General features: G+C 42.7%; 3 protein-coding genes, 1 long non-coding RNA gene, 1 other non-coding gene and 1 pseudogene across 6 annotated transcripts; 2 read left to right on the forward strand and 4 right to left on the reverse strand.

The window, feature by feature from the left end:
• Positions 1 to 6,965: 6,965 nt before the first annotated feature.
• LOC114097771 (membrane-bound transcription factor site-1 protease pseudogene) lies at positions 6,966 to 14,226 on the reverse strand (annotated as a pseudogene).
• A 79-nt stretch (positions 14,227 to 14,305) lies between these two features.
• Rpl37a (ribosomal protein L37a) lies at positions 14,306 to 17,861 on the reverse strand. Its single transcript, XM_027941965.2, has 4 exons — positions 17,754 to 17,861; positions 17,285 to 17,413; positions 16,865 to 16,947; positions 14,306 to 15,041 (listed from the first exon to the last, which is right to left on the reverse strand). Exons 1-4 carry the CDS (start codon positions 17,754 to 17,756, stop codon positions 14,978 to 14,980), a joined length of 279 nt encoding a protein of 92 aa, XP_027797766.1. The 5' UTR covers positions 17,757 to 17,861; the 3' UTR covers positions 14,306 to 14,977.
• Positions 17,862 to 26,521: 8,660 nt separating this feature from the next.
• Smarcal1 (SNF2 related chromatin remodeling annealing helicase 1) lies at positions 26,522 to 85,258 on the reverse strand. Of its 2 annotated transcripts, none has more exons than XM_027941749.2 (18): positions 85,068 to 85,258; positions 83,878 to 83,912; positions 82,607 to 83,493; positions 81,806 to 81,856; positions 77,178 to 77,390; positions 74,121 to 74,171; positions 68,464 to 68,647; positions 64,707 to 64,857; positions 63,048 to 63,206; positions 60,264 to 60,329; positions 52,194 to 52,334; positions 48,449 to 48,664; positions 41,113 to 41,183; positions 37,503 to 37,605; positions 32,446 to 32,628; positions 31,134 to 31,234; positions 30,124 to 30,220; positions 26,522 to 26,782 (listed from the first exon to the last, which is right to left on the reverse strand). In XM_027941749.2, the coding sequence occupies exons 3-18, from the start codon at positions 83,433 to 83,435 to the stop codon at positions 26,588 to 26,590; spliced, it is 2,811 nt and encodes a 936-aa protein (XP_027797550.2). In that variant the 5' UTR covers positions 83,436 to 83,493; positions 83,878 to 83,912; positions 85,068 to 85,258; the 3' UTR covers positions 26,522 to 26,587. The 2 variants fall into 2 exon arrangements, with proteins under 2 accessions (XP_027797550.2, XP_071475744.1); XM_071619643.1 differs by lacking the exon at positions 85,068 to 85,258 and adding an exon at positions 84,916 to 84,977.
• A 2,301-nt stretch (positions 85,259 to 87,559) lies between these two features.
• Positions 87,560 to 87,633, forward strand: Trnat-ggu (transfer RNA threonine (anticodon GGU)). The gene has a single exon. It is a non-coding gene; the product is annotated as a tRNA-Thr (tRNA).
• Positions 87,634 to 122,929: 35,296 nt separating this feature from the next.
• Marchf4 (membrane associated ring-CH-type finger 4) lies at positions 122,930 to 221,214 on the forward strand. The gene is made up of 4 exons (XM_027942019.2): positions 122,930 to 123,448; positions 196,672 to 196,827; positions 202,394 to 202,586; positions 220,847 to 221,214. The coding sequence occupies exons 1-4, from the start codon at positions 122,930 to 122,932 to the stop codon at positions 221,212 to 221,214; spliced, it is 1,236 nt and encodes a 411-aa protein (XP_027797820.2).
• A 5,793-nt stretch (positions 221,215 to 227,007) lies between these two features.
• Positions 227,008 to 236,804, reverse strand: LOC139707749 (uncharacterized). The gene is made up of 2 exons (XR_011709230.1): positions 236,594 to 236,804; positions 227,008 to 232,314 (listed from the first exon to the last, which is right to left on the reverse strand). It is a non-coding gene; the product is annotated as an uncharacterized lncRNA (long non-coding RNA).
• Positions 236,805 to 243,793: the final 6,989 nt, after the last annotated feature.

Genomic DNA, 243,793 nt, shown 5'->3' on the forward strand with positions numbered 1-243,793 from the left:
GCAAGAAGATCATGAGTACAAAGCCAGTCTCAGCAACTAGAGAGCCCTAAGCAATTCAGTGAGACCCTGTCTTTAAATAAAATATAAGAAAGGGCTAGGGATGTGGCTCAGTGGTTGAGTGCCCGTGAGTTCAATCTCTGGTACAAAAAAAAAAAAAAAGAATGGTTCAGGAAAAGAAGTCCTGTTCACAGAACAGCAGTGGTGGCACACACCCAGACTTCCCACATCCTGTGCCCAGTTAGACCCTGCAACAAGAAAACTCCCATGTCCTTCCATGCCTGTCCCCTTCTTCAATTAGGCAGAAACCCAAGATATTTTTGAGGGGACATTTTCATTCTCCGTGGCCCTTGATCTATCTTAATGACCCATCTTTTGCAAATGAGAAGATCCAAAAGTCCAACTGACCTAAGAAGAGACTGTTTGCTTCAGAGGAACAGAAATGTCAAACCAAGAACTCTGGGTCTCAGTCCTTAGGCAATAATGAATCCCTCATCTTCAACCTGTGCCAAAGCAACTCTGAACTCTTAACCCCGACCCTGCAACTCACATACCAACAGCACTGGTTTTGTATTCTGATGATGGACAGATCCCAGTATTGAGGCTCTGACATCATCCAGTTGTCTAACTGTGGGCAAATCACTTCACTTCCAAGGACCCGCATCTCCTCTTAACATGATGGCACTGGATGAGATGAACTATAACTATGCCTCCTGCAACATGACTGGAGAAGTGTGGTCTGTGATTCTGGGGACAACATTGGCAAAACTGTCTTGTGGGACTATTCGCAAAACCTGCACCATTGGTTTACCTCTTCCCATCCCCTCTCTCCCTAAGAGCTGCTGGAAAAGCTACTCTTTCCTATCTTCTGTCCCTCTGCCTACCTCCCAGTCATACTCAATTCTCTTCCTGCTCCCATGTGTACAACCTGTGGATGGGGAAGTACAGAAGGATGCCACCAAATGCCAGCAGTTACTTGGTTTTGATCCTCAGCAATTCTGGAAAAGAGACATGGCTGAATTGCTGTTGAATATCTGTGAATTCCACTCGTCTGCCTTCTTGTCTGCTATTAGCAGAGTTCATAGAGATTTTGTTCCATTTTGGCATCTCTAAGAGAGTAGAATTGGAGCAGGGAAGGAACAAGATGAGATTTTTAGGAATCTAAGCAATATGATTTGAGTAACCTCTTGTGTTTTCTCCAAAAAAGTGTTCCACGGACAGCTGGTGATCAATGGTTAGAGATCATAGGTTAGAGAGGTCACTTTACCACCAAAGCCTTTTAGCCAGGCTCTATGCCCTGTGCCCTCCACTCAGAGGCTCCTCGCCATGCCACTAAGTTCCTACTCCCGCCTCAATTTCCTGCAGTCCTCCCCTGGGCCCCCAGCTGATCTTGGCCCTGACTCATTGGTGCTGACTCAACAAAGGAAAGCAGACCCCTCGGGCAGCCTGACGGTGGACTAGGGCCAGAGCCTGCAGGAGTGGGCGAAAAGGCAGGCAGAGGCGGGGAATCCATCAATCAGCTTGTCACCAAGTCTTTGCTGAGCCCCCCTGAAGACTTGGTCCCATGCCGAGCTACACAGTGGGGGTCCCAAAGGAAAAAAGAAAAAGAGAGGGGCCTTTATTTTGTGGCAACTAAGGATACAGAGATTGAGCTCCTTCATTTTGGGGATCCTCAAGCATGGCACAGCCTTCCCCACCATCATTCATGGTAGGGGGGCTGTGAGCTGCCAGTGGAGGCTGACCCAGTGGTAGGGAGGGAAGGTTGGAGAGCAGTAGCCAAGGAGGTAAGATTTTAAAGCTGTATTTGAAAAGTTTTAGACATAAGACTCAGATAATACCAGTCGTTTTTAAAAGATGGGAGCGCATCAATGAAAATTATGGGGGATTTTAAAGCCTGCCCCAAGTCCACTCCCTGGACACTGCCATTGCTACTAGCCTTCACATTTTTCCCTCATGCCTGCTGAGTATGGGGTAACTCCTCTGAGTAAAAGCAGTGTTTCTACAATGTCCTTCCAAAATGAACCTGCCGTGTGACTCTGAGATACTGTCTTTTAAACCCCAATTGCATCTACAGAGGGGAATAGAGGACCATAAAAGAGGTGAGGCCACAGAGCAGATCTCTGGCATGGAAGGCTGCACTGTGGAGCCTACAGCCATGAGAACTGGAATCCTGACACAACTACTTACCATTCACATAAGGGAACTTGGGACAGTCTCTCAGTTCCTGGGCCTGGCTCGTCTAGCCTTGTGAAGAGGAAGAAAGTGGCAACATCAATGGGCATTGCGAGGACAGACATGACTGCGAGCATGCCAGGGCCAGCCCTGCTAGGGAAATGTGTGAGCACTGAATTAAGACAAAAGTGGGGAGAAATAAGCTGGGGATCACCAAGGGAAAAGTCACTTTCTCATTCTTCTGTATTCATCCACTTACCTTGATGGGTGAGACTTGTCAAGGGCTCCCTCTGCTGTCCATTGCTTATATTTCTCTTCATATATACAACATGATACCCATATTCCATAGTTTGGGGCACAGAGTGAGCATACGCCCTGGGTTAATCAGTGGAATGCTATTTGTACTTTGTTAACATTATCTCTTTCCATTCTGTTATTTTTCTCTAATTTTATGCCTTTGGCCCCCATCTGAATTGGCCCTCCTGTTATCAAAGCCACGTGCATTCTGGATCTCAGTTTCCTTATCTGTAAAAAGAAAATAAACCTTCTGTGAATGTTTCAAGCTAGTAAATGACAGAAATGGAATTAGATAATATAACTTCTGGGTCCATAACATTTAAACTTCTCTAATATTCTTTTTTGTCATCTGTAAAATGGTGAAAATTATCACATTAATCTCATGTGTTTGGTGTTGGGAGAAGGGGAGATAATGCAGGAGGAAAGGAGACTTGGCAACAGAAAAGAACACTATAAACATTAGCCATAATATTAAAGCACAGAGTGTTCGAGCACAGGATGGCTGGTGCTTAAAGTAGAAACAGGATGTTACAATAGATGGTGTTGGTGAGATAAGCAGGAGTCAAGCCACGAAGAGCTTGTAAAATACAGTCCTTCAGTTACTCAGTGCGGGGCCATTATGAAGAATAAACGAATTTATAGAGTTCATAGCCATAGAAAACAGCTCACAGCAAGGGGCATATCCCAGGTACTGCTGATACATTAGGTATTCCTGAAGGCTTCCCAAAGTTAATCATGTCTTAGAGACTAAAATAGGAAAGGATATGACAAAAAGAGCCTTGAGTTAATGAGTTAAAAGGATAGTTGCTTGGAAGGAGGAGGAAAAGTACAAAAAATTTAGAGAAGAAAGAACATCAGGAAAGTAAAGGAGAAACCTGTCACCTTTATAATACTGGTCTTCAACCTTAACAAATTACCCCATTACACACACTGAGCTCCCACTTACCAAAAAAGGTCCTTCTCTCCTGACTTCCCTCCAAGTCATGCATCCATCCCATTGGTTCTGTCAACAAGTAGTGCCATTAGGGTGCCTCCTTGCATCAGGATAAACTTTTGACCCATTTTTGAGTGCCAGGCTCTTACTTAGCTTCCCCCATTGGTTCATATCTTCATTGCTCTAGTTACTCAATTACAAAGTCCAGTGTTTATGACAGTGTGCTTAACTTTCCTCCTGTACTGATCTTTTTTAAAGGGGGGAAAAAAAAACTTTGACAAACCTAACAATGTGGTCAGAGACCTGCACAGTTTGAGAAACACTTGACAAACAAAATCTCATTCAATAATATATCTTTTAATGATAAATTTTCATTATCAATGCAGAAGAGTTTTGTTTATACAATTTATAAAAGTAATTTTTAACATTATCAACAAAATGAAAACACTGTTAGCATTTTTCTCTTCTACCAAGCTGATCCTAGAAAATATGCCCTAATTCATCTTAATTATTCATCTATGGAAAATTTGTCCCAGAAGTCTTTCTTTCTTTAGTCTCCTTTTTTCTTTACCTTAGTCAGCTTGACCACATTATAACATTATAGGAATTTAAAAGGAACTATGAATTTACTAAACTGTAATTTTACACATGCTTTTAACCTTTCGTATATGTCCTTGAGATGAATCCTCTAAACCTTCCTCTTAATTCTCAGCAGGCTGCGTTCCTTTCTTTTGTTTATATAGTACCACCCTCTAGTGTTACATATGATGTTTGCAGCCAATACATGCTGACAAGTTTGTCTGATTTGTCCAAGGAATGAGTAATCTCTGCAGATAAGTATCTTCCTGATTTACAGATTAGATTCCCAAAGAATTTATGTAAATTCATTAGATTCAATAAATCTTCAAAATTAGAACTGTGGACTGCACTATGACAAGTTATAAAGGAATTTTTCAAAATCAGTAGACAAAATAAAGTGTAAATATAATGATATACATATAATAATTATTGTTTTCCCCTGCTGACATTTTTAAGGTGTACATCAATGTTTAATATCAAGTCAGGGAACAAAATTGAGTGTCAATTCTCAGATCAAGGGGTTAGTTGTTTCTAGTTCAGCATGATTTTTGTTTTAACATCTATTACTGCTACTTCTTGAGCTGAGTCTTTCTTGATATTTTAAGTGTTTATTTCATATATTATTTAGAAATTAACTGATTTACATATTTTAACTTATAATGACCACAGTTTGCTAGGTTGTCTTGTTCTTTGGCATTGGCCTTGGAGAATTTATCAGTTCTCCTTGATTTCTGAGTGTTTCTCTAAGTTCTTTAATTATTCTTTACTCCTCAAAAACATTTTTAAAGCCATGAGTTGCTACTTATCTAGTGTTTCACATCATTTTCAATGGTCCAGAGATGGTGAAAAATCACATACACAATTTTTGTATGTTTATATAAATGTCCTTCTTTATGTCTAGTGATATATACATTTTTTTCTTTAAAATCCTTTTTTTTTCCAGGTATTCCTATAGCCTTTTATAAATTAGTGTTGCATGTGGCATATCTTTTTCCATTATTTTAATTTTTTTTAGTTTTCGGCGGACACAACATCTTTGTTTTGTATGTGGTGCTGAGGTTTGAACCCGGGCCGCATGCATGCCAGGCAAGCGCGCTACCGCTTGAGCCACATCCCCAGCCCCCATAATTTTACTTTTAACCTTTCTGTAGCTATATGATTTTGATGTATCTATATTTTATTTATATCTAATTCCTTATACTTTAGGTCCTTAATCCTTATACATTGGGTATATAAGTCAATCTATCTTTTGAGATATTTGTCTATTTATATGTAATGCTATTATTGACACATTAATATACTACATATACATGTGTATATAGGTATGTTTAATCCACCATTGATGTATTACCTGTCCAATCATTCTTTTCTTCTCTTCTGATTGCTTTATAATACTATTTCTGATGTATTGTTATACATTATAAATTGAGTTATACATTGTTATTAATAATTACCAGAGATTACAACACATTTGCTTTGTAGTTTGACCTCTTCCTGAATACAGAACCTCAAAACATTTTAACACTATTTACCCTTTCCTTATCTATAGGCTGTTGTTTTTCTACATTTTAATATTGTTCCCAAAGTTATTGCTATTATTCAAATAGTCAATATTAACTTGTATTTACTTATATATTTCCCCTTTCTGTTGACTTTCATTCCTACTTATATTTTCCAGTGTCTTTCATGGATTACTTTCTGTGGCATGTGTGGGTGTATTAGTGATAAACTCAGTAGTTTGTTGTTGAAAACTCTATTTCATATAAGATATGATCACTGAATATAGAATCTGAAGCACTCTGGAGGTAAAAACCATTGTCTTCTGGATTCCAGATTCCATCATCATTAAGAAGTCAACTGTGCTTTTTCTTTTCTTTTGTAGCCCTGGAGATGGAACCCAGGGGTGCTTAACCACTAAGCAATATCCCTAGCCCTTTTAATTTTGAGACAGGGTCTCACTGAATTGCTTAGGATGAAGTTGCTGAGGCTAGCCACCAAATTGCTATCTTTCTGTCTCAGCCTCCAGAATCACTGGGATTGCAGATGTGTGCCACTGCATCCAGCATAGTGCTCTTTCTTTATCGGCTGCTTTTAGGCTATTTCTTTTTAGTATTCAATAATACTATGACATTCTTTGGCATAATTTGTGTGTGCATGTGTGCTTATTTTAGGTAAGGTCTACAAGGATTTCTTGAATCTGTGGCTTGATCTCTCATTGGTTTTGTAAAATTCTAGGCCATTATTATCTCACCTCTCTCCTCCTTTAACTCCAATTACTTGTTAAAACTTATTCCTGTAGCTCCTATATGCCTCCTACACTTGCTTGTTCATTTCCATTGTTTTTGTGCTTCTGGATTTATTTTTTTCTGGGGTGGGGGATAGGTGGGTGGTGCTAGCCTTCAAACCCAGGGGTACTTTTACCATTGAGCTATTGAGCTATATATCCCCAGTCCTTTTTTTTTTAAACTTTGAGACAGGGTCTTGGGCTAAGTTGCCCAAGCTGGCTTTGAACTTGTGATCATCCTGTTTCAGTCTCCCAAGTAGCTGGGATTATAGGTGTGCACCACTGTGGCCAACCTAGATTTGTTTTGACCTACCTTTCGAATAAATTCTCTTAGGTTGCATCTACTCTGCTGCTGGATCCACCCATGGAACTCTATTTTAGGCATTAAATCACTTAATTCAAGATCATTTTTTTAGATAAGTATCAGTGTTCTATAGCACAGTAGAGTAACAACAGTTTATAAGAACTACATATTTAATAAAGAATCGGAAGAGTTTTGAGGTTCTCAACACAAAGAAATGATAAATATTTGAGGAAAATGCTAATGACCCTAATTTGATCATATATATTACATATTTGTATCAAATTATCAATGTATCCTACAAATAAGTACATTTTTAAGACTCTAAAATAAATTTAATTTTTTGTAATGAAATTCTCAGTCTCTTAATATTTGTCTATATGAAGCATTTATTTATTTATTTATTTATTTATTATGGGTTATGCATATTTATTGAAAATTTTCTTCACCGACAATGGTGAAATCAAGACCCCAAATTACAAAACATGATGGCAGTTGATTCTTATAAAGCAAAGGTCTGTGTTTCACAGATTTGTGCCAGTCTCCTTTGAACCTCAGTCAGAAAGGAGAGTGATTCCTTATGATCTCATAGTAAAAAACTGCATTCCATTGACAAAAAAATAGCTTTGCTTCCAAATAGCACAAGTCTTTAAAGTGACTTTCCCAACAATAAATATAGAAAATAGCCTTTAACCAGCTCAGCTTGGTGGCTGTCTCACATAGTTAACAGGAGCTCTCCGCCATCTTTGGTGCACTCAGCTGCTGGTGAGCTGCTGCCACTGCTTCTGCTGCAGCCGAGTCCCTCCTGCAGGGGCCCAGGTGTGAGGTGCATCAAGGTGTGCCACCAGGCCTGCACAGGACCCAGAAGGGGGCCTGCAGACAGGACACTCTAACTGAGCTGCAACTGGAGGTTGGATCCTGCTGAAAGAGGAGCCTCTTGGGAAACCCTCCCAGGCTCTGCTTGCCCACCAGAGCCATCCTCAAAAACTCTTTGGCTTGCAGGCTCAGCCAGTCTGACCGTCACACTGATGGGGCCTTTGGTGGGTGAAACTGATGCATGAGCTGGGGGCGCTTCACCCTGGGCTTCCTCCACTTCAGCCTGCTCTTGGCCTTGTTGATTTGCACCACAAAGAAGGCCAGGACCACCATAGCTCCCAGGAAGGCAAACACGGGAATGGTCTGGCCCACCTCCTGGTTGTGGCGGCCAGGCATGATCCCTCCAGGAATGTCCCAGGCGCCACTTTCTCCAGGGGACAAGGGTCGCACTTGTGGGCGATTTAATTGGAAGCTGGGTAACACCACCTTGTCCAGGTCGATGGAGAGTAACTTCTGATGTTTCCAAAGATTGCTGGGCGCTGTCTCGTTCAAAGGCTGTGGCTTGGCCCAAGACAAGTGTGGACAGGCTGGCAGAGGCCGGGGTTTTGGGTCTCCCAAATGGGCCTCAAGAACCTTGGAGTACTGGTGCAGATGGTTTCTTCCATCCTCTCAGGTATGGCTGAGCCAGCTCCACTGGGAGGGTGCTGCCGGTTCCCCAAGTGACTGAGGCTGGGAGGAGTCACCCCGTACGACGTGTACTGAAGGAGCGTGTCCAGAAGCCAAAAGCAATCCTTCTGTCAGTGACTGTCGTCCAAGTAATTGGAGTCTCCATATAGCACGACCCCGGCCCCCACCCTCTGCTGGAATCTGATAAAAGTCCCAAGATGGGGACATTTTCAACAATCGCAGTTTCCTGCTTGGTCCTTGAAAGTCTGTGTTATCACCACGCCATCTTCTGGGAACTGAGCAATGCTACACCCTGATGCGTAATTCATGTCATGATTTGCCAGGGCAAACTCCCCTTCATATAGGCCATCGCTGAACCCCATATTCCACACAGACAGCAGCTCATTCAGAGCCGGGATGTTGGCTCCTCCAGTATCTGGCATCCACCACTGCCTTGTGTCTCATCGTAAAACTTCACTTTTCTCATAACAGAAGTGTTGTACCAGTCACTGAAGACAACCAGTGAAAGGCCATTGTCCACGTCCCTGGTCAACTTGGCGATCTCCTCAGGAAGTACTCTTCTTCACTGTCCACCATCAGCAAAGTCCCATACTGAGTGGTCGAAACCCTGAAGGGAGAGCCCAGGACCTCCACAAAGTATCCCATGCTTCTCAGGTGCTGATACATGTCCCTGAAGTTGGTATGGATGTGGTCTCCATTCCAGTCCAGAGGATCGTTCTTCATCCTTAGGTTGTCCCTGGGGAAATAGCCAGGGGGGTAGCGGAGGTTACGGTACTGACCTCAGAGGACTCTCTTGCTCCGAGGAGGTGTAGGAATTATCTTCACCTTCACTGTGAGTTTCACAGTTGAAGTCTGTTCTGCACCAATTTTTGATTCTGTCTCCGCTGGGGATGCCATGGTGATCATGACATGGCCCTGGGCGATACCTTCCCAGGAAGCTGCCTTCTTCGTCACAGAGATGGAGATGGCCAGGTAGCCTGACCAAGGCCATAACACCGAGGAGTAAGAGAAAGCGACTTCAGTGTTGTCTCCATTCTGCGGTAAGTAGGGCTGCCAGTCAGGCTTATCCACGATTCTTCCTGTGACTCCCATGCCGTTGAGGATGGTGACGTTAACAATGGTCGGCATTCCTCCATATTAGATGGGCTGGGAGCAATAGGGCCACATGTAGGGACACTCAGTCAGGTCGATGTAGCTGGGGCTCAAACTGGCCTGCGGTCTGTAGCTGTTGAGGATCTGATAGGCCCTGAGCAGGTCCAGCTTGCCATGGCCTTGCTCAAACATGTTGACCCCAGGAAGCCTCCGGGCCAATGCGATGAGGGCCTGCTTCTTGCTGGCAGGATTCACCAGCTCGCACTTCTGTACTGTGCTCACTAATAAGGTGACAGCACCTGCCACCACTGGAGAGGCCACGCTGGTCCCTGAGAGGGCCCGGCACCCCCCCTTTCACACCGGAACCCTGCACTCCAGCACCATAGGTGACAACGTCAGGTTTCACACTACCGTAGCCTCCTGGCAGTTCCCAGGTGGTCATTCCCCTGGAAGAAAAGCAGGCAATGTTATCTTCAAAGTCAATGCCACCCACTCCAATCACATCCATCTGATCAGCAGGCTTATTCAGAGTGCCATAAAGGGGCCCATCATTGCCGATGGCAGACACCATGATCACATTGTTAGCTGTCAATTCCCACACCTTGTCATCAAAGGGGTGATCCATGAAGTCAGGGCCCCCGATGCTAAGGTTCAGCACATCGATCTTCTTTAATATGGCATAGTTGAAGGCGTCCAGAAACCAAGATGTGTAAGATACCTGATTGTTGGTAAAGACCCTGAAAATATGAAGCTCTGCGTCTGGAGCAAAGCCTTGGCATTCCCTCATACTGGCGATCACACCTGCCACAAATGTGCCGTGGCCCAACCCGTCATCCAGGGTGAGCTCGTTGATCCAGTTGGTTCTCTCCCTCACATTCTTGAAGTGGGGATGCTTCTCACTCAGCCCAGTGTCAAAAACAGCAACTCTCATTAGCACCTGTGTATCCCATCTGCCACAGCATGTCCGCCTGCAGCGTCTGGGCAACCTGGCGTGGAATGGCTCTCAGCAACCATCGACTTGATTGCCTCCCTGTGGCATGCCAGAAGCCAGAGCCCAGGGAGAGGCTGGCTCTTCCGAGGGGACGTGAAGATTGCCACTTCTGGCTCCATTGGGTTTCATTACAGGGCACGATCGGGTCAGATTCAGTGTATTTCAAGGAGCGAAAGACTGCGCTGCGGCGTGACCCGTTTAATGTGTGGATGGTCTTTAAGCGTCAGCAGCCCCACTTTCCGCTTCTCTTTTATCTGAATCACCTCAAAGTCACTAGGGTAGTCACTGGATGGATTGTGTCGAGGTATAATTCTCCAGTTGTCTACTTCACTGCTCTTTAGGGCACTTGAAATAAATGAATTTCTAGCTTTGGCTGTAAAGTATCCATTGAAAGCCACAATATATTCATATTCCACAATTGTCGAGGAGAACTCCACCTTCACAGTCAGGTGGGAACAGCCAGGGTAGGGGGCCTTTTCCAAAGACTTCTTTTCCAGTCTGTCACCCAGATATCTCTTCCCACAGAGCAAAATCACCAGAAGCAGCCAGATGTTTATGAGCTTCATGGTCATAAGTGAATATAGTCATCAAATCTTATGAATTCAAGTCGCACTTCTTTCTTCCTTGATTAGAAGTGAATTCTTGTTTCTGTTAAAAACTGCAGCATTACTGACGAGCCATCTTATAGTCTTGTCCAGTGTAAATAAAAGTTAAGACCATGGCCTTCCATGGCATTGCCCGTAGAGGCTCTCATTTCTTTCTCCGCTTCTTCTCCATCTTGAAGGTGAGGCTTCTCTCATTCAGAGCCGTGACTACTGAGTCCTACACTCCATTTGCATCATAGAACCAAGTCCAAGGGTATTAACCAAGTAATCACAGTAAGCAGAACTGCGGCCTCCTCAAGCTCGGGGCCGAGCCGGCCCAGGGTAACGCGCCTCCAACGCGGACGCTCCTCGGCTCTCCATTAGGGGCTGTTTCTGAAGCATTTATTTTTAAGTCGATGTTTGATAACTTATTTGGACACCCTGCGAGTCTGTTTCAATTGTCTATTAATTGTCTTGTCCCCTTGAATGCCTAGTTATTTTCACTAAAGCCCAGACATGATATATAAAAAATTATTACAAACTGGAATTTAAAGTATTTTATTTTCAGAGAGGATTTGCATTTGCTTCCTGTAGGCAGCTAGAGCACTATTAAGAATTAGCTAGACTAACTAAATTCAATCATTGATTAAGATTATTTGGAGTCATCTTTAGTCTCTATGAGGGCATTTACTTCTTGTTCACTCCTACTTCTAGGATGCAGCCCTTGGGAGTCTGACTTCACACTGGGTCACTCACAAAAAATAAAAGCAAGAGATAATATCCAGGCAAGAATCAGGGTAACTTCAGAGAATCTCCTAGACAGCAATCCATGGTCTTTCTTAATATACTTTCACTAAAGGAAGGGCTCCATCTCAGATAGCCACTCCCTGTTATGACTGCTCAATTTACAAATGCCTAGAAGAAATACTTTGTTTCATCACCTTTATCGGCTTGTGTCATGTGATCATCTTTTCATAGCCAAAGGAAAGTACTGTTATTGCCAGACCCTGTCTCAAAATTAAACAAATAAAAATAGTGGCTCAGTGGGTTCAATCCCCAAAAGGAAAAAAAAAAAAAATTAAGAAACCTACAGTGGACTGATGAAGCTTTCCACAGCAAGTAACAAGAGTCATTAACACACTGAGGCCTAAAGGAATAAATCTCAGTAGTTGTTGTAATAGAGCAAAGACCACCTAATGGGAACTATGGCCTTTAATAGAAATCTTTTTTTTTTTTTGGGGGGGGTGGTACTAGGGATTGAACCCAAGCCTTGTGTATGTGAGGCAAGCACTGTACCAACTGAGCTATATCCAACCTAGAAGTCGCTTTAAAGCAAGGAGAAGCAGGAAAAATAATTATGACTCCACTTTTGGATATTCTGCTGGTACTTCCCACTTTTTGAACCTACCTAGAATGCAAGGACAAGGGAGTCCATCCTTATAGATCATATATAGGAGAGAAATCTCCTAGAAATCTACCACAAAACTGTTGTAAAGAAAATCTAGCTGGGTGTGGTGGCACATTCCTATAATCCCAGCAAATGTTCAAAGCCAGTCGCAGCAAAAAGCAAGGTGCTAAGCAATCCAGTGAGACCCTGTCTCTAAATAAAATACAAAATAGGGCTGGGGATGTCAGTGGTCTAGTGCCCCAGAGTTCAATCCCTAGTACCCTCCCCACCCCCTGCCAAAAGACAATGTTAGAAGACCACCTTTCCTGCCTGTTGGTTCAGTGGTATACAAAGCCCAAAATAATCAACATATTGACTTTTTAAATCCAGTCAAAAATACGGTCCTAAGAAAAAAATAGGCAGTAAGCACCAGAACCTCTGAGCTCATTAAATTCAAGGTTGCAAGCTAAATAGAAAACAAAAAATGCCTTCAGAGAGACAACTGGCCTAATCCTCAGTCTCATATCCCATCTTATTTCTTTACACATCCATCCTGGCTATTGGGAAGATGGCACCATATACTGATAAACTGAATTACAGACATTTTGTAGGACAGTTACCTTATGCTCAGTAAATTTACTCCAGGTAGTGTATACCCAAGTTTTCAGAGCAAGCCAATATCTTAAAGCATGCTGTCTCTTGTAACCAAATGACTTTCTTTATTCCATACTGTCAGACTATACTGCATAGGATACCACAATGACAGATAAAGCACCTGCAGATATATTGTATGTATGAAAGACAAATCCATACGTGTACAGCTCATACACAGATTATTTACTTCAGTGGGTAGGTAGTGCTGATTGAACCTTGGATCTTGCACATGCTAAGCAGGTACTATCCCGCTGAGCTACCTGCCCAGCTCAATGCCTGTCCTTAACATACTGTTGCTCTTTGCAATGATGGGAGATGTCCAAAGTAATAACTTGGCTAGATGGTACCCTTTGTGAATGGTATAGCAGCTCTGCCTTTGTGAGGAGAGGTCCATGTTTTAGAGCTCATACACAGGTTCCATTTCTTGCTATCATGACTGTTTTGTTCATGGGCTTTTTGAACAAGCAACAAGTTGGTGGCTGGGGAAAATAGCTGATGTTCTCAGAATGAATTAGTTCATCAATGAGAGCAATGTCCATAGTTCTATTTAGAACCTTGAATTAGCCTTGTTTTTCCTTCTTGTTCTTGAAATTCTGACCTGTTTGTTGGCCAAACCATTAGCCAGTGCCTAAGAATCAGTATAAAGCTTCACCTCAAATCATTTTTGCAAAACAGATCCTACCTTTTAAAGTCTTCCCACTGGGAGAACTGTGCTTCACCATTTTCTACCTATGTTCACTTTCAGCTGATGCCAGAAGTATGTAGATTCACCCCCCCCCAAAAGGTATTCATAAACTACTTAACTTTCTTACATGTAAATGGGACATTATGTATCTGTCAAGTTGTTGGACTGAACAAGACAGTACTCTTAGTGACTCGGGCTAATTCCTAGCAAGGTAACACAGAAGACTTCAACCATGATTCCAAACCCCCTAAATACTCTATTCTACAAGGCATTTTACAGCAAACCGCAACAGAGTTAATTTAACCCTAGCCCAACTAGCTAGGCAGTGTGGCTACATGGTGCACTTCAGGGCAACTAAAGTTAATTCAACTCTCAATGCTGACTAGAAATTGTAGCCACTACTTGGAAATTCCTATGAAGACCTGGGTCAAACACTATGAAATAGTCTAATTTGTCCCTCATGGCACCACCAATCACTGACCCACAATACCAAATGATGCTTCACAGGACAAAAATCAGTGGAGTACAAAATCTTGTTTAAAAAAAAAAAAAAGACCACATTTACTCATTACTTAAGCAGGCCAAGTGCAAGGAATTATGCTTGGTACTGGGTACACTACAATAAGCTAAATCCTGTTGAAACAATAACCTAAACAAAAAATCTAACCCATTATTTTTATGAGTTTAGAAGAGGTTAACCCAGTCAAGAAGTACTGCCCTGAGGTGATATTTGTGCCAGAACCAGCTCTGGAGTAGATGAAGGAAACATCTGTGTATAAGCTATTTGGGGCAAAAAGGGGGGGGTCACTAAAGGGCAAAAGCAAGATTTATCAGAAAGGAGTTGATTCAAGAAAAGTCACAAAGGTCTTTATTCTAACAGTAAAGGAAATCCATGTTTTATAACCTTTACATTCATGAAGAATTACTGATTTTGGAGTCCCTACCACAGATGGCTGCTTAGACATGGCTGAGAAAGAGATAATAACCACCAGAACTAATCATAACTAGTAAACTCCTCCAAGGAACTTAAGACTCTTTTGTTACCATCTATATGAAATTGAATTCAATCTATGAACCCTTGTGTGAAAACTAAACAAAAGGATGGCAGACACATTCAAAAATTTGTTATATAATTGTTTCACATGTTCATGTGCACTCAAATGAAACACCAAAAGAGGCAATTTATGTATATCCTTTGTGTATTTTAGCATATTTTACCTTTAAAACAAATTTTGTACAATATCAATGTATCTCGGAGTAGTTGAACAGTGTTTTAAAAAAACAAAAAAAGCTGAGTACATATTAAGCCATAAGACTTAGTTCATGCCATTATCATCTGATTACTGAAGAAAAAAGACCTGAATTACAATAACCCATCTAGCAAAATTTTCCAATTCAAATTAGAAGGGCTTCAATTTACAATCTTTTGAAAGGGCAATATTAATGCAATTCACATCAGAACATCCAGTTAATACAATTAACAAACAAACCACAATTTTGCTATATGGTAGAACTTTCTACTGGTCTTTCAATTCCTTCAGCCTTCTGATTGCAGACTTGACTGTGACGGCAGAAGTGGTGCTGTGAAGAAAAATTCAGTTTCCAATAAATTAAGCATATTAGAGTATAAAATGTCAAATAAAGCTACCTCATTGTTACAGGAAAATCCTAAAAACTTTCTTAACTTCTGGAAAAAGACTACTTGCAGTTAACCCAAAGATTTAACTAATATTAAAACTATTATTCAGAAATCAGGGGCTCACAAAACTATACTATGGCATCTTTTAAGAACCACACCTTTAGGCTCTTACAAAATTAGAAGGCAACCACATATAACTAATCTCTTAAACAGTATTTTTTTAAAAAAGGAGAGGAATAGCTTGCCTAAATTCATCAAATGGGAATACATAGAAGAAATGAATAAAGTTTCAAGCCAATACAATAAGATAGGGTTTTTTGGGGGGAGGGGGGATTGTTACTGGGAATTGCATCCACAGCTTAGCACATACTTAGGCCAAGTTATATCACTGTTACCACTAAGCCACATTAACCCCCTGGTAACTCTGGCCTTTTTGAGACAGGTTGCTGAGGCTGGCCTCAAACTTACATCTTACTGCCTCAGCCTCCCAAGTAGCAGGGACTATAGGCATATAAAGATCAAACAATTCTTTAAGCTTTTTCAAATAAAAGATATTAAAATGACTAGAGTTGATCGACGTAGCACAAACTTGTAATCCCAGAGACTCAAGAGGCTTAGGCAAGAGCACTGCAATTTTGAGGCTAGCCTCAACAATTTAGCAAGATGCTAAGCAACTTAGTGAGACCTTGTCTCAAAAAGGAATGGGCTGGGGTTGTGGCGGTAGAGCGATCCTCTAGTACGGGCGGGATCAGGATTGGATCCTCAGCACCACATAAAAATAAAGGCATTGTGTTTAAAAAAAAAAAAGGAATGGGGATGTGGCTCAGTGGTTAAGCACCCCTGGGCTCAATCCCTGGTACCTGCCCCCAAAACCAACAACAACAACAACAAAAAATCAAACAAAAAAGTGACCACAAATATTTAGAACAAAATTCAGGAAAAGTCACAAAACTATTCCATGGCGGGCTTAAGAATGCTCATTCACTTTACTATCGGAGCTAAGTACTCTTGACATCATTTTACTGTTTGTCACCACAAATTAAAACGAGATGCTTAAATATACATCCATATTAACATTTCAACATTTTCCACTATTTCAGTTGAAGGGCAAAATTAACCTAAAAATACATATACATCATATTGTATATGGCTAGTTTGTTGCGGACAGCACAGATCTACACACTGGCTTGAGTAAAAAGTCAGGCTCTCAGAATTCAGAGTCAACAAACAACTCCACTTCTAGAAGCCTTTAAGGACAGCTATAATTTCTGGAAATGGATACACTTAAGAGTCAAAACAAGCAATACCAGCACAAATTATATATATATATATATATTTCCCCCCCAATAGTATTACCTGGCCCTATAGGGTCACAATGGTAAATAAATCCAAACAACAACAGAGGTATGAAGGTCCATATGGCTTCAAGTTTCCATATAGTTTTAAACCAACTGACCTCTTAAAAAACTATCTTTACAAAAACAACTTGCAGTGCAAGCCAAGGTTCTGTACAGACTCAAGGTATCAGCAAGGGACCTGCAAAATATCACAACACTAACTGGGGTCATTTTACAGGATTTCAAAGCATCTCATAAAATTTTATTTCAATAGTTTTATTTCTATTCTTTGAATGGAAAGTAAACCATGACACTAAAGAATTCTGGGGAAGGGCCCCCCAAAGCATCTTTACTCTCCTAACCCATCAGGTGCGAAAGAGGCCTATGCTGTTCCCACAGACTTTTAGACAACAAAAAAATGGACTCACTTGTAGGTCCAGGCACCACCAGCCACAGTTTTCATGCAGGAACCACAGTGCCAGATCCCCACAGCCCGTCTCTTCATCTTGGTCTGCAAAAGAATCAATTTTTCACTATGAATCAAACAAAAACCTTTTTATCTTGCCAGCTTTCAGGAGCTTAATTTGTACACAAGAAAACCAACTTAAGCACCTAGTAAATGGCCAAATATTTGTTAAAAGGATGTTATTAGATGCGGACTATCCTTTTTACCCTTCAGTTCCTCAGTAATTTTGTTTAAATGAAGAACATTTCCCAAAACCTAAGGGTACCACCATGCTCTCATTTCACAAATGTTAATCGACTGTACGCGCAATCCCCAGTGCTCACCAGCACTGTTTACAAGCCCCCTTGGAGAGGAAGCCTGTCCCCTCCCCAGACCACCTTACTTTGCCACAGAAGGAACATGTGTACTTGGCGTGCTGGCTGATTTCGATTTTCTTCACCATTTTCCGAAGGGAGGCACCGTAGCGGGTCCCATATTTACCGACGATTCCGACTTTCTTAGTGCGTTTAGCCTGTTGAGATCGAGAAAAGGGACAGACCAACGACATTTAGAATTGAAACGCAGGTCCCGATGTCTCCACACCTCAGCCCCTCCTCTGTGACCTAGTTTTTAAAAAATTAAACCCGGTGAAACATGGGTCCGGGACGCGCCCAAAGCTCCGAGAGCCTGGGCAAACTGTCCCTGCCCCGCCGCCTCGGTGTGTCCCAGAGTCAAGTCTCCAGAAAAGGCGAGGGCATAAAGACTGGAAAGGGCTCGGGGAAGGGCTGGCGGGCAGAGGCGGGCGCGGAGAAAAAGCGAGAGGACAGATGCAGACGGATAAACACTTACGCTGCAAGAACTATCACACTCACCATGTCGCCACGACTTAGGCCCGAGACCGAAGAGGAAGAGATGTTGTGCGCAGGCGCAATTTAGAGGGGCGAGCGGAAGTGACGATAGGCCTCTCTAGGAACTGAGCTCTATGGTCTGGAGGTTTCCTTGCAGTTATTCTCCTAGAAAGGCCTTCTTGCTATCTCTCCTGGAATATTTAGGGTGGCTGGAGTCTCTCCACCAGGTTTATCGAGACTCACTAGCTGAAACGACAAACGTCGAGCTGAATTACGTTCACATTAATTCACATATATTCCCGGCTCCATTCTCTGCGCAAGGAAGTCAGGTTTTAAGTGACTTGCTTAGTGCACTTGAATTAAAGAAGTGGTGCTTAAATCTTAGGTTTGTGACTCCAAATCTCATGGCTTTCCCTACTACCTTATGCGTTTTAAAATCATAAGCTCCTGTGCAAGATGCTGGCACTAATCCTGAGTAGAATCCAAGGCTTCTGTCCCAGAGCAAGTTGCATTCCCACTGCTAGAATCCCGTAGTCCCATTAATGAGTTATGAAATTTCACTCATGAGAGCTCCGGAGCAGAAGGAGAAAGAGCCTGAAGTTTTCTGGGAAAAGTTGGATACGTTATTAAGATAAAGAGAGAAGGTGTCATGTAATGTTTAGGAACATAGGCTTTGGAATTAGACTGTCCGGCTTCAAAGCAGGGCTCTACTACTTACCAACCCTGACAAGTTGTTTTATTTTTCTGCATATTGTTTTCCTCAGCTGTAAAATCTGGATAATTACAGCATTTACTATACGAAGTTGTTATGAAAAGTCAATGAATTAAATGCGTGAAGTGTCTGAAACTTAGTATGACACTATATAATTGTAACTATTAGTTTTATTATTCAGATGAAGAATATGAGGCTTGAAGAAGTTAAGAACCTTGCCCAGTGTCACACAGCAATAAGTAATGAAGATAGAACTGAAGTCTATCTAGATCTATCTGATTCCAAAGTTAGTTCTCTTAATTGTTGATATGTGTTAATCCAGCTCATGATTATTTATTGTACTGAAAAAGCAAAGTAGACTTGACTTGGAAGCAGGTCCCCAGCTCTCAGTTCAGGCCAGGCTCTCTAACTACTTTGAGGTAGGACTTTGGCTTAGCCAGTCCCTGAATAGAGAACCTCACCACAACTTCCCAACAGCCAACATATTTATTTACAATGAGAGAATGAACCAGACAACCTCCAAAGTCCCATCCACTTCCTATCTTTTATAGTTCCACCAAGCGCTTCCAGACTGTTGGAGCAATAACTGGCCATGAAATTTGTGTTGTTACCAACATCTTAACCCCCCCACCATTTTTTTTCCCAGTATTAGAGATTGAACCCAGAGAAGCTCTACCACTGAGCTACATCCCTCCCTGACTCCCTTTTTTGAGACAGGATCTTGCTAAATTGCTGAAGCTGGACACAAACTTGAGAACCTCCTGCCTCAGCCTTCTGAGTGGCTGGAATCACAGACATGCACATATCATTCTACACATTTTTAGGAACAAAAGCAATTCCACCTTTATCCTCCCCAGTCTGTTACTCCAGTTCTGGCTATGTAAATCCAATGAGAAAAAAAAAAAAAAAAAGCGAAAAGTGTTCTGTTTACAGTAGTGAATAGTAGAAATAATTAAATCAATTTGTGTGTGTATATATTTCTGAAGTTTCTAATTATTTTTTATGATGAGCACATAATTATTTTATAAGCTGAAGAAATCACCATTTTAACATAATTCCACAATTTCATCAGCAACTAGTACACCTAACACCTAGATAAAAACCAGAGTTCCTTAGAGAAATGGCTGATTCTAGAACTGCAGCAGGAAACAATGCAGTATGAGCCTGGAACATTTTGTAGTACCATACAAGTAGGGAAATACTAAAAAAAAAAAAAGCCAGAAAACCCCTGCGCTGACTGGAATTTCAAAGAGGTGAGCAGACTGAAAGAGCTCCCAATGGTTACTCAGGAGGCTGAGCCAGGAGAATCATAGGTTGGCCAGAATTTCTCAGAACTGTCAGGAAAGGGAAGCTGGAGATTCTGTCAAAGTCAAGAGGAGTCTGAGGTGACATGATGCCTAAGTGTACTATAGTATTCTAGAACAAAAAGTGAGACACTAGATAAAAACCAAAATCTGAGTAAACCATGGGATTTAATTCATAATAATGTGTCCATATTGGCTTATTAATTGTAATGGATACACACACAAAACACACACACACACACATACACACACACACACACCATACCAAGGTAAGGCATCTATTAGGGGAACCTGGGTGAAAGGATATACCATTACTTCCTCAGTTCTTCTATAAATCAAAAACTATTCTAAGAAATAGTCTATTTAAGCCCCTCCCCAGATCATCAAAATTCAACTCCAGGGGGAGAGGGCCTTTGTTGTTGATCTCTGCATCCTAGGGCCTCACCCAGAGTCAGGGGTAATGAATATTGTTGAATGGGCACTTGTTCCCTTGCAAGGTCTAATGGTCATAAGTTTATTAGGGTTTTATGTTTGGATTTCTCTACCTTACAAGATCAATCCACTTAAGTCAGAATGGAAACAAGAGTTTAGAGATGTTCTAGCCAAATTGGAAACTTAGGTCCAGGAAGGTCAAAGGAATTGCCTAAGCCCACATGGCCAATAAGTGACTTCCAAACTTGTGTTCTACCTATTGTACTGCAAGATTCATGTCTCCAAGTCTGTTTCCTTAACTGTACAAAATACGATAATGCTCCAGAGAGTCTTGGGAAGATAAAATAAGCATCAATAGCTACTCAGTGGGCCTCCTCTATGGTGTCTACTATTGTTGAAATGCTGCTACTGCCTGATCTCCAGGTCTCTTGATGCCTTTAATCTCATCTTCTCTCTGCCATACTTGAGGGACTACAGCAAGTTTGTTTTCTGCCTTCCTTAAAAATATGCCTATTTCCTTTCTTAATTTCTTTAGCTTGGGCACAATAAGACTACTGCGGTCACAGGAATGGCTTCCTGGGCCCACAAAGGGAGCTGAGTGTGCTCAAGTTCCACCTTCTATCTTAGGCACCTCCTTCACTTAGGGTGGGAATAATGGAAAGTTCTCTATCCAAATTAAGCCTGCTCTGGAAACTGTACATTAAAACAAATCCATATACATATTGGTGCAAATAAACAGATCTTGGAGAGTGGAGAAACAAGTGCTTGCAATGGTTCTCCTGTTCCTTGGGTGCATGACGTTCATCTGACCTTGGTAGGTGGGCAAGTACAGCGGCCTTGTGCTGGAGCAGCCCAGGTGGAGCAGAGGTAAGCTCAGATCATCATTTAGCAAATTTACTGCCACCTCCTGCATAGCCTCCTAACTCTGGCCTTCAGGGGGTCTGAGAGAGAGCAAGAGAAGGGAGAGTGCATCTGGAAGAATGTATAACAGCATCTGAAAATGAGACACTCCATAATAGGAGAAAATTGCTCATGTTCAGAGCAATTTTGTCAAAACTGAACAAATCTCTTTAAATAGCAAGCTTGAGGATGTACAAATAGCACTCTCATGAAATCAGCTTTAAGTGACTTCAGAAAATTGTGCCTCTCATAAAGCCTCAATTTGTCTTATCTGCAGGCCAATAAATCTCCATCCACATTAGAGGACCATCATGTGTAGAGAATGTTTGTTGCAATGCATTCCCATAACGTCTCAGCAAAAATCTCTGCTGAGTCACCTCTGCTCTTCAGGGACGCTCAAATATCACTTTTTGCCTTTAGAAAAATAAATAAGTTTAAAGTCATTTCCAGAGAAAAGTTCTTTTAGCTGTTGAGCCAAGCAGTTCTCCTGGGCCATGTAGTACACAGTTCTCGAAAGAAATGTGAGATGAAAGCGTCATCCCAATTCTTCTTATGCTGGAGACGCGAAGGGTTTATTCCCAAGTTTCAGGTGCCCTTGTCATAGAAGTGCCAGGTGATTGCACACATGAGTGAGGACTGCACATCACTGTCCAGAGTCCTGTGGGCCAAAGGCCCCAGGCAAGAAGTAGCACAGGAAGGAGGCAAAGCCTTCAAAGATAATCCTGAATACCAAGAAGGAATCAAGGTGTCCAGAGTGGATTTCGGCACACATATTCTTTCATTTCTTCCATTTCCCCTCAAATTCACTTTAAAGTAATTCTAGTTGTGCTTGCCAGTGGGCATTTCACAGAGCATTCACACAGATAATGCATCGATCAGGTAGAAGCAGTTGCTCAGTAAATCATAAATGTGAAATGTGCCAATGTGAAACAGTGTCCAAATATATTATGTGAATTGAGCCACTTAAGTATGAGAAGTTTGATACAATTTTTATGAAAACATTCTATTCATATAGGGAATAAATTACACATGGTTCCATCCTAAATTATTCACATTAGTCATTACCTCTAGGAAGTGGGGCCAAGGGGTGGGGAGGAGAAGAGCATAGGACTTTCATTTTTTAACATATAATATACATTTCTAGGTTAATTTTTACATGAGATACATAATATGGGAAAGAAAGCATTGCAAATTAGCAGGTGAAAGGAGTATTTTCAATAAGTGGTGGTAAGGTAATTGCATCTCCATTCAGAAAAAATTAAACTTGACCTTATCTTACTCCAAGTATGAAATCAAACTCCAAGTAGATTGTAGATTTAAACATTAAAGGCAAAACAAAAAACTTCCATAAGATTTTATTTTTTATAACATTGGGGTTACTGATTGCATGGGTGTTTATTTTATATTTGGTTAAGCTGTAAATTGTTTTATGAACTGTTTTGTATATTATATTTCATCCCCCAAAAGGAGGGGTTAAAAAGAGAGAGAATGCCCAGTACTCAATAAAATCTGCTGAATGGAGTAGAGAGGGGAAGATGTGGACATAATGTTTCAAAATCAAGTAACTGTTGGCTGCCATAATACCCAAAAGACTTTGACTCACAGGTTTCTCAGTGCTTTTTGCTGTGATTAGGAATCCATTTCCTTCACTGAGAACCCACAGGAAAAGACAAATTAAAAAAACAAACTAAAAACAAGATACATGAGACGGCTCCAATTAATCCTTTCCAAGCCTCTTATGTAATCCTGAACTTGGTGAGAAGTGAGAGGATGGGGTAAATACAAGATGGAATTTCTTTCTATACCCTTGAAACTTAAAACAACAACAAACATCAAGATTCCAATAAACAAAGCCAAGCATGATGGTGCATGCCTGTAATCCCAGTGACTCTGGAGGTTGAGGCAGGAGGGTCTCAAGTTGGAGACTAACTTCAGCTACTTAGCAGGCCCTAAGCAACTTAGCAAGACTGTATCTCAAAATTAAAAAAAAAAAAAAAAAAAAATTAAAAAGGGCTGAGATACAGCTCAGATGTAAAGTGTCCTTGGGTTCAATCCCCAGTACAAAACAAACAAACAAACCTCAAAAAAACTCTCCAATACAGGAAGAATGCATAGACAAAAAAACCAAAGATGGCATCTTCTGCTGTATTTTTTCCCAATGACCAAAGAAAAAGGCTTATCTGAAGTCAAGAAGAAAAAAGACATGATGAATCCACATGTTATGGATTATGGCAAATGGGAGATCTTGCTGCTTCTTGAAGCATCCTGTACAGTGCTAGAGGCAGAAATTAACTGGGGTCACTTGAGTAATAAGACTTAGTAGCTGGGCATGGTGCTGTAATCCCAGAAATTCAGAAGGCTGATGCAGGAGGATCACAAGTTCAAGGCCAGCATGGGCAACTAAGTGAGACCCTTAAAAAAACAAACAAACAAACAAACAAAAACTGAAAATGTGATTCTGGTTAAGCACTCCTGGGTTCAAACTCCAGTACCAAAAAAAAAAAAAAAAAATGGTTTAGTGATCATGGAGCGGGAAGGCAAAGAGACTTTTAGTAACATCTTCTTTAAAATGTGTAGATGGACAAAATAATTTTATTTACTTTTTATGCAGTGCTGAACATCAAACCCAGCACTTCACACATGCTAGGCAAGTGCTCTTCTACTGAGCTACAACTCCAGCCCTTGGGATCGTCTTTTAAAGGTATAATCAATGGCAGGCAGGGATAGGAATGAAATGAGAGGGCCCAGATTTCTTCATTCCAATTGGTGCTTCTGAAAAACACAATTTGGTGTCTGTATTGAACTGGGAAATGGAGGAGGAAAAGGAATTAGTGTGAAATCCTTTTTCAAAAAAAAAAGTTTTTTACTCTCTATTTAAATAAATCCAACTGGCTTATACTGAATCCCACAGAAATGGTTGGATGGTTCTTGACAAATTTCAGATAAACATTTGGAATGGTCTAACTTGCAATACATAGGCTACATGGTCTAAATACAATTTGCTCTGGAGGACTTCAGGGTCATCTCAAAGAGAGTTTTTCTCCAGCTGCCAAAACCCAGGTCCAGCTAGAGGCTCCATGGGTCATATTTACTAAGACCACAGAGGAATGGTGGTTTCAAATATGAGTGCTCAACTGCAAGGGACAAGGGCAGGCCCTCCAAATTGCAGCCACTGCCCTAACATGACAAGATGCCTCTGTGAGGCAGGCCCAGATTCAGGAATTAAACAATTGTCAGTGACTCTCCTAAACCACTGGTATAGATGTCTCTAAAATTAAATGCACCAATTGTATTCTGAACACATTTTTGGACTGAGAAAAAACTATTAATAGGTATAGAGAATGAGATCCTAAGAGATTTAAAGAACTCGACCCAAGCACAGAGGAGACTGAAGAAAAGCTGCATGAAAGCCCCACTCAGGGGCTGAAGGTACAGCGGATAGGTAGATGCATTGCTGGAGATGTCCATAGGTCATAGTTGAGTGCTCCTTAATGGTTCTCAAGCTGTGATATAAATGCATAGAGCAGAGGCCATGGGCAGGTGGTAGGGGGTGGGCAAAGGAGAAATGCTCCTATTTGAAGTTCTCCCAAAATCCTTGATTCAAAAACTTTTCTGCTTCCCGGGCCTTAACTCATTCCAAAGATCCTTCCCTAATGTGTACGATATATCTGCCACTGACTGTCCACCAGCCACCTCAAACTTAGCAAGTCTGTTTCCAACCTGAGTTTACCCTGATCCCAACTTTCCCCTTTTCTTATCTCTAACTACTTAGCGCAAGCAAAACCTAGGTCTCAGAGTCTCTTCCTCAAATACTCCATTGTCAGTCTATCTGCAAATCTTTTCTGCTTTCTTTTCAAAATCTTCTTGGCTCCCAGTACTTCTTATCTCCTTCATGTTACCCACACTCAGCCACCTGCTGGTATCCACCCCACAAGGGGCACATGCAAGAGCTCAATAGCTTCTCATCTAATTGCTCCCTCTGCCTATTGTTCCCGGTCTGTATCCTACACACAAGCCAGTTTGAAACTGTTTTTATCTTTTAAAAATATCAGATCACTTCATACTCTGCTCAAAACCATAAAGTGGCTTCTATTCATAATCAAAACTAAACCCAAATTTCTTACCAAGACCTGGGTCCTCTTGTCAATCCCTTCAGTATAATTCCCTATTATTCTCCACCTCCTCCACTTAACATTCTACTACCTTTATCATTCTCTAAACCTGAGGTGTCCAACATAGGAGCCACCAGCCATATGTGGTTCTGGAGCACTTGAAACACGGTTAGATAGAGATGCTGTCACATATACATTGGATCTCAAAAACTTAGTAGAAAACAAAAATTATTATATTGCTCATTAAAAAAAAAATTAAGTCCAGTTTAGTAGCACATGCTGTAAACCCAGCAACTCAGGAAATTGAGTAAGGAAGATTGCAAGTTCAAGGCCAGGCTGGGCAATTTATAAGACCCCATCTCAAAATAAAAAATAAAAAGGGCTGGGATATAGTACCCCTCGGTTCAACTCCTAGTACCTAAATAAATAAATAAAAATCTTTTTTAAGGGCTGGGAATATAGTTCAGTAGTATAGCACTTGCCTAGCATGTGTGAAGCCCTGGGTTCAATCCTCAGCATCACCAAAAAATTTTTTAAAATTATGTATGTTGAAATAATAGCATTAATAGTATATTGAATATATTGGGTTAATTATATTATTAATTTTATCCTTTTTAACTTTTTAAATGTTCTATTAGAAAAATTAAAGCCACATTATGTGGCTCACATTATACTGCTATTGGATGATGTTGCTTTAAACCAGAGCTGGCAAACTATGGTCAATGTGCAATGTTCAGCCCCCAGCCTGCTTCTATAATGCCAGAGAGCTAAGAATGTATTTCACATTTAAAATGTGTTTTTTTTTTTTTGGTGCTGGGTATCGAACTCAGGGCCTTGTGCTTGCAAAGCAAGCACTCTACCAACTGAGCTATATCCCCCGCCCTAAAATGTTTTTTTAAAAAAATCAAGAGTAATCTGTGACACATGAAAATTAAACAAATTTCAGTGGTCATAAATGGAATTTTATTAGAAAAGAGAACTTATACTATTGCTTCTCCCATTGAATAAGCTCTCCTAAGGCACGTATTTTTCCTTTTGTTCAGCAAGTTATCACCAACACCTAGGACAGTACGTGGCACATATTAGGTATTCTGTAAATATTTATAGTCATTAAAATTTTAAGATCTAGATGTTGGGTTATGTAGGGAGCATTACTTAAAGAATATGAATCACCACTGTTACAAGTCATTTTTTGTCTCCTTTTCCAAGATAGAAGAACTAAGATTAATTAAGCTCCAAAGCAATTCCCCACCTACTAACAGGAATGGAAATGCTGGTGTCCCTCTGGTCTTGGAGAGACACAGGCATTGCTGATGACAAGAGAAACACAGGTTTTATAAGCAAAATAACAGTTTATTTTTATGAATTCACGATTCCTAATACTTTTTTGGGTCCCTCTTAAAAGGGAGAGGTGAAGCTGTCCCAGTTATCAAAAAATTCAAATTTACTCTTCTTTGGTGGACTGGCAGTCAAGGCGCTTTCATCTGTGTCTCCTGGGTCAAAGGTCTCTGCTGCCTCCAGCAGCTCTTTGTCACTTTCATCTTTCTCAAAGGACTTCTGGAATAGGTCATAGATTTTCTTCTGCGTTGGGTCCTTCATCAGAGATAGAAAAGAAAAGATAAGAGGAAGAACCCATTTCCTAGGCTCCAACACTGACCCTCCTCCACTGTGGCTGGTCAGAGAGCTCTAAGGTGAGAGATGGCATATTTTAAGCCATCACAGAGATACATAGTAACCAGTAGAGACCATTTCAACAAACTACCACTAATGTTGCTTCCTGCTTCCTGACATCTTACTGTCTCTGTGCTCATTGGATTAGAAATAAAAAGAAACACAAAGAAGCTGTTTTTACACTATAATTTATCTTGGTATGTTTTCTCCCTTCTAACTTCCCACATTAGTTTTTCAGTATCAAAATAGCTCCCACGATCTCATTACCTGCAAAGTCTTTCTAAACTGAAGGGTTAGTTAAACTGTAATTCTGTGTGTTCAGCCATGGATTATGCCTCATTTTCAGGGATACCTGTCCCTACTTCTGATGGCCTTAAAGCTACAAATGATCAAGATGTTCACCAAATGCTTCTATCCATTATTGGCAATGGCGCAGTATTAAAACCAGGCCCAACAGTGATGACGTGACACATGACAGGCTCACCATCACCCCTGCTGATCTCTCTCAAGTCTAAATTTCCAACCCTGACCATTTCCAATCCAGAGGTACATTTAACATCTCCACTGACATCCATAAAATTAAACTATTTAGAATTAAAATTATCTCTCAGCTTACTCCTACAGCCTATCTTTGAAAGTCGACCAACATTCTCACTGGGCCTCTACTTGAAACCACAGGGTATCCTAAGTCCTTGGCTCATACAAGTTTCTCTCCTGTTCTCTCAAGTCACTCTTGACTTAGACCTCGTCACTCGTCACTTAGCACTTGCAGAGTACCAAGTTACCAGAGCTCAACTTCTGCCTCAGGCTTCTTCCCAACTTCATCAGCCCCAGGTTCCTGCCAGCTTGATATCCCTTCAGGCCACCTTTTAGCAAGATTTCCTTTGTCATACCATTGTGTCTTCTTTACCTTATCAAGTTTAATATTGGTTCCCTAGCTTTACAGTTTTTTTTTTTTAAATTATTTTTTGCCTTTTGGTGGCACTGGGAATTGAATCCAGGGGTACTATACCCCCAGCTCATTTTGTTTCTTACTTTGAGATAGGGTCTTACTAAACTGCCCACACTGGCCTCAAACCTGTGATCCTCCAGACTCAGCCTGCTTTTACAAAGAAGCTTCTTTTACACTATATTTATCCAGGAGTGGCTGGGATTACAGGTGAGTACCACTGTGCCTGGTTCCTCACTCTTCCTTCACAGAATCCCTCCACTTTGATAAAATGAAGTTCCTTGAAATCTGATTAAGGGAACATGTCATGTAAGAACTCTAGATTATTCCATTAACTATACCCCATATCTCCTGCCTTTCAGAATCCCAGCCTCTTGGAGCAGGGGATGAGTGATATTAAAGACCATTAAGGTCAATCTCAACACATTCTTCATGCCTTCCTGAAGGATGTACTCCTCAGCTTCTTTCTGAAGGGGTGCATTGTCAAGGAAGTGCTGCCCTGTGAGACGGCCCCTTCTCAGTAGAAATACCTATTGAAGCACATTGAATTATGATGGCAACACTATGTGCTAACTTGGAGCATGCATAATTAATTGGAAGCAAGTTTCAAGATCAGATTAATATTTCATTTCCCCTCTCAAAAGGAAGCCTATCTTCCAGAGACATCTATAACCTCTTTTACTTTTGTCTCCTAAAAAGGTGGCAACATTTTATTTTCCTATTTAATAAAATTTTCATTTCTATCTTAAGAAAATAAGTTTATAAAGTTAGTAATAAAAATAAATGCTGATAAGTCTCATTTGCATTATCTTGCACTTATACTTAGGTATAAATCTTAGCCAACTCAGGGTAACTGATGGAAAGACAAGAATGAGAAAAATGAGTTCAAATGAGGATCCTTTAGAACTAGTGTTCTTTCTTTTCCAAGGACAGATAATAACCTAGGTTCTATAAGTATATTCACCACTCCAACTGAATTCAAGTTCTTTTGAGAGCTTAATAATAAGGTTGTCTTAAAATTGCCTTTACTGCTATTGCCTAAAAGAATTATTTACAGTTAACATTTAAATTAAATATGACCTGAGTCATATTTGTCCCAATAATTACTTTAGGAAAAAAAGATCTATTTGTTGAGTAAATGTAAATGAATAATCAAATTCTCAGACTCTTAAGTCTTAGAGTCACCTATAAGATTTTGTTTATTTAATTCAACTTTTTAATTTGTTGGGGGGTGCTGGGGACTGAACCCAGAAGTTCCTTACCCACTAAGCTATATCTCCAGCCTCTTTTATTTTTTATCTTGAGATAGGTCTCACCACATTGCCCAGGCTGGCCTCAAACTTGTGCTCCTCCTATATCCGTCTCCTAAGGTAGCTGGGCTTATACGTGTGCACTTGGCTTAAACTCAACTGATGCTCGATCAGCAATTGCAAGGAGGACGGCACCTGCCTGCATGAGGCTCAGACTTGACCCAAACTGTCCTGTTATTCATCTACAAGCCCCAGTCCAGGAGGCAGCACCTCCTGAGTAGATATCTTCTTAATCAGCCACCTGAGCTTCTGAAGGCAAGTCAGACTTAGGGAATCTCTGAGTCTCTTGCTCCCTGGTGTCTCACTGAAATGGGGGAGCAAGAGGCAATGGCAGCAACCAGGCTGGAGTGTGTAGCCAGGGCAGATGTGGTGAGCCCAGCATTGTCCTCTCCAAAGGCCAAGAAGCCTCTGACAAGGCACACCGAGTCATGGAAGGATGTTCACTGGCCTCTTTACACTCTGCTATGAGGGGCTGATGTCACAGAAGGAATGCTGGGCTAAGTTGAGCAGATTTGTATCTTGGGCTGATTCTACAGCCCTGCGACTTTGTGCAAGTCCTATTCTCTGCCATGTCTCAGTTTACCCACAATAAAATGGGGAGATACTGACAATAAAATGGAATGACAGAGGGGAAAATGTTCTTTGAAGCAGTGCTCTATTTTAAACACTCCCTATTCTGTGCTTGGGAAAAACTGGGCAGTAGCCCTGCTGCATGGTATGGACTGATATGTACCTCTCACAACACTAGGACAGTTACCACGGGGAGTTTTCCATTAATTTTGAATGGCGTGATGGAAAAGGCAGCCTTGGTTTTTAAGAATCTGAGGGCATGTGAGAAGCATCTAGTAGAATGCATACATGGACTGCAGGCCCATCCTTTTCAGCTCTGGGCTGGGGAAGGTCCCCAGGAGTGAATCACACCTTTCCATTCAGGACCCATGGGCCCGGTAGACAGCTTAATGCCTCCCTCTGCCCTAGAGACAAGGAGCCATGGCTGCATTTACCTTGTAGATGTAATCAGTGGCTTCTGTCATTTCTGAGAAATTGGTTTCAGAAAGCCCAGCTTCTCCCAGAACTTTAATCTTCTCTTGAATCATGGGCCTGTGGGGGAGAAACAAGCTGCAGTGAACACAATCTACTCAGAACAACCCTCCTGGTTCTGGTGGGACTGCCTTGTGTTAACTGATTCACGTCTGAAATATTTGCCCCCTCTCAGTGGTGAAAAAAAACCTCCAATTTGGGGTTTCTTAGTTTCAGGGTCAAAATTCTTTTTTTAATGGAAGATGTGTAGGAAATAAACGTTGCCTAGTTACAACAAAATTTTGAACTGCCCAATTAAAAAATCCACTGAAGAAACAGAGGGGAGGAGAAGTGGCCCCCATATCCTGCAAAACTTGAGACCTTAGCCCTAAGACTGTACACAAAGAAGTGGAATCTAATGAGATAATCAAAAAACTTAACACCAGGAAGGGAAAAATGGGACCGGGAAAAAGCATGGTGGGAATTTTTGCTTAGGTAGTAGACACAAACCTCCATAGTTGAAAATGTGACCCAGCTAAATCACTAAATAAATGATCCACGGTGAGCCCCTCTTCTCTGTGTCCAGCAAACAGTAAGATGTGGCCTATCAAGCCATATATAACAAAAGAGGAAAGAAGCCTGTCTCCTGTCCTAACCATCCCTCATGGCTGGGAACAGAGTGTTTTATAAACCAAATCCCATCTGTTTCATCATTATCAATTCCTAATCAGTTCCTCTCCAGGACTCAGGCCAGTGAGGAAGGAGTCAGCTCCCTTTATTACTACACGATTTCCTCCAATGTCCTGCAAACCCCCGAGAATGTTAGTGACAGAGGTCAAAAGTGGTCCAGATGAAAGTGGGAGTCATTGCTAACAAGTCTTCTTTGTGGATTCTCAAAGCCCTCAGCAAGAACAGAAGCACTTAAAAAGCAAAGAAAGCATATCCTGTATCCATCCTTGCTCAGCTCCAAATCCAGTCACCCAGCCAGGCATACCAGAGGTAGTCATCTGCGGTGCCTTTTGCCACCAGGTAGTGAATGCCCACAGAGTTGGTCTGCCCGATGCGATGCACCCGGTCCTCAGCCTGGATCAGCACCTGCATGCACAGGGATCAAGGCAGCTAGGTGAAGGCCTGACACAGTCCAGCCCACCATGCAGTAGGCCTCTTGTTCCTGAGCCCCACCTCACCCCTTCCTCCTCAAGGCATTTCACAGTCTCTTAGAACTGTAGACAACTTGCCCTCTAACAAAAGAACTAAACACAACCCTGGATGGACCTAGAAGCTGCAGCAGTACATCTGGGAGTGGCTTTCTGGTGGTGAGCACTGCACTAGGTGCTGTGAGTGGAGAGCACACAGAGGCTCCCCTGACAGGCTGGGTGCAGAGGGGCAGATGACAGAAGCCTGGCACATTTCCACTTCTTGTCTCTGTGAAATGAAAAGTCACATTCTAAATTCCTAAAAACAGGGGCTGGGGATGTGGCTTGGTGGCAGAGTGCTTGCCTACCATGTGTGAGATCTGGGTTCAATTCCCAACGACAAACGGAAAAAAAAAGAAAGAAAGAAAAAGGTAGAAACATCACATTCATACTTGAATAGAGGGTGGTGTGGTGTCTTCATATAATAGTAAGCCCCATAATAAATAACTACAATCAAGAGCACTGTTTTTGTTATGAATAGCTTCAATCTCAAAGTCCACTAAGTTGCTAAAGTGTGGCCAGTGAAACCATACCGTATCAAAATTTCAGAGGGGAAATAACCTTTTTTTTCTGAAGCATAGGAGGAAATTTTATGAGTTCAAACAAATGACATATCTGTTGCCACAGCAGTCCCTTGATTAGGTGTGACCAGGGATACATGGTGGTGTTCAGGGAGCACCGGAACTATCACTATTAAGCCCCCTTGGCTACAGTAGCTCACAGCTACAGTTAATAAAAGGGGTCTGGGTGGAAGGCCAGAGGCCTGGGCTGCTCCTGCCACCATACATGCCTCCTAGATGTACAGCAATGGGTCCTGGCTTGCTGCTTGGGCCCCTCCACCTCCACTCAGGTTTTTTCATTGATAAAATGGACTCGATAATCTAGTTAGCTGTGAAGACCTAAAAATTAGCCAACAGATGTGCTGTTTTAACATGGAGTGAGAACTGACCTGTGAGATTCTAAACATGGTTAGAAGGGCAAGTGGAAACAGAAAGAAAGACAGTGGCACTGGGGAACGCCCGCAGAAACCACGTCTCCCAACTGACACCAGCTCCCTCACTGCCCCCGCCACCAGCATGCCCAGGGGAGGTCCAGTCTACTGTCCCTTACCCCTGGGTTCCAAAAGAGCTCGGCAAACACCACCAGGTCAGCGGAGGAGAAGGTGAGGCCCATGTTGGCAGCAGTGATGGACAGCACTGCCACTGCGTGCCTCTCGGACAGCTGAAACTGCTGGCACAGGTCCTCTCGGTCTGCTGAGGGAGTGGAGCCATCGATGCGGATGTGAGGCACTTGCTGTGGGGAAGAGGGGGGAAACTGAGGTAGGCTGCAACAGCACCTGACTGTGGCCATGTCAGCCACACCCAATCAGGGCCCCAAGGGCCACGCTGCACTGCTGTTCAGCCCTCTGCTTTCAGGGTTTTGCTTTTTTAAAATTAAAATCTGTATATTCACACAGCATTGTAAGAGAGAATACAGGATTCTCTGTGCCAGGCTCCATGACATGGTAACACTTTGTAAAACTATGGAACATATCATAACCAGGATTCTGACTTGGATGCAGTCTGCTGGTCTTCAGGTTTCCCATCGTGTGTGTGTGTGTGTGTGTGTGTGTGTGTATGTGTATATATGTGTGTGTGTCTGTATTTGTTCTACAGTTTTGTCACTTTGGTAGGTTTTCATGTATTTACCTCCACAGTCAAGATATGGAATGGTTCCAACATCATAAGGATCCTTTTGTGGCTCTTTTAGAATGATGCTCACCTCTCCTCTCTTTCCCCATCCTTCATTTCTGGCAGACAGGAATCCATCCTGCATTTCTAAAACATTTCATTTAATGACTGTTACAGAAATGTAACCAGAATGTGTTACTTTTTGGGATGGACTTTGTTGACTCAGCATTGTTCTCTGGAGATTCAGCCAACCTGCTGCCTTCATTGGTAGCTTGTTCCTTGTTATTGCAGAGAAATAATCCATGGTACCTATGTACCATAGTTCAAAATCTCACCTACTGAAGGACATCTGGGCAGGTCCAATGTGGAGCTACCACACTTAAAGTGGCTAGACACATCTGTATACAGGTTTTTGTGCAACCATAGTTTTCATTTCTCCATGTAAAGCTCAGGGGTCAATTGCTGGGTTGTATGGTAACTGTATATTTAGTTTTGCATTTGTTTGAAGGAACATTTATTTGTTTCAAATGATAAACAATGTAAGAAAACAGAGATATTAGTAATTTTACTAACCTGATTTTTTTTGTCCTTTTTTCTCAATGTATATTACCATACTATTTTTTCCCAATAAACATACTGTAAATGAAGTAAACTACTTAAAGTTTTCTAAAGTCTTATTCTTAATGGCTATATTTCATTATGTGACAATAGCATAATTTAGCCATTCTTCTATTTTTACAAATACAGAGAGTTTCTAATTTTCCCTAAAAAGGAGTGGTTGGCAGATGTCCATCAACAGGTTAATGAGTTGAAACAAAAAACAAAACAAAAATCCCTGTGGGATATCTACACAATAGGATTCAGCACTAAATAGGGATAAACAAGGATGGATCCCAAAATAAACTGAGGAAAAGAAACCAGACCAAAAAAACAAAAACAGAGTACATACTTAATAATTCCACATTCTAAAAAAGTCTAAAAAATACAAACTAATCTGGAGTCATGTACTTTTTTCTAGTCATACACTTTCTATCCTTACTGAGAGATAGAATGAATTTGTATGACAGAATGAATTTGTATTTCTGGTTAAATTTGACAAATTTTCCTTTGCAACTTTATCCCCACCCCATGATTAGTCACATGTTCATCTGTAACTACTTCTATACTTCGGGTTTTATTTATTTATTTATTTTTTAGAGTGGAAAGTAGACGCTTTATTAAAGGATAGCAGAAAAGGAAGAAGGGGACCCAAGAGGTGGAATCCTATACTTCGGGTTTTAATAAGGATCTTTGATTCATTTTAATTTACTATGGTAAATACTAAGGTAAGTTTCATTGAAGTCTTCTTCCTTCCTCAACTACCCAGCCAAATACTCAAACTTTATGTATCAAGTAAATTAAACTTGATTTGTGATGATCCTTGATTATATGTTTAATTTCCATTTATACAACTCTCTATACTATTCCACCCACCTGGCCACCAGTTTCTGGACCTGCATGACTCAGTTTTTTTTTTTTTTAAACATATTTATTTATTTAGTTAGTTATTGACAGACACAACATCTTTGTTGGTATGTGGTGCTGAGGATCGAACCCGGGCCAAATGCATGCCAAACGAGCGTGCTACCGCTTGAGCCACATCCCCAGCCCCCATGACTCAGTTTTAATTGCTGGTGCTAGTATCTTAAAAGAGATTTTATATATCTGGAGGGACAAGTCTTCCAACACTGCTCTCCTTTTTCAAAGCTTCCTTAGTTCTCTCTCCTGATTGTTTTTTCAGATGTACTTCAGTACATAGTAACAAGATGCCTCCTTTAAACAAATTCAGTTGTAATTTTATTAGAAATAAATTAAACTTACATATTAATTTGGGAAGGACTGGCATTTTTATACTTTTTAACCTTTCTATAGAGGAGCCTGGCACAAGTCTTTCCAAGTCTCCATCAGTTTCTATAATTTTGGGGTAAAATTAATAGGCACTATTTTTTGTTATTGTGAACTTTCCTTCTCCCCATTACATTTATTAATTAGATATAGTTTTTAAAAATAATTTGTTTTAGTATATTTATTTGGAATCCAAGAACCCTACAAAGCTCTTATGCCTTCTAATATAATAAAACTAATACAATAAACTAATACAGTATATTAATAAATCAATAAGTTTTCTAATATGATAAAAAATAAATAAGTTTTCACATATAAGTTTTCTAATTAATTGTTTTGGGTTTCTTGAGAACACCCATGGCTCTAGTTTTAATCCCAGGGTTATAGCTTTGAATCTTACTGGCCTGCTTTCTGCACCATTTCATATGCAAAAATCATACCAGAAATCTGTCTCAAAATAAAAAAAAATAAATAAAATGGGCTGGGGATACAGCCTGTAGTAAAGCATCCCTTGGTTTGATCCCCAGTACCAAAAATAAATAAATAAAATAAGTGAATAAATAAATCTGAGAAACCACCCTGGACAACAATGATATCTAGTAAAACTGAACATGAACCTATCCAATGACCATGCAAGATCATGTCGAACATACAGAAGGCAACAAAAATATAGATACAAATATATATATATATATATATTTGTGTATATATATGTCTGTATACATACATACATACATATATGTATACATATATATGCACAGAAACATATACATGTATATATGTATATATATTTGTGTGTATATATATATATATACATATACACACACATATGTATATAAATACTCAGATAATAGCAAGCAAAAATCATAAATATGTCCCTCAGTGGGAGGACAGGTAAACTGCTATGCAGTCATCCCAGGAGATGCTACTCAGCAGCTAAAGAGTAGGAACCATATGTCACAAGTGGGGGAAAATCTCAAAAACAATGTCTAGCAAAAGAGCAAACTGCGAACTCCAGGACACTTACACTATGCTACCATTTATGCCAATTTAAAAACATACACAAAAGGAAACTATTTATTCTTTAAGGATACAAACTTTCAGAGTAAAGTATACCAATATGAAGGGGAAGAGTCTATGCTAATTTCAGAATAGTGAAATCATCTCGGGGAGGAAGGAAAAGGAATGGACTCAGAATAGAGGGTCCTAAATGTTTCACTTTATTTGCATGGGCAATTTAGTAAGACTCTGTCTCAGAGTAAAAAGTAAAAAGGGCTGCTGGGCACAGTGGCACATGCCTGTAATCTCAGCAGCTCCAAAAGCTGAAGGCTAAACCACTTAGCAAGATACTGTCTCAAAATAAAAAATAAAAATAAAAAGGGCTTGTGGGTTTGGGGTTGTAGCTCAGTGGTAGAGTACTTGCTTAGCACATGTGAGGCACTGAGTTCAATCCTCAGCACCACATAAAAATAAATAGATACAATAAATAAAGATATCATGTTATCTACAACTAAACACACACACACATATATATATACACACACATATATATACATATGCACACACACATATATACATATACACACATATATACATATACATACACACACACACACACACACACACATTTTAAAGGAGGGCTTGGGATGTGGCTTAGTGGTAGCACCCCTGGGTTCAATCCCTGGTACCAAAACAAATAAAATACAAGCAAAACACATACACTTTCTCTCACACATACAAACCCACCCAAATCAAAACAAAACCCCCTTGAAATGCAGTAAAACTTTTCATTTATTAAGTCTGGGTGGTAGATACATAGGTGTTGTATATTACTATGTACCCTCGTGTGTTAAACGTTATACAGTTATAAACAACGAAGAAAGACAAAAAGAAGTTTATGGTCCTAAACTTAACCAAAAGTGAAAAGGAAGTAAAAATACTATGTGTTTGTTTTTAAATTTTTATTTTATTTATTTTTTGGTTTTTGGCACCGGGGATTGAACCCAGGGGTTTTTAACCAATGAGCCTGTTTTTTATTTTTTATTTTGAGACAGGGCCTGGCTAAGTTGCTGAGGCTAGCTTTGAACTTGCAATCTTCCTGCCTCAGCCTCTGGAGCCACTGGGATTACAGGCGTGCACCACCTCACTCGGCACAATGTGTAACATCCTTAGAAATCCCTCCAGATATCTTTTGCTCACTTTCATGAGAGTTATAAAACTCCATACTGAAATGTACATACTGCTTTGTGTGATTAATAAAAGCACTTAGTAATGAGGAGGCAAAGGAAAGAAAAAAGGACATTCATATAATACTTGTCTCAAAGGAATTATTTTTGCCCTTGTCAGCTCCGTAGTTCTGTGTGAGGAATAAAGGAAGAGTCACTGGGGTGATCCTAAAGCAAGATGGTTTAGAGCACAGAGTAAATTAAAAGTGACAAAGCTGGGGAAGTATTCTGACGCCACTGTGATCCTACGACCAAGAACTCTTCTTCAGAATGTTTCGGCAATGTTCCTAGAAACCATCACCTCACTTGTTTGCTTAGACCTGAACTAAGCCTTCTCAGAACAACTTGACACATAAATTCTTTTTGCTGAATTTCAAAAGGAGCTTACCTTTCTCTCAAGTTCCTTAGTGATAGCATCCAAAACCACCTTGTGGTGTGCAAATACTAGAAACTTCTCTCTTCCACTTTCCAGGAGGTCCAGGATGTATTCACTGCATTTGATAATGACAAGAAAATAGGTTAAACATAGTAAACACAGATTCTAGTGAGATTAATTAAAGAGACCATATCGATAGCAGGTATTTTCAAGGTACTTGCCTTCCCCAGCTCACCTATTCCCTTGTTTGAGAGGTGACCTCTGCCCATCTCCCTCATACCAAGTCATATGAACAGAAATAAAATGAGCAGTTGCACTGAAGCCATCTTCTGCCATGTGCAGGAAAAGCTCTATACTTTTATCCATCTCACATACAAAAATAAATTGAAGTATTCATATGCTTCATGGGTCTCTGGCATGTTACTAAAACATTCTTACTAACAGGGGCCATGGAAGATAATTAACTGTTTTCACGTCAATTATCATGAAAGCTGTTACTTTCATGATAACCTGTTTTCTATACAAATTGAAGTGTGTAAAGTAAATGTGAAATACCTAGGTAGTGAGTTCAGGGATTCTTGATAGTACATAAGTTTCTGGAAGCTCAGTACTGAGATATAAGTAGCAATACTCAGTACTGAAATATAAGTAGCCTTTCCTGGGTTCAATCCCTGGTACCAAAAAAAAAAAAAAAAACAAACAAAACACATACACTTTCTCTCACACATACCACCACCACCACCCCCAATCAAAACAAAACCCCCTTGAAATGCAGTAAAAACTTTTCATTTATTAAGTCTGGGTGGTAGATACATAGGTGTTGTATATTACTTTGTACCCTCGTGTGTTTAAACGTTATACAATTATAAACAATGAGGAAGACAAAAAGAAGTCTCCAGCTCTCTGCCATTTGCATCTCAGATGACAGAGGCCACAGTGATAACTGAATTATTTTCCAAGGCAAAGAAATATGATGGAGAGGATACCACCTACTTGGTCCTCTTTTAATTTACTTTTCCCCCATCCACTGTTTTTTTTTTGTTAATATCCTACTTATTTTTAAGCATGGGCTTAAAGAAAGGCTGCTGCTCCTGGGGAGCTGTATGGTGGGAAGCCTCCTAGTCAGCAGATCCTCTCTAGTCTTCCCCTGGGATCAGCAACCAGAGGGTTCATAACCCAAAGAAAAGGAAAGTCAGCACAAGGGACCACTGCTCACGGCTCTGGGAAAACAAGTTCCCACAGCCACAAGAACACTTGCCCTGCCTGAGGTCCCCAGACAAGGGCATGTCCAGGGCCTTCCTTAAGGAAGGGCAAATCCCAGCAGCTTCCAATTACAAGCAGGTATGGAAGGGTACGACTGTCTCCAAACACCTAAGAATTATTTTCAAATAATATTAAGAAGGACCAAGGTTGGAGTTCAATTTCCTTAACTGATGAACAAACCAAATCTACTTTAATTATTTTCAGAGACATAAAATTTGCCATGATATAAGTAAAAAAGTTTATTGTTATAGCACCAAGAGTCACAGGGCCATGAAATCAACTTGGTGAACCCATAAAAACCTCTGGCCCCAATTTTCCTAATGCCTCTCTCCCTCCACTTCTGACATGCTTATTGCTCTTGCTACAAGTCCCTCGGTTACCAGTCTGGAAATATCTGCTGACCACAACCTAGTCTGTTATACTAAAGATTCTCATTAAAGTGAAAACAGACAACAGAGGAAATTGAGGTTTTTAAAAAAGATTTACAATCTAATTTCCACTAACCAAATAAATGTGTGACTTGGTGTCCCAATGACTTATAGGAGATATACTCTGCATTTTAAAATGTGAATTATTCTACCAGTTTCTTTCTCTCTTTTTATTTATTTATTTTTAGGTACCAGGGATTGAACTCAGGGGCACTCAACCATTGAGCCACATCCCCAGCCTTATTTTGTATTTTATTTAGAGACAGGGTCTCACTGAGTTGCTTAGTGCCTTGCTTTTGCTGAAGCTGGCTTTGAACTTGCAATCCTCTTGCCTCAGCCTCTTGAGATGCTGGGATTACAGGCATGCACCACCAAGCGTGACTTATTCCACCAATTTCACAGGAATACTATAAATATGAAATGAGTTAATACAGGTAAAATGGTTTGTAAACTATAAAATATTGTACAATTCATCACAGGATTTTTGAAAAAGTATGTACATGGTATGACCAAAGTAAAAGGTGAGGTGGTAAAATGGCTCAACTTAAATTCTCAGGGAGTGGGGTGGCTGTGGGCCAGGTACCTCAAGAGAGAGGCACTGCAGACTCTGAATTTTGTAGGTCACGGGCGAGGGAGCCAGGCAAAGAACTCACCCCCTTGCCCTCTGTTACTCAGAAGCACATGAGAAATGGCTTGGTGGGGGAAATTCAGATTAGTTTCTGAGAGAGATGCTTCCAGGCCATAAAAACCACACCTGGAGTTCATGAGTCCTATAACAGTATCATAAATGAAAAGAGCAGTGCCCAGGGGAGAAGAAGAGACAGTCACAGGCTTCCTGTGGGACATCCAGCTCTCAGTGAGGCAGGGACTGTCCCATGGTTAAGGGCAAGGAGGAGGTCTGCAGGCCAGGGGGGTCTGGGGGCTGAATGAAAATGTGGGGTAGGGGGGTATTTCTCAATTTATCCAGCCATCTCAGTCCCCACAGCCACTCTCGCACCAGTTGACCCACACAAAATCCACTTTCATTGTAATTTAATCACTTGGCTATTATGCTGCCAGAGGGAGGGAGGGATTAAACCAGGCACATCGTTAGAATTGCCTCAAGTTACTCACAGTGAAATTTGAACAATTGAGGCTTGTTTTTTCTTTTTTTAAAGTCAGTAATAATTCTAAGAAAAGAAATTATTACTTCAGCTTTAGTTTAGGCAGACAGAGAACTAAGTGTGTCAATGACCACTCACCCATATCTTTTTTTTTTTTCTTTTTGAGTAATGGGGATTGAATCCAGGGGCACTCAACCACTAAGCCACATCCCCAGCCCTATTTTCTATTTTATTTAGAGATGGGGTTTCATGGAGTTGCTTAGCACCTTGCCTTTGCTGTGGCTGGCTTTGAACTCGTGATCCTCCTGCCTCAGCCTCCTGAGCTGCTGGGATTATAGGCATGCACCACCGCACTGGCTCAAATCTTTTGAACAAACTTTAACCTTTGTCTTTTCCGCCCCCCTCCAAATAATGGCTGAAGCCTAATGTCTTTGGTGAAGACCAGAATATCCCCAAAGGCAGCTTCTCCCTCTAATTGTTCTCCTAAAAGCAAGTGACCACAGTTCTCCTAGCAAAAGAAAAACTCTTCCCTTTTACATGTGTGTCAAGTCCACCTTCCCTTTGAGTAGCCTCAGCCTACTTGGGTCAAGACAGGCTCTCTTGGGGACCCCAAGCACAGCCTGCTGAGGCTCAAGTTACAGGGTGACTAATGCTTGTGGGTGATGAGGCCACAGGGGATAAAACTTGTTTTCAAAGCAGTTATAATTCTAATCTTTGATCACTTCTTAGCAATAAAACCATCCTGGCACACTAAAATAATAATCGTTTTAATTTTTATAGACAAAAGGGAGAAAGAAAAGGATAGGTTGACACATGATGACAACTTACATGACACATGGGATTTTAGCTTCAGCTGTTCTGTTGAAGAAGACAATGAGGGCTTCTTTCTGCTGCTGTTTCTGTTGAAAGAAAGGTTGAGAGCTTCAAGACCACTCTTGGGGCTCTGGGATAAGCTGACCAACTACTGCTACTCAGCTTTACCAACACTCACCACCAGTCAATGGAGTCAGAGACCCCAGACTCTGACACTGACTTATTTGCTTCCTCTTGGCCAAGTCATAGGAACTGCCTGGGCTCAGGCAGAATCAGCGTTACACCTACCCTGTCTTTCTCTGAGAACTGCTGGAGAAACCTAATTAGACAAGTGTTGAGAGCCACAGCCAAGTCGGAATGGCTCCTGGCAGTTTGCCAGAAGTAATGGTTGAGAGGCAAGCCATTAAGATGATGCTGGATTGATTCAATTGTATATTAGATCTTTACTGTCTGGTAATAGGGCGGCTCTTACTGCCTCTGGCGCCCACTACTTTGGAGTTCCCTTTGAGTTCTCCCAGGGTTCCGGAGAGTGAGTGCGTGCGCAGCCTGGATTTGAACATACAAGTGCTTTGTGGCGGCTCGGTGATTTGTGCCCAGCCAGACTGCGGCCGACAAGGAACATAAAAGATCTTCTGAAAGGCATTTCAGGTGGTGCTTCACACACATCAGACTCATGGGATCCACTGAGATGTGGCTGTGGCCACTCACATCTATTTCCTGTAGCACAGTGACAACTTATGTGTGGTGTTTGCCCAGCTTGTTTTCTTCTGTCAAATGGTGTCTGTGCCCCACTGACCAGGCTCACCTCTGTCCAAGACTTACTGAAATCACTTCATCTGGCTTTGACTGTTCTAATATCATTTCAAAACCAATACTCATGTGTTTTCAGCCTGCCTCCTAAAGAAGGGACTTCACTACCTGGGAGAAGAAACCATGTTCTCTATGGTTTGTATCTAAATTAATCCCACTAAAAAGTACCATATATATAAAGAATGCTAACGCTGGAGACACTCAGCTACGATCACTCTGACCTCCCAGCAATGCTCCTCCACCACTGGTAATGCAGTGCTGTGGTTCTATTTAGTGAAGTACTATTCAAAAGAGTAACTGAAAATAACTTAAAGGCCCAACTAAAACAATTGACAAAACTATAGTATTGCTATCTGAGAAAACACAATACAGTCTTTAAATACTATATTTTAGCTGACATGGGATGGTGCATGCCTATAATCTCAGTGACTTGGGAGGTTAAGGCCACAAGATGAAAACTGCAAGTTTAATGCCAGCCTGGGCAACTTTGCCAGGCTGTCTTAAAGAATTAAAAAAAAAAAAAAAAGAAAGAAATCTCCATACTGCTTTCCATATTGGCTACACAATTTGCAGTCCCACCAGCAATGTATGAGTGTACCATTTTCCCCACATCCTCACCAATATTTATTGTTGTGTGTCTTCATAATAGCTGCCATTCTGACTGGAGTGAAATGATATCTTAGAGTAGTTTTGATTTGCATTTCTCTAATTGCTAGAGTGATGAACATTTTTTCATATATTTGTTAATTGATTGTATATCCTCTTCTGAGAAGTGTCTGTTCAGGTCCTTAGCCCATTTGTTGAGTGGGTTATTTGTTTTTTTTGGTGCTTAGCTTTTTCAGTTCTTTATATATACACTAGAGATTAGTGCTCTTTCTGATGTGTGAGGGATAAAAATTTGCTCTCAGGATGTAGAAAGCAGTATGGAGATTCCTTGGAAATCTGGGAATGGAACCACCACCATTTGACCCAGCTATCCCTCTCCTCGATCTATTCCCAAAGGACTTAAAAACAGCATACTACAGAGAGACAGCCATATCAATGTTTATAGCAGCACAATTCACAATAGCTAAACTGTGGAGCCAACCTAGATGCCCTTCAGTGGATGAATGGATTAAAAAATGCAAAAAAATGTGCATATATACACAATGGAATTTTATTCAGCAATAAAAGAATAAATCATGGCATTTGCAGGTAAAAGGATGGTTTGGAGAAGATAATACTAAGTAAAGTTAGCCAATCCAAAAAAAAAAAAAAAAATGCCAAATGTTTTCTCTGATATAAGGAGGCTGACTCATAGTGGGGTAGGGAGGGGGAGCATGGGAGGAAAAGATAATTCTAGATAGGGAAGAGGGGTGGGAGGGAAAGGGAGGGGGCAGGGGACTAGCAAGGACAGTGGAATGTGATAAATATCATTATCCAAAGTACATATATGAACATACGAATTGGTGTCATCATATTTTATATACAACCAGAGATATGTAAAATTGTGCTATATATGTGTAATATGAATTGTAATGCATTCCGCTATAATTTTTTTAATCAATAAAAAATTAAATTTAATTAATTAATTAATTAAATAAAAAGGGCTGGGGATATAGCTCAGTTGTAGAGTGCCCCTGGTTTCAATCAAAAGTATTATACATACACATACACACACACACACACAAAAAAAAAAAAAACAACAACAATAACAACAAAACTGTTTTAAAAAGAACACTTAACAATATGGAAAAGTCTTCCCGGCAGCTTTGTAACTTGTTTTTCTTCCCACTTGATGGGTGTTTGTATGATCTGAATCTGCTTTTAAAATACATATACATATATGTATATGAATATATACACATATATGTATATATACATATGCATATGTATATGTACATATACATATATACACATACATATATGTATACGTACATATACATATATCATTATCCAAAGTACATGTATGAAGATATGAATTGGTGTCAACATATGTATATGTATATATGTATATGTACATGTACATATGTATGTTTATGTACATATGTATATGTTTATGTACATATACATATATGTATATATATTACTTATTACATAAATAATGTATCATATATATTTGGTTTATTTATAGGTATACACAAATATATTCTGTGACTACTTATATATAGGTATATATGAATGTATTTTAAACAAAATATACATATTATAGAAAACTATCCAAATGCTAAAATTACATAATAAAAAAAGATTTTTTATGGTACAGCAATAAAACAATAACATTTATGCACTACTTATTATGGGCCAGACAGTGTTCCAAGATATATAAGTGCATTAAATCATTAACAATCAACATTGCTATGAGGAAGGTACTATTGTCCCCATCCGCAGAGATGAAGGGAATTGAAGCAAAATGTTGAGTGATCTTGTCACACTACTACTAAAAACTGGGTAAGTGCTTGATCACTGAGTGACATTCTCAGCCCTATCCTATTGCATTTTAAATGTGGAAGAAATCAACAGCTTTAGCTTATATAAAAAAAAAAATCACCAACCTTCATTAATAATCTCACTTCTTTTGCTGGTTACGGGCCAGAATATTTTAAATAATCTGAATTCTTTGTTCCTGCCTCCTAGACTTTTATTAAATTAGATCCACTGGAGTTCTCAAATTATTTTTCTGTGTTGGAAATTTGAATGGATTGCCAAATGACAAGGGTGAACAGATATTGTCACCAGGAAGTCTGCATTGACTTGCTCTATTGTTCTGCTTCTGGACTTGCTGCTCAAAAAATGGCTTTAGACTAAGAATGATTACAGTCAGCTTTCCTCAGCTTGTGAAGTAATATCTATTATTTCAGCTGAAAAATGAGAAAAGGCTTTCATTATAGCATTGTATTTTATAAATTGGCAACTTCACCTTGGCTTCTGTGACTTGAAGCATTTTTTTTTTTTTTTTTTTTAATGTCCTCCTCCAGATGGAAAAGTGTGAAGAACAAAAAATTAACTCCTGACAGGCTGTTCAGCGGGGCTCAGCGGAACCCGCACCACAAGCAAAGCTGCAGGGAAATAGGGCTAAAAAAAGTATTGACAAGAACCAGTGTGTGGGGTACTCAGTAGAGGACAGAGGCTTGACCCAATCAAGAAAACATCATTACCCATTTTAACTCTTTGAACTTGGTTGGGATTTCACAGCTGGCCAGGATTTGGAAGGGATGTCTGTAGTCATCTAGTCTAACCAGCCAATGCTGGCTCTGGTTTCTGAAGGAAGCAAGGGTGATGCTCCTGCTTGGATTCATGGCTTACAACTGCACCATGTCAGTGGCTTTAGAAGTAGAAAGGTTTTGATGGTCCGAAGCAGAAAGGTTTTGATGGTCCAAAGCAGAAAGCACACCAAATTCACTTTCTACTCAGATCTATTACAAAAATGAACTTATATTAAAGAGCACCAAGATTTCAAGGACTTACTATCAAAAAGAATTTAGTATCTAATTTCAGTAATACACTGAAGGTAATGTGCACCAACTCAATTTTTATCTTTCAGACATAGGCAATTTGTCTAAGACTCCAGGGAAGCAGACTGTAATTCTCAAGTGCTGGATTGAGAAGAGCTCTGGGCTCTTTCTCAGCTGCAGTCTTAAAACATTACACTCTAATTTGGGCTTTATTTTCATAATCTGCAAAACAAAGTTAAGACTCCAGGGAGTTTTTAAGACAAAGATGACAATCACACAATCGGCAGGACCCTGAGCAATTGGTTCTTATGTTCTTCCCAGCACCAAGGCAGGTTGTGGCTCCCCTTCCTAGATACAAAAATATTAAAACATCCCCCTAAATTTAAGGGACCAAAAGCTGTAAAACATCCAACATTCTTCATTTTCATGGATTAACTTAATTTCATATTACCAATAAACTCTAATATTAAACTTTCAGGCTGCATCTGAAATCTTTTTTTTTTTTTAAATGTTTTTCAGTTGTTGATGGACCTTTATTTTTTTTTTTTATTTATATGCAGTGCTGAGAACCAAGCCCAGTGCCTCACACATGCTAGGCAAGTGCTCTACCACTGAGCCACAGTCCCAGCCCAAATATTCAGATCTTTGCATTTAAAAGTAGTTCATTCCTGAATTTTTTTCCCATGAATATATTTACTGTGAGAGCTGGGTGTGGCAGCACATGCCTATAATCCCAGTGACTCTGGAGTCTGAGGCAGAAGGATTGCAAATTTCAGGCCAGTCTGGACAACTTAGGGAGGCCCTAATCAACTTAGCAAGACTCTGTCTCAAAATAAAAAATAAAAAGAACTGGGGATGTAGCTCAGTGATAAAGTAGGAAAAAAATTATTATTATTATTATATAAGGGAAAAAATGAGAAAAAAATTCCACTTATTACATTTTTCTTGTTTTCTTTCTTTGTTTTTGCAGTGTTAGGGATTGAATCCTGGGCTTCATGCATACCAGGCAAGCACTCTACTACTGACCTACATTCCCAGCCCTCATTCACTGAATTTTTATCTCAACCAGGAAAGGACTACCAAGATTGATTTTAGCAACAGAGCACCTATTTCTACTGAAATGTAATTTTTTCGGGGGGTACCACAGATCAAACTCAAAGGCACTCAACCACTGAGCCACATCCCCAGCCCTATTTTATATTTTAGAGACAGGATCTCACTGAGTTGCTTAGCACCTTGTTGCTGAGCTGGCTTTGAACTCGTAATCCTCCTGCCTCAGCCTCCGGAGCTGCTGGGATTATACTGAAGTGTAATTTGAGAACACAGTTCTGTATGTCCACATCAGTACTTCTGAACTCTGAAAACTTCACAGCAAAGAGATTATGCTTGCTCATTTCCTTGGGACTATCCAGATTATCATATGTAACACAACGTAAATTAAATAGTGTAACAATTTACCAGTGCATCTTCTATACTATCCTGTTTCTTAAAAGTTACCAGTTATCTTTGCTCACCACCAGATAAAATAACAGTAAAAACATTGCACATTTTATCTGCTGTCATTCTAATTTACTTTGTAATATCCCAGAAGGCTGAGATCTCATTTGTATCTAAGTTTCTTCATATGGAGCAATATCAAACCCAAGTAATGCTTTGTGATTATGTCAAAAATTATAAATTATTGTTACTTTCTTGCCAATGAAAACTACAAAGTTTTATCCAAAGAGGACAAAAATGAAAGTAGTATAGATAAATTCATAGCACTTAGTAGAGTGTAACACTGAAGACAAAATAAAAGTATATTGAGGGCTGGGATGTAGCTCAAGAGGTAGCGCGCTTGCCTGGCATGCGCGCGGTGCTGGGTTCGAATCTCAGCACCACATACAAATAAAATAAAGATGTTGTGTCCACCGAAAAACTAAAAAATAAATATTAAAAAAATCCTCTCTCTCTTTAAAAAAAGAAAAAAAAGTATATTGAAAAGATAGAACACCACAGTGGGAAGAGCCCTAAATCACTGGGGTAAAAGCCAGTTCTAGCCTTGCTGCTGCCATGGAACAGCCATGAGACCCCAGGGGGCAAACTGCAATCTCTGTGAGCCTGTTTTCCTTCTCTGAAAAATGGGGATGCCAGCTTCCTGCCTACCATAAATAGCTATATCTAAGTAGGATTCAAAAGGTTTAAAGGCTTAGCCAGTGTGGTAGCACACTCCTGTATCCTAGCTAGCTACCTGGGAGGCTGAGGCAGAGGAATCACAAGTTCAAGCCCAATCTGGGTAATTTGATCAGATCTTGTCTTGAAATAAAATTTAAGAAGGGCTGGGAATGTATTTCAATGGTAGAACACTTGCCAGTATGTGTAAGGTCCTCGGTTCAATCCCTAGTACCTCCCACCACACACACACACACACACACACACACACACACACACACATACACATACAGGTTCAGAGGGTTTGAAAACTCTGTTTTGTTATATAAATGTCCATTTGTTATTCTGACTAACACAAACCAAAGGGAAGAGCTAGAGGGTTAACATGTATCAAACACATGTAGGACAAATTTTCTAACAACTGTTACAATACTGAGGCATTCTCAAAATACACTAAGAGTGAATTTCAATTTTCTTTAAGGTATTCAAAATTTTTTATATCAGCTTCAGCTCTCCGAGGTTGGAAAAGCCCAAGTAGTCCCAGCCCTAGGACATCTGGGGATAGAGACCAGGTTAGACTGCTCACAGGACAGGAGCAAAAGGCAGAGATCCCTCTTTGTTCAAGGAACTTCAAGTGATAGATGAACCCCAGATAAGAAAAATAAGAAAAAGAAAGGAAAAGGAAAAAGCCATTCTGCCACTGCCCTAGAGTTATTTGTATGACCACAGGTTAACAGCGATCCACACAAATATAAAACCACAAATTAATAAGAGATTTTCAAAAGAGATCAGGTAGGCTGAGAAATAAACTGGCTGGCTCTTCCTGCCCAGGGAAGTGGAAAAGGTGCTGGAAAGGCAAGTTCAGAGAACTCAGGGTCATGTGCACAGAACATTTTACAAAAAGGAACCCCCGTGGACATGTCTGTTTCCACATCCTTCACCAGCCCCACACTCACAGTCTGGCCCTGGGTCATTTCCATGGCTGCAGCATCCAGGGTGGCTCTGGCCCTGGCACTCATCCGTCCTGGGGAGACCACCACCGTCTTGCGCTGTTTGGCTGGCAGCTGGGAAAGGACGTCAGACTTGAGGCGTCGCAGCATGACCGCTTCTTCCAGCAAGAGCTTCAGCTCTCCGAGGTTGGAGGAGCCAGAGTAGTCCCAGCCCCAGGACATCTGGGGATAGAGACCAGGACAGACTGCTCACAGGCCAGGAGCAAAAGGCAGGAATCCCTCTTTGTTCAAAGAACTTCAAGTGATAGATGAACTCCCAGATAGGAAAAAGAAAGGAAAAGGAAAAAGCCATTCCACAACCTGGCACTAACCCTGCCAGCTCCAAATGCAAAAAGTCCAACAACTTGTGCTTGTTTTATTAAAAGACAGAAAACTCTGCTTATCAGACTATTACTGTATATTAAGTAGAGTCATAAATCTTACCCAAGGGTTCCCCTTCAGAATTCACTGTACAATGTAATAAACAATGTCAGTAATATCTGTATTTGAGACTTAGAAGGATTTAAAAACTACTATTTCTCAATATCAGTTTCAGCACCCAACCAAGTACAACACAGTTAATGCAACTGCGGTCTTGCTATGGGCGGTAGAGGCTGAAGCTTGGCAAGAGGGGCCAGAACACAGGCTTGTGCCAGGCTGGCTGAAACCAGAGGGTTCTGGGGGTCCTACAAAGTCCTTCACAAACATGATTTCCTCATTTTGTAGCTCCGAGGAGGCAGTGAACTCAAATGTCTATGCCTTCTCACATGGCTAGGGAAGTTAGCAATTAAAATAAAAACCTGGGAGTAATTCAGCAGAACACTTGCCTAGCATGCATAAGGCTCTGGGTTCAATTCCCAGCAATGCAAAAAAACAAAACAAAAACCAATCAATAATAAAATAAGAGACCCTATCCTCCACTACAATATTGCTGGAGACAGGGTTGATTTCCACAGACTTTGCACAACTCTGGTGAGCCAGTATGTCTGCTGCTTTGCATTGCTAGGTGCTCCATCCCCTCCAGCTCCACATGCCCTGGACTGTGAGCTGCCAGAAGATAGGAGATAGGCTTGCTAGCTTCACATGGCCCACGGGTCTACCATAACAGTGGAGACAGGGTAGGATCCTGTAGATCTATATTAAATAGAGAATAAAGAAATAAATGAATCAAAGCTGTTTCTTGGGCTGGGATTGTAGCTCAGTGGTAGAGCACTTGCCTAAACGTGTCAGGCACTGAGTTTGATTCTTAGCACCACATAAAAATAAATAAATTAATTCAATAAAGATATTTCTAAAAGCTGTTTCTTCTTAAAACAAACAAACAAACAAAATAACACCTCGAAATTGCACTTGGGATGTAGTCCAGTGGTACAGTGTTTACCTAGCATATGTGAGACATATATGTGAGACATATAAGGCCCAGGGTTCAGCCACAAAAGAAACAAACAAACAAATAAAAAAGCAAAAAACTTCACCCCTCTGAAATCAACTGAAAGTTCTCAGCAAATACCTGAGACAGCCAGGAGATAGCAAATGAGCTCAGCGTGGGTATTCCCTTCTTAATGCAAGAAGCTGGAGGGGGCAGGGGTGGGGGGGAAGCAGTCTGCCTTTTGAGCTGCATTTAAAAAAAAAATGTTGTGACCAGGTGGATATCATAATTAATTTGGGTATTATGCTCCTAAGTTTAATGTTGTTACCTCTTAATTTTGCAGGTTAAAATCCCAAATATTAAAGATTTAAAATTGGACTTTGGAATAATCATAATCCAACAAGCTCTTACTGAAAACTTACTCAGACACTGGGCTGGGTAAAAGGAAGCATGAAGAGACTCTGCGGTAGGGCTGGGATGAGAGCAGAGGAGGGAATGGGAGTGGTCAAGGATGATGCCTGTTTCAGATGTGAGAAACTGGGAGGGGCAGGCTTGAAAATGAGAACCCAGGAAAGGAGAGTCTAGAGAGTAGAGATGACAAATTCTACCTTCAGCTCCTTCCATCATCAGCTACAGACCTATCTAGACAAAGGAGAGATCTTAAGAAGTCGAATATTTGCAAACAGGATGTCAGTACAAATCACACATGAAAACTCTACACAATCTAATCTGGATTAATCCATGGGCAAACTGAGTTGCAGAGTTTGTTAAAGAAGTGTATGGTTTTTGTTTTCTGCTCACTGTTGTCCACGCTGATCTCAAACTCCTGGGTTCAAGCAATCCTTCTCCTTCAGCCTTCTAAGACGCTGGACTATGAGTGTGTACTATCACACCTAGCAAAAGTATATGACTTTTAAATATATTTAACAATTTGAGAAATTTCCTGCCGCAACAACCAGCTTTGCAATTAACTTTTCAAACCACTACAATTTACATTTTAAGTACTTTGCATGTAAATGGATATTTTCTAAGTATCTGAGTTTTTTTCCCTTAAAAAATAGTTTAAAAATATAGCAAACAGCCAGGCATGGTTTTGTGCATGCCCCGGCAACTTAGTGAGACCCTGTCTCAAAAGAAAAAAAAAGATCTGGGGGATGTGGCTCAATGGCTAATCAGCCCTGGGTTCAATTCCTGGTACCAAAATAAAATAATAATAAAAATATAACAAATAATCATGAATTTGCATAGCAGGGATTTGCCCTCATAGATGGCTGATGAGTAGCTATAACCATTTCTCTAAGTATCAGTGTCACTGATGCAAATAGGGGTTCAGTGTATTTTGATTTGATCACAAAGCAAGAATCACTCAGGTCTGAAAAAATGTGAATTCATAAATGGAGATATTGACTGCAATGCATTTCTGTTTACAAGGCTGCCCTTTACATTTCTGGAGAATTGCAGCAGCTGTGTCCAGGTACTTGCTCCACTGACTGTATTCATAGAACCAATCTTAGGTCAGAGGCTTCGGCCTACTGACCAGGCAGTGATGCACTGAGTCACCACTTATGGGCAAAGGCTCGCTGAGAAAGGTCCTTACAAGGCATCTTGGGATCACACTTCTACTCTACCTGCTCAAAGGTTCTCCTTCACCTTTCTGCACAGATAGGATTTTTCTTTTACTTCATATTCCTCCCATGCCAAGCAACCTTGCCACCTTATATACTTTATTGCCTCTGCCTAGGGCTTCAGCTGTAACCCACCTTAGTGCCCTCCTCTGGAGCTAACTTCTGGCATGGACTTTCCTTCTACAATCCCAGCACCATGCCTTGTGCAGGAGCTATTAACTAAGGCCAGACCTGCTGGTTCTCAGAGCTCCACACACCTGCACATTAGCTGGTGGTCTTTTTCCTAGAGAACACTGACTTGGAATCACCACAAACATTGAAACTAGGAGATATTAATTTCATTTCATCTTGCCCTTGAGAATACTCCAAGGTTGAGGTAGGGGGTAAACATGAACTAAAATCATGATCCATTCCCTGATCCCTTTTCCTCAGTTCACTTATATCACTGCCAAAGAAAGGAATAGAGATTAGATGTAGAGCCTGGTGGTAGAGCGCTTGTCTAGCATATGCAAAACCCTGGGTTCAATACTCAATACCACCAGAAAGAAAAGTAGGGCCTGGGGATGTATCTCAATGGTAGAGCACATGTGTGCAAGGCCCTAGTCTGATCCCCACCACCAGGGAGGGGGGAGGGAGGGAGAGAGAGGAGGAACAGAAAGGTAAGTGTCAGAATCAGGACAAGGGATGGGTGGGCTCAGAGGAAAGAAAGAACAAATACCTGCTTGGCATCACAGTAGCGAAGTCCAAAGGCATGAAACTGAGGGAAGAAAGTTGGCTTGACTGCAATGATCTGTGTGTAGAGCTCTGCAGGCCGGGACATGGCTGGTGTGCCTGACAGTAAGATCACCCTCTTGGCAACCTAGAAGACAAACAGCCAAAGGTGCCCTGAATACAGGGAGAAGAACACAGGGAGCATCCAAAATGCCCGTGAGGCAGGAGCTAGATGCCATAAGAAATAGCAAAACCTCCTGGCATTCAGCCTGACCACCTTCCTGGCCTCTCACTGCTGGCAGTTCTCAAGTTCAAACATCACAGAAACAAGGGTAGATCTAGATTCCAAAGATACTCAATACCAGCCTTACTATAGACCTTCACGTGGTGGACAAACTGGGGTCTCTATGCAGGGCACTATGAGCCGCAAGGACCTAATGGAGATGCTGATATGGTAAGACGTCTTCTCCTTTTCTTAAATCCTTCCTGACTGCCATCACAGCACTTAACATTTTCTTTTCCATCTCTCCAACTAGATGGAAAGCTCCTTGAGGTAAAGGACTAGGCTGGGTTCTATTTCCTGTAGCATTTGGTGCCTGGCACAAAGTTAAATAATCAGGAAGTATTCACTGAATGCCGAGAAAAATTCAGAAGGAAGCTAGTTAGTGTCACAAGGAACATGGAGTAAACATAAAGAATACAGCACTGGAACCAGAAGTGGGAAAGAGCGACAGGTCTGAACTTCTGAATAGATTTCTGACATTCAAGTAGAATTTACTATAAGATAATGACACTGCTATGACCTGAAGGAAGTGACAGAGATTGCCTGTGTATATAGCCTCTATTTGATGTTCTTTAAATGAAAAAAAGGACTTCCCCATCTTCACCTTGGTTCAAGCCTAGAGGTCTCTGACTCCAGCTCATTTTGCAGTTAATAGGGACTTTAAATGGCAGCACCCAGATCCACATTCCTTAATTCAGCCCAGGTCTGCAGCAGCCTGGTCAGCAGTGGGCAGGATGGAAATAGTCAATTTTAATGATGTTCTCCACTACCCTAACAGAGACCTGTCCCCAAGGAGATCAGACCCAAATCCTGCACCTCTTGTAAAAAGAAGAGAAAGAGGTTGAGACTGAAAAAGTTCCGGCTCTGTTGGAACTTAATATCACCACAAATTACTGAAGAGAAAATTCACTTCAGCTCTGGGAAGGGACCCTACCTGGAGTTCAGTTGTCTAGAAACAGCTTGTTAACCACTGTAACCTTGAGCTAATGACAGTAATATAAGGGAATCGCATTGAGTAAATCTCCTCGAGGAGGAAATTAGTTTTTTAAATGGATACACTGCCTCAGGAAAATAAATAAAGGTGTAGCAATGGGAAGAAAAATGATTCCTTATAAATATACAATATATACAATTCTAAAAATGCACTTTTGCCCTCTTAGCCACTGCCAATACTAATTTCATTTTGAAGGGGCAGCTATGCATTTCACCAGCTATAATTTTCCACAGTTCAATTACTTGGGTCTTCTAATTTCCTGCAAGGTTTAATGCAAACTAATTAAAATAACAATGAGCTTCCTCAATGAAGTCTGTTGCATCTCTCACCCTGGCTTAAAACCATTTCAATGAAAGGGACAAGATGAAAAGGTTCTATAGATAAGAGAAGATCTGCCAGGTCCCAAACCCACTCCCCGTGTGGCTGTGCTTGCCCAGGACGGAGCCTGGGCCAAACCAGCTCGGGCTCCAGGGTCTCCTGCTGGATATTTATACGCTGTTAATATAATACTGAGTCACTTCTCTCATATACATCCCAGACCAGAGTGACAGGAGCTGTGCAAATGGATGTTGGGGGGTGTTAAAAAGCACAAACAACAGTACAGATAGAGAAAAAGGCTGGCTCTGAAAAGAAAGCTGCACAGCATCTAATCTGATTGACTGAGCCTGTTCCCTGCTCAGTCCCAAAACGTTCAATTTATTGTCACTGTCATTTGTAACGCCTTTAATCTATACCCAGCTGCAAATGATTTATATGATTTATGTTTCCATCTCAGAGAACTTCCAAGCTAGGAAAATATAAATGCATAAAGCCAGATAAATCAACACTAACCTGAACACGACAGTTAACCAGCCTGGCTAAGGAAAAGTGGCACCCAAGAAAGCTCCAATGGAACAATGGGAAAAAATAATCTCTGCTTGGTGTGATTCATGAGCAGACACTGTTGGGGGCAGATAACCTTCAAAGATAGGCTTGGTTTCTTCCTGAGCTGGGTGTGGGAAAGTCCTGCAGAATAGGTTGCTAGCAGGATAGTAGGTCAAATTAACCAAGAGAATCCTATGTGGTTATTCAAATAGATAACCTTTACGTAGGTTTTAAAATATGAGCCCAGAGAATGTTCTACTGCAGAGAAAGGAGATGAAGTTGTTTTAAACAAGTTCATACAAGAAGCAGTTTCAAAATGTTTCATCACTTTTCATTGTTATCTCTCTTTTTTTTAATTCCAACTGAGCCAATAATTTGTTTGCAGAATTATTCTGATTCGCTATAACATCCTTTACCAAGACCTAGGCCAGAAATAAAATCATGTTCCACAAAGCTCAGTCCCATTCTTTTATCCAGTATTACTCCTAATAGTCCTCTAAATAAAGTTTATGCAATAATCTCAATTTAGAAATAAGACGAAAAAAAAAGACAGGTAACATCAAAGAGTAGACCACATCCAGACTACCCAATTGTCCAACACTCATAAACCCTGACATGGCAGGGACAATGAAGCTATTAAACTAGTACAGAAGTCATTATGCAATCTTCAAAAATAAGGACAGTGGCAAACACAGCTTAGAGCAATTGACCAAAAGCACCCAGATCAAAAACAAATTTAGGGGCTGGGAATATAGCTCAGTTGGCAGAGTGCTTGCTTTGCATGTACAATGCCCTAGGTTTAATCCCCAGCATCACAAAACACAACAACAACAAAACAAAAACAAAAACACAACATCAACAAATGCAAGATCAGAGTGACCCCTCTCCCAAGGAGAAACAGCAAAATCCAAGGCTTGAGGACAGAGGAAAGACCCTTAAGCAGATAAACCCAGAGATGAGAATTTGGGAAGGGGACTGAGGTTCTGTGCTTCATTTTGCCCCCAGGCATCGTTTTCCCCAGGACAAACTAGACCAATTCAAGACAAACAGCATAATTATGGCCACTGCTGCCCAAAGCCATCCCCAGTACCAGCCAAAGGCCACTTAACACTCAGTGATACCTAGTGAATGGCCTTTTTGAGCCTCTGATTAGGTCAGCATATTTTATGTAGGTGAAATGATTCCTCTAGATCCTCACCTGTGTTCCAAAAACTCTGAAAGGTACTGACATGACTAGACTGATCTGCATGATAATAGGGCTTTCAAGCTACACAACAGCATTTCGGCTACCAACGAAATTGTGATGCCACAGTTCAGGCAGTCCTTGGGTTAGAACAGACAGAATGAAGACGATTACAGGCGTATTGATTCAAAATACCAATATGCTATAATGAGAATACAGCAAATGGTGTAATTCTAGCTGATTAAAGTCATGCCATCATGAGCTTCAAGGCTTGCAAACCACTCGTGGACAGGTATTAAGAGAGCATGCATGTGAAAATTAAATACTAAGGTGGATTTTTTTACTCTAGAAAACAGTCTATTTCTGTAAGTATCAGATGCCAATAATTTCCTTTTAAGTCTGACTCTGTAATGAACTTGAGAATAAACCAGAATGGCTACGCCCAGGGGCTTCACTTGTAGACTTGACACAACAGGGGAAAAAAACACAACCAGCCAGCTGATGGCCCTCTCCCCTCTGGCCTGAAGAAAGCACAGAGCCATCTCTTCCAGATGCAGGGAACTGAATTTTCTAGTGCCTGCTTCTGTATCATTGAGAAGATGGTCAGTCACTGCAGCATTGTAAGAGCTATGATTTAGTTACAAATCCATCAAAAGGGAAGAGATTCATATTTGATGGATTTATACAATAATTCTATTTGTAAGAAAAGAGGGAGAATCTTTTGGAATGATAAAGAATGATTTTCAAGATACATTATTAAGGAAAAAAAGGCAGGTTTAGAGCAGTGGTGGTAGGACACTCTGAGGGAGAAAGGAAACATGCACACCCACACTGTGTGGGTGTGGGCTAGTCCACAGAAGAAAACTGGAAATTGAGTGCCTACGGCTGCTTGGGGAGAGGGATGAGACAGGATCCTGAGGTAGAGGAAAGATGTAGTTTTGTACTACAGTGTAAAGATGTAGTTTTCCTTCCTTTCACACATTTGAACGAAACATCTATTTGAACTACTCTAATAAAAAAGGAAAAAGAAAAGCCTGAGCCTTTTAGCCAATCTCTCATTAACTTATCATTAGAGATATAAAAAGCACTCTACTCACAGGAAAGAGAAACAGTATTTATTAGGAAAGGATGGTGGGATTCCAGGGGCCTTTTCTCTTTAAAAATTATAATTTTGTTATTATAGTGGTTTAATAGCAACAACAACATATAGTATAAACATATAGTATAAACAAAACCAATTACTAACAAAAAACCCAAGCACATACACTAGATGCTCAAAAGAGAGATGATAATCCTCAGAGCTGGTGTCCGGTGGGGGAAGAGGGCCCTGATAGAGGTTGAATGGGAATGAGAAGGGTTCTGCCCGGCCAGGCTGGACTCAGAGGCTCCACCAGAAGGTACAATGAGAACCAAGAAATCCTGCTTATAGGAATTTGTCCTGATATGATAAGCAGCCAACTACATACAGATGGATGATGTTCACTGCTCAATTATTTGTATCAACAAAGAAGGATAAGGATCAAGGCCTGACGCTAAAGGTTAACCTCCAGGGTGTTTTACACAATGGCATGCTCTACATCACTAAAAACTTCCATCTTGCCCTACAATTGGCATGTCAGAAAAATAACCAATTGTTAACAGTGGTTTTCAAGTTTTAATTTTGTCGTTTAGAGTTTTTTGTTTTACCTACTTTCATATGTTTACATATACTGTATACTTACTTATAGACTAAGCCACTTGGTTTAGTATTAGTAACTCAGGCAAACAATGCTGTGGGGGAAGAAAGAGGTCCTCTTTCCCATGGGACAAGGATACCAGTTTCTTATGAGCTAACAACATGATCTCTATATGCTGAATGCTGACCACTTACAAAATTCACATTTCTGGTACAATCTAGTTCTGCTATCTCACAGGCTATAAGATAATATGAAACACATGTGCTGAAAATATTTTATGATATTCATAATCAGAATATAGATTTTGGTTTAGTTTGAGTACTAGGGATTGAACCCAGGGACACTTAACCATTGAGCCACATCCCCAGCACTTTTTATATTTTATTTTGAGACAGGGTCTTGCTAAGTTGCTTAGGGCTTTGATAAGTTGCTGAGGCTGGCTTTGAACTTGCAATCCTCCTGCCTCAGCCTCCCTAGTCACTGGGATTATAGGCCCATAATATAGTTCTGAAAGATGTACTTTTAGAAAACAATCGAGTGACATTCAATTGGCCCATTAGGTGGCTTTTCAAAGACATACTTTGCTTCTTACCAACTATCTCCTTATTCCCAAAGCATTCAGACTCATTTCCTTAAAACATTTAGATCAGCGATTCTCAATGGGTTTGGGAAGCGGCTGGCTGGTAGGAAACATCTGGAGACAATGTTAGTTATCAAAGCTGGAAGTCCTACTGGCAGCTAGTGTGCAGAGGCCAAGGATGCTGCAGACATCCTACCATGCACAGGATGGCCAAAGAATCATCCAACCCAAAATACCAATAGCACCAAGGTTGAGCAACCTCTGATCTAGATAAAAATATAGCAAAGAGAGAGCAAAAGGTTTAGTGATCAGAATTACAAGGGAAGCCCTGCCCAACTCCTTCACCCCAATCCTTTCATTGTCCAGCACTATATGAAGTCAATATTACTTCAAGACACCTTCATGGACAGCAGGCCATGTTCATAGCTCCTACTTTAAAATATTAATTCACCCACGACCTGAAGCAAATGTAGAGTAATGTGTTCTTGTCAGCAGTTTAAAGATTTGTTTTAAATATGTCACTTTGAAATATACTCAAGATATTAAAGATGTATGTGTTCCAAAGGCCTGGCTCAGCAGCACATATTTCAGAACCTACTACATAGTTCTGAGTGCCCAACCAGACAATGGCTACATTAACAAGGCCTGCTAAGATGCTTTCATATTACAATTTTAATGATATGATCTATCTACTGTGCAATCCTTTTGTCATCAGAGGTACAGATTTAATTTTAGCTTTGTCTATAATTCTGGAACCACAGTACTAAGACCTATTAACATATTTATAAGTTAAACATATCAAAGCCTCTCCAAAGACAGAAAGACATTTCATTTATGTGTCCATAAATGGCTATCAACATATAAATATTTATAGGTATAGCAGCAGAGAATCAAGCCTTTTAAAGTAAAAAACTTTTATTTTTAGGTTTGTAGCATATGACATAACTCTGCCTTGGAAGATGTATCTTATCACCTGTTATTCCTTAATAAAATTAAAACTTTAAATGAGTAGACATTCATGTTCCGTTTTTGGGGTGGTGGTATTACAGTTTAGATATGAGGTGTTGCCCAAAAGCTTGTGTGTGAGACAATGTAAGAATGCTCAGAGGCAAAATTAGTCAAGATTATTAAATCTATTGACCTAGTCGGTGGATTAACTCACTGATATGGATTAACTGGGTAGTCAATGAAGGCAGGTAGGGTGTGGCTGGAGAAAAGGTCACTGGCAATGTGTCTTTGGGTTTTACATTCTGTTCCTGGTGAGCAGAGCTCTCTCTGCTTCCTGGTTGCCATTTCCTGAGCGGCTTTCCTCCACCATGCCCTTCCGCTATGATCCTTTGTTTTACCTCGAGCCCAGAGCCATGGAGTCCACCAACCATGGACTTCATTAACCTCTGAAAACATGAGCCAACACAAACTTTTCCTCTGCCAAGTTATTCTTGTCAGGTGTTTTGGTCACAGCGACACAAAGCTAGCTAAAACAGGTGGGAAAATTAAATTAATTGTCAAATGCTAAATTTCAGTAACAGCAAATCTGTTTCGCTTAGTTTAGGCAAAACTGGAAGCTCTTTTTAGGCACTAAAAGCTGCAGTTTCAAAACACTGGGGTGACACAAAGACTGCCTAAATAGAATGCAGGATAAACTTGAACTTCTGTTGGCTCTACATCAGCTAAAGTGGGTTCCTCCAAAGCCACTGTGAGACTTCTAACTTGCATGAGAGAAAATGCTACTTTCATAATCCATCTTCACATGAGGAAAAAAACTTACCCTAAAGAAATTTGGTGCCTACCCGCTCCGTGAGGGGTAGGGACCAAGACACCAACAAGAATGCCAGAGAAACACAGAGCCTGGACTGCACACCAGACATGTGCAGGGAAAGACCTGACCCTACACCTCATACCCACCCCTGCTCTGCTCTGAATCAGAACTCTCACAAGTCCAGGTGCTCAGGGACTAGTGCAGAACCCCACAGAAAAGAATGTAAACAGCCAGTGCTCCCATGAACCAAGGAAGCCCAGAGCGCACTGAAAGGTGACCAGCTTATAAGGCATGTCTCAGTTCTGCCAGTCCTTCCTGCTGATAACCACTGGCCCTGGCTGGTCCTAGGTTTGGAAAGTCAACTTCTTTGGTTCCCAATACCTTGATAGAGGTGATTCAGATTCTTCTGAGCTGCTCTGTGAATAAGCTGATAAAGGTTATCCCATACCCAGGAAGGAAGCCAGAGAAGGATTCTGGAGTCCTATTCCAACCTGGCTTGTGACTCTCAACAGGACTTCAACTGGACTACTAGGTTCTTAGAAGAATGTCAGGAAGGAAAATGGAACTGACACCAAACCCTAAGGAAAGCTGCCCTCAGTCAATCCTGAATCCTGTCCACCTACAGCTCACAGGCCTGGACAGCAACGGCTCTACAAGGACAACCACACACCTGAGCAATCCCACAGGTTTCAAGGCTCAGCGGGCACAGTCCCCAACTCTCCTCTCATTGGCACTCACCTTTAGAATGGGCACAGCTGCTCGACATCGGGCGGTCTTGATGTTTTTGAGGAAGTGAGATTCATCCTGAAAGAAACAGCTGTGTGGGTGAACAAGGCTCAGTTCTGAGTGGGCAGAGGGAGCCTACCTTAAGCTTGATCTTGGCCTGGCATTTTCCGTGTGGATGCCTCCCATGCCATGTTCTCATTCAAGGAGATGAAGCAGGGGACCCAGGGAAGGACCCAGGGCTCTGAAGCAGCTTCTTTACTACACTCTAGGCAAGTCACTTACATCTCTCCAGGCAGTGAATCCCTGCCCCCTCAGAGGCTGCTTGGATGAACAAGCCACTGAAAATTGGCACCTCACATCTGTGTGGCACAGGAGTAAGATGTACTAAGGACCCACCATGGTCCAGTACCTGCCCTAGGGGCCAGCAGTACAGTGAGGATGTTGGACACTGATCAGTCAGTATTACCACTGCAGGGTGTGAATGAAGCACCGTGGGGACTGAGAAAAAAAAGGATGATCCTGTCCTCCAGGAACAGGCAATCATGCCCGAATATGACACCTCTGCATTCTGTGTATAAGGAAACACAGACTCCATCATATCTCCTAAAGACAAATGAGTTACTACAAATTATTAGTACATGAGGGTACATTTTCTAGGTTGGTACACATTCTAATTTCTTGCTATGTGACTCTGAAAAGCTAACTGACCTCTCTATGGAGCCAGTTTCTCCACCTGCAAAATGGGTATAATGATAGCTCTTAACATTTGAGGTTGCTGTATTTGTGTATGTATGTATGTGTATACACACACACACACACACACACACACAAATAATATTGTGCATATATTATGTATATATTTCCCCCCCTGGTGGTACTAGGGACTAAATCCAGGGCCTTGGGCATGCTTGGTCTTACACACAGAGCCCTCATATCAGTCCTGCCACTTAGCATTCCATGTAGCTGTCCTATGACTAGGGGTACTAAAAAGACTCAGCTCTGTCTCTGGAGAAATCTACAAGGACTCCTGTTCCATTTCAGCTCTGATGAACAAAGAGGTCCTCAAAAGCAGAATGGAGGGAAGCATGAGATGCCCCCAAAGCGTTAAGATAGACACTTTGACTCTAGTCACAGAAATGTGGGGTGTAACAGTCATGCTCTGGCTTCATGTCAAGTCCTCAGAACAGTCATGAGATTTCTCTCTTTATAGAGAAAATCACAGAAAGTGCAAGGACACAAAGGGACCAGACCCTCAGACTAATGGGTGAAAACGTGTCCCAAGCAATGGCTTGAAACCAAAGCTGCTTCTAAGAAGCATGACATGACAGGGTTGTCACTATATTCCTTTCTACCATGTTTCTTTGAAGTCACCAGAAGACAGGGCTTTTACTTCACTGAAGAACAAGCCAACGTTTGCCAAAAAATATCATGGCAGAAACAGAAAATCCAATTCTGAAGCCAGATGCAACCCGCTTTAATCAATGATCCTCTACATTGTTAGCTTTATGTCTCTGGGGAAATGATCATTACTCCCACTGTCAGCTCCGTTAGCTGTGAAGGGATAACTCAGGAACAAAAGACAATACCTGCTCCGGGGGCTCTGGGAAGATCAGTGGTTACATTTCATGCAAGGGGACACACAAGAGATAAAGGTGTTCTGCTCCTAACACCCAGAGCCATCGTCTTCCACCCTGGAATACCCTTTTATGTTTTTTGAAAAATTTTTGTGCTACTAGGAGTTGAACCCAGAAACTTGTGCATGTTAGGCAAGTAGGATATTCTGCTATTTTCATTTCACTTGGATGCTGACAGTTTTTAAAGCCAGTGAATTTGTGCCAAACTACAAGTGACTCCCTCAAAGACTTGTTACCCTTATAGCTTTCAAAAAAAAAAGTACATTTCTGTTTGTTTATGCCAAGAACACAGTGTGGTTCTCATGTCCAGAACATGGTAAGAGATCCCCTGAGGTCAGCAATTGTCTTCTCCTTCTCTTGTCTGAGCTCCCAAGATGTTTTTATTTGGGAACTATGTTGACACATTCAGTTCCCAAAGAGCTGGCTGGGTACCAAGTCTGCCCAGACTTTCCTCATGAGTGCATGAGCCGTGAAAGAAGGAAAGCCAGGAAATGAAAGATGCGCTGTGGGATCTGGGAGCAGGACTCTAGTAGACTTCTTTTTAAAAACTTTTTAAAACTCCAGTAAAAGGTGCTTTTTATGTTTGTTGGTTTGGTTTGGTTTGGTTGGGGATGGGGCAGGGTGTCTTTATAATGGTTGAAAGGAAACTTATTATTGAACCACTTTGACAAAATGGCACACCCTTGCTGTCCAGGCTGCTGGCCTAGAGCCCCGGGTGGTCTCGGGTCAAGGTGCTGGCCTCATCTGCAGGATAAAAACCCTAGCACAGACACATTCAACCACAGTTTTAAAATGTTCCCCAGGAAATGATATTGGCCAAATTATATTATTATGTTGTATGCATGTACAAATGCATAACAACAAATCCCATCATTATGTACAACTGTAATGCACCAAAAATCAAATAAACAAACAAAAAACCCTGTTAACATTTAAAAAAAGGGAAAAAAAATTTAAAAAGCTCCCCAGGAAATTCTAATATGCAGCCAGGGTTGAGAACTGCTATTTGAGAGGAATGCAATGCCAGCTCTCCACAAAATAAAAACAGCGATTTCTGTTCCCCACGAAACTGAGAAAGGCCCAATGAGATTACAGATCCCTCTAGGAGTTTCTAAGAGATTTCACAGAGATAAAATACTTGAAGACTTTGCAAGTCACTTACAATGATGACAACTTTGAAAGGGGTCTTTAGCTGTTTTTCCAACTTGCTAAGAAGGTCAAAACTGACAATGTTGACCAAGCCAGCTGTCAGACGGCCCTTCCCAGTTACTACCACATTGATCTGATTTGGGCTCAGAGACGGAAGCCACTGAAGGAATGCCTGTGGATGACAAGGGAGAACAAAACACAATAAATGAAGATCAGCCAGCCCCCTCTGGCGCTCTCAATATGGATTGATTTTATCATTTCCTGAAAAGCACATCTGGTTTCACTCTCCACACCCCCTGCATCTGCCAAAAAAAAAAAAAAAAAGCCTTGTTATCTCTACCTCCCTCTAACCCACCTGCCCCCTCATTGTCCACTGACAGGACACCCCCTCCCTTGTCAGCAGGTACTTGTGGTGACTCTGGGTTTCATCTCTGTGGTCTCAACTAGACAAGAAGTTTCTGCTGGGGAAGAATGTCATTCTTTCTAAGAATTTTATGAAGGACTTAGGAGAGCAATGAAGGCAAACTCCATTTACTGATGATGATGTAAATACTTATGTAAATTTATGTAAATATTTTCTACAAACACAACTGCCTCCCCCACCCAAAAAAAAAAAAAAAAAAACCCTGCTCTCCCCAGCAACCCTATAGCCTCTAGTCAAATTTGCTCCCTGGAGCCCGTGGAAGGTCACCAGGCACCACATCAACACTGGGTGACCATGCACTTTCCAGCACTGCCTGGGCTGTAGTGTTCTGACACTGGGGGTGCTGGCCTTTTCGTCTTGGTACTGCCTATAACCATCTCTCTGACTTCCCTGGAACTTCTGGGGTGCTGAGGGAATCTAACACATACAGGTTATTGACTTAATCGTTGCTGTCCACAGGTGTTGGCAGAACTCAGAACAGATAATAAAAGAAGGTATTGTTTCTACACACGTTTTTTAAAGTTTTTGCCTTCTCTTTGGTTAGGATGGCACATCTGGGATCAGGCTGACCAGCAGCAGAAAGAAGCCATGCTATATGGAAGCGGGAAGAGACAAAAGTCAGGAAGAGCTATGGCTGATGAGCTAGGTCCTCCTTCTCAGCTGTGTTTGCTTACAGAGATTTGATAACTCAGTGTTCACATTTTTTAGGTTCTCAATCCATAAGGTGACTTGGGTGACAGTGAACATCCCACCCATACCACCCTCTATAGAGTGCAAAACACTGAGCCAAGAAGTCAAGAGGGGCCTTCAAATCCCACACTGCTCCTCACTAGCAGGAGACATGGTACATAACCCATCTGACATTTAGTTTGCTCATTCGTAAAACTGGTCACTGCCTTGTGTTATGGGATTAAGGGAGCAAAGCTATTTTGGAAATAAAGTATGGGGCAGATGGAAGCTATTACTGTGCATACAGAGGGAACAGAGGTACTGAAAGTGTCTACTGTTGGACCAACTGATGTCCCTAAGGTGGTGAATCCTGGACTTTCTTCCCCAAAACATAACCTGACTAATTCAGAAAATATAAGCCTTGCCAGCTTAAAATAAAAGGATGCCAACTTCTTTCTTTTCCTGTCTTCATTTGAGACCAGAACTTCAAAGATTCCAGGCCTTGTCTCCAAACCATTCTTTTGTTATTCTAGCACCAAGGAAAATCTTTCTTAAGATTCCAATACAAAGAGAATTAACCTGCTCCCAGGTGAAGCGCACAGAGGACGGTACCACAACCAGGAGTGGCCACTCCTTCCGGTAAAAGGCCGCTATGCAGATGGCTTGGATGGTCTTTCCCAGGCCCATGTCATCAGCAAGCAGCAGGCGACCTCTTTTTGCTATGGCAAAACTGCAAGCAGACAAAGGAAAGTCAGTAGCTTAGTACATGTGTTCCAATACAATCCATTTTCATCAACCTGCTACTACCGAAAGCAGGCTGCTCTGAGCAGCATGGGCTCTACTTGCAGCAAGATTTGCTCCCAAAAGAGGAAAGTATAGGTGCAGATTAGGGGGCAATATAAAAAAACAGAAAGAGGGAGTCAACACAGGGAAAATATGAAATGGTGGTCAAGTAGCAGGGAGAAGACCTAGAAGACAATTTGGCTATGGGAGCCGAGGGGCAAGGTTCCAAGAGAGGACTCATGAGGGAGGAGGTGTCAGCAAGAGGAATCAGAGGAGGGAAGGTTTCAGGGACAGGAGCCAACCCACACAGAGTGGAGCGCGGGCAGATGAGGGAACATGAAGGTGGGGCAAGCTCAGCTGTCCATCACCAGGGCAATGACTCACTTGGGAAATCTGCCCAGGAAGAACAGACAGAAAGACGAGTCAGAGGGGTTAAAAATAAAGCTTTCTGAAGATCTGAGTGCACTTCAGATGCATATAAGCAGAGGGCAGAGCTGGCAGAGACAGAAAATGCTAGAGAGGAGGAAGATGCACCAGGAGTGTCTAAGAGGGAGCTCAGCCTTAGCACAGGGTTTTCTCAATTAGCAGCAGCCAGGATCCTGAAGCCTTAAGGTCTACAGATGCTAACAGTGTGCAGATTTGGAGGATTTCACCATTTTGGAGCCAGAATGGTCTGTGCTGGAATCCCACTTCCATCACTAAGCAGCTGCACTGCTTTACGCACCCCTATGCCTCAGCTCCCCTGACAGTGAAGAGGGAATAATAGCAGTGCCTGCCCTCGGGGTGGGGGGAGGACTGACGGAGACAATATTCAGTGCACTTAAGACAGTGCCTGGCACCTTAATAAGCACCAAGAAATGGTTACATTAGAACTATTATTTCACAAAAATGAGAAAAATATTCAAGACACAAACAGCAAAATGACTTGCTTGAGTCACTAGCAAATCAGTGAGAAACTAAAAGGATCCCAAATGCCAAACATCTGGTCCCTTGCTCCAAACCCCCATCCTTTCATCTAATTCCTAAAAACTGACATTTGCCCAGAAACCTGATAATCAGCTGGTAGAATAGCTCTTTCTTTAATTCTCCTGTAGTAAAAAGAGAAAGTACCATCTTCTAACCTGCATCTGGTAGGGTATATGAGGATTCTAAGAGGCACCTGGCCTTTCTGATTTCTTGGAAACGTTGTTTCCCAGGAGGGAAACTAAGCAGCAGCTCTCTAGGGACCTGAGGCTAGCATGCCCAAGGCCCAGCACCATGTACGACAAAGGTGTCATGTTGTAGACTTCCCTGTCCTCCCAACAGCATCTACCTGGGTGAGAGGGAGTGTCCCTCCCTGTAGCCCCAGCCTTGGCTGCTGGGAGGAGGAAGCAGAGTGCCACCCTCCTGTCCCCTACAGGACTGGCCGCCCCCTGCACACCTGCTCTATGAAGTCTTCCCATCCAGTTCTGGGATCTACCCACAGCACAGACAAACAAGGAAGGCGGGTGTGAAAATTTCATCTTTTCATTTCATTTTCTGACTTGCAAAATTGGTGGCCAGGGAGGACAGGCAGTACATAAGAAACAAAATCCATAGAGAACAGCACTCCCTTTGAGTGCCTTTTGTCTCAGCCTCCTCAGCTGTGCCACCCACAACTTCCAGATGGCTTGGTCCATCTGATCATTCTCAACACAGAACAGACCCCCGAACTTTGCATTCTTTCCCCTCCCCTGCCCTCAGGTGGCCCAACTAAGGAACAAAGTGTCCAAAGCATGAGAACAAAGAAAAGGTCTGGATAACAGAGCAACACAGCCAAATGCATCTTCTCTAATTTGGTATTACAGGAAAGAAAGCGCTTCAGGCGTCATCAGAAACCACAGACTTGAGCCTCAATTCCATTTCTGAGTGACTTTGAGTAAGTGGCTCTTTCTGGTCCTGGATGCATTCATCTGCTGAATGGAACCAGTTATATATTAGTGGAAGCTGATATAAGATTCTGCTCCATAAATATGAAGGTATGTTTGACACAGTCCTTATATTAAAAAACAAAGATAGTGGAATTGACAGCCCACATCCCCCTAAACTAAATCTCTAACCATTCAGAGACTGAAAGTTAAAATCTGAATTTAATTAGAAAGCTTTGAAGAAAGGCTACAAGGACCATCAGCAGCTTTACAACCATATAGTGTGAAAAAGATGAAAGCTCCTATCCACAGTCCAGTCCTATGGCTACAGCTGTGGTCACATGCACACCTGTCTGGGATGTCTCACACACATACCTCCCTCAGGGTAATGGTGTGAGCTGGCAAGACCAGCATTCACCAAGTGCCAAAGGATATCTAACAGAGCATGAAGAACATGGATACAGCAGAAGGGCTGCTCAGAGGGTGGGGCCTGGCCACCTGTCTCAGGTCTAGTGAAGAAGCCAGAGGAAAAAAGATCAAAGAATAAGCTATCCTGAGCCTCATGAAAACAAGGCCTGAAGGACACTCAACAGATGAAGGTTTGAAATGGCAAAGCAAGTAGTTCTTCAAAGTAGTTCTTTTAAGAGAGATGGAAGTTGGAGGGGAAAGGAAAAAAGAGGTGTCAGGCAGGGCTGGGACCACAGTGTTACAAGGGTAGCTGTGTCCAAATAGTACATAGAGAAGAGAATTCCCCCAGAGTAGTAGCTGAGCTTACACCAGAGCACCACACTCAGGCTACAGGCAAGCAGTTTTAGAGTTTGTCAGCTCCACTGAGAACTTGGGTTCCCTCCCTTGCATGGGCTCTGTCTCCAGCCATGCTGCCTAATAACAGCTCTAACTCCAATTACTTCTGGATAGACCATTGAGACTTCCTCTATTCACTCTTTCAAATCCCATATTTTATGAGAAGGCAAGTTGAAAACTAGCATTTACTTCTTCCAAGAAACTCTGGGGGAAAATGGTCAGGACATGACTTGATCTTTTTCCTTTCTATAACAAGATCACCCTGACTTTCCACTCTCAGACCAAATAATTCAGGTGTCATAGGCCCTACCCACAGGATCCAAAGGTGGATTTAACCAGCAGGACTTTAAGCCTCCAAGTCCACATGACTGGCTCCAGCATCACCATTAGACCCAACGACAACAGTGTGAGATCCATCAGGAAAAATGGGTTTCAGCTGGGTTGCTGAGCTGATGGAAGGCGAAGCCCAAAACATCACAAGCTGTCACTAAGAGGAATGTCTGGGTGAGAATAGTGCAAGCCAAGAAGAAAGTAGAGTGAAGAGAGGACCACAGAGTCGTGATGAGATCTTAAACATGATAGATTTTCTATCATGTGCAGAGAGAAATTTCTATTTAAGCTACTTTGAATAGGGTCTCTGCACACCTGCAATCCGGAGTCCTGGTTAATGCATGGAAATTGAAATCAGTAGTTATAATAAGGCTCTGGTAACTGTGCACCTGATTGTTTAATGCCTAGATGTTTTTAATCACCCATGCAAGATGAGTATCCAAAAAAGAGGTAGCATCTGAATCCAGTCCCTGGTGAGTGATGAAATTCAGAAATTCATGCAAGAGAGTGTGAAAGGAAGATCAACAACCTACTTGACTCCAGCTCTCTGAAAGGGCATCAGAGTAGACACAAGCTTGGCATCCACTTCAGAAAGGTCTGCCTCAGGGACCTCAGCAGGTTGGAGAGATGTCTTTTCCAGCTGAGAAGCAAATGCCAGGGTGAGAGTCTTGGGCAGAGGATCCAGCTGAACTTGTGGGAGGCAGCGTACCCTTGTAACTGGAAAGAATAGAGGCATGTGAGCCAGAATGGTCATGCCCAAGAGACATGGGGAAGAAGAAAGGGCTTCAGATGCACAATTCAACAAGTTCTGCCACATGTCATCTTCTCAAAAAGGCCGGATGCAAACTGCGATCTGACAGCTGCATACTAGCATAGTACATGAACCTAGAAAATTAATTTTCTCTCTGTGTTCCTTGATTTCTGCAAATAAAGCACTGGATAATGCAAAACTGACTTGGTAGACTACACAAACACTGGAAGAATTGCCAAGTATTTTTGTGATTGATGTTTTTAAATCTAAAGTAATCTTAAAAAATTGTCTTGGCTTTCCCATTAAATTCAATAAACACCCATATTAAAACCTCAGCCCTGGAAGACTCCTAAAAAAGCAAGTCTTAAACAGAATGAATCTCGCCTTATTTCCCTTCTTGTGCTTTGATGTTCTTGATGTCTGAGAAGGCAGCCAACTCTAAGTCACCTGCTGTCAACAGCTCTGCACAGGATATTAGGTGTTCCCAAGGAAGACTGCTAGGGCAGCAGTGCTGCCTACAAACATCAAAAGGCACAGTTCATGCAAATGCCTCAAACTGATAAAAACACACATTTTGACCCTTTTCATAAAAAAAAATAGTTATCTCTAAAATATCCATTAGTCTGAGTGTGAACTTATACTCATGATCCCCTTTAGCGGGGGTCAGAAAGTTAAGGCTTGAGAGCCAATTCAGCTTACTTCCTTTTTTTTTGGGGGGGGGAGGTATTCTAGAGATTTAACCCAGAGGACTTTACCACTGAGCTATATCCCCAGTCTTTTTTGTTTTGTATTTTGAGACAGGGTCTCACTAAGTTGTTTAGGGCCTTATTAAGTTGCTGAGGCTGGCCTTGAACTCACAATCCTCCTATCTCAAGTCTCCTGAGCCACTGGGATTATAGGTGTGTACCCCCATACCGGGCCAGTTGCCTGGTTTTTTAAGATAAAGTTTTACTGGACCACAGCCATACCATTCAATTCTGGATTGTTTATGGCTACTTTCACACGACAATGGCAGAGCTGAGCAGTTCAGACAGAGATTCACATAGTCCAAAGCCTAACACACTTATTATCTGGTCCATTTAAAAAAAAAAAAAAAAAAAGTTTTATTGTGTTGGGGATGCAACTCAGTGGTACAGCATTTGCTTAGCAAGTACAAAGTCCTGGGTTCCATCCCTAGCAACACACACACACACACAAAAAAAAAAAAAAAAAAAAAAGAAAGAAAGAAAAAGAAAAACCTACCAACTCTGGCTAAAATTAGAGTATGCACTATTACTTAGAGTGACTCTTTGAGTTTAGGGCCCTTTCCTTTCCTTTCAAGTAAACTGATTCTAAACCCCTTTACAATGGATGGAGAAATCTTCTAGTTAGGGCCATTAACCCAAGTGGGAGAAAAAGCTTAACTGGGATCCATACAGAAATGAAAGCAAATAAATTGTACCAAATTTGCTTCCTGAAAGAATTTAGCCTCACCTGATTTTAAAATTAAGAAAAAAAAGGGAAAAAAATTCACACCTTTATTCAATAGAGAAACAAAATAAGTGAACCAGAGATTAAAAAAAAAAAAGTTGATAAAATATGACTGACCTAGATATCCCTGGCAGCTAGTCACCATTAAATTCTAATCACAGTCTGCTATATGTGGGCTGTATCTTAAGATGTTCCCTTTTATCATTTGTCTTAAAAAAAAAAAAAAATCTAATTAGAAGAGTAACCATTATTTACAGATCTTAGTTGCTCTTTCTCCATCATCTCTTCAAGGGTACCCTAGGAGTCATAACAACCACCAGTGGGCTAATTGCCCTTAGGTACCCAGGAAAGGATACCAAAAAGAAAAACAATAAACATTTTATTTCTACCCAATATTACTTGAATTCTAAGGTTATTGGTTCTCTATTCTATAGAGTCAGGTGTGATCAGATGTGTTCTTTTGGAGGGAGAGGGTACTGGGGCACTCAAACACTGAGCCACATCCCCAGCAATCTATTTTGTATTTTATTTAGAGAGAGGGTCTCATTGAATTGCTTAGCACCTGATGGGGGTAAGGCTGTTTTTGATCTCGCAATCCTCCTGCCTCAGCCTCCAGAGCCACTGGGATTACAGGCAGGTACCACCTGCAGGGCTGAATATGTTGTTAAGATCCTCACAGGTATTCCACATCTTCAGACCCAACCATTAACTCTTCACCTCCAAAAATACCTATGTGAAGATGGAGGGCTGAGCTATCACTGCTACCTTCAATTCCTTTGTATTTTCAATATATTTAAATCCATTTTTGTCCTTCATCAAACATAAGTACCTGTTATTTCTGGAAACAGTTTCTATGAACGGAATCACCATGATAGGAAATTAGGGAAGGTTGGCAGCTTTAATATAAAACACGCTGTCCATATTAATGTAGAACTCCATCTTATATCTCCAAATTAAATCTGAGCATGCTGATTTCTGCACACTCCAGGAGACTAAGCACTCCATGTACTTGCAAAAACCATTTTCATTTTAATCCTAGAGATCTTCAGAACTCAAATACCCGATGAAAGCTAAAGGCTGATATGAAATGCGGTACTTTGTAAGCACTATGTTCTTTTAGCTATTCCAAATGAGGGCATGGGGTGGGGGGGATACATCTACTGTCTCCAAAATCCTTTGCTGCTAGTTCAGCCAGCTGGGTGTGTTTGTGAGAATGCCACCATTCGCCATTCTTGTGAACCACCATCTCTACTGTCCTTTCTTTGATGCAGAGAATGTGTGCCTGGCTTCATGAGTCACCTAGAAGTCATTTCTATGAAAAGCTCTTTGGCAGAATGCTACTAGCCACACAGCTGAGAGATGCAAATGTTTTCAAATAGCAGCTGACAAGACAAGATTGTTGAGAACCCTTCTGGACTGTGACAGCCAGGAGAAACAAAAGGCCACATGCCAATCTCACTGCAGGCAGAAGGACACAAGGCACTTGAAAAGAGAGCAGGATAGCTTTTAGGTTCACTTTACTTAGAGAAAATAACCGTTACCATGCCATCAAAGGGCATTACATACTCGGGTCTTACGGCCATTTCTGCATTAGTTTAACAAGCACGTGCTCACTAGCTCGGGTCAGTGATCTAATTTCACACATGAGGGAGAAGACCTCAGGGTGGGGAGGGAAATACACATTCCCCAGGCCTATGGTGTTAATGACGGAATCAGAAATGAACTGAAAACTGTGCTACATTTTACAATGCCTTCCCTCCCTGGCTTCTTAGTTGATGAGCTGGCTTCTAAATTTCCTAATGGGTACTTACAAATGCAGATGGCAATTTTAGTCTTATTTCTGACACTGACTCTACTGTGACCCTGCAATGCTCCCAAGAAAGAAAACAACTCCTTCTTTTCCCTGGGCCCAAGCTTTCTCCCATGTGCAAAATGGGCAGGATAAGTCTTATCTCCTGTGAGACTTTATAATGATAAGAAAGCATGTAAAAACTCTAAATCTAGAATTCTTAACTCAGGATCTACGGAATTATTAAAGTAAAATGCAAACTTATATGTATGTTCATTATGTGTACTTTTCTGGATGAAGAACCAACCATGTTCATTAGATAATTTAAGGAGTCTACGGCCCACAAAAGATTATAAATCACTACATAATGCTATATGTCAGAAGCCATGGTTTTTTAGCATTACATTCATCTGCAAATGCTATAAGTATCCTGCTTTTTGTCACTCCACAAAAGTCAGTCTTTATAGCTAAGATATTTATGTATCTTTCTTGGTTGAAAAACAATGAGGTAAGAGGAAAGAACTAACTCTTATTTCTCATCAAAAATTCAATTTTGGTCAAATAGTTCCCACTGAATCACAAGTTGCAAATAGCAGCAGCCAGAGAGCCTGATGGACACCGTCCATCCTCCTGTCTCGGTCAGCATTTACTGATACTAAATAGCATCACCTCATATTCAAAATTAACCTTGAAGTTTACAGCAAGGCCTTCCTCAAAGACCCAAAAGCCTTTTCCTTATTTAATTCCAGTCAGTAGGAGATAAAGATTAAAGATTAGATTCCTTTTTTTTTTTAAACAGAAGGGACAAATGGGACCCAGGATGTTGACATATCTATACAGGACATCACACATTAAGTCACAAAATGGGAGACACGGAGAAGGAACCCAGCTTGTCATTCTTCCTTAAAACCCTTGGGGCTGGAATTATGGCTCAGCAGTAGAGCGCTCGCCTAGGACGGGCGGGACCCGGGTTCGATTCTCAGCACCACATAAAAATAAAGGCATTGTGTTGTGTCCATCTACAAAAAAGATTCAAATTCTCTCTCAATCTCTCTTTCTCTTTAAAACAAACAAACAACAACAACAACAAAAAAACCCTCACCTGAGGGGCAAGATGGTCAGCTCCCAGGGCTGGGTCAGGTCTCTTCTGGCTGATGGGCACCAAAACATGCCTCCTCCCACTGTACAGAAGGCCCAGCAAGCCCACAGGGGGACAGACAGGGGAACACACGGTGCTACTGCACACCCACTGCAGAATCACCAAAGCTTGGAAGATGGACAACACTGGCATTCTAGTTCCAGGACAGGTCAAGATTCGACCATGCCCCTCTACCTCAGGCATATTAGAATTTTCTGCCCCATCTAATCAGGGCACACAGAAGAAAATTGATAAGTCCAACTGCCCAACTGCATCCCCTTCTTCTTTTTTGTGTGTGTGTGGGGGGGGACTAGGGATGAACGTAGGGCATTTAACCCCTGAGCCATATCCCCAGTCCAGTTTTTAAAATTTTGAGACAGGGGACTTGCTAAGTTGCTTAGGGCCTTATTAGGTTGCTGAGGCTGGCTTTGAACTCATGATCCTCCTGCTTCAGGCTCCCAAGCCACTGGGATGACAAGCATGTACCACTATGCCCAGCAAGCATCCCCTTCTCTTACCAGTACACATACCTCCTTCCTCTGGTCAGCCTCTGCAATACCTGTTAAAATGCTGAAGTTCCCTGGTCTAAACTTCTGTGTCTAATAGAATGCACCTCGTTATAAAACTGATAACCACTGAGACTACTTTCTTGAGCTGTTTGTTCTAGAAGTAAACTGAGAGCCTGTTTGTAGAGGCCATCTAAGGCCTCTCCCCTAAGCTAAGCAATCCCAGCTCACGATTGATTCCTTACATCCGCATCACTTCTATGATGAAGGAAGGTTTTTAGGCCTCAGGGATTTTAACAGCAGCATCACACCCTGAGGGATGAAGAACAATATGTCTGCGTGGGCTGTCATAAAACCACTATGTCAGTGGACATTAAAAAAGTTGCCTGAGAACATCTCACCTTTACCTACCCTGTCCTCAGTCATCTGAAGTTACTACAGTAGAAGGAGAAGAAGACTCTTCAAAGACATTACATTTAAAGACTATTAAGTCTTAAAAACAGGACAATATAAAAATAGCAAGGTGGGCTTCTCACTCAGTTTATTGTGTTCTTCCAAGAGAAAGTTCCATTTCCTGGTATTGGCATCTGTAATGAGAAGAAAAAACAATACTAAGCCAACAGGACACATGGCCCTCCTGCTGGGTCAGCATACTCGCTCACTCCCTGGCTTCCTAACCCTCCACTAAACCGTAGTGACAGGGATGGTCACACGCTGGGCACTGGGGATAAAGACATAAAGAGCACTTGCCCTTGAGGCATCCACAACACACCAAGAGGGAGGAAAGCAAAGATGATAATGATCATGGGTTATAAGGGCTGTGATAAAAGATGCTACAGGACACATGACTGAGGATGGCTCAGGTCACAAATGCCCTGAATATCCAAGATGGGGATGACAATCGTAGCTTACATTTACTCGGCACTTACTTTAAGCCAGGCACCATGCCAAGAAAAGCCCTGGTGCCATCTTACCTGCCTCACAACTCCATGCAGTAGGCTCTGAGACTAGCTCCATTTCCACATAGGAAACAAACTGCATGTGTTCAAAGTGGTCAAACCACCTACGTTCAAATCACAGCTCTGCCTCTTACTGCTGTGTGATCTTGGGCAAGCTCTGTAACACCACTGTGCCTCAATTTCTATATCTAAAAGATGAGGCCACTACAGGGTTATTGTGAGGATTACATGGAATTTACATGTAAAATGCTTATAAAAGTATGCATTGGGTTGGTGGCTCAGTAGTAGAGAACTTGTCCAGTACATGTGAGGCACTAGGTTTGATCCTCAGCACCACATAAAAATAAATAAATAAAATAAAGGTATTGTGTCCATCTACTACTTTAAAAAAAAATTTATATTAAAAAAAAAAAAAGTATGCCTGGAAAATAATGAACACTCAGAAAGCTGGTTCTTTTTTTAATATTTTTTTAGTTGTCAATGAATCTTTTATTTAATTTATTTATTTATATGTTGTGCTGCAGATTGAACCCAGGGCCTCACACACGCCAGGCAAGTCCTCTACCGCTGAGCCACACCCCAGCCCCCAGAAAGCTGGTTCTTAAGATATTGCTATAGTCACTATTATGTCATGTGCTAATTAGTAAGTGTAGCATAAATTATATACAATGTTAACTAGAAGGGGGAGCATCTTACTACCCAGCAGTGGCTAACTTTTTAATTAGAAGGATTTCCCTACTAATTTACTATTTGAGAAAATCAAGAAGGTTTGGATTTTGAAAATGCTATCTGAGCAGCAAAAGTCAATTCCCCCTCTAAGGTCATTTCTAAAGAAAAAAGCATAATGGACATAGGCCCAATTGAGGAAGTTAAAAGTAACAAAGCCTAAGTGGCACTGATGGGAGGACCAGACCAGAGATGGTCTTGAATGTAGGGGCAGCAGAGGAAGCCTCTGCCCGACTACAACTTGTTCTGATGGCAGCAGAGCAGCAAGTGGGGAAATCCATGAGGAAGAGCTGTGGCCAAGAAGCCCACCCTGGTTTCTGGAAGTCTGGGTGTGCACAGGATGGGCTATTGATATTTTAGTCCTATCCACTCACCATATAGCAGGCCAGGTTGGGAGCAATTTCAAAAGTGGATGGTAGACACCCATCATGTGTTGCCTTTTAAGGATCACCAACCACCAGCTAAAGCCAAACATCTGAGTAGGCGAGGAGCAGGGAATCCCAGGTCTCACATGAACAGCTCACTTCATGACCAGGCCTCCCACACCCAAACCCTGCTGAGCAGTCCAGGCTCCTCAGCTAAAATCTGCGCAGCTAAGGAATGGTGACTTCTGGTCACCATCACAAGCTCCCTGGAGCCCAGGCTCTGATCTAAGCTCTCAAGAGCAGAGATTCCACAGTGGCATCTTCCGTGACCTTGTCTGGAATGGGGGCCTCACAGGCATGATGTTTCCAGGGTTTGTTTTCTACTTGCCTAAGGAAAAGACTAAAACCCTCCCAAGAATGGGAGAACATTAATCTATAAAATTCAGATTGTTTTTTAAAAACACCATGGGCTGAGCTGAGGAGGAAACCAAGGATGAGCCCCAGGAGTCTAGACTCCAAAGTTGCCCCTGCCCTATTCTGAATGGGCAGCTTTTAAAGAACCTCACAAAATAAATAAATAAATAAATAAAGCAAAATCACTCTACTTTAGCCAGTGTTTTTCAATCTGGTCTGATTATTAGGTTTGCTTGAAGATTTTAAAAATCTTTTTGAAAACCAAAGCCCCAACCCCATCTCTGACCATTGAAATAAGCACCTCTGGTTGGGAAGGAGGCACCAGTGTTTTTGATGCAGCCCAGAGAAACTAATGAGCAGTCAGAGAGCAGACCCAGAAGTATTTTCAGACTGAGGCACTGTGTTCCCCTGACCAGCAGCAGGACCAGGGAACTTGTTGGAAACAGATTCTTTTTTCTTTTCCCCACTCTAGAGCTACACAATCAGAAACTGGTGTCTGATAAGCCATATTTTAACAAGTTGTACAGGTGGTTACCATGAATGCTCAGGTTTGCAAACCACTGCCTTCATCTACAGAAAGGCATATTTTTAATGGCAACCAATGTTTTTATGTTCAGATAAGGCTAAAATGGAAATACATACTTTTTAATGGCTTAAAAAGGAATTTATGTATTTGTACACAAGATGACACAGACCAGGTGACTAGGGAAAATTGTGGAGTCTTCTCAGGAGGCCTTAGAATAAAACAGTCCCCACTATGTGTTCACCATCTGGAATAAGTGAAGTGTCATCTTTCTATAGCAAAGAGGCAGAACTAGAAGGTACTATCAAGAAAGTCATTTTTGAGCCCAGTGCACTAGCACATGCCTGTAATCCTAGCAACTTGGAACGCTGATGCAGGAGGATGGCAAGTTTAAGGTCAGCCTCAGAAATTTAGGAAGGCCTTAAGCAACTCAGCAAGACTCTGTCTCAAAATTAAACATAAAAAAAGGCTGGAGATATGACTCAGCAGTAAAGCACCCCTGGGTTCAATCCCCAGCACCAAAAAAAGGTAATTTTTAAATAAAGATAGAGACACTTCACTGGGATCACAGACCACTCTATAATCACACAGAGACCAATTACTTGCCATATTTCCTGGAATCCATCTGTTTAAATAGAGCGATCAGGTCCTCTGAATAGCTGACGTCTACCTCGAAGCGGGCCCGGGAGATGAGCATGCATCTCCCTTTGACAAAAGCAAGGGACGGAGCTGAAGGAAGGCTGGCGTATCCCCCAGAGTTGCCACCAACCCCTTCCAATGGCTCCAGGGTGATTGTCGGGAGGCGCTGAGCAGCTTTCACTGTGAAAGAAGAGAAAAAAGTCAGAAGTGACAAGGTGGACAACTCTGGGCAACTTTCGTGTGGTCTAGGGTGACAAGGCAAGCAAGAAAGTAGGGTAGGGATAAGATATGTAGCAGATAGGTGAGAAGAGATACTATTAGGCTAGGAAGGCTTGCAAGTGTCCTTTAACTGGGGCTTTAGGAATTTCCATACTTATTGAATGTGACAGGTGCACGATGCACACCTGTAGTCCCAGCTATTTGGTAAGCAAAGGCAGAAGGATCTCTTGAGCTCAGGAGTCTGAGGCCAAACCAGGCAACTTAGCAATACCCCTCTTAAAATCAACACACACACACACAGAATATAATTCTTCTGATCAAGTTTTTTAAATTAAAAAATAAAGAATTCAGCAATTAACAAGGGGGGAGAAACAGTTCACTGGAATAAGTAAACTTGGGTAATTTCTGATATAGTATTGGAGAAGCCACTGAAGTCAACACAGCACAAATCAGCCATTTAAACCCTATTCTCGGGTCACTACTCTGACACTGGCTTGGAGAATAAGGGAACAAGAGACAGGACTGACAGGCCACAAATGAATGTTTCTAAACATAATTTCATGTATCACAGTTGCATTTTGTGGATCAACAGATTTGACTGCATACAACCAAACAGAAAGAAACAAACTGCACCAAAGGGCAAGACAACCGAGCAAAGATATTTCCAAGAAACAAAAACAAATCTCATGCTTTAAAAAGTATTAAGGCCATGAAATAAAATATATATATAAATGTAACCAACTCAATACAGCAGGAAAAATGACTAGGAAATATTGGAAGAAATGTTCAACTTCACAAATACTAGGAAATATAAGAAGTTATTTTTTTATTTACCAAAGTTACAGAGGGAAAACCAATTAGACATCTGCATTGCTAGCTGGGAATAAAACCTCTGGAGAAAACTTGGCAGTATACATGTCAGCTCTAAAAAGTGATCATAATGATCCAACTTCTGGGAATCTATGCCAAGTAACAACTGAAAACAGACAAATTCTTGTTCACAGAGAAGCTCCTTATAGCTGGCTGGAAGACTGGGGAAAATGGGAGCAAATTAAGCAGTAAGAAAATGATTCAAACAACCTGTGGCATATTCATACACTCAATGTTATGCAGTCATTACTATTTTTTAGAAATTCTGGAAAAGGCAAAAGTTGAAAAATACTATTACATTCAATAACATGAAATCATTTATTGTTTGTTTTTTGATACCAGGGATTGAACCCACAGGGGCACTCAACCATTGAGCCACATCCCCAGCCCTTTTTATATTTTATTTAGAGACAGGGTCTCTCTAAGTTGCTTAGGGCCTTGCTAAGTTGCTGAGGCTGGCTTTGAACTTGCAATTGTCCTGCCTCAGCCTGAAAAGCTGCTGAGATTACAAGCATGTGCCACGCCATCTGGTTTCTGAAATCATTTTTTGAAGGTCACAAGGGCACATTATTGTAATGGCACCTGTGTTTGCATCACTCAGAATTAACTGTTAACATTAATTAAAATAATTTGGCAGGGCTCTAAGCAACTTAATAAGCCCGTGTCTAAAAATACAAATAAAATAAAATAAAATAAAAAGAACTGGGGATGTGGCTCAGTGGTTAAATGCCCTTGGGATCAATTCCTGGTACCAAAGTAACTAAATAAATAATAAAATAAAAGGCTTGTGCTGAAATAGCATACCAAAAGGCAAGACAAAAATTACATACAAATATAAAATTTGTTTCTTTTAATGCAAAATAAAAGGCTGGAGGAAGAAAACCAAAATGTTAATAGTGGCTAAGTGAGGAGACTATAAAGCATAGTTTTTCTTTCTCTATTGTGTTAATGCTCTGTGTGTACTATAATGAGTGTGCAGTACAGTTAAAGCAAAATCCGGGGCTGAGGTTATGGATCAGTGGTAGGGTGTGCGCCTAGCATGTGTGAGACACTGGGATGGATCCTCCTAAGTTTCCATCTATAACTTAAAAAAAAAAAATCTGGGCTGGGGATATAGCTCTATGATAGAACATGGGTCTAGCCTTTGCAAGGATCAGGGTTTGATCCCAAGTACTGAAAAAAAAAAAAAATCTGTCTATTAAAATGACAGAACAATCATGAACTATATGAAAATTAGAAATACCATGACAAAGATTTCAAGGCAGAAATGCCAAATAATTCAGTAAACTTTACCTAAATGCTACATAGTGAATTTTGGGCCCAATAAACTGTTTTCAAAAAATAGATGATAATTCCAGAAGGTGAGGCAGGAGGATTACAGGTTCAAGGCCAGCCTCGGCAACTTAGCGACCCTGTCTCCAATTAAAAAATGTGGCTCAGTGATAGAGCTTCTCTGGATTCAATCCCCAGTACTGCAAAAATGCAACAAAAATACGTGGAACATTACAAAAAGCAACCATACCACACAGAAAGTCTAATGAATTTGCAAAAGCAGAGTCATCTCTCACCAAGCATCGTGGTCAGAAAACAGAAGTGAAAAAAAAAAAAAAAAAAAAGAAACGAAACCTGATGCAGCGGGAATCACTGGTTTCAAAAGAGCAACTATGAAAATACCAGGATGTCAAGACCAGCAATCTTTTTTGGGGGGAAGGGGGGACCAGCCCTTTTTTTTTTTTTAATTTTTAATTTTGTGATAGGGTCTCACTAAGTAGCTGAGGGCCTCACTAGTTGCTGAGGCTGGCCTCAAACTTGCAATCCTTCTGTCTTATTAGTCTCCCAAATCATTGGGAGATGTGCTCCACAACTGGCAAGACCAACAATCTTAGCCTAGAGCAGTGGGTCTCCTTCCAATATGGTACAAAAATGGATTAAAAAGAGGGCTTCCTACCAGCTGTGTCATGGGCTGAATTATGACCCTTAAAAATTCATGCTGGATCCTAATTCCAAGTACTTCAGAATATGACTGTGAGATATAGCCTTTAAAGTTACATGAGGGCTGGGGATATGGCTCAAGCAGTAGCGCGCTCTCCTGGCATGCGTGCGGCCCGGGTTCGATACTCAGCACCACATACAAACAAAGATGTTGTGTCTGCCGAAAACAAAAAAAAAAAAAATTAAAAAATTCTCTCTCTCTCTCTCTTAAAAAAAAAAATTAAAGTTACATGAGGTCATTAGGGTGGGCCCTAATCCAGTATGACTGGTATATCCTTTTAAGAAGAAAGACCCCAGAGATTTGGCCATGGGAGGACACAGAGAGAACTGTCCATCTGCAAGTCAAGGACAGGCCTCTGAAGAAACCAATTCTGCACACACCTGATCTCAAACCTCCTTCCTCTCAGATTGTGAGGAAATATACTTCTGGTGCAAACCCTTCATCCTTACCCCATCTGTGTTAAGACAGCCCTAGAAAACTAATGCACCAGAGGTTACCAAAACATAAGAACAAGACAAGTAGCCAAGGCCAGGAGAGAGCAGGAAATTCTAGAAACTGTACTGCTGACCTCAAAGAATTCTGCCTCATGCCCCAAATCCACACAGAAGTGATCTGAGCATGTATGCTATCTTTCCCTTTTTTGAGCTGGGCAGGGGAAAGAACAGGTATAGAAATGGATGCTAGGAAGGATGAGTAAAATAAGAGATGAAAGGACCTGGGGCTGTTTCATTGACAGAAGAATAGGCTAGGGGGCCAGGAAGAGGGGACAAAAACTTTCACATAGGACAGTCAACAAATGCTCCAAAGAGAATGGTGTATCCAGGGGCTAACAACAAGCAGACATAACATTGATTGGCTCCTGCCAGGGCAACCCTTCCCAGAACCTCTCTAGCCAGAGTACTATGGGATCTGGGGCTATGTGCTAAACGGTGACCTTTCTAGGAGCAGGGCAGAGCATACTGCCTGTCACTGGCACTATCCAGTGGAAACATGCACTCTATGGCATGAATCTCAAAGGTAACTTGTAGGCTGTGTGACCCTGTATTAGTTACTCAGCCTTTCTGGAACCGTTTCCCCATCCATAAAATGGTTGTTATAAGGAATTAGCATAACTTACGAGCTTACAACAGCTTAATGCATAGAAGAGACCATAAAATGATAGCTTTTAGCTGACTGTGGTGGCCCATACCTAGAATTCCAGTGACTTGGGAGGCTGAGGCAGAAGGATTGAAAGCTTGAGGCCAGTCTCAACAATTTAGTGAGAACCTGCCTCTAAATAAATTATACAAGGGACTGGGAAAGTATCTCCATGGTAAAGCGCCCATCCTCGGTGACAAAAAAGAAAAAAAAAAAAAAAGTGCTAGCTCTTATTAACATAAGCAATGACCTTTGCTCAAGGAGCCACCTCCTTAGGTTGGCCATAGTGGAAGGAGAATGAGGAGATGCACACCAGGAGCTAGACCTTTTGGTGCTAGGATGGCCCTCCAGAGGGGACAAGGATGTACTCACTTACTCAAAGCACTGTAGTCAGACATGTTAAAGTCCCACGTCTTGGTGGCAGGATCTGAAATAAAACAGAAGGCTGATGACTCTTAATTTGTACTTGAACACTTAATAAAAGTTTGTTTTCTAGGGCTGGGGATAAAGCCAGTTAGTAGAGTGCTTGCCTCGTATGTACAAGGCCCTGGATTCCATGCCCAGCACCACAAAAAAAGTTTATTTTCTGAATAAATGCCAAGGTCAACATAGTTGACCCACAAGCCCCTTCTGATTTACAAAATCTCTACAGAAGTAGGAAATAAAGGTAATTATTTTGTTTCACCTCAGGCCTGGAAAGTTATGGGCCTTACTTAAGAAGGCTGAGGGCAGTTAAGATGAGAACTCAATTTCTCTGAATCCTAGTGCAAGTCAGGTAAAGCAACATTTAGACCAGTCGTGCTGAAGTGTGGCCAAGCTAGCCACGTCCGGCTCTCCCCTCCAGATCAATCAACCTAGCAGTCCCATTGATTTTAAAATGTGGGGGAAATCTACATTTTTTTAAACAAAAGTTTTTAGGCTTAAATCCTGCAATACATGCAAAACACCTGGCAAAGAAACTGGCTTCTTGGTAAATATTCAGCTATTCTTCCTATGGCCATGCAGTAGATCCTCAGTTTGGCAGCTGTCTGAGGCAATGTCTATTATAAAATAGAATAAGTTTTAATAACTGGATGGACAGAATGTGCCAATGCACTCTTAATATTTATGAGAAACTGTTAGATTAGAAGAGACTCTAAAAATAGGAAAAACATCTGCAGAACAAAGGACTCATTACCATAACTTCTGCTGGGCAGACTCTTAAACACTGCGAGGAGCTGCTTATTATAGCCGATCTGCACCCGGAAACGATCTCCATCCCTTATGCATTTTCCCTGTGTAGCGCTAACTGCTTTTTGGAGTGAGGTCCCCAATTTCCGTTGGAAACTTCCTTCAGTCCTGGATGTCACACCCCCTGAGCCATGATGGATATCAGACATCCTCTGCCCTGAAGTGGAAGTTTTCACTGCCTTGGCCTCTAATTTAGGATCCCAGGGAGGCTGTCCAGAGGAAGAAGCTGGTGTCTCCTGGGAACTCTTTGCTTTGACCAAAGGCTCATGAGCTGTGTTAGCAAGGGATGTTGATTCGATCTTATGTGAAGTCTGAGGATGACCTTGATCTAACTTATAGCTCAAGAGGAACTGGTTATGGACATTTGGGGGACTCTGTGCCAAAGGTGGAGAGAGTTCAGCAAGAGTCTTTTGCCTTGGTGGGCTGTGGCTTGGGCAGGCTGTGGACTTCTTTTCTTGGCTCTTCCATATCCCTGTTGCCTGCTCGGGTGTACTGAGCTGAAAATGGTGGGAATGATGAGGTCTTTGGTGACCCTGAGATGAATTACTGAGATTCTGTTGCTTGAAAATGACACCATCGTTCACTTTCTTAGAAGGCTCTTTTGGGAGATTTTGGGAATAGCCTTGCTTGGACTGGGAAGGGTTGGCAGCAAGAGAGGAGCTCAAGGCTGTGCTTGTGGGCTGTTCTGCTGTTAACTTCTCGGCTCTACGAGCCAGAGCCTTTTGTCGATTTTCTTCAATCTTTTTCCTCTGCTCCTCTGTAAGGGTCAAGGACATTTTAACAGGGAAATGCTTATGCAGTAATGTTGACCTTTAATTGAAAAATTGGCAAAAGCTGTCAAAGAAAAAGATTGAAATAAACATTAAGTGTGGCATACTCCAAACCTTTACTTTAACAAGCTTTTGTCTCGGGAAATGCATAAAAGCACAACTAAACTGTATATTAAAATTTCCTTTACAGTTTAAAAAAAGTGCATACACACATGCAGGTAGTAGGTAGCATATGCAAATATAATGATCCTGATGACAAAGCAAGCACAAAGCTAAAAAGGTATTTCAACTGCAATATTTTTCTCATTCTCATTCCCATTCCCAGCCAGTTATCAGATCCCAAGAAAGTTCTTTTGTGTAACCTAAATCCATCAGATAATGAGAAAGGTGACATTTTAAACTAGAAAGGATAATGGATTCGACAGAAATAGACCAAACAACCACATACCATGGTGTGACACTTTCTAATAGTCTCTTTCCAGCCTGGAAGAAGGAAAAGAGCATTAGTCTCACATACACCATACACACTAACTTCCCCTTTGCATTCAATTCTATTATCATCCCTGGTGAATCTATCTGTACATGACTGAGCGCAAGACAGAGCCACGGGTATTAGTGTCTGACTTTCAAATGCAAAAGCCAAGTGACTCTCTCAGAGAAATAAGAAAAAAAGTAATGCTCATTTTGCAAAATCCAGATGGCACATAAAGATGTAAAGAAAAGGGGCTGGAGTTGTAACTCAGTGGTAGAGCACTTGTCTTGCAAGTGTGAGGCTCTGGGTTCGATCCTAGCACCACATAAAAAAAAAAATAAAGGCATTGAGTCCATATACAACTAAAAAAAATTTTTTTTAAAGATGTAAAAAGAGTGAAATTCAACAGTAATCTCACTAGCCACAACCCATTGCAAATTCAGAGTACAGTTCAGTTCTGAATGTTTTCCATGACATACTCAAAAGATACAGGCATTTATTACCAAGAAGGATCGTCCTGTACATTTGTGCTCAGAATTTACCCTCCACATTTTCCTACGAGCTGGGCCAATTTTACAATATTCTGGAACCAAGGAGCAGGACACCCATTTCTCCAGCTTCCACGCAGTGTAAGCCATGCAGTGCTCCTAAGCTGACGTCAGGAGTACTTGAGTAGCACAGTTAGGCCTCTGAGAGGAGCTGGAGGGCTCAAAGGTTTCCTTCCCTGATGGGGCTCCCTTTAACCAGAGCCCCCCAAAACATCGACCCTCTGAGACGTTACACTTCCTTCAACCACCAACATTTAGGAAGGATTAAGAAGACTTTGTTCCCAGGGCACGGCAGCTCTCAGTCTTCCTGGGGAACACCCCCTGCCTAACTTTCCAACCAGGGCTCTCCTGCACTTCCAAACTCCCCAGGTCCAAGGTCTGATGAGTTCATTGCCTCGCTGGACCCGAGAGGTGAGGCCCTGAGATGAGAAGTCCCACTGAGTAGCCCCAAACCATAAAGACATACCACTACATAGGCCCTCGGCCGAGGCGCGCCTTCGCCCCACCCGCTCCTATTTTTCCACTTGGGTTTTCCCGTCCCCTTGGTCCCTTCCCTCCCCCAGGCTGACTTTTGGTCTCGTCCGCCTCCGTCGCCCTCCTCCCCGCGCTCCCTCTCACCTAGTGAGGCCTAGAACACTAGCCGCTTTCGCAGCGGACCCCGAGGCCTAAGCGCGTCTTCAGAGCCCTCCCAAGGCAGTTTACTCTCTGGCTGGACGGTTAGAGGAACGAGAACTCAAGCGCTGCCAGTTCAGCCGCCTTGTTGCAGCGCCCAGGCCTGAGGACTTTATTACGACCGAACTACTCTTCCCAGCGGGCAATGCGGCTGCAGTTCTGCTTCAGATAGTGGGAATGATAAGACGGGTGCTGCGTGGTCTTCTGGGATTTGTAGTTCATCCAGGAGCCTGGCGAGAAGTAGAAGAGTCGCAACGTCAGGGGCGGGGCCTAGTTCTCAGTTTTTCAAAAAGCTAAACAGCTCAGGATCCTGGAAACCTGGGATGTTGGGGTTTCCAAAGCTGGGGTTTCCAAAGCTGGAGTTTCGCTGTTAGAGCTGTTTCCGGAGGGCATTCCAGACAGCCAAAGTGATTTGGTATCTCTTAACAAAAGTATCTCTCGGAACGTCTGTCCCTAGTATTGCAATCCTAGCAATTTAAGTCCCACCGCTGCTCCAGCCCCCACCTTCCTGGACCAAAGGCGAATTAGCATTGCCGTTATCATTGTTATGTTGTCATCATTGTCATCATCAGTCATAGTGTTGAACATTAATATGGACTATCTCATTTAATCCATACTACAATTTATGGAACACAGATTATTCTTATCCTCATTTTACAGATAGGGAAAACGGAACCAGAGCTATCCCAAAACTTTCTCAAAGCTTTATTAGGCTAGTTTGTGATTCTAATTCCAAAGCCCCTGCTTTTATTGGACACTCTCAGAGTTAGTTTACCCCATTTCTGAGCACAAACACCTTTTCCCTTCTGCAGTCAACTCCATTATTACTAATGGTGGTATCTTATTCTCTCATTTATGTACTGGTAAAAATTGCTTTGATTCTGTATTCAGACATTGCTCATTTAAAACAAAGAAATAGATCTCTACTTAAGGATTTGAAAAATATACTTTAAAAAAGAGGAAGAAGAAGCATAGTAATATGTAAACAGCAATGTGTGCAGTTTGTTCCATTAAAAAAAGAAAAGTAAAAAAAAATCCCCTTCCTTATAAATGCATGTAAACATGAAAAAAAAGTGTGTGAAAAGGAAATGCAAAAGCTCACCAAGCTATTCAACATCAGGGTAATGTAGGTAACAGCCTTTTAAGCTATATTGTTTCTGAATTATTTGAATTTTCTTTGATAATCATGTAGAATTTGTGTGACTTGAAACAATCATTTTTTCTAAATGACAAAGACACTGGTCTATCCTATGGTTCTAGAGGAGAGAGCATTCAAATTTCAGTTTTGCTTTTTTTATTTTTTTAAACCACTGAGCCATATCCTCAGCCCTTTTTTATTTTTATTTTGAGACAGGGTCTCACTAACTTGCCTAGGGTCCTGTTAAATTGCTGAGGCTGGCCTTGATTTCGTAATCTTGTGTTCCTCCTGCCTCAGCCTCTGGAGTTGCTGGGATTACAGATGTGCACCACTGTGCCTGGCTATCAACTCTTTTTTTTTTTTGGTCCTATAAACAGTGACTGTGACTTCATTTCTTATTTGAAAAGAAGCCAGGTGCAATGGCATGCCTGTAATCCCAGCAACTCAGGACTGATATGCAACTCAGCAGTAAAGCACCTTGGGTTCAAGCTCTCAGTACCAGGGGGAAAAAAAGGTAGAAAACAATACCACATAGTTAAATCTCCTTATTGTAAGAGTTGGATTTGAAGTACGGTAATATTGGGAAAATGCTTAGTGAACTGTGAAATCCCAGAATCGATGAGAGAGGTGTGTTGCTATTTTTCAATATAAATCTTAGATCTTTCATTTCTCTACACCCATCATTCATTTCCTGCTATAAAGTGTGACTAGAAACTAAACAATGAGCTCCTGACCCGTCACTGCCCTTCCTGCCCCCAACAGAATCAGTTCATTTGCTAAAAAACAGTGCTGTGCACTTTACCCATGCCTGTCACTGATTCATAGGACAATGTGCTCATTCTCCTGGACCTCAGTTGTCTCACCTATAAAATATGCCCTCTGGTGCATGCTAAGAGGACATGAGATCAGTGGATCCTAATATTTGATGCTAGAATTTCTATAAATTCAAGGATCGTACCCCCCAGAAATCCAATTTGGTAAGTTTGGAATTGAACTAAAATTGTGATTACATTTATACCTCTAAGAATTCAGTATAGGTCTGGGGTTGTGGCTCAGTGGTAGAGCACTTACCTAGCATGTGTGAGGCACTGGTTTCGATTCTCAGCACCACATATAAACAAATAAATAAATAAAGGTCCATCAATAACTAATAAAAATATTTTTTAAAAATAATTCAGTATAAAAATCATCTTCAGAAGTAATAAGCCCATACTCAACATTCACATTTTTTACTTCATTAACAGCTTTATTTGCTGAGATCGCACTGTGTGCAAAGCTTTTTTTAAAAAAATTTCTAGGCTGGGGATATAGTTCAGTTGGTAGAGTGTTTGCCTGGTATGCACAAAGCCCTGGGTTCAATCCCCAGTACCACAACAAAATAAAATAAAATCATAAACCTCAGTAATTAAATTTTTTATACAGAAAAATTTCCTTTTCAGAAATTCTTAAGGTAATTTATATTGAGCTAGGTGTAGTCGTGCACTCCTATAATTCCAGTGACTCAGTAGGCTGAGGCAGGAGGATTGCAAGTTTGAGTCCAGCCTCAGAAAATTAGCAAGATCCTAAGCAACTTTAGCAAGACCCTGTCTCAAAATAAACAACAACAATAATAATAAAATATAAAAAGTTGGGGATACGGCTCAGTGCTTAAGCACCCCTGGGTTCAATCCCTTGTACCCCTAACCCCCCAAAAAGGTATTTTATGGTTGTACATTAGTTCCAATTTAACTCTGAGTTTCCTGGAAGCTAAAGCAAAAGAATCAAGAAGTCATCTGTGTTCATAGCTCAGTGGTGGAGCATTTGCCTAGCATGTGTGGGCCCCTGGGTTCAGTTCCCCCAGCATCACACACAAAGTCAAGCAATCAAACAAGCCCTGCAAGTGTATGCCCAAAGCTCACAAACATCAGTCAGCTGGATAGTGCCAATCTGATCTGAAGTTTGACCCGGTTGTCTTAGAAACTGAGGAACCAAAGGACCTATAGTGAATGTTTTGTAAAGCTAAATTATTATTATTAAATATAAAATCTTTAGTTTGTTTTGTAGTTTTTAATGTTCAACTGGCTTTTCTTTAGCAAAGTGCTAATGGTTTTATAAGCACCTTTTTCTGGCAAAATAGAAAGTTGTTTTCCCCTCTTTAAAAAAAAATCCAATTACGTTCAGTCTGTAAATCCCAAAATGTAGCAGACACTATTGTAAGAGAATCTAGAGATAAGTTCAGTTATGTCCCTTCCTCGGGTTACAGTATTTGGAGAATAGAAGTCAAATAGCTAGAATTGCCATATTTAGCAAATGTCCCAAATATTTGTCCCACATTTTGCATGGGACATGTGTATACTAAAAAAGGATCCATTGTTCATCTGAAATTCAAATTTAACCGGGTGTTCTGTATTTTATCTGCATTCGTAAGAGCAGTCCATTCCTATTGAGAGAGGCTCAGGAGTAAGCTGACCAGTAAACACAGGTGCATTGATAGACGATTCACAGATAAGTGGATACATTGAATTTTAAAGCTAGAAGGGGCTTTATTATTTTTAAAAATTTATTTAGTTTTTGGTGGTTCTGAGATGGAACTTAGCCTCACGCATACTAGGCAAGCGCCCTACCATTGAACCACACCCCCAGCCTAAAGGGTTCTCTATGGCCTTGTTTCATAAGTGAGGGAATAAACCCAGATCAGCTGCTGGTTCATATGGCACCTCTATTATCTCAGGTTGCTGTAACAAAATACCACAGAACAGACAGCTTAATCAAGAGAAATTTATTTTCTGGGGGCAGGGAAGTCCAAGGTCAGATTTCGTTTCTGGTAAGAATCTCTTCCTGGATGTATCTTCACTTTGCAGGGGGAAGGTAGAGGAGAGGGAAGGAGGGAGGAAAGAAGGGGCTAAAGAGAGACGGAGGGAGGGGGAGAAAGCATGCCTTCTGATGTCTCTTCTTATGAAGATGAATCCTGTCATGTCAAAGTCCCACTCCTTATGACCTCAGTTAACCTAATTACCTCCCTGTAGGCCCTGTCTCCAACTGAGGGTTTGGCTTTGAATCTATGAATTTGGGGAAAACAATTCAGTTCACAGCAGAGCATTAATGCAAGGGCCTCATGCTCTGCCAAAGCAGGGAGTGCAGGATTCAGATGGAAACAACCAGATTCTCTCCTTCTGGAGTTGGGACTTAAAGATGATGTGGTGAGAGGCAAAGCCAACCATCGTCTGCGGCAGCCCAGGGTGACCTTGAATGGAAACTACTCCTTAGTTCCTGCCACCCACTTTCCAGAGTTCCCCTGGCCCTGTCATTCCTGAGTCCTGATTCTGGTATTCTTGTGAACTACTTTTAGCTTTCTTAATTTTGGAGGGAGAAGGAGGGGCATAATTAAGCAAAACATCTTTGGATGTTACTTACATCCAAAGATGACCAAATTCTACCTCTTTTTGCAGGGAGGGGTGTACTAGGGTTACCAGGGGCAATTTACCACTGAGCTACATCCCCAGACCTTTTTTATTTTTTATTTTGAGACAGGGTCTCACCTAGGTTGCTTTGGGCCTTACTAAATTGCTGAGGCTGGTCTTGAACTTGCAATCCTCCTACCTCAGCCTCCCAAGCCATTGGGATTATAACTTGGCAACACCACTTCTGCCTCTCAGGTCAGAGTGCCCCACCCTCCTTCCCTTCCTTTCAATAGTCAGCTGAAGTTTTGCTATGAAATATAGGCACAAAATGGCAATGATTTTAAAAGGGCCCAAGTGGTGTGACTCTGTGGTTCTCAGGTTCAACTCAAGTCCCTTAGGACTCCATGGCATCATCTCCGGGTTATCTTGGACTCTGGGTCCCTCGAGAACAACTGCTGTGTCTAAGACATATTCTTTCCAGTCTCTAATTCTGAATTCTCCACCTTGGATACTCTGGGGCCCACAGAGTATGATAGCAGTGTTGCTGATACATTTCCAGAGAATCTTTCTAGTTTCCTTTTCTTGATCCATATAGTAAGATTCAGAGGGACCTTAGGGAGTGTCAATCTGCCTTTAGAGGTAAGGAAACAAGCCCAGAGAGGTTAATTGGGCCTAATCTACCAGACCAGGCAGAGGCCGGGCGGGAAGGAGGAACCCCAGACTCCTAGTAGGGCTCTTTCTAGTCCTTAATTAAATGTACAGACAGTCACTGCATGCCTGCCCTTGCCTGACAGCCTGTGTCTGGGCACCTACAACAGATGACACCTCCCTCTGGAGCTTCCCTGCTAGGATGGAAGTGCTGGGCTTCCCCCTTCCTCCTTTGCTGATTCCCTAGAGGGCGTGACAGCCTTTTGGGAAGGGATTTTTGACAGCCATCTCAAGGGCATGCCATCTCTCAGGTTAATTACACCTAGAGTGTGGCGATGAGACTGCGAGCAGATGCCAGGCTTTGGGTAGAGAAGGAGGCAGTTCCCTCCTCCCGAGCTGCCTGACAGCAAAGTCATTTGCATATCCAAAGCTCGGAGGAGCAATGTGGTTTATAAGCCAAGAGATTCACCTTCCTTAGCGGTTGTTCCGTTCTGATGGACTTAATTGCTTTGCGTCTGACAGTTCAGTTCTCCTCCCTCCTCTTGTCTCCCCCCCTCCCATTCTCAATGTAGTATAACCACAGAACCTGCAGTAGAATTTCTACCCCATTTGTTCCATGGTCTGGTGTGAGGGTGCCCCAAGTGTCTTAATTTCTCTGACTGTTTGGGCTTCGTGGCTGTGATTACTTCACAAGCCTCCCTCTCAAATCTGGCACATTTTCACGACTTTGTACATCCTTTGCCAAAATACATCCCCCTCTGCACCCTGCTCCACTGTTCTCAGACTTGTGAAATGTCACTTTTTTTGGTTCCTCCAATATTGCAAATTTCACTTCATTCATCCATTCATTCATCTATTCACTTAATGAAAATTCTAGTCCCTAGATGGGCCACTCACAGTGTAAAGGCACTGGGGCTGTAACAGTGAATAATAACCCAAAAGCTGGGTGCAGTGGTGCACGCCTGTAATTCCAGCAACTCCAGAGGCTGAGACAGGAGAAGCCAAGTTCAAGGCCCTAAACAATTTAGTGAGACCCTGCCTCAAAATAAAATGGCCTGGGATGTGGCTCAGAGACAAAGTGCCCTGGGTTCAATTCCCAGTACCAAAAAAAAAAAAAACAAACCCAAAATATTCACCCCAAATTGTTACCCTTTCTTCATAGAATTTAGTCTATTTAAGAAGGCAGAGTCAAAAAAAAAAAAAAAAAAAAAAAAGAAGAAGAAGAAGAAGAAGGAGGAGGAGGAGGAGGAAGAGGAAGGAACAAATAAACAAAGTGATAAGTGGTGTGCAGGCGCGAGTAGGGACAGCTGAGGGAGCTATTTTCGGGGTGCTCAGGGAAGGTGGCCTCAGGGAACCATTGAACTGAGACCTAAGGAGAGGACTTAGCGAAGCAGATCCAAGAGGCAAAGGCAAGCTCAACAGTACAGACAAGCAAGAATCGGGCATGTTTAAGAAGCCAAGAGGCTGGCAAGGCTGGGGGGATGTGACAGCAGGCGAGCAGCAGGTAAGGCTGCAGAGGTAAGCAGCACAGGTAAGCAGCAGGTCCTGCAAATGTAGAAAGAAGTTCAGCTTTGGTTTCGAGAGCAGTGGGAAGTCACCTAAAGAAATGACACTGGAATGATGTGAGCTCATGTATGCCTCAGAAGATTGCTCCTGCTGGAGTGGAGAAAGCCCCAGAGGAAGGCAGAGTGCCCACAGGAAGACCCTGGAGGAAGCCATCCCAGGAGCCTGGAGAAAAGAGAGTAAAGATGGGAGGATAGCCAGATTGGAGTCTTAATCTGTTTCTGTCACTAATAAGGCAATACCAGACTGGGTAAGTTATGTAGAAAAGATGCTTATTTGGGCTCACAGTTATGGTCCAAGTTCAAGGGGCTACATCTGGTGATGACCTTGCTGGCAGAGTCCTGAGACAGTGCAGGTAAGACAGGGAGCATACGTGAGACCTAGCCAAATGGGCTTGTATAGAGACCCACGCTCAAGAACCCATAACCTACTAATGCATTAATCCATTAATCTCACTAATTGTTAATCCATTCATGGGGGCAGGGCCCTAATCGCCTCTTATGAAGGGATATTAATTATTATGATGATATTAATGATTATTAATTCTCTTAATATCTCATAACGAGAATTAAATTTCAACATGAATTTCAGAAGGGACAAATTATATTCAAGCCATCGCAGAGGGAAACTCCATCAGCTCCACATCTCCATCTCAGAAAGCATCAACCTCTGGGTCCCGCACACACTCATGCAGACCTCCCCATTTCCTGTGCTGGACATGAGACTATCTTAGATAGTTGAGGTAGTATGGGGAACTTTCTCATAGACCATTATTTTTTTTTTTTCATATACTAGACAGCTTCTTTGCAGAAATATGAATTAGAAAAATTGCATTTGTTCATGAATATGAAAGTTCAAAAAATGAAGGCAAAAGGAAGCCTAGTAGCTTGTTCAAGAATATAGCTAACATTGGAGCCCAAACTGGATCTTAGGTGTCCTAGTTCCTACTGCTAATAAGTATGCTGCTCTGTAGATCCCACGACAGAGGCCAGCCACCAGATTTTTCCCAGTAGTTCTATTCTGGATATGATTTTGTTCATCTCATGAAAAATTTTAACATTTGTCTACAAATGTGAAAATTTAACACTGGATTAGATGCCATTGGCCAACTGCAATGTCCCAGAGGACCACAAGAGGGCAGATAATATCCCATGAAAACTTGTTGGTGTCCTCCATATCTCCTGAGCCTGTCCGGGCTCATGTCTTCTTGGTTCTGTATGTTAATACTTTGTCTCTTCCTGTGTCTTTATTTTTTGTTTAATGTTACATCTATTTGCTTTTTATCCTTCTGTGCTCCTCTGCATCCAGTCTACCCATAGCGTGGAACAGAAGCTTATTTTCAGTAGTTTGTTGCTTGCTTTGCGTTGCTTCTGGTTTTGAGTTCAAGTTGTAACGGGAGGACAAGTGAAACACTTTGTATTTCCTTTAACTAGCCTTTCTGCATCCTTGTTTGTTTCACTTTTTATTTCTATGGCCACCAATTTCCTTCTCCCCTTATAGCTGAATGATATCCAATAGAAAAAGAAAAGGGTGCTCACCCTTGAACAAAATAAGACAAGACAGGAACAATGAAAGGACATTCCATTGTGGAGGAATTTCAAGGGTAGGAGATATTTTAACAGTCCTGGGGCCTGCAGCCTGTCTCCATTCTACCTTAGGCAACGTCTAAATAGCCACCTGAAGTGGGATTCTATGGATCTGGGGATCCTTCACTTAGAATTTCGCATTTCTTATTGTCAGGAGTTTCCTCTCAGTGTCTATTCCAAATTCTCTGCAAGTTCGGATTTGTTCTGTCCATGGATGAGAGAGAGATGGGAAGGAACTGCTGGATACTTAATGCTATTGCTGACCTGGGCCAGGCTCTGAGCTGCAGGTTCAGACATTAGGGTGATGAGGACTCAGAGCTCTCACAGCCAAAAGAACTCTTCACATCTGCGTTTGATGGAGGCACTCTCGGACTAAATCAGGGAGAGGGATCCATTCCATTCATCATGAATGTAAAGTATCCTAATTGAGCAGTTAAGAGCATGAATGCTTTCTAGGTAGTTTACAATAAGGGGCCTCCTGCTCCTGGATGCAATAATAGAAAACCACCAGCCATCAGCTCCATCTGGGAAGGAGCATTAGCATCCCAACTGCTCACCTCCTTGGTCCTTAGCACTAGCTTCCAGGAAATCAGCTCCCTCTTAGCAATCAGCTCAATATTATTCGAGTTTTTATTTTATATTTCTCTTATAAGCTTCTGAAAAAGCAGGCTGGCTTTTTCTTAACCCTACGTGTGAAGCAAATGGTATGTAGCCCAGTCTGTATTCAAAGCCTTTCAGAATTACGGCACAAGCCTCCTCTTCTGGATTATGGAAGTAAATCCCCACCCCCCACTGCCCTGCTTCCATTAAATGGACAATTACAATTCCAGAACTCCTTCCCAGTGCCCTCCTCCAGTTTGCTATAGACACATCCTCCCATGCTTGCAGACAAGTGAAAACACTCAGTTCTTTGCTTTAGTTTTTTTTTTTTTTTTGTACTAGGGATTAAACCCATGAGTGTTTAACCCCTGAGCCACATCCCAGAACCCTCCCCCCGACCTCTTTTAAATTTTGAGACAGGGTTTTGCTAAACTGCTTAGGACCTCGCTAAATTGCTGAGGCTGGCTCTGAACTTGTGATCCTCCTGCCTCTGCCTCCCTAGCCGCTGGGATGACAAGCAAGTGCCACCAAGCCCTGCATTATTTGATTTTTGAAACATTTAAAAGGGCTGGTTTTTTTTTCTGTCAGTTGAAGAAATGGTCCTCAAAAATATTAATTTAAAAAAACATATTTCTCGAATAGGCAATGCATTTACATCCTTCAGAGTCACACTCTCACAAAGGCATGTCCAGGAGACAGATGGGGAACAGGAAGCCGCAGGAGCTGCAGCTTCAGAGCTGCTTGTGCACATGCTCCAGTCAAGGGTCCTACACTCCATTTTATATTCATAATTCTGTGTTTTTTCTGTAAAAGCAATCCCTCGATTGAATGAACTTCATTGCCCCCAAACTTGATTCTGCTCTGGTCCCATCCCAGGCCCTCATCGTCCTATTCCTTTCCCAATAGTAACCAATATCATCCATTTCTTGCATATTTTTCTATATGTATCTTATGCACTTTTTTTAAAAAAACATGCATTTATGTCCTTTCTTTTTATACCAATGGAAGCATGGTGTATGCACAGCCCTGCACTTTTTTCTTTGCATTTGATCTCTTCACATTTTTGTTTCTCCATATAGAAATAATTAGACCTATCCCATAGACTTCCTGTTAGGGTTAAATGAGATAATATGAAACACTTAACTCACTTTCTATAATACAGTAAGTAATCAATAAATGCAAGCCATTATTCTATTGTTAGTTTAAATACACTGCCGAGCTATAATAATGGAAACAGTATGGATAACACTATGGTAGATGAATGAAAGAGAAGGAAGCCTCTGCTACTCAGTCTTTATGATTTGTGTGCAAGATACTATTGCCCATGGGTCAAATATAAGCATCAAAAAGATAAAGGCTGCCTCCATAATTTAAAAGGCATGTGTCAATAATAGCTAAGCTATGGAACCAACCTAGGTGCCCTTCAACAGAGGAATGGATAAAGGAAATATAGTATATAAACACAATGGAATATTACTCAGCCATAAGAAAAAGAACGAAAACACAGTATTTTCCAGTCAATGGATGGAACTGGAGACAATCATGCTAAGTGAAATAAGTCAATTCCAAGAAACCAAAGACGGAATGTTTTCTCTGATATGTGAATGTTAACCCACAACAAGAGGGGTGGGGAGAAAAGAAGTTCATTGTATTAGACAAAGGGGAATCAAGGGAAGGGTAAAGGGATGGGAATAGGAAAGAATAGAATAAATTGGACATAGCTTTCCTATGTTCATATATGAATACACGACCAGTGAAACTTCACATCATGTTCAACCACAAGAACTGGATCCTAATTAGAATAAATTATACTCCATGTATGAATAACATGTCAAAATACATTCTACTATCATGTATATCTAAAACGAATAAATAAAAAAATTTTAAAAAGGAGACATGTCAAAAGTATAATACAAAAGGAATTATGGAGCTGAGTGCATGGCACACACCTGCAATCCAGTGGGTCAGGAGGATCTTGAGTTCAAAGCCAGCCTCAGCAATTTATTAAGGCCGTAAGTAACTCAGTGAGACCCTTTCTCCAAATAAAATACAAAAAAAGGGCTGGGGAAGTGGCTCAGTGGTTAAGTGCCCCTGGATTCATCCCCAGTATCCCAAACAAACAACAACAATAACAAAACCCCACAAAATTTAAAGGACTGGTGATTTACTGTCGTGACATAGTTCCCCTGGGTTCAGTCCTTAGTACCACCTCTGCAAATTATGGCCGAATTGCTGTAAGGGATTTAGTGAGGGGCTCTGATGGAGGGTGCATTGGGAGTACCGAGCGAGGGGATCTGTCTAAGTGGATGAAGTGATACCTGGCCAGGCCTTTAGGGATAAATAGGAATTTGACATCAAGAAATCAAAGGGGAAATGGTGGTTATTATAAATAGGCATGATTCCATCTGACAGAATCGCAAATGCTGAGGAAAATTCCATCAATTGAATGAAATAATGCTCAAAAGAGAAAGTTTATTATTTATCAGAGGATTATAGATTGACAGGGAGCTTTCCTATATGACATGGTCTTTGGGGTCTTTTTGAATCATTGAAGGAGCACTGGGAGTCCCTTGGTGAGGTCCTCTATAGGTTTTGGTGGAATTTGGCAGCTAGGTCTAACTCTCAGTTACAATTAAAGGGGCCAGGGGAGGGGAAGCATCAATATTAACAAAATCTCTGCCTCGTGAGCAAACTCAAAGTCTAAATCTTTAGCTAGTGCTTTATCAATCACACGCTTTAATTACATTTGAGACTTTGAAAATACGTCTCTGTATGATAATTTCAGTAAAGTAGATTTTAGTCACAGGAACTTACGAATTGCAGTTGTTCAGAAGCAATAGGGAGTTTGTCACTAGTGTCATTTGGTGGCAATTGCAGATATCCACAGTACAATGCTTGAACAATGGGCGTGCCTTCTCTCTCTCTCTCTCTCTCTCTCTCTCTCTCTCTCTCTCTCTCTCTCTCTCTCTCTCTCTCTCTCTCTCTCTCGTATATATGCAAAACACTCCAAAGGCCATCTGATCCCTCCCCAAGGACAGATGGGGCTTTGGGGAAACTGAGTGCAGAGCCACATAATAAATAAAATGAAGCTCAGGTCTTGACCTCAGCAATTAAAAGCTCTATGGCGAAGTCACCTTCCACACAAGTGCAAGCCCTACAGAAGAATCAGTTCCTCAAGGCTCAGTCCTTGGATCAAACTCTTTTCAGACCTGCAAAAGAGGGAGCCCCTGGAGCTGGGCCCAGCCCAAAGTACCCCTGGAGGACATCTTTTCTCCACCTGGCACCTCTTTAATCCAGCTCCTCCTCTGTCTAGATTTCCCTGCCCACCCCTCGCCCCCCTGCCCCCACCCCCGCCCCCGCCCCGTCTCACGCAACCAGGGTGTGCTGTTTGTGTGATCAGCAAGTCATTTAGGGAAAAGCCTTTTAATTAAGGGAGAGCAACAAATTATTAAATCAGAGTCATTTATTACCCTGCCATCTGGCCAGAACTCTTTCTGCACCCCCCCCCCACCCCGCCCTCCTTCTCCAAGCCTGCATAAAAAATGATAGAACAGAAAAAAGAGGAGGAGTTTGTCAGCCTGGGCTTGGAAAGGATCACCCAGCCCTTGCTGGAAGCAGGATGAGGGTACTGAAGACTCCTCGGTGTCTTTTCCACCCCAGAGAGGTGAGGTCTTTGTTCCCTTGCCTATAAAATGGGGGTGATAAAGTGTACCTCCATATTGTGAGAGGGTTGATGCAATGGCTGGTGCAGTGGAGGTGCTGGGGAAATGGAATCAGATCTGAAGCTTGCAAAGGAGAAGCTTTGTTATGGATGATGGTGGCAGCAGTGCCCACGTGGGGCTGCCAGATGTTTCCTCTCTGTTTGCCCCACCTGGTCGGAAGGAGCATTCTCTAGCTCCCTTTTGCCAAATGCCAGGCAAGCTCAGAAAACCCATGTCCGCCCCTTGCCCCTCCTCCCACCAGACCTGGCTGCTAGGACGTCACCCTGGGCAAATGCAGCTGGAGGGGGCAGTGCATGGTGAGAGGAGGGGCAGAAAGAGAGTACTAAGCAGCAGAATCAAACTTAGGGGTACATTTAAGTAGGTATCAGCCCAGGGAGGACAGCCCTGGAAGACACAATGAAACAGTCAGATACTATTTTCTAAAAGTAAAATCAGCCCAAATGAGACAGCTTTGTGGGAAAACTAACACAGGCTTATTGGAGACTGGTGACCACGAATAGCTTGGTTGTCAGGGACGTGATTTTCCAAAATGGCGGACAACTCTGGTAAAGAACTGACCAAAACAAAGAATGTACATCCCTCCTTTAATTTGCTAAGAAGTTCCATTCTTACTGTATACTTAGTGTATAGTAAAAAGAAATCAAGGGAGGAATATATAAAACTAAATTAAATATACAAAATTAAATTTGTATATTCTTAGCAGATTAAGGGAGGAATATACAATAGCAAAGATCCTAAAACTCAGATGACTATAGATAACTTTTTTTTTACTTTTTAAAAATTTATATATGACAGTGGAATGCATTACAGTTCTTATTACACATATAGAGCACAATTTTTCATATCTCTGGTTGTATACACAATATACTCACACTATTTGTGTCTTCATACCTGTACTTTGGATAATAATGATCATCACATTCCACCATCATTAATTACCCCATGTCCCCTCCCTTTCTCTCCAACCCCTCTGCCCTACCTAGAGTTCGTCTATTCCTCCCATACTCCTACTCCCTATCCCGCTATGAATCAGCCTCCTTATATCAAAGAAAACATTTGGCACTTGGTTATTTAGAATTGGTTAACTTCACTTAGCATTATCTTCTCTAAACTCCATCCATTTACCTGCAAATGCCATGATTTTATTCTCTTTTATTGCTGAGTAATATTTGTAGATAACTTTTCTACCTCTATAAATAGCCAGTGGGACTTTTGAAGCTTCATGGAGTGTGGGATAGACATGTGCAAGATCGTCTCTCCAAATGAAGAATATTATGCTGCCTGGGGTCCCACCTCTACTTGCCAGGAGTTGCCCCCAAGGCATCAGTGGGGCACCAAAACACTCCACACCTTTCTCAAATGCCTCTCAGGGAGTAACCTGTGCTAGGCTAAGAACTCAAATGTCAATCAAACGAAATTAAATGTTTTTTAAAAGCCGTGACATAATCAAGAAATCCTAATTTAAACAAAAGATATGAAGTAAATTTTGTTCATTTTGTTAAGTATGATAATTAAATAGTTTTATATGAAAAACACAATCATGTATATGCTTAAGCAAAAAAGAAAATTATAATAAAATCTTAATAATGACCATCTGAGAACAATATGTTTTTTTTTTAGAGGATCTTTTTTTAAATTTTTTTTATTATTAGTTGTTCAAAACATTACAAAGCTCTTGACATATTACAATATGTTTATGAGCTTTATAAAAATAGTTCTTGAGTGGCTGGGTGTCATGGCACATGCCTGTAATCCCAGTGACTTGGGAAACTGAAAGATCACAAGTTTGAGGACATCCTTGGGAACTTAACAAGACTATGTCTCGGGCTGGGGTTGCGGCTCAGCGATAGAGCACTCGCCTAGCACATGCAAGGCCCTGGGTTCGATCCTCAGCACCACATAAAAAAAAATAAACAAAATGAAGGTATTGTGTAAAACTAAAAAATAATTTTAAAAAAGACTATGTCTCAAAATAATAATAAAGAACTGGGGGTGTAGCTCAGTGGTAGATCATTTAAATATCCAGTATCAAAAAAAGAAAAGAAGAAGAGGAGGAAGGAAAGAAAGAAAAGAAAAAATTTCTTGGGGAGCTGCCCAGTTCCCATTCACTCCTGTTTGGGAACTTCTTTAATTCAGTTCTCAAGGTAAGCCTCAATTGTAGAATTGTGTCACTTCTTCCCAGTTCATAGGTGATCTGACTAAGTGAGATTCAGGCCTCAATTCAAGCCCATCATATGTTCTTTCACAGAAAGTAGGTATTTTGTAAGAACAACTGGGGAGTGTCTTAGTCTGTTTTATGTTGCTTTAACAAAATACCCTGAGACTGAGTACTTCACGAAGAAAAGAGGTTTATTCAGCTCATAGTTCTAGAGAACCAAGAGCATGGTGCCAGCATTGGTTACTGGTGAGGGTCTCATGGTGGATAGTATCATATAGTAGGAGAGGGAAAGTGGGGCAGAGAGAGAGATGTTACAGAGAGGAAGCAAGAGAGCAAGCTAAGAAAACAGAACTTGCTTTATAACTGTTCTTGTGGTAACCAATCCAGTCCCAGGAGACCTAACCCATGCCCAAGGGAGCAGCATTAGTCCCTTCAGAAGATGGTTCCCTCAATGACCTAATTGCTATCTACTAGGACTCTACCTTCTGAAGGGTTCCACCACTTCTCAATGCCATTACATTGGGGACCAAGTCTCCAGCAGATAAACTTTGGGGAACAAACATACTTGAACTATAGAAGGGAGTCTGGGGCATGCAGACTGAGTCATATTAATGGCACCCCCTAGAAAAGAACTTCACGCTACAGGTGCTGAGGTTTCCAGGGACATTTGTTTCCTGCCCTCTTTAAGATTTAGTAATCAAATCTTCCATGGTTTCTATGAGACATCATAGAATGCTTCTCCCAAATCTAATTTTTTTGTACTCAAGCCAACAAAAGTTTGTTTCTGTTATTTGTAACTAAAGAATATCTGTGAGATGCTCTCAACTTGGGAGGAAATCATATATCAGGAAACGGCTTAGAGTCTGAAGATCTAGCACCATAGATTAAGTTCATTGCAGAGATATTAAGTTCCAGAATCTGCTTGCATTTATTAAACCTACAAAGGGGATACAATCAAACATGGCAAATCATTTCTCTTTGCATATTTTGAAAAAAACCATCATTTGAACAGAATAACTATGATAGCCTTGGCCTGTGCTTTCTACTGGGTATTCACATTCTTGTTTAGTCCCCTCCCATATTGAACAGGACTGACTTGTGTAACCAATGTAATATGGCAGAACACTGTGTGTGGAGTATGACTTCTAAGGCCTGGTCATAAAAGCCATGGCGGCCTCCATCTTATTCTCCCAGATCACTCACTGAGGAGGGAAGAACATACCTATTGCATGAATTCTCTTTCAGCCCTGTGGAGAGAGTGACCTGGACAGAGCTGAGGCCTCCTGCTATAGCCAGCACCAAGTGGTCAGGCCTGTTGAGTGTCTCTTCTTGGAAGCGGATCCTCCAGTCTCAGCCAAAAAAGCCCTCAGATGGATACAGCCCCAGGCCAACATCCTGATTGCAATCTCATGGAAGACCCTAAACTACTAAAACTGCAAGGTAATAGATGTTTGCTGTTGTTGTAAGTCACCATGTGAAAATTTGAGGAAATTTTCACATGGTGACTTACAACGTCCTAGGTGGTCTGCCTGTCCCCTCTCGTTCCCTATCTACATCTTCATGGCCTAGTTCTCTCCCTTCTTTTCCTTCTGCTTCAGATTCACTGGCCACTCTGCTTCTCCTGGAGCATACCCTTTTACTCACCAGGCATGCTCCTGCCTCAGACACCTTGTGTTTGTTGGTCTCTGTGCCCAGGCTGTTCTTTTCATTTGTCATGTGGCTCTCTCCACAGGGCTGATGAGAGACCTCATACCTAGGCATGCTCTTCCCTCCTCAGTGAGTGATTCAGGAGAACAAGATGGAAGCCTCTGTGGCTTCATCGACCTGGCCTTAGAAGTCATACTCCACACACAATGTTTTGGAATTTTTTATTGGTTACCCAAGTCCCTCCTACTCAATATTATAGAGAACTAAACAAAAAATGTGAATCCCATCTAGCGCATTGAATATTTTCTCCTGGACACTCAATGACTCACTCCCCCCACCTCCTTCAAATCTTACCTTCACGATGAAGTCTTCTCTGGTCACCATTTTAAAAATGAAAACCCTTTTACTCACCTGGAAATTCCATCTCCCTTCCCCACTTTATTTTCTCCATTATCCTTATCTCCAGTTAACATTCTATGTGTTTCACTTGTCCATCTTCTTTATCATTTGCTTTATGAGGGTGAAGGTTTTTGTAGGTTTTATTCATTACTTTCCTAGGTCCAGAACAATGCCTAGCACACAGGAAGTGCTCAGTAACTATTTTTTTCTTAAAAATTTGTTTCCGTAATTATTTTCTAAATGAATGGATAAACGAATTAATCTAGTAAGCTTAGAACATTAAACACATGATGATTTCCTTATACAAAAATTAGTAACTATGATAAGTCTTAGGTTGAAATAAGAACCATCATTTGGAAAGATCCAGCACGAACATTTTTCTGTATATTCTTTCTGACTGCTCTCATCGGTGCCATTTGTTACAAAGAATGGAAATTCACTCTGACCCAGACAAGGAGGGTATTTATCAAAGGCTGCATCGGACTCTAGGGAAATCTGCAGGGCACAAAGTGCCTCTGAGCATTCAGGGAACTAAACTCCAACAGACACCAAAGTTGCTCTCTCTGGCTCATGGGGCCTTAGAATCTCCCTCCCAGGGCATCTCGCTTCCTCTCTTCATCTGCTCCAGTCTGCTCCCTGCAGATCCCTTTCTTTTGCTCACTCATTAGTTCACACATGGTTCTCATGTCTGCCTTGGGACCACCATGATTCTTTTCAGTCTCACTGGCCTAGTCTCTCATTGTCCAATTCCCAGTTCCAACAAGACTCTGATTTTGCCAGCTTAGGCCAGGCATCCTTCTCAGGTGAATAAGGCCAGATCCATAGTAGTTTGCTAGAGTTATCATAAAGTACAAGATGCTGGGTGGGCCAAGCAACAGAAATTTATTGTCTCATGGTTCTGTAGACTAGAAATATGTATGCAAAAATATCATAATTTATTTTATTAGATTTCTTCTTATATTTTTGGTTATTATTTTATACAATACTAAAATGAATTCCTTTGTCCCTAAATCTTAGTGCACACTGATATTTATTTCCCTAGGATAGATTCTAAGTAGAATTGGAGGAACAAGTAAAATGACATTTTAAACATCTTAATATACTTTATTGAGCTGATTTCCAGGATGTTTGTGGAGAATGCCTACATCCCAACCTCTTTGCCAGCATCTAATAAAATATTTTTGTTTGGCCTAAATTGAAAAGATTAAAAAATATCTTATAGTAGTTCCAGTTTCTATTTTTGGAGTGAGGTTGAATATTTCTGCATAGTTATCAGTGTATTTTTTATGTATAGTTATTAGTGTATTTTTTTTAATTTGAGGAATTGTTTATTCACTTATTTCACCTAACTTTTTATTGAATTTTTTTACTAATTTGTGTTAATTGTCTACCTTATGGATATTAAACTCTTGCAAGTTGTAGCTGTTTGTTTAGTGGTGTGAGCTTATGAAATTGTCAGAAGCAAAATGGAGACACCTTTGTCAGACCCCAGCTAAGCAGAAGTAGGAGACCATAAAGGGAAAGGCCTCATGCATGATTTGATTGACAACAAGAGAATGCACCAAACCACAGCTCTTTGTACCATTCACAAGGACAGCTATCTAGATGTACAAGAACATTTGCTTAGTGAACTGACATCAACTCCTGCAATAAACCAATGTTCCCTTTGTCTCAAAACAACTTATATAATCCTCCTCATTTTGCCTTTAAAGACCCAAGCTTTCATTTCTCTCCCAGAGTACACCTAAAGCCTCCCCATGGTTTACCAAGGCACTAAAATCTCAGATTGCAACCTTCTGTCACATGCTCCCTAATAAACTCTTTTCTTTGGAAGTCCTATCTGAGTTTCCTTTTGGGGTTAACAAGCTTTTTTTCTTGCTTTGTTTCAGTGCTGAGATTGAACCCAGGGACAGGCACATGCTAAGCGAGTGCTCTACCACCGAGATGGACATCATTACCCCAGACCTTTTTATTTTTTATATTGAGTCAGGGTCTTGCTAATTTGTCCAGGCTGGCCTCAAACTTCTGATTTTCCTTTCCTAACCTCCCAAGTCACTGGTATTGTATTATGAATGTCCATCTCATTCCACCATCTTTTAATTTTTTTTAATATAAAAATATTGATCTGTATGCTCTTGTTGCCTCTGGTAGATTAAATGATGGTTGAACATTTTTTGCTCCTCTTTCCTTTAAGAGTATAATGCCCTTCTTGAGTGGGGTGAGACTTGGTTGATCTATGATAGAATATTCTATGGTTAAGACTGGTGACTTGGGAATTCTGAAGCTAGTTCATATTCTTATTATACAAGCTTGTAGAGTTCCAATCTCCATAATAGAAGCCCAATTACCTTAAGCTACTATGCTGGAGAGGTTATGTGTAAGCATTTGTTTATCCCAGCTGAGCCCAGAATTCCAATAATTTGCAACAAGATATCAGAAAAGTGAGTGAATTCACCTTGAACTGTTCATCTCAGCCTGTCTGTCAACTGATTATCACTAAGTAACTTCTGTCAACACTAAGTGGTGCAGAAGAATCAACCAGCTGAGCCCTGCCCAAATTCTGGACCCATAAACTTAATGAGATATAAATATACACTTGTTGTTTTAAGCTACTAAATTTTATGGTAGTTTATTATGCAACAATAAACAACTGGAAAGTTCTCTCTTTCCTAGGGTATTATAACAGAATTATACTAATCTGTGATATGCAGGAAGAAGCACCGGAGTTGCTTATTGAATTTTTTTATTAAAGAGAAATGGGAGCATCAAGAGCTTCAACAAGCTCATAACTGCCAATGACTAATGCTACTAAATCCAGCAGGATTTATAGCTGACATGTACTCTGAAGCAGGACAAAAAGGCAAATTAACCGCGACTCCAACAGATTGTGAGAAAATGCTTTTTTTTAAAATAATGGCAATCCATGGTGTGTTTTAAATGTACCACATATAAAAATAAATTTTAACACTGATTTTCCTCATCTAAACTTCAGTAGACTCCCTGGGAGTCAATGCCATTGTTGTTCCCATTTTACAGATGAGGAAATGGAGGCTTTGAGAGTCTCAGTAATGTGCCTATGGTCACAGAGCTTGATATAAGACTTGCATCTGAGCTGTTTTCTTGGCCACAGGACTCGCCTCCTTTCCTCAATATCTAAATGAGGGCGATGCTCCAATATCAACTCTCAGATAGTGCCCTCTTCACCAAGGATCATGCCATATATCTGCAAGTCTGTGAAAACAAAGGGTTGATCCAGATACCCTCAAACCTTACAAACTTCTGGTTCCTAAAACCAGACCATAAACTGGGCCTGTGCTTCATGAACAACTCACAGGAAAGCAAGGAGTCCCTCTAAGCCCAGGACTCGGGAGCCTCTGGTTCAACATGCCTGGAGGGACAGGGTAAAGCCATTGGAGAGGAAGGTCCCTTGAGGGACAGGGAAAAGCCATTGGAGAGGAAGGTCCCTGAAGGGAGGAATCAGGTCTAATTCATCTGTCCCTAAGCCCAACAAAATGTCAGGCCTCTCAAGATACATTGGACATAGAAGAGAAAGCTCCTCAAACCACAGTGGCTTGAGTTGGGTCCTCATACGATTTCAGAGAGCTTCCCAGGGTGCTGCCTCACCCATGTCTGGGAACAAGTTCTTGAGCTTATTTCACTCCATCTTATCTCTCAGCCACGGCCTTGTCCATCCACCCTGTGATAGTCCCACTGGGTACAGCTGCCCAGCCACCACCACCACCACCACGGGTTCTACTCTTAAACCTCCAGCGAGGAAACACTACTCATTGATCCACTGCTTTGTCCCAAATAGGTATCAGTCTCCTCCCTCAGCCACTAACTAATATCACTGAGACTGAGCTGTAAATCTCAAAGAGACTGTTCTCTAAGTCTGGGGTTATGGGAAAGAAATCATGAAAACCAAGAATTACCAAAATCTCTTGTCTTGTATGGGGCTCATCCTTAGGATCTCTTTCTTTGCCTGGCTCCTAGCCTGCCTGTAGTTTGCCTATATTTGACAAAGCACAGCCCTCCTGCTGCCTGAACATGCACTCAGGCTGGAAATGTCCCAGACCTCTCTTGGCCTTGGGGCACCAGCTGAAGAGATGTTCTACTCTAGAGGAAAGTAATACTTTTCCTCTTTATAGCCAGCATCAAATTAAATTCTTGCCAGGACAACAGACAATGACAGTATCCATTTGCTTCAAGGGCAGGATTCCACCCCCACCTCTCCACTACAGTATGTCTGGCTCAGATAAGACAATCACAGAATGGTCTGGCATTAATCAGTGCCTTCCACTGGCTTCTCCAGACCTATCCACGTGCACCTTGTTAATGAATGAATGAACAACCTGACCAAAATCAAGGTACTCACTCTGATTCCCATGGAAAAGTTACATACTGAGTATCTTTTTAAGTATTCAGACAGCTTCCCCTTCACACCAGAGCTTATAAATTCATAGCACAACTCCCAACCCCATCAACACCATCCCCTCCTCTGACCATTGTCTGCTCCCCAAGTCCAAGATCATTAATCACCCTGCTGCCTGGCAGGCCCTCTCTGTCAGCGATGGTTCCCCTCTGACCTACCCCGTCAGTTTCTCTCCCTTGCTCCAGCCTCTGACAGAACAGAGCCGAAGCTCACACCTGTCGGAATGGAGTAGACTGAAACCAATCAACAGGGTGATGAATCTCCCCCACCGCCTTCCCATGCCCTGCAATATTTCATTCCTCTACCCCTCGGGTAGCCTTCCAGGCACTGACACATCTAGTTCTAAAATTTCCTTCTGGAATTGGCCAAGGGGTGAGAGAAAGTGGGGAAGAACCCAGAGAGAAACAATGATTTAGAGGGGTGCCCTTGAACTGTGGGAGCACCCTAACATCACACTGCCTCACACGCGGGGGAAAGCTCTCCAACTTGGACCCAGGTTCCCAGAACAGGGAGAAGCCAAACCTAAATGGGAATGCAGAGGAGAGGCAGACTCTGGTGCTTTCCATGTAGGCCCCACAACCTTATTTTCTTTAAAGCCTGCTGACTAATTTCTGTGTCTATACTGGCAAACACAGCAGAATGAAGCACTAGTAACCCTCTCTCCCTAGCTTTCCCAAATAGCTTTCCCAGGGCTTGGGTCACAGGGGCATGAATGAATTGAGTGACTGGTGCCTCAGGAGGAGGCAAAATTATAAAGAGACCATTCCAGTCTTCTCTGAGCTCCTGGCACGGTTAGCTCTTTGTGCTAAAAGGGGCACACTCTAGGGCCTCCCTTTCACTCCCAGGAAACTTCTTTTAATGGTGACCTGCTGGAAAACAAATGGCCCCATCCTTTGTCATCTAAAACCTTAGTGACTCAACGATAGGAATTGCAGGTCTGATAAGAAAGGAGGGTGTCCTAGGCAGGTGGGTAGTGGAGATATTTTTAGGCAGGCAGAGCCTCAGAGAACCCATCAAATCACAGAGGCCCGCCCACTCCACCTGTGTGTCAGCTTTGAATTTGGATTAAATTTTTGGTGGCACAAAAGATTCTGTGCCTCCTGCCCCCAGGAGGGCCTATTCTCCTATGATGCTGTCTCTGGTTATTCTGCCTCTACAGCATCCAGCTGGCTGACTGAGCCTGAAGGATCTGGACAGTCTCTTTGTACTGGCCATCTGTCCAAGGTGAGGACCTCCCTGAGCTGCAGACACAGCTGCTCCAGAGAGGAAAGTTTAAAGCATGTGTTGTCCTGGGTACCACTACCTGGGAAGATGTGGGTGCTGGGTTAGTGACTTTTAGGACATGTCCTCAATGTCTGTGGGGACCATTCAAAAAATGGGACCCAATATCAGGCATGGGAGGTGAGGGAGAAAGAATAGGGCTTGAATAGTCAGGAGATGTGGTTTCTGGCCCTGGCTCTGCCACTCACTTTGTGACTTTGAAAATCACTTCCCTTGAGGTGATTAGGTAAACAACTTAGACTGCATCTAAGTTTCCTTTTAACTCTTTTGTGGATCCAATATGACCCAACAATCAAATATATGTATGGAGCATTCAGGCAATATCTACAATGATTCAGTAGAACTTGAAATTGTGACAAGCATTCAAAACTGAGGTCCATCTTTCCTCAATGTTATTAATATTCCTAGGCAGAGTATTTTGTTCTATTTGGGAAATCTAGGGAGAGAGGCTTACTAGTGCTTCATTCTGCTGTGTTTGCCAGTATAGACACAGTCAAAGCATTCAGATGGTTTTAGTGGACTGGTATCTGAGGTATATACCTTGTCTACTTGGAGATCACTTTCTCATTCTAGGAACACTATTTCTGTATCAGTTAGATCACATTTTGTTGGTAGGGACAAAAATCCCAACTCCAATGGACTAAATCTAAGCAAGAAAATGTAGCCTCTCATATATATATATATATATATATATATATATATATATATATATATATATATATATATATATTACACACACACACACACACACATATATATATATATATATATATATATATATATTTATATATGATTTTTGCTACAACCTATCTCTTCTCTCTCCTCAGCTCTGCATCCTCTGTGTTTTCTCAGGTCTTAGTTAGGAGCTTCTTTGGTGATGAGAAGAGACCTTGCAGGAACTCCTAGGCCTACATACATCCATACTGAAGTCTATGCCAGTTGGTATTATTTAAGCTCCAAACAACAGAAAATCTGATTCAAAGTAACTCAGTAAGGAAAAAAAATTACTTCATATAACAAGAAATCCAAATATGGAGTAAGATCCAGGGTGGTTAATTAAGTGCCTCAACAATGTCATCCAGGTGCCAAGATTTTTGCATCCCTTGATTTTCAACTCCACCTTCCACTCAGGATAGCTTCCCTCATGCTCACACAATAGCTGTTGAAGTTCCAGCAGCAGGTACAGACAACGCAATGTGCAAAGCAACAAACACAAACACAAAACAAAAGGCACCTCTTCCTTCTGCTCTTTCTTAAGAAGGAAACATCTCCCAGAATCTTCTAGCAGATTTCCCATATCTTATGGGATAGAATTGCATCACATGCCCATTCCTCAACCAACCATTACCAAGTGGGTTAAAAATTTCCATGGTTAGCTTAAACTTGTGGTTCCACAACACCACCAAAACCCAGACCTCTCACTGAGAGGCCATGGGCAAGAACTGTATTTATGCTTGGACTCAAAATAGCAGGAGCAGCAGTGGGAGGTCAGGGGGACTGTCTGGGAATGCTAGAGGATGACGCTTGGGAATTGCTCATTCTACCTGGTGGGTGGAAGTGCGGTGGCTTTAATTTTCTCCATTTTGTAGCATTTATCACTTAAGGAGATGCTCAGTTGACCTAGGGAAGTAAAAGCAGGAGGAGTGGAGAAGAAGAAGGCAGCTGAGAGTGAACAGAGAGGGAGAACTCGTTTGCAGATATGCTGTTTGTCCCCAACTCAGATGACTTTTCTGCCCTGGACACTGATCTCTGTGACCCAGAGACCTAGACTCCCCTGCCCTGTGGCTCTCAGTTGGGTTTGGCAATGGGTAGCATCATCAAGGAAGGAAAGAGAAATTGGGATATTTATTCCTCCTGCTTCCTCCCTGAGCTTTCAGCGTTCTGACAGTGGCTACATCCCACCATGACTGGTGCTTCTGTTGGCCAGGAAACAAAGCAGCACTTCCTCCCTTTCTCCTTCAGATCTAAGGGTGGCATTAACCCCCTGGTGACATCTTCTTGATGACTTAATACTCTTCACTTGTCCCCTTAATCCTACTTACATATCTGTGAATAGTACCTATATTAGAAATTCTCTGAGTATATCTGTCATCTGGTTCCTACAAGGATCCTGACCAATACAATGGGCAGTGGTAGGTAAAGGCCATTCATGCTACACTGCCGTGACAGCTGGGCATGGTGGCACACACCTGTAATCCCAGCCACTGGAGAGGCTCAGACAGAAGGATTGCAAGTTTGAGGCCAGTCTCAGTAACATAGTGAGGACTTGTCTCAAAATAAATAAGACTTGGCTGTAGGTCAATGGAAAATTGCCCTTGGGTTCAATCTCTGGTACCAAAAATAAACAAACTTCCTTGAGCACGCCCAATGCTTCATGAACCTAAAGAATAGCCACTCATAACTGTTCTTTAGGACCTGGCCTTCTTGAGATGCCTAGTAGTTAAAATGATAAATTTGAAGGTTATGCTTCCTCTCTCCTTTCAACTCTGCCAACTTTTCCCTATCGTCTAAATAAGTAAAAAGTGTGTTAACCATACTGTATTTGATAATAGTGACTACCATTTTATACAAGCTAGTATGTGTTTCAGGTGGGGGTACTAGAGATTGAAGCCAAGAGGCCATCCACAACTGAGCTATATTCCCTGTCCTTTTTAAATTTTATTTTGAGACAGGGTCTGGCTAAAATGCTGAGCCTGACCTTGAATTTGCAACCCTCCTGCCTCAGCTTCTCAAGTCTCGGGATTACAGTGTGCACCACTATGCTCAGCTCTTATAAAAAACTGTGCCAGATGCTGTGCCAAACACTTAATATACTTTCTCACATTCAATCTTCACAACAAATCATTATGGGGATACTATTGCTTGCCCCATTTTATAGATAAGAGAACTGAGGCTTAGAGAATTTAGTTATTTACCCAAGATCAAATGGCTGGTAAATGGTTATAGTAGTTAACACCATTAACCACTGACATTTTCTATTCTCTTTCCTTTCCTGAAAAACTACATTTTCCAACTCTCATTACAATTGGGTCTTGTAATTGGCCCAAGTGACCTCTTTTTCTTTGTGTCTAGTTTTGACAATGTGTTGTGACTTTAGATGATAAGGCACTGTTGGACAGACTGACACATTTCAGAACTAGCATGTGATATTTAACACTTTGCCTTTGTGCCACAGCAGTCATAGAAGCATGTATTAAAATGATGGAACCATAAGATGAGTAGATTGCTGATCCCCTACATGAAGGCTGATGCCCTGCAGAGTGATGTGGACCTACACTGACTTGGTATAAAGGCAAATTAAACATTTATTAGTTAAGAAACTGAAATTTTGGTGCTGTTTGTTACTACAGCAAAACATAACTGATACCAACTGAAACAGTGGAGGAACTGGGATTGAAACCAAGTCTTTCTGAACCATAAGTTAGTGTCTTTCACAACTGGGAAATACTGATTTTCCTCATGTCCTTATCCAAGGAGGCTTTTTGAAGTTGTGGCCTTGGAAGGATGAGAGAAAGAAACCAACAAACAAAAACAAAAAGTGACACTAATAAGGATTATTATTAGAGGAAGAAAATAGTTATGGAAGAGAGACTGTGTTTCCTTTGCTTCCCATATTAACCAAAAAAAAAAAAAATACAGAAAAATTTTAAAAGGCGTCTTCAAGAAATATTGATAGGTGGGGCCTCCAAAAATTTTGCTCTTGGACAGGGAACTAATTATGTCTGATTCTCACTGAAAACAGTTTTGTAGCCCATCTCTAGGGAAGCATAACTGGGAATGCTGTGTGATTTGGAAGAGAGGTACCAAGCCATGGCTCTTCTGAAAGCAGGATAGAACCTCCATTTGTGTCATTGTCTCCCTGGGTGGTTTTTCTCTCTCTTGGTTCAATAAGGACAATTTGTTGCTTTATAATTGTTTATAAAGCTTAGCCACCTCCTTCTTTCAAGCCTCTGTTGCCCACCACTCTGAAATCCCAAGGATTGACAGACCAGATCTTTGTATTTAAGTTTGGAAAGAATCAAAGTAGGGAGGCCAGTGTCCATGTTAGCTAAAGGCACTTTGTGTAAAGAATGACACAAGGTTACTAGGAAACCTGAGTTTAAAGGAATTATACAGGAAACTAAGAAGCCAAAGTGACCTCTTTTTTCTTGAGTGAAGAAGACACTATTTTTTTATTGAAAAAAAAAGTTTTGACAAGATGGTACCCATTGCTCACATATTCATGTGTCCATGGATGAGAACATAGAGTGGCCAGACCTATCCACTTCCAGATATGTGTACATGGGTCCCCAAACCATGAACAGCTATGAGAAAAGCTGCTAATTGGCATCATGTTTACCCTTTTATTGTCAACCATAATTACTTGTTTATTAGAGCAGAGGCTTCCCTGTTTATTATAGTCATTATAGTCTGTCAGTAAGAGAGAATGTGCTCAAATTTCACAAGTATGTGAAAAATTGAACAAAGTTTACCAGCCCTAGATAGGACCAACTCTGAGTGAAAATAATTTTCAAGAAGGCATGGGATTTTATTTTAGCTAATAAGTCCTGCCCAACAGAACTGCAAATCTAAGTAAGGAATTTGCAGCCAATTCCTTATTTAGCACTAAGCCACGCTTCTCTTCAGTAGTGCTAATGCCTAGCATCGAGCAAGGTGCTTACACACAAGTAGGTTCTATTTCCATTCTCATACAACTCTCCCAGGTAGGCAGGAGCAGCCTCATTCTCTAGATAAGGCAGATAGGGCTCTGAGAGGTCAAGTGACTTGCACTGAAGAGCAGGTCTAGGATGCCTGGGATCCAGATCCAGTGTTGTTCACGTACACACTCTCGACTCACACCCATGTATTCCACACAACTGACTTAGAGAAGAACATTGGCTGGGCCAGTTTTCCTGTGTACATGACTGCAGGGATATATACAAAGGGGAATTTCTCAGTGGTCCGGGGCAGAAAGCAGAGTCTCTAGATCAGGAAAGAAGAGGGGTGACAACATGTCAAGGTGAGCCAACTAGTGACAGGAAGAGGCTGTAGTGCCTGCTTAGGAGGTTAGAAAACATGACGCCTCACTGGGGAGTTGAATGACCAAAATTTATTGGTTTGGCTGCTGTGGATGAAGTTGGACAACCAGGATTTAAAAAATCATTAGTTAGGCCTCTGATTACAATGGATCTTTTTTGCTTTTACAGAATGTTCTGGGGAGCAGAGGTTGTGGCCCCTAAATGGTGCAATGCATTCTGTGGTCTCTGGGTGCTGCAAGAGTTAGGGTGGCTGTGATCATAATGGAAATAGCTGGCTCCTGGTGAGAGTTATGTGCCAGATACCATGCAAAGTGTTTGACATTAATTTCCTCATTTAATCTTTACACAGCTCTTTGAAGTGGGTTCATTGTGTTTGCGGGCAAAGAAACAAGCATTGGTTAAGCAAAGAGGCTAAGATGACACAATCATAAATTATCAAATATCAAGACTCTGGACTAAAAGAGTTCTGGGATGGGCCCCATCTACTAAGGACACTTTATTTCCCTGACCCTAGTTATGAGACTTATGTCCTGAGATTTAAGAGGTAACTTTGTTTCTCTTACATTAATATGGAGGTATTTACTTATATATAGTAGAGCACATGAATTTTAAATGGATAGCTTAATGGATTTTTAACCAATTATATATCCATATAATAGCTTTCTATTTTAATAACTATATCTAATCCTAAAAGGTAAAATGATAAACATCGCAGGAAATGCAATTACAATATTTTAATCTCCAGGTAATGTTATTTAGATCAGAATCATAGAGCATGTGTGGGTATGGTATTACATACAAATTATTGTTATCATTTAGAGAATCCAAGTCTCCTTTATCTTGAATGGTGTATGATTCTGATTCTCAACGTACATGAGGTACATAAGCAAAAATGTTATAGGATTTTCTGTTTACATTAATTCTGCTTCACATCTCATGCATAAATACTTTCTGGTCTCTGCATAGAGAGGACTAGACACATCCTGTGAATTCCCCAGGAGAAGAGGGCATATAAATTCAAGGTTTTATTATTGTTATGTAAGTATCTAAAAATCAATATTCCTATCTGTCTAGGTATTGATCTACATGTGCACATTGGGTAGTCATTTAAAACAGGCTCTTTTTAACGCTATGTTGTATTAAGTGGACCCTCTGTTATAATGGGTTAGTGTACGTGGCTGAAATTAGTAGGATGTGGGTGTCATATATATGTGGGCTGGGGGGTTTTGAGGTAAATATGGATTACATTTTAATTAAGCACTGCAGATGTGAGCTTACATGTACATCTCAGACACATAATACTCCTTGCACAGTCACATGTCACTCAAACAAGATGATAATGTCATCAGTGAGGAATGTTCTATGGAGGCTTTTGTCCCCATGAAGGACAAAAGCCCTCTCATTCTGGGACCACTTGTGGAATGGACACATCAGAAAAGCCCAGGGAAGCATTGGCTGAGACCATCCTCCTTCATCCCAGCCTGACTATGAGCCTGCAGCCACCCTCTCAGCACAACTGAGAAGCTGGTTCCATCTATCATGTCCCACTGTCTCATTGCAGGGTTATTAAATATTTAATAATATCATTTGCCTTTCCAGAAAAAGAGCTTGGAGAAGTCAACACAAATGTGGGTACAGGAGGTGGACATCAGGGCCAGTGCTGACAAAAAGCAGTCATGCCCCTCCAAGAGCATCCCCAAACTGGATCCCCCAGGAGATGGCTCTGAGCTGGGATGTGGCAGGGGGAGAAGACCATCTGGGTGGTTTCAGGAACCAGTAAGGAGCCTTAGAGGGAAGAAGAAGCACAGAACTGCTATCAAATGACCATGGCATGCAGTGAGATGGAAACAAGAGCCTTATGTTCCACTCACGTAGAAGAACTTGGTTCAAATTCACGTTACCACAGTGTATTTCATGGAGTGGGGACAACTAGAAGAATCACATTGCCTTTTAGTCCCAAGCAGTGTTTTACCAATTGGGAAATAGGGGCCCTGGTTGTAATGAGTCTCTGGAGTCACAGAGCGAATTAGTGGCAAAAAATATTTCTACTTTTGCTTACTTTCATTCCATTTTCAGCAACCAAAGTGGTCTTTAAAAAAAATAGAAACCAAACAGTTAAAATTTTTCCATGACTTCCCCACTCACTTAGAATTAATTGCAATTTCCTTCCCCACGGTTTCAGGACCTTACCCAGGATTCTAGTCCTCCTCTCTGATGTCACCTTCCAGCATCCATCCCCTCATTCTCTTGCCCCCAGCCAACCTTCTTTCTGTTCCCTTAACATGTCATGCCATCTCACCTGTGCTGGCTGGCTTCCCCACTGGAACCCTCTGTCTCAGGTCTTGATATCATTTGTTCCTTCTCCCCCTTTTGGTCTAAATTCAGTGAGGGCTCTCCTACCTTCTGTGTTCCTCCATCAATATGCATGCTGATCATTCCTATCACCCTACCCTGTTTAGTTTCCTTATGGCATTCACCATAGGAAATTAACTTATTTTATTAATTTGCTTATCTATTTTCTACACTAGGACTTAGTCTGTTTTGTTCCCTACTGCACACCTATCCCCAGGAATAATACAGGACTCCAGTGGTAGATAAACAAATCTCTATTTAGCACCTTTTCCATTTCACTATGTTACCTCCTATTGATACTGATTTGTAAATTACGCTTTACTTACTCATATCATGAGATGTCATGGCAGGCAGTGGCTAGCCTTGCTCTTGTGGGGGCTGGTAACTGGAGGGTGGGACCCTGGCTCTGAGCTTTATCCTCTGCCAGGGTTCTGAAAAATGGAGAAGTACTACTTGCCTCAACACCACTCAAAGAACACCCAAAAGTGTATATCCTAAATCTTATACTAGATATATTGAATCCACATCTCTGGAGGTGAAGGCCTTACCTAGGAATCTGCACTGTTAACAAGCTCTAGGGGTGATCCTTAAGACACATTCCTATATCATGAGTTCAAGCTCACCCATTAAGCATACCAAAATACTTTTTTTCTCCCTATTGAGTTCTCACATTTATACTTGCATTGCATTATCAATGATCAAATTCTGTCTGAGGTCCTGGGAAATACCTTGAGGTACAGAAAGCATGGGTATAGTGATTGATGTTCTGAGTACCCTCATGTATGAGTTATGAATTATCAATTGCAGTGTAACACATTACCCCAAACATCTACGTTCCTCCATCAACGTACATGCTGATCATTCCCTATCACATTACCTTGTTTAGTTTCCTTATGGCATTCATTAGGCTACTTCATTAGAGACACTTTTCTGTTTACTAGAATTTTCTTGAGAAGGATGTGGGTAGGATGACATGAGTCAGGAGCCAAAATAGGAAAGGAAATTAAAATTCATTTCAAATTGCCTATTGTCTGGCTCAGTGAAAGGCTTAGATAAGGAGGAAGTTGAGGATATTAGTTAAGATGAGGCTGTAATATTGCTCTGGATTCTCATGATCCATAAGTAAAAGAGGACTAGGTTTGGAGTAGTGATGACTGTGGTGATAGTGACCATAATCTTTTCAATAAATACTTATTGAGCACCTACTATATGCCATCACTGACGTAGGCCTGAACATCAAAACAAAATCCCTACTCTATGAAGTCTAAGTTCTAGAAAAAGAAATGGAAGATAATGATGGTAGCATTTTCCCTTCCTGTTGAGCATTTCCTTCTCATGAGTTCATAGTCATTTCGGATTCTACCAGTTCCTTAGGCCCAATAAGGGATTCTAGAAACTTTATCTCATCCAGGGTATTTTTAGACTGATATCTATTCAAAATGAACTCTGGCAGAAAGGTAGCTATCTCTGTGTATGTGTTGGTGGTGAGAGATATGACAGTGTACAGAGGACTTAGAATAACTTCATTTATCTCATGGTTTTTGTAGGTTAGGAAATTCAGGGGCACGTGAGCTGCTCAGGCACTTTCATGAGGGTACTGTCAAGATATGCTGTAGTCACTCAAGGTTCAACTGGGAAAGGATCCACTGCCAAGTTCATTCACATAGCTATTGGCAATACTCAGTTCCTCGTGGGCTGTTGGACTTAGGGCCTTGGTTCCTTGTCATTTGCTCACTACATGGTCCTCACTACATGGTCTTCTCCATAGGGCTGTCACAACACAGTGGCTGGCTTCCATCACAATGAGTAAGTGAGAAGAGCCAGAGAGAATGTCAGCAAGGTCAAAGTCACAGAATATAGCACCCTTACCTCTGAAGAGATATCCCATCACTTTTGCTATTCAATTAGAGAAGTCAGGAGGTCCAACCCTGCTCAAGAGGAGGTTAAATAAGGGCATCAATGTCCCTAGGCAGGGATCTGTGGGGGACATTTTAAAAGCTCCTTAATCCTCCTTTTGAACTATCTTTTGACATGGAACTCATTTTGGTAGACAAATAACTATGTGGAGATTCCAATGTGGCACCTGGAAATTTAATTAAAAATGGAGTGTTACACAGTAAGAAGAACACAGACTTCAGGTCCAGGGAGGCCTCTGTTAGAATCTCAACTTTGGCATTTACCAACTGCATGACCTTAGACTTCCAACCTCAGTTTTCTTATCTGAAAGATGTGAAAAATAATACCTGCCACATGATTCAAGATCAGAAAAATCACTTGAGTAAGGTACTTATCAAAATGTTAATTCCCAGGTTGCTCCCCAAGAAATTCTTATTCAATAGACTTGGGTGTGGCACCTTAGAATTTCTGTTTTTAATGAGCACCCAGGCATTTCTGAGTACATAAGAAGAGGGCATGAGGTCCTATATTTGGTTAATAATTTGCATATTAATAGTAACTGTGCAATTATTCTTAAGGAGCTATATATTTGAGGAGAGTCAACTGGGATAGAACAAAATTTAGGAAAGCAAATTATACTGAGGATCAGAAAATGTATGAATTCTAGTCTTTGTCTGACACTTGGCTGTGGTATATTTGGATCAGAGCTGTCTAATCTTTTTTTTTTTTTTTAAGTCTCTGTAAAATCTCCTATAACCTTGGTACTGTTGTATAGGTAAAGAAGAAACAAGAACAACCAGCCTGAAATCCATTTAGAGTGTGGAGAATCAAGTGCAGAGGCCTTCACAATGAGTCATTGAGTCTGAATTTTTGAGTCTTCTAATATTTCTTCCTGTAGACAATTCCTTGGAGCCTCTCATTCTTCTACTCTTCTTCTAATTGATATGACCCCAACATCTCTGTATGTAATGAAATATATCTGAAAACAAACCCGTTTAAAAGAATAAATCTATTAAGGAACTGAGAACTTTCTGGCATGAAATGAAAAATATTGATTGCTTCCCACCTGTTAGCAACGAAATTCCATCCAGTTAATTAACCTGCTCAGTGATAAAGTTTATTTTTGCCCTTCACCTTCAGCTCCAAATCTTTAAAACCATTAAAACAAGTACCTGGTCAATGAATAAATCTTCCTTAGAGTGGCATTTAGGGCCTTCTGTAATCTGGCTCCTTCACTTCTAGTTACTTAGCTTCAATCCCCTTCCAGCCCATCCAAATGGAAGAGCTAAAGTATTCAGTGTTTCTACTGCCAGGAATGTGCTTTCTTCCTTTGAATTCTATATACTTTAACTCAGTTCAAATGTCATTTCTTGAAAAAAGCTTTCCTAGAGATCTGGCATCTATCTCCTTCTCTCGCCCCCCCCCCCACTCTTCCCACCTCTCCTAATTGCTGCCAAACTGTGTTACCTCCCTATTCAGAACACTCCTAAAACTTCTCAGACTTTGTTGCACTTATTATTCTATGCCTTTCATTATGAGTATGTACATAGAAGACCCTACAAGATGCAATTCCAACAAACTCATTTTTGTGCTCTCTTTATCTTCCAACACCATTGCTTACCTATGATTGGTGTTCAGTAAATACTGTTTGAATGTTTAAATGGAGATCCATTGATTTAACATTTTCTTTATGGTTGTTTTTACTCTTGGGGCTCATGATTCAACACCAACATAAGGAGAGTCTAACTCAGTGAAATGTTTTTCAGGATTCCCATTATATACACAATAGAGTTCTCAAGCCTCTCAGTCTCTCCAAAGACAATCTTATTGTTTTATCCCACCCCTGGCAACTTATTGTTTATACAGATCTTTATTCTTTCAGTGGAAGGGTTGGGAGAAGTGGTCTTATTATGAATATCACCTATTTCTATGACTCTGAAGATAGGCTTCAGATGGTCTTTTTATTTTGTGCTCCAGTTCACTTGCATAACACATTTGGAACTAGCATTTTATGAATATAAACCTAAACATCAGTTTTAGACAAAGCAGATATTTTGTCATGTATGTCACACATATTTGTCTAGACCAAAGGGGAGAAATATGTAACTTCACTGGAATAAAAAATATCTATTTATTCATAAAGCTATTTTTTTGTCATCTACTGGACTCTAGGTGTGGTGTTATATGCTGCTAATACAAATATAAATACAGTCCCTTCAAGGAGCTCTGAGTCATATGAAGGGAGGTGAATGAGATGATTTTTATAGCGAATTGCACAATGCCAGAGGCGGATACAGGGTGAGTGGAACACAGATGATTTTCAATAAAGAAGTTTGTTTTCATAGCACAGTGTCCATACAGATATCAATAATTTAAGCATTATTTTGTAGTTATTAAAAGCATCAGCATCATTCTCAAACCACTCATCTTGGGCAGGGTCTTAGCATCCATAGTGTGTACTGGGGCATGATTCAGATAAGCAGCCATGCAGGGTTAATCAAGACCCAGACGTAAATTCTTGTTCCTTAGAGCTTATAAGGAATGAATCATTCACGGAGATGTCAGCAAAGGGGTAGTTTTCTTATGATTCATTGGGCTGAACTTCATGCCAACGATATTTTGGTGCAGAGATTTTGCATGGCGCTGTGTCTATGGTTTCAGTATTTCTAGACACATTATCACAGCTGTATAGATGACTCATTGGAATATGTTCCCCAAGTCTATGACCCTAGAGGTGTGTATGTGTGTGTGTGTGTGTGTGTGTGTGTGTGTGTGTGTGTGTGAGAGAGAGAGAGAGAGAGAGAGAGAGAGAGAGAGAGAGAGATTTAAGAGAAAAGTCAAGAAGTATTTTTAAGTTTTAAATGACCAAAGTCTACAGCTGCAATTACTGGTTATTTACACAAACTCTTTTAAATATCCTTCTTCCTCTAGCTCTGCACATTGAGGGATACTTTTCTGCTCACTATAAACTCCTTGAGAGAGATGGGGTAGGGTGACATGAGTCAGAAGCAGAAAAATGAGAGGAAATTAAAATCCATTTCAAATTACTCCTTGCAGGTGGCTCAGTAAAAAGTTTGGATATGGAGGCAATTGGGGATATTGGTTAAGATGAGGCTATAATATTGCTCTGGATTCTTATGATTCACACTAAAAAAGGACTAGATTTGGAGTAATGATGATTGTGGCCATGGCGATCACAAGTTATTTAACAAATATTTACCTTACTATATGCCACTGACTTGGGCACATGGAATCAAAATGGGCCAAAACAAACAAACCAACAAAATAAATAGCCGGCCCTTTGGAGCTTAAATTCTAGAGGGAGAAACCGTCAAACGTGGTGCTAGAATTGTCCTTTCTGCTTGTAGGTTTGAAGAGTTTCTTTCTCATGAGGTCTTAGTCATGAGGGACTTTAGTCTGCATCAAGTCCAAACTCCAATATCAAAGTCACAAAACTTTGTCTCTTCCAAAGCTTGCAGACCCACAACTACTTTAAGTGTTTATATGAATAGCGACATGGACACTGATTGAGAGGTATCTGTCTCTGTATACGTGCACTGAAGGCAGCGGTGACAATAAATGGGCAGAAATCCTACAAATGGTACCATCCACACTGATAGTTTCCACCTGGGTGGAAATGCGAGAGTTAGTACCTGAATCACACCGCCCCCACCCCCGCCATCCCAGTTACCTTTCTGCCTTTACCTTTTACTCTTCACTTGGCTCCCTCCTCTCTTGCTACCTCCCTTTCCCTTGGTCCCTCCCCATCCCCTTCCCTCGCACGGTTCTTTTCTCCTCCTCCTGCTCCCTCTCCCTCTAGCCTCTTTCCCTTTCGTCTCCTTTCCCTCCTCCATCCCTCCGTGGCATCTGCGTCAGGCCCCCACTAGCGTGACGCGCGGGGTCTGGGTGGGAGCTGTCCACTCGCCCCGGGTGCTGAATGCAGCGGCGGCGGCCTCCGCCGCTGCGGTGGAGATCGCTGGGAGCCTCCTCGCTCCGGCAACCTCGTTTCCAGTCCTCGGACCGGCAGCTTACCGCCCCGCCACCTCCCTTCCAGCACCACCCCTTTGGGAACTGAGCCAGGGGGGCAGCAGTCGCGGCGGCGGCGGGTGCTGAGCAACGGCGGAAGACAACACCTGGCAGCAGCCTGGAATCTGATTTGCTTCCTTTCAGCTTTTATACGAGATATATCTGTACACGGTTCGGGGGGAGTCTCGAGGACCAAGCTGGAGCCAAGTGCCGGCTGCCTCCCACCTCGGCCACGTTGCTCCGCTCCCCCCTCCCCACCTTCGGCTGGCACCGCGGACAAGCCTTACCTAGTTGCATCTGCGAGGAGAGGTAGCCACCGCGAGCCCAGCCAGCCAGAGGCGGCGACAGGAGGGAGGGGCGGGGTGGGGGTGGGGGCACAGAGCCCCGCGAGGCCGCCCTTGGTGGGGGTAGAGGGGGCAGAGCTGCCGAGAAGACCTGGCAGCCGCCCTCCTCCGCCCCCACCCACCAGAAGCACTCTTTCCTGATTATCTGAGAATCGAATTATTACATTAGTATTCTTTCATTTTTGTATCATCCCCCCTCCTCACTCCCCAACCGCCCCCACCCCCACGCCTGCCTCGTCTCTGGTTGCATGGCAGCACTGCCCGGGCGCGGGGGCTCAGGGCCGGCCCCCCGGGAAGGAGGAGGAGGAGGAGGAGGATCATGAAGCCCGGAGTCGCGACCGCGCCGGACGGCGGGCAGCAGCCAGAGGACGAGCCCGAGCAGCCCCCGCCCCGGAGACACCCGGACGCCGACCAGCAGTCGCCTCTGCCGCCACAGCAGCAGCGGCGGGCGCAGGCAGCCCAAGAGCCAGAGGAGGGTGACAACGACCCAGAGGAGGAAGAGGAGAAGAAGGCGAGGCCACTCGCCCGCCAGGATCTGCCCTTCTCCCACCTCGCCCGAAGGGACCTTTGATGGAACCAAGGGGAGGGGGCCACGGATTTGCAGCCTGCAGCAGGAGTGGGTTAGGGGCTGAGATAATGTAACTATTTCTTTCTCCCGTCCCCTCCCACACGCCCCTCTTCTACCCCCCTCTACACCACCCCCATACACCCTTCCTCTAGCCAGGATCTTCACTCTCAGGAAGGACGTGGCTCTGCGAGGGTTAAAAGATCTTTTCTTGTTCTCCCTTCCTTTCCTCTACCACGACCCCCTATTTTCCCACCTCTGATCACCAAATTGGCTTTCCCTTCTTCCGTGTAGCCCTTTGGCTGCATAGGCAAAGCACAACCCCCTTGCCCAATATAGCCTGCAACCTTCTCTCCTCCACCCAACTGTTCTTAAAGCAACTCTGGTGCTTCCGGGGGTTAATTGCCCCAGTTTTCTGCCCAGGAGAATTAAAACTTCTTCCAGCCTCCTTTCCGCCTCCACCTTTCCCCTTCAACCAGTTCCCTCCTACTACCTGAGGAAAACTACCTTTTCTCTCTCACATATGCAGCCCTCAATTCTTCATTGAGCTAGATTTCCCTAAACCCAGCTCAGTCCACTTCAAATTTGATTTATAACCTTCCTCACCCTTTTATATAAAAGAAAGAGATTTACCACTGCCAAGGGGTTCCAGAAGAACCCAGTAATCTTTTCCTGGGGAACTTTTAACAATTAGACATTGATCTTAAGGTTCTAACAGCCCAGCGTCAACACTTCTTCGGTCACCCTGCTCCTTCCAGAGTCTTGGGGTCAAAGGCAGAAAAGGAGACACCTTGAGCAAAGTCTGAGAAGGGGTTGGGCTGCAAAGGCAAGAAAAACTTTTTTGTTTTGCATTTTCCAGGTAGAGTTCAGAATCAGTGACTCACAGTTCTCAGTTCTGGGAGCAATTTATTTGCTGCTTGGAGGGGTTGTAAGAAGAACCAGTAAGAAAGGAGATTCCTCCAGTAACAGCAACACTGTGGACCCCAAGCCCCATCCTATTCACCTCTTCAAAGACTCCAGCTGCCCTCTTGGTCCTCTGCTTTCTGTGGGCACATGCTGATGCCCCTGGGTGGGCTGTTCTGGTGGTGGTGGTGCTGCTACTGCTTCTGTGGCTGGTACTGCTGTGGATTGTGCACCCCAGCTCCCCAGATGTTGCGCCACCAGGGTCTCCTCAAGTGCCGCTGCCGCATGCTCTTCAATGACCTGAAGGTTTTCCTACTGAGGCGCCCCCCTCCAGCGCCCCTGCCCATGCACGGCGACCCCCAGCCCCCAGGTGTGGCGGCCAACAACAACACCCTTCCGGCTCTGGGCGCCGGAGGGTGGGCAGGCTGGAGGGGCCCTCGAGAAGTGGTGGGCAGGGAGACCCCTCCTCTGCCACCTCCACCACCTTTGCCACCTTCTTCTGTGGAAGATGACTGGGGTGGCCAAGCAGAGCCACCTGCCTCACTGCTCAGCAGTGCCTCCTCAGATGATTTCTGTAAGAAGGCTGAGGATCGCTACTCACTGGGCAGTAGCTTGGACAGTGGTATGAGGACTCCGCTCTGCCGCATCTGCTTCCAGGGGCCAGAACAGGTGAGTCCCTTTCCCCTTTCCTTGTAGCATCTCCAGGTCCTGCAGGTTGCTGCTCACCTGCTTGCCCTGGGGAACCATCATGCCGTTGCCAGTGTCAAGGACTATAAGTTTTAAGAGCTTCTCAGTGATGTTTCTCGTAGTGAAGTTTGCCCAATAGTTGTCTGGTTTCTGATGGAGGCTGTTTGGTGGCTCAGTTGTACCCTGGTTTTTACATTTTCCTCTCCGTACTAGTGACTTCAACTCCATCCAAAACATTCCATAAACATCACTCAGAATCCAAGATCCAAAAGAAATGAAGGGACTTGGTGGTATGTTCAGGCCTGTTGCCAAGATATCCTTTTCACTGATTTCTTGCCAGTAACATCTTCCCCAGATCATCTTCAGCCCCACTGTCAAACTTCTTCCCTCTCTGAAAGTGTGCCAAGAATTTGTTCTCTTTCCCTGTTATTATAGGTGAAATCCAGTAAGTCTGTATTTTTCACTTTGAGCCTATCTCAATTTTCTCAAACACTCTCAAGTTTTCCTATATTGAAGCTGGTAGGCAAGTCCAGGTACGAGTGACTTTAAGGGACATGGAGAAGGAAGTAGGTCATATCGATTACTCTTCATAGGCCTGATGTGCACTGACAAAGAGTTTCCCTTAAAACTTTCCCCACCCAGGACAGGGGATGCCAAGCATCCCGTGGTGGACACATTTCTCAAGTCCGGTGGGTCCTCCCCACCCTGTCCATTCAGGTTTTTGCAGACACCTCATTTACTACTCCACTTACAATCCAGTGCCTGAAACACTGGATACCATGTGTACACTCTTCAGAAGTAATGAGTTGTGAAAATACTTTGCAGATAATCCCAGACAGAAAAGGCTCACCTGAAAAATCTGATCTCATTAGTGATGCAGGCAAAGGAATATTCGATTCCAACATAAGCAGGATTTTGTGCTCACCTCGGCCTCCTCTTTGGTAATTTCCTGAAGCATAGGGAAGACTTCTGGGTGTGCCTTGAACAAGGGAAATAGAATGCCACCTTAGTGCTCCTGACCAGCCCTGGTTCTTGCTGAGGGCTTGCTCTGTGCAAGGCAGGCTTAGCTGACATTTTCATTCATTTTTTTTCTCTTTGCTCTGAATGGACAAAGCACTTCAGGGACCCATGATGCCTGGGGCTGAAGCCTGGGAATGATAAGGGGAAGTGATTTAGATCTCAGTGTGAATAAATGTCTCTGAGAAGCTGAGGGCTGTGTTTCTCCTCCCTGTGACTAAGATTACCTGAAGCACCAAACAAAATGTTGCCCAGAGTTGAAAACTCCTGTTAGGTGAGAAGGTCCAGGATGTCTGCTCCACACCTTTCTTCTAGCCTTTTGCTCCACTGCCAAGGCTGAGCCTCTCACAGTGCCATGGGGTAGGGTGGCGAGAGTGAACCTCACTTTGGGTTGATCTGGGTCAGGATCTTCCCCATAAGGAACTTCATCTTCTCCAAAAGAAAAAAATGATTTAGTTTCCTGCCTTCCTAAGAAATTTCTTTCTTCTCCCACATGGGCTAGCTCAGGTGTGCATGTTACAGGGGCTGCTGGGAGTGTGCCTTCTGGCTAGAACACTCGAGTCTTGAGAAAATGGCAGGACTTGGAATGTGTCCTGGGAAATATTTCACCTGCTGTGTGAACTTTGTCAAACAGCTTTATGTCTCTGTGCCTCTTTTCCAATTTCTGCAAGGCACTGTTTGCCATCCCTTCCCTTTCCTTACAAGAGGGACCAGAAGATAATGAGTATAAAACTATCTTGGGAAAAATCCATATATAATGAGCATGTATTTTGATCCTGTAAAGGCTGTATTATTGAAATTATTGAAAAGGATTTTTTTTTTTGTTGAAAAAAGAAATGGAAAGGGATCATTAGCAATATGTGAAGTGCCTTCATGTCATACAAGGTTTGGTCAGAGGTTGGGAGCTTTGCTTTTCTGTTCATTATTTGTACTATGTGTCATAAATAAAGCACTAGATTAAAAGCTAGCACCAATGGGTTCTGTTATTATGTGGGAGGACTAGGGGGCTATGTCTACATTAAGACTGGATCAAATCAAGCACTTTCTACATGTAATTATTATGTTGTGAGGGTTTATTTTGTGCAGAAACCAAGAGGTTTTGGTGAGGTTGTGTTATAGTAGTAAGAATAATTAGATACGGAGAACACACTTTCCCACTTCTTGCTTTTGGTCACAGAGTTTCAATGAGGAAGGGAGACAAAGGAGAACAGATAGGGTAAACTTTAAAAAAGGAAGAGAAATGAAGATGCAGAAAGAGAAAGAAAGGTGGGCAGCCTGAGATTTCTGTATTTCAGTTTCTATTCAAAGAGAGAGAGCTGTCCAGCGATAGTCTACACATGGTCCTGGAGGGAGAGCAGTCTGTAATCTCAGGAGCTGAATATCTTGGTCTTTTCCTGCCCAAACAAAGGAACTGGAAACCTCCCTTCCTATCCACCGTCTCACTCATTTGCTACTTCTCTATGAACTAAAAGACAAATAAAGACTCCATCTCTTTCTGCAAAGGGCTTGCAATATGTGTGGTGAGGGGCAACAGGAAGATGCAGCTCTTTCTACCTTTGTACATATCTACAAAGGAATTTGCATTCCTGCATGCATGCATGCATGCATGCATTTATTTAACAGATGTTTCTGGGGCATCTACAGTATGCCAGATGCTGTTCCAGGCACTATTCAGGAGTGAACAAAAGAGATGAGATCTCTGCTTTCCTGAAGCTCCATTATGGTGGAGACACAGAAATAGAGAAATAAATAAAAAATAGATAAATCAGGCGATTTCAGATAGCCCAGGGTGCCATGATGAGACCAAGTGAGATGAAACTAACACCAGAAAGTGAGTTAGTCATGAATGCAAGGGATGAGATGGGAGAGGTACCACCACAGTAAATAGGGCAATCAGGAAAATCCTTCCTAAGAATGTCTCCTCTGAGCTGACACTTAGATGATGAAAAGGACCCAGCCATGCACAGACAAGGCAAGGGCACTTCAGGTAGAGGCAACAGCAAGCTCAGAAACCTGACTATGGACAAAGTTTGGCATGTTTGAAATCAGATGAGAAGACAGAAGGAAAGAAAGGGCTGGGGTGGGAACAAATGCTTTGAAAATCCACTTGGCTCCACTCTGGATAGTTCCTGAGTAGCAGCCATTCATTCATGGATGACAGGGACCAAGGACCCATTAGACTTTCAGGCAGGAGCCCATTTGGCACCTCCTCACCCTCTACTTGTGGTTGAAACTGCCCTTGTCCACCTCGAGGGCCAGAGTACCATGGTATTATGCAGAGTCCTCTAAATCCAGGTGGTCCAGTTAGGAGGCTTAACAACTTACCCCATCTCTCTGTGCCTCAGACTCCTCATTTGTAAAAATAATGACATTCTCTACTTCATAAGATTATTCTGAGCATCAAATCATCCATTACTATGAGAGCAGTGTTGTCACAGTGTTTTTGTTATTATATCTCAAATGCAAGAGAGTGCTCTTCTTGCTTTGTTGAAAAAGTATGCCCCAGCTCACTGGCTGGCGGGAGGCTGGCTATGGTCACAGATGGCTTTTTCTTACACTTACAATACTTTGGACACAGAGTGCTGCTCATCTGTTTCAAACACCAAAGTCTTTATTAAGCACCTACCTGTGCCTGCTGCTCTGCAGAGCTGGAGCTAGAGGCACACAGTAGATGTGGCCCTGCCCTCTAGGATGTCACTGTCTAATCCAGACATCACAGGCACTGACAGAGATCAAGAACACGCAGTGGGTGGGCCCAAGTGAATTACAGTAATACTAGTACAAGAAAGAGAGGCACATTTAAAAGCGGGTAGTGGATGGGGTGCCTATTCAGAGAGATGGGGTGGCAGGGAAAATTTACTACCTTTCCCCTAATTAGCCAGAGGAGCTTCTGTGTTGTTGCTGATGACCAAATGAGAAAAATTGGATTAGGCTGCAAGAAGAGATGAAGAGTCACATGGGTAACTTCACAAAGAGGTGAAACCACCTCCCAGGTGGGGCAGATGTGAGGTCTGGAGTTGGCCCCAGGATGCTCTCCACCATGGCAGTCAGGAACAGGTGGAAGGGACCTGATCTGGATCTAATAGACAGCAGAAAATGAATACGGAGGGGTTTCACGGGCTAGGTTGCCTTCCTCGTTCTTCTGTGTCTGGCCTCCTTGGAGCTCTGCCTTCAGAGGAGGCAAGAATGCTATAGGATGTTCAGTCAGTGTGTTGGGTTATTTTAGGGTTAAGGGCTTTCAGATGACATTCTCTACTTCATAAGAGAATGAAGGGGGGAACCTGGAGACCCCAACATCCAATGAGAGCCCTGGGAATGAATCAAGAGGATTTTAGGAAGGATCCAAATAGTATACTTATTCTTGTAGGCACTGTAGTTTTACTTTACATTTATTTATACATTTATTTTATTTGTGTATGTCTGTACAAAGAATAGACCTGCACCTGACATTTATCAGCTTTAGGGCAAGACTAAGTGGTGGCTCACATACCAGAGGCCTGTGTATTAAATGAAATGTTCAAACTTTCTTTCTTTCTCTCTCTTTCTTTTTTTCTTCCAGTACTGGGGATTGAACGCTGAGCTACATTCCCAGTCCTTTCTTATTTTTATTTTTTATTTTGAGACAGGGTCTCACTATAATTGCTGAGGGTCTCACTAAATTGCTGAGGCTGTTCTCAAACTTGTGATCCTCCTGCCTCAGCCTCCCAAGTGTCTGGGATGATAGGTATGCACCACTGCACAGGATTCAGCTGAAAAACTGTTAAATGCAATACAGTCTATCATTGCATCCTGACAGATGTACCTTCAAAAGCATCTGAAAGACAGGCTTGAATTTGGAGCTTTTGGATTTGTCTGAATTCTTTGATATCCAAATAGGAATGTCTGGCCTGTGGCCCATAGGCCACTCTGATTCTTTTTCTACCACTGACACTATTCTGCATGGAGGAATTTTGGATACACACACATAGATACTTCTGTGGGTTTGTCCAAGTTCTGTCTCCACCATCCCCTGAATGGTGGCTCTTTACCTTGTTCCCCTGTCCTCCTAGGAGGGAAGTTTATGGACCTGAAGAAGAGAAACTTACAGGTCTTGGGATCAGGCTCAAGGCTGTTTGGGCAGGAATTCCAGGGTCCCAGGTAACTGGAGCACATTCCTGAAGTGGGGTGTGGCTACTGGACCCTACAGGCTCCTCCCCTGCAGGAGAAGTATACCTGAAGAGGGACTGGAGTGGGGTTTTCCAAAGTTAGGGACACTTCTGCCTGGGCCCAAGGGAGGCACTGCAAAGGGACTGCAAGAGGAAGTGACCTGTGCATGTTTGCTCATCACTGGGTCATCAGCTCTCAACCCAGTGCCTGGCATCTGCTTCATGCTCTGTAATTACTGACACATTTGCTCATTGAATAGGAAGCTCCACGGGCAGAGGAAGTGGAAAAAAGAGAACATTCAGGAGAAGAATATTTACTGGCGTCAAATGCTGAAAGTGTGCTTTGCAGAATGAGGGGAACAAAGGGCAGCGCGTTGGCCAGTGAGGAAATCTCCCAGAAGTCAACTTGGGTTTTGATATTAGAAAGAACTTTCCATCAAAGCTGTCCCAAGATACTATGGTCTGCCTTAAAAGAGGAATCATATGGTTGACGGGGACTAGATGACCCTCCAGATCTCTTCTGAGCCTGAGACTTTGAAATTCATAAGTGAGATTTTTGGGGGGTCTGGAGAGATATTTAATCTAAGCAGAAAGAAATGACCCTTCCTTCTTCACCAGTGCAAAGGCTCATCTCATGCCAGGACACCTTGTTCCAGTGTCTGTATTACATGGCATATATAAATGTGACTGCAGCAAAGATTTCAGAGAACAGTCTCTGTCCTGTGTTTATAGAAATCCCAAGCTGTTGGCAGTCATGTGATTGCTGCAATTGTGAATTTTTGCCATGCACCCACCATGACAGGACAGCGAGTCCTTCATGGCCAGTAGACTGTAGATCCCACATGGACTTACGGATAGAGAACCATCCCTGAAAAAGGGGAACCAGTAACTGGGGTCAACTTTTCCATAGTTGCCTTTTAGTTTCTACTCTCACTGGTCCTGGTTCCACTTAAACTGGAATCCCCAAGGACCCTTTCTTTATTCAAGGCCCTAAATGATGCTCTGTTTAATGAGAGATGGCATAAGAAACGTGGTATAAACCCCACTGTCAGATTCCTGGCTATTTCACAGATTTATGTATCTGTCACTTACGTGTGTGCATGTCACACGACACATGAATAAAACATGGAGCGTGCCTGTCTCACATTCACAGACAGAACTCTGGATGGGCGGTGGGGAGACTCCTGATGTCTTGCCAGTTGTGGAGCAGTTCTCCAATCAATTGTCTGTCGATCCGCCACAAAGTGGTCACTGTGGAGTGATCCTTCACTTGCCAGCCTCCAGCAGCTTGGGGTGCTGAGCTAATGTATTGGGTGTGGCTTCTAGCTGAGTCTCTCATAGAGTTACTTAATGAGGCAGGTAGAGCAAGAGGTTGTGAAATATGGATTTCAAAAGAGCCAGGGAAAAGAAAGGAACAATATTGGGAGTCTCTCTCTGCTCCCTTTTCCAGCTCCTATGCAGAGAAGCCCAGCTGTGTCCTGTGAGCTGGGGGAGGGGAAGGAGGCTGGAGGGGGAGGAGATTCTCAAAGAAGTGTGGGAATCAGTGAGCTGTTTCTTACTTGCTGGGAACGGGGCCAAGTTGGAAGTGAGCCCGGATGTAAAGGAGCTGGCAAGCAAATACTGTATGGCCTGAGCCATATACCACCCTCCTCCTGAGGTGCACTGTATGTAAGCTAGGATTTGTGTATGTATATCACACACAGAACACACTTGACACCTCCTCTGTGTATCTAAGAGCAAAAGCAGGGTGCACACAGGGGACACTGCTTCCTGACAAAATAACAAAATTGAATAAATTACTGTTGGAGTCCCAGGTAGATGCAAACTGGCAAGGGAAAACAAAAGGAAAATCTGGCAACATAGGTTCTGTCCAACTTTGTGATCCAAGGAGGGACTTTGTGTGCCATAAGAGGACAACCAGGCCTCAATCTTGGGCCCAGCTAATTGCTCTCCTAAGGATTTCTCCAGGGTCTGTCCACAGAAGTAAGGAGGACAGATTAAATCATTTCCCTTCTTTATGGAAAGATTACTTTGGCTGGGGTTGAAGCGAATCAACATCCAAAGAACCCTCTTGAAGCCACCCCAGCGGCTAGCAGAGGGCTCTGCATACAGCAGGGACTTAGTATTTGTTGATCCTTTTCCTTTCTCCTGGCACACGTTCATTCCAGATAAACAGTGCTATCTTTGGTCCCTACTATATCATGGCATAAAGTATAATTGCATGTGTGTGCGCACTTGTACAGGTGTGTGTATAACAAGTTCAAATGCCAAATAAGCAGGATATGGATGATCTCTTGAGATCCCATCCAGCCTCATTTTGTGATTCTATAATGACAAATAGTGATGATTTCTCATCCTAATAATCGTAGTGGTCATTACTTCAGCTTGAGACCACTTGACCCGCAACAGACCTTCCCTCATTCTATTGTGGAATGATGGGAAGAAGATAGATCTTGAAGACAGAAGGGCATGGATTTCATTCCCACTTTGGATTTTTCCCAGTTGAGTGATCTTGGGCTACTTATTTACCTTCCCTAGACCTAGATTTCAAGGTTCATAAAACAGGGATACAATCCTGAGTTTGCACACTTGTAAGGAGCTGACATGTTGTTTTAAAGATGGAGACATATATATATATATAACAACTGCTCATGAAAGGGAAGTGATATTTACTCCCTCCCATCAGTGTGTCTCCAGGACCAGAAGTGGGGCCTCCAGGTCACATGGCTGCTTTTCCTACTACCTGACTGGAGCCTTCAAAAATCAGACCCTTTATGGGCTTGGATCACAGTAGAATCCCATTTGATGGTGTGCCTGACCATCAGGAATGTGGCTCTAGGCACAGTGTCTCTGTTCAGTGGATGCTCTGCCTCTGTGTTGCCTGACTCAGCTGAACTCTGTCCTCTCCTCCTTGAGTCCTTCACTCCCAATAGAGTTGTCTTTATCTGTCTCCATCAGCCCAGGGCCTGACAGATCTTTATTAAGCAGTGTTCTCTGCTTGGCAGCAACTGTGCAGGAAGACACTTGCTGGAGGCTGAGTCCCCAGAGGCCTGGGGCAGACCAGGCATGCTGAGGAACATGAAGAGGAAGTGGCAGCAGAAATGCTTGCCCTGCGTGCGACAGCAAGATGCTTACATTCAGGGTCATCCCTAGATGAGTTTTTCAGGAAATCTGGAATGGGACAGAAACCCCCAGCGATGTTAAATAATATTGATCTGCATCGAGAACATTGCTCCTCTTCAGTTTCCACTAGTGCCTTGTGATTCTGTCCAGGAGAAACATCTCTCTGTAGTAACAATATGTCTTTTAACACCTTTCTAATGCTGTCAAGATTTTTCGTAAACAAAGAGAGGAGGCGCCAGACTCGGAGCCTTTGGACACACACCAATATCCAGCTGGAACGAGTTCATCTTGTTTTGTTTATATTTGTGGGACTATTATTTTTAGTAGACTTGAGTCTTTAGAGCAGTTTTGTGTTCAGGGTGAAATTGAACAGAAAGTACAGAGCATTCCCATGCACCCCTGCCTCCTGTCGTCACATCTCCCACCAGAGTGGTCCATTTGTCATGACTGATTAACCAACATTGATACTTCATTATCTAAGTTTAATTTTTAAAACCATTTTTTTTTTTTTGTGGTACTGGGTATTGAATCCAGGGCTTCACACATTCTACCACTGAGCTTTATCTCCAGCCCTTTTCTTTTTATTTTGAAACAGGGTCTCCTTATGTTGCTGAGGCTGGCCACAGATTTTCAATCCTCCTGCCTCAGCCTCCCAAGTTGCTGGGAATACAGGCGTACATCACCACACTCAGCAACATATCATTATCACCCAAAGTCCAAGGTTCACACTAGGCTTCATGCTCCGCTTTATACTTTCCAAGCATTTTGACAAATGTATAATGGCTTGTCTCCACTACTAATCATAGAGAACTGTTTCACTGCCCTAAAAATCCTCTTGGCTCATCCAGCTGTTCACACCTCTGCTTCCACCCCCAAACTCTTGGCTGTGCAGTTTGGCCTTTGTCAGAATGTCAGTCATAGAGTTGGAGCCGTATGGGTGTGTAGCATTTTCAAATTGCCTTTTCAGTTAGTAACTGTATTTCAATTTCCTCCCCGTCTTTGTGGTTTACTGTTTTTGTTTTGTGGGCTTGATAGAACATTCTTTTTAGCACTAATATTTCATTGCATGGAAGTCTTATAGTTTATCTCTTCTTTTATGGGAAATGATACCAGCTTTTCATTTATGGTAGTAACAGAAAGTCTCCCTTAGGATAAATTTATTGAAGTAAAATTGTGAGACATTTAAAGACAAGTGTTAAGTTTGAAGGAAATGAGGTATAAGTAGACTACATCAAAAATGTAAATGACGGAAGTCTCAGTGATGCTGGCTTGGGATGTACATCTTTAAATAGTTCTGAAACATTTGTGGATACTACAGAGTACCACAGGAAGGGGATAAAATCCAGAGTTCCAGGCCAGGTCCCTGAGTGGTAGCCTGGAATCTGCATTTTCAACCATTGGCTTTGGCAATTCCATGGCAGGTGATTACTTCAGGAATACTGTGTATTAGTTGGCAGGCCAATGGGGAGAAGAAATGTGCCCTTCAGACCTGACTGAGGTGCTCAGACAGACAAGGAACAGGGGTGGGGGCACTGGAGGAGGAGGGAAGAGTTATATTGGAGTGCACATGTGACCAAGAAGTAAGTGACATGTGTCACCCAGGGCAGAGCAGAAAGGGGTGGTTCTTGCATCTCCCTCGCCTTCCCTGCCTCAGTGATCTGAGAGCTGCAAGTTCCAGATGGTAGAGCCACCATCTGGAGTCTAACCCACATGGGACTGTGACATGAGGGAGATGCTCACTTTGATTGCCTTAAGACACTGAGGTTTGGGTGTTTGTCTGTTACCCAGCTAATGCTAATTTCCTGACTACTCCAACCATCAATTCTCACTCCTGAGTTATGTTTGGAGGGTGTTTGAATGAAGTCAAATCAGGGGCTTCCCTGGGGAAGTCCAAGAATCCCAGAGCAGAGCAACAGATGGTAAACAGTTCCATCCCTCACGACTCGCTAAGTACCAACGACTCAGTGCCTCACTTGGATGACACATTGCTTTTGCCTACAACTCCCTGGTTGTATCTAGGAACATGGCTGTGCCTAACAGCAACAAGGATGGGGAGTGGAATTCTCCCGGGTGCCTGGAAGGAGAGAACATTCTGAATCGAATGAGCTCTAGCAATCTCTCCCTCAACAGTAGTAGTACTGCTCTCTTAGGGTAGTTGGGAGTTGAATGATAGGACACATGTCACGTTCAACTCAGAAAGCACTCAGTAAATGTTAGTCATTATTGTTATTATTTCCTTGTTTATTTTATTGTTTTTAATATTTTTTTTAGTTGTGGATGGAACTTTATTTTATTTATTTGTATGTGGTGCTGAGAATCGAACCCAGTGCCTCATGCATGCTAGGCAAGCGCGCTACCACTGAGTCACAACCCCAGCCCTATTTCCTTGTTTATAAAAGGAGGAGGTTGTGCTTAGGAATACTCAAACCCCTTCAACCTCAGCTGTTCTCATTTGTGCCATATCAGAGGAAGAAACAGAAGCCAGTGCTGGTAGAAATCCAATATCTCCTTCCTCCAAAAAAAAAAAAAAAGAAGTCTCCCTAGAACAATAACCCTAGAGCAGAACATTAAAGACTGAATTGGGGAAAGAGTTTGGAAAGTAGGAAATGAAGATTGTTCCAGGCATAGGAACCATGGAAACAAAGAGTCAAAGACACTTTTGGAAAAAATTAGCATGGTGGATAGGAACATGGGGCCTTTACGCTTGACCTTGACCTTAGCTAAGAGGCTAGACTTGGGGTTTTCAGAATCAGGCCTTCAAATCCCAGTGTTGCTGTGCAGATAAGTGACCTTGGATGAGTGTCTTACAGACTCTGAATCTTAATTTCCTCCCTGTAGAATGAGAATGATAATAATAGTACCTACCCCAGACACTGTTGTGAGGTTCAACATGTCAAACTCTAAGCATAGTGTGGAATGCAAGCATGCAATAAAATCACAAACACACAGTAAACATCTGCTTTTGACGATGTTATCTGACTTTGCCGTTCTCCATGGTCCTCAAACTGATAATTTCTGCTTTGGTCTGAGTGCGTCTTTGGGCTGTTGACCACAGCAGGAACTACCTACATGTCACAGGATAGGCAGAACTAAATAGACTCAAGCATTACCTGTCACTGTCTAACAAGTATCTCACAGCCATGCAAATGATTCTTCAAGTGTATAGGAAAGCCTCATGATGAACAAAACCAGAAGCATCCTTCAATGTAGTGTAACCTTATGTCAATAAACTTATTCTCAAACAACATATACTCAGAGGATAACTATAGTCATTTGAGGTTTTGTGGAATTTTTTGAATATTAAAGAAGGTCCAAGTTGAGGGATCTTCTACAAAGTAACTGGCTAATACTTTCCAAAAGTGTCAAGGTCTTGAATGATGAATGAAGGAGCAACTGTTCTAGATTGGAGGAGCATAAGGAGGGATGATACAATGTGTTATCATGTGTTCTCTGGATGGGATTCTGGACCAGATAAAAGACCTATGAGATAAGGTGTGTAGATTGGTTAGAAGTCTTATATCAAGGTTAAACTCCTGGTTTTGGTTATTGTATTATGGTTATGTAGAATGTTAACCTTTGGGGAAGTTGGGTGAAGGGTATATGAGAACTCTTCATGCTATTTTTAAAAATAAGTTTGAAAGTATTTCCAAATTAAAAACTTAAAAATAAAGATAATTAAACAGAGAGGTAGTTTCTCAGACTTGGAAAAATCAGAACTCACTAGTGGAGAAAAAGGGTATGGACATGGTGGTTAGAAATACCTGGATTATAATCCAGGATCTAACATTTACTAGCTCTTCCTCTTTGGGAAAATCACTAATTCCTCTGAACTTCATGCTCTATCTGTAACATAGAGTTAAAAATAAATACTATATAGAATTGTTTTGAGAACTTGAGCAGACAACACCTTGCACAGAGTATAAAAGGAGCACAGGGAAAATGTCAGTTCTCTGTCTGGTGTCTCCTTCTCCCATTGTCCAAAGTGGATGATAAACAGGCTCCGCTCATTTCCCCAGGTGTGAGTACTGTGTGCTAAGTGCTTTGAGATTGACAGGGTGATACGTGAGTAATGCAAAGTGTTGCGTGGGCAGGAAAGTTTTCCTAATGTGGGATCTTAAGCATGTAAACAGAGTTAATAATCATCAGCATAAACAGCGTTGGCCATTATGTGTTGTTCTTTAACACTTTTTAACCTGACACCCCAAAAGGGGTGATTTGGCACACTCAGTACTTGTGGGCTGTATATTTTGAATCATCCTGTGGCGATCCCTCCAGGAGCCCCAGATTTAAGCCTCTATGGAGCAATGTGCTACTTTAGAAAGAAAAGCTTTCCAGGCCTGGGGCACTTAGCTCTCCAGTGTGTTTAGAAAGCAAATGCCAAAGCCAGGCAGTGGCAGGTGAGTGAGAGCAGGCATGAGTGGGTGTGCGGGGGGGGGGGGGGGTGTCACTCCCTTTGTGTGTGTGCTTGTGGGTGGGAGTGAGAAGTGGGGGGGTGGGCATATGTCTGAGCATGAAATACAGAATTTAATACAGAAGAAAAAGGCTCTCAGGGGTTGGTCCATTTGGCTGCTTCTGCCACTTATGCATCTTTGTTCCAAAGAGCCCAGAGGCTCTGGTCTTTGGAAAGTCACTGCAGACATTCCACACAATGGAATGTTGCAGTGACTTTCCAAGCAACAACTGCCTTGTTGCTTGCTTTGAAGGACTGTACAGTATGATTTCAAAGATTTTTCATCCCCCCACAAAAAAAACCTCCCATTTATTGGGAAATGACCCTAGAAAGGAGTTCCTTATGAGTTCAATTAATTTCCATTTTCCCCAGGAAAGTAATGCAAGTCAAAAAGTGTGTGTTTGACACGATGCCTGGAATTTGCCTCAAAATAACCCAGTGACTACAGATGAAACGAGACTGGCCCTGTATACAGTTGCTGGTGCTGGGTGAGATTCATTCTACCACTAGTCTCGCGACGCTTACGTGTGTTTGAAATTTTTCATAATAACACAATGAAGATAATAATCTAACATTATCATTATTATCTAATAAAATATTATTATGAAGATATTATTATCTGGTTAATGTGATTGTTTGGTTAATGTGTTAGTCATTTGTTCATTGCTATGAAAACCCTTGAGAAAAATCAACTTGGAAGAGGAAAGATTTATTGTGGTTCACGTGTTCAGAGGTTTCAGTCCCAAGTCAGCTGGTTCCAAGGCAGAAACATCATGGCAGAAGGGCGTGGTGGAGGCAAGCTGCTCAGCTCCATCAGATGGAAAGCCAAGTGGGGGAGGGGAAAAGATCTATTCCCCAAGAGCATGTCCCCAGTGACCTACTTCCTCCAACAATGTCCACCTGCCTACAGTTTCCACCTCCTCCCAGTAGTCCCTTCAAGTTATTAATCCATCAATGGATTACTCTACTGATGAAGTTAGAGCCCTCATGACCCAAACACTTCTCAAAAGCCCTGGTCATTGCTGCCCTGGGGACCAAGTCTTCAGCCCACGAACTTAGTGGGGACATCTAGATCCAGATCATAATAGTTAATAACGAGGTTGCCAAAAGACAAGCATTAAATAGGTTTTACAAAAAGGACAGGTGGAACTAGCTGAGGGTAGACAAGATAGGTTTGGGCACACTTCTACTGAAGAACCAGGGCATTTCATCAGTTTTGCTCCATGAGGAGAATACAGTGAAGACCTCTCGAGGGATCTTTTACCCTCAAAGGTTGTAATGTAAATATGAAAATATTTTATTGCTCATTTCCTTTCTGGCCACCAGGTCTGATGGTAGCAAAAGAACCAGTGTGACTGTTCACTCAGTAGACACTGAATGAACACAGCTGGGTGCCATGCCCTGGGCATGCAGAGGTGAGATGGGAGCTCAGCATGTAGTACCAGAGACGGGTGTGCTAAGACACCATCACAGGACAACACAACAAGTGCCTCAGACTAGAGTTATGTGCACTGTGTTTGGCTCAGGGGGCTAGTACTGCTTGGGAGAGCTGGAGTAGGGACACCAGAGAAGCTGACCTTTGAGTGGCCCAGTTTGGGCACGAGTAGGTGGACAGGCAGCTAAGGGAATTCTCCAGGTGGAATGAGCACCTGAGTATGGCAAAGGGAGGTCGACCCCAACTTCCCACCGGAAACATCCCCCTTTCCACCTGGCCTAATCCGCCATCCCTCTTGTTGCTTTTCAAATTGTCCTGCTATGTTTTAGGACCCAGTATGGTTTTCCTCCGAGAAGTGGTTGGTTGCAGAGGGTGCAAGGGCAGGGCCTAGACAGGACAGGGGCTTGTTTATTCTTCTTTAGTGACTGCCCTGACAATGCCAGATCTTCTAGGCTTGGTCCTCATGGTCTTTCTGGTCCTAATGGCCTGATGGTTTGGCTGAGTTTGGGGCCACTGTCTGAGAAGAGGACCTCCACAGAAACCTTGTTGGTTGACTGGAATTTTTATCTGGAAGTTTCCAAAGAGTCTTGAAAGAAACTTTACGACGGCAGAAGCTTCCTTGTTCTCCAACTTGTGAAGAACCCGATTTCTGTGGTTGGGAGGGAAGAGCAGAAATTAGGATCCTAATCTTTAAAAATGAGAAATCAGTATCTAGAGAGGTGAGATGACATGCCTGAGACAGGGAAACAGCAGTGACTAAATCTGCACCCTACAGGAGGAAGAAATGTTTCCTTCTTCTTCCTTTCCAGTCTCAGAACTATGGACTTCCTAACATGTTAATAATATATTGTCACAAAGTACAGAATGTTTAGAGAATAGAAAAGAACAGGGAGGAGAACGGATCGGAGTAGAATGAGTTTATGGTCAATTTTATTTTCCAGTGAACTTTTTGGAGCTAATCCTATAACTAATTTTAATCTTTACAGTTGAAAATCTTTAGAAAATGCGCAGTACTGCACTTTAGCAAAGTGCAGTACATTTAGACGTTGCCCCAAATTTCTTTTACGTTAAGAGATTGTTGTTTAACGCTGGGCTCTGTGGTTCTAGAAGGCACAGGAGACAAAGTTCTAGCTTTAGAGACCACAGGATATCTCATAGAAGCTGGTGGGTGGATTTTATTTAAACAACTTGTTTTATCTTTCTCCCACGTGAGTGGAGTACAGTATCTAGTTCATTCATTCAGCAAAACTTTGTTGAGCAACTGCTTCGGGTCAGAACTATGGAGGATTCTGGAGACTATGGTGACTCCTGTTCTGCTGGAGCTTTGCCAGTGATGTGACTGCAGGTGGGACGAGTGAGATACAGTAGAGGTCAGGAACAGGATTGTGGAAGAACTAGGGAGTACAGGCTGGAGGACCAGGGCAGGCTGCTCAGTAGAGGGGATGACTATGGTGGGCCTGAAGTTGGCCAGTGGAAGAGAGTGGAAGGCATTCCAGGCAGAAGGAAGGGTTTTGGAAAGGAGTATCATCCCCAGGAGGAATGGAAAGATCCAGTGTGCTTCAACACACAAGCACACACTCACTGTCTTTCCCAGGCACTGTGACCTGTGGAGTTTCATCTGCTTCCCTGGAGCATTGGAGCATCGGCTGTAGTAGCTGTGAGTTTAATTTAACTTGGAAACTTCCTCTGTGAAAGGGGGTTGTGGAGATCCCTCCAATAGGTTGCTGGGGAGTGTAACAGGTTTATAAAGGGGGGTACAGAAACTCAAGAATTTCAAATTCTAAATGTGCTGAGGTCCATGCAGTGCTCTTGATAAAGAGTGTCTCATTCAAGACCCAGGCACATTTTTATTTCAGATCTCTCACCTATAAGCTGTTTTCTGAAGAAAAAAACAAAAGACAGTGTCAGGCAAGTAGCATCTGCCGTGTAGTTTGTCCAGACCTTCAGCTTATCCAGTTTTCCCCAAACTCCTCAGGGCTCGCTCATATCTGCAGGGACTCAGGACCAAGGTGCCAGGTCCGCCTTTCTTTTTCTTTTTAAAATGATCATTTCTCACTTGCCATCATCATTTTTACTACCTAGCCTCATGCTAGAAGATGTCAGGAGGTTTTGTCACTTATAAAACAATGTAGAATTTTATTTTTTGGTTCTGAGAATTGAACCCAGGGGTGCTTAACTACCAAGTTACATCCCCAGTTCTTTTTTCCCCCCATTTTTAAATTTTCAGACAAGGTCTCACTAAGTTGCTGAGGCTGGCCTCGAACTTGCAGTCCTCCTTCCTCAGTCTCCTGAGTCACTGGGATTAGAGGTGTGAGCCGCACCCAGCTAGAAAAACACACTTTGAGAATGGGACCCTCCTTCATTTTTGAGATAAGAGAAATAGGGTTTAAAGAGGGTGAGTGATGTGTCTGTATCACTGTTATCCACAGACACAGTGCTGGCCCAAACAATGCAGTCATGACCAAACAGGCAAGGCCTCCACTCCCATGGGCTTCACAGTCTGAAGGTAAAGTTCAGCAGGATTATGGGGCTTCGGGTTCTGAGAATGGTCCAGTTAGATTCCAGGTAGCCTTGGCCACTGGGTGAATTGCTCCAGCTTCTTAGAATTCCACTACAGCTTGTGCTGTCCTCCTACTGACATGACAAGCCTTCATCCTCTCAGATAATATCAACAAATTTCTTGACCAACTTTCCAGTCCACTGCATTTCGGCCCCAGACATTCAAAGATGCTCTTTTTCTTGCACTTGATGAAGTCTGTCGTGCAGTGGACCTCCATGGGAGCATTATCTGCCTGTGCTCTCTAAAAACTCTGTGGCTTCTGAATAAGTAATGATGACTGAAGTGAGCATAAAGGGTAAAAGTGCAGCTTTTATGCTCCAGGAATAGAAGAAGGTCTTCTAGAACACAACCATGAAATAGAGATTATCATCCCTTTGGAAGAGAGGTCCACTCGGAAGGCAAGTAACTTGTTTGTTGGTTATAGGGCTGGGGTTTATATTTAGGACTCCTGGCTGCAAGTTCAATGCTCTTTCTACTACTTAATTACATTAAATTAATTGTGCCAAGCATAGTGCTGGCCCTTAGATTACAGGTAAATAAATATGTATCCTTCTCTCAAGAACTTTTTAGTCTAAACAGAGACAAGTGTGTAAGCAGTAATTGTCATGAAGGTCATGGTAGAGAGACGTCCTGGATGTAACATGGGTAGAAAGGAGGGAAGGGCCAACTCTGCTTGAGTGAGCAGAGGCAGGTGGATTCATAGACCAAAGAACAGAATCTCCAGCTAGTGGTAGGAAAATGGGCAAGTGCTCACAGAGGTGGCTGCAGTTGGGGGCACTCCAGCACTTATAGAGATGAGGTGGCATGGTATAAGGTAGTGTTGGGTCACAGCGATGTGATGTAGCACGGTGTGGCAGCATATGAAAGGGAGTACCCATGAAGAGTGTCAGGAAACCGCTGGACAAGGACGAGAGGTCTCTGAGCATGCTCATTTTGTCATTTCCCTGAGGCATTTCTGCAGTGAAGAGGTTGGTAAAACATCTGGCCCCCCTTTGTCCCAGTAATAATTAGGGGCTCTGTGCAGTTCACTTTCATGCTTCTCATTGTCATGGAAAGAGTTAAATGCCCTCAGCACAGTGACAATCAGGGATAGCCTGGGTTCATCTCCCCAACTTCCCACCAGGTCCTCTGGCCAGTTCCACTGCCTGCCATTTGTCAACTACCACCTTATCTCTCCTCTTTTCACTCCATCCCAAGTCTTCCTTCTCCTTGGGACTTCCGCTCCCTCTTCCTTCACCAGCCTAAACCCCCAACTCCTCCACGGCCTACCTCCCATATCACCACCTCCACAAGGCCTCCCCCACTGCACCTCAGCTTATCAGGCTGCAGCACTTTCCCCCTGCAGGCTGCCCTCCCTGTCACCAGAACGAGTGTACCTCCATTTCCTTCTAGTAACGATGGAGTCAAGGGGACTTGTTTGGCATGTCCAGTTCCCTTCATATTGTCCACTGTGGCTAACAGTTGTAGGGGCTCAAGAAGGTAATGCAATTAATGCAATCCAAGTAAATTAGATATCTGAGTACTTTCACAGATACATTCCAGATAAGCATTTGTCCTTATTTGCTAAGGTGTGAGGTAGGAGACGAGCTATGAAACATGTTTTTTTCCATCTCTGTAGCTGGCACATACCTCCCAACTGGCACATTGGGCACATACTCTGGTGTCCACTCTGGGAATCTGTCAGGGAGTGTCCACACAAGCCCCGCCCTCAAGGAGCCTACCTTCTTGCTGTCCGAAGCAGAAGCCTGAGAATAGCAAAATGGCCCAAATTGGGAGACATTCAGCAAAATACCTGATCAATAGTCTCCCGGGATATCAGAGTCCTGAAAAGGAGAAAGGCGAAGGACTGTTATACATACTGGAGACAAGGAATAAATAACAATAAATGCAACCTGAGATCCTGAAACCAGAATAAAGGATATTAATATAAGCTGGTGGAGCTCAAATGGGGTCATTAGTTGGTGCCATAATTTCTTGGGTCTGATAATTGTACAGTGAATGTGTTTAGTGTTAACATTGGGACAGATTTAATGGGAGACAGGTGGAAACCACATTATTTTTTGGAGGGGGGGTACCAGAGGTTGAACTCAGGGGCACTTGGCCACTGAGCCACATCCCCAGCCCTATTTTATATCTTATTTAGAGAGAGGGTCTTACTGAGTTGCTTAGCGCTTCACTTTTGCTGAGGCTGGCTTTGGATTTGGGATCCTCCTACCACAGCCCCTCGAGCAGCTGGGATGCGCCACGGTGCCCAGAAGGAAACTGCATTATTTTTGCAACTTTTCTATAAGTCTAGAAATAGTTCAAAACATAAACAATCCCTGAGCATAGTCCTCAATCCCTCTTTTTTTACTTTCACTTTTTTTCCATTAAGGACATTTTTCAACCAATGCCCTTGTTCTGTGGCTTTTACGTCTCAGATATCTCTTCAACCATCCATTCCTGTGTCTAAACTGCTATCATCTTCCATTGTATCTTTCCTGGAGATGTTGAGCTCCTTCGGGTTCAGAGGAGCCATGCTCTCTTTGTGGACCTCCATTGCCTCTCCTTCAAAGCCCCTCACCTACCCTTCTCACCTGGAGAACTTCTTTCATCCTTCAGAAGTCCCTGGCCCTGTCTGTGGGCTGGGCCTCCTTCTGCAGCTTCTGCGGACACTACACTCACTGTGCACTCACTCACCTCATGTTGTCACTTCTGTATTCCCCTCCAGACTGTAGTCCCTAGGGGAGCAGGTGTTGTGTCCACGCTGGGACCATCGCTTCCCAATACCTTACATGGAGGCTGGCACACATTCAATGAATTTTTGTTGAATGAATGAACCAACATTTTTAAGCATTAAAAGTACACACAAAACACCAAAGATCCTCATTCTGTGTGTTCACAAGAGATTGGCAGGTGCCCAGGAAGCAGAACACCTTACCATCAAGGGTGTGTATGTGAGCGGAGGGGTGGGGGAACAAGTTCAAATTGTTGCTTAACATAGGCACCAACCATTACATTCTGATCAGAACTGACATAGATCCCAGGATGTGGGAGTTACAGTGCTAAAACTGGGACAGTCCCATGGACCATTGGTCACCCCAAAGAATGCTCCAATTCATTGCTTTGTAAACTGTTAAACCCAAGAGACAGCACTCAGGTGCTGAAGCTGCTTGTGTAGTGGAGAAGCATTTGATGACTGGTTGATTGGGCCTGTTTACACACTCTGGGAACTAAGAGCCAGCAGCTCTTTGCCAGGCCTCTTAGAAATAAGGAGGTGTGATCTCTGAGACCCCCCTATTTAATCTCACATAGGGCAGGCAAGCCAGGGTCGGCTTAGATCTCTCGTACAAAGCAATATCTCTAGCACAGGGCTTTCCAAGACTTCAGTATGGATATGAGTAGCCTAGCATCTTTGCTAAACTATGGATCCTGATTCTGCAGGTGTAGGGTAGCGCCCAAGATTCTGCATTTTTTATAGGTACCCAGGCCAGGGGACTTCTGGTCCACAGACGATGCTTTGAGTAGCAAAGGATCAGTGGTTCTCATCCTTAGGTATGAGAATTTTCTGGAGGAATTTTTGGTGTCCAGCCATGAAACCAGAGCAATTAAGTCATTTTCTAGGGTGGGACCAGTCATCGGTATTTTTAACTTTTCCCAGAATTTCCAATGTGCAGACAGGACTGCAAATCCCAGGAAGGGGAAGTAGAGAAAAATATCACTTGATGATAAAGGCTGATTGATTGGTCCAGATGGGCTAGGCTGCGCTGTCAAGAGATTCATTGGAAGTTGAATCAGAAATCTAAAAGAGGGAGCTTATTTTGGAAAGCCTAGAGGCAATATTATTTTTAAAAAAATCAGGGTATAATGGTTTGTGTTTTTTTGGCATCGAGCAGGGACCCACCAACATTTCCTGAGCCCTTAGTGAGATGGCGGCCATGCGCAATTATGGAGTGGGGAGGAAAAGGGAGAGAGCAGAGACCTCCCAAAACCAGAGAAGCACAGGTTTCAGACCAAGTCATCTACATCGGTCCTCTGACTATTTAATATCTTTTATTTCCTTGCTTGTTGATGCTTCCTAGTAGCTGTTCCAGATATTTCCCTTTCACTTCAAGTTGCCAAGCAGATGACCTTGCCTCCTACTTTACTGACATAGTTGGAGTCCACCATTCACATTCCACCATCTTCCTCCTTCCACTTACCATTACTCTCTCAGCCTCTGCAATTGTCTCTCTTTATCTAGCCTGTCCCTTTCCCTATTTGGAAAGAAGCATGCTGCCTCTTTCCCAAGGTGACCCCACAGTGGTGCTCTTCCATCTCCACGTGGACTTGGCTTCATCCATTGCAACCCCACTTGGACATCTGCAGTCCCTTCCCCTCCACCGGCTCCCTCTCCTCTGCACACAGTGCCAGTGTCTGTAATACCCCTCTCTTTCATCTCCTCATGCCCTGGTTTCCATTTCCATCGCTGATTTAAAATGTTCTTTGGAAGGTCTCCGATAACCTAATTGTAAACATCAGTGCCTCTTAGAAGACCCACCCTCCTCTCCTGATTCCCCCCTTCTCGATCAGGTACCTTGCTCTCTTTTTCTTAATTTCTGTGTGCAGTGCCTAAGAGGACCAGCTGCTCCATACCAGCCTGCTTCTGGTAAAATCCTGTGTCAACTTCCTTCTCCACCCGTGGTGATGAGATCAATGGCATGATTGAAACACAGCCAGCATTTTCCCACCCCATTCCCCAACGTATCACCAAATAGAGCAGAATAGGACAGAAAAAATCAGAGCACACTACATATAGGAAGCATAAGTATAGTCACCTGTCGCCGAACACCATTTCAATGGTTCCAATAATGGACCACATATGCAATGGTGGTCCCATAAGATCACCTTGCCCAGTGAAGTCACAGTCATCTGAGCTTCTGTAAATACATTATGTGATGGGCACACACGGATGAAATTGCCTAGTGGCACATTTCTCAGGATATATTCCCATGGTTAAGCAAGGTGTGACTGTACTGTGTACTTTAGCTACGGATGACTTTAAAAGTTGGGAACTTTCTGTGCTAGTTTGCCCTTCTGTACTACCAAGCTGGGAAGTAAGAACGACACTTCCCAGACCTCTGTAAGGAATGCAACACTTCTAAGATCAAAGTAAGCCTATCTTCTACTAAACTGAGCCCTCTCCCAAGTTCTCTATATTGCTAATGGTTTCACCGGGATGCTCTGTGACTCCCCTGCCCCACATTCATACTGAATTGGTCACGAGGACCACTCGAGGACCCAGCGTTCCCTCCCAGGTATTCCTCCCCATTTCTACTGCAGTTATAGACAGAACTGCTCTGACCCAGACAGCGCTCCCAGCTGCTCTTCCCTCTCTAGTTTCTCCAAGCCTTCCAGCGTTTAGTTAGAATCCCCACTGTCATCTCCTAGCTGCCTCAGGAACACCAGGGGACATTTCTAAGCTTTAAAATCCTTACCTGCAAAGTGGAAACTCAATACTGTTCTCACAGGACAGTTGTACAGAGATACAGAAAGAAAACACACACACACACACACACACACACACACCTCTATCTGCCTACCTACCTAGGGGTGGATAAAGGATCCTTAAGAATCTGGCACAAGTTGGACCTCAGATATTAGCCTCCAGTTTCGGCCACTGTGGATCCCCTATTCTCCAGGGTGATGGTGAGAGGTACCTGAGTTAAGATGATGAAGCCAAGAGCATGGAGCACGCATGATGGAAACAGTGAATGTATAAGAAAAGACTAGAGCTCCTCTCTCAGCCCCACGAGGATACAGCAAGAAGGCAGCCTGCTGCAAGCCACGCAGAGAGGCCTCACCAGAAGCCAACCATGCCAGCACCCTTATCTTAGAGTTCCCAGCTTCCAGAACTATGAGAAATAAGCATCTGTTGTTTAAGCCACCCAGTCAGTGACATTTTACAACAGCCCAAACTAAGGTATCTGCTACCAAACCATCTATAGCTCCCTATTGTTTACTGATTAATGTGTCTCAGCTCTGTTCTTGTCCCCAGCACGTCCTCCAACCTGCCCACAGCCTTCCACTTCTGCCGTCACTTTCCTTGTCCTTTTGGGCAGGGGGACAATGTGCTGTTCCCTCCGATAGTCACACATGCTCCCATCACAGAGCTCTCTTTCCAGGCCTCTCTTTCTGCCTGCCCTGTCCTGCACTCAGCCACACCTGTCCCCTGTAGTCACCACTACAGTCCTGCAGGAGGTATCACCTGCTGTGCCAGCTGGTGGCCCCACAGGGAGCTGGGGAACAGCAGGCCTCTTGGAAGGGAGGTGGAGCTCCCAGGTGGAGAAGGCGGTGTGGGGGCCTTTCTACGGGCCTGTGGGACCTAAAACTTCAGCCCGCTAACTTCCTTATAGGGGCCCGAATCCTCCACCATGGCCCAGGTTCACTCATTATTCTGGCTGGAATAAACTCTAGAATTGAACACCCTACCCTATACCCCATTCCCTATATAAACTTATACCCAGTTCCTGGCCACTCCCATAGATAGCTATCCTAGGCTAGTCAGACAGACAGACAGACAGACACACACACACACACACACACACACACACACACACACACACCTGGTCTGGCTCCTCTTGAAAACTTGGAGGATGAGAACTCAGTGGGCCTCCCCCTCCAGGAGACAGTCCTGGGCTATTGCTGAGAGTGCCCTGACATTGGGCAGTTGGCTACAGCCATCTGCAACCCCTTTCTCTGACCCCTGGGCACATGGCTGATATGTAGCACTGCTGATATTGGGGTTCTTCTGAGTGGTTGGTGAGCAGCTGTGATCTGGGAGTCTACCATCCTGGACATTCCAGTTTCTCTCTCACCTAAATAAAGGGTCAAAGCCAGCACAATAGGTGGCCTCTGGAGCCTCTTCAGGGGGGCTAAAGGGAGCTGACTGGTTGGTCTCTATGCTCAGATGTTCTGGGTTGAGCCTGAAACAGCACGGGGAACAGGGTGGAGCACACAGTAGGTTGATTATTGACTGACTGTGGACTGAGGCCTGCTGTGCCGGCTTCCTCTCCTCTGTCTCCCTTCTTCCCTGATGACAGAACCCATCCCATCCTCCCTGCAGGGTCCCCTCTCCAGGTCTCATCCACCCACAGGAAAGCAGGTGGGTCCCCCGCCCATGCCCCTCAGCTGCAAGCGGGCTCTTGCCGAAGCCAGAGGCTGGGATACAGATGGTGCTTTCTGCTCGTGGGCAGTCCGAGTAGTCATCCACGAGAGACCGTGGGTGTCATCAAAACCAGGCTATTTCTTAGACAATGGAAACAAACAGAAGAGCCATCTCAGTCAGGGCGGGGAAGCGCCAGCGGGGAGCCGGCAGACTGGAGGAGCTGTTAAATGGTATAAAGTGATGAAAACCGTTCTGCCTGTGCTCCCTGGTTCCTGCTCCACTCTGCCTGCCTGCCTGCCTCAGACGGACTCACAGCTGCTTTCCTTCCCCTGACCCCCGACCCTGGGGTGGGGGGTGGACTTGGGGATGGAAGGAGAAGAGGGGGAAGAGGGGGAAGAGGAAGTTGTAGAGAGTTCCCAACCTGGACAGAAATGGGGGAAACATTTAATTTCCAAAGCCAGGAGGCTTCCATGTGAATCCTGTGCTGCCCCTGGCTGGCTGTGTGATCTTGGGCAAGGCACCTCACCTCTCTGGGCCTTAGTTTTCATATTTCTGAGTAAACTGAGCGAATGGGGCGCATCTGACTCCTTGCCTGCCCTGATCTTCTGTAGCCCCCACCCCACACTCTTTCATATATGCTACCCCCAGCACTATTTTCTGTTGAAATTATTTGGTTCCCCACCCCCACCCCCCACATGGTCAGGAATACCTCACTTCTTTTCCCTTTTTGTCCATGAGATCCTAGGAGCATGGAAGGTGGTTGGTCTGTGGAGAATGTGGCCAAATGGGTGGTGGGTTGGGGTGCAAAGACTGTTGCTGGTGCAGCCACATGGGGCTGCTTACACAGGAAGCACAGAGGATCACTGTCTCCACTGTGGGGTTCACTACTTTCACACTGAGACACAAACCTGGGACCTACCTGCCCCTTCCTCCACTTCTGCCAAGGAGCCAAGGACAGCCTCAGGGGAAGGCCGCAGAGGGAGAGCTGGGGCAGGGGGTGTTGGAAGTTCCTGGTTGAAAGTGAACTTCCATCCCTTTGAAATCATTTTGGGGTTCACATTCACATGCAGCCCTAAATTAAACAAGCAAACACACTCAGAGGGGGAAGCTTCCTCACCTGGAAGGGCCTCCTTGTGGCCAGGAAGTCCAGAAGGTCTGAAAAGCCTGGTGGCGGATCTGGCCAACTCCACCTTCTCCACTTCCTGTTTCCTTTGTTTGGGGCCAGGGGTCGATGGGAAGGGGAGCGGTAGCTTCTCCTGGAGATTCACTTCTCCACCCAAGCAAGGGAAGGGGGTGGCACTGGGGAGCAGCCCAGCAGGGGGGAGCCAGCTGCTGTTTGATTTAAGGAGTTGTTTTTGAATCACCCCAGCAGGAGGCCCAGAAACGTGGTAGAAATTATGTGCAGAACTCCCCTGAGGCTCCACGCTGCCCTATTGCCCTGGCTGAGTCCCTGTGATAATGGGGTCTCCTGGAGGGTCTCTATAGGATCCCTGGTGATACCCGCCTTATAACTGAGAGACCCCAATAAAACCCAGAGCCCTCAGTCAGTGCCAGCCCCACACTGGGCAAATGAATGAACGAAATGAACAGATGGATGAATGACCAGGGGGGCAGAGGAGGATTTGAAAAGGATTGTAAAACTGCCAGACTCCCCATCTTAATGCCACTTTCTCTCTTGCTGAAGAAAAACACTTCTTGGCTGAACAGTTAAGATAGGAAAACATGTTTTACAAGAGGAGCGGGGTGGAGAGAAAAGAATGAATGGATTTTGTGTTTTGACATATTTACTAAGAAATGTGGAAACTGCTTAGCACCTGCTAATTAGAGCCAGAGCAGCCCGAGCTCCCTGTGATGAGCAAATGCCATCTACCGCTGAGCCCCAGCCCCAGTCCCATTGACACCTGGTAGTCCCATTGACACCTTGCTACATATTCATGACCTGGAATGAACCCCCACCCCGAGCCATTCCATCTTCCTCTGACCTGTGATGAGCAAATGCCACGGGAGCTGAAGCCTGGAGATGGCTGGATTTTCCAAAGGGAATTGTGGGCTTCTCTCCATTGAGGATGGAAGGCCACGCCGAGTGGGACGGTGGAAACCAGGAACTGGAAATGGCAGGGCCTTGACATGGCACCTTAGATCTCAGCGTCTTTTCTCCCCTCAGAGGCCAAACACTTTCTTCTCTCACAGATGCCAAATGAGGGGGCCTGCTGGGGAGCACTGGGAAAAGGGGGTTTGTTGACCAGGTCCATGCTGTCAAACTATAGCTCAGCACCTGCAGCGCTGAGGTCAATACGTTACGGAACTGGGGCCTCCTGAGGAACCGAGGCAGCATGAGGACATCCTCTTCACACCCCAATTCTCGCAATCAAGTCGGAAAGAATTCAGACAGGTCGCTCAGAGTAACAGGAATGAGATTATTAAAGGGATGGGGAAAAGGCAGAGGGGACACTCTCAAGGGAGAGAGTGGGTCCTCCAGTTTTATTGGGGATCCCAGAGAAGTTTCTAGAGAGTCTAGCCCAGTCCACCTCTTGACTTTTGACTGACAGCAGGGTAACATCAGACTTTTTTTCTTTTTTAAAACTTTTTATAGTTGTAGATGGACAGAATGCCTTTATTTTATTGCTTATTTTTATGTGTTGCTGAGGATCGAACCCAGTGCCTCATGCATGCTAGGCAAGCATACTGCCACTGAGCTACAGCCCCAGCCCCACATCAGACTTTCAAGTCTCCACTGTCATGGCAACTCTAGGTTACCTTGGCCCATGCTGAGTGGTTCTAATTGGATTGGGTTTTTTTTTTTAATATTTATTTATTATTTTTAGTTATAAATGGACACAACGCCTTTATTTTATTTTTATGTGGTGCTGAGGATCGAATCCAGAGCCTCACACATGGTAGGTGAACGCTCTACCTCTGAGACACAACACAATCCAGCCCTAACTGGATTCTTAACCACACATTCTTACAGATTTTATGGTTAGGAGGAACTATCCTTATCTCCCAGGGTTTCAGGATCTGGTCACAAAAGTCTCCTCCTTTAGTGTAACTTGAGTTTCTCTCATCACCATTATTTTTGGCCGGCATTTCTCCTGCAGCGAATAGGTAGTTTGCTGAGGAATGTAACATATCCTGTCCACTGAGGCCAGGCAGGGCTGCAGGTAAATTGCTTCTTGGAACAGAAAGCCTGTGAGAGTCAGCACAGTGGGCCTATTTAATAGAATTATTTCCTTAACCTTGTGTTCCCACCATCCTCATCTATCTGTTCCCTAACTGGTTCAAGATCCTCCTTGTGGCTGGGCACTAGACCCTGTAATCCCAGTGTGGCTGAGGCAGGAGGATCACAAGTTCAAGGCTACTCTCAGCAAATTAGCAAGGTACTAAGGAATTTAGGGAGAGCCTCTCTCAAAATAAAAAATAAAAAAGGCTGGGGATGTGGCTCAGTGGTTTGAGTGCCCTGGTACCAAAAAAAAAAAAAAAAAGATCCTCTTTCTCTGGCCATTCACTAACTCGTGTTTCTCTTGAGATCTTACCCATCTCTCTTCTGCAGACAAATTTTCAGGAGCACAGACCCTGCATTCCCCTGCTTGCTCGCTGTATCTTTCAGGAAAGTCTCTGGGCCTGGGAGATAACCCAGCACTCACTTTATAGGGTTGTTGTCAGGAGTAAACGGGATGCTCCACAGAAAGACCTTGAACTTAGCAAGTACCCAATGAATATGGACAATCACCTGTGAAGATCCTGCAGTCCCAGAGCCATGAGTCTCCTAGCTCAGCTGATGATTAGGTGTGCGAGTCCTTGGGTCCCAGGAGCCCCTTTCCCTGTTGGTACCCCTTGTCTGTTCTGGAAAATGGACACTGCTAGGTAATCCAAGGAGGGATTGCAATGCAGGGGACTAGTTACAAAAGATTGGAGGAGCTGGGAGTGCAAGATGCTGAGGCAGAGCAGAGGCCCTTGTCCTTAAGCTAAAAGGACAGGAGGAGGTGGTTACCAACACCAGAGAATCCAAGCCTCCCAGTGAACACTGGGGCCACCCAGGAGGAGCGATGGAACCAAACTAGTTGGACTACTGTGGTTTCTCCCTAACTCCCACCTTTCCTCCTGGCAATGGCGCTGAGGTAGATGGTGGAGTCGGTGCCTGCGACATAGAGCAGAAGAGGCAGGGCGAGGAGGGACCGGGCTTGTTACTAACCCTCCTGCGCTTGAGTGTTCTAAACTGAGTAAGAAAAGTGGCGGAAGAGAAGGAACTGCCTATGATGTCTGGGAGGATGATTGGAGAAAGGCAGCTCAGAGTCTGGTCATTCACTGAAAAGGTGCTCAAATTGTTCCTGCTCAGGATCCAAGGCCCGACGTCGTCACTCACCTGTGTGATCTTATACCATTTTGCTCATACTTTTATCAGGGTGTTTCTCACATGGCAGTGCCGTTTGGATCTATTACCTGACTCTTCCACCAGAGTACGGCTCCCAGGAGCCCCTTTCCCTGTTGGTACCCCTTGTCCTCGGGTGCAGACCCTGCAGGTCAACATGCAGCACTGCACCATCCAAAGCAGCCTCCCAGCATGGCTGGGGCTGAGGACTGTGGATTCCCAGCCGGGGTCACTAACAGGATTTTAAAGGAGGGAAAGAAAAGAGGGAGGAAGAGACAGGAGGTCAGAGGAAGATGGAATGGCTCGGGGTGGGGGTTCATTCCAGGTCATGAATATGTAGCAAGACTTGTGAGGTCTGGTTTCTAAGCTACCAGGTGTCAATGGGACTGGGGCTGGGGCTCAGCGGTAGAGCGCTTGCCTGGCACGGGTCAGGTGCTGGATTTGATCCTAAGTGCCACATATAAATAAATAAAATAGAATAAAGGTATTGTGTCCATCTACAACTAAAAGTATTAAAAGAAAAACTCTTGATTTTCATTTATAAAAATCACTATGAAAGTTTTAGAGATTTCAGGTAAATAAAAAGAAGAAAATAAAAATAAAAATAAAAATTATCCATAATGCCAACTCCCCAAATAATAGTAAATATTTTGGAGTTTATCCATGCAGTCATACACATATGGCTTTTTTTTTTCTTACTACAGCAGTGTCAGTCTGTTTGACAACCTGTTTTTCTTTTTCTTTCTTTCTTTTCTTTTTTTAACTTAACAATAATGCTTTAACAACTATCCAAAACATTAAATATTCTTTCACAGAGCACATTTTAAAGCTTCATAGCAGGCCGTTGTAACACTTTTACTCAATTTATTTAATCAACCCCCCTTTTATTGAAATTTTAACTTGTCTTTACTATTTTATCATACTAGATAATTCTATTAAGACATCCATGGAATCTAATCTTTTTTCACATTGTCATTATTTCTTTAGGACAATTTTCTAGAAATGCAGTTGTTGATCAATGAACACACACACATACAGATTCTAGCAAGGGTTATTGAATTGTTTTTTAGAAAGCCATTTTTCTTCTTCTTCTCTCTCTCTCTCTTTAAATCTATTTGCATTCTCTGCTTATAAAGGAACTGGTTCTAGGTAAATTCACCACCACCGAATTGCTCTAAAGCCATTTCTCCAAAAATTGATTCACCAAATGGCCAATTCGTAAATAGCAAAGTAGGAAGATATATAGTTAGACCAACAGCCAGCAGACAGCCAGCCAGCCAGCCAAAGCCATTCATGAAATAACCCGTTAACAGAGCAGGCAACTTAACAAATATACTGATGAACATAGTTATAAGGCTTTCTATTGCTCAGGAAGGTTTGCCTATGGTTTTTGGAGACTGCTATCAAATTTGAGAGGACCTATTTTCATTTTGTTCTTTAGGTAACAATTTAAGGATGGCTCAGTTTGTTAAAATGATGAGGCTTTGTGAGTGAGCATCTTTAATATTCAAAAAGTGTTTCTCCTTGCTGGAAACCAGAATGTCGCCATTCTAAATGGGCAGTAGCTACTGATTTCTTTTGAATTCTTTTCCATGTCATTTTTGGTTGCAGCACGTAAAATTTTTATGAGTTTCCAGCTAATTTCTAATACTTCCTCAGTGTGTTTCTAGCAATTGGTGAAATTTAGTACATGTTTTGAGGGTTGCTGTCACTTCTGAGTTGCCCTCTCAGCTTACCAACCCTCTAGCATTTTTAGGATTAATAACCAGTTTGCTTTTAATCTTTCCTCAGTAATTTCATATTGATGATTAACGTCCATCCGACTGAGTCACTCGTTAGATCATTATTGTTATCATTATTAGTGATCTTCTTGGTTTCTGTGCTCCTTTTCTGTTGCTTTTTCAAACTGCTTTGAACAGTTTGCCCTTTCATGACAGCCCTTCTCCAAACTGCTCCGAAGTCTTCATATCCCAATTACTTCTTGCTGAAACCAGATGTCAGGATTTCATATTTGATGGGACTGTCCCTCAAATTTCTTTAGTATTCTGGGAACATCTTTTAATATTTTCTATTATATGCACTTTAAATATTTACTCGCTGATTCCTCAAATCGCAACTCAGTGATAATGCATTGTTTCTTTCCACATTTCTCTTATGAAGGGGCTGTTGGACCTCTCATATGCCATTTCCTATTTTTCCAATCTTCAGACCTTTGGGGTACACATTCATCAATTTCTCAAACAACACATCAGCTCTAATATTGAATTTACAGAATTCAGCTGATAAAATTGTTGCTACCCTTTTCTTGCTTTGCCTGTCTTCTGGGGTTCACATGATTTGAGGCCAATTAGTGTTTGGTTCTTTCCCCAGTTATTTCATATGGACGGTGAGTCATTATTTAGAATTGGTGATTCTGTTTGTCACCAATACTTTCTTTTTTATGCATTGGCCACTTATGTCCTAAGTTGTGAAATATTCATATTCCTGCAAATTGCTACCAAGTTGATCTTTCCATGTATGTTCTTTGTGACATAGAAATTTTAGCCATTCTGTGGGGTTACATGGTTTATCATTGTGCTTTTGAATTTTAAAAAAAATTACCACTGAAGCTGGGCATTTTCATAAATCTGTTGGTCCTTTGGTCATCTTCTTTTGTGAAGTTCTTATTCAAACCTTTTGCCCACTTTATCTAACTCTTGCATTTTGGTTTTTAGGAGTTACTTATATATTCTATATCTCAGTTCTGTGTCTTATATGTATTTTTCAAATATCTTCTATTCTAAAGCTTGCCTTTTTATTCTCTAAATATTTAGACGCACTGAAGTTCTTGATTTAAACAAATTCTTTTCTGATGTGGTTAATTTTATTTGTATGCCATGTTAAACAAACAAGAACCAAACTTACCTATGTCAAAGATCTTGGGGGCTGGGGCTGGAGCTCAGTGGCAGAGCACTTGCCTAGCATGTGTGAGGCACTGGGTTCGCTCCTTAACATCACATAAAAATCAACAAATAAAATATGTTTTTAATTATGAAAATTGTCTTGTCTTCTTTTGAAGTTAATTCATCTAAAATTGTTTTTGTGTATGGGTAAGGTGGGTTCAGATTCACTTTTTTTTTGGAATGGATATGCAATTCACATTTACTAAGAAGACTGACTTCCCCTGCAGCCCTACAATTTCACATTTCTCATAAATCAAGTCATTGTGTGTCTGTGTACATGGACCTGGGCAGGGACACTACTTTGTTCCAGTAGTCTCTTTCAATTCAATTTAATTCCACACTGAATTAATTTCTGTGGCTTGATCATTAGTCTTTCCTGGTCCTGGGGATCCAGCCTAGGACTTTGCACAAGCTAGACAAGCATTCTGCCACTGAGCTACATCCACAGACCTTTCTATTTTGAAACACGGTCTCACTGTTTCCCAGGCTGGCCTAGAACTTTCCTCTAGCCTTCTGAGTACCTGGGATTATAGACATGTGTCACCATACCCATCTTGCTGACCCTCTTTTATCTGGAGTCTAGTTAGAGATCTATCCATGTTATTTTCATTAGATTCTTCAAATACCTGATTTTTTAACTTTCTTGATTTTCTCTGATATGCATTTGTTTTTGTATTTCATTAATTTATAATCTTAATTTTATGATTCCCTTCCCTCTACTTACTTTGGGTTTAATTTGCTTCTGAAGTATTTGAATGAATTCTTAGATTCTTGATTTTCAGCCTTTCTTTTTTTTCCTAATATAAATATATAAAGACACAAGTGAAGCTATAATATAATTTCTGATATGTCATATTTTTATTGCTAAGGATGGAAATTTCCACATGATTTTGTCTTTGACCCATGGATTATTTAGGGGTTTGTGTTAGCTTTCTGTTACTGGATAAAATACCTGACATAATCACTTAAAGAGAAGAAAGATGTATTATAGTTACAGTTTCAGAGCTGTCAGCCCATGGTCAATTGGCCCTGTTACTTTTGGGGATGTAGCAAAGAAGCACATCATGACAGGAACATGTGGTAGAGGAAGACACTTACCTCATGGTGGCCAAGAAGCAAAGACAGAGGGAAAGGGGGTTGGGTCCCAACATCTCATTCAAGAGCTCACCTCTAGCGACTTAACCTTCTTGCACTAGGCTCCAGATTGCAAAGATCCCTCTACTTCTCAATAGTGCCACGGGCTGGCAACTGAGACCTTAGCATATGGGCCTTTGGGAGACAGATCTTAGCCATAACAGAGCTTATTATTCAATTCTCAATATTTAGTCATAATCTAGTCATTTTTTTTTGTTAATGATTCTCGGTTTAATTTATCATGATCAGAGGAAATTCTGAGTGATTTTGATTCTTAAACTTTTCTTCAGAATTTGCTTTTTGGTATAAAATCTGTTCAAATTTGGTACATGTTTCATGGGGAAAGATGTGCATCTTACCATAATTATGAACAGGTTTTACATATGTTGGTAGGTCAAGCAGGTCTGTTTTTCAGACCTTTCATATCCTTATTGATTTTTTTGGTCTGATGATTCTCAGTTATCAAGGGAATTGTGTTATTAATTCTCTCTATGATTGTGGTTTTGTCTATTTCTCCTTTTATTTCCATCAATCTTTGCCATATATATTTTGGGTTCCAGAAAAGTTGTATGGAAAGAATTATTCTATTTTCCTGATGGATTGACCATATTATCATTATGAAACATTATTAATGAAAACCATTGGCCATATTCTCATTATAAAATGAATGATCATGTTCGTTTACTGCAGATCAGTCCCCAGCAAGGCTTCTAACTACAGTACACTGTGATATCAGTGCGGCTGGACAGTTTTCTTCTGGTGATGTTTCCAAGGTGTCGCCATTCTCCTTTACTTGCAATCTTCTACATCTTTATTGTAAGGGTTATTTCATTGGATTTTGATTTTTTTACGCAGCCTTCCCCCCCCAAAAAAAAAATTGTGGGGGGTGTACTAGGGATTGAACTCGGGCATTTGGCCACTGAGCCACCTCCTCAGCCGTATTTTGTATTTTATTTAGAAACAGGGTTTCACTGAGTTGCTTAGCACCTTGATTTTGATAAGGTGATTTTGCTGAGGCTGACTTTGAACTCGTGATCCTCCTGCTTTAGCCTCCCGAGTCGCTGGGATTACAGCGCCTGCCTCTGACCAAATTTTTATTTTAATTGAAGCAGTCCACCGATACTGAAGGTAATTACTGAGATAGTTGGGTTTATATTTACCATTTGCTTTCTACATTTTGATTTGTCCTATTTTTTGTCTTTTCTCCTCCTTTCCATTTTTGTATTAATTTAGAATATTTTCCTTTCTCTTAGCTTTTTAGTTACATATTCTTCTAGTGGCCATCTTTCTTTACTGCAGGTTAATATAAATGGGTACTTGGCATTTTTCTCATTTCAGAAGATACTGTCAAGACTTTAAAATGTTTATATCTGTCAACCACATCTGGCAGTTTTTGTTATTAATAGATTTTAATTCTGCAAATATTTAAAACCTCATATCACTGTGGTTTTGTGCAGCCAATATGCTATTGTATTTATCCACATTTTACTCTTTGAGCTGCTCCTCATTTCTTCTGGAACTGTCTACAAACAGCTGATACACTGGATGGTGACCTCATCCACCAAGATGTGAACTAGGACTCCGGTGGTCCCTGGGGGACAAAGCTGGGACATAGCAGGATCTACAGTGAAAGGGACACCTGGCCTGGGTCACCTGCTGGGCCCCTCAAACAACCCATGTAGTATTCATAGGCCTCAATTTCTTCACCTATTAAAGTCATAATTATACACCTGCCTGTCTTACCGGTCTTACAGGTATATTCGAGATTAAATGAGATAGTAGTCTAGAAAACACTGCAAACTAAACCAGGGACTGTAACAGACCCCTGGGCTGCATTCAGGCAGCAGACATGCTTTAAAATTTTTTTTTCTTATTATTACAGAGCTCTTTCGTTTTTAAACCAAGCCACTGTTAAAAAAAAAAAAATCACATTTCTTTCAGGTGCAGTGGTGCATGCTTGTAATCCCAGTTACTTAGGAGGCTGAGGCAGACAGAGAGTCTTGAGGCCAGCTTCAGCAATTTAGCAAAACCGTGTCTCAAAATTTAAAAATAATAAGGCTGTGGATGTAGCCCTAGTTTCAATTCCCAGTGCCAAGGAAAAAATAATCATAGTTCACAAAAAAATACAGATTTCTGCCTCTCCCGCCTCAGGGGGTGCCATCTGAAGATCAGCTGACGGTGGACCTGGCCTCACCCCTGAGGCCAATGGGCTGGGACTGAGGAGTGACCCCTTGGGCCTGAGCCCAGCCTCAGCTGTGTGGAAGGCCACTGTCCTGGTGCGCACCCAGCAGAACCCGGCTTGCCAAGAGTGCTCCAGTCTGTGCCCTGTCTCAGTCTGTGGCCCTGCTAAAGCATCGTATCAACAGTAGTTGTTACTACTCATTTAAAAGCAGGGACACACAGGGACAGAGCTTTCTAGTGTTAAGTGTTGCTAAGCGCTGAAACAGGTGACTGAGGGAGGTTGTAGAAACATTTCCCTGGAGACCTAAAAATAACACAGATTTATCCACAGCCTCTCCAGGAAGCAGGAGAAGGGCAAAATGACGGTGCCAGCTTCTTCCAGGTCCCAGTTGGCAGTCGGGATGGGGGGGTGATGGCGGGGGGAGAACCTGAATTTTAGAACCCACCTGCTAGAGGGAGGTAGGCATAGTATCCTAGATTATGTGTTATATAGGTTCCTTATTACAATATCATTCAGCATTTAGAAAACAAAACAAAATTTTATAATATAGACAACAGCAAGGCATGAGGCTTTTATCAAAACAGATATAGGAGTAGTGGCCACCTGTATTTCCAGTGTCTCAGGAAGATGAGGCAAGAAGATTGCAAGTTCAAGGCCAGTCTCATCAATTTAGCAAGGCTCTAAGCAAGTTATTCTGTCTCAGAATAAAAAAATTAAAAGGGCTGGGGATGTGGCTCAGGGGTAGAAATGCCCCTGGGTTCAATTGCCAATACCAGTAAATAAATAAATAAATAAATAAATAAATAAATAAAATAGGCATGGGCTAGTCAATACGTACTGACTAGTTCACTTAAAATCTGCAACTTTTACTGTTTGCTCATAATATCTCAATTAAAATTTTTTTAAAGTAAAAACAAAATTTAAAAAGGGAGGCAAGGAATAAATTATAATTCTAGCAGTACCAGGCATTTATTAGGTGCCAAGCAGTGTTCTATATACCACATATCGATTACTGCATTATCTGCCCTCTCAGTATCTTATGAGGTAGGCGCTTTCGTTGTCCCATTTTACTTCTGCTGAGAACTGAAGTTCAGGGTGATGAAACACTGTACCAGTTTCTTGGGCTGTAGCTGGGGGAGCTCACCTTGAACTCCAAGCTGAAGGATCCCCACGTTCTCACTCCTCCGCCCTGCCCTCATGGCTTGGATGACTGCAAGGAGAGAATTCATTGTTATCAGTGTGAGGAGTGAGAGACATGTCAGTGGAACTTACTGTAGCATGGATCTGGATGGCTGGCTCACTCAGGGTTAGGTAGGCTTGTTTGGAAGATCCAAGCCACTCAGAGAGTGGCCACTGGGCTCCGACGGCAGGGGGGTCAGACGCCAGACAAGAGGGGAAGGGTTCTTCTGATTGCTTCTTCCCAAGGGAGGCTGGGACTCCCTGGTCTTCCTGGTAAGCAGTTTTGTTTTCTGACAGGACACCTCATGATGAGACATATTCACAGAATATACTCTGACCATCCAGCCAAGTTAGTGTACCTGAGACCAGCTCTTCATTTGAAAATCTGATGAACGTTAAGAATCCTTCTACAGAAGAAGTGTGCATGGACATGCCCATGCGAAATAAGACTACATTTCAGGAGGTTCAGAGATACCCTGAAGTCATTTATGGACCTCAAGTCATAAACCTGTACTAGCCGGGCGTGGTGCCGCATACCTGTAACCACAGTGGCTTGGGAGGCTGAGCCAGGAGGATTGCAAGTTCAAAGCCAGCCTCAGCAACTTAATGAGGAGCTAAACAACTCAGTCTAAATAAAATACAACAAAAGGGGGGTTGGTGATGTGGCTCAGTGGTTAAGTATTCATGGGTTTAATCCCTGGTACCAAAAAAGAAAAAACCCCACAAAAACCTTTGTACTAAATGAGGATGAGGACAGTTCATAGACCTCGAGCCAGCCTTCAACTTCTCTGATTATTTCAAGCGCCTCGTTACCAGTTGGCCAATCATCTGGCTTTAGCTTGTTTTCCTCCTAATGGTTTGATGTGTACCTCTTGATTTCTTCTTGTCTCCTGATGAACCGATCCTGGTAAGTATGTTCCAGGAGATGCTGGCATTGCTGAATCTCATTCCTACACACATCATCTCATCGTCATCATCATCATCATCATCATTATCATTGTTCTCATCATCATGCTCAAGGCTTTTGATCAGTCTAGTCCTAGTTTCGCAGCCATTTCAGTCACAAAGACTCGCATAATAGGAGTCTTGTTTAGAGGTTCACCACGTGCAGATGTGTAGGTTGTTCACTGGACAAGAGTGGCAGGTTGGGAGAGCTAGTCACTGGAGTAGAAATCTAGCTCATGCTTTCCTCCTCGTCCTAGGTACCAGGGCCCACGGCTGGTTCTTCTTAGAAGAATGGATGTCTTTCTCTAACTCACCCAAATGCAGTGTGTGGGACACTGGCAGTCCTGCCTTATTAGCAGTGGCACAGCCGAATTAGAAGCCTGATGTATCTGAGGATCAAACACCAGGGGGTCCTGCTCTGGTTTTGTATCACTGGTTACCTCATGTCTTCTTTCTCCTCAGTGAACAAAACTGTAATATTCCTGGGGCAGCATTGGCTTAGAAGGATGAGCCCTTTCCCTGTGGATTAGAGGAGCATGTCAGGGGACAGCCAGGCAGAAGCTCTGCTGAGGGCTGGGCCTTTCTGGATGACCATAGAGGGGGCTGTCTGGGAGTGTACGCCAAGCAACTGGGGGTGCTCGTTCCATGACCAAGTAGAGGTGAGCCTGGGGAGTTGGCTTCTCAGTCCCTGGGGAAGGAAGCCATGTGACAGGCTGGGAATCAACTCCCAGCATCTAGAGGGGTTTCCTGATCCAATCCCGTCCCTGCCGTCGTCCAGTTTCAGCAGAAGGTTCAGTGGCTGCATTTCCCACATTGTTTTCACATAAAACACAGCAGATTGGAGTCTTGGAGGAGGCTTATTGTGTTTCCTGAGAAGCTAACAGAAGGTCGGTAGCCTTTTTGCTCAAAATTGTAGCATTTCTCTATCCTCAAACTCTCTTCGAAGTGTGAATGATTTGAAAATAGCTGAGGGAAAGCAGGTAGAATTACACTGGCTTCCGTGGGCCGGGCCTTTGTTGTTCTCTCACTCCAGGCAGAACACCTCAGAGGTTCAACTCACCAATCCCACCAGCATTTATGAGCGTGTCTTACACTGGGTACAGTTCCACGCCTGGAGTACAGAAACACAGCCCTTTCCCCTGGTGGAGCGGATTTGCTTTAAGGAAAGCATGTCTTACACTCTACGAACATTCTGGCAAAATAAAAATTTAAAAATTCATCTTTTGAAGAAAAGGAAATGAGTCCCCTAATCCCACCTCCCTAGCATAACATGACTTTCATTTTTGTGTGTCCCTTTTTTATCATCTTTGGTTTTAAAGATCCCTAAAGAAGTCGTTTTGATGCTTTATCTTCATCACATCAGTAAGGTTTTGAGGCAAAAAATCTCTTAAGCTGTAAATGCTTCCCATTAGCTAATCCAGAATCCCTTCCATGACCAACATGGCTGTGGGCAATGGCGCTCCCAGTGCGGCTCTGATTTCATCTCCTGCCTTTCTGCTCATTCCTGGCAGCCTTCCTGGGGTTCTTTGCCCACAGCAGCTGGATCCTACCTCAGAGCCTGAGAACGTGCTCTCCTGTGTCTGGAAGGCTTCCCCTGAGAGTCACCACTTCATTCCTGTATCTGCTCAACTTTATCTCCTTAGAGATACTTTCTCCGGCATCTTCTCTTTCTCTCTATTCCTTCATCCAAAGCTAAATATCTTCATAGCACCAATGACCCCCTCCCTTTGAAATGAGTCACCTGAGGCCCTTGGTCCCCTCACTGCCATATCCCCCTCGAGCAGTAGTGGGCCGATGAGAGGTGCATCTCCCTGCTGAATGATGCTTATCCTTCAGCCTCAACAGAGGTGGTGAGGACCTGTCTGCTTTCCTCGGGATAACATTCTTTCAGAGATGAGTCAATCTCTGATAGGCACATTAACTTGCAGGGCCTTGGGATTAAAGGTGTGGGGACTACTCTGCTATATGTGGGTGATTTGAGTCCAGCCTCTTGCTACAAGCAGGCTCCCCTGTTTCTGTTCTGATGAGCAGCTCCCTGTCATTCCTGCAGCCTGCATCTGAGGCCTGCTGGGAAGGGCTGGTTGCACTTGGTTGGCCGAACCCTTCTCTTTCCTGAGAATCTTATTCTGTGCTCCCTTTATCTACTCAGTGTCAGACAGCTGGATGGCTGAGATTTTTCCACTGTCTTCCATCAGCACAAACTGGAATGGCAGAATTCTCTTGGTCACCAGCGTGTCCATTGTTCATTGACATCCGACACAACATCCCCATATGATGTGGCCATATCCCATCTATCCTTTACCAGCTTATGGAGAAATGTAAAAAGACTTCATTTAAAAAGGAACAGGAAGTTGGGGCTGGGGTTGTGGCTCAGCGGTACAGCGCTCATCTCACGTGTGCGAGGTCCTGGGTTCTATCCTCAGCACCACATAAAAATACATAGATAAAATAAAGATCATGTTCAACTACCACTAAAAAATAAATTTAAAAAAAAGGAACAGGAAGTTGGTGTTGTACATGGGAGCCCAGGCTGGGTCCTCATGGGAGAAGAGGGGTTTTAGTGACCAGTGAAATAGAAGTTTTAAAGCCTGGCCTCTCTGCTGCACTTCCCTGACATCATATAATAAAAGTTACATATACTCAAAAGTATTCTTATCACCCTAAAAACTTCTATGAAGATAAGAAATTATCACTGCCAAACAATGATTCTGCTCTTGTCCAGCCAGTGTGGACAAGAGGGCAGGTCTTCTAGGAAGACACTAATTGAAGATTATGCTGTGGCCTCAATATGGTTTGTCCCCCTGAAACTTATGCTGGAGTTTAACTTCTAAATTTAATCTGACAATGACATCCAGAGGGGCCTTTGGCGGGTGATTGGGATTAGACAAGATCATTAGGGTGCAACAACCTTGATTGAATCCTGGGAAAGACACCAAAAGACACACACAGGTCTGCTCCCTGTCTCTTGCCATTGTGATGCCCTGTATCACCTTGGGACTCTGCCCACAAAAAGGTCATCATGCAATACAGGCCCTTGACTTTGCACCTCCAGAACTATGAACCAAGACAAACCCTTTTCTTTCTTTCTTCCTTCCTTTTTTTAAATATTTTTTTTAGTTGTCAATGGACCTTTATTTTATTTATTTATATCTGGTGCTAAGAATTGAACCCACACGTGCTAGGCAAGCACTCTAACACTGAGCCACAATCCCATCCCCAAACCCTTTTCTTTGTAAAGTAGCGAGCTTTGGGTATTTCATCATAGTAATGAAAAATGGACTAATTCAGAGAAGCACTTGTATCAGGCTTGTACTTGACAGGCTCAGAAGCCTCTTTCTGGCTACTTTGGACTCAAGAAGGCAGAGGAGAGGGTTTTGCAGGTAGCATCCCTTCCCTCCTTTACAGGCAATCCTCTTGCCCACCCCATCACATCCTGAGACTTGCTCTCCCCTGGGATTCCTCTGATGTGCCCAGCAACTACTTTCTCAAACATGTTCTTCCTTATTCCTTAGGGTGGGATTCTTAAAGCAGGGTCCCCAGACCATGTGCTTCTGAGTCACCCTGGGTGCGTTCATAGAATGCATTTTGGGGGCAGCATTCCTGAATTGCAGAATCAGAATTTCTGGGGCGGGAGGTTATGAGCATAGAGCAATTTGAGAACTTCTGCCTCAGTCTTCAGGCACAGTTTTAGTTTCTTGCTGCAGTGGCGTGGTCTCTTCTTCTTTGACTCCATACTCTCCACGAGTGCTTGTCTCTTTTCTCCAAAGGAAAGAACCCTTGTAACACCTGTTCCTAGAAATGTGCTCTGCCTCTCTTTTGTCAAATCTGAGAGCTGCCTCTTCTTTGCAAGTTTTTGCCAGCCTTTGCTGTTTTCCCCCTGTTGGAGAAGGACAGGTGGAAGATAGGGCCTCTGTTATTATAGGGAATTGAGCAGGAAGCACAGCACAGGAAGCAGTTAAGATGTTCTCAGCAGGAAGGCTGCTCTCCGGGAAGCGCAGAAAGCTGTCAGGACAAGTGACCTTTCTAATCACGCCTGACATTTCACAGTCTCCAAGGCGGAAGGGCTGCCCTTATTCCAGAGGCGCGGTGTTGTGCTGTGTCATCCCAGACACCTGCGTCTGCGACCACGGTGACTTGGCCTCCAACCAGGCGATGAATCAGAGCACGTAAGGGCTTTGTTTCCCAGGCAAAGAGACAACATTGAGCAGGGGCTGATGTGGACCCGGCCTGGAAGGCACTGGTGGAGGAGGATTTTTTCTTCCCTGTGCCCAGGGGCTCAGGTGCTGCTGATCAAATGGGCTGCTCTGAGGAATCAGGATTATCTTCCAGTCCCTTCTGGTCCAAGGGGACCTTGATGACTCATTTTTTTTAATATTAAAAAACTATGTGTGCTTATTCTTCAAAGGTCATATACAATGGTATAAGGAAGAAAGTGAAAATACAAAATTTAATCCCGTCACTCTGGGATAAATGTCGTTGACATTTAAAGGACATTTCTATACATATATACAATATTTTAAAACAAAATACAATCCTATAATAAATAATGTCTTGTAAACTGCATTTTTTGGGGGGGTGGGGTTCTGATGATTGAACCCAGGACACTCTTCCAGTGAGCCACATCCCCAGCCCTTTTTATTTCTTATTTTAAGAAAGGTTCTCACTAAGTTGCTTAGGGCCTCACTAAGTTTCTAAGGCTGGCCTCAAACTTGCAATCCTCCTGCCTCAGGCTCCTGAGTTGCTGGGATTACAGGTGTGTGTTATCATATCGGGAAAGCTGTGATTTTAAATTTAACATTTTGAACACATTTTCACATGCATAAACAAGAAATTGAGCAATCATTCTTAATGATTTCACTGTAACCCAGTATATGAATGTAGCCTCCTGGGTTTGTCTCTGGTTTTTAATCAAGATAGAAGATACTATAATGGACATCCTCATGATTAAACCTTTCTGCAGAACTTGGAGCACTTCCTTATGACAGATTCCTAGAAGTGGATTTGCTGAGTTGAAGAATAAGCAGATTTTACGTCTTTTGCTATCCATCTTCTAGAAAGGTTAAACCAGTGTACATTCCCACCAGAAGGGTACAGAGGATATGCTACTTCCTACTCTCCTTGACCTGAGATTACCATTCTTTTAAATAAAGATTTAAAATCTTGGGAGTGAAAAATAGAATATCCCAATTGCTTTTCTGTGTATTTCTCTGTTTATCAGAGTTAAAATTATTTCCTATGTGTTTCTTATTTTGTGATTCACTTGACCATTTTCTCCCTCTTTGGAGTGTTAACCATTCTGATATTTAGTTTTAAGTACTTTTTAGATAATAAAGATAACAATTAACTGTGCTTGAAGTTATACTATTTTACTTAGCTCACGATTTGTCTTCAATTTTATGAGGAAGTTAAAACTTCTGAAGTTTGAACACATAGTTTCAGTTTGTTGTAGTTGTTGATTTGTTTATTTTGAATCACATTTAGAAAGGCCTTCTCTACCTCAGGGTTATAAAGTTATTTATTTGTGTTTTCTTCTTGTGCATTTGGTCTCAACTCCCATGGTCTCTCGACCACTGTCTTCCTGCCTGAAATGATCTTCCTTCACTCTTCAACTGGGTGGTTCCTTCTGTTTCCCAAGTCTCTGATGAAATGCCCATCACCTCAGAACACTCTGTGGTTTTCCCTTATAGCTTTTATTAAGAAATGCGGTTATAGCTTGTGTACTTATTCACTATCTGCATCCTCATAGACTGTAAAATCTACAGGGGACAAAATTGTACCTGCTTTGTATTCTAAGCACCTAACTGAATATCTGGCACATGGTAGATATACAAAACGTATTTGTTATGAGTCATTGAATGTTAAATCCACCTAAAATGTGCTGGTGTAGGTGTGGACTGGAGATCTAATTTATATTCTTCCACATAGCATTTGTGCTCATGACATACAACTAGAATGCAGACTAGTTTTCTTAGAATTCCCATTTCACCTGGCTCCAAGAAATGAAACCCAGGCTGTGGGAGACGATAGAATCGATGGCTCTCATTATTGCTCTTCTCCAGCCTCATTGTCTCCTCTCTCCACAATGACTTCCCTTTCTCCATTACTGCCTCAGCTCTAAGTGCTTCCCATAATGCTTATTTCAGGGCTTACCCTAGAGCAGATCCTTAATTAATGGTATTTACTGGCTGATTCACATCACTTAAATGGCAAGGGAATCAGATATCTTTGATGTGTTTCATACAATATTCACATTAGCCTTTGGAAGCTCTGAGAAATCTTTGCTCTCTCTACACCCTGAGAAATTGGATTTCTCCACAGCCCTTCCTTATCTAGGTATCCCCTCTACCAGCTGTGAACAAGAATGAGAGATGGAGGTTGTCAGAGACAAAGAGGAAGACAGCGACACTCACCTCCGTGTGCTTTTAAAGTTTCTCAGGTCTCATGCTGTTTGCTCCTTCACAATCCCCCAGCTGTGGAGACCTGACAATGAGGCTTCAGGACAGAATTTTCAATCCTTAAATCTTAACATCAGTAAGTTTTTCCCAATTTATGAAAGTAACACACCCCTAGGCATAAAATAATGGAAGAAATAACGAAAGAATCCATTTTACTCCATTTAGACACTGTTTTAATGAACCTAATAATCAAAGGAATGCAACTTAAATAATACTGGTAATAATACTAATCATCAAAGGAGTACAACTAAAAAAAAATAATTAAATATTATTTACCTCCCAAGCAATGGAAGTCACAAAGAAGAACCAATTGTACTCCATTTCAACTTTACAAAAAATCAAAAGACACAACTTAAAATAGCAATTAGATTCCATGGGTCCTAATAAATTCATTGCAATACAAGGTATTATAATGCTTAATGCTGAGCAGAATGGAATAAGAGAAGAGGTTCATGCACTATGGAGGGGAGAATCAATAGATGTTTCTAGAATGGAATTTCCCAGGAAGAAGCAAGAACCTTACAAATGTTCATACTCTACTGACTCCTAATCTTACATCTATAAATCTCTCCTAAAAATGTTAATCATATGGCTGTTTATTAAAGTATAAAAATGTGATAAAATTTGAGTGTTTACCAATAAGTACATAACTAAAATATGTAGGATCTAGCCATAACATGGACTATTATAGAATCATTATCAATCGTATTTCCAAAGGTTGTTTAATGACATGGGATAGGCTCATGAATCAAGTCAGTACCCTGAGTTTGACTCCAAATTTTAGTTTAAAATTATATTTTTATAGGAAATGAATTATAAGAGAGATGAAGTTTTAGTAGTATTTATCTCTAGATGGTAGGATTATAGGTCAAATTCTGTTTTTTTGTTAATATTTTCCAAATACTTTACAATTTACTTTAAAAAGATATTTCCCCTCTTCTCCCTTCCCATCCCTTAATTATATTTATGTGGTCTTGGACTATATTCATTTAAATCAAAAAAGGGAAGTCAGAGAGCTCTGAATCCCTCTCTTGTCAGTCTAACACCTGTGATGTTCAGGATGAAGCCCTCTGGAAGATATACCATATATTAAGTGCATTAATAAAGGGGTGGTCATAACAAAGGGACTTAAAATCATGCAACATGAAGAATGGCTGGAAGACATATGCAGGCTCCACCTGCCCATAAGAGCTAAAGGTTATCATGAAGCAGAGAGCACACTTATTCTGTGTCACCCAGAAGATGGGATCAAAGGCTGGAAAGAACAAAAAACTAGAATTTGGCTTAGTACAAGAAGAACTATCTAATGATTGGAACTGCCTCAAAGAGAAAGAATAGCCTAAGAAGGGATACTCCTCTGGGGGCCAAGGCTGGATAACCAGTCGGTGATAATGTTGAGAGGAACCTGGTACCACTAATTGCCTGCACTGTTAGGGCTCTACAGAGCCTCATACAGGCCAAGAATAGACACTTCATCCATTATACAATGGGGAGGAGGGTCCTGGAGATACCTCTTGGTCATTTTCTTCTCTCTGTCAGCTCTTTTTCTCCAAGCAGGAAGACTCCATGCCACTGAGATGGGTGGTTCTCTGAGTGAGATGGTTGGAATAGAGCTTGGGGATCAAAGAAACAGAAGCATATTGGATTGTTTGTGGTTGCAAGGATCAGAAAGCCAACGGAACTATCATACAAAATAGAAGTGAATTAAAAATCAAAAACAATTAAAAAAAAATCAGGAAAGCCCAAGTGAACAGAACTGGGTGTATCCTGACTGGAATCACAGGCTCTGTTCCTGCTCCCATTGTTGGTTTGTGTGGCTGAGTCTGGCTACCTCAGGAGGTAGGCCTCTGCATATGGAAGTAAGAGTTCATGTTGTACCTACAGGTGATGCACTCAGCTCAGACTGAAGCTCAGGTAATATCCTTGGGCAAATCTCCTTAGATGGCTTGGGTCATGTGACCCACCCCTAAACCAGTCACTGTGTCCTAGGGTAGGAATCCTCTAATTCCTTAGGCTGGACATATAACCAGAGGAAGTTAACTTCAAGTACTATGTGGGTAAACAGCTGTGGAAAGGAAGTGTTCTATGGTCACTATTGGGAGATTTTTTTGCCTGTATAAAAAATATTTAGGAAAAGAGATGTACAGCTGCCACAGAAATCTATTTCATGCATCTAGCATCTGGTAATTCCACCTCTCTTCTAGCTCAAATTCCTCCTGCTGTAGTTTCCACCCATCTTGTTCTGTCCCATCTTCAGGGTAGATTTAGATCAAAATCTCTTCTCTCACAGACACACTGTGAGGATTAATTAGGTTTTCCAGAAACCATCTGTAAAGTGCCATGGGACCTTCAGGACCAGATGCTTTGTAAAGATATTTTGCTATTAGAATCAGCTCTTCATTTTTTATGCTTATGGGGGATTGGGGATGAGAACAGATCAAAAGGCAAGGAGGTGGAAATCTACAAATTATCCCAAGATTTCCTTTTGCTCATGATAACCATTCTCTTTCCTCTGGAAGTACATTGCCTCTGCCATTCACAAAGACCAAACATGGAAACCATGAATGGGTTTGAATGTCCACACCCTTCTCCAAAAAGAATAGGAGAAGTTGGGAGCAGGGAGTCAGGAGTGGCTGAACAGGTTGTATAAACCAAAGTAGAATCAGTGCCTAGAGGATTAGCAGCTGGCTGTGTCGAGTGGCTTTCCTTTTTTAGCTCAGGTTAATGAGCTATGAATGATATATAACTGTCTGGGCAGTGTGTGAGTATCACAGTCTGGGCTCCTCTGTCAGCCTGCAGGATGCTTTTCTGGGGACTGTCAGGGATAAATGCTGAAGCACAGTGAGTTAGTGAGAGGATCACATCTCAGGATGCAGGAAGAAGTCACCTTTCAGCAGGATCCAACACATAGCAGGGTTTTTCTGTACTGTTGGATCGTGCGGGTTATGTGGACCCATCTAGGGCAGGTGATGCAGGTAACAGGTTTCTGTGGCTATTCTAGCAAGGCTGGAAGTCAAGCTCAGAGCTGTCTGCCTGACTTCTTTTTCCCCTTTATTTAAAAAAATTCTCCAACTTTTAATTTTAAAATCATTCAAAATCAGAAAAGTCAAAAGAAGGCTAGGGATGAATCTCAGTGGCAGAGTGCTAGCATATGTGAAGCCCTGGGTTCAATCCCTAGCACTGCACAAAAGAAGAAAGTTGAAAGATTAGTACAATGAACACCCATATGCCCTTCACCCAGATTTATCATTTTGACACATTGTGCGTATTCTCTCTCTATCCTTCTGTGTGTGTACATACGTATACACATCTATGTTTATCTATCTATATTTTCTCCTAAGTCATTTGAGAATAAGTTGCAGACTTTATGATACTTTACTCCTAAACACTTCTTTCTGGAACTCCTAAGAATAACCTGTGTAAGCACAATATGATTATCACACTCAAGAAATTTAGCATAGAGATAATGCAAAAAGCTAATAGAAAATCTGGGTTCGACGGAGCTGAATGTCCCCATAATGTCCTTTCAACCTCTTCCCCGTCTAGCTCCTATACCTTTGCCTATTGTTCAGGACATCACATTTTTAAAGAATGAAAAGTCCATGACAGTCAGTCATTCATGAGACTGTCTCTCAATTTGGATTTGTTTGATCATTTCCACATTCCCTCATGGCCAGGTTCAAGTTAAATGCATAAGTTCTTAGCTGTGTGACTTTGAGTAAGTCACTGGATGACGAAGAGCCTCAAATTACCCATAACGTTACATATTTCATAAGGTCATGAGAATGAACAGAGAGGATAACTAAAGTTCTCAGCATGGGAATGAACAGAGAGGATAACTAAAGTTATCAGCATGGGAATGGCCAATAAGCACCTGAAAATTATTTGCTCTGTGATTAGCATTATGATTGTCACCCCCTGCCACAGTCTGATGCATCCTGTTCCCAAACACATTTTCATCTCTCTGAGGAATGTCCAGAATCCTGGACTCCAGTTTCCTCATCTGCAAATGGAGAATAAGTCTATCCTGAATAGTTTGCTTACTGGGCTATTACAAGAATCAAATTTTTAAAAATATGATTCACAGTGTAGTGCAAACTAAAACATATGTGAAAATGCAAGGAAACATCATTATTATCTTCTGTGTTTGCATATGTTTAAATCAGTCTCTTGTATAACAGAAAACCCAAAGTGGGGGTTAAAATGAAATTAGCATCCAAAAAAATTCTTGTTTCTAACTATGCTTAATACAATAGTTTTCAGGTATTTTTAATTTAATTTTTATTTTTATTCAGAATTTTCTGTTATCAGGTACTGCACTTCTCTCCCTGCCCCCATTTTTTATTGGCGCATTATACTCAGATACTTTTAAATCATCAGAATCTAACTTTCAAATGAAATCCATGAAACTTTGAAATACCAAGCAGTTTAAAATAAGGCCCCTGTGAGTGAAGTTTGGGTGGAATACCTATGGCCCCCCTACAGAGCCCCTGCACAGACCCCAGCTGCTTCACTGGTAAGGGCCCTCTGGGGATTGCCTTAGTCTCCCCTTGGCCCCTGCTCACAGAGCCATACCATCCTTTTCTCCGCACTCCTAGCCCGTTCCTGCTGAGGAATAGTCATATCGGCAAACCCCAGTGATGATTTGCTCAGTTCATTATTAATCATTATTAATTGCTTATAAACATCCTTTTCCCTGGAAGCAGCATTAAATGCCTTGCACTCAGCAAGACAGACATTGACAGATCACATAAAGAGCAGTTCATGCTGGAGGCTTCAGCACAAGAGTTACCTGTACTTGCATCCCACATGTCCCGAGTTGGACTGGCCACTCCTGTAGCCCAACCAAATCTGCACACCCCCAACCTTACTCTTAAAGGTTAGGGCTTCATCTAGCAACCTGATGAGGTGTTGTTTACCCATTTGGGCCACCTACTTTGCATTTCATATTCAAATCAATCCCAGAAAGTGGACGAGAAAATCCTCACTTAGGTACCTTGTTCAAGGTCACCCAACCATGGAAAAGCAGAATGCAAACCAAGATCCTTTAGACTCCAAAGTGTATGCATTCCCAGTGGAGGCTCATACACTGACCTATTTTCTTTTTTATGTTTATTTTTTAGTTGTAGTTAGACACAATATCTTTGTTTTGTTTATTTATATGTGGTGCTGAGGATTGAACTCAGGGCCTCACACGTGCCAGGCGAGTGTTCTACCGCTGAGCCACAACCCCAGCCCCTGACCTACTTTCTTAGGACTTCTGGAAATATCATCTGTGCCAATGGCACCCGTGGATCACTGCCACAGGCATGTCCCTTGACCTCTCCAACAATCTTTTGAGCTAAAGTATTAATAGTATCAGCTAAAGCTTGTATGTTACCATCATAAGCTCAGTACAGACCGTTTATTAACTGTTTTATTAATAACCATTTATTATTTGTGTGATCCTGACTATAACCACATGAAATAGGTACTCTTCATTTTACTGATAAGGGTGATGAGGAACTAAGAGGTTGTGTGACATACAGAAGAATGTTGCATAGTTGATGGCAGCAGATCTGGGATTTGGACCCAGGGAGTCTAACTCTAAGATCTAAGCTCTTCATGACTGTGCCAAAACTGAAATATGGTTAATTACTAGCTTCAGTTTATAGACAAGAGAACTGAGAGGTTCAGAGGGGTTGGGCGACCTGTCCAGGATCACATGGTATTATTTGCAGGAAAATCTGGTGGGGAGAGAGTCACAAAATAGTGTGGACAAGAGGCCAAAACTTGTCCTGTAAAATAAAAATAGAATTCTCTTCCACTGATTGGAGTTGCCAAAATAGAGTGGGATATGTCCAAGGGCTGGATTCTAGAGGGAAATCTGGAGTCAAAACTAGGAAAAATTGACAGGAAGACAAAGCTTAGTCACTAGGGCCAGACATAATTGGGTTGGGGAAGAAAGGGCCTGGAATCCTATCTTAGGTCCATCTAAAGTCTCAAAACTGTCAAGGTCCAGAACTGTCAACTTTAAGAGCTGGGCCATAGTTGGAATGCGATCTCCTGAATTAATCCAAGCTGGAAGCTTCACAGGAAGGACTACATGAGGTATGCTGGGGGATTCCAAAGGAGGGGGCTCAGTTGGCTGAGAGGATGGCTGCTGAGAAGTTTGGGACTTCGATCAGCAGTGAGGGAGACCTTACTTCCTTTGGTCCCTTTTCTCCCAGTGACCATCTTTCTTATCAAAAGGTGTATAAGAATATTCCTAGTAACCACAAACCAGAAGCCTTTCCAATTTCAGTCAACACTGTGATATATTCTCACAGTGAGCATACAGTGAAGAGAACATCTATATTGATACAGCTTATGACAATTGGAACCCATTACAACTGTGCCGTAAGTCCCCATCAAAGTCTGGATCAGGAGCACCAGATTGAAGCTGAGCCAGGCTGAAGTCAAATGTAATCACTGAGCCCAAACAGGAAGCCTGGTTACTCAGGGCCAGAGAGTCAAGTTGGGTTCAGAAGTTAATATGAAACGTCCCCAGTAGACAAAGGGGACAGGTGAGAAAGACCAGACAGAGCAGGTGGACAGGATGCCTTTGCCATTGGCCAGATGGTATGTTCAGACAAGACAAGCCCTTTGCCCAGGGATCCTAGAGTTGGGTTTGTGGGGTCTGCTTTTAAAAGGGAACAAATGGAACCTTTGGCTGTACCTCTAGGTAAAGCTTCCAAGTTGCAAAGATCCACAACTCTAAACAGTAAACTGATTACTATTTAAGTCGAAAGCTACCTGTATGTCATTACTATGGGACAGAAAAGCTCTGAGACGCAATGAGTGAAGTCTTCTAATGGTGTCTCATGGTTCCGGGGATCCATGTGGCCACACGAAAGGCTGTGCACTGGGCAACCCCAAGGGCCCTGCTCACATAACTACAATGGGATGGTGGCCCCTGGAGTTGGACCACCCACTACCTACACAGACACACATGGAAGTCCTGCCTGGGAGATAAAGCTCTCCTTGTAGGGAATGTGTCATGAATGCCTGCTTTCCCTGCTGGACCATCAGCAGGGGCCACAATATCCCCAGTTCTTACCATGGCACCTGGCACATGATATGCATCAAGTACTTTGTGAACAAATGCATGAATGTGTGACCCAATGTGTAGCCTGTTTACAGCAGAGCTAGCCAGGGGCCCTTGTGTGCCCAGGGAGGAAGCCAAAGGAGCGGCGGTTTAGAAGCCCACATTCACGGCCATCGGTGGCCTTCCTTTTATTAGTTTTGTACATTGACATTCCTTGAGGGATACATGTAGGGAAAAGGTTCCAACTACTCAGAAAAGTGTGTGTGGAAATCACTATTCTAGACCTTACCCTCCCCCAGCTATCCCTTGCTCCCTCCCATCTCTTCTTCCTTTTTCCTTCCTTCCAGAAACTTCCACAGAAATAAGGCCTGTCAGGCATTTAAAAAGAGAAATCCTTCTCTCCCTGTATTTTCTTTCTTTCCCACCACCCTGTAATTTGTTGTAAAAAAGGAAACCGTCTGGATGTGTTCCACAGAGAAGACAAGACGGGATCCTTCTGACTAAACAAAACAGCACACTGAGGGCCACCAGCAGCCCAGCACTGGGTTGTGTGAGCAGCGGGGTGGAGCCCGGGCTCCTGGGCTCAGCCTGCTTCCCTACCCTGATCGTGTGCACACTTGCTTATACACATACACGTGCACATTCACACCACACACCATATGTCCACCTCATTCGGGTTTCCCAGCTGGAACTCAGAGGCACACATGGGTGTGAACCTGTGAGGGCCCAACTAAGGTACTGGCTGTCTGGAGGACCTGTACCTGCCAGGGAGGGAGAAGGGTGGGCGTCATGCTGCTCCTGAGGTCAGGCCTGGAGCAGTTTGGATGCTTTGTCAGAAGCAAAAGGGGCATTGTGTGTGTGTGTGTGTGTGTGAAAGAGAGAGGTGGGGAGGGGAGAGATTGGGGTTGGGAGTTCAGGAGATAGGCAAGAGCAAGGTAAAATGTGTTATGAAGTGTGTGTGCAGCCAGTAAACTCAGCATATTCATGAATGAAGCAAGAGATGCTGTAGTATAGCGGGGGGTGGGGGAGGGAGGACACATGCATGCAAGGTTTCCACACTTAAAGTTCTAAGACTAGCACACAGTTGCTGCATGACATTGGGCAAGTGACCTCACTTCCATCCTCAGTTTATTTGCTTATGAAATGCAGATGATGACCACTCACCTCTTGGCACTTTTGTTGAATTAAATTAGTTTGCTTGAGGTTCACATACACTAAGCAGCTAATAAAGGACTCTTGCTATTATGTAGTAGACATCTTCACTCTGATGTTTAGAAACATTCAAAACAAGATAAAACTAATAATGACTAAAATATACCTCAGTAAAATTATTAAATTCTGGCAAAAAGAATTACAGCTTCTTGACAAAATTCAGGTCTGCCAACTTTGACCTAGAAAAAATTAGATTTGGAAAGATAATAGAGCCACAAAACAAAGTCTTCAATGACAAAGCTGTACTGTTTTGGTATAGATTAAGAACTAATCAACTAATCAAATGCAGTAGTTACTGCCTATCTTACTTATACCATGATTTAGCTCAATAAAAAGTTCCAATATCATTAAATGAGAAATGAGAAAAGGGAAGTAATTTAACTGCTCTATATTAAAAAAAATTGATTGAAAATTCAACTGACTTAAGGGAAGTATCTTAGGAAAATACATTCTCAATGAGAGTTTTTCAATGCAGCTATAATTCTGATTAAAACTTTGCAGGTGTAAATACAGAATTGAAATGTCCTGGGAGTCCAAATGGTAAAATCAGTTTGTTCAGTAGTGGGTGGTGATGACGATGATAATGGCGATGACTATAATGAAAAATGCTTTGGTAAAAGAAGGGTGGGATGTGGGTGGAGACAGATGTTGGGTTGTTCTGGTGAGAAAGGAGAATGTTTAGATACACAGTCCTTCTGTCTCTCCTTAATCTTGGGGATTTACACAGTCATTCCTCTCTGGAGCTCAGAGATGAGTACAGGAAAATGGCTGGCAATGACACTCAGGCCTTGATTCCTTTCAAATGGCCAGGACCTCTCAGAACAGCCTCCAACCAAACTGCTCAGTTTTCTCACATCCCTATGATAAATCCAGGCTGAGAAGTGGAGGGTCAAATGAGGACAGGTTCTAAACTCTTTGCCATACAACCTGTGTGAATGTGTGTCAGTATGACTGGGGCCAAGAGAGGCCTGCCCCACCCAGACCTCTACTTTCTTGGTGAGACTTGTAGCAGCTCCTAAGCAACCCAGGTTGGTACTTTTATTCCATATCCTCTACCTTCTCTCTTTATTCCCTGTTCTTTTATTATTATTATTATTATTATTATTATTATTATTATTATTATTATTATTATTTGTGGTTGTAGAAGAACACGATACCTTTATTTTATTTGTTTATCTATATATTGTGATGAGGATCAAACCCAGTGCCTCACATGTGCTAGGCAAGCACTCCATCACTGAGCCACAACCACAGCCCTCTTCTCTATTCTTTTTGCCTCTGGTATTTTAATCTGAGAGTTAGAGTCAATACAGGAAAGATGATGCTCCTCGAAAACAGGGATAGGGCTTTATTCCAAAAGACAGAGATGGAATAGATGATGGAGGAAATTGTCACATAACTGATGGGAGAGAGCATCAGGCCATGTACCACAACCACAAACACATTCAGAAAGACCAAGTGTATAACCTTGAATTCATACCCATATATGTCCTTTCTTGTCCATGTGCTTACCAGTCTCACCAATATAGAAACTCATCACCATGTTTCTGAGCATCTTTAGATCTTAGTAATGCTGCTTTGCCATGGCTTAGACAGACTTCTGCCCTCCTGAAGCTTATAATTTAACATTTCTCTATTCCTCCAACAAGCATTTGTTGGTTGGCACTTTTTTAAAAAAAATGGAACAGGTAGCCTCATGAGATAGTAAGCTCCCCATCATTGAGAGGCTAGTGGAAGATTAAGGATGGAACACAAGAGCTGCTTCCATGGTGAATTAAATGACTTCTACAGAGTCAACAAATGTTTTCTACACTGTCCTGAATTCTAAGAAAGACTTCACAGATGGGAATTTACAGAGTGAAAACAAAGAAGGAATAGAAACAAAAATCATATGATATTGTCCTTACATCATACATATCTCAATAATAGTACCCATTCTTTGTTGAATAAGGGTATAGGGATAATTAGGAGAAGGGAGGAGACAACCAAACTTAAGAGAAAAATTTCCCCCTATTTCCCTGCAAAGTTGTGTTGAGAGAAGCCATCATATCCTCCCTCATTCATTACAGCTTCTCTTTCTTTCACTGAGGGGTCTAGGTATCAGTTATGCAAGTGTGGAACCTTGGATTCCTAACCTTTAACTCTTTAAAGATACAATTCAGGCCAAGAAAACTCATATGGAGCCATGATAGAGACCAGAAAGCTGATTTATATTTACAGTGAGAGATGCGCCTTTTCAATATTAGAGTGCTATGTGCCCATGTCAAGGGAGTACAGTCTAGGATCTCATATAGCTGAGAAGTCAAATAAAAGATAAGAAGCTTGCCTAGTGACCTGGGGCATGAGGAAGTGAATAAGATGCTTTATAAATGTGACTGAGTTAGCAATAGAAAGCTACCTTTTTCCACTCTAGGGAGCAATTCTTTCCAGTGCTTTGAGTACTCCCCTGGCAGTGTGCCTCTCTCTGACATGCTGCAGATGCACAGTCGCAAACTGCCTCCAGCTTCCCTGTTTTAGGGTTCTGGGATGGACACCAGTGATTGATGTGGCCATTTCCAGGTGACTTCTTGAGCTTCCCATCGAGTGTGCTCACTTTAATTACAAAGAACTCCTGCTTCTAGACCTTTGGCCTATTTCACCTTAAAGCACTTCCTGGAATCTGGTGTTGGGTGGTTTCTCATCTATGGAGACTTTGTATAATTTGTAGAATCTTTAAGAGTCAGAAACTGCCAGATGCTAGTGGATTTGATTAATCCAATGCTCCCTTTTAACGAATGAATAAACAGTAACCCCAGAAACAGAAATTGACTTGCTCTAATTGCAAGTGGAGGGACCAGAACTGAGAGCCAGGCATCCACCCACGCTGCTCTCAGAGCTGCTTCTTCATCCCTAAACCTTCAGGAATGCACACACTTTGGGCATACCTACTCTCTGGGCTCCACTCCCAGTCAAGTGCCCCAGCCATGCTTCATTCCAGTACCTTGGACAGTGGAGAAAACACTGGTTCTTCCTCCCTGTATTCCCCTAACCTATTAGAGAACCAAGAAATGTGAGAAAAATCATTTGTTGGAGGGGTGAGATGATTTATGCAGCCAATTACTTCTTTAAATAGCTGTCCTGCTCATTTCCCAAGCACTGATGATCCAGTTGGGAGATTAGACACAGGAGCCTGGGAACCCAAGTATGATCCAAGGATCTAGTTTGCAGGGGAAAGGGTTGTTTCCAGTAGTGGAGTCCTGTTCTCTCTTCTAAGAGAAGAACCAAAGCTGTCTTCCTTGAGTTCATTGGGTTCAGGACTTCCGTCTGATTTTTTCAGGGGAAAAAGTTCTCCCCATTTCAGAGGAGATGCTATGCATTGAGAACTTTTTCTAGTCTGGCTACTCTATTTTAATTCCATTGTTCTGAGCTTAAACCAGAAAGATGTCTTATTCCTCATGAGCTATGAGAGGGGAACATTGAGAGGGAAAATAGAATTGAGTTGTACATTTTTGTTGTCATTACAAATTAAAAGCTTGTTAGATTGTCATTATATCTTTATAAATTATAAAATGCCATTCTTCTAGTCTCCTTTAATACATTGCTCCCCTTCCTAGCTGAATTTGTGATGAACTTTCAATAAAAATTTGATAATAAATATCTAGAAGCACAGTAAAAATAAAACTGTTGTTATAAATTATGGGCTATTGCTGAGTGTTTTAAAGTATTAATGAAATAGAGTTTCCTTGAAAATTCTTGAATTTGTATCAAAACTTCATCTCACAGAATAATTTTCTGAAGGTATTGACTTTGCCTGTGTATTTTTAGTTGTTCTGCTTTGCATTTGTTACTAGGTTTTCCACGCCACCAGGTCCATAGAGCATGGGCCAGTCAATGATTAGTTCTACCCTAGAAGCAATTGTGAAAACACATTTATTGAGTCTCTGCCCTACTTTAAGCTCTGTACACATCATTCTTTCCAACACTCCTATTAGACAAGTATTACTATTGCCCTCATTTTATTGATGAGGAAACTAAGGCACAAAGACATTAAATAACCTAACAGTCTCCAAAACCACATGCATTATTGTACATTGATGGGAATAAACACACATTGTCTTAATTTTCACAGTCACACCTCTGGCCAGGAATTGCCACGGCAGAATGAACGCTCACATTATTATGAGAATACGTTTCCCCTAAACATTATCACATTAATTTATTTGAGTGAAAAAAGTATTGACATCACTGAGAAACAACCACACAGGGATGCCGTGCCATTGCACAGACAGACAAATGGACATACACAAGCAGACAAATTACACCACAATGCATGAATACATCCAGGAGGTTAAGCTTGTATTTGGAAAGCTCTCTGAAGCAGAAGACTGGTTCTACGTGTGACAGTAACTATGTAGTGCTCCTCTCATGGAAGGCAGTGGAAACAGAGATGAGGAGGTCTACAGGCTGGGTTCTCCTGTGCTGAGCACCCCAACTGTGCTGTGTGAGAGGTCCTTCACCTTGGCTGCAGTCCATCCCTGGAACTGGAACTGTGCTGTTGCATCCAGAATGGCCTCTAAATGTGGCAGGTCCTTGCTGCCATGGCCTCCATAGGGCCTTTCCCTTGGAGCTTCTCTCACCTGCTTTGTTTTGGGGGAGGGCTGGGTGTGGGAGGACCAACCCTTCTCTGTGCCTCCTGCCATGATGCTTTCACAGCCAATTACAATTCTATTCCATTCCCAGCAAGGGAGCTGGCAGCTTTGGGTCTCCCCAGCAGGACTGGCTGGCTGCAATTAATGTCTCTTCTAGAGCCTGATTAGCTAAGGAGAGGCCAGAATACTTATTCTACCTCAAAAATCATTTAAATTAGGGAATGGGGGTTTCCCATCCTGTTGCTTCTATTCAGATTCATCAGGTAATTCAAACATGTTAACTCTTTGTATTTCACTATTTTTTAAATATTGAGTAGATACTATTTATTTATTTATTTTTAGTTATATGTGGCAGCAGAATGTATTTTGGCAGGATGTACATACATAAAGTATAACTTATTCTATTGAGGTTTCCACTCTTGTGGTCATACAGGATATGGAGTTACCCTGGTCATATATATAAATATAAGACTAGGATAGTTATGTCCAATTAATTTTTGTGTCTTTCCCATTCCCCTCCCCATCCCTTCCCTTCAGATTTCTATTATTCCCCTCCCCAATCTCTCTTGTTTTGGGTTAATATACACAAATCAGAAAGAACATTTACTCTTGGTAGTAGAGCTAAATCAGAGAGCGAAGAGATCATATCTCAACTGGACAGACAGAGGAATACAGGGAAGGGAGACTCCTTTATTCTCCAAATTCCAGATCCCTGGCATGAACTGAGGGCCACCTTTATTAGGCACAGTCTAAGAGCTGGGGATTCAACAGAATCCACAGACATGTTTAGTGTTATATTGGAGCTTTATGTAGAAGATAATACAGGGGAATGACTCATTCAAGAAAACAGAGATGGTTCAAATGAAGAAAAAGGAGGAAAAAAGGAAATTAATAAAAATGGAATGTTTATTTTGTGGCAGACATTTTATGTCTATTATAGCAAGGAGTTTCTACAAAAAAAAAAAAAAAACTGCGTGCTTTTATAAATGATGGAAGTAAAGCTCAAGTTAAAGGATTTGTCTAAGGTTATACAGTGAATGTGGTGGGTTGATTGTACTAGTGGCCCTAGATCTTTAGGTCTTGGGTTGCCACTTCCTTTTGGTGATACTCACCCTGACTCTGGATGGGCCATGTGACCTGCTTTGGCCAATAGGATCTTGAAAAACTTGATGCAGACATGGGCTTGACTTGCCTGCCCTCTCTTGCTGGTGGGAACTCTTTTGCCATGCAAACAAGCTGTTCAATTCTATTGGATGATAATGACATGTGTGCAGCAGAGCTGGGTCATCCTGTCCTAGAGCTGCCAGCCTCTAGCTAATCCAGATACCTGAGCCAGTCCAGCCATGATCAACCAAACTATATCAGCAGAACCACTCATCTACTTGTAGACAAGTGAAAAATAATAAGTAGTTGTTATTTTTAAACCAGTAATTTGGGGGAATATTTGCAGGAGCATAATTAATGGCTGGAGTTAACTGAATCAGCTGGCAAATGGCAGAGCCAGCAGTTGTCTATCTCAAAGCTTAAATGTTGTCCACTCACATGAAAAGACAGGAAAAGACTGAAATTGCAGCAGAGAAAATACAGGTTATATTAAGATATATTTTTTAAAGTTATTTTTTATCTTTCATTTTCTTTATTGATGAATTATAATTATATATAATAGAGGGGTTCACTGTGCTATATTTGTTCAGTATGTTACATGATTCTATCAGTCTCATTCCTTTTTCCCCCCTCCCTTCTTCCCCTCCTGATCTGTTTGTTCTACTCTATTGATCTCCCTTCTATTATTACTATTGTTATTTTAACTAGTGCATTATAATTTTATATATATACATATATAAAATTCACTGTGGTATATTCATTAATGGACATAGCATAATTTAGTAGATTTCATCCTGCAATATTTCCTAATGCCCTCTCCTTCTCCCTCCTGACCGACCTACTTCCTTTACTCTATCGGTCTCTTTTCTATTTTCATAAGATTCCTCCCTTTTAAAATTCATATTTTCTCTCTCTCTCTCTCTCTCTCTCTCTCTCTCTCCCACTTGTGAGAGAAAACATTTGACCTTTGATTTTCTAAATCTGGCTCATTTCACTTAGCATGATGTTCTCCAGTTCCATCCATTGACCAGTAAATGTTATAATTTCATTCTTCTTTATGACTGAATAAACCTGCACTATGTATAATATCACATTTTCTTTATTCATTCATCTGTTGATGGACACCTAGGATGGCTTTATAATTAGGCTACTGTGTGAGGCAAATGTGATGACTACTACACTACAGAAACTGACATAACTTGGCTATTGTAAATTGTGTAGCTATAAACATTGGTGGGCAAGTATCACTGTAGTATGCTGATTTTAGTTCTTTTGGATAAATACCAAGAAGTGAGATAGCTGGGTCATATGTGGTTCCATTTTTAATCTTTTGAGGAATTTCCATTCCTTCCCAAGGTGATTATACTAATTTGGAGTCCCCCGACAACATGAAAGTGTGCTTTTTTTTTTTCATATCTTCACCAGCAAATTATGGTTATTTGTATTTTTGGTGATTGACATTCTAACTGGAATGAGATGAAATCTCAGAGTAGTTTTTCTGTTTTGTTTTGTTTTGTTTTTGTGGTGCTAGATATTGAACCCATGGCCTTGTGCATGCAAAGCAAGCACTCAACCAACTGAGCTATACCCCCAGACCTCAGTGTAGTTTTGATTTGAATTTTCTTGATTGCTAAGGGTGTGAACTTTTAGATATTTGCTAGTCATTTGTATTTCTTCTTTTGAGAAATGTCTGTTAGATAATTTGTCCATTTGATTGGGCTATTTGTTCTCATTGTGTGTGTTAAATTCTTTGAGTTCTTGTATATTCAGGATATTAATCCTCTGTTAGAGGAATAGCTGGCAGAGATCCACCCTCCCCTGGCTGTAGGCTTTCTTTTCACACTCTTAATTATTTCCTTTGCAGTGCAGAAGCTTTTTAATTTGATACCACCCTACTTATTGATTCTTGGTTATATTTCTTGAGTTTTAGGAGTAGATTAAGATACATTTTTAACCACAATGTCTTCCACTCACACAAAGGTCTTTCTGGGGGAGTGTGAAGTTCCCATATCTGGGTATCTTAAAGGACAGTGGTAGGCAATTATTTGACTGAAAGTTCTTAAAAGTGGACCCTTTATTCCAGGGGGCTTAGCCCCATAGTTTGCCATCTCAAAATTTGAGCTATGATGAGGCTCCTGACAGGAATACTTCAAATCATCCCTATCATTTATTAGTTCCTCGGAGTAGGAAAATCACCCAGGCGAAGCTCCTGCTGGCTCCCCAGCTAAGCGCTTCTTGGTTCTTTCATGGCTGAGGCCTCCCTGAGGACTGCTTCAGCCGTACTGCTGTTCATTCTCAACCTACCCCCAATCCTGCTCCTTTCCTACAGTGCAGAGCAAAGTAGAAAGGCACAGATTGTCCCTATGTTCTAAGCCTTCTTTCTCAGGGTCACAGCTCTGGTACCATTGACAGTTGTCCATGAGAATATGGAGAAAGAACAAGGCCTTGAGTGTGAAGCAGTAACAGCAAACAGTAGCCTACTCTGCTGATGTGGATGGGAATTGTTGTCGTCCTTCTGAAGGCCAACTTATTTATCAACAACCTTAACAATATCCATGACCTTTGAATCCAGGACTGCCTTCAAAGGACATTTATGATCCATGAAGTATGGTGAGAATTTTTTCATAACATAGTGTGGATGGAAAACTACAATTTAAAGATAGATGTTTATCATTATGTACATTATGTTCCTGATTGGGAGAGTTATATATGATTGAGAGGGATCTATTGTCATGAGAAAAAATTAATTAATTTATTATTATTTTCTACATACTTTTAAGACATACCCATGCTCACTATCTGACCATGTGCATCCTTGGCTGCTTTAGACATAGGAGGAAAACTTAGCTTAAAAACCTAAAAGACTGGTAAAGATCTGGAAAAAAAAAAGTGGCTGAAATGATCAATGACATGAGAATAAGATCTAAAAATAGGACTTTTTGATGTGGATGGATGATGGCTAAAGGGAAACGAATAATCATGACGTCTAAGAAAAAGAGGAACATGGACTTGGGTCACCAAATCCCAGAAATATTTGCAAATAGCAAATCCCAACTGCTTGCTTAACTACCTGGTCATCTGACAAAGAATAAAAGCAAATAAAAGGAGGTAATGTATTATACATCAGCCCCTAATTAAGTGAGATGTAGACTGAAAACCATAGCCAAAGCTGAGCATCTGCTGGGACTGAGAATGTGTATCCTCACATATGAAAGGCTCTTGGGCTGGGACCATCTTGAGTTCTTAACGCCAGGACTGAGTATCAGTGCCACCAAATCTACTGAATGGCTCCTGAAAAGGGGCCATAGGCTGTGACTTCAGTCCTTGGAGAGAAATAGTGCTGGTCTGTAAATATCCCCCCATCCCTGAATCCAGAGGCTATGACTGTTCTATGAGCTGTGACCCTGTCCCACACTGGTTTTCACCCATGATCTGAAAGGGAAAACTGGGAGACTCTGGTGAACAAAGATGAACTTTGGGTTCCTTCCATCTATCCCAGTTGGAAACAGTCAGTCTGACCAGAAGCTAGGGGATAGGGAGGAGGACCTCTCAGACCTTCAAACTCAACCCCTCCCAGCTCCAGAAGCAAGGAAGATAGAATTTTTTTGAACGAGAAAATAAAATTGCCAAGATGACAGAAGCCACAGCCACTTGGAGCAGCTTAGAAACTTGGAGCCAACAGACTGGGGTCTATTCACACACTAGAGTCACTCAAATTCTACTTAGCATGCTTTTTCCTGACAGGGAGCTGGAGCATTTCAGGAATAGTATGCTTCCTTAAGAGGTGTGAAAAAAACTGGGCCAAGTTTGCAGCAGACTCTGGCATGGTATCTCCTGCCCACAGTGACCTGGGACTCACTCTTTGGAGCTTCGTACCTGGAGGAGGTTTAGGTCTGAATCTTTTCCTATTTCATTGTTGTCCCACTGCACCACCCTAGGAAAGGCTAGTACTGTCTTTGGCCTTTAGATTTTTCAGTCAAGATTAAGTATAATGACGCCGATATAAAAAAGAAAGGAAAATTCCATATAAGGGAAGCGTTAGAAAACAATGTCCAGGTTTTACTGCAATCTCTTTAAAAAGCAAGCAGAGGAAGCCTGGGACCGGGGCACACACCTGTAATCCCAGTAACCCAGGAGGCTGGGGCAGGAGGATCACAAGTTCAAGGCCAGCCTCAACAATTTCACAAGGCTCTAAGCAACTTAATAAGGCCCTGTCTCAGGATAAAAAATTAAAAGGGCTGAGGGTGTAGCTCAGTGGTAAAGTGCCCCTAGGTTCAATCCCAGGTACAAAATTTTTTAAAAAGGAAGAAAGAGAGAAGGAAGGGAGGGAGAGAGGGAGGGAGGAAAGGAAAAGGAAGAGAAGATAAAAGAAAAAGAAAAAAAGTAAGCAGAGGAAACTATAGGGCAAAAATATTTTCTTTTTCTCCTGCTTCCCTCTCACTGCTAAACTTTTGCAGATCATGGTAGCTTCCTGGCCTGCTCTCCCTTCCCCTCCCATTCTGTAGGCATCACAAAGACCCCAGTTCTCAGTTGGCTCCATGAACACTTAAGGTCGCAACTCTACCTGCAAGGGGGAGAGGGAGAGAAGCATGATGGCTGTCCTGTTCTTCCCTGTCCCCCGAGGTAGAAACACAGGCATGTGAGAAAGAGGCTCAGGGAGGGGCAAGTCCTAAGGAAGACTTGGGGCAGGTAGGTGAATGAAGAGCTCAAGTACCTGTTTTGTTCTTGCCCCTCCTGAAATGCCAGGGCAGGTAGCGGCACCTGCAGACTCCTTTCCCTGCAGTCATTACCTGTTTATATCATCCAGCTCCCAGGCAACTGACAACACACAGGCTTCAGACTTGTGACCTTCATTTATTAGGCAGTTAAGTGAGGTGCTTGGTAAGGCAACAGACTGCCGAGTCCCCTCAATCTACAAGGTGTGCAGCAACCCTGACTTGCTCCTTAGGGTGTGAAGAGATTCCATTAAGTAGGTAAGCACATGAGGACCAGCCAGTAACGATGCTACAGTGAGCACTGTCTGGGTGCTACACAGGGATCTGAGCACTTTCCATTAGGCACTACCCCATTTATCCTCTTGAGAACCTGAGAAGGCAGCAAGTATCTTCAGAGCCACTTTAACCTGTGAAAACTTGCCTGAGGTCATACACATAATAAAGGGCAGAGTGAGCATTCAGTCCACAGTCCCCACTAACCATGCTGGACTGCCTCATACAATTCAGGTGCAATGTGTGGCCCACAGCATGTATTTCAAGGCATGAGCTAGCAAGAGAGACAGCCATAATAGATGAAGTGCTACTAAAACAATATAGTTGCAGGAGACAGGACGGGAGGCTCAGAGAGGGCAAAGTGCCCAAAGTCCCCCAGCGAGCTAATTGGAGAACCAGGATTCGAACCCAGCAGTCAAAGCCTGTAGACAGGGTTTGGCACACAGTGGGTACTCAATAAATTTTAGCTATTGGCACTTATTTTTATCTTTGTATACATAAAAGTCTTAAAGTGATATATGAGACAGAAGGTTTGCTGAAGAATATCTGGTCCAGCACTTCACAAAATGAGTCTTAGCCAAACTTGCTTCCAGAGACGAAGAGCAGGTCTTTATGGAATCAATCTCTGGAGTGAAGTTGGCACGGGGATTCTTAACAAGTCTCCCAAGTGATTTTTATGCATGCTAAACTCCGAGAACCAGTGAATCAAGGCTTAGATGGCTTAAATCCACAGTCACCAGCCAGAGGGTGGCAGAGCTGGGATTGGCACCCAGGAAATATCTTGTTTTTTCTTCTGTGTAAAAGCCAGCCATCCATAGAGGTAGGTCTAAGTGCCTCGAGCAGTGATCTGGACCATTGTGAAGTGTAACACATCATCTCATCTCCTGTGTACCTGCCACATCTGCCATGTCCCTGAGTGATACATTAATTATGGTGAATAAATTAAATTTTGAACAATTTCATCACAACCTCTTCAAAGAATAGCATGACGGTTTTTCACAACTAAACTAAGGCTGGGCATCCGTCTGCCTGTGTGTAGGGACCATGGAAGACCTACTGGGGGAGCGATTGAGTATTCACCCCTAACTTGCCACATGACTGTGTCCTGCCTTGGCCTGATTTCTAAGACAGAAAGAGAACACGGTGACCTGGCATCCCTGAAATTTCAGTCTAGTGGCCTGGAACCTTGGAAACAGGCCCAGCCTACTGTATGCAAATAGCCCAGTTCTGGCCACTCAAGGTTTATCTAAATTATATTTTTCGGTTGAGCCAGGCAGAATGCTGAAGGAAGACCAACCTTTAATTTTAGCTCTTTGGAGACGACAAAGATGGTAATGATGAGTTATACAGAAAGAAAACTGACAGTACATTGCATTTTTAAGTGGTTAAAAATACAGATATGATTATGAATATACACATTAAATATGACCTTCTTTCTTCCCGCCAGCCCTCATATAATATGCTTTGTTTACTATGCAGATCATGTTTGACTTCATAGAATTGGATGTTATTTAAATTCAATTATTGTGAGGTTAAGTTCTTCTCTCAGTATCAGTTGAGTAAATTTAGAGGCAGTTATAAGGAATAGGTACATTTGTCTTATACCAGTTGAATTACAGGGAGAGAAGCACCAGAGGAATAAAATAATTACCCTGAAAATGAAAATCCCCATTTGGAGGGGTGGTTTGGGTCTGTTTGTTTTCTTTGGCTCATTTTTTATTCCTTTTTTTTTTTTTGAGATGATGAGTAGGTAAGCTGATGATATTTCCACAAAGATGGAGGGATATTATGTGTGTGTATGTGTGTGTGTGTGTGCGTGCGTGCGTGCACACACTTGTTTGTGAAAGTAAGCTGCTGGTATGAGACTAGAACTAGAAATAATTATGTGGTTAATTGGATTCAGTTTAGATAACTACAGCTCATTAAGGCCTTAAATCTTTTTTGGTCTTCTTAGTAATAGAGTACTTTCTTTTTTAAATCAAATTATCTCTCAACAATTTCTTACTTCCTTCTGCCAGCATTGAGACACTGTTAATCCCTTGAAGCCAAAATTTGTCCTTGGCACCATTGAGAGAGGAAGCAAGAAGACCAGGTATGGCCTGGCTGGGAAGGAAGTGTGAATGCCAAGGATGGGTGATGGTAAAAGACTGGTTGGAAAGGACTCCTGCAAGAAAACAGAGAGCTGCCCAAATGCTATTTGACAAATATGCACAGAATTCAGATTGGCTTGTCTGTGAGCAATAATGGATTCTCTGGTCACTTGGGATCTTTGGAGGTCATCTTGCCAACCAGCCTGCCTGTACCAGATAAGGGGGAAATTCTCATATCATCCTATAGAAAAGTAGAAATCACAACACTCCCCCCACCCCCAATCTCTCCTTCACAATCTTTGCTGACAAGAAGTTCTCCATGATAGGTCATTTTTTTAAAAAATCCTGATACCAGGATACACTAATTCCACAACACCCCCCACCCTAGGCCTGGAGAATAAAGAAATCATTGCCTGCTGCCCTAAGGCAGAAGGCACTGGACTCTTCTAGAGTTTCCTAGCTTCTTCCTTCTATTCACCAACCCCACTTGAGTTTCTCCTTTGTCTCCTCCCTCCCCAAACCTCTATCAATCCAGATCACAGCTACACAAATAGTTGATCAATGTCATGGATGCGTTTGGTTGTGCCCATAAAATTGGAAGAGTCTGTTTTTGAGAAGCCTTACTGTTAGCTGGTCTCTTAAATACGGAGAGTCCAAGAAGTGATAGAACCATTATCAACTACCTATCATTATAGACTACCTAGGATGGACATTGGAAATTTCCTACCTTCTTTGATATCCCTTTTTTTTTTTCTTTTCCTCAATTCCAATGAACTTTTTCTACTCCTATGCCTATTCCTCCCCACCCCAATACACATAGGTTCCAGCTCTATCCTGTAGGGAAGTTCTGATTTCAAAGCTTTTGATCCTGTGGGCCTTCATAGTAGAACATCTACTAGACAAGTGGGTCTTTCCTTGGTTATATAGATTCCATCTCAGAGCAATCTTTACTTCGCTTACAAAAATCTCTGTTTATTAACTTTATCTTAAATGTCTTAATAACTTTGTCCTTCTGAGAGTGGGACCATGAAGGAGTGAAGAGAAAGGAAAACCCCATCCTGTCCTTCTCTGCACACAGACATCAATTAATGGCCAATGAGCACTACCTAGAAATAGAATCAGAGAAGGGGAATGAAGGAAAGAACAACTGGGTTTCTAAAAGGGGAAATAGCAAGACCATCTCTTATATCAGAATAGGAAAAGTAAGGATCTGATGGACAGGCTGCTATGGATGAGACAAGAGACAAAACGCATGTGACACCATCATGGGCAGAGATGATTTGGGTAAATCAGAGGCAGCCTGGTGAAACCAAACTGGTTTGGGAGCCCTACTCTTTCATTTGTTTGAACAAGGAACAACCTCACCATGTGGGTATCTTTCTCTGTAATGGGGACAATTGTTGTTAGTCTTGTGGGTTTATTGAGGTAGCAGGTGGTATAAAACCTATGGAAGTGTTCTGTAGATCTATGAAATGTTCTTAGCATTAGGATTATTACTAGCCAGAGGGTGTTACAGAAAGAAGGAAGAAAGAAAGAAAAGTGATCAACATTGAAAGGAGGTGAGAAGGTAGGCTTAGAAGAGGGAGATCTGTCAAGCCCTATTGAACCCCTTAGATATCAGCCAGTATTTCCTGGGCACTTACTGTGTGCCAGGCATGGATCTAATTATAGTCTCTTACTACCCTCTTCTCTTGGTTTCACAGATGAGTCATTTTATTTTAATGAAACCCTCTCTACACTCTCCCAGGTAACTATTTTCTATCAACCTCAGACCTCTAATATCTCTTCCCTAACTTTGCTCTCAGCCCTGAGACTTTTCTGCATATTTTATCTAGAAAACAGAAGAAATAATAAATAAAACTTGCTGAATTCAGATTAATTCTTGGTTCTCATCCAACTTGACCCATGCACAACATTTGTAAGGCTGACAACTCCCTCTTTTCTTGAAATACTTTGCCTTCTTCCTTGGCTTTTGGAGCACCACGTTCCCTTCTTATCTCGCTGACCTTCCTTTCTCTGTCTTTTCTGCTGGTTCTCCACATCTCCTGACCTCTGAACACTGGCATCCCACCAGGATCAGCTCCAGGACCCCTTCCTTTTTTTTTACCTAAACTCACAGCTTTTATTACCTCATCCAGGCTTGTGGATTTAAACACCATCTCTATGCCAATAACTCTCAAGTTTCTATTTTGACCTCTCAGCTCCACTCCAGAAAAATATGCACTAGTGCTTATGTGACATCTCCACTTGGAGAGTGAATAGACCTTTCAAAGTTGACACTTCCAAAACTGAGCTCCCAATCTCTCCTTCAAAACCTATTCCTCCTTCAGTTTTCTCATTTCACCAAAAGGTAACTCTCCATCTTTCCCAATGCTCAGATCAAAATTAGTATCATCTTTGACTTTTCTGCTTTGCTTACATCTACTCCATTAGCACATCTTGACATCTAATTCTTCAAAATATATCCAGAAACTGACCATTTTTCAGCATTTCCACTGCTACCATACTGGTCTGAAACATGACCATCACTTACCTGGATTATTGCAACAGTCTCCTGTGTCTGTGTTTTCCTGTATGTCTCTCCAGTCTGTTCCCAATAGAGCAGCCAATGCAATCCTGTCAAACACGGTCAGACTGTACCATTTGAAGGAGGTGAGAAGGTGGGCTTAGAGACAAGGAAATCTTCTATAACACTCTCTGCTTTTACATTCATAATTTCTCATCTTAATAAATGCCAAGTCCTTAAGATGGTCCACAGGCCTTTTCTGATCTGTACCCACTTTTCTGATCCCTGTTATGACCTCATCCCCTATTCCCTTTCTTCTCACTCACTCTACTGTAGATACTCAAGCATCTTTGTTCCTAGAACATTCCAGGCATGATTCTGCCTCAGAGAATTTGCATGTGATATTCCCTCTGTCCAGAATTCTTGGCCCATAGATATCTGCATGGTTTTCTCCCTTGCCTTTCTCAGGTCTTTACATAAATATCGCCTTTTGGCCAAGTCTTCCATAACATCCTGTTTAGCATTTCAATGTACCTCCTCCCTTGGGGTCCACTTTCCTTTTCTCTGTTTATTTTTCATAGCACATGACAGCATCTTGAGTACTTATGGTTTACTTGTTATATCATTTATTGTCTATTTCTTCAAGAGAATTTCATCAATTCCATTCATTGCTCTGTGCCTAGCACCTAAAACAGAACCTGGAACATAGTGGATAAATATTGAATGAATAAAGGAATATTGAACAGGGCCCAGAGATTTAAGTTTGCCCACGTCACATAGATTGTAAAAATCCTAGGTATTCCTAAGTCTGTCCAGGAATAGTGCTAAGATCTTAACCACCATAGTAGACTCAATAAGGGAATGTGACCCTAAACTGCACCACAAGGCTGGTGTTTCTGTAGTCTCCTTTGTTCTGATCTCCCAGAACTGCAAACTTCAGCATGGTATGCTGTCTTTGCTCCACTAGGCTGTATTTCTTTCTTTCTGCTCAGGGGCGGGGTTGCCTGGAAGGGGAAGTCTTTAATTTACCTGCCACTGCCATGGCAACTAAGTAACCTAAGGACTCCAGAAGTGAGTATTGCAGATTGAATCAGGCCAAAAAAATAAAAATAAAGCAAGTCCCAAATAAACAAAGAAATCTGTGAATGGAGAAGCAAGTGGAGTCTTGTACCTGCGGCTTGCTGTGTCATTAACAGAGAAAAGAATCTATCCCATTCTCTCCTTCCTCCCACTGGATCAGGCACAGCCAAGGCAAGCAAGGGCTAGAGGATCACCTTGTCCTGACTCCTCCTCCTAGCATGACCTCAATCCAAGAGAGGTCTGCACTGTTCTGTTCAGCATCCCCAAAGAAGGGTCCCCAAATGCTCAGTATCCCAAGGAAACAGAAGACAGCCTTGGGCTACAAGTTAGGAGAACTCTATTCTGATCTCTTATCCTTGAAGGGCAATTCACCTAGAAAGTTCTTTAATCTTTACCATTCTCTCTTGCTCATTTGCCCCTTTTCTTAAGGCACTTGCTCCCTCCTTATGGATTTTACCTTAGAGTGATAGTAGGAAAATAAAATAGAGTTGTAGTAGAGAAAACTATAAGATTATAATCTAAATGTAAATTAAAATTGTAACATTTTTAACAAGAGGACTTACTTGTGCCAGGCTGCGTCAAGTTCTTGGCATGCTTGATCTCATGTAATCCATCTTTGGAGGAGGCAAGAATTATTTGCCCCAGAAAGATAAAGAAATAGAGCTTCAGAGAGGTTAAGAAGCTTGCCTAAGTTTGTACAGTTGATAATTAGTAAGAAGGCATTCAAAACCAAATTATCTCTTTCCCACAACCATGCTAGCCACTCCTCACATTGTGCCCCTTAGGGGGCAGGGGACTAGGGAGGATCCCATTTTTCTTGTCTTGGTTATTCCCAGGTAATCTTCCTACCCAAAGCTCTGAGAAGGGCATTGAGGAAGTGTCTGGTGTCCTTTGCATTTAATGAACCCTCTTCAGCCTCAGAATTTGCTGAGCTTTGCAGACAAGATCATGGTAGTCCCCCCAGCCCAACAGCCAGAGCTTGGGAGCTGGACCAGACGGGCATGTCCTTTCCTAAACCCTGGTGCCTATGCAGTGAGTAAACATACCTTTCACATGCATCTCTGATGGGCTCAGTTTGATGGATTATGTAAGAGCAGCCCAAATCCCAGAGGATTTGAAAATGATAAAGTGCCAAGCTGGGTGAAGATGCAGAAGGAGAGACAGGTCTGGAGTGGCAGTTGTGGGAGGTTTGGCTGAGTGGCCTGATCTGGACCAGGAATTGGGTGGATCTGGAAAAGAAACACAGGGAAGAGATCCATGGCACAGGTGCAGGTGGGGCAGCAGGAATAGGGACAGAGATATGGTGAAGCTCAGATGCTGAAGTCAGAAGGGCCTGGCTGCCATTCTGTCCACACATCAGCTAGCTCTGCGACTTGACTTGAGATTTTTTAAGCTTGGCTTTTAATGGAGTTTACTGTAGAAACATCTGCATTAAGTCTACCTTGACTCCACGGGGCTGCCAGGCATTTCCTCTTCCATTATTCTGGAAGACATACATCTGACCACCAGACCAGGCCCTTTAGAGCCCTACGTGGTAAAAAGATTATATATCCCAAATATACATAAAAACATACTAAACAAAAAGTATAAAACTTGTATGAATGCCAAGGTTAAAGTATATTCTTTCCTTCACTCCCTGTATACATCCAAAATCCTGGATCACATTTTTCATTAAATCTAAACTTCTTTTTCTAACAGTTTTGGCATTCTTGCTTTTTTAATATCTGATGAGATCAAGCATGTTTAGGGTGGTCTGACCACAGATGCTTTTTAATATCTGTAGTGCCAGAAGCAAGTCCCCATTTTGCCTTCTGGATTGTCTAGCCCAAGGGAAAGTTGTGGGTGGGAGAATGAACAAATCACTTCAGTGGAAGCAGCGCAGCCCTGGGCTCTTGGGCCTTTAGCCAGACAGTGGGCCAGGCCAGGTCGTGCTTCCTCCTTCTTCAGGTAGGTATCTGATGTTCCTCAGCCAGAGCCAAGATGGGGAGCCCAGGTTGGGTTTTCAGTTGTGCCCAGCCAGCAGGCCTTCCTGGCTTTTCCTACTTGGTAAGCAATGAGCGTAGACTTCACTGTCACTTGGCACCATTGCCAGGGACCGGAAGTAATGTCTTTTACCTGATCGGCAATTTGACATGGCTGTTTAACAACCCGATTAATCAAACCCAGCTCATCTTGTTAGAATTAATGAGCCTAGGAAATGTGGCCATGAATAACGAGGGCTTTCGCCCCTCCTCCAGCACCTCCCTCCACTACCTCCCTCGTATTTCATTCTCAGAGCCATAGAACAGCCACTCCATACCAAGGACTGTTAGGCCCCAGTAGGGATCAAGACTGGCCAGCTATGATCGTATCTCCTGCCTTTCCTCCCCAAGACACTATAGTTGTCCACTGGGATCTAGAGGTTGCCTCTTGGTCATCAGACAGATATGTATATGTTCAGCTGTCAAAGTTGTACTGAGGGTCTCACTGTACCAGGCATTGCACTAGATGCGAGGAATGCAGACATGAATAAAATATTGTCCCTGTGAGGGAGTCACAGTGTAGTGACCTAGACACAAATGAGGGAGTGTCATGACAGGGGGTATGGGAAGGGCCTAAAGCCACAGCAAAAGGAAGCCTGTCAATATTGGAGGAGCAGAGTGTGGAACTAGGGAGAGTTCCATGGAGCTGAACACCTAAACATTTCTGCCATCAAATTCATTCATTATACATGTATATAGGGAGTGACAAGGCACTGAAAAAGGTGTAAGATGAACATGGTTCCCTGCCAGGTTTCTGTTCTCGCGACTAAAAGGCTCAGGGGTCACTCTAGTTAAACTGGGCTAACTGGGCTGCACGAAATAACCACACAAGAGACACAAATACCTTTATCTTTGGGGTTGCTGTGACGGCTCCTCTGACCTTAAGGGTCCGCAGAAAGAGAGAGAGCGAGAGCACGTGCTGACCCCTTTTATTGAGGAGAAGCTATTCAAATGAGGCAAGGGGTCAGGTTTCAGGGGGCTGAGTCTATCTTCATGATGTCCACTGTCAGCAGGTTGACTGACACCTGGGTAGGCCACACCCAAGGGCACAGTAAGAGGAGGGGACACACACAAGGCACTTCCATGGAAGATTCTATCCTAAACAGGGCGAGGGGTTATATTACAAAGGAACAGGTGAGCATAGCTTCACCCATGGGGCTGTAGCAAGACACACCCATTTCTGTGACTGAGTGCCTCAGCACCCAGCTGGGGAGTGTAACTCAGTCACCCGTAAGGTTGGCCTCCCACAGTTCCCATTCTCACAAAGTGGGAAATGCAGAAAACCTGAGAAGACACTGATTTATTTTTTCATTTACTCAAACCACAAAAAGCTGTTGAGGACCTTCTGGTGTAGAGCTTGGTACCAGGGGAAACAAGTACAAAGATGTACACATTACTCCTTCCTCCCTGAGTTATTTAGTGCATAGAGAGGCATATGCAGACACATGTAGTTATGTGCTAAGTACTCTAACAGGGATATGCCAAAGTCACTTAAAGATATGCACTTAAAGATCAAAGTACTGGCTATGGTTGTAGCTCAGTGGTAGAGCCCTTGCCTAGCATTTGTGAAGTACTGAGTTCCTTCCTCAGCATCACATAAAAAAAAGATATAAAAAATACAATAGCATTTAAAAATAAAAGATTGAAATACTAACTCAACTTAGAGAGGTCAGGAATGACTCCCCATAAGGGGTAGCATTAGAATCATCTTGATGACAGAGTAGCAGTTTGACAGGTAGACCATGTAGAAAAGGACTTTTTTAGCTCTCATCCAGGCCAAGGATAGGGTTTTGAGTGACAGGAGTTGGAAAGGAAAGATGATTCCAGAAATTTTGGAAGGAAATGGCTGGTTCTACAGTCTGCAGCAAAGAACATGATTAAATATGCAAATGGAAATCTAAAACTTAGAGACCAGGAGATCCTGGACTTACTTGTTCATTACTGGGAACAAGAAGTAGTTGCATGAATGGTGAAATTTCCACATTTGAAGGGATGTGGCTCAAGTGGCCATATCTCAAACACACCAGCTGGGGTTTAGGGATAGGGTTGTACACAGCTTCTCAGAGATCCTTTGATAGGAGTGAGGCATTTATTTTAGCTGGATCTAAAATAAATAAACTGGGGGTGGAGGCATAAAGACCAAAGGAGGAGGAGGCCGTGAGCAAGGTTGGGGAGTTGATAGCCCCAACTGCTAAAGTTTCTGGAAAGGTAAATGGAGGAGCTAGGAGGATGGGGATTTAGTGATCAAACATGGTGGACCCTGAGCTAGGAGGGAGAAAGAGAACAGACAAAGGTAAGCCAGATCAAAAGAAGGAGGGGAGAGAAAAGGAGCAGTGAAGCTCACGGAGACCCTTTAAGGTCACCACATCAGGTGGTGTAGAGACACAGGCTTCAGTCATGGCCATCTGAGGTATCACAGGGAGCTCTGAAGAATGAGCCCAACTCTCCGGCCCACTCATAAGGGTTCCAAATCCGGACACGATCTAGCTTGGCTAGGTCCTTTGCATCCCTGTTTCTTGTGCCCTCCGGCTGGGCTTTTGCCATTTTTGCCAAGACTGACTGGAGTGATTCAGCCTTCAGCAAGGGCACTGGCTCAACCTCTGAGGTTCCCAGGGTTCCCAGGATGCAGGCCTAACCTATATTTTTCTTACTTGAGAGACTTCATTGAAGAACCTAGATTTCTATGCATTGGCCTCAGGAGAATGCCAATGCTCAACACAAGACTCTACATTCAGGCAAAATGACCCTCACAACACGTTTTAAAAACCTGCATTCCTTGTTAACATTAGACTATTGAGAGGTTTTACATAAAGATTCCCTGAAGGAATGAGGGTGCAATTCAGTGGTAGAGTTCCTTCCTAGTATACATGAGGCCCTGGGTTCAATATCCTACACACACACACACACACACACACACACACACACACACGATTCCCACCAGTCTGCACATCTACAGCTGGCTGGAGTTGATGATAGTTGTCCTTCAAACTTAGACCTGAGCCCTCCAATTCACACCAGCTGTCTTCCCTCACTTCTGTTGCCTTTCTGGCCTGGAGGGCATTTGAGTTCAAGACCCTGGACTAGGCTTTGAAAGGGAAATTCAAGGAGCCTGACACCCCTTTTGGACTGCAGAGGCTTCCACAGAAACTAACCCACTCATGTTCGTAGCAACCTAGGACTTGGGCAGTACAAGAAATTCTTACCAATTGGGGACAGGGTCTAGAACTGGCAGTGGAGCTGACTGAAGTTGCTTGGCCTCCATGGTGGGGATGCTGGTGCTTGGGCCTCCTCTGTGGAGTCTAGTTACTCCAGATAAAGCCTGTGGTCTGGTCGTGGTGGCCTGGTCTGACCTACCTGGGTGGCTCAAACCAGTGTTCCAGGTCCATCCACCCATCTCTCCCCCAGACTCGGGCTCAGGCCTGACCACCCTCTGCCTCTCTCCCTGCAGGGGGAGCTGTTGAGCCCGTGCCGCTGCGATGGCTCAGTCAAGTGCACGCACCAGCCGTGCCTCATCAAATGGATCAGCGAGCGGGGCTGCTGGAGCTGTGAGCTGTGCTACTACAAGTACCACGTCATTGCCATAAGCACAAAGAACCCTCTACAGGTGAGCCTGGGGCCTGGGGCGGAGTGGGGAGGGCACTGGAACCTGGGGCCTCCACCCTGGCTGCTTCCTGGAGCAGCTTGGAGCTCAGGGGAGGCCTGCCAGCAGGAGGTAATGAAAAATTTAAAAATTTTTTTTCTCTTAAGCATCAGCAATAAGAGGAAGGGACGGGGCAAGAGGGAAATAGATGTAGAAGAAAAGGAGCCAGGAGAATCTGATGGGAGAGAGAGAATAAGACAGACAGTGGGTGAATTGAAGAGTGAATGGTGAGCTAAGTCCAGTGGTGCACACCTGTAATCCCAGCCTCTTGGGAAGCTGAGGCTGGAGGAGCCAGCCTCAGCAACTCACTGAGGTCCTAAGCAACTTATAGAGACCCTGTCTCAAAATAAAACATAGAAAGGGCTGGGGATGTGGTTCAGTGTTAAGTGATCCTGGGTTCAAAAAAAAAGTGAATAGGGAAAGAAAGGAAGAAGGAAGTCAAGAAGGAAAGAGATAGGAAGAAAGAGAGAAATAAAAAAGGGAGGGAGGGGAAACAAGGAAGGAAGTGAAGAAAGGCTAAAAGGCAGAAGAGAGCAAGACATGGGGAAAAGACAGGGTGGGAAGGGCAAGAAGGGCCGAGTTGAGTCCAGGGCTGGAAAAGAAGAAATAGCAGCAAGAAAACTCAGCAGCCCTTTTCAAACTTTAATGTAACTGGAATTTTGTCAAAATGCCAACTAAGATTCAGTGGGTCTGAGGCAGGGCCTGAGAATCTGCATTTCTTACAAGTTATTGGGTGATGCTGTCGCAGCTGGCTCAAATCACACTTCCTGTGACAAGGAACAAAGAGAAAAATGGAGAGGAGAGGAGACAAGAGAGGGAGGCAGAGAAGAGAGGGGAATAAGGAAGGAAGAAAGAGAAAGGGACAGAGTAGGAAAAGGCCACCGGGAGATGAGAGGGTAGGCAGGGCCAGAACTGGGTCACACCTGCCAAATGGATTCCAGCAGAACTCAGGGCCCCCCTGCCCATTGCCTCCCCTCCTGCCCTGCCCTGATGCGTTCATCTTCTCCCGAGGAGGTAGCAGGCCCTGCGCCTCCCTTGCCAATCCCCCCAATCAAGCAACTCTCCCTGCAGGGTGCACACACACATAGAGAGCTCTTTTGCTTCTGGAAATACCTCCACATATGCAGGATCAGCCAATTAAGCTGCCACATAATCAATTAGCCAGCATGACAGTGAGGATGGGGACTTTGGTCTCCAGGCACAGATTCCTCCTCCTCCTCTCTGAGGGGGCAGAGGGAGAGAGCCCTGGGAGCTGGGTTTCAGCAGTGATGGGTGGGGTGGGTCCTTTGCATGAGGCATAGTTTGAACCCCTGAAATGTCCAGGGCTTTTTATTTTAAACCCTGTAGAATTGTCCATGAGGTACTCCCAGGAATGAGTGAGAAAGTAACAGACAGACAGACAGACAGACACACACACACACACACACAGAGAGAGAGAGAGAGAGAGAATATCATATGTGCGTGAAGCAGGGGGGTAGGTGTCTTTCCAGAATCTCCTCCCTTTCCTTCTTTCTAAGAGAACCCCACTGTGGTGGGGTGTTTCTGGAAGGTGGCATTAAAAGTCTCAGGCACCTCAGCTCTTAATGGTGAGCCACAGGGTCAGAATGAGAGGTGCCCCTCCCTGCCACTGCTCCCATCTTCAGCCATTTGCTTCAAAATCTTGAAGTGTCTTAAAATAGCAGTGTCACGAGACAGCTGATTCCACGTCCTCTGGGTGCTGGCGGAGGTCTGAGTGCATTAACCACCCCTTCCTTTGCAGCTGACTCAAACCTCAAGAAAGGTCAGATCCCAAATTCATCAGCCCAGCACAAAGTACCCACCTCTTGGCTCCACCCCTAGCTCATATAATGAAAAGCCATTCAGGAATAGCCTTTTCCTAAGGGTGAAAAAGAACAGCTTATTCTCATCATGTAAGTCAGATAAGCAAGTGGAAGCGTTGGCAGTAATGGCCTATTAATCCATTCTTAAGTTACTACCCTGCCTTCAGTTGTGAGTTTCTGGACCCCGATGACCCCTCTGGTTCTGCTGGTTCTTAGCATTGGTGTGTGCTCAGTAAATGCTGTTTCCCTTTCGCAGAAGAAGTACTTGGACTAGAAGTTGTGTTGTGTGGTTGTGGCCCAAACTGTCCCACTTATGTGACCTGGTCTTCTCTGGCCTATCCACATATGAGACCGCTGCCTCCTCAGCCTCAGTGGACAACCTCTGCACCCACAAACTGGCAGGATCATCTGTAGAACAGGATGGGGCTGGCAGCTCTGATCACAAGCAAGCAGAGCAAAGGGTCTGCTCTCTGAGGGTCATGTTCCTTCTAGGTCTCTTGGGTCTCTCAGCTCCTGATTCGTGCCACATGCAAAGCTATAGGAAATAGCACCACTATTCACCATGCAGCAGTACCTCAGTGACTGTCTCTCTGAAAGCAATGTTTCCAGCCAGAATAACCATAGGAAAGGAGTCACAGCATACCTTGTGGGTCTCAAGTCTCCATGGCTGCTACACCTAAACTGCAATTATAGCAGACCTCCCTTTTCCATGATTTTCCTTTCTGTGGTTTCAGTTAACCATGGCCAACTGCAGTCCAAAAATTTTAAATGGAAAATTCCAGAAATAAATAATTCATAAGTTTTAAATTGCATCCCATTCTGAGTAGCATGATGAAATCTCATGCTGTCCTGCTCCATCCTGCCTGGGACATGAATCATCCCTTTGTCCAGAGTATTTACACTGAATATGTTACCTACCTGTTAGTTACTTAGTAACTGCCTCAGTCATCAGAACAACTGTTGTGATATCACACATAGTGCTTATATATAGAATTCAGTACCTGCTGAGGTTTCAGATATCCACTGGAGGTCTTGGATTGTACTCCCCTTGGATAAGGGGGGACTATAGTTTATTAATAAACATGTAGTTAGTGCTTATTAGGTGCTAGTCAGTGTTCTAAATATTCATATATATTGCCTAATTCAATCCTGAAAACAACGCAGTGAAGTGGGTACTGTTATTCCCAATTTACAGATGAGACAATGGAGGCACAGAGGGATTTGATGGTCTTCCCAAGTTTGCATAGTAATTAAGTAGTAGAGCAGGGTTGCTATCTGAAGATACTCCTGGGCTCAGGCTCTTAACCTGTCCCCAGAGTGCCCATGCACCCTGAGGACTACAACTGTCTTAACAGGCTTATCTGTTTTTGCTGAAACAATACACTGGCTTGACAGTTTTTTCATTTAACCCTCACGATACTCTAGAAAGCAAGAAGGACCAATTATTTCTATTTTTATAGAAAGAAAATTGATAGTCTTCATGACTTATTGGCTTCTCACTCACACTCAGCAAGTCTGAACAGAGCTCAACTAGAATCAGGTCTTCTGACCCCTGCTCCACGCCCCTATCTGTTATATATACTGTCTTCCTGCTCTAGCCCTTGGTCTCTCATTCACTTGTGCAGCAGGGCAGGAATGGAGATGGAGAAGACTCATGATATCAGGGTCAGAATCTTTGGACAGAGGTTTCAAAGTTGCAGGTGTCTGGTGAAGCAGAGCCCGTACCACTGACACCCTCTCCCCCTCCCAGCCTTCCTTTGAGATTTCAGAGCTCTCTCCTTAGAGTGGCTTCCCCCACGTCTCTGTGGGGTGTCACATGGAAGGCATAGGAGGAGAGTTCTTATCCATAGCACCCCAATCTGTTCCTTCATCATGCTTCACACTGAGGTCAGGAGCCCTGTTAGGCTGACTTAGGGGTGGTAGAAGAGGTCAGGGATGAGGAGGACTTTTTTGCCTCTATATTTGGGGCTCTTGAAGTCTAGAGGAATAGAACAAGTTGAGGTTTACTGATGCCTCAATGGTAAACAGGAAATGCTCACTCAGGAGCTCTCCCTCTAGGCAGTGGGGCAGACCCTGGGGAAAGCATTTGTTGTTCACAAGAGAAGTCTATGTGATAGGGCCATCTTCTGGAAATCTCCTTTGTTTTGTGTAACCCTAGGCTGGGAGATGCAATGGAAAGTTTAAAGGCCCAATTCCCTGTAATGGGATGCTATCTCTATCATTAAAGGTCAAGGCCAATGTCCTACATTTGGACTAGCAAGTGCAATGTTTCCCAATGGTTACGATTTCTCAGGAGGCCACTGGCCAGTGCCTGTTCCAGGTCGTTGAAGGCAAGGTGAGGGCTCCCTGTTCGTAGGAGCTGGGCCTGTCCTCTTGCTCAGATGGCAATGCTTCCTGGGGGTATTCCCAGTAGGGCACTATGCATACTCCTCCAATCAGGAGATCTCCTTGCCTCCACCTTCCCAAGTCTGATCCTGTCAGCTATACCTAAAAACCATTCACGCATTACATGTACTCTTAGGCAAAGTCCTAGATCTGTACGCATTTTACAAAACTCTGCATGGTCTTCCCTTTCGCCATTGTCTCACCTCAGTCTCTTGCTTCCTCCCCTCCATTCACTCTGATCTCCATCCAGGTTTTCATATGTATTGTGCTTTCTTCTGAACAGGGCCTTTGCACATGCTCTTTCCTCTGCTTGGGATACTCTTTCTTCCTCTATTTGCCTAGTAAACTCCTACTCAGTTCAAACATCATCCTACGGGAAGCCAAATGCCCTATCACAGACTTTCCCAATACCATGTACTTCCTTTTTTACCCGAGATGAATCATAGTTGTAAATTCACAGGGCTGTCTATGCTTCCTAGACTGTGAGCTTCATTGGGGTGGGGTGGGGTGTGACCTTGTTTTTGCCTAATGCTTTATCTCTGGCACCTAGAACAGTGGCCAGACACATGGAAGTTACTTAACACATAGTTGTTGAGTGACAACATAAATAAATAACCCCAAAACTGAAATCCAACTCTTGGCTTATTTAAGCAAGTACTGCCTGGACCTGCTGTGGAATCATAAAATTCCAAAGCTGAAACTCACCCACACCCTTCAATTCATCCATTAGTACTGCTATAAGTACAGTACTTTTTCTGTAAAAGAAAAAGAAATATCAGTATTAATATACATTCAGTAAATTATAAACTATTTTTCTTATTTCTCCCCCATATCCTGTTTTCTCCTTACCTATTGAATTGGTAATCTCTAGTGTGTATATTAAATGGCATGCAGGGTGGTGTTGTAGAAACAAAACAGGCAGGAGAGAGACCTGTGACCTTTCAAAACCTATTTGTGGGAAAATAAACTGTGTTGCTCTGAAAAGAAGATTCTGAAGCCCTGAATCACCACCCACACTTAGTCTATTTTCTTTTTATCCTTCCCATTTCTCTGTCTGTTTAATAATCAAATATATAAGGATCTTCTTCTTAGCTATGCCTGCTCAGAACTCTCTCCTTACAAAATTTGTGATCATTTCATGGGATGTGGTTTTCCTCTGCATCAAAAGTACAATGTAAAATTGCAAAAATATTCATTGTAGTACAAGTTGAGAAGCTCTAATTTAAATCCAATATCAGAAGTGAGCTGTTAGAGCAGGTGGAAGAAGGATGAAAATGGGTAAGGGCATCCAAGCAACAGCTAACCTGCCACTCTCTCCTTCCCAGTGGCAGGCTATCTCTCTGACAGTCATCGAGAAAGTTCAGATTGCGGCCGCCATCTTGGGTTCCCTCTTCCTCATCGCCAGTATCTCTTGGCTCATCTGGTCGACCTTCAGTCCCTCAGCAAAATGGCAGCGCCAAGACCTCCTCTTCCAGATCTGCTACGGGATGTATGGCTTCATGGACGTGGTGTGCATAGGTGGGTCCGTGGGCTTGTCTTCAAGGGAGGTGGGGAGCCATGTGCTGATGAGGTGGCCAGAACCCTCAGGATCTCATCCCCTGGAAGCCAAAGCAGAAATGGCTCCAAGTTCAAGACCTATGAGCTCAGGAGAGGCCATAGCTGAGATAGGAGAGGGAGGAAGCAGGACAGGGAAGAAAGATCAAAACATACGCAAGTAAATCTGCCTTGCCCAGCTGAAGACAAGGATAAGGAGGCTTGCAGGTAAGATTTGAGAGGTCAGTTGGTCAGTCCATCTGCCTCAGGCAGGCTGTGGAAAACCTCTTCTCTGTTATATGCCCCTTGGCTGTCCTGCCATGACAAGGGATGTCTATACAATTCCATTCTCTTCCCAGCAAAATGCTCAGAAATAGCTGTCATGGTATTTGCCTCACTCCTCCCCCAGTTTTATATAATCCTACTCCAATGCCCTAAATTTCTCCAGTCCAGTGGTTTTCAAACTGTGTGTAGTGCTGGGGTTTCATACACAGCTCCAGAAACCATCTTTGAAAGTAGGAAATAAAATGCTACACAGACAGGTTCTGAATCCTCACCACTGCTTCACCCTGAGTTTTTGTACTTTTATCTATTTACATATATTTCTGTTTCAGGAAAGATTTTGTTTAAAAAGCTTTGGTGTTTTGGAAGAATTTGGAATCCATTGCTTTACTTCTTGCTTCTTCTCTTACCCTGTCATGTTCCTTTTCTCTTCTACCATGACTAGTGGAGGGCTGGGTCCTTTTTGTCCCAATAGATAATTATGGCTGTCAACCTCAAAGGATTGGTCCAAGCAACTGAGGAGGTAGAGAAGGGCCCTGGCTTTTCTGAGTGAAATGAAGCATGAGTAATCCCTGGCTATACCTCCCAACCTGGAATGCTTGGTATCCCCTATGCAATAGGAGTGGGAGCATTAGCATTCCATGATTGTCTTCTCTGGGCACTAGTGTGTGTATTATATTAAATATACTCTGCTTCTCTGTTTGGCAGGAAAACATCTATTAGTTAGAATTTGGCTAGGATAATGTTGATGTGAGTTTCTTTGGGGTTCTTTAATATTAGGAATCAGAAAGACCAAAAGACTGGCATACTGATAGCAACAGCTGCAGACCAGTGATGCTAGAACTTGTGAATTTATCTAAGCCATCTTTCTGCCTCTCTATGCTAACGAAATCAATATATCAACCCCAAGTTCAAGAGCCTTGTAATTATGGCCCCTATGCAGTGAGAGAAACAGACAGCCCAGGTGTGAAGGACTGTGGAAAAGAAAAGACTATGAATAGGGAGGAATTTGACATTGATGCATTCAAATCTACTTTCCCATCCCATAAAACTCTCTCCCTACTCCTGCTGAGGTCTGGGTTGTTAATGCCAAAATCCAGGTGTCTCCATATGGAGGATTATGGCAGCTCTGGCATGGAGGTGAGAACAGTAGAGGGGCTTCTTGTGGGGGCTCCTCCAGCTGCCCTTCATTCTCTTTCAGGTAGACATTAGGTCTGTTCCTGAGGTGTGCTTCTATGATTTTCCTGTCATGTAGTGTATTAGTTTTCTCCTTCAGGTAGACATTAGGTCTGTTCCTGAGGTGTGCTTCTGTGATTTTCCTGTCACGTAGTGTATTAGTTAGGTTTGGCTGCAGTAACAAAAAAATTCCCTCAAATCACAGTTTCTTCAACAAACATTTCCCATTCATGGGTTTGTGAGATAGTTAAGACTCTGCTGGTGGATTGGTGTTGTAGCTCAGTGGTAGAGCACTCACCAGCACATATGAGGCACTGGATTTGATCCTCAGCACCATATAAAAATAAATAGATAGATAGATAGATAGATAGAGGTATTGTGTCCATCTATAATGAGAGAGAGAGAGAGAGAGAGAGAGAGAGAGAGAGAGAGAGAGAGAAAGAGAAGAGAGAGGAGAGAGAGAAAGAGAGAGAGAGAGAGTGTGTGATTGACTCACTTAAAAAAAATTAAAAAGAGAGAGACTCTGCTGAGCTTGGCTTGGTTTAGCTGCTGGCTGTGCATTGCTTTCAGGCCCACTCCCAGTGTCTACTCATGCTGGGACCTGGGCTAAAGGAGCTGAGACTACTAAGATTAAGATGTGCTCTTCTAGCCAAGTGCAGAAGTACAAGAGGATTGGTGGAAATTTTCTCAAAGCTTCTGTTTATAACTAGAATACTGTCCCTTCTGCAGACAGCTCAATGGCCAATGCAGCCACCAAAATACCCAATGTCAATAGGGTTGTAGGGCAGAGAAGTATGCTTCTCCTCACCCAGGGACAGTGTGGCTGAGAGAGATGAGCATAAATACTGTCTACTGCTTATAGTGCTACAGATTACAGGTCTGCTCTGAACATAGAAGAGACTATGCAGTCAACCAGAACAACTCTCTTGTTTTGCAACTGAGAGACATGGGGTTCAGAGAAGTGAAGTAATCAGTTCAAGGTACTTGGCTGAGCTTAGAAGCAAGGTTGACTCGTAGTCCAGTTTTCTTTCCATTGGCCCTCTTACATCAGGTATCAGGAGTCTCAAGGCTTCCTTTATGTGATACTTACAGATGCCACCTATGACTTCAAGTATACCTGACCCTGTTTTATAGAGGGAGCCACCTCCCTGGGGCTCTGAGCCACAGCACTCCTGCTTTAGCCTATATGGGGCTCTGGTCTCTCTTGCTCCCAGCATCTCTCTGAGCAGGGTTCCATGCCACTACTTCCTCCTCTGTCTCTTGTTTGGCTCCTCTCTCCCTGCCTGCCTTCCCCCTAGCCAATTTCTATCTCACTAACTCTTTCTCTTCTGGTATGCATGTGACACTGAGTCCTTTATTTTCTGGGATGAACACTGAGAGTTCTCACATTATTTCTCCTCTTCCCTGCTTTTAGGAAAGAATAATTTCCCAGGACACAAAGCCATATACTCTATCCACTCTGCTCAGATAATCCAGTGACAGTTTGGAAATAGCCATGGGGTAGGAGGGGAACACATAGAGACCCTAACAGCTTTTGGTGACCTCACCAAAAAAATCAGATAATAGATTGATGTATAAGAATATTTCTATCACTTTATTAGTTATAATTGGAGTTAATTCCATTTCAGAGCATGTCCCTAGGAGCAAGGACTATTCTTTCCACCTTTAGGGCTGAAACTCTGAAACTAAACTCTGAGACTAAATGTAAGGTGGCAGGTCTATCTTAGGCTGAGTCAGGCAGCAAAGTGAGACTCTCAGCTTTGTGTTTTCCTAGAAGAACTGTCTGTCCATAGGAGAAAATGCTAGGAGATGAAATAAAACAGAGAGTGATACAGCAGATACTCTCTGTGATTTGTGGCCTAGAGAAGGGAGTAGGAGATGACAGGCTGTAGTCAGAACCCACAGATTCTTGTGGTAGTTGTGATGATGGTAATGATAATGATGTTGACAATGATCCATGGTGACAATGATGGTTTTGAAGGGGAAATTCAAGTAGCAGTTATTCCCTCTTCTGCAGTGTTCTGACCAGTAGAGTAAAAACACATAGCACTATACAAGTGAGTATAAAAATATCTGCTTTTTAGGGACTTTCTGGGGGAACAATCTGGCAGAGACTGCTATGCCCACTAGAGATCTTTATTTCAACTGAACATTCAGATCCTCACGGTCCGCTAGAGAGCACACTGGGCATTGGAGTCATTGAGAGAAATGTAAGGTGGCATGTCAAGTTTACCTCTGCAGGGGAGTTCTTGTCGCACTCCACACCCTGCCCAGGGCTCACCTCTTGGCTCAAGAACAAGGAGATGACAGCCATCAGGTGGGTGCAGGTCCAATTGAGCAAAGTTTCCAGGTATGCCTGGAAATGTTGATTGAAAAATGTTGAGTAAAAGAATCCTTTTCCATAGACACAAACTCCTTGGGTGGTGGAGCAATTCAGCACCTGGATAATTATCACCAAGAGACAAGAAAATGAGTCTAGCTCTGTATTAGCTCAAAAGGCTGAACCAGAGAAGAGGAATAAAACCATCTGCTGTTATGATTCTATGGACTTTATTTTTGCAGGTATCAGGAGCAATTTATCTATTCCTCAAGTTGGCTAAATGGCCACAGATAGAAAAGAATATGAGTAAACATAAAATGGCTTCTTTTGATGAATTCTTAAAATATAATATATATATATATCTATATATAAATATATATAAATATATTATATAAATATATATTTATATTATAAATTTATATTTATAAATTTATAATATAAATATATTTATATTTATAAATATTATATAAATATATATCTAAATATATATAAATATCTATATCTATCTATCTATATAAATATATATATATATATATATATATATATATATATATATATATATATATATCTTTTCTATTGGAGTTGTATTCCAAGGGAGAGATCACAAGAGTGGGACTCTGAGGTGAACTCTACCAGGAGCTAACAGCAGATACTATCTACCATGAAGCCAAGAGGATGCAGAGGCTGGAACATGGCCTGCTCGCTGCTCAGGAAACATGTCAGCTGTCTTCCCTGGTGACTTCCAGAACGACCAGTGGTCAAGAAGACCCCATCATAGCAATAACCCTAAAATGGTTGCCAGGAAGGTCTGGGTTCCCTACTTGTTGCAGCACACCTCCGGGTTTGAGGTTAATGGCTCTGAACTTGGTCATATAAGAGGGTTGGGCATTTAGCGATACAAGCTTCTCCTATACATAAAGCATCTCTTGGCTTAGAGTTCTAATTTTTCTGTACCAATGCATGTCACTATGAAAGCCAATATAAGTTGTTGAGGACAGAATGAACTACAAAATTCCTACAAGAAAATGATGAAGGATACAACAATCTTAAAAGATAAGCAGGGTAAGTACTATGACCCATGTTTAACAGGAGAGGAAAGGCTTAAAGCTGTTGTTCTCCAGGTCATACCACTAAGCAAATGGTGAAGCTGAGGATGGGATCAAGAACCTCTGGCTCCAATTCCGGGGCACTTTTTATGCAAATTTTATCTCTGAGTGCTCTGTGAAGTTGCCTCCAGCAATCAAAGAATACCCCCAACCCATGCACTGCTGTAACAGAGGAGAGCGTGGGTAGAGGTGGGAGGAGAGAAGTTGGCCCAGTAATTGCATGTAGCAATCAGAACTTCAGTGAACCCCAGCTGCTCCTGTCTTGCGTTCAGTGTTCAGGAGGTTAACCATTGTCACACCTCCTTTTGGATCAGTGCTATTTTGATGCCAATTGACAAAGAGGCTTGAGAAATTAAGATGAAATTTGGATGGCTTATCTGGTGTTGAAAGGTACTTGGGGTCCAGGAAGCTAAGTCTACTGCTTACCAAGAACTTGAGAAATCCATCCATTCATTAAAAAATATTTGTTGAAAGCCAGGCATATTGGTTTGTGCTTGTGGTTCCTGTTACTCAGGGTGTTGAAGTAGGAGGGTGTTTTGAGCCCATAAGTTCAAGACTAGCTCAGGCAAAATAGAGAGACCCTATCTTAAACAAACAAAAATATATATTGAAAGGGCCCTGGCAGTGGCTGTGATGGCTGAGTTGTTAAGACATTGGACTCAAAAGGGTCCTGGCAATACACACTCAAATAAGAGAGTAGTCTACTCTTGAGGAGCTTATATTTCATGGGGAAGGTGGAGGAGGCAAAAACTGGTCCTCAGGCAAGAGCTGTAACTGAGGTCCAAACACAGGATGAGTGAAAATGGGGTAAGGAATTTGAGTCAGAGGGACTAGGATGGTCATATCCATTCATTCAGTAACATTTATAGCTGCCTTACACTCCCTTGCCTACAAGGAGCTCACTGTCTAAAATTACATCACAAGACAGAGGCTTTACCTGGCAGAACAGAGAGCAATCAACTTTCTCTAGGGGGAGTCACAGGAAGCTTGTCAAAGGAAGAAACCCTATCCTTAAAAGTAGTTTCCAATGATTAAGTTTATATAGAAGAGGGAGAACACTCCAGGCAGAGGGAGTATAGAACAGACAGGGTGAACAAAGCATGCTCAGGAAACTTCTGATGGGTTTGTGTGTCTCAGTGCATGTATCAGGGTGGGAGGTTGGCAATGGGCAACAAGTTGGGAGGTTGGCAGAGGCTGAATTCCAGAGTCATGAATCGTGTTAAGAGCTCAGACTTTACCCTGATGAGGGTGGGGAAGCATTGATAAAGTTTTACACAGAAAGAAGTTTGATCAGATGTGTGTTTTAAACCTGTAATGCTGGTAACTGGGGGGACAATGCATCAGAGCTAAACAGACTGAAGATAGGAGAGACCAGTTGAGAAACGCCTATAATAGTCCAAGCAGGAAGCAAAGAGATGCAGTGCAGTGGCAGATGGATAGAAGTGTAGGGATGACCTTGAGATGCAGCTAGGATGTGGACCCCTTCCAAGAGAGTGGGAGCCCCAGGGTTCTGGCTTGAGTGGAGATTAGGCACAACAGCTGAGCATGAGGAGTGAACAGTGGGCAGAACAAAGAGGATCCAAGGGGTATGTCTCTAGCAAAGGCCACAAAACAAAATGACCATCTTAAGCTTAAAATCTAGGCAGAGAGGCAAGAACCAGTTCCTCATCCAAGAGTTTGCAGTAGAGAGAAACAAGACACATGGAGTACATTATGGGCTGCAGAGAGGAGAAGGCAGTGCCAGGAGAGTTATCTCTGTCGGGGAAGAAAGGGAGTGGGCCTGCCATAGAACCCAGGGGGTTCCCTCCTGTGATGAGGAAGATGTTGAGGGCATCAGGCCAGTTCTGGTGAGGGCTGGTGACCAATGGGAAATGGGGGAGGTGATAAGGGAGGGATAAGAATCTGTAGTGCATTCCCCGCTTTCTGTTAGCAGGTTGATTAGATCTGCAGACAGATTTTGAGGCCAAAAAGTAAGAAGTCCTTGAAGCTGTGTGTTTTGATGAAATGATATTTGTAGGAGGAGGGTGGCTAGGGACAAAGAACTGAGGACATTAAATATTTAAGGGCTGGATGGAGACAGAGAATGAGAAAAATAGATGGAACCAAACTCAGAGTGGTGGGTTCCAAACAGGTAGAAGTGGTGCTACAGAATAGTCTAGGGCCAGGGGCCACATTTCACTCAGTTTCTCACTAACCTTGTGACCATGAGTGATTTACCCAACCTCTCTCTGCTTCCCTTTTCTCATCTTTGAAATGGGATGATAACAGCATCCTCAGAAGATTGTTGAGAGGAAAATGGCATATATAAGGGGTCAGCCCTCAAAAGTATCAGTGACCAGACTAAGAGGCACTGGAGCAGGGTCCATTCTCCCTGACCAGGGTACTGGACAAAGGCTTGCCAAAACTGACGACCTAAATCCAATCACAGCCTAAAGAGAGACCTAGCCTGACCCCGTGTCCTCACCTAATGAAGAGTCTGTTCTTATTGGGAGAATTGTGTTCCCTTGAGGGTTCTTGGGTCCCTCACCTGCATCCCCTCACCAAAATCTGATTACATCTAATGGCCTTGTTCCACCTGCCTCCTACTCCATCATCTCTAGTGATGTTGTCTGCTGTGGCCAGAAGGCTGACAGGGAACAAATGGGGCACTCTCTGCTCCAGTGGGTCAAGTTATTAGGATTTAACAAGGGCAAATTAATTAAGGGCTTTGGCACCAAAAAGCATACATACATTTTTTACTCTGCCGACCTAAGAGGTTGGTCATCAAAATTTCAACACTGCAAAAATGAGGGCCTCATTGTTATCATGTCTGTTTTTCACTTGTAAGTTTGTAGTTTCACTCCAGGGGAAGGAAGGAGAGGAATGTTTCTGAATTACTTTAAAACAGTGGAAGATGGTAGTCAACAAAACTATGGAAACATCTTTTTTGAAGGCTTCCTCTGTGTATGAGGTCCCTTGAGGCTCTTTCCAGTGATGAAGAGATGCTTGGTCCCTGTCCTCTGAGATAAAGAGATTTAAATCTCACTTTATAGCAAGTAGGAAGGGCAGCAGGATTGTGAAAACATTTTTTTTTTCAAATCTGACTTCACATTAACTAAAAAGATACACATGTATACCACAAAGATTCCTTCCTTTCTTCCTTCCTTTCAGCTAAAAATTACCCCACCTATCAAGTCTATCAATTTTATTTGAAAATATGGCAGAGGCAACCTGGTGCAGGAAAACTAGGAAGACCAGATTAGCCACTAACAACCTTGGTGACCTTGGGCAAGTTAACCTCTGTCTACAAGTGGTTTCCTCATCTATAAAATGAGAGGGTTGAACCCAATAATCTCCAGGGTCCTTCCAGGTCTGACATCCTAGGATTTAGAAACTGCATTCATTGTGAGTGGACAGCAGGGTTCTCAAAGGCCAACTACTGTGGCTATGGGGGATTCCCAATAATATCAGGCCAGACATGAGAAACGTCATCCCCATAAATGGGCAAGATGATGCTCAGTCCATGCTCTGTTACCTGCATGCAGTTTATACAGTTTTCTGGATTAATTTAACTCATATTCTAACCCCCAGGTCTTCCTATGCAGGACCACCTCTCTCCACAGCAGAGCTGCTGGATACTCAGAGGATGAAGGTGATTAATTCATACGCAGACATGCCAAGTGATCACTATCCAGTTCAAAGGAGACACCATGGTTGGGGCACTTCACTTATTCCAGTTGTGCTGACAAAGCTCAAAATATTTTAGGAACACCTCTTAGGGACAGTTCTTGGTACAGGACAGATCCAGAAGTGGCATATCTGTCCACTGATGGAGGTTTGTGATTAGAAATGGCCCAAATCTAATAAATAAGGTAGACAGACGCTCAAGACAGTTAATACATTTTGGGGACTACATGAAACATGCCATCAAGTCACAAACTGGTCTTCTCTTTTGGACCCTACCCTGGCACTAAAGGTATATAATTGTCAGTGGCTTAACTCAGTAGACGTTCCTGAGCAGTGGGAGATTCTCCCTCACACAGTGAGTGATTCAAGGACTCAAGTTCCTTCCATCCTGTAGCTCCATAGTCCTCTAGGGCTTTTAAGTCTTTTACATTCAGCTAATAGAAAATAAAAGAGAATATAAATAAGTCAGCCCACCTCCCACTTTCTCTTTAATACTGACTCATGTTCACATTCAGTACTAGTTACCTGGTCCCTCCTAAATATAAAGGACTGGGAAAATGTCATTCCTGCTTAATGGTGACTCTGTACTGAGGAGGGCAGTGTGGAGTTTTGGTGGACAGTTAACCATCTTTATGAAAGAGGGCCCATCCTATTATTTCCAGAAAATTTTTGAGCTAGGAGAGTCTGATAGGAGAAAAGACCCTAGTCATCTTTTAAAGTTCCAAGGAGTTTAAGAGACAAAACTCTTTTTGGCGACAGAAAGTTTAGCATGTCTGCTTAAATGAACTACTTTTGTAACTTTATAATAACTTATATGAAGTACAGCCTGGCCACACCTGAGAGAAGCATGAAGCTGTACCCCTGGAGAATATATGGTATATGCTAGCATTTCCAATCTTGCATCTCCCAGCAGCACCAAAAATAGCTTGTTTTATTTTATCATTATTTATGTAAGATGAAATCACATGACACTTATTTAATAATGATAAAATAAAAACTAGCATTTTTATTCATTATGTTCCAAGTACTGTGAAAAGTTCCATATATGTTTTAAGCATTATCTACTCCTACAACTATATGCAGTAACTATCATAATGCCCATAAAATGAGAATGAAAGGTGAATCACCTAAGGTCTTCCAACTAAAACCCAATTTCATCTGATTCCAAAGCTTGCTTCATTAATCACTCTGTTAAAATTGTGCAACACATCATTGCAAGAGACACCTCATTATGAATTCAAATAGAAATTGTATACACACCTGCAAAATTTTTAAAAATTATCTTCTCCTTATTCTCACTGTTTGAGGGGTGCATGTGACCTGGAACATGGAGAAGCCCCCCAGACATGTGCTGTTTGTTTCAGATGAACCTGGGGTTATGTCCCACTTCATGGGCATGCTCTGTCTTCCTGGGCAAGATATTTAGTCTCTCTGAGCTCACTTGCCTCATAGGATTTCTGTGAGAGGTACTTTATTTTGCAAAACTCTTTTAAAGTGACAAAACTTTAGTAAGCATTATATATAGACTATTGTTGCTGTCACCATCATCATCAACCATGACCCTCATCATCCCTCTAAACACTAATATGACCCAGTGTGGCTGAGGTGATGCCAGTTCTCTTGGCATTCTGTCCAGATAGTGAAAGTCCTAAACCCCACAAGGTTTACTGAAAAATATCCCCAAATATCTTGGTATGTATCTTCCCCAAAATGTATCTTCCCAGGAATGGACCCCTCAGGGATACCAATGCATATTTGGGACTTCAGAATTTCTCTCCCCTACCGGGTTCAACTGGGTTAGGCTCACTTCATTTTGAAGCATCTCAGGCTCTTACTGGTTTCCTAGGGAATGGTTTCTTAGGTCTGCACTGCCCTAGGTGATCAGAGGGACTGGAATGGCTGAGTCAGAGGCCTTGAGAAACACTATACAGCTTGACCAAGGTCAACCAGGCCAGCAAGGGCCACTAGGAAGAGAACTCTAATAGAAGTCACCTCCAAGGGGACACTTACCTCCTGGGGTAGCATTGAAGGAACAGAAACAGAAGGGAAAGTAGCTTTGTATTCACCCTCATCAAATCCTTTTGGCATTTTTGTCCTTTGAGTCTACACTGCTAGAAGTATTTGAGTAAAGATGAGCCTGCCCAAATGAGGCCCCTGGATCCACCTCTCACCACCTCCTCAGGGAAGACCCCAGAAGTGCATCCTGGATGTACCTATGAGAAGCATGAAGATGCAACCCTGGAAAATATTGGGCAGGTAGTAGCCAATCTGGTGCTTTCTAGTAGCACTCCCCTGAACCCACCAAAATAGCTGGTTATGTTTCTTTCTTTGCCACACTTGTTCAATGTTTTTTAGTATAGTTCTGAACAGGGTGGGTCTTCGACCAGTAAAATCTGGAAGCTGAGTGTTTGGTCATGGTGGCACCTCAGTTTAAGACTTTAGGTCCCACCTTAGAGCTGTTTAAGAGGGAAATTCTGTAGAGGAGGGGTGCCCCTCAACTGGCAGTACTGAAGGCTTTGGTGGTGGGAGAGGAGGTGCAGGAGGGAGGGCTTATCTCCATTCTTACAGAATCCATTAGTTCCTAGAGCATCTTTCAGCTCAGGCATATTATCCATCTATACACAGTGACTCAACCTGAAAATTGGGAAGAACAGTTCAGTGGAAGAAGAGGTGCTTATGGTGGGGACAGGTTGCCAACAAAGAAGGTGGCAGAGATGGTGTGTCCTATGGTCTCCCTGATGACAATCAATTCATGTGGCCTTGAGTGTTGTATATCGGATGCTCACACAGGACTCATCATCTTATCTCTGAGTAAGCAGGTATTGGTTCCAATCTACTGATAAGAAAACTGATAAAGAGGAAATCACTTACCTGAAGCCATAAGGCTAGTAAGTGGCAGAAATTTTAATGCTCAGTATATGTTCATTGGTGAGTAAGTTAATTTGAAATCATGGAGCCCAAAAATCTACTGGGATCCTATTTAGAATAAGATGTAATCCATGTTTTTATAAATATGTCAAAATATACTCTACTGTTAAAAAGAAAAAATATTCTCCAGGGATTCATCTTTATACTTCTCACAGGTACAGCCAGGATGCACTGCTGAGGGCCTCCCCAAGGAGGTAGTGCAAGATGGATCCAGGGGCCGCATTTGAGTAAAGGCAGGCTCATCTTTACTCAAATGCTTCCTGCAATGAAAATTCAAAGGACAAAAATGCCAAAAGGATTTAATAAGGGTGCTTCTGTGAAGCAGTGGTCAGCCATAACAACCATGTTCCAGGCAGTGCTACTAAAGTGTAGCCCACTCACAGGCAGATCAGCATCACCTAAGGCTTCTTAGAAATGCAGATTGTATACAGGGTGCCATGTCTCAAATTTGCAATTTGGGATGCTGAGGCAGGAGGATTGCAAGTTTGAGGTCAGCCTTAAAAAAAAATTTTTTTTTTTAAAAAGGTCTGAAGATAAAGCTCAGAGGTAAAGTGACCCTGGGTTTGTTCCCCAGTATCAAAAAAAAAAAAAAAAAAAAAAAAAGAAGAAGAAGAAGAAGAAGAAAAAGAAAGAGGAAGAAGTACAGATTCTCAGGCTTCATCCCAAACCTTCTGAATCAAACTCTCCAGGGGTAAGGCCCCAAATTTCCTTTACCAAGCTGTCCCAAGATTCCAATGCTTGCTAAAGTTTGAAGAGCACCAATCTAGCATTTTTGGCAATTTTTATGCCACTTAAACCAGGATTCTGACAGGAGGTGGGGGCAGAGCAGGGACTCTGGCATTACTGAGGGAATCAGAGGCTTTTCTATAAACTTCTCTCTTAGCCCAGACCTATCATTCCATACATGGTGGGAACCCATGATTTTGTCCATCATAGGTGCTCAGAGAAGCACATAGCAGGTCCTAAGGAAGGACTTACTAAATTAGGTGTCCCTCACTGCTCTGGGCGTAGCAGGAGCCAGTGATCAAAATGCAGCAGAGGAGGAGGGGGACACTTCATCGGGAGAACTCTGCCATTGTTATGATGTGAAAGGGTGTGAAGGGGCACTGCCTTCCCTCCCATCCTCACTGGCCAAGCAAAGAGCCATTTCTGCTGGACACTGGGATGGGGGAGAGAGATGATAACAAAAGACGGGTCTGACAACCTATGGAGTCTAGGCCTGTGTGAAGAAGAGGAGCCTCAAAGGTGGAGAGACTTGAAAAAAAAGTGAAGATGCAATTCTTTCTGAACTGGGCTTTCTGCAAATACAGCCCAGGGCTGGGGCATTGTGGGTGACTACTAGATAGCCATTGAATTAAATAGAAACCCCCAGAAAAGGGCTCAATCACATTTGCTGGGATTCTGATTTTACCACGTAGCTTAATTTCCATTTTCTTCTGTTTCTCTATCCCCTTCATCAATAATTTTCTTTCCTCCTCATCTAAAATCAACCTCTTTCCTCTATCACTGCCATTTCCTACCCTATCCTTCTCAACTTTCCTGAGTCACCTGCCCTATCAAATGAGCCCCACCCGTCTTCCCCATTTGCTAAAAATCCTTCCATCCAAAGAATCAATAAGTAATTTGTAAAGCAGGAAGCATAGAAAGGGCTGTGGGAAATGGTTGTGAATGAGGTAGTTTGTGTTTTTCCAACTTTTGCCAAGCAAGTATTATCTAGAAAAACAGGTGCACCTTCCTCCCCTTCAGCCACCTCTCCATTAAAATGTTTTAATTACTTCCTGAATGCTAGAAAGATAATTAAAAGGCAGTGTTCAGACCAAAAATTCAAGCCATCCTCTTCAATCAGGGTAAAATTGTCTGATCGAAAAGCTAATTAGGCAGTGAATATAGTGGCTCTCACTGGAAAGAGTTAATTTGGCATTTCAGAAGATCCTGCTTCTCTCTGTCCAGGCCCCAGGCTCCTCCACCATCACCAGGGTTCATTATGCTTCTGATGCTGCGTTGGCGGCAAGAGAATCAACCAGACCTGGCCCTGTTCTCAAGGGGTTGGCAACCTGGAAAAAAGAGCACTGTGGTATTTGAACAGCTTCATGGAAAAAATGGACAAAGAAGTGGCATTGGTGCCAAGGAGGCACAGGTGCATATTCAAGAGGTGGACAGGAATAAGGGAAGTCGGGAGGGGTGAGGCAGTGGGGCAGAGAGCAAGTCTCCTTGTTTAGAATCTGTTAAGCCAGATCAAGGGGGTCCCTAGGGGCCTTCAGGAGAAACACAAGCCCTCTGCATCTGTAAGAATGATTTGGATGTCTGGATTTTGTTTTGTTCCCCAGGGAGATGATCCTTACCTTGCATCAGCTACTCAAAGGGGCATGACCCTAATAAAGGGCCAGGAACCACTGAGACTCTGTCTTCCTTCCAATGAATGCTTCAAGACTTGTTGGGCAAAGTGCGACTTGGGGTCCTTTTGGGATATTGAAGACGAAGTGGCAGTTGGTGACTTGCTCCTATCTCCTAGAGTTTCCATGTAGGTGAAGCGTCAAGAGCTTTGAGCTGTTCCACCAAGTTCCTTGGATTTACATTGAGGAGGTGGAGGTGACTGCCATTTGCTCCTGCAAGCTGGCTCCTCCCCAGGGTTCTCCATCCCCACAGGATGATCCCATCCCTCCTGGCAGCCCCAGTCACCTCTCTTGCCATCCCAGGCCTAGCTCAGCGACCACCCACCCCCCAAATGGACAACCGTCCTTTCTCAGTTGTGCTCATCCCATCTCCCTGGCCTTTCTATCATGCTCTCTGCAGCATTAGCAACCTCTTCTGGGTGTTTCTTTCTTCGTCCTTTGCCTGAAACAGCTGTCTTCTGAGGACACCTTTTCCCCATGGCTCCCTAGCGGTGGCTCTTCTCTCTCCCACACACTGTAGTCTGTGGGGCCTGGAGATGGGTCCATGTGTTTCTTACTTCCTACTACTTCTTTTACACTGCCTCTCCTCTTTTCCTTCCAAAGCCCCAGCCCTTTGAAATGAATGTCATCTTTCTTTGCCTCCTTTCTGAATGCTGTTGCCTACATTTCCTGATATAAATGGCTCACTCGCCCCTCCACGACTCTTGCCCATAGCATCTATATTCAGCAGTGGTACCATCCCCTTCAGAGGCATTCTGGAAATGCATGGGCTTTGTTTATTTTCTAATGTAGTTGTGCCCCAGGATTTATGTTGAAATTTACATTGTTTTGGTACAAATATCTTCCCTTATTGCTTTATGTTTTAGGGCATCTCATTATTTTTCTTTAAAGAAATCATAGTAGCTTATAATAGTTTTATGAATTTGATTTCAGGATAGGAAAGAGTATATTAAAATATACTTGTTATAAAAAGAGAATAATTCATCTGGTAGCATTGAGGATGGCTTGTGCCTCTCTATTACTCCAAGGGTCTTTTCTTCTAGCCCACTTCAGCCCCTAATCAAGTGGTCACCCCCTAGACCCATAATCAAGTGGTTATTCCCTAGACCCATCAACATTAATAACCACATTACTTCCAAAATCTGGATTTAAGTCTGGCCATCATCCAATCTTATAGTTCACTGACTCTAGCAATTCTCCAGCCTCATGAACACCTCCTGCCCTTGGCTCTATCACTCTCTATTTTCCATGATCATCTTTTGTATCCTCAATTCTTCCCTTCCCAGCCTAGACTCCAAGGTCCACCATGATACCACTTACTTGCAAACATGAATAACTGTCATATCTGCTTACCCAGAAAAGCAATTTATGCTAGTTAAACTTATAACCTTCTTACTCCTCACATATACCTGAGCAAGCAGTTGAAGATGTGGAGAAAAATTACACAACCTATGACTAAACACACTTCAGATTTATGGCCTCAAATCTCAAATGGGAACTCAATGCAGCCAGATTATTTTATCACACCTACCTCAAAAAATGCACTCTTTCCAAGATATGATTTCCCATCTTCTTTCTCCACAAAAACTCAACATATCCTCCTTGATCCCTTCCACCTTAGCTGATGATCTCATGGGAGACAAAGATGCACTTGGATGAGAACCACTTCTATTATTCTACTTCCACCTGTGTCCACCAAGCCAATGGCCATACCTCACTTTACCTGAGTTGCCCTCTCAACAATATTGAAGAGTTCCCATGCTCTCTTTCTTGACACATCCTCGTGTAACTTATGGGTCTCCCCCGCATGCTGGACTTGCTCCTACCCTCTTGATGGCTTCTTCAGAGCCTCTCTGCTGGCTATACCTCTGCCAATGTCTCCACCAAATACCTTCTACCAACATCAGAAGCCCAGGGATCTGCATGGGCCCTCTTCTATCCTATAATATCTCAGCATTTCCAAGGCTTCAAAATCTACCTGTCCTATTCTGTTTTGGGTTGTTATAAGAAAATATCCAAGACTGTAAATTATAAATAATAGAAATTTATAATAATTCTGGGGTCTAGGAGGTTGAATATCACTGTATGACATCTGTTGAGGGATTTCTTGCTACATTCTCCCATGGCAAAAGATGAAAGGGCAAGAAAGAACCAACTTTCTCTGTCAAGGTCCTTTAGAGACACCTAATCTCCTTCACAAGGAAGGAGACCTCATGGCCTAGTTACTTATTAAAGGCCTCACTTCTTTAGACTGTCTCACTGGCAACACCTGAATTTTAAAGATGACACATTCAAACAACAGCACCACCTCTACACCCAAGACCTCCAACTTCAGGCCAGACTTATCCCTAAACTTCAGTTTCATAGGTCCAATTGCCCACCTGACCTTTTAGTTAGATTTCTCATGGGACATCTTACATTTTCATGACAAAAATATCACTAATCACTGTTGTAGGCTGAATGATGACCCTCAGAGACATTCAGGTCCTAATCTCTTAGCTGTTTAGTTTCCTTAGATGGAAAAAGATATTAATTTAAAGTTCTTGAATTGAGGAGATTATCCTGGATTATTCAGTTGGGCCCCACATAATATTCTTATGAGAAGGAAGCAGAGAAAGATCTGATGACAGAAGCGTAATGACATATGACAATAGAAGAAAGGGGTTGGAATGATGCAAGAAAGAGATGAAGATGCCGGCAACTTCTAGAAGCTAAAAAAGGAAACAGATTCTCCCTCAAAGCCTTCAGGAAGACCCAGGCCTGGTGACTTCTTCACTTTGGCCCAGTGAGACTGACTTAGCCTTCTAATTTTCAGAATTGTAAGCGAATGCATGCCTGTGGCTTTAGGTCAGTAAATGTGTAGTCATTTGTTACTGCAGCCGTAACTAATATAGTCAGTGCCACAAGTCCACACCGCTGACCCTGGTGCCCTCCACATCATGGTAAATGGTACTTTTACTCATCCACTGGCTGAGACCAGAAGCTTCAGAGTGATCCAGATATTTCTCTTTGCTCACACCTCTCCTGTCAGCAGGTCTGTCAGATCTTCCTCCAGCATACATCCTGCCTCCAACAATGTCTCGCTGTCTCTGCAGCTATAACCCTAATCTTGGCTGCTCTCATTTCCAACCTGAGTTACTACATCACTTCCTTTAATTATCCCCTCCTACTCTTGTCCATGCCTGAACCAGTATGAATTTTCTGAAGGGTGAATCAGATTCCATCATTCCCCGTAGTAAGCCTCTCAGTGGCTTCCCATTATACTCAGGATTAAATACAAATTCCTTGTCATGGCCTTAAAGACCCAACCATGGGTTGGCCTCTGTCCACTTTATCTCTCTGCACATTAACACTCCTGGGCACGCAGACCTTCATTCTGACCCTTGTTCATTTCATCCCCACCTCCTATCTTTGGCACTTGTATTTCCTACCCCTAGAGTACTCTCTAGATCTTTGCAGAGGTCCCTCCTTGTCATTTAAGTTTTAACTTAAATATAACCACCTCTTTTCCAACTTGTTATAATAGGACCCTTGACTCAGTAGCCAGTGGCTAGCTAACCCTACTTTATTTTCCTTGTAGCATTTGTCAGCATCTGAAATAGTCTGGTTTCTGCCATATTGTGTGTCTCTTCACCTTAATGTAAGCTCTCTAAGGACAAGACACTGTCTCCATCACTGCAGTATATCCAGTGCTTGCACGCAGTAGGCGCACACTATTGATTTGCCTTGTTGCCTGGTGTGGCCCATTTCCACTCTACCTCTGCCTCTGGCCAGTACAACTGTATCACATTATCTCTCCTAGGGGTTTTGTATTTCAGCAGCATCGGGCTATTTGTGCAAGGAACTAACCAGCAGAATTTCAGACATCATTCAGCAGGTGTGGAATGACCACAGGGTTTCTTATATGCTGCTTTTAAAAGCAAACAATTCATTCAACATCTGCTAAATACTGGGTGCCGTGGGTACATAATACAGGGAGGAAAAGATATTTATATTGTGCCTCAATGGAAGAATCTGGTTTATATCAAGCCAAGAAGGAGGCAAATGGAGTAAGAGAGGTAGGCAAAGGCACTGCATTTCTATTTCATGACTTGGTGTGGTGGCCCCTCCACCTTCTCCCTACGGAAGGAAGACTTGTCCAGCCTAGGAAACTAGGCTTGACCCAGTGAGACTGACTTAAACTTCTGATGGGAAGAGAATCATGTGGCTCAGAGCTGGAAGGTAGATTTGAAGAATATAAACCAAACCAATAAATCCCATCTTACTCCAGGACCTGTATCTGTTTGTAAACTGGGGGAGACATTGGATTTCTCCTAGCAATGGCTCACCATCTCTTGCTTAGCTTTTGTTATTCTCTTCTCCCTGTTGCCTCAGGTCTCATCATCCACGAGGGACCCTCTGTGTATCGCATCTTTAAAAGGTGGCAGGCTGTCAATCAACAGTGGAAAGTGCTGAACTATGACAAGGCAAAAGACCTAGAGGATCAAAAATCAGGAGGCAGGACAAACCTCCGGACCTCCTCATCTGTCCAGGCCAATGTCCCCTCCTCGGAAGAGGAGGCAGCCAGCAGCCCTGCCCCTGAAGAAGGCCCTGCCCGGGTTACCAGCCACCCCTCAGGCCCTCTGTCCAATCACCACTGTGCTTACACCATCCTGCACATCCTGAGTCACTTGAGACCTCATGAACAGCGGAGTCCCCAGGGCGGCAGCCGAGAGCTCGTCATGAGAGTCACGACAGTGTGACTGGAGAGCCCTGGGAGGAAGGGAGAGAATGCAGGAGACAGGTCGGGTGGGAGGGGCCAGGGAGCAGGTGTGGGGAGGCCAGAGCAGAAGGTGGTGGGCCTCGAGGAGCCCTGGAAAAGGGTGGAGCTGGACGGAGGCTGGCACCAGGAGCAGTTTTGTGATTTCCAGTCACTAGCATTTGCTAACAGCAACGGAAACCAGTACAAGCTCAGCACCATGGGCAATACAGACAGACAGAGCCTAACACAACGACCTCCCAGATGTATCCAGAGGTGCAGGAGGAGAGGCTGAGGGAGGGCAACACTGTCTGACTGGTGACGGTGCCTGCAGTACACAGGCCACAGAGAGAAAAGGCAAAGGTGACCAAGAGGAAGAGCATTTGAAGCCTGCTCCGTTTCATCCTTGACCTTGTTTCTGTTTCTTCCTGGTCTGTGCTCCTAGGCAGTCGGGGGAGGGGGAGGGACATGTGGGCTGGTAGGGAGGACACACTGGCTTTGGGGTCTCTGGACTCATCTTGTGGCAGAATTTTTTTGATGATTCAAATGGCTTTAGGGACCCTGGGATGGATGGTGCAGGGAGGGATATGTTGGTGTGAGTCACCAAGGGTATGTCTCCTCCCATGTGAACTTTCCCAGCTGGAACTTCCAATTTCAGGTGGGGTCAAAGAGGGCTTAGGTTTAAAGATGGGTGTCTGTCTGTGCCCTTGTTACTCTATTTCATGGTGATTTGATTCAAAGATGTTTACAGGACACACACACACATGCACACACACCACGAGGAAAGTTTGATTACTGGTGGGTAACACAAGCACAGTCCTGCTGCTGTGGTTCAGCCTTCAATGCTGTCAATCCAAGAGAAACTTTCCCAACTACTCAGCCCACCCATGACCACTCAGGCTCAGTGCCATGCCTCTATAACCTGAGCACAGGCACAGAAGGCCATCCCATATGTCCCCTCCCACCTGGGTCTCCCAGCACAGCTGCTGTGGTACGAGCAGAAGATGGCTGATGTACCCCAAGGTGAGAAATGGAAACCTGGTTAAGTATTCCCTACTGCTTGGGGACCCTCTCCAAAGAGGTGGTTTGGTTAGTACTCAGTGCTGTGTGCTCCCAGGTCCTTCCTGTGCAGCCAGGCAGGCCAAGGGTCCTGACAGGGAACACCATCTTTGGAGCCCACCTGCCGGTTCCTGGGACCCTGCCAGGGAAGGCCACTGGGTAGTCACTTGCAGAGTTTCTTGTTGTCGTTGCACAATGGCCACATCATCCTTGGGTATTAAAAGGACACTGTCAAGTACTTTTTTAAACTAGTTTTTAGGGTTTTTTAAAACTCTCTGTTGTTTGTAATATTCTCTTAAAGCTTGAAAATAAAATTTCTTTCCCTACCACTAGTGTCCCTTTCCATACTAGAATTCTTCCTTCTTCTTTCCCGTTCTCCCTCTGTGATATAACCTGCCTTCTTTTCCACGTTCTGTCTCCTTCACCCCCAGAGTCTCCTTTTAGCAGGAACTGCAGTGTTTTCATCTCTCCTGTGCGGGTACTGATGGAGCAAGGCAGACAGGTTTGCTCCTGTCAGCATGCAGCACGCGTGTGTGCGTGTGGCTTGTGTGTTTGTGTGTGTACCTACAGGAAAGCACTGTGACTCCAGCTTCTAGGTTTCCTAGCCCAGGAAAAATGCTCCAACTTTCCCAAGGATACAGCCAAGAAAACTAGAAGCTGGGACATTGTGCTGGAAAGAAGCTTGGGGTGTTCCAGCTGCATCCTGATGGGTCGTTTCACAGAAGCTGATGTAGCCTGAGGAGATGAGAGCAGGACCTCCTTCACCTGAGAGTTTTCCCTCAAATATCAGAGAAGAGCCCAAGTCAGGGTTCTGGGAGAGGTTAGACAGACCATGAACAGCAGATAAGCCCTCCTCTCCCTTTATCCTGGCCTGGCCCTCCCTTCTTGGGGTCCACAGGTGGTCAGGCAGTGTTGTCAACAGAATGTGCACGGGTTTAGGAGGCTTCCTCCCCAGTTAAGCTTATAATTCAGAGGGTTAGAGCATAATTGGTAAGAGAACAGAAGACATACAAGGAAAACGTAAAACAAATGAAAACCAACAACACTGAACAGATAAGTTATTTTTGAATAATGGTCTAGGGACAGGCCATTCAGTTTAATGAAATATTATGAACACTATGGTTGTTTTACATGGATTATCCATTTTTAAAAACATATCAGAATGCAACAAAAATCTGCGTATCATCAGATATTGTGACCGTTAAACTATCTTTGGTGATTTACAGGAACCTCAGAATATTGTGGACATTCATAGTTGTCCTTTGGAATCTGTGTTACTGAAGGACAGGCAATCAATGAAAAATTTTCATAGGATGCTAAAGTTTTCTGGCTCTTGAAGACACATACTCCAAAAGAGCCAGGACGTGATCTGTCTTGTTCACTGCCATATAACCAGGACCTACAGTAGTGCCTGACACACAGTAGGGCTCAACAAACAATTATGAATAATAAGACACTCCTGGAAGAGTAGAAGAGGATGTACCATCAGCACCAAGGAACCTACAGTGCTTTCTGTCTGCCAAACTCTATCCCAAACCTTCAACAACATTTTAACTCTAATTTAATTCTTCAAATCAATGAGAACTACCATCATTTTCATTTCGCAGGTAAGTAAAGTGAGACATAGAAAAGCTAAGCATAATTCCCAAAGTCATGGACCTATAAATGGCAACATCCCAATTAATACCTTATCAGCCTGGTAGCATGCATTGAGCTGTTAACCACTGTATCACACTGCCTTTTGGAAAAGCAGAAAGGCATTTACTAGGTTTGTCCTGATTCAAAAGGCAATAGAGGAAAATGAGTGAGTCCTACACCAGCTGGACATGACTCAGATGCCAGCCATGTCACATGCCTCCAACGGTCAACACAGGCCAGTTTCAACTTCTCTATCCCTTATCCAATGGAAAAGTTGATTCCTTCATCAGAGTTTCTAATAATTCAGACCTTTAAAATTTTTTTCCCAGTTGCCTCCTACTCCAATATCTAGAATCTTCTGAATTCAGGATTTCCATTCCCTGTCTTCAACAATTCCTTTATTTGAACCGTGTTAAGCCCAAATGTTGGACATGATTCCTTCACATTGATTCTCCCTCCCCTCCAAATATTGGGCCTAACAGCTTTACTGGAAATCTGGAGGTAATTTGAGGTTTATTCACATTAAAACCTGTGGTGAGAAACTGCCATATGGAAGGTTCTTGCCAGGTGGGTGCCTCAAATATAAATGAGATAAACCACCTTCCAGGATCCCATTGTCTAGTTATTAGATTAGTAAGAAGCCCAGCATTTTTCATCAAAACTTTTCTCACAAAAAAGCCTGGAAAGTTTATTCTTACTAACTGTAAATAAGTAAAGTAACATTCCTTTCCTGGGGAATTTGCATTTTTAAAAGGAGATAATGGGGTTGGGGTTGTAGCTCAGTGGTAGAGGGCTTGCCTATCACGTGTGAGGCACTGGATTCAATGCTCAGCACCACAAAAAAAAAAATTGATGAATAAAATTTTAAAAGGTATTGTGTCCATCTACAACTAAAAAAATATTTTTAAAAAAGGAGATAATGCTTAAGTAAGAGAAATGACTTTATAAGTGATGGAATTTCAATCATCCCCAAGTAGGTGGAGAGTTCGGCTGCATTCTTCGAACTACGATGATCACTGCGTATATACATGCATTTGACACACAGACATGCATACAGGATGACATAAACACAGAGAGAACAACAAATACATCCCCTGAAAAGTACATGGAGTCAAGGCCTGTTGACTGAGCAGTCCTTCTGTATTCCTTGGGAAATCAAGACACCCAGGCAGCAGGTGGAAAGAGGCAGGAAGATCCTCTGAGCTCTGTAATATTGCTTGGTTTGAGCAGTCTCATTGTCTAGAGGCTGGATTTACAATAACTTCTGCTCAGCCAGTGACCATTCCAAGGGTGATTTGTTGAAGGGAGCCCTGTGCACCTTCCTTCCAGGAAGCTCTCTTTCTTCCAAGAAAAAGTGTAGAAATTCTGGAACTGCCACTGCCCTGAACATGCTGAGTCTATACCTGCCCAGTGAATCATGGCGACTTTATTGTAAGTGCTAGTCCCTCCTTCAAAAGCCTCAAGGCTGAAGCATCACCTCATATCAGCCCTTTCTCCTCAAGTCATTTCAATGGATGTCTGTTGTTTTTGTCCATCACACAGAACCCTCTTCATGGGAAACCCAGGACAATTGGTTCTAGTAGGACAGAACCCCCATAACAATTCCTACCATCAAAGTGGGACTGTGATCCAGGCTTGGATAATTGAAGTGTCCCATTTCACTGCCTATGGGGATTGGCTTAGAAATGGGCATGTGAACAAAGTCAGTGCGAGTCCTCCCTGGGACTTTTCCTTCAGGACTAGAGGGAAACACCATTTCCCTTCACAAAGATTGCTGGCTGGGAGTCAGTAGGTCTGGGAAAATTTTCTGCCATGTGGAAAGCACCTCTCTTAAAAATAAAGTCAAGTAGACACATATGGAGCAAAGAGGAGATGAAGATAGACCTGCCTCTCCTGGACTAGGCCAGTTTCTCCACTATATTTCTCAGGATAATAAATTCCACTGTAGCTTACATCATTCTGAACTGGATTTATGTCATTTACAACAACAACAACAACAACAAAAATTCCATTATGAATGCAAAAATTTATAAATATCCTCATCACAAAACTTTGGGCTAAACCCAAAGGAGGTGTATTGGTTGAGAGGCCAAAGAAACTGGAATGAGTTGCCTCCCTCTCCTATGGAGTAGGGGCTCAAGTGTGTAAGGTGTTAGCATTTACAACCGTCATACTCCTTTAGTTCTCTTTATGAATCTGCTCAAAGTTACCAAATGATTAAATATGCACAATATGCACAGATAGATATGTACTTTTAAACAGTATCTTTTAAAAAATGTCTCAAGTTTACATCAGGGAGACAATGAAAAGACCTAAGATGAAAAATAGACAGACTTATTATCCTAAATCTGATTTAAGGGCTGAGAAGGAACATATAATGTCACATGACAGTAGTCTGGATTCCAAGATTCAGAGCGGAAGGTAAGAGCCAAAGCTGGGAGTAAGACCTTGATCCACTCAAAGTCAAAGGGGTTATCCATTATTCACCAAGGCATGGCCCCATACAGATGCCCTAAATCATATTATTCACTGAAAAATACAAGCTGCAGGACAATATATACAATGACTACACAGTTGTAGAGGAGTATCCCCCTCAAAAAAAAAAAAAAAAAAAGACAACCTCATCCACATAATATTTCAAAATGCCATACATCACGGGGGCAGGAAAGATGGTAGAATGAGATAGACATCATTACCCTAGGTACATGTATATACATGTATACACATACGTACATGTATATGCATATATGGTGCAGTGCTACATAGTGTATAATCAGAGAAATGAAAAGTTGTGCTGCAATTGCGAACAATGAATCAAAATGCATTCTGCTGTCATATATACTAATTAAAATAAATAAATTTTTAAAAATGCCATAGGTCACCTCACCATTATTAGTATTGTTCTTGCTAGGTTAAGCAAGCCACCATGAGTTCCTGACTTTAAGAATGATACTTATGGAAGCAACCAGAACTAGATCAGATCTTTTGTGAATGTGGGCAAGAAACAGCATTTTTAGTCTCTGGTTTCCTCATCTTTAAAATAAAAATAATCAATTCACCTCCCAGGACCTTTGTGATATCAAAAATAGAACATATAAAGTAGGCAGTGAATAAATGAGTCCTATTTATTGAATCATTACCATAGCATATAAAAAACAAGGTTAAATCAAAGCAAAAATGGGTACATGGCACCAATATTCTCTTTTAACTTATCATTCAGATATAAGTAACAAAATACCCAACTAGAAAGAACTAAAACAATTTAGGGCTTATTTTTATTTTATAATTAGCCATCTGGAGTAGGTGGCTGCTGGTATCAATCTAACCGCTCAGCTATGTCACTAGCAATCCAGGCCCTTTTTGTCTCTCTGCTGTGGCAACCTAAGAATGTTGATTTGTCTCCTGTGGCTGTAACCTCACAGTCTCGGGTGGGCTGCTATAGATCAAAGCACAAAAAAAGGGAGAAGGGCTGGCCCAGTCACATTCCTTCTTTATATCAGAAAAAGCTTGTGCTTTCTCAGAACCATGTTTTGGCTCTTAGGTGCTTCCATGTTTATCATTTGGCCAGAATTGTGTCACATAGCCACCTCACTGCGGGAGAGACTGGGAAAGTGATTATTTACCCTGTTTAATTCCTGCTATGGAATATATCAAAGGAGAAAGAGATGGGATTGGATGCTGGGTAGGCCAGCTGGGGGTGTCTTCTCCATACCGAGGATAGGAAGATAAATCAGTGTGCTATTTTTGAGGACCATTTGGTAGCATTTCATTAAATTTAAAGTGCACATACCCTTCAACCCAGGAATTCCATTCTTTTGGAACTCTCCTAGAGAGATAGTAGCAGATGTTGCATTTACAAAGAGCTTGGGAAACAAGGATTCAATGTCATTTAATAATGAAAAGAAAAATTGGAAAGAACCTAAGGCTTGTCAACATGGGAGTGATGAAGTTTGAAACCAGTATCTGAGAGAATGTCACATCCCTCAGGCAACTGACAGGGTAAGCTCTCAAAATCATACTATTAATTGAGAAACATAACATATAGGACAATATGCACAACAGTCATATTTGAAGAACAACAATAAAAACCCTACATTTAATATTTCAGAAGAATATAGTAAAGTCATCACCAAACTAATTAGAGCTATTTATTTCTGGGAGAAGATGAGATTGGAGAATGTGAAAAAACTTTCTGTATTTTAATGATTAGAATGAATTAATATAATATTTTTGTAATGTTTTACATGATTGTATGTGTCTACAGTGGAATAGTAACAATTAAAGATGACGATTTAAATCTTTTTTAGAAAGTAGGCACCTTGTACTTGGAGGAAGTTCTAACTTATCTTTCCTGAGAAGTTGTCTTGGAGGAACGGTTGTCTTAGGGTATAGAGTAGAGGATTCCGGAGTTTTCCAGTTTCTATGGTTCTGGGGTAAAGAAAGTTTAAGAGCAAGGAGATTTGCAGTTCAGGTTTTATTTAATGATCTAATTGAGGCAGAGTCAGAGAGGAGAAATTGAGTTAAATTATAGGAGCGACTGCCCAATCAGGGATCTGGAGTTTCTGCTGCCTTTACATGTTTTGTAGCAGAGCCTGCTTGGGCCAGAGGCACTGAATACACCTGCATCCAGGTATCTTTGAGAGTGGCCACCTCCTAGCCCTGCTTTCTCTGTGCCAAAAGAAGCACAGGCAAATCTGGTGAACACAGGCAGGACCATCCAGGCTGCTGGTCATTGGTTCTCTCCTCTTCTCCCTCTTCTTCTCTTCTCCCACCTTCCAAATCCTCCCTAGGCTAGTGTTTTCTTTCCAAAAGCAGATAATAGCAGACAGGCAGTACATTGCCAGCATCCCTACTCCATGCCCACTCCAGCTCACAGCCCTCAGGACCCACTGGGCTCTGATAATAGGAGCCAGTCAGTCTTTGCTCAGGGACATGTCAGCTGGAGATGGTTACTGAAGCCTCTGCATGTCCAGTCAAATGCCTGAAACCTTCCAGGCGTCAGGCATGGCCTCAGAATCTGCCAGATGTGATTTGGAAAAGTCAGTCAAAGAGATAGACAGTGCAGAGTTACTAAAACAAACAAGACAAGAGCTGTTTTCGGGGCACCAGACAGATGGAGACCTAGGGAATCAGGCAGAGTAAACAAACATCAAGTAAATAAAGCCATCTTCAGCTAAGCCAACAGAAAATGAAAGTAAAACAAGGAAGGCACCTTTTTCTGTATGTGAAGATCTTTATAATAGAAGTTAGCACAACAGGCCCCTGTTTAGGCTGTTCTGGCTGGAAGAGAAGGCTCTTCCTTTCTTCCTCTTCCGGTACAAATCCTACAGGGCCCTCATGACCCAATCCACGTGCTATCTTCTCCAGGAAGTTTGCCCTGGCTCCTCCTCCCTCTTCCACAACCCAGTGTGAACAATCATGCCTTCCTCCAAGTTCTTTTTTCATTTTGCTGTACCAGTTTGACAGAAGCTATCCCAATCTCACTTAGAATGTAGTTATCTGGCCCAAAGTGGTGACACACATCTGTAGTCTCAGGTACTAGGGAGGCTGAGGCAGGAGGATCATAAGTTGAAAGCTAGTCTGGGCAACTTAGCAAGACCCCATTTCCAAATAATATAAAAGGGGCTAGGGATATAGTTTAGTGGTAGAGCACCCCTGCATTCAATTCCAATTGAACCCAGCCCCTACCATACAGACACAAGAAGTAGTTATATACATGCTAACCCTATTGACCAGCCTAAAAGTATATGAAAGGCAATGATTCTGGCATGTTAATCTCCCTGTTCTCAGTGTCTAACAAAATCTTAGACAATGAGAACTGAAAATGAATAAGTCAGGTAATCATTTCCATTTTGTAAACATCTATGATGCATGTGAATATCATGGTCATTATACTAGGTAGTGATGTTAACAAAATGAAAAAGAAAACTCCTCTGCTTCATGGATTCTACAGTCTGAGAGACAGAGACAACTATAAACAGATTATCACAATAAATAGTTCTTGGCATAGTCATGAAAGTACAAATAAGGTAAGAGAGAATGGTGTGAAGAAAAGTAGATTCAAATTTACCTAAGGGAGAAAAGTTTTCAAGAAAGAGGTGATGCTAACTTTGTACTTTAGTTCAGGTCAGTAAAAAAGAAAATAAAAAGAGAGTGTTCTATGATTTGAATATGTCCCCTGAAGTTCATGGGTTGGAAACTTGATTCCCAATGCAATGTATTGGGAATGAGGCCTAACTGGGAGACATATGGGTCACAGGGGCCCTGTCCTCATGAATGAATTAATTCTGTTATAATGGGAGTGAGTTCCTTATAAAAGGAGAATTTGAAACTACCCCCTGCCATGTTATAACACAGCAAGAAGTCCCTCACTAATGCCAGTGGGTGCCTTGATCTTGGAATTCCTTGTCTCCAAAATTATGAGAAAATAAATTGCTGCTCTCTATAAATCTAGTCTGTAGGATTTGGTTATGGCAGCACAAAAAGGGCTAAGACAGAGGATTAGGCATTCATAGGGGCAGAGAGAAAAAAAAGAACCCTCAAGCCACACATACTCAACTTACCTCTAAGAGACAAAAGAAGGCTAGAGTCGAAAAAGTTCTAGATGACAAAGCATTTCCAAGAAAGTTGTGGCAAAACCAATGGGTAGTCCTTGAGCCAAAGTTGCCCATTCCAAGAATCTCACATCTTGTTGAATGGGGCTGCCTTAGTATCCCACTGTGCTCAAGTCACTGGCTGGGAGCAGCCTATAGGAATCATAGCCCTATTGTGAACATGGTAGTTCAATAATAGGGCAGTAACTGGAGACATTGTCAATAATACTGTCTGCAGCAGGAGGTCTGAGTGGCACATTTTCATGGCTACCATATTTGATCTTTATATTTAAATAAACAAAATGGAAACTTCCAGGATCAGGAACCTGTATAAGCAGACACTGAGCATGAGCAATGTGGCTCAGTAGTGGGCCTGCAAGTAGTTTGGCATGAGTGGGTTGTAGACAGGTGTGGGATGGAGTTGGCTGCTTAGCAGCAGCTTGATTCTGGTATCACATGTGAACTGTGGGGAGACGTGGAAGGGCTGACATTCAGAGTATCAGAGTATGGCTGACCTTGGAAAGAGGCTGTGGCAACCATGTGGAAGAAAGTTCAGGGGGAGGCAGGCTGGCTGGAAAGGAGGCCCTTGCAGGCATCCAGGAACCATGAACTGTGAAATGGGATAAAACAGTAGAGTTGGAAAAGGAGAGAAATAGAGGGATATTAGAATGAAAGGGAGGATGAACGAGTGAATGCAAGTGGTCAGATGCAAAGGGGGTCTCACAGACAGCTCTGTAGGAAAGCATCAACACTTGTCCCCAACCCAAGTTCATCTCAGGCAGGCATGAATGTAACTCTAACCAAGTTGGAGCACAAGTTTCCAAGAGGTGTGGCTGTCCTTTATGCTCCATTCATTTTCAAGGCCAGATGGGGTCTGCCTTATTGAGTTTCATTGCTGATCTAGCCTTGTATGCTGGGTTTTCACAGGTTGCTTCCTTTCCTTTATTTCAATTCATTCTTCCACTTGTCCCACTTTAGCACTTTGCATGATGACGTTCATCACGATGGCAGAGAGACAACTGGAGCTCTCAGCGGGTGGAGGTTTTCAGGGAGCCAAACAAACCTAGTTCCCACAGCTTAGTTCCCTGGATCTGGGAAAACACAGCAGTCAAAGCCCAAACAGTAAACACAGTTTCATTGAAAGACACTGTTGAGTAAGCAAGGTGGTGAGGCCAGCAATTGCAGTCATGACCAAAAGGATGAATTTCTGGCCCCAATTTCCTCCTCCTTCCCAGTTTCTGCTTGCTACCATCTTGCATGAGGACTATCTAAAGAGCAACTTCAAGGATGTTTGCTGTCCAGTGCTCTCTGATAAGTGTTGCACCTTTGATTGGTCACCAGTAAGGACAATCAGTTTATCCCTCTGTTCTCACCAGGTCTTAGGTGCTTACCCCAGTAAAAAGCTCCATCCTTCCTAATCAAAGAATAGCCCCTTCCACTTTTAAAATTCAGTTTTACTTTCCAACAGATCAATTGTTTCCAGTACTCTCTGTTACTTACTCTATAGACTTATCTAGTTTGTTTTGGTCTAAGTTCCCTCAAACATTAGGAGTTTCAGTTCTTTCTTTTCCATACTCTTAGATCCTCAGGAGCGAGAATGAAGGATTCTCCTTTCTCTTTGCCCCCAAGCATCTGGAAGTGATGTGTTATTGTGCAAGTGAGTGACCTCAGTGTTTCTGATTTTCTTCTCATTCCGTTCTATACATGCTATAAGTTTCAGGCCAGCCCTCAATGGAAAAAGAAGCGTCTCTTCATCCACCTGCACGATCAGGGTTTGGGTACAATGAGTGTGACCTGTAAAGTGCTCTGAGATCCTAAGAAGAAAAAGGACAGAGCAAATTATGGTCATTTCCAGAAGGTGATCAACACTAGGAGAGAAAAATCTTGCCTAACATTTTCTTAAATTTTCATTACTCTTGTGTACCCTGGTCCTTCTTTTCTGGCTTTGCCATTTCTCACCCCAGCTTCTTGCTTATATTTATGACATTATGTAACTGTCTCACATTTGGATATGATTGACTCTAAGGGTATTGTTCCAAAATCTTTTATTGACTAGCACATGGTTCCCTGGGCACTGATTCTGCACTTGTGTGGTTGTGGTGGTGGTGGTGATGGTGGTGTGTTGTGTTAGTGGAACTGAGAAAAAGAAAACAACCCAGCAAATGCCAACTGGCAACCTCTCTAGATCAATAATATTAACGATTTCAGAGACTTCCAAAGAGCTACTGCCAACTCTTTTGGCTTTTACAATACTATTATCACTATACAAGAGCACCCCAAGGTCCCTTTACTTAAAGAAAAATGACAGAATGCCCCAAATGAGAGTACTGTTGATTTCTGTCTTCAAGGAATGCAACCCCAGTGCTTCCTTCAGGAAGGATGGTTAAGATGGTTGGAATTAAGACTTGACCTTAATTCTGGGGTCAAGATTTTGGAGTGAGGCATGATTTTCTGAGGGCTCATTTTGCAACTAGTACCCATGTAACCACTTATTCTGCCTTACTCTGAGAATTTCCACCTGCCTTTATAAAGACACATTTATAAAAAAAAATCTAGGGCTTCACTGGTAGAACAAGGTAGCATTTAGCAAGTATCTAGGCTTTGGGACAGCACCTGGTTCCACTCTCTGCTCTACCTTTCACTGGGCATTTGTCCTTCTCAAAACCCTCCATCTATCTGAGCCTCCATCCTCTGTTGTGGAGTGTAGGACTATTGCCTATTGGTGGATGACAGCTGAGACTCTGTGGTGGTTATTCATTGTAGGGGAAGGGGAGCCAGAGAGAGAGCACATGGCTCAAGAGAGGAGACAAAGGTCTGAAATCTATGGAAATTATCTATTCATCTGCTTAGGTTTCTTGAGGGCCTACTCTGTGTCAGGCAATACTCTACATTTTAGACCAATGCCATCCAAAAGAAATTTAGGCAAGCCACAAATACACTTTTCAATGTCAACTGATCACATTAAAAAAGTAAAAGGAAACAGGGTAAATTAATTTTAATGATATACTTTGTTTAACCCAATATAGCCAACATATTATCATTTCAATGTATAATCAATATATGACCACTGAGACATTTGATGTTCTGTTTTTCATACCAAGATTTAGTGTGTACTTTATACTTGGAGCACATCTCAATTCTAGCCACATCCTGAATGCTCAAAAATCATGTGGATAGCGGCAATCATACTGGACCACTTTCAGAGCATTTCCTAGTGGGAATGTGGACGAGCAAGCCTGTCTGAAAGTCAAATGTAATAACATGGGTGATTGTTATAAGTTAAGGCCTTAACACAGAGCTCAAATCATGGCCATCTAGGCTTTGACAGCTGATGGCTTGGGCTTGGACTTGGATAACAGTTGTCACAGCTAACATTTGTGGAGTACTCATTAGGAGAGCGGCATTGCACTAAGCGCTTTTCACACATTAAATAATTTCAGCCTACAACACATCTAATAAGTATTGCTTTTACACTTATTTTATGAGATGAGGAAACAGAGGCTTAGAAACTATAAGTTGCTCCAGACCATATGGCTTCTGAGTGCTGAGCCAAGGAGCCCAGTCTGTCTGATTCTGTGCACTTGGGCATGTGTTTACTATTCCACTTACTGTGTTCCTTTGGGGGAGTTAGCCCATCTGAATCTGTTAACAACATGTGGCTGTTTCTTAGCTCTTAGAGCCATTGCCGCAATGGATAAAATTCAACTGTCACAAGTGGTGTGAATTGCTTGCTGTACCTCACTTAGGACGCCAAGGATGGTACAGTCTGATTCTCTCATGTTAGATTAAAGCCACCCATAAGGTAATAAGTTGGAATCCGGTTTAACATTTTTGGGGTCAATATTGTCTCTGGGACTCACAGAGCCCTAAAGAAGATCTGCCTGGCTCCACAATCAAGTACCCTGTGGGCCAGACAGGGCCATGTGGAACTGGGCATTGCCCATCTGAACCAGCTAGTTCACGCTGAAGTTGACCGCAGGTAACACCACACAGGATACACCCTCCCTCAGTGGGTTCTTTAAGTCACAGCAGAGCAAATTTAAAATGTCCACATCATTTAGATTGTTCAAACCAAAATATTTTACATTAAAAAATCTGAAATTATGGTTTCTCTCAAAAAATGTTAAAAATATGATAATATTAAGTTCATATTCCCACATGGCTATCAACACCTTTGGAACACTAAGTGTTGACTCTATTCTTCAACACAGTCTAAGTGTGTGTGTGTGCTTCTGAGGAGGCAAACCTTAAAAACACCAGGGGGTCATTTTACTTTTGATGGGGGCTGGAGAAACATTACAGTGTCTTCCTAAGGAGACCAGGTAGTAAAATGGTTAGGAGCACAGACTTACAAGCCTGACTGTCTGAACTTAATCTGGCTTTCATCTCTCACTATTTGCATAACTTGGGAAAGTTGCCTGGTCTCCCCATGTCTCATTTCCCCAAATGGGAATACTAAGATATATAAGGTTCTTGTTTGGGTTCCTGGCACAGTGTAAATATTGCTATCAACTTGGAAAACAGGTAAACCAAATTTTCAACAGGTCACCCACTCCTACTTAAGCTATTGGAGCTACAACATCTAGGAAAATTGGCACTCGATTTCTTTCTTGGTACCATTGCCACAGAGTGCTAACTCTGAGAAAGACTCCTTTCTGATTTCATGGTAGGGATTAAGTTAGTGTACTACTTTTCAGCAAAAGTAAATATTCATGATGATATAGCACCAGGAAATAAGCCCAACAAAATGGTCCCTGTCCATTGCTCAATAAACAGGGGGATGTGTCCCACAGAGAACAGCATCATCACCAAGCTTTTCACAACGAGGAGGCCCAGGGCTTCTCCTTGCATGGACACATGTCAAGTGGGCAGCCTGGCTCTATATCCATTACACCCTCATGACTCAGGCTGCAGCAAGAGATGGGTTACTGTGCAAAAGTGCCCTCCTCCCCACAAACTGTGAAAGAAGAAAAGTGGCATAATGCTCTATAGAAGAAAACTCAAATGCCAACTAAAAAGCAGGATTGAATTGGCACAGTAGGGACAAGGCCAGGTGGACACGAGAGGATACTTGGAGTGATCCAGAGGGCAGGTTGTGGTTGTGGTTTCCGGCAGCCTGCAGACATGAAAGGGACAGGGGCTGAGAAGACTGACATCTGGGCCCCAGGCTGCTCTGTGCCATGGATCAGCTGAATTGCCTTAGGCAAGCTTTTCTCCTTGCTCCTCCTCAGACTCCTCCTCAGTCAAAGAGAGAACTGGACTGAATATTCCCACAGTCCCTGCTAACCATGACCCTCTGTGGCTATTCTGTAGCCTGCCTCATATTTGAGTGACCATGCTCATTACATGTCCTGTCAGTCCCAGTGCTGTTAGAGGTACATGCAATCTCCAATACAAGAACTCCAGCTATGAAAAGATCCAGGGTCCTGTTCCAGGCACAGTTTAGGCTATCAGACCCAAACTGGGCTCAATAAAAAGCTGTTGCTTTATAGATATAGCTTCCATGTTGTGTACTTCACAACGATGTATTTGTTCATCTGTTCTTTCACTAATTCAACATTTATAGCACAATGCTGGCATTGAGGAGAACAAACCAGACAACCCAAGAACATAAAATCCAGCAATTCATCCATAAGGCATGAACCTTGACCTGAAAATTGGTAGGTCAAAGCATCCTAACAGGTTCCTGCTTTAGAATACACGCCACGGCTCACCCTGTGTCACCTTAACTTCATTAGTCAGGTGGGTGCAAGGAGTACCAATAAGCCAGGGCATTTCCAGCATCCTATAAGGCACCATGTATCAAGGGCTGTGGGTGTAGCTCAGTGGTAGATCACCTATCTAACCTGAGCAAGGCCCTGGGTTCAATATCCAGCACTGAAAAGGAGTTGTGGTGGCGAGGAGGCTTCTTCCTCCAATCTGAGCAACAATCTGATTCCACACCACCCTTCCCTTTTCAAGACCAGAAGTTCAGAAATCAGATCTCCCCCAGACTGCACAGATTCTGGGCTCTGGCATCAGGAGAATCTCTTCTTTTCCCAAAAGCCTAAATGGCCTCCCATGGTGGAGCCTGATAATAAATGAGTTCATTACCTTGGCTGCTGGGGCTCATGACAGCCCATCTGCTGGCATGATTAATTAAAACCATGACTGGCTATAGAGGTGCCATCTCAGGGCCTGAAAGCAATTAATCGGAGCATCTTCCAGATCATCATTTCTTCTGGATCCTAGAGAGATCCATGCCAGAGAGAGGAAGCTCTCCATAGTTGATCCCATTGCTTCTCCCTCTTTTATATTCCCTGAAGAGTCTCCTTCCCCAGGAAAGTTCACCTGTAAAGTAGAGGCAGGTGGTGAGGACCACATCCTTAAATTCTCTAAGAAGGACAGGGAAACATTTATGTAAAGGAGGATTTTCTATTTCTCCCATAAGCAGGGAGCATTGGGATTTGAAAGAGGGTTTCACCCTCTTTTCTTGACCCTGGATTCAGGCAGTGAACTCCCCACTTTCCATCTCTGCATGTCAAGGTTCTCCAGAAAAACAGAACCAGTAGGACATGAGCACATACATGCAGGTGTGCTTGACAGATGCTCTTTGACTTAGAATGGGGTCATACTTTGATAAACCCATCATAAGTTGAAAATATCAAACTGAAAATGCATTTAATAGCCTATGCTATGGTTTGGATTAGTGTTCCCTAAAGATCCATGTGTTAAAGGCTTGGTCATCAGTCTGTGGTGCTATTGGAAGGTGGTAGAACCTTTAAGAGGTAAGTCCTAGTGGCAGGGGTTGGGTCACTAAGGGTGTGACCTTAAAGGGGATACTGGAACTCCATCCCCTTCTTTCTTTGCTTCCGGGCCATCATGAGGTGAGCAGCTCTTCCCACCACACTCTGCTAAAATGTTCTGCATTACCATAGGCCCCAAAGCAACTGGCCAAACCACCATGAATAAAAACCTTCAAAACTGTAAGCCAAAATAAACATTTCTTCTTTTTAAGTTGGTGATTTCAGGTATCTTGTTATGTAATGTAAAGCTGACTAACACACCTGTCAAGCATCATAGCTTAGCAACACAGCACACTGTAGATTATCAACTGTGTACCCACGATCATGTGGCTGACCTGGAGCTATGGCTCACTGCCACTGCCCAGAATTGAGTCAGTACTGTACTAAATATCACTAGAAGCACCATTTTGAGTGAACAAACCCTGCTTTCACACCATTGTAAGGTTGAAAAATTGCAAGTTGAACCATTTTGAGTTGGGGACCCACTTAATAAACTGAAGAGACTCATTGGAATTGGCTCATACAATCATGGAGGCTGAGAAATCCCATGTTCTGCTATTTGTAAGCTGGAGAATCAGGAAAGCCAGCAGTGCAATTCTCCTAAGGCCTGAGAATCAGGAATGCTGATGTTCAAGGACCAGAGAGGATAGATGTTGTAGCTACAATAGGTGAGAGAACGAATTTGCCACCCCCAACTTCTTGTACTCTTCTGGCCCTTAATGGGTTGAATGATGCCCATCTATACTAGAAGGCAGAATTTCTTTATTTAGTTTACCAATTCAAATGCTAATCTCTTCCAGAAACATCCTCACAGACACACCCGGAAATAATCTTAACCAGCAATCCGGACATCCCTCAGTCAAGTTGTTGCATAAAACTTACCATCAGTCTCCCTGTGGAGACATTCCTGTCTGTCCTGTCAGTAGCTTCAGAGTCAGGAGGTAAAGCCTCAGGCCCATGCAGAGCCATTCAGCCCTAGGTACCAGAATTCCTGTGTTGGGGGATATTAAGTGATTTCCTGGCCATAAAAAAGGCTGCTACTTGGGTTCCCAACTGGCTATGGTCATGGCCAAGCTTCATGCTTACCTCTGTGGTCAGAATCTAGTGAAAGTCTCACATGGAGAACAAACTCTGACATCTCTGAGAAGGCAGAGAAGCACCACATTTCTTTTTTGTGCAGTCCACAAGGCCTGGGGGACATCAGAATATGACCCCAATATGAGCTTCTCACTTGAATGAAGTCTCAGTAAATGACTAGGTGCTTCTTCATGCTCTTGCACCCTACAAAAGCTGCCAAGCTTGCCTTGGTTTATGGAAATTGTGTCTGTTTCTATATCACCTCTTGCCCCATGTCTTGAATGTGTTCCCCAAAGTTCATGTGTTAGAAACTTAATCCACAAAGCAACAGTGATGAGGTGAGATGATAAGAGCTAAGTCATGGGGACACTGCCTTCATGAATAGGTTGTCATTCTCATGGGAGTGGGTGCATTACTGTAAGAGTAACATACACACAGAGGATAAGTGGCCCCTGTCCCCCTCGTGTGTTCTCACCATGTGATGACTTCAACCATGTCATAATGCAGCAAGAAGGTCCTCACCAGATATAATCACTAGACTTTGGATGTCCCAGCCCTCTGAACAGTGAGCAAAATAAACTTTTATTGTTTATAAATCATCCAGTCTGTGGTATTATAATAGCAGCACAAAATGGACTAAGTATCTTTTTTAAAATGGTCAGAGGGGGATGGTTCTTTTAAGAAAAGGCTTTAAGTCTTCTACAAAAGACATTTATACTAACACATTAGACCATTCCTCTCTTCTGTATTCTCAACCTTACCCCTCATTGGAGTTAACATGATTTCACCATATCAACTCTAGGAAGAAAATAGGGTGCAGGGTGCCTCCTCTGACGGGGGTTGCCAGTGAGACTCACAACTCACTGGAATAAAGATGGAGATGTCAGATTGAGTAGGATCTTGAATTATATGCTCTAGTAGGCCTCTGTGCTCTTTGGCACAAGGAAGTGAACAAGAAATGGCTCAGAGATAAAGAGTGGGAGAAGTCAGGCTGAGGGAGTACTACTGCACAGTACAACTCAGAGAGGAGATGGCAAGCAGGAACTTGGGGTCATCCTGTGGGATACTTTCACTTACTAAGAGATGGCTTGAGAGTTCAACTTCAAGGGAAAGCACAGGAAGGATCCAGAGTCTAAATGCCTCCATGCTATACAGGAAGGAGCACCTAGACAGACTCTGCCATTCTCACTCCACACACATTTAGATATACAAATTGCCAAGAAACAACAGGATTTGGTTCACAACTTGGATATGCATGGAGTCAGCTGGGGATCTTAAACACTGCTGCTACCTGTGTCCTGGGTGTCAGGAGTCATCAAAGCCTTCCAGGCGATTCCAAGGTGCAACAAAGTCTAGGTGACACAAGGGTCTGCAACCCTGCCTGGCACTTCCCAATAGCCAGCCTCTGTGATTCTTACCTTACTTTTCCCAAAGTGTGGGGTTGGGGGACAGGAGCCCAGAGCTGGCCAGGATAAGGTGCAGGGTGCTCAGTAAATGCTCTTGGTGCACAAGGGTGGGGGGGGCAGTGCACCTGCAGCCCTGGGAATTTAATGCCTTGTTTGTTTCCTCTTCCTGAGGGACCTAGGCAAAGATGACAGAGGCAAGAACTTCACAGGAGGAGGATGCAGAAAACAGGCAGAGAAAAATCGTAAGCACTTTCCTTAAAAAAGGGAGGTCAGAGAGGGACATAGCTGAGGCAAGGAGGGGGCCAGGTGTCAACAAAGTAGTGAGCAGGGCAAGACAGTTGCTCTGAAAGAGAGGAGAGACTGGGGGACAAGCTAACCCAACCTGACAGGTACACTGTGGGGACTTATGGGCACATGCCCTTCACAATGAGCTAATTCCCCCACAAGGATCCCAGAACCCAAGAGTTGCAGGGAGAGATGGATTCCCATTCCTGAGTAGCTGTCAGGCCGTCCTGAGTCTCCATTCCTTGGAGATTGCCCTGGTTTGGACACTCAGCCTCTACATGGCTCTTGTGTCCTGCCTCTTCAAAGCCTTCCTATCCTATGTGTGTCCTGCTGTCAGCATAACCTGGCTTATGCGCCCATCTGACTGCTTTATTTTTTACAAACAGGGGTTCTCCCATGATAACCACCCCACCCTCTCTCTAATCCAACCTTTCTCATAGCACCTCACCTTCAGATAAGTCACACCACTTACCCTTTCCCGAGCCTGTCATGGCATCTGCTGGGTCCTCTATTGAAACGGCCTGCCCCTCTCTCCTGAATCAAATTCTTGTTTCATTCACAGTCGTCTTAACTGCTACCAGCTCAGAAAGCATCCCAGTTATTAAGACTGAAATTAATCTCTTCAGTGCTTTTGAAATTCTTAAGTCTTCTTCACAACCTTCTCTCACTGTAGATTCTGGTTATTTGTGAACTTCCCCCAAACAATGTATGTTTTTCAAACTCAAATCCTCTGGAGTGCCCAGTAGGGTTTTGGATATAGCAGATGCTCAATACATGATTATTAAGTTGAATTTAATAGAATGGGAATGGGTAGGCATAGAGACCTGCTTGTGGGGCAGATGAATTATTAAAAGAGGCATTCCTTTCTGCCACTCTAGTTAAGATCCCTGTAGCCCACATAATACCCATAAGGACAAACATAAAAGGTCAGGGTCATAACCACTAGAACCCAATAATACACTGGCTACTAGATCTCTTTCTTCATAACAGACTAGAATTCGTGAATAAAAGGACACAGAGGCACAGGCATATCAATATAACAGCTGACATTTACAGGACACTTGCAGTTTATTTCATAATCTAATTCTCAATAAATGCAGACAGATTATTTCCTCACAAGTTAGCAGTCTGATCTCTTCCACCCACATAAGATGGGCAAATGTTCACCATTTCACACAGCAAGAACACCGAATACATAAACATACACACTTCTTATATTTATAGGAAGGGACTAAAACCATTTAGCCCCAAGTTTCAGGTACTATTGTTCCCTGAAGAAGGCCTGCTTGTTGTGTGTGTCCCCTTTCCCCCGCCCCCCACACCACACCATGCAGATCTTTGCTCCACATAGTTATTCTCTGCAGTCATAATAACCAGTCTCCATTGCTATTATGGGTTGACTTGCCTTCCCTGCAAAAGCTATGTTGAAGTCCCAACCTCCTTAGAATGTGACCTTATTAAGAAATAGGGTTTTTGACGATAGATTTAGTTAAGATAAGATCACATTGGAGTAGGGTTGGTTCCTAATACAATATGACCGATGTCCTTGTAAGAAGATGCCCTTCGAAACAAATATAGTGGCTGAGGAAGGGAATGTGTGCATGTGTGCTGGGCACAGGAATCATGTTTTTTGGTGGAATGACAGTGTAGACATGTGCTAGAGGGTTTCAGTTCATGCATACACATGTATTTTCCTACTCGCACATTTACATGCCTGTGTGCACTCTCTCATTACACACTTCAGTATTAAAACTGCAAATGTCCTCTCTGCTCCAGCTATTAATTAGAACCACATACCTCCCCTGCCTCCCTTTGTCAGTGCGTGGATAGCAGTGTGGTGATAAAGATTTCATTAGGATACTAATCAAAGTGGCTCATAAAAGGCATCTAACCTAACACCATTGGAGGATACAGGACTAGGGAGTTGGAAAGAGGGGAGGGAAATCTTTAAACAAAGGAGCCAGTTGAATGGACACATTGTGATTGACAGACCAAGATCCCAAGCCTTACAACATAAAACTCCTCCCATCTAGAACTCAAGCTTTTAGTTCTTTTCTCTTAGAAAGCTTCCCATTCTTCTGCTTCCAACATTGAGAGAGGAAGCTGTCCACTTTGTAGAAGAAAATGAATTGCTTATTTGAGAAATGCACTGGATCCCAGAGCAAGTTGTAGAAAACGCTGGGCTTGTCGGAGTGTTGTTTTTTAATGGCTGATCTATATGAGGCTAGGGTATCTATTCTTAGAAGGCAGAGTAAAGCATTTTAAAGTCAGACAGGTGCTTGTATACTAAAAGTCTAAATATAGACTTGGGGAGGCCAATAATAATGGGAAATATTCACTGGGAACTCACTATGCAATTTATGTTGCACTTACCAAGCATTCTGTGGTTCATCCTCATTTCATCCTGCAATCCTGGAAGTTGACATAAACCCTATTTGACAGTTCTAGAAACTGAGGTCAAGAATGATTGAGTAACTTGGCCAAGGTCACACAGCCAAGATATGCTACAGGCAGTGTTATCAGTCTGCTTTCCAATAGTATAATGAAACACCTGAGGCAGCCTACTTTATAAAGAGGTTTGCTTTGGTTTTGGATACACAAAGTCTAGGGGCTGCATCTGGTCACAGTCTTCTTGTTGGCAGAGTCCTGAGTTGACACAGAGCATCACGTAGTGAGACAGGGAATATGTGAGTGTGTATGTCTGGTCTCCCTTGTTATTACAAGGCTGCCAGGACTCAGCCATGGCAGCTCTACCGTTATGATATTATCTAATCCTAATCACTTCCTGAAGGTTCCACCTCCACATACCAGTAAGTTTCCATTTTCTTAACACCTTGCAGTGGGAATTAAGCTGCCACATGACTGCAGGGGAACAAACCATATCTGAGCCACAGCAGGTAGGATTTGACCAGGTTGGTCTCATAGTCATATGTGGTGGCACTATAAAAAGCAGACTAGTAGGAAAAGAACAGAAATGGAAAAAGTACTGTGAAATCAACAAGTAACTCTGATGCCCTGGATTAAAGAACTAAAATTCCATGTCTATACTCCTCCCTTCCCCTCAGGTCCCACAGTTGCCACAGGTAGGCCAGCTGGAGGCCCCTGGTGATGGGTGGAAGGAACAGCTCCACCTTCTCAAAGCATTCACCTAAATTCTGGTATAGGGACAGCTAAAAATGTGTAGAAGGGACCTGGTATGCCTTCTCTGGTTCCTTCAGGGAGGCCTGTGCCTGACAACAGATGGTGGGAATTATTCCAGCTCCATTTCTGCAGAATCTCTGGCAATGACACAAGATGTGAGGAAAAGACAGGTGGAGCAGGAGGGTTGGGAGAAACTGAAGTTTCTGATACTGGCGCTCTACATGGGAAGTGTTACTTCAATGAACAGCCTGTAAACCTCAAACAAACCTCACAATTACTATATATGCAGCAGAACTGGCATCTAGAAGGTTGACGTCACTTCTGAGTTTACAAAGTACTGTGGTTTGAATATGTCCCCCAACGTTTGTGTGTTGGGAACTGAATCCTCAATGCAACAGTATGGAGAGGTGGGGCTTTGAGAGGTAATCAGGTCATGAGAACTCTGCCCTCAGAGTGCATTAACTCTGTTATCTCATGAGTAGATTAGTTATGAGAGATCTGGTTTCTGACAAGAGAAGAGTTAGCTCCTTTTTCCCTCTCTCTGATAAAAGCATGAGTTCAGTCTCCTTCCCTCCCTCTTCCACATTTTGCCATGGATG

This window comes from Marmota flaviventris, chromosome 11 (genome assembly GCF_047511675.1).
Source record: "Marmota flaviventris isolate mMarFla1 chromosome 11, mMarFla1.hap1, whole genome shotgun sequence".
Taxonomy (NCBI): Eukaryota; Metazoa; Chordata; class Mammalia; order Rodentia; family Sciuridae; genus Marmota; species Marmota flaviventris.

What these genes read in the sequence shown, in the direction of transcription:
- Rpl37a (XM_027941965.2), bottom strand. An exon ending in CATGTTCCTTCTGTGGCAAA is followed by an intron (nt 16,948 to 17,284) that starts GTAAGGTGGTCT and finishes ATTCTTTTGCAG; the next exon opens with ACCAAGATGAAGAGACGGGC. An exon ending in GGTGGTGCCTGGACCTACAA is followed by an intron (nt 15,042 to 16,864) that starts GTGAGTCCATTT and finishes TTTTCTTCACAG; the next exon opens with CACCACTTCTGCCGTCACAG.
- Smarcal1 (XM_027941749.2), bottom strand. Translation starts at nt 83,435, where the DNA reads ATGTCCTTGACCCTTACAGAGGAGCAGAGGAAAAAGATTGAAGAAAAT. An exon ending in TCTGCCCAGCAGAAGTTATG is followed by an intron (nt 81,857 to 82,606) that starts GTAATGAGTCCT and finishes GTTTTATTTCAG; the next exon opens with ATCCTGCCACCAAGACGTGG. An exon ending in GCTAAAATCCCATGTGTCAT is followed by an intron (nt 37,606 to 41,112) that starts GTAAGTTGTCAT and finishes TATCAAATGCAG; the next exon opens with TGAATACATCCTGGACCTCC.
- Marchf4 (XM_027942019.2), top strand. Translation starts at nt 122,930, where the DNA reads ATGCTGATGCCCCTGGGTGGGCTGTTCTGGTGGTGGTGGTGCTGCTAC. An exon ending in GCTTCCAGGGGCCAGAACAG is followed by an intron (nt 123,449 to 196,671) that starts GTGAGTCCCTTT and finishes CTCTCCCTGCAG; the next exon opens with GGGGAGCTGTTGAGCCCGTG. An exon ending in GCACAAAGAACCCTCTACAG is followed by an intron (nt 196,828 to 202,393) that starts GTGAGCCTGGGG and finishes TCTCCTTCCCAG; the next exon opens with TGGCAGGCTATCTCTCTGAC.